Source organism: Apteryx mantelli, chromosome 1, assembly GCF_036417845.1.
Source record: "Apteryx mantelli isolate bAptMan1 chromosome 1, bAptMan1.hap1, whole genome shotgun sequence".
Lineage (NCBI taxonomy): Eukaryota > Metazoa > Chordata > Aves > Apterygiformes > Apterygidae > Apteryx > Apteryx mantelli.
In genome coordinates, this window is record NC_089978.1 from 166,462,714 (window position 1) to 166,706,506 (window position 243,793).

The 243,793-nt window shown below is 47.8% G+C and overlaps 13 protein-coding genes and 1 non-coding gene across 24 annotated transcripts in view; 6 read left to right on the plus strand and 8 right to left on the minus strand.

Annotated features, from left to right (window-relative positions):
* The window catches only part of TOB2 (transducer of ERBB2, 2), a 7,189-nt gene extending 2,858 nt beyond the window's left edge, over window positions 1-4,331 (minus strand). The window contains exons 1-2 of one of the 2 annotated variants that reach the window (XM_067310595.1): window positions 3,772-4,331; window positions 3,091-3,264 (exon numbers count right to left, since the gene is read on the minus strand). The gene's annotated coding sequence lies outside the window, so the exon portion shown is untranslated. Of the gene's footprint in view, window positions 1-3,090; window positions 3,342-3,771 lie in introns of those variants that run through there. The other variant, XM_067310599.1, reaches the window with a different exon arrangement.
* A 5,350-nt stretch (window positions 4,332-9,681) lies between these two features.
* On the minus strand, window positions 9,682-17,175 carry PHF5A (PHD finger protein 5A). 2 transcript variants are annotated; one of them, XM_067310626.1, is made up of 4 exons: window positions 16,940-17,175; window positions 15,175-15,198; window positions 13,530-13,696; window positions 9,682-10,397 (listed from the first exon to the last, which is right to left on the minus strand). In XM_067310626.1, exons 1-4 carry the CDS (start codon window positions 16,971-16,973, stop codon window positions 10,308-10,310), a joined length of 315 nt encoding a protein of 104 aa, XP_067166727.1. In that variant the 5' UTR covers window positions 16,974-17,175; the 3' UTR covers window positions 9,682-10,307. The 2 variants fall into 2 exon arrangements, with proteins under 2 accessions (XP_067166727.1, XP_067166721.1); XM_067310620.1 differs by having other exon boundaries at window positions 16,922-17,175.
* Window positions 17,176-17,285: 110 nt separating this feature from the next.
* On the plus strand, window positions 17,286-45,519 carry ACO2 (aconitase 2). Its single transcript, XM_067310610.1, has 18 exons — window positions 17,286-17,422; window positions 23,820-23,962; window positions 25,039-25,297; window positions 27,688-27,780; window positions 33,987-34,145; window positions 34,558-34,708; window positions 36,103-36,207; window positions 36,554-36,645; window positions 36,924-37,029; window positions 38,348-38,505; window positions 39,653-39,726; window positions 40,421-40,532; window positions 41,294-41,416; window positions 41,616-41,771; window positions 42,978-43,169; window positions 43,994-44,126; window positions 44,440-44,561; window positions 45,021-45,519. Exons 1-18 carry the CDS (start codon window positions 17,387-17,389, stop codon window positions 45,156-45,158), a joined length of 2,352 nt encoding a protein of 783 aa, XP_067166711.1. The 5' UTR covers window positions 17,286-17,386; the 3' UTR covers window positions 45,159-45,519.
* Window positions 45,520-46,738: 1,219 nt separating this feature from the next.
* POLR3H (RNA polymerase III subunit H) lies at window positions 46,739-54,098 on the minus strand. 2 transcript variants are annotated; one of them, XM_067310638.1, is made up of 7 exons: window positions 54,052-54,098; window positions 53,382-53,509; window positions 52,053-52,149; window positions 50,264-50,350; window positions 49,195-49,258; window positions 48,350-48,557; window positions 46,739-47,639 (listed from the first exon to the last, which is right to left on the minus strand). In XM_067310638.1, exons 2-7 carry the CDS (start codon window positions 53,490-53,492, stop codon window positions 47,586-47,588), a joined length of 621 nt encoding a protein of 206 aa, XP_067166739.1. In that variant the 5' UTR covers window positions 53,493-53,509; window positions 54,052-54,098; the 3' UTR covers window positions 46,739-47,585. The 2 variants fall into 2 exon arrangements, with proteins under 2 accessions (XP_067166739.1, XP_067166744.1); XM_067310643.1 differs by lacking the exon at window positions 54,052-54,098 and adding an exon at window positions 53,699-53,709.
* A 6,298-nt stretch (window positions 54,099-60,396) lies between these two features.
* CSDC2 (cold shock domain containing C2) lies at window positions 60,397-71,730 on the plus strand. The gene is made up of 4 exons (XM_013947877.2): window positions 60,397-60,542; window positions 68,442-68,708; window positions 69,066-69,188; window positions 69,373-71,730. Exons 2-4 carry the CDS (start codon window positions 68,533-68,535, stop codon window positions 69,533-69,535), a joined length of 462 nt encoding a protein of 153 aa, XP_013803331.1. The 5' UTR covers window positions 60,397-60,542; window positions 68,442-68,532; the 3' UTR covers window positions 69,536-71,730.
* A 10-nt stretch (window positions 71,731-71,740) lies between these two features.
* PMM1 (phosphomannomutase 1) lies at window positions 71,741-86,000 on the minus strand. Its single transcript, XM_067310653.1, has 8 exons — window positions 85,925-86,000; window positions 84,802-84,919; window positions 83,444-83,520; window positions 82,816-82,907; window positions 80,250-80,349; window positions 79,199-79,274; window positions 75,994-76,109; window positions 71,741-75,050 (listed from the first exon to the last, which is right to left on the minus strand). Exons 1-8 carry the CDS (start codon window positions 85,994-85,996, stop codon window positions 74,928-74,930), a joined length of 774 nt encoding a protein of 257 aa, XP_067166754.1. The 5' UTR covers window positions 85,997-86,000; the 3' UTR covers window positions 71,741-74,927.
* Window positions 86,001-92,087: 6,087 nt separating this feature from the next.
* DESI1 (desumoylating isopeptidase 1) lies at window positions 92,088-108,630 on the minus strand. 2 transcript variants are annotated; one of them, XM_067310693.1, is made up of 7 exons: window positions 108,437-108,477; window positions 108,011-108,131; window positions 98,092-98,113; window positions 97,082-97,151; window positions 96,317-96,426; window positions 95,395-95,517; window positions 92,088-94,184 (listed from the first exon to the last, which is right to left on the minus strand). In XM_067310693.1, the coding sequence occupies exons 2-7, from the start codon at window positions 108,060-108,062 to the stop codon at window positions 94,091-94,093; spliced, it is 471 nt and encodes a 156-aa protein (XP_067166794.1). In that variant the 5' UTR covers window positions 108,063-108,131; window positions 108,437-108,477; the 3' UTR covers window positions 92,088-94,090. The 2 variants fall into 2 exon arrangements, with proteins under 2 accessions (XP_067166794.1, XP_067166802.1); XM_067310701.1 differs by lacking the exon at window positions 108,011-108,131 and having other exon boundaries at window positions 108,437-108,630.
* Window positions 108,631-109,083: 453 nt separating this feature from the next.
* Window positions 109,084-124,679, plus strand: XRCC6 (X-ray repair cross complementing 6). 2 transcript variants are annotated; one of them, XM_067310681.1, is made up of 13 exons: window positions 109,084-109,107; window positions 109,289-109,384; window positions 109,536-109,651; window positions 110,196-110,334; window positions 111,727-111,981; window positions 112,793-112,976; window positions 114,309-114,495; window positions 116,934-117,102; window positions 118,252-118,413; window positions 119,506-119,635; window positions 120,886-120,986; window positions 121,909-122,022; window positions 122,833-124,679. In XM_067310681.1, the coding sequence occupies exons 2-13, from the start codon at window positions 109,303-109,305 to the stop codon at window positions 123,030-123,032; spliced, it is 1,839 nt and encodes a 612-aa protein (XP_067166782.1). In that variant the 5' UTR covers window positions 109,084-109,107; window positions 109,289-109,302; the 3' UTR covers window positions 123,033-124,679. The 2 variants fall into 2 exon arrangements, with proteins under 2 accessions (XP_067166782.1, XP_013803354.1); XM_013947900.2 differs by lacking the exon at window positions 109,084-109,107 and having other exon boundaries at window positions 109,128-109,384.
* A 2,435-nt stretch (window positions 124,680-127,114) lies between these two features.
* SNU13 (small nuclear ribonucleoprotein 13) lies at window positions 127,115-131,531 on the minus strand. Its single transcript, XM_067310714.1, has 3 exons — window positions 131,439-131,531; window positions 130,249-130,369; window positions 127,115-129,185 (listed from the first exon to the last, which is right to left on the minus strand). Exons 1-3 carry the CDS (start codon window positions 131,439-131,441, stop codon window positions 128,923-128,925), a joined length of 387 nt encoding a protein of 128 aa, XP_067166815.1. The 5' UTR covers window positions 131,442-131,531; the 3' UTR covers window positions 127,115-128,922.
* Window positions 131,532-133,210: 1,679 nt separating this feature from the next.
* MEI1 (meiotic double-stranded break formation protein 1) lies at window positions 133,211-174,704 on the plus strand. The gene is made up of 32 exons (XM_067296271.1): window positions 133,211-133,233; window positions 134,041-134,293; window positions 134,647-134,770; window positions 136,370-136,420; window positions 138,055-138,128; window positions 138,799-138,904; window positions 139,525-139,728; window positions 140,988-141,118; window positions 141,666-141,780; window positions 142,802-142,918; window positions 143,449-143,548; window positions 146,014-146,148; window positions 146,688-146,802; window positions 148,304-148,422; window positions 149,525-149,666; window positions 150,985-151,096; window positions 151,753-151,813; window positions 152,937-153,034; window positions 153,809-153,983; window positions 154,102-154,249; window positions 154,817-155,089; window positions 158,902-159,067; window positions 161,189-161,293; window positions 162,318-162,428; window positions 163,007-163,188; window positions 165,691-165,772; window positions 166,238-166,440; window positions 167,107-167,188; window positions 169,181-169,287; window positions 170,178-170,309; window positions 170,663-170,772; window positions 174,495-174,704. The coding sequence occupies exons 1-32, from the start codon at window positions 133,211-133,213 to the stop codon at window positions 174,538-174,540; spliced, it is 4,002 nt and encodes a 1,333-aa protein (XP_067152372.1). The 3' UTR covers window positions 174,541-174,704.
* Window positions 133,238-133,350, minus strand: LOC136991187 (U5 spliceosomal RNA). Its single transcript, XR_010883231.1, has one exon. It is a non-coding gene; the product is annotated as a U5 spliceosomal RNA (small nuclear RNA).
* Window positions 174,705-175,748: 1,044 nt separating the features above from the next.
* CCDC134 (coiled-coil domain containing 134) lies at window positions 175,749-188,381 on the plus strand. Of its 4 annotated transcripts, none has more exons than XM_067310743.1 (8): window positions 175,749-175,825; window positions 180,676-180,817; window positions 181,761-181,877; window positions 183,118-183,239; window positions 183,573-183,657; window positions 184,535-184,716; window positions 185,057-185,128; window positions 186,191-188,381. In XM_067310743.1, exons 3-8 carry the CDS (start codon window positions 181,775-181,777, stop codon window positions 186,314-186,316), a joined length of 690 nt encoding a protein of 229 aa, XP_067166844.1. In that variant the 5' UTR covers window positions 175,749-175,825; window positions 180,676-180,817; window positions 181,761-181,774; the 3' UTR covers window positions 186,317-188,381. The 4 variants fall into 4 exon arrangements, with proteins under 4 accessions (XP_067166844.1, XP_067166838.1, XP_013803472.1 ...); XM_067310737.1 differs by having other exon boundaries at window positions 175,755-175,825; window positions 180,671-180,817; XM_013948018.2 differs by lacking the exons at window positions 175,749-175,825; window positions 180,676-180,817; window positions 181,761-181,877 and having other exon boundaries at window positions 182,074-183,239.
* A 1,286-nt stretch (window positions 188,382-189,667) lies between these two features.
* On the plus strand, window positions 189,668-217,723 carry SREBF2 (sterol regulatory element binding transcription factor 2). 3 transcript variants are annotated; one of them, XM_067310754.1, is made up of 19 exons: window positions 189,668-189,826; window positions 194,778-195,161; window positions 196,084-196,265; window positions 197,529-197,675; window positions 199,478-199,699; window positions 200,894-201,008; window positions 201,215-201,396; window positions 202,152-202,344; window positions 203,417-203,598; window positions 204,616-204,889; window positions 205,881-206,050; window positions 206,249-206,417; window positions 207,023-207,143; window positions 208,890-208,999; window positions 210,352-210,484; window positions 211,059-211,227; window positions 212,455-212,640; window positions 213,842-213,953; window positions 214,742-217,723. In XM_067310754.1, exons 1-19 carry the CDS (start codon window positions 189,745-189,747, stop codon window positions 214,960-214,962), a joined length of 3,354 nt encoding a protein of 1,117 aa, XP_067166855.1. In that variant the 5' UTR covers window positions 189,668-189,744; the 3' UTR covers window positions 214,963-217,723. The 3 variants fall into 3 exon arrangements, with proteins under 3 accessions (XP_067166855.1, XP_067166861.1, XP_067166866.1); XM_067310760.1 differs by having other exon boundaries at window positions 197,529-197,669; XM_067310765.1 differs by lacking the exon at window positions 189,668-189,826 and adding an exon at window positions 193,978-194,002.
* A 4,256-nt stretch (window positions 217,724-221,979) lies between these two features.
* SHISA8 (shisa family member 8) lies at window positions 221,980-242,812 on the minus strand. The gene is made up of 4 exons (XM_067296385.1): window positions 242,193-242,812; window positions 223,882-224,006; window positions 223,547-223,699; window positions 221,980-222,494 (listed from the first exon to the last, which is right to left on the minus strand). The coding sequence occupies exons 1-4, from the start codon at window positions 242,750-242,752 to the stop codon at window positions 222,109-222,111; spliced, it is 1,224 nt and encodes a 407-aa protein (XP_067152486.1). The 5' UTR covers window positions 242,753-242,812; the 3' UTR covers window positions 221,980-222,108.
* Window positions 242,813-243,793: the final 981 nt, after the last annotated feature.

A 243,793-nucleotide genomic window follows, 5' to 3' on the forward strand; every position in this document is an offset into this window, starting at 1 on the left:
AGGATGGAAAAGAGAAAAGGAAGTCTTGACTTTTAAAACCTGGTTTAAGGAATTACTGAACTACAACAAGTTTTGTTAGGTCACCAAGACCTGACAAAGTTCAAATAAGAACAGACTAACACCAAAGAAGAAATGAATAATTGGAGTTTTTCAGAGAGCAAGGAGAGCCATTTTCAGATGGCACGCGTCTCAATCCTGAGACAAAGCCTCTTCCACCCTATATGCAACACAGATGCCTCAGTACCCCTTGGCAATCCCACATCCTAATCAACAGAGCAGCACCTTCTGCTGAAGACAGCAGGGAGGAGATAAGAGTAATAAATCTTGACTCCCCCCTTTTTTTCTGTCAAAAAAAAAGTTCTTCCTTTCTAAAAGCAGAATAGTCAACCTTCACTATGAATAAAGATGAGTTAATTAGGCTAGTAATACCAGTAGCTGCCAAGGTAGCCACATATAGCTGATGTTTGCAGAACTCTGAAGAAGTCAGACACCACCTCAGGTTGTTGACACAGTAAGATGGGCTCCAGTAGGACTTCTTAATCCCTTTCTATTGCACTAAAATAGCAATTAGGGAATATCTGAACGATCCCAGCTTCCAAGACAACAGGCAACTAAGTATCAACTCCAAAATGTATTCTGACAAGTCTACCAGAAAAAAAGTCTTGTCCACACTGCCTTTATTTCCAAAGTAAAAGCTTATTGTATGGTGGGCAGAACACAGAAGCACCAGTGTTAACAAGAGCAATGTCCCTCTACAGACACACTCTGTTGATGAAATTTATAAGCCACCTCTGACTTCCCTCTTTTATCAGCACGTTTTAAAGGAGACAGGCCAAATAATAATTTACATTAAACAAGAGCAAACAGTAGAATGCCCTCTTCTCATTATGTAAGCAGAAGTGACCTTGTGAGTAAGCCTTCAAACTTTTAAGAAAAAATTTTCTTCTGAGAACAGGCTCACTATCGTGTCACCATGGTTAATGGCGCACAGTGACATTTAAAGTGACTTTAAAAGTATGCAGCCAAAATAATCTCCCATGCTCAACCGCAGGCCACACCCTATCAAAACAACAGCTTCTTTCCAGGCTTCCCCGCTCATCCCACAGGCAGCAAAGGCGCTAATCGGATTAATTACGGCTCCCCCTCCCTCCTACCCCCATAAGGGCAAGTGGGCCTGCACCCCTCCGGCCAGCCGGCCCGCCCTGTCCAAGGCACGGAGCCAGACTCTCCCCTTGCAGCCTGTTGAACCAGGGCGCCTCCCTTCCGCCCCACGCCGTGGGGAAGAGGAAAGCGGGCACCATGTAGGGGGCTCCATCCCCCCCCCCCGCAGCCGCCCATCTCCTAGGGGAGAGGAGCCATTTCTGGTGACCCAGCCAGAAGCGCTCCCACTCTCCCCACGCCTCCCGCCGCGCGGCACTCTGGGAGTTGTAGTCCGCGCCCCCCCCCGCCCCGCTCCCCTGGTGCGCAGAGCCCCGTGACCTACTTCGCCCTCGAACTACATCTCCCAGCGTGCCCCGCGCCGGCCGGCAGCCCCGGCGCTTCCTCGGTGGGGCAGGGCACAAAATTTTCCACGGCACATGCGCTCTGGCGGCGCTCCCCTCCCCGGCAATTGCCCAACGCGAGAAATACACCCCGCCGCCGATCATTTGGGATCGCCGGGTGGCCTCCCCCCCCTTCCCCTTCCTACGTGCGCGAGCGATTTGTCTCCCTTCCCCACCCTCTTTTTAGGGGACGGGAGAGGAGGGAGAGGCAGGTCACTTTCTCCCTCTCCCCCGCCCCACAACTGCCTCCCCCGAGCCTGCAGTCCACACCCGGGGCGGGCACATTCCCCAAGCCGGGCAACGCCACCGAGGGCGACAAGGAGCCGCAGTCCAAAATAGTCTCTCGCCCCTTCCCCTCCCCCAGCACACCCCCTTGTCTCCTTTACTTATCCTCGTCCCCCTGTTGGGGAATGCGGGAATCGGACCTGCAGGATCACAGCGTCCCCAAAAGAGGCCCTCCACAGTCCGGGCAAAAAGCCCCCCCCCGCCAAGGGCAAGCTCCCGACCCCACACACCCGCCGGGGCACCAAGGCTGCCCCCCTCCTGCTCCCATCGCACCCCCGAGGCTGGGAGGAGGATTCGGGGAGGGCAGGATTGGGGGTGTGTGTGATGGGGGTGCAGGCAAGCACCAAGCGCCCCCTCCTTCTTCCAGCCCCCCCCCCCCCCCCCCCCCACAGCGGCAACCTCGGCCTAACCTTCCGGCGGGGAGCCGGTGACCCCCCCCTTGCCGGGGCGGGCGTGCCCGTGAAGGGCACCTAGGCCGGGCCCCCTTCGCGGAGAAGGCCAGGCCCTCGGGCCGCCCCCTTGCCCCAGCACCCAGAGAGCCGCCCCGGCCGGGGCGAGGGGCCCGCGGTGCCCCCCCCCCCCGCAGCCAGGGCGAGCAGCCCCCAGCAGGCCGCGTCGGTTGTGCCCCGCTCCGGGCTGGGGGGGGGGGGGGGGACAGGGCGGGGAGGCCATTTCCGCCCCCGGGAGGCCCGCGGGACCCCCGCGCCCGGCGAGAGGCGGCGCACAAGCCCGCAGCGCCTTTGTTGCCGTAGGGTTTCGGCCCCCGCCCCGGCGCCCGAGGGGGCCGGGAGGGGGACAACACCCCGCCCAGGGGGGCGGCAGCCCCGGCCCGAGCCGCGGTAACCTGTCACCGCCCCCACCAGGCTGCGCTTTCCCCTTTTTTATGGGGCCGATCCGCACCCCCCTGTAAAACCTGGCTGCCCTCACCGGATTTGGGGGGGGGGGGCGCAGCAAAAGGGAGAAAAAAAGAAAAAAGAGTAGGGGATTAAAAAAAAAAAAAGGAGAAAGACCGAACAAAATGGTGAACTCGGGCACTGCGAAGCGTCATGGACCCAATGACTTTCACCACCCCTTGAAATCCCATTAATCCCCCCCCGCCCGGGGCCGCCAGCTATAGAAATGTTTCAAAGAAAGAAAAATACCCCTCCACAGGCGGGGCGGGAAGGGGGGGGGGAACAACCCCCTCCCCCAACGCACCACCCTCCCAGCAGCGCCGAGCGCACAAAAGGGGGCGCGGGCCCGCGGGCCCCCCGGCCCCGCTCACCTCTCCCTCAGCTCCAGGGCCGGCGACTCCTCGCAGCTCTGTCCTGGGGGCGGCTGCGTGCGGGTCTCTGCCCCCGTCCGTCCCTCCCTCTCGTTATCCCCAGCTCTCGCGCGGGGGAGGGGGGGAGCTTCGTTCCCGGTGGCGGCAGCGCGGGCCGGAGGTTGCTGTGGGACGCTGCAGGAGGTGCCAGTGCCGGTGTCACCTGCCCTGCCCAGCTCCGCCTCGCCCCGCCGGCCCGCAGCCGCCCGCGCCCTGGCCCCAAGTGAGCCAACTCACAGCAAACTTTCACCCTTAGCAACCCCGCGCACGGATCCGCGCTCCCCGCCCAGCGTGATGCGGCCCGCGAAGGGCGGGCCGGGACTACTTCCCCCACCCCTCGCCACCCATTAACCCCGGGGCCCGCCGCGCCGCGGAGGGGATGGAGGGTCCCTTTTTTCCCCCTTTATTTCTCCCTTCCTCCCCCACTTCCCCCCCCTTTCCCCGTTCAGGGCCCGGTCCTGGTGCAGCAGCTGCAGCGGGGGGTGCTGTAGAGCATCCCCCGCGGTGGGTTTCACAGCTCGGTGTTAGTGCTGTGGGACTACCTGGGCTCGGGAGTGGGGAGGGAAGGAAAGGGCAGAGGGGATTTAAAAGGGATCAAATAGCCAGGTTGGACTGACCTGAGGATTTCCCCAAGCTGCTTACCGGTGGGGAGGGAAGGGCAGAGCAAGATAATCAGGGGAGAAAAGGCACACACCAACAGCAAGCAGGTTATGGGCAGCCTGGTTGTTAGACCCCTGGCTTGGCTGCAAAACAGACCTCAGTGCAGAGGGGAGGCTCTCTGAGCTATTCGGTTGATGCAACTCCAGTGTCAAATCTATTAATGACAGAAAGCAGGGCAGGGAGGAGGGAAGTCTTCAAAAAGTTATGTTAGGACCCCCAAATCCTGCTGATCATATGGGCAAGAGGCAGGTTTCACAGGTGAGGCCTGGGGAGCTGTATTACCACTTTTGTGGGCAGAGAAAAAAGGGCAATGCCAGCTGGTTTCCTTGGGTGCAAACCCCTCTGGGACACTCTCAGTGGCAGCAAGGATGGGGACTCCCAAGCCTTTTGGCGGACACTCCTTGGCACAGGGTAGCATGGGCAGTTGGGGCACACGGTGCTCCTGGGCCCCAGCTCCTCAGGAGGAAACGGGGGGGGGGCGGGGGAAGCAAAATCAAGGCACAACAAGCATTGCCCTCGCTGCTGGAGCCCATGCTAGAGAGGGGAGCAGGACAGTCGCAGCCACACCTCCTGGCCGGCACCGTACCCCCAGCACCCCCCGAGGCAGGGAGGTTATTTGGGCTCTCCGCTGGGGCAGCTCCGCCCTGCTCCCAGCCCCGCGGCGCACGGCCCGCGGACTACTTAACCGCCGCGCGCCTGTGCACCACCGCCGCCGCCAGCGTAGGGACGGCCCGCCCCGGCCGCGATGGAGGCGAGAGACCCGCAAGGTGCGCGAGCGGAGCCCGAGCTAAAAATAACTGCGGCGTGTTAGCAACAGCCTCCCGATTGGCTGGCCGGGCCCGGCGGCGCCCGCGGATTGGTGCATTGCCGCAGCCAGTGAGCTGGAGGGGGTGTGTGCGGGAGGGACGCCCCGGCCGCTGCGCGGGGGCTGCTGGGAGCTGTAGTTCTTAGTGGTCCCATGGCCCTCGAAGGCCTTACTGTGGGGCCTGGCTTGGCCATCCCTTCCCTGCTGCCACGGGCAGTGGCAGATTATTTTAAGGTTTTATCTGAGTTAGGAAGGTAGGGCTTGCCCTGCGTAAATGCAAGATAAGCAATTACGTAAGCTGGCACCATAGCTGGTGCAACTTCAGCTGTGAATGCTGTCCTGGGGAAGGGCACCGCTGTGCAAAGTAGTAGCCCTGGCTGCCATCCAGATTCCTTATCTGGCTTCTGCTCTTCACATTGCAGGTGAATCACAGGTATTTACCCTTCCCCAAAGGGTTAGGCACCGCTGAGAAGAGTCTTTGCTGCAACATTAGCAAGCTGAAATTATTCACGTACTGTGAAATGTGTTTTTTTTCTGCAAATAAAAAAGGGTAAGAGTCAACAAATGCTAATGAATTAAAAACGAGCCTGCTTGCTTCAGGGTATGATGTGATATCCAGGTGTGGCAAGAAAGAAATAGTCCCCATAAAGTAGCAATGCCCAGTGAAGCATGCTACAGCAGTTAGTATGTTTTCCTCGCGGAGGCTATTACCACACATGGCTATAGGGCACCAGTTGCCTCAACACATGGCTCCACATTCCCTCTTTTAAATTGGACCTATTGCTAGTTCTGAGGAAAACAAAATCCTAGCAGGCACCTGCAGCTCATGTATTTGCTGGTCGGAGAACACAGGCCAAGGTAAGGTGGCCAGCTGACGCGGTGCTGGGCACACCAGGTGCCTTGGGGAGGAGAAGCACGCACAGACACCTTGCAAAAGGCTCTCGTGGCGTACGTGCTCCTGTTAAGACAGGAACGGGATAAAGCTCCAGACACGCAGAACTGGCACCAACAACACTGCTCCCAGGCCCTCCCAGCCACCTTTCAGACAATTTTCTCAGAGGCAACACCAACAGACCATGGAGGGGAGAAGGAGCCTTGTAGGGGCTACACGGCACCCGCGTGGCCACTGTCACAACAGGGGGAGCTTGCCTGGCCGAGGGCTGGGCCCCTGAAATCCTCCCTGAAGAATTCACAAGAAAAATCACACCGTGAAGTCTCATTTAATCTTGTAATTGGAGCCTCTCAATATATAGAGGTATGTTCAAATGTTAAACTTGCCTCCCATTTTCAAAAGGGACAGAGACCACCAATGCCTCCTGAGCTGCTCCGTATCCCTCTGGTTAAATAATTCTCCATAGTAACCACTCCCCCCTCCCCCCAAACAAGAAGTATACAGTTCCTCCCTTGCCCTTTTCCCGCAAAGATCCTCTGGATCTTTCTGGGATTTGTTTACACTCCCTCACTCAGGAACGCTTTACCTTAGGTACTGCCTTTGCCATTCAATTGGCCTTCTTTTGAACCCAGTCAAGGCTGTGCAGTAAGAAATCTATTTATATTGTCCTTTCTAGACAGTGCTACAGCAGCCATCGTTGCTCATCTTTTCACCAGTTTAAGAAAGAAAAAACTTTTAGATTTTTTTTTTGCTGTAGGTGAAGGGGGGAGAAAGAACAGGAAGATTTATGAGAGTTATTAGGAGCAGCATTATTTTCATCACTTCTAGTTTAAAATGAATATCATTACAAGAGAATGCCTTTCTTCTAATGCTCCCTTGCTTTGCTGGAAACAAAAAACAAGCTGTCAGCCAAAGATCAGGAAATTAAAATGACAGGGCTATTTTTAGCATCATTAAGAAAAAAAGGCAATTACATTTCTAAAATTCTATTGTTGTTTTAATAAGGTGTTACTAAGAGGGTGTAACATGTTAGAACTCTTTAAAATACTTGTGTCTTGACCATGTTCCTTTAATTATCTAGTTGCACTTGTAAACATGCACGCAGAGGAATTTTGTCATAGTATCCGCTCCTGCATTCTCGACCATTTGGCTATTACGTCAAAGCAAAGCTCCTGAATCACATGCACACGGAGAGGGCAGGAATCTCCAAACCACCAGGACAGAGCTAGTTCTGCTGGGTTATTTAATGCCAAGGAAGGGCATTATAATTCAGTCAGGTTATAATTGAGCATAATTAACACTCCCATAGCCTGAATACACTTTACATTCAAGTCACATGACAACCTCAAGGAAATGAAAAATTCTTTCCTGCTATTGAAATAGGCAAACAACATCTCCAGCTGATCCCCATAATGAGAAAATAACAGCTCGTGTGAAGATAAGGTTTCAGAAGCAGGATTTCATCTATGCAGCTCCCCCAGGGAAAGCTCACAGGCAAACTCCAGACATTTACCTACCTTCAGTTTCTTAAAAGGGTAATGCTTCAGGCTCAAGGGCTTTGTCAAGGCAAGGTCTACATGATTCAATGGACTGGAGGTGTGTTACAGAGCTATTTGCTGAGCTTGCTGGTAAGTTATCACACCGTGGCGGGCAGTTGATCTGAAGGGGCGTGTAACAGGGAACATCCATATTTCAGAACCTAGGGATGCCTTGTTAGTACTGGCAACAAAGAGCCAATTACTTAATAGGCCAAGAGTTCTCATGTTTTTTCCTCAGTGTAAACATTTGAAATAAATGGATTTTTATACCTATTGCATAACATCCTTCTGATAAAAAGAAAAACAACCAATAACCCTGTCTAGAAAAGTAACAGCAGGAAAACACATTTAGCTCCATGTAATTAGGATTTGCAGCCAGCACTATGGGGGTTCAGCCACCACAGAGATGCAGCATCCCTTCCACCCTTCCTTGCAGCTGCCATGCAAGTGTTTCACAGCACACAGCCAGGGAGCCCCTGAGTCAGGCTACTTAAGACTTCTTTCTGCTGTCTGATGAGGCCCTTCCAGAGCTTGGCAGACAGACAGTAGCAGGACATTTGTTGTCCTATTTTTCCCCAGGGAAGCTTGCCCTTTTAGTACATGTTTTAGTCTCTAGTACTGTCAGAAAAATCTCTTTCTACTGATCAGTGCTGTTTCAGTGAGTTTAATTTAGCTTATCTCTACTTTATATTAAAAACATTGCACTTTTCTAGGGGCCTTGGCTGGATTTGATATATTGGTGAACAGAAATCATTACCACACCAGCTGTATCCATTACCCGTGTCTGAATTAGCAGCTTTAGGGCAATGCCCCATTCATGCTCTAAAGGTAGCAGAAGGGCAGTGGTGTTGAACTGATCTGAGCACCAGCAGCATTTGGCATTCTCCCCAGTGCTGTCTGAGCAAACAAGGCAAAGGGGAAAAAAAAGCCTATTCCCCTCTCTGCACCTGCCCAGTGACTCAGAACTAGAAATGGCAGCTTAACTCTCATTGCTGCCAGAAGGCAGACCACTATACCCAGCAGTCAGAGAGTGAGGATACCAGCAGTGCCAAGAAAATAAGTATGATCAGCTCTTTTTTCAGGGGAAAGGGATGGGAAACTCATCTCTATGGCAACCCCTGCTTGGCTGATCCTGCTAAACGTTCAGAAACAAGGGCCGCTCTAAAGCTAGATCTTCTAGGAGTCCCTACACCAGGGGCAGCAACTCCAAGAGACCAAAAAAAAAAAAAAAGCAAGCAAACTTGTCTGTCCTCTGCATTCACAGAACAACTTTCATTATTTTAGAAACTTCCAGGAAAGAAAGAAAAGATACGTACAAACCTTCTGCATTCCCAGTGTGATAATCTGGGTGGCCTGGCTGAGAGCAAGTGATAAATTCTGGATGAAGTGATAAAGTTGCAAGTACAAAAAAAAAATCTGCATGTCATGGGCTGCTTTTAAAGAAATACAGAATTTAACACAGCTGATAATTGGCTGTGACACAAGCTTCCCAGTCAGGATCAAGAGCCAGCTGCTTATTCAGGGGAGATACTTTGAGAGAGTGGGTTTGCTAGAAGAGAAAAACAGTTTGCTCTTAACATGTTGGCAAGTGGCATCCACATATGTAGTAAAAATTAACCAAAAGCTGAGTAAGGAAACAAAGGTGAGTGAGGGGAAGACACACACTCTCAGGACCACAAAAAGCTTGGAAGAAGAAAACTGGCAGAATAGCTGGAGAGGGGGTGGGGAGAAGAGGTGGTACTGATATAGCTGTAGGACCAGTCATAGCTAGAGCCAGCTGACCTGCAGCAGAAAGAAGTGACCCTTAAGGGAAAGATGATCCCATCTTGTCTGCTTGTTTCTTGTTTTCACTCTTACCTGAAACTGTTAAAATGTTAAAACTGGAACACCTATATGGCAGGAGCCTGCAAAAAGAGGTATTTAAGTCAGAGAGAAGTTTGAGGAGTCAGTATGAGCTTTGGGGAAACAACTGAAATCCTGGAAGGGGGATAATACAGGCTCTGTACCCCAAGATTGTGTAAAGGGAATCCTGTTATTGTAGCACATGGACTCTGGTCAGAGTATGAAGGCTTTAGATACATGGGGCATGGTGAGCTAGGCCTTTAATTTAACCATCTGGGGAGCATATTCACTAGCAGAGAATTCAGTTATGCTTCAGCATGCAAGGCACCAGTTCACAGGCCTCTGCTGAGCAAACAGACTGCTTTTAGCCTGTACTACTATTTGACAAAAAAGCAGGCTCTGGTTTTCAGCATGCATACAACTAATAGCCTAGCACACAATAGTTGGTTTCCAGTTACAGCAGGGAAGGCTTTAACTTATTCACAAGAACAGGATAGCAAGTCAAATAGCTTTGTAGGTTTTAGAAAGGGATTGGATGTTTGCATGGTGAAACAACATCCACAGCCGTATTAGCTAGGATAAGGGTTACAAGCTCAGCGATCCTCACGCTACAGGACAAAATGATCAGTCACTAGGATCACATGCACACAAAAGCAATAGCCATTCTCTGAAGCTCCTTGCAGCAAGGTCACATGGCCATAAGCAGACCCTGTCAGAAACCAGATAACCCATTGTGCACTACTAGCTGGACTAATCCTGTGTGCCCCCAGAAAGCTCCAGAGAAGCTAGGAACAGAATGAACCAGAGAGAAATCCTTCTGTTATACAAAAAACCCTCAAAGTAAAAGCTTTATTGGTATGCATTCTACAGAAACAGTTACATACAGGGCCTTGGATTAATCTGTTAAAACACAACAGCTGTGCTGTGCCTAGGACAGCACCAGCCATTAGCAGTGCTAGGTTCCCTACAAAACAGGGCAGCATGAAAATATGTATATATTTTTTTTTGAGGGGGGGGGTGGACACATGGGACTGGCACTCTGTTCTTCAGTAGTGGTATGTGGGGAGATTTCTACTAACTGAGAAGGGGGCTGGTAAGAACAAATGCAGGGTGTTCCCTATACCAGAAAGGACTCTTAGCTTTTACTGAGCTGGTCTCCTTCACTTGCCCACCAGGATTTTTATAGTGGGCTGGAGCAGGTACTAGCAAAGCTTCTGAAAAGCTAGAAGACAGTAATCCTCATTTGTTCTTTCTGATACTCAGCTCTAACCAAGTTCCCCACTCAGTCTGTTACTTCTCCAGCCACAAGTATACTACTGAATTGTATTGTTTCAGAAAAATAATCAACTGGTTTTCAATAATAGCAATAACAGCAAAGTCCAGAGATGTTTCAAGACCCTCTCGCCAACCCGACAGCAGGTGCAGCCATGTACAGGTAGGATCACCTCTTCTTGAAGCCATACTTTTTCCTTTCATAGAAGAGATCTGTCTTGGAACTGCCCAGGTTGACAATCTTAGGACAACCATCTCGCTGGAATTGAAGAAAAGAAGAGGTAAGACATGGACAAACAAAACAATATTATCACACACAACACAGTTTCAGCAGGTTCCCAATTCCCTCTCCCTGCTCTGGCATTAATGCTCATATTGGACACCCGTGTAGGCAAACTGCCCTCTAACTCTCCTGGCTACTACTAGCAAGAGAGTGGAAGGAGAAGAGGATGGACACCTTTTTAACATTACTCTAGCACATACTCTTCCTCAGGATGAAGATGGAAAACAGCTTGTATAACATCAGCAGTTTAATGAGGAGGATGCTCAGTGCCTCAGGACTGGGTTCTTTCTAAATTAGGATACATAAGATTTGTAGGGACCAGAAGAATAACCTTTCCCATTGTTAGCCAAAAAGAATCTTGTTGCTTTAGATGTTACCAAGCCATTCTTGTGTTTACAGACCCCTTCTCAGCTGTGACAGCAGAAATGAATCTCAGATTTCCTGCATTCTGGATTGATTACTGCAGAGGCTATAGTCATCTCGGGGGAGAACTGTTATTCACAGCAGCTACATGGAGAAGTTCTTGTACCCCAGCTCCAGCAGATGGTGAGACAGACAGCCACAAGAAGAGTAAAAGGGATGGACAGGTGTGGCTGCAAACAACTGAATACAAATCAGAGATATTTGCCTCTCTGTATACCAGTGGGCCACTTGATGGTGAAGTGTTGCAGCTGGCAATGGCAGCTGTGCTGTGCTGAGGAGCCCAGCAGGCAAGGGAACATGTCCTTGACTGTTGTGCAAGTCCAAGTGGATTAGATTTAGAAAGCCTCTGGGCAGATGTCAGCCACTGTGAAAACTGTACCCAAGTTGCCCCACCAAAACCTGCAGCTGTGCAGGAGAAGCAACCTGGTGGGGAGGGTGTGCATAGCAGAAATAACAGGAGAGGGGGAAAAAGATCACTCCTTCCCCATATGCCTGCCACAACCCACCATCTCATGATTTGCTTTTGAACCTCAGTGGCAGGACTCTTCCAAGTCTTCCCTCCCACAACCCAGGGAGTCTGTGACAAACTTGACAGGTTTATTGCAGGGCTTTGTTCATTCTTCCACCTCCTCAGAAGAAGACAGTATATGAGCATGCTCCTGTCCCCAAGAAAGGATTACTTTCTGCAACTCACAGCTGTCCTAGATGACAAGGCAGGATCTTGGACCCTACCCACAAATAGAATTTGAGCTGAAGCAATACCTCCTTCCTCCCTCTATCAGGACAAACCAAGAGAAATCAGGCCCTTTGCTTTGTGTCCAACAGCATTCCACCTCACCCATTTTGAAATGTGCTTTCTTGCTCCATTATCCATTTCAGTTTTTGTCTGGGAATAAAGGAAGATCAACTGCTCTGACACAAACCTTGGAGTGTTAGAACTTCAGATACAAAGCTCTGTCCATCTGCTTTTCTTGTTCATATCAGCACCAACTACCACAATTGTGTACTATACTTAACTTTTCTCATTCTGGGCATCCTAAAGCTGTGCTAGCACTTGTCAACTCTGCAAGTCAATCTTGTCAAGCCTGCTATTTCAGATCTGCACCTTCACATCTGCAACAGTCCCTAACATTTGAGTTTGCTGGTACAGAACAACTGTCTTCACCCATAGCAGCCTTCATCCAGTTGTCAAAATACCTCAGTTCTGACTTGTCATTCCCTTGCTGCTCCAGCTCTAGATTTTCTACAGTTCTGCAGAGCAACTGGCTATTTCAGATCTGAACCAAAATCTAAGCTCTCCTGTAGCTTATGTATGAAAAATACCTGCACGGAATCAATATGATTCAGTAAAAGTGAAACCAAATCTCATGTCTCATCAAGTCAGGTGTCTTGGTTCCAAAGGTAAGTTAAACAATTTACTGTTTCTCATGGCATTTCTAAAGTAAGAGGGAGCACCACTATCACAGCATTTATATCCAAATATATCATTTAGATATTAAGACAGATTATGGTCATCAGATCTTATGACTAAATTAAGACTGGGCCTGTCCCTGTCCTGAATTTAGCTGGAGACCTCTAGAGAAAATATAGGTACTGCAGAAAATTAAAGCAGCAATTCAGTCAGCTGAACCTGTTCCTCTAAATCAATCAGAACCATTCTCTCAGCATGTTCTCTATCAACATTAGGGTGTGCTGGAGATGTTATTTGCAAAGGAGAAGGCTGTCTCGCTCATTGGGGCTTATTAAAACCAAAACCAAACAACCCTTAATAGACACTCTGACAGCCATCAGATCCATATTCTGGGGATATTCCAACTGTTATTAAGCATTGTGTTCTTGCTGCTTCTTAAGGTCTTTCTACTACTTCATTTGCAGGTGACAGGTGACATTCTTCACATCCCACATTCACTGTGATGGATATTAGCAAACACAGAAGCAGAGGGGAACAGCTGCCTCACTTCATATGCACAGTGGCTGTCTTTATCTTTCAGTACAGCAAGATTAAATATGGGATCATTACACCAAAAAGTGTTGGCAGAAAAAGAAATGTCCACAATATAGGCCATTCTAGATAAGAATAAAAAAATTAATATTCCAGTGAAATTATACAAGAAATTTTAAACTTGCAAAAGACAATTAATGGAGCAAGGACACACGACACCAAGATCTAACTTTATTTCCTATTCCAAAGGAAAACAGTTTGTTATTTGGTAGGCCTTACAGTACCACACGTGTCCTTGGTTGGTGGCTGATCACAGACTTTTAGTTATAAGCTGCTCCTACCAAAACATTAGCCTTTGCAGAGTCTGAAATATCTTTAACCCTGATAAAGCAGACTGTGAGATTGAGTAAGATAACAACTTAAAGCAGTAAGAAGCAGTGTGTGGAGGAAGTGAACCACAAGTATGCAGTGCATAGTACTGAAAGACCCTGTGGGATGAAAGGCACAAGAAAATGAGGGCAGTGCTTGCTAGGCTATCTCAAAATGCTTTACAAAGATAGGGAACAACCAACAGGGGAAGAAAGGTACAAGGTAGTGAAAACCAGTGGCAGTCTTAGTAGCAGAACCCAAGCGTCCCATGTCCCAAAGCTTATTTATCTCACTAGCTCCAAGCCCCTTTAAAGATAAGCATGGCTATTAATAAAGACATAACCAGTTCAATAGGAGACCAAATGACAACTTACATCTTTTTCCTGGATGGTGCATTCCTTGCAGTAGTAGGCATCAGATACTCCTGGACCTCCACAGATCACACAGCGTCCTTGATACGAACCATAGTTACACTCATCGCATATGCGCACAAGAGTGCAGGGCCGCACATACGAATCACAGATCACGCATTTGCCATCACCTGAAAGTAAGCACAGTCTTTGGTTACAGAATGTCCTTTTCTACACCCCCCATGTAGAAGAAGAATAGCTTCCAAGTCAAAGAACTTGCTTATATGCTCAAAAATAATGCAACAGAATTGAGAAAAATCTATTTTACAAGCACAGGGAGCCCCTTTGTACTTGCATGCTGACTTCAGTATTGCACGCTACAGGCTACCTTGTTCCTCTTTTTCTGTTTTCTTTTTTCTTTTTTTATTTAGATCTTGCATTGACAATCAGAGAAGAAAGCTAAAGTTACATCTCCTGTGATTAACCAACACCTGCTTATATCATAACATTACTTTTACTACATAGCTTTTCCTTAATTTTTCACTTGTAAAAAAACAAAACAAAACACAGGACTGACAGGACCAGTGTCTTTCCCTACACAAAAGCAGCAGTATAAGCTTCTCCTGAAGTGCGCCATCAATAAGAGTCTGGAGTCAGCGTCCTCAAAGAGATAAGATAAGAATTTGTACTTGTGGTCTTTTTAATCCTTCATCTGTGAGAAGGCCAAGGAAAGGGCAAACTGGTGTAAACATCAAGAGCAACTTTTGTAAAGTGGCTTTCTCACAAGGAACTGAGTAAAACTCAAGTCCTCATATCATACAGGCAGTCATCAGATGCCACTGACAGTCTCTGCTGTCCTGGACCTTATCCAGAACACTGACCTAGAGATGAAAGGCTTCATATGCTATTACCAGTTCCCAAGCCATCTAATCCTAACTCCCACAAACAGCTCATCTAACCTGCTCTTAAATCTCCATCATGACAGCCCTCAACTACTACTAACGGGTACTACCATTTCACTGCTGAATTGCTCTTGAAAGCAATTGCTTTGCCTCAGATGAAGCTTTCCCCCCCCTTTGCTTATTTTCATATTATTTTTGAGTACCAAACTAGTCATCTGGTTCCATTTGTGCTGTGCCCCTACAAGAATCTAATGCCTGATCAAACTCTTTCCTCTCTTCTACAGTGGAAAACTGCATTTGAGTCTGTGGTTCTTAATTTGCTCTAACTCCAGATGGCTTTGTTCTCCATTTCTTGTGCTCCCAGATTCTGAGAGGAACCTCTATGAAAGCATGAAGAAGTCAGATTCTGAAAATGCCTTTTTTCTTCCTGCTTTGAGATGCTCAGGCTGATCATTTTGCATTACAAACAGGTTACAAGGAACCAATCAAGAAGTCATTACAGCCTCAGCAACTTAAAATGCTGGCAGTATATACACTAGAATAGCATGCATTTGTGTGACAATCTGTTTGAGCACTTATCTTTATAAATATTCATTGATTTATACTTGCAACAGAAAAGTAACTCTTCCCATCTCAGAGTGGTTTGTCCAAGCTCCTGCCAGAAGTTAGCGGTAAAGCAAAAATAGCATCCAATCCCCAAATCCAAACTGCATCCTCTAATCACACACCAATGTTCTCAAGCAACTATATGCAAGAGCTATACTTACATTTTTCACACAATCTTCCAATTGCTGTAAGATGAAAAAGAAAAAAAAAGTTATTTGAGAAAGAAATACAAGTAAAAGACAAATTAATACAGACTTGATGTAAAGTCCATTTTATTTCAAGCACTGAACAGTCTTTTAAAAGTAAAACATAAAAACAGTGTAAATACAGACATGTTTATGATAAATAATAATGCTCAACGACTCCTTTCATATTGACAGAAAAAACTATACTAATCATTCCATTTTAAACATATCCAATATACCTGACCACAGGAAATCCTACACACAAGTCTTGCCCTTTCTACTGGCAATAATGAGATTTAGATCATGTTTAAGAAAGGGAAAAATAAGTATTCATATGATTTAAGGATGTCCATATATCTTGTTCACTTCAGAACATGAAGCTAGTTAAATGCATCTTAAAAGTCTTACTACTTGTCTAGGAAACTCACAAAAGTGTTACTAACTTTAATAAAGGCCATAAGTATCAAGCTCTAAAGAGTCATAAGTCCAGGTGCTCACTTTAAAAAAGATTAAATAATCACTCAGTTGAAGTTTGAGGAGTCAAAGGATTCATCAGGCTGGAAAATGAGTCTTCAATAGAGACAGACCTTTAGCTGCACTAACTATTCTAAAAAGAGATTGCCTAAGAACAGCGTAACCTTATATTTGTGTTTACAATTTTATCTCAGAAAACACATGTCAAATTTGCTCTCACAAGGAGGGGGGAAAAAAATGAAACAGTGAGCTTGACTTTAATTCTGGATATGAGTATCTTTAAGTAAGATTTAGCAGGGCAAATGACAACAATAAAATCCATTATCTGTATACAGGTATAAACCAGAACATAATTTTATGTTGCAGCTAGAAAGAAACTCCCAGTGCTGGCTGAAGTCTCAGCCTCATTCTCCAGGCTGCACTGACCTGGCCAACACAACAGGATTGAAAAGCATCAATAAGATATTTTTCTCAATAGAACTAGCAACTTCATCTGTCTTTCCACTAATCTGAAGAATAAGAGGCAGTTATTATGTATGCATTAAAGTAATTCAGCTGTATTTAAAGGGGCCCAGAGACACCTGCACTTCACAGGCAGCTCTTATAGCAAAGCATCTAGGAGGATAAGATTACAGCAAGGAGATTTCATGTCCCATGTATGTCAAGAGGTCGGTCTGTCTAGATCTTTATTTCCTGAATGCAAATCTGTTACAAAGTCATTTCTCCCACTAGAAGGGAAGAACCCAGAAAACAGGAAAGAGATCAAAAAGAAAAGAAAAAAAAAAGAAAAAAGATATATATAGAGAGAGTTGGAGCCTGAAAATCGCAGTCTCCGGGCAGTACAACTGCTTTGCGAGGAGCTCCTAGGACCTCGCCCGGAGACACGAGCTCCCTCCCCCATGACCGCCTGACACCACACGCAAACGAGGGGCCCGCGAGGCGCCGAGGCGGAGGCCGGGAATCGTCCGCCCGCCCGCCTTCCGCGCCGCCCCGGGGCGGCTCCACCTCCCTCCCTCAGGACCGGACCGGGCACACCGTGGGCACAACGGGCCGCCGAAGCCCAGGGAGGGGCGGGGAAGGGGCACCGCCGAGCGCGAGGACGCGGCGCCCGCTTCGCCCCTCCCCCGCGCCAAGCCTAACGGCCAAACCCGCGCGCGCCTAACAGCCGGTAACTGCCGCGCGCGCCCTCTCCTCCCGAGGACGAAGGGAGAGAAGCAGCTCAGGCTTAGGAGAACCATCAGGGACTCACCCACGCCCGCCTGCTTACGGCAGAAGATCAGGTCCGGGTGGTGCTTGGCCATGGCGACGCAGCACCTCGCGTAACGCTGCCGCCACCGGTGGAACCTTTCACCTCTGACCGCGCTCCTCTCCCCACCCCTCTGGTCCTGGCAGGGGTGAGGCCGACTCCCGATAAAACGGCATCGCAAACGGAAACGCTGAAGCGCGCTCGCGCGCCGAGTTGTAAAGAAAACCTACTGCACAAATTCTCTCTGCGGTTTCCCACCTGTCCAGCGGAGAGCCTCAGGCTGGCTGGCCGCAGCCTTACTTTCCACAATACGTCCCTGCCAGGACCTTCCGGGCCGCGCCCCTCGACCGCCGCGGCCCCCCGCCGCGGAGGGGCGGGGATCGCCCCGAGCCCCGCCCGCGCGCCGGAGGGCTTAAAGGGGGCGCCTGACGTAATCGGGGCGCGACTTCATCTTTGTCAGTGAACAAAATGGCGCCGTACTGCGTCCTGGCGGCTCGGCTGCGGGTGAGCGCGGCGGCGGCTCGGCGGCGGGGCGCGAGGCGCGGGAGGCGGGCGAGGGGCGGTTGGGCGCGAGCCGTTACCCGCGGACCGTTACCCGCCCGCCGGGCGGCCGCCGGCGCGGGGCCGGGCCGAGCCGGGGCGTCCCCGCCTCCGCGTGTAGGTCAGCGTGTCCCCGGCGCGGCCCAGGGCCCCGTTTCCATGGCAACGGCGGAGCGGGGCGGGCGGCGGCGGCGCGGCCGCCTCCTGGGCCCCGAGGCCGCGGCGCCTCCCGCCGGGGGCCGCGGCCGCGGCTCAAGGTGAGCGCAAGGTGAACGGGGCAGCGCGCCCGGCGCGGAGGACGCGGCCTGACCCGGCCGCGGGCGGCCCCCTCCTCCGTCCGCCGCCGTGGCCTGCCCCGCCGCCGCCGCCGCCCCGGGAGAGGGCGGGCGGGCCGGGGTCGCTGTCAACCCCCGCGCGCCCTCCGGGAGGCGACGGCGGGCGCTGCGGGGGGCTGAGGCCGTGGGCCCGCAGTGTGAGCCGCTGGAGTAATGGTGAAATAAAAAGCCTTTCCCGGGCGCGTGCTTTTATCTCCCTGTTCTGTTTCTTCTTTTTCTTTCCCTTATCGGCGTAAAGCAACAACACAAGGTGATTTGTATGTGTATGAGTGTAAATGCTTTCTGTCTCTTGGCAACTTTGTTTCAAAATTGCTAGTTTTAACATTGACGGAGGCCCCTAGGTGGAAAAGAAGCCTGGCCTACTCATAGGCACCTGGATTTATTGAGCCTGCGAAAAAAGCCAGCCTGGGCAGACATGCAAACTGCCTTTTTTTAAAATATGTTGAACCAGAATTGGTAGTAATTTTTGTGGTCTTGTCCATAATGACCTCTAAAAATATCATCTGCTTGTAACATGAACTCGCCATAGAGATTCTCTTACTCAAGACGTGATTGCGTTTAATGTGTACTCAATGATAAAAATTTCATGCTCTTTTAAAGCCAAGAGGGCAAATATCAGAGTACATTTTTCTTTTTTAGGTCTGTTAATAGAGATAAGGAAGGCTGTGCTCCCTTAATTAAAGCATGTGGTGAAGTCAGGCAATTTAACTTCTCAGTTTGCCACTTGTGACCTTGACGAACATGTTCCCTTTTCTTAGGGACCTGAAGTAAGAACTTTTCTTCTAGTATTCTGAAAAAGTTTTGTGAAGCTTAATTCTTATTTTGCTTCTTTACTTTAGAGGTTGGTGTTTTAGAAAAGTTTTGCTTTTATTTTTTAAGTAAAAGTTACAGAACAGTACTCTTGATTAGGTCAGTACCTTCAATGTCAATTGCTAAATGGTTGTTAATTTTTGCTTTGAACAAATGATTGATTTAGTGCTTCTAAATGACTATTCATAAAATGAGGGCAAATCTTTTATTAGGGTAATAGATTGATTCTTATTTTGCAGTGTGTCATCACATGAGTACATGCAGTCATTTGCTAAAATGAATATTGTCTAATGTAAAACAAAGGCCATGCCAACACAGTGAATATATGGACTTTGGTTTTCTGGGAGGCTATCTTCTATTGTCAAGCTAAAGTTACACTTTTTTTTTTTTCCTATGAAAGACTAAGTAAATAAGGTAATGAAACATGCTTCTAGCTGATCTCTTTAGGAAGCAAATGAGGGTTTTTTGCTCATGTGTAGCAGCCTAGAGATTTAATGAATATGTGAATCATCTTACCAATCACTACAGTAGTGCCAGCATTGAGCATGGCCCATATTATTAATACTAGGTCTACTCATCTCCTGCCCTCGAACACTTTTAGAATTGAAACTGCATAGGAAGCTTACCTCTGAGAGAAATAAATTGGGATTAGCCTGGTTCAGACTAATTATCCATATTAAAGTATAATGACTCTTCTAATAGCCTCAAAGGGTCAAGATTTTTGTTTCACACCTATCTTGAAAGATGCTTTCCAGTAGCATCCTATTTCTTGAGCCATGTTGGCTGACAAGTGGCTGAAAGAACAGTACTGTAAAAATCTAAAAGGTAGGCTTTTCTTGAAGATCTTGTAAGTAAGTACTGAAATTGCATATAGTGAGGTTTGTATATGCTGGCAAAAAGCAATGTTGGCTAGAATTAAACTGATCTTCAGAATACTATTTTTAGTTGCTCTTTAGAGGTGGGTCTGGAAAACTAGACTGCATTTACATTTTGATTATACCATACTGCTTTTTTTAGGCTAAATAATGGTGAATGTTGGAAATGTGGTTGGTGTTCATAAATCAAGGAGGATGAGGAGAGATGGTATTTTGGGTTTCAGCTGGAATTTAGGACTGATTTCTTGGATAGGAATGTATGCAGCACAGTTGCTACTCCTTTGAACACAAACTTTTGCTTACTGGATTTATCTACCATATGTGGTGCACTGTGTCAAAACATCAGTTTCTGAAATACTGACTTGACTTACATCTGGACTGTTTACTGTAGTGAGCTAAATGCAAGGTAGCCAGCTTTTAGAGATGAGCTTTTAAAATCTGTAAAGATATGAGTTGACTTCCTTAAGGAGATTTCAAAAATAATGATCTGTTTAATAGGCTGTCCCTTTCATGTCTTACAAGGAAGTTTTTCCCCTACCAAAATACTGATGGATTAAGGAGCCCTCTAAATACTTAATGTGGTTTCTTTTACTGAGATCTGAAGAAAGATGCTCTGGTACTCGGATAATAAATCAGATACCAGATGAGAGGAGATCACTTGGCAACTGTCTGCTGGGTGGTCAGTCCAAAACTCTTAGTGGTTTGTGCAGAGACACTTTCAGAGCTGTTCCAGACTGACATCTTGTTGGTGCTTCGTATTTATTTAATCAGTAATCTTGGCGATTGGCTGGCTATTCTCTGTTTGCTGGGGGCCTCTTAGCAGTCCCTGAATAAAAAGGAAGATGTGTAGACTACTGACTGCCTGCTTCCCTCAACTATTGTATGGTCTCAAAGCACATTTCACTACTTGCTAGCAAGCACTCCAGTAGGGAGGGATGAAAGGGAAAGAAACTGGAAACTGCTAGACTTGTGGGTTTCCCTTAATCTTGTAGTTCTGCCACTGCATTTCTGAGGATACAGTAGAAACAGCACAGGCACAGAGAATCACACAAAGGTGATCAGCAATATATTGTAGATTCTTTATGAGGAGAGATTAGACTTTCCAATCAGGCAGTGTCAGCTGAAGTGGATATGATGTGGGGGGTCTGTAAAATCATAAGCAGTAAAGAATACTCCATGAAATTAGGCAGCGGATCTAAAGTGAACGGGTGAGACCATTGTTTCATACAATAACAAATCCTAGAACTTCTTGTTTCAAGATATTGAATGGCTTAAAAAAAAGGTTCATGGAGGGTAGATCTGTCAGTGGCCCCTTAAGCAAGGATCTGGATAGATTCAGCTTCTCTGCACTGCTGATTAGAATGAGACAGGTGTGTATGCTTCTCCAGTTAAAGTATGTTTTTTTACTCTTTCCCTGAATGTATGCTATTGCTCGTTGTTAGAAATGGATCCTTAGACTTGTTGGGCTCCAACATAAGAACACCTATATTGAGTCAAATAAGTCCCAGCAGAATAGGGACATAGGTTTAGATTTAGATCTCAGTAAAATGAAGAAGTCAGTCTTAAAAGGTGCCTTTTTAAAGTCTTGTGTAGAGAAAAATCATTCTCTTGACTTTTAGAAGTGGCTGGCCTAGATGATTATTTTTCCCATCTTACTGGCCTTAATGGAAACAGACCTTCCAGTCTCCAGATTTCTGTAGCCCATCTGAATACCCAGATGGAATTGTTCACCTCAAACATGCTCATTTCTTTCCCTTTCTGCTTCTGGTAGCATGAGTTGTGGCAGGGATCATGCAGGAGTCAGCTACCTGGCATTGCTGCTTCTGTGCTTACAATCTGAATATTTGTACCACTGTTCTAATTAATACCAAATTTTGTCCAACCATTTTCTGAAGCAAGAAGGTAGGTGGACTTGCATGTTCAAACTGAAAAGATTTTACCTGAATTTTATCTGAAAAAAATTTTTGGCACCTCCCCTTAAGAACTTTGGAGAGCCCTGCTTCAGATTTTGGTCATAGTCAACTCAGATCCCAGGCTAGACTAGAGTGCCACAAAGACTCTACGATTATTTTAATTTGCAGATCTGTTCTTCTATACACTGAATTATAGTGAAATGTAGCTTTCAATTTACTGGGTGATGTGGAGAAACTCCAATAATTAGTTGTGTTACAGGGTTAGTTTGTGGGAGAAAGAAGGAATTACTTTGTTAAAATACCTTTCCTGGTCTGGGGTTGGGAAAATACTATTTTTCCATGAACAGTAGTGAAATTCCTCATTGTTTTTCCAACCATTTCAGCACTTGGAGGCTTTCCCAAGATGTTGGCTATCTTGTGAGTTAAAGACAATGTGGCCCACAGCATTAATTGTGCTGGGTAGACGGTAGCTTTAAATCACCTCCCCCCTACCTCCAAAAGTTACCTAGCTAAATGAAGAGCAGCTTATGCACATTAGACAATGAGCACCCAAGCTTGAATCCAGGCGCTTGCTTTTTTTTTTTTTTTTTTGGCCAGTGGGAGAATGGAAGCTCTCACCTCTGACTCTGTGATGTGTTCTGAAACCTAAACTTAGGGGCAGCACAGTGAAATTTAATGGCCGGCCCTCATTTGCACCTTTGGAAGAGCAGTGTTCTTTCTTGTACCATCATTTTCCCTTACTTCAGATTTTTTAAATAAAAATGTTGTGCAACTGCTAAAATACTGTAGATCTGTATTGCTCCCACAGAAACCTGTATTCTCTTGCAATCTCTTATTGCAGGTGTGCTTGCTGTTATGATCTCTCCTAGATTTTCTGGCATTTGTGTTGTGCAGATGCTATTAAAAGTTACCAAAAAGACAATAAAAAAGAGATTCAGAAATAAATTGGTGACTGTATCTCATTGATCATGATTATTTTAGGCAATGTTTTTAAATGCTGGTAACAAGAAAACTGGGGAGGAAATATTCACAGCAAAAAATTAGAAATGGTTGAGCAGATCTAACAATTTGATTAGTGCTGTTGATAGTGTGAAAACAGTGGTTAGTACTGTGATTCAGTCCTGCACAAAGAATATTTGCTGATGGAAATAAAATGGACATGGGCACAATCCTCCAGAATACAAAAGGGATATTCAGTAAAACACTGCTATATTTATTAACCTGTACTTAACAAAACCTCGTAATGCCAGTGTGGAGGAGGAATAGAAAAAAACAGATTAAGATTAAGATTAAAATGTAATTCTGGAGGAGGAGGAACTGAATTCTTGTCTTCAGTCTGTTTCTAGACTTCTAGCACTGATGACTGAGACTTTCAAAGGATTTAAGAAATGCATGTGCCAAATTCTTGGGAGTTTTTATGGAGACTGTCCTTTGACTTATTTTTCAAAGCTGTGTGAGAGCCTTTTCACCCTGGGAACTGACCTGTTTCTTCCAGGTCAGGTTCTGCAAAGCTGCTTTGCTGTAGTCTGCCCTTCTCCCATGATCTGGTGAACTGTTTCACTGTGGAGACTGCCAAGGGAAATTCGGGCCTTTTTTCATTGGATTTTCTGCTGATGTGCTCAGACCAGCAGTATATTTCCTCCATCCTTCTGTTATCTCACTAATGGGGCAAGTGCAAGGCTGTCCTGGTCCTAAACAATAGGGGCAAGGCGAGGATGCCTTTGGGAGAATGAAGAGGAATAGCACATGGATCTGCGCGTCCAGCTTGGTGAAGATAATGTGTTTGTTCCACGACTTGCCTCTCTCCTGCTCTGTGTTACAATGTAAACCACAAGCATACGTGGAAGTCACTCTGGAAATACAGTAAGCTTCTAACAGTGCAAGGAACCTGCATAGGGAACTTGGTATGGGATGGGGAAGCAGAAGGGCATCTACTCAGCCTCATACTGTGTTTTCTGTCTCACCTTCAACATAAACTCACTACCAGTGGGTGAACATAAACCTAGAATTACCTTGCTTTGAAAACTGCATAGGTTTTTCTCCCCCATAACTGTAATATGTCAGGAGTACAGCAAGCTGGTATATTTTTTTTATTCAGCTGGTGTTGAGCATTTGACTATTGCCTGAAAGCAAATTTCATACTGAAAACCTAAGGCATCTGGTGTTACAAATAGAAATGTAAAATAATTTGGTAAATAGTACCAGCTCTGGGTAACCTGATGTCTCACTGTTTAACATAGCATGCAGTCTTGTATGACCAAATATTCACTAAGTGTCTTTAAAAACCTTTGCAAATTTTCTATTTCTCAGCTTGTAAAGTCCCAGGAAGAGCAATTGAAAAAACAATATTTTATTGGTATTTATTATAGGAATTTACTCTGCAAAGTCTCCTTTACTCTCCTCTCTCCTAATACTCTTCTCTTTTCAGCATGCCTTGAATAGTGGGGTGCGGCGCTACCATGTTGCTCCTGTCCTGTGCCAGCGGGCCAAGGTGGCCATGAGCCACTTTGAGCCTAATGAATACGTAAATTATGAGAAGTTGGAGAAGAACATCAATATTGTTCGAAAGAGGTAAGGCTGGAGGTGGGAGGAGTCAGTTGTGCAGAATTTAGCTCTGCAGTGCAAGAAGAAAAAAAAAAAGTATCATGGAGCCCTGGCATAGGGACTATCTACTAGGGAGAGCAACTTTGAGGAATGGCAGTTGCAAATGTAGTGAAACATCAGTTGTTAGTGTCTCCATGTAGTCATGGGGCACTGCGGGGAGGGTGGAAGGTTGCAGAAGCACTGTGACATACAGAGGAGGTGCCAGAAAGGACTCTGACCTCCTTATTTAATGCCCTGTTTCAGGAGCCTTTATACTGGCCCTTGCTCCTTGTCAGGGAAACAGCGTGTGGGTAGTGGTCATTATGGGCTAATGCTCCTTTGCACTTTGTTGCCACAGTGAATGTTCTCCTATGCTCCACTGTAGGCATTAGGCACAGAAAGGAGGGCTAGGAATTCATAGTCATGTAAACATAGTGACCTTAATCTGCTGATAAAGGCTTGTGTGTCTGCTTAGTTGTCATTCCTGCTCCACTTACCTTGGCAGTGGTTTGAAAGACATGTCCTTTAACCTTTTGTCCTTTGTTAAATAAGGTAGCTCTCATTTCAGATCATTGTATCTACTTGGTTACTTCCCAGATCTCACTGCTGACAAATAGGCTCCTCAACTAGTCAGGAGCCCGCAGGATGCAAGGTCTGTCAGCAGGAAACTTTGCTTAGTTGTCCCTGCTTGTCCTTAGTTGTCCCTGCTGTGGGATCTTGTATTTGTGAATGCAGTGACCTCAGTCTCACCTCCACATCTGCTTTCCTGAGTTACAATCTCAAGAAATGAACACAGTGGAAGCTTCTTTTGCTATATAGGAAGATTATAACATGACATCGATCCATATCCTTTTGAACTGTGTGGACTGAGTCCCTGTGCTGTTTTAGCCAGCTGCCAGTTGATATTTCAGTGCTGTAAGAAGAGCGTACAGGTTTCTGTGTATTAAGGTGTCTTAGCAGTCTGAGTGGTATAGGGAAGTGGGGAGTATCTTTGTTCTGTTTCATGCTTTAAAAGGCAAAGGTTGAAATATATAAGATAGAGATATTAAAATTATTTTCCCCAGGCTTGACCGTCCCCTGACCTTGTCTGAGAAGATTGTATATGGACACCTGGATGACCCAGAAAAACAGGAGATTGAGCGAGGCAAGACCTATTTGCGCTTACGGCCAGACCGTGTGGCCATGCAGGATGCCACTGCTCAGATGGCAATGCTACAGTTCATCAGCAGCGGGCTGCCAAAAGTGGCTGTGCCTTCCACCATCCACTGTGATCACCTCATTGAAGCCCAGTCAGGTGGTGAAAAGGATCTTCGAAGAGCCAAGGTCGCTATCGCAAAGACTTAAATTCTGTTTGTTTGGAAGCCTTTAGCCAGCCTAGAGAAGAGATTGTGTGTTTTCCAGAGGACAGCCATAAATCAGAATTGATACCAGATTATCTGTGATGATCAGCTCTGTAGATAGGTCAAATGCAGTAGAAAAACAGAGTAAGCAGGTCCCTGGGAGTTTTTCAGCTGAGATTCACCCATCTCATGGCTTAAAAGACCATGGCTGCAGGAAGAGCTGGTCCTAATCTGATGATGATGGAAGCCCAGGTCATGTGTGTTCTCGGGAGTGGGAGGATGTTTCACCTGAGGGAAGAGGAAAAATAATTCAAAGTGCAAAAAAGGAAGCCAGACTACTCTAGAGAGTTATGCTCTTTAAGCCACAATATGGCAATATGGAAGAAACTTCCTGAACATGTCTGCCTCACAGTGGTGTATCCTGTGAAGGGGGAGCAAATAACTACTTTAGTGTACCAAGCTCTTGCAAATGATTAGCTGAAGAACATTAGCTGAAACACATGCAGCTTGCAGAGTTAGTGAGTGTGGGTGTAAATATGTATACAGGCATGGAGGATATTGGGTTTTATTTTGGATTTCCAATGTGCTATTTGACCAGCTTCTAGTTCACTACCTTTTTTTTTTTTTTTAATTTCCACTTTGCTGTTTAACTGCTTATTCCTCCTTAGGGGGGTTCTGTCAAATATAGACACGTTCACCTCTGTCCCACATACCACAATAAATCTGCTAGGGAAGAACATCCTGTCAGCATGGGGGGAGGTGGGGGAAGCCTTGTTACTCTTAGTGGACACAGCTTTCTGAACTATATCAAGACTTTTATCCAAGGGACAGGTTATTGTTTCATAATTTTTGGAGAGAACAAGACAATACCTGAAGGGATTTCAACAACTTGAAGAACAGCTTTCCTTTATGAGATTTCAACAGTAAGAACTTTAGTAGAAAATAGTGAGGTCTGTTGAAGCCCTTCTCTCCCCTAACACTGAGGTTGTAGGAGAATGCATTGGATAATGTTACTTAAATCCCAATACAGTTCTTCAGATAAGGCAACCACTGTCAAGGCCAGGAGGAATTGTGCCTTGCACCTTGATATCAAAAGAGACAAATCTGTTCTAAGCAGTGTGTGGGGGCTCAGCTGCATCTTAAGCTTTGAATCCATATGTACTCCCAGAAACTCCTGATGCTGAAATAATGGCCTCTGGCTTCCCCCTTTCAGGCCAGTGAAAAGCAGCTTATGCCACTTAATTGAATTTGAAGAGTTCTTGCTCCATTGTTTGTCCCAGGCCCAAGTTGTGCAGGAGATGAAGAATTTGGGACCTTCCTAAATAAGTGTTCCTTTTCTTCCCCTCACCTCCTGTCTTCCTCCCTCCCCCTGCTCCTGCATTTGTTCTCTATAGTGCAATTGTATTCTGCTGCAATCCTGAGTAGAGGCCCTCCTTTGCCATCCGGTCTGAGCACAGCAAGTAAAGGTCCTGCCTTCTTCTGACTGGGCTCTGCTTCTGATGCTGCCAGTTGGCACACAATGAATGCTGGCAGGCCAGAGGGTGGCTTGGATCCACTCCTGGCACATCAGCATGCTTTACTAGGAGAGAGATGCACAAACAGAGTGAAGTGACCTGACTCCTAGTGGAAAACGAGCCTTAAAGAACTGCTGTTGCCTCATGGGAAACTTCAGCAAACATTGTGTGCTGAGACAATTCTTTCATTATCTCCAGTTTCCCCTTTCTCCTTTATTTTGAAGCGTAGCTGCATGGGAACATAGCCTTTAAGAAACTGTCTCCTCCTAGTGCTTATCTTATCTACTCTGCCACTCCTCTACCAAGAATTATCAGGGCATAATACTGTCATACTTCCTAGCCAACCGTAGTTATTCTTACAAGCAATTTTCATGGTGTGACCTCCACCAATAATGGTGGTAGTACAGCACGAAAGGCAGCATTGTATGACTTGGGTGCCATTCCTCATTCTACCACAGGCTCCCCTGGCAGTGAGCAGGTCACTTAACTTCCAGTTCCATTTCTTCATCTATAAAAATAAAGCAGAAATGTTTATCGGAGAGCTTTGAAATGTCTGCAAAGCACATGTAAAGCAAAAGGAACAGCTGATGGTGAGGGAAAGAGGGGTCAGAAAAAGAGAGGGAAACAGGTTGGAAAAAAAAATGCGAATATAAGAAATGGGCAGAGCATTCTTAAATGCTATATTCTTAAGTCTTGATCCCTTCTGGTTTTAAAAGCGATGTGCATCTCCCTCTAGCTGCTACAAAACTGTGGAACAAATTGGACAGCCTTGGGAGCAAGGGAATGTGTTTGAATGAGCTTTTGATTTATGAAAGAAGAAAATGTGTTACTAATGCTGTGTCTTTTCCTGTGTGAATAGGACATAAACCAGGAGGTGTACAACTTTCTGGCAACGGCTGGTGCCAAGTATGGAGTGGGATTCTGGAAACCTGGGTCAGGAATCATTCACCAGGTAAAGTGTGTGTGCTTGCAATCTTTGAACACCAAATAGCTCTTTACCTTGGGACAAAGGGTGCAAACCCTCAGAGAATTTCACCTGTTTAGGGAGAGTATTTGCTTTCCTTGAATGGGATGAGGTTTGTTCCTCGCTCTCTCTCAGCTGTGTTGACAACAGTGTTTTCTCTTAAAGGTTATTTTGGTCAAACTGTAACCTGATGCATGATCAGTTAGTGCGGACACCAGGCCATGTGAATCACAGAACCTTGCAACGTCTTAACTATTTGTGGGCTAGCTTGGCTTTGTGTGACTTGGACAGTAAGGTGATTCCATGAAACTGGCTGCATAGGGGTTAATGTGAATTGCTTTTTGTGGTGAGGAAAGAAGTTTTGGAAACATACTTTTTTAAGGTTGTTTTGTATGCATTTGGCTCTATAAAAAACAGGAGCGAGGATGAGGACACCAAATAGAGCAGCACTACTTTAGTATCCAAGGATGGCAACATGTAACTAGTTGGTATCTGAATAAAATGCAAAACGGTTTTCAGGGCTCCGATTCCCGTCACTTGCACCTCATGAGAATGTGAGTGTCTTAAGATAACCCATCCCTTTTGCTTTTTAAAACCAACACTTCTGGCAGGATTTCCCTAACTTGCTCTTGGTTGATTTGCTTTATGGATATGATAGACGTTTTTCATTGTTCCTCTGAATTGCAGGCAGGAAAAATTAAACTACAGCACAAAGCAAAAGGAGCAGAGAGGAGAATGGATGACTCTTAAACATCTTGTCAGCAGGAAACTTGGGGCCAGGTGTAGTCAAGAGCTCTCTACCATCTTTTTTTTTAGCTATTAAATGAGTTACTAATGTTACTTTAACTTTTGATGCAACTAAGAAAGGAAATACAGCAGGTGAACTTTCCAGAAGGTTGTGGGAACAGCTCAGGTGCATTTCTGCTCTGAAACTACTCATAACACTTGTCACATGGCAACACAGCTCAATGCCATGGTTACTAGCCTTCTTGTGGCTGATTTTCTCTGGCTGGAGAAAATTGGCCACGTTGTGTAGTTTCAGAATCCAGCTCTGGCAAAGTGAGGGCTTGAAAGTGACCTCTCTTGCACATATACATTAATGTGAGCTACAAGCAAATAAAGCTTGAAGTATTAGTGGCAAAATCTTAGTTTCCTCAATAACGGGCTGCTTTAATTCTCTCCAAGGCATCCTGTAACACATGTGCTGTGAGTTCTGTGCTTCCCAGAAAGGCTATCCTTAATGTTTGTATGGCATGCATGTAGTAAAGAGTTCATTAGCTTGAATTCTCTACTGTGTTGCTCCCATAGAAAACTTGTAATTCATCAGAAGAGGACTGTTTTGTGGTTTTGCTAATATTTGAACAGTCTTGCATGGAATGAGCGCAGCTAACAGAGGCAGCGAACAGACGCAGCAGTTTGCGCAGCAGTTTGCGCAGCAGTTTGCGCAGCAGTTTGCGCAGCAGTTTGCGCAGCAGGGCGCGCGAAGGGACGTGCGAAGGGACCTTCATTTCTGTTCCCTGTGGTGTACACTTCCTCAAGTATGGTCGTGACACGCCGCACAGCGCGTTCCCCAGCGGCTGCTGGAGTTGCTGTGTCAGAGGCTTGGACCCAGACTGACCCTCTGACAGTAGATGCAGCTCTACAGGTCTCAGGCTGCAGGGAGTGCTTGGGGCCTCTCCGGGAGGCCTGGGCTGGCAACCAGCTCTCCTGCAGGAGGTGTGCTGCTGTTGATGAGTTGTGTCGTCAGGTAAGGGAGTTACGGGAGGAGGTCAGTAGGCTGCGCAGCATCCGAGAAGCAGAGCAAGAGATAGACAGGGTATTCTCGGAGACTGTACAGCTCCAGGAGTCCCAACCCCCTGCAGCAGTGGAGTTGCCAGAGGGCTCTGTGCCGTATGAAACGGTACATCATAACATCGTAGAAGAAGGCTGGAAACTGGTCACTGCTCGTGGGAGGAGAAAGGCTCCTACTCCTCCTGAAGACCTGAAGCTGAAGAACAGGTTTAGTGCCCTCCAGGATGAGGAGGAGATGGGCATGGCTGCCAGGGAAGTAACCGGGACAACAGACCCTGTGCCCTACCGGAACACCCGGAAAAAGCGGCGGGTGATTGTTGTGGGGGACTCCCTGCTACAGGGGACGGAGGCATCTATCTGCCGACCTGACCTCTTGTCTAGAGAGGTTTGTGGCCTGCCGGGGGCTCGTGTGAGAGATGTCATGCAAAGACTGCCAAGGCTCGTCCATTCTTCGGACTATTACCCACTGCTGCTCTTCCATGTGGGCGCCAATGACACCAAGGGCAAACTGCAGACCATCAAGCAGGATTTCAGAGCTCTGGGGATGGTGGTCAAGGGTCTGGGAGCCCAGGTCATCTTCTCCTCAATCCTGCCAGTGAGGGGGATGGATGAGAGGAGGAGGAGACGGACTTTCCAGGTTAACGACTGGCTGCGCCGCTGGTGTTGGCAACAGGGTTTTGTTTTCTACGACCATGGGACCCTGTTTGAAGATCGACAACTGATGGCGAGAGATGGGATCCACCTCATGAGGCGGGGCGCGCGGGTCTTTGCCAACAGGTTGGCCAACCTGGTAAGGAGGGCTTTAAACTAGGAAAGATGGGGGAAGGGGAGAGTTATAGTGACAGGGTAGTTGGCAAAAGACTGCTCAAGTCAGGATGCCTCCAACAGGTGAATGCAGCCAGGGAAGTGCGCATGGGATGTGGCTATGGAGGACCCTCTTGTATCCCTCCTGGGAAACCTGCATGCTCGATCACCTCCCTGAAATGCCTGTACACCAATGCACGCAGCTTGGGGAACAAACAGGAAGAACTAGAGATGTGTGTGCGGTCGCAGGGCCATGATCTCATTGCCATTACAGAGACATGGTGGGATAGCTCGCATGACTGGAGTGCTGTCATGGATGGCTACGTGCTTTTTAGGAAAGACAGGCCAGGAAAGCGAGGTGGTGGAGTTGCTCTTTATGTGAGGGAGCAACTGGAATGTATTGAGCTGTGCCTAGGGGTGGATGAAGAGCGAGTCGAGAGCTTATGGGTAAGGATCAAAGGGCAGGCTAGCATGGGTGACACTGTTGTGGGTGTTTACTACAGGCCACCTGATCAGGATGAGGAAGTCGATGAGGCCTTCTACAGACAGCTGGAAGTAGCCTCACAATCCCAGGCCCTGGTTCTCATGGGGGACTTCAACCACCCCGATATCTGCTGGAAAGACAGCACAGCTAGGCACAAACAGTCCCAGAGGTTCCTGCAGAGCATTGGTGACAACTTCTTGACCCAGGTGGTGGAGGAGCCAACAAGGAGAGGTGTGCTGCTGGACCTCGTACTAACAAACAAAGAAGGACTGGTGGAAGATGTGAAGGTTGGGGGCTGCCTTGGCTGCAGTGACCATGAGATGGTGGAGTTCAGGATCCTGCGAGGAGGAGGCAGGGCACCAAGTAGGATCGCAACCCTGGACTTCAGGAGAGCAAACTTTGTCCTCTTCAGGGACCTACTTGAGGAATCCCATGGGTGAGGGCCCTGGAAGGAAGGAGTGTTCAAGAGAGTTGGTTAATATTCAAACATCACTTCCTCCAGGCTCAAGAGCGGTGCATCCCTATGAGTAGGAAGTCAAGCAAAGGAGGTAGGAGACCTGCATGGATGAGCAAGGAGCTCCTGGCAAAACTCAACCAGAAGAAGGAAGTCTACAGAAAGTGGAAAGGGGGACAGGCCACTTGGGAGGAATATAGGAATGTTGTCAGAGTATGCAGGGATGCGACGAGGAAGGCTAAGGCCCGTTTGGAATTAAATCTGGCAAGAGATGTCAAGGACAACAAGAAGGGCTTCTTCAAATACATCAGCAGCAAGAGGAAGACTAGGGAATATGTGGGCCCTTTGCTGAATGGAGTGGGTGCCCTGGTGACGAAGGATGCAGAGAAGGCAGAGTTACTGAATGCCTTCTTTGCTTCAGTCTTTACTGCTCAGGCCAGCCCTCAGGAACCCCAGACCCTGGAGGCAAGAGAGAAAGTCTGGAGAGAGGAAGACTTTCCCTTGGTGGAGGAGGAGTGGGTTAGAGATCATTTAAGCAAACTTGACACCCACAAATCCATGGGCCCTGATGGGATGCACCCACGAGTGCTGAGGGAGCTGGCGGACATTATTGCTAAGCCACTCTCCATCATCTTTGAAAGGTCGTGGAGAACAGGAGAGGTGCCCGAGGACTGGAAGAAAGCCAATGTCACCCCAGTCTTCAAAAAGGGCAAGAAGGAGCACCCAGGGAACTACAGGCCAGTCAGCCTCACCTCCATCCCTGGAAAGGTGATGGAGCAGCTCATCCTGGAAGCCATCTCCTCGCATGTGGAGGACAAGAAAGTGATCAGGAGTAGTCAGCATGGCTTCACCAAGGGGAAATCATGCCTAACCAATCTGATAGCCTTCTATGATGGAATGACTGGCTGGGTAGATGAGGGGAGAGCAGTGGATGTTGTCTACCTAGACTTCAGCAAGGCTTTTGACACTGTCTCCCATAGCATCCTCATAGACAAGCTCAGGAAGTGTGGGTTAGATGAGTGGCCAGTGAGGTGGATTGAGAACCGGCTGAATGGCAGAGCTCAGAGAGTTGTGATCAATGGCACAGAGTCTAGCTGGAGGCCTGTAGCTAGCGGTGTCCCCCAGGGGTCAGTACTGGCTCCAGTCTTGTTCAACTTCTTCATCAATGACCTGGATGAAGGCACAGAGTGCACACTCAGCAAGTTTGCTGATGATACAAAACTGGGAGGAGTGGCCGATACACCAGAGGGCTGTGCTGCCATTCAGAGAGACCTGGACAGGCTGGAGAGGTGGGCAGAGAGGAACCTCATGAAGTTCAACAAAGGGAAGTGCAGGGTCCTGCACCTGGGGAGGAATAACCCCATGCGCCAGTACAGGCTGGGGGTTGACCTGCTGGAAAGCAGCTCTGCTGAGAAGGACCTGGGAGTGCTGGTGGACACCAAGTTAAGTATGAGGCAGCAATGTGCCCTTGTGGCCAAGAAGGCCAATGGTATCCTGGGCTGCATCAGAAAGAGTGTTGCCAGCAGGTCGAGGGAAGTGATTCTCCCCCTCTACTCAGCCCTGGTGAGGCCCCATCTGGAGTACTGTGTCCAGTTCTGGGCTCCCCAGTACAAGAGGGATGTGGCACTACTGGAGCAAGTCCAGCGAAGGGCCACAAAGATGATTAGGGGACTGGAGCATCTCTCTTATGAGGAAAGGCTGAGAGAGCTGGGCCTGTTTAGCTTGGAGAAGAGAAGGCTGAGAGGAGATCTTATCAATGTGTACAAGTATCTGAAGGGAGGGTGTCGAGAGGATGGGGCCAGACTCTTTTCAGTGGTGCCGAGCGACAGGACGCGAGGCAACGGGCACAAACTGAAACACAGACACTTCCATCTTAACATGAGGAAAAACTTTTTCACTGTGAGGGTGACAGAGCACTGGAACAGGTTGCCCCGAGAGGTGGTGGAGTCTCCTTCTCTGGAGATATTCAAAAGCCACCTGGATGCAATCCTGTGCAATGTGCTCTAGGTGACCCTGCTTGAGCAGGGGGGTTGGACTAGATGATCTCCAGAGGTCCCTTCCAACCTCAGTGATTCTGTGATTCTGTGAATCAGTAGCAGCAATAAGGGGAAGACAGACTTTTAGTGTATTTGCAAGGGGATTCTTCTATGTGAATAGTTTTTGGTTGGCAGCATGGATTGGAGGGGCTTGTTAGTGTTCTTCTGCTGTGGGAGTCTAAAGGTCTACAGAAGGTCTTGCTAGCATTGGACAGGCAAGCTGGCTTGCTCAGCAGTTGATCAAGGGTTTAGAGAATATGGAAAAGGCTCTCTTGAGCCCTAACAAAGGTGTCATGTTAGCAAAAGCCTAAACTAGAAGGGAATGGGCCTTCCAGTGAAATAAAGGGAGACTTTTTAAAAACTTTTTTTTAAGTATTCTTACTATCCTATGATGAGCAAGCATCTTGGGTTAAAGCTTGGTGGCTGGTTCTGTCACTACATCCTCTAAAGCAAGTTTGAATGAAATAGAAGTGAGCTTACAATCCAAAACAAATTAAATGACTTTCTTGCTACTGAAATCTGTAAATAGAAGCTGATCTGAATTCTTGCTCTTGTCTTCTTTCCTGCTGTCTTCCCTGTCCTTCTCCAACAAACAAGCAAGCAAGCTATCCATTTTTATTTTCAGATCATTCTGGAGAACTATTCCTACCCTGGGGTTATGCTGATCGGCACAGATTCGCACACCCCCAATGGAGGTGGTTTGGGAGGAATCTGCATTGGAGTGGGTGGAGCTGATGCAGTAGATGTCATGGCAGGAATCCCTTGGGAGCTCAAATGTCCAAAGGTAGGAGTAAAATGAATACTAATCCTTATGTGAAAGGCAAGATATAAGACATGAAGAAACATTGATTTCCAGGCACTGTGCATATATAAGGCACTATATGTCATTAGTCTTATTTGTAATCACACAGTGGCTCAAGCAGCTGACCTACGATTCATTGGCAGCTGTGAGTTTCTACTCCTGACCATGTTTATTCAGGGACCGAGTGTGGTAGATGAGGAGTGATTTCCCTTTCATTGGCTCTGTCAGAGATTTCAGGCCTTGTACATGCGCTCTGATGCTTCAGGATTTCCTTTCTCTTGGCATTGTGACCATCCAAATTCTGAGGAAGAAGGGGATCCATACAGCTGCACATTGTTTTGACTGCTGGAGGAAACTGTTTTGGTATACCTTCTCTTTTGTTAATGTTGCTCAGGTTATTGGTGTAAAACTGACTGGCAAGCTTTCAGGCTGGAGTTCTCCTAAAGATGTGATCCTGAAAGTGGCCGGCATCCTTACTGTGAAGGGTGGAACAGGTGCCATCATTGAATACCATGGGCCTGGGGTGGATTCAATCTCTTGCACTGGTAAGGCAATAGGAGTCTTATCTGGAGTGGGTCGTTGTTGGAGGTGGGTGTTGAGTCATCTGTGGAGACTGGGAGGGGAATCAGGCAAGAATTGTTAAATATTCCCCCTTAGCCTGACTGCTAAGGGGTTGGTATACTGGAAACTGGGAATCTAGTTCTCTGCAGAACTGCAGGGGTGATAGTGATGCAGTAAGACTGCACTCCTTCCCAGAGGAAAAGTGGGCTCTCTCCCTTAAATCCTTCTGTGACTTTGGGAACACCGCATGGTTTATTACAGAGAGTCCTATAAGATGGTCCATCAGGATAAGAGTAAGGATGGAGGCGTTCTGGCGTGCACTTAGAGGATAGAGATGTCAGAGATCAAAATGAAAATATCATCCTTTACAGTCTAAAACAAGTCATGGATAGAGGAGAAAAGTGGGTTGAAGGGTGTATGTGTGTGACCACTGCTGAAGAAAAAGCTGTTTGGAAAAGCAGGACAAAGGGGAGACGGAAAGCAGCAGTTTGTAACTTTGAGTCTTACCCTAGCTAATTGTGGGTTTTGGATGCTGAATTCAAAACCAACAGAAATTGTAAATGTGTCTGCAATGATGCTAACTAGGACCAAATTATGAGAAGAACCCCTTTCTTTGGCTTGAAGTGCAGCCTTCAAGCTGGGCTTCTGCTCTCTGTTAGCATGGTTTGACCACAACTTAAAATACTTGGTTATAGAGAGCATGTGGTAATGTAGGATTTTTATTTCCTCAAATCAGAGGGAGTTGGCCTGTGGTGTCTGCTTCTAGCTCCCTTAAATGATACAGCTTCATTGCTGTATCCTTCTAGCTCCCTTATTGCTGTATCCTTGAGAGGCATGGCTGATCCCAGTGCTGGAAGTAAATAGTGTTTTACTGTGTTCAGTCACTGGAAGCTTTTGACTCAATGCATCAGCTTTCTCACCCAGAAAGATAAATGCATTCTGTCCCTTCCAGTAAAGATAAATAAGATGCTAGGGAGGGGCAGGACACTTCACTGCAGGTAGCAGAGATGCTGCTCACTGCAGGAAGTATGCTTGGTGCTCACTGCAGACAGCTGTGTTCCCTGTCACCTCTTCCAGCATCTTCAAAAACCACTGTAACTCTGAACTCCTTCCTTGTTGAAAAGTCTGATCACAGGCACTGTACGGATCAGAAATGTCAGGGATGGTCACAGTCACTGTATAGATCAGAAATGTCAGGGACTGAGGCAGCCATTCTGTAGTCAGTGTGTCCTATCTGCTGTGGAACTGGATTTTTGTGCCTAATGGCCTTGATCTGTCCTGGTCTTGCTCTCTTTTCCGTGGACCGACTTTTGAAGAATTGGATGTGTTTGGACTTGCTCATTGACTCTTTGGTCTCTTTTTCCCACCCTTTCTGTAGGAATGGCAACAATCTGTAACATGGGGGCTGAAATTGGAGCTACCACATCGATCTTCCCCTACAACGCACGGATGAAGAAATACTTGGGCAAGACTGGGCGAGCTGGTAAGAGGGTTTAGGGGAAATATGGCAAGATTGGTTGCACTCCTTTTTCCATGATGGTAGTATCAAGTGGGGAAATAGCATTGCAGAGACTACCTGCTTGCCCTTTGGGGAATAGAAGAGCTTAATTCTCTGTTCAACTCCTGTGGTCTGGGTTGAAGTGTGGGTTCAAGTGTAGGCGTACTCTGGGAGCAGCAGCATCCTGCAGTGGTGTCTGATGTGACTTCTGACCTTGTATGGTGAAGTGCCTGGGGAATTAGCTGGTGGACCCCATGTTCAGCCTTTGCAAACCTTTTATTTTCCCTTATGTTTGCTGCACTTTTCAGATCTTCCTTCTTTCTTATTCCAGAGATAGCTGCACTGGCAGATGAATTCCAGCAACACTTGGTACCGGATTCTGGTTGTCAGTATGACCAGGTGATAGAAATCAACCTCAGTGAGGTAAGGCTTGCTTCCTGCTTGCCATCTTGGATGCTTTGACATGACTCTGCTTTATGTGAGTGAGGGCCAGGCTGGGAGTTTGATACAATACCCCGGCTGTGCTAGAGCATGTAGCAGACACTCAGGTCTGCTCCAGTGACAGGTGCTGCTCAGGTGTTCATGTAAGAGAATCCTATTTAAGCAGCTTCCAGATGGAACTATGAAAGGAGTTAATTTGCTGCTGTTTTTTTTTTTTTCTTGGCTACCCTAATTTCTGACTGTGTCATTGTTTCTTAAAGCTGAAACCACATATCAATGGACCTTTCACACCAGACCTTGCGCACCCTGTGTCAGATATTGGTGCTGTGGCAGAGAAGGAGGGCTGGCCAGTTGATATCAGAGTTGGTGGGTAGTATTTGCCCTTTCCTCTGCGTTCATCCTTGTTGAGTAAATGTTGCTGTCTTAGGATAAGTGGTTGGTCACATAGCCTGGGCTACAATCCTTTAAATACTACTGTATGTCCTTTGACTTTTCCATAGTGTGGTCTCTTCATAGTCACATGAACTTCCTGGGAAGTGTTTTCTTCTGGGTCAGGTGTGTAGGATGAGATCTGGGACAGTTGGAAAGATTTTAATCTCAAGGGGCTGCCAATTTTTTTTTCCTTCTTGGAAACTATTTTAAATGATTGGGTTGACGGGAATGTTATCTGATGAAGAGCACCTCTGGCTGTACCTGTGCTCTTTAACGGGCTTTTAACAAAGATCTGTCAGAAGCATGACTGTCAATCCTCCCAGCAGCTGGCTCTTGAGCTCTGAGGAGGTAATAAAGTAATATTTGCTGTCCTAAAGAGCAAGCTTGAATACTTGTACACTCACTCCTGGGATGGTAACCTGTTGCCTGGCTTCTCTAAATTTGCTCACTGTTGGCATGAAAAAAATGCAGATGCTGTAAAGGCCACTTTTTAGGTGGGAAACATTTTATTCACTAGTGTTACAAATAACATGAAAGGCAGCAGATGAGGGAATTTATTCTTCACTGGTTAGCACGAGAGTGCTGTCAGGACAGTACAGTATGTCCTCATGTTCTTCTTCATACTGTAACAAAGGAGGCTTTGTCTAAGGACTACAGAATGCTTAGACCAGAACTAAACAGTACATTGGGGTCTAGCCAAAAACATAACTGAAGTGAGCTAACTGGGTGGATGAATTTTTCTGAAGGAAAAAAATTACCAAAGGGCTCTTTGGTTAGCAAAGAAAGGCATGAGCTGAGACGCCTGGGAATTTAAAATTCAATTAGACTGGTGAGGCAGGTTAGCCACTGGGGCACCCATCTCTTGTTTTCATCATTTCCTCCATTTCTTGCCATCTTGGTTTGAAGCCTTTTCTGTCCTTTTGGAAGGATGCTCCTCTGCACTAATTTGTGTTTAACCAGAGTGCAAGTAGAAGAAACTCTGGTCTCATACAACAATAACCAGACTAATGATCAGGTAGTGTGTTCTGACTGTACAACCTCCAAAGCCTAACAAGGAATTGTTTGTGACCACAGTATCTTGCTGGGAGGCTTGACAGTGATAGTACCTGAAACTATTCCAGACTCTTTGTCAGCAGGAATGGTGGTTGTCTCTTTTTTTTTTTTTTTTTTTTTCCTGCTGAGAAATGGGTCAGGGAGGAGCATCCTAAAACTGGGTCTGTAATAACCACCCCATCTCTGTCAAATACCACAGGCTTGATTGGCAGCTGCACTAACTCCAGCTATGAGGACATGGGGCGCTCTGCAGCAGTGGCAAAGCAGGCACTTGCACGTGGATTGAAGTGCAAATCTAAGTTCACAATCACCCCAGGCTCAGAGCAGATCCGTGCCACCATTGAAAGAGATGGCTACGTGAGTACAACTGCTCTTTGCACTTCCAACTAGTAAATGTTAAACTCTTTTCCAGGTGGTACTCAGGAGTCTGGAGGTAACTGCTAGAATTACTTAAGCTCCATCTTCTTACTAATCGCTAGAGGAGTGAGAACTGATGTAGTAATCAGCCTTGTGTTATTATGCTGCAGGTCCTGCTGTCACCTTGACAGTGTTTTGACCTGATGTCTTTACTACCTGGGCTTGTAATAATGGGACTGGAACTGGAGATAGAACTGAGATAGTTATCAGGAACTGGAGCCCTGAGGAGATAGTGCACCTACTAATGGACATCTCTCGCTCCTGGAATTCTGTGGATGGCCAAGGCTGGCTATGTGCTAATGCCTATCTACTGTCCAGTTTTCTCTCTCAAGAACTGTTTAGGATGCAAGCAAGCCCCACGTCTGTAGGAAATAGCTCTCATGTAAGGCTAAACTTATGGCAAAACTCGTGCTTGATTAAAGTGTTGGAACGTTTCCGCAGAGGAATAATCAGATATTGTCTCCCCTTTTCTAGGGGGAGCAGGGAATAATGATATTTTGATTAGTTCTAACGTTTACTAAATGTCTCACCCCATTGGCACTGCTGCTGTCATAGGTTGGGGACCAACTATATGAGTCCGTACATGCAAGTATATCCAGCCAATGCTTAATGCCTGCTCCAGCAAGTCAGCCTTTTGTTTATCTGTCCATAGTTATACTTTTTCCGAGCAGCTGCCCTCCTAATTGAATCCTTTGCTAAATAAGATGGCACATGCTTGCCTGAACTCACTGAATCGCTTCTTACACTGACAGGAAATCTGTAGAAAATTAATCGGAACAGCTGGTGCCCTTCAGTTAAATACCTGTGAGTAGCTGGATTGCTTATTTTAAAATAAGTGGAGAATGGAAACATCATGGCAAGCCTTCCTGTGCTCTTCCCCAGTGTTACTGTACAGCGTTATTCAGATTTTAAGCCCCCCATGTTTATAAGTGACTCAAAACTTGCAAGTGAAGCAAGGAAAGGAATGTTTTCAGGCTGATGTACCTTGATGCTTTCTGCCAGAAGTGGTGTCCTCTTTCCCTGAAAGAGCAACCCCGGAAACTGGTTCCAGACTTTCTACTAGTAACAAAGTTCTTCTCTGCTCCAGGCACAAATCCTGCGAGATGTTGGAGGGCTGGTTCTTGCCAACGCTTGTGGGCCGTGCATTGGCCAGTGGGACAGGTAAAGTGAAACAATGGACCTTTCTCTAGCTTTATGTCTTTTAGCTCCTAAAGCACTCTCTGTAGCCAAATACAATTGTAACTATCACACTGGGAATTAAAAATACATGATTGAATAGCCATTGGCCATACCTGTCTGACATGCACTGGAAGAGGAGAAATGAAAGACTGCTGACAAATTCAGATGAATGGAATTGCAGAAGGGAATATGCTCAGGTATGGCCACATCTGTAGGCTTCTGATAGTAGACAAAAATGGGGAGAGAGAGAGAAATTAATTATATCTGAGAGGATGGACTGGAGTTTGTATGGGCCTTTTAGAGTGGCAAGAGCAATTTGATCTGGATTCAATCATTTGAGTGGCAGGGAGAAAAAAGCCAGTGATAAAAAGGATGGGAGACATATGCTTACTTGGGTTCGCCATTTCTAACGGTGTGTTCAAAGGCATCTATTTAGTTGACTATTGTTTAGGTAGTTCAATTGTGCATGATATGAGCTATGGAAACTGCTCCAGGAATCAGTGTCTAGCTTGGTTTTGTACCTTAAAGTCTGTACTCAAGGGAGGAAAACCTGTCTGTGCTCTCATCTGTGTTTCCAAAAGATACCAATCGCTGCCTAAACCAAGCCTGTGAATTTTATCAGCAAAACATCTAGAAGCAGTGCTCCCTTTGGATTTGATGCTTCTTTCTTTCATAGGAAAGACATCAAGAAAGGAGACAAAAACACAATAGTTACATCCTACAACCGGAATTTTACAGGCCGCAATGATGCTAACCCAGAGACGCATGCATTCGTGACCTCCCCGGAGGTAAGCAACATAGCCAGAGGGGCACTATGGAATATTTCGGGGTGTCCTGTGAGCTAGTCCACTGCCTTCAGAAGGGGCCTAGTGTGGGTGATGGGGGGTGAGGAGAAAGGTCAGCAAGCCCACTGAACTGCTCGGTATGTTGAGATAACTGATGTACGTGCAACTGTTTAATCACAGCAGCACAAAATGCTGCATGGCCTAGCTTGCCCTGCTTGACTGCTTGTGGTTGACATTTGTAAAGCTGACAGGAGTATCTGTGCATTACTGGAGGCAGCACATATAGAAATACCTGGGTTTGATCAAGTGTGGCTTGAGAGAGGTATATTCCCTTGGCCAACATGGCACTTGAGCACAGCTCTACTAAGTCAAGCACTTGCCAAAAAAGATTGTCTTAGCTCTGGGACTACAGAAGAGGAAAATGTGGTTAACTGAACACTTCAAGGAAGAGGTGTCTATTCCTCTGCCTAAAGTTCTTACTACAGTCCAGTTCTTGGGCAGTCCATAATTTGGTTTTAAGGACTGAGATCAGCTAAAGAAGCACCTTAGTGGATCCTGCAGCTTCTTACCCATGGTCTGACTGCACTGTTAAATTCAGACTGCTCTGCTTGAGACTGCAGGGCAATCTATTCAGTCAGGCACTTGGTGTGTAGCTTTAGGAGCCCTCTGACTGCTGGCTTTGAGACTGTAGGTGTAGGACTTTCCAAATCCAGGGAGGGATGGAAGGAAAATATGCTTTTAAATTTGTTATTTTTTTCTTTCAGATTGTGACAGCCCTGTCTATTGCTGGCACTCTAAAATTTAATCCTGAGACAGATTACCTTACAGGAGCAGATGGGAAGAAGTTTAAACTAGAAGCACCTGATGCAGATGAGCTGCCCAAGCTGGTAACTACTCAGTTGGGGGATGGAGGGGAGGGATGGTCTGTCACTGGAAGTGTTATATATGTGTTATGGGAATTTTTGTGCACTGACCTCCTCCTTAATGTTAAAACTAGAATTGGTACAGCTGCCTGTATTGGCTTGTTCTCAACATGTGCTGTTGGGGATGGCTGAGGCTAATGACTTTTTCCTCTTTTCTTGAAAGGAGTTTGACCCAGGCCAGGACACCTATCAGTACCCTCCCAAGGATGGCAGTGGGCAGCATGTGGATGTGAGCCCCACCAGTCAGCGCCTCCAGCTTCTTGAGCCCTTTGATAAGTGGGATGGAAAGGATCTAGAAGACATGCTGATCCTCATCAAGGTCAGGAGCAAAGGGTGGGAAACACCAGCTATGATAGGACTGTGCGAACAGGGATTTGCACATCATTTGCTAGAAGCTTTGGCTATGCCTTGAACTGTGATTTCCTCCCCTAGTCCGTCCCACTCCTGCATTGTTATGGAAAGTGAGGTGAGGATCATCTTCCCATGTGTTGATGTTTCCTTCTGATATTTTCTCCTGTTTATAACTAAGAGACATTTCTGCTTTGGACTAGTGGTTAGCTAGTATCATGAAAAATTAAGTTTGTTATACCATGTAATATGGTCCTATACCATATAATATGATCCCACACATACTATACAATCTGCAGAATTTGTCCCAGTTATGACCTACAGTAGGAAGGTTCATTAATTAGTGTCTCTAACACCTGACTGTTATGAGATGCATTTTGCCTAAAACGAGGTCTTTAGGAACTTCCTACCCATCAGTATTTGTGTTGTCTTCCATTTTACAGAAGGAAAAGTTCATTCACAATAGTTAAACATTACATTTCAGTCTCTTAATGGAGACATGGGTTTCCCTTCAGTGTCCCTGGTGAGTTAACAGAATGAAAACTTCAGTTAATACAGCGATGGGTGCTGAAATGAAGTCCCATAGGAATGGTGTCCTTCAGGAGCATTTTTGATTCTCACTGGCAGAGTTGCTGATATTCCCAGGGGCCACCCTTTCATACTGATCTGTGCTTGTATTCCTGAGTGTTTTGACTTGCATAATTCTTTGCAAATGCTTTGAGGCAGCCAGTTGGAAGGCCATTATCTCTGGGTGGGAGTACTGCTCCTATAGACTGAGAAGGTTTATGTGTGGGTTGGAAACATCTGGGAATCAGACATGGCATCTTGCTGAACTCCCCCAACAGGAAGGCTGAGCTGTAACAGGAAGGACTTAATTGCTTTTTGTACTTGAAGAACCTGATGCTAAGGGAGGTAAGGACATAGCAGGAGGTGTTATGGCTAAGCTCCTTTGTTGTAACTCTACCCTTCAGAGTAGGGATGTTCTTCTTCCTTCCCCAAATATATAGAACAACTGTTGCATTCTGCCTTAGAGCTGCCTTGATTCTGTAACAGATACAATAGTCTTGGGTTGCTGCTTTTAAAAAGGGATTTAAAGATCCTTCAGAATAAAAAGTGCTGAGAAATTGTCATGTTACTGGTTCTTCCTGAGACACTTATCTTTTCTACTACTGTTTAGGTAAAAGGGAAATGCACCACTGACCATATATCTGCAGCCGGACCCTGGCTCAAATTCCGTGGCCATCTGGACAACATCTCCAACAACCTGCTCATTGGCGCCATCAATGTTGAAAATGGCAAAGCCAACTCTGTGAGGAATGCGTTAACCCAGGAGTTTGGGCCGGTCCCAGACACAGCCCGTTACTACAAGGTGAGACTTTCTCCTGACACTTCTCTTCTATAAAGGTGTTTGTTTTGTGCAGTCTGTGCTGAGGCAGAGCATGTCACCCTACTGTTCTCAATTAACAGCAGCTGTGAATTAACTTAGTATTGAGGTTTTTTCTTGGGACTTAACTCTGATGGCAGTTCCTGTAGCAGATTCTCCTCCTACCCACTGAGGGGAAAAGGGAGGAAGGTCTTGTGACCCAGAGGGGACCAGAAATCCTAGACCAAAGAGGGAAAACTCCTCTCGGCGCTGCATGCCTTACTAGATATTGGTGTCATCAAGCTGCGGCAGAGTCTTACCTGCTGGAGTTTCTCACCTGTGACTAGTCTGATGTTTAAGAAAAATCTAATCTTGTCCCATTCATTCTTTAAAACTTGGCTTGGAACCTGAGGAAATGTCCTTTCACCCTCTGCATAGCTTGACAGTGGTCCAAGATTTCTTCTTCCAGTAAACAGAAGTTACAGCTCTCAGTATCAATTCCAGAAGTAGAGCAGGGATCAGGGCTTGCACGAATGCTGCCCTGCCACAAGACCACAGAAGGAAAGGTGGCTGCAAGGCTTTGCTCTAGATCCCACAGGCAATCCTCTTCAGCCCTCATTAGCCAAGGATGGCAATGCCTAGCTGTTCTGAAGCATGTAATTCCTTTATTTCTGTCCTTTGTCAGAACCAAAGAGTGCCTTCTTGGAGAAACTTCCTCAGCAATGTCATCAGTGTAGCACTGAAATTAGATGTGTGGGCACATATTTGTTGTTAATTCCTAACTTGAGTGACTGGACTGCACAAGTCTAAATCTGTTCCTTTTGTCACAGAAAATGGGCGTCAAATGGGCAGTTATTGGGGATGAAAACTACGGTGAAGGATCAAGCAGAGAGCATGCAGCATTGGAGCCACGTCACTTGGGGGGCAGGGTCATCATTACCAAGAGCTTCGCCAGGATCCATGGTGAGTTGCACTTCCCTGTGATGTGTATAAACAGGATGTACTTGGCTTGGGTGGAAGAGATGTTTCCTGTAGGTGTTGGGCATGAGAAGGAACTGTATCTGCTGATAGGTCACATGGTACCTCTTGTCAAGAATCCTGTTACATATCTAGCTAGATATGCCACAAGTGGTGGAGGTACTGATTTTGCTACACAAACAGTAATTATTGTTGGAATACTACTCTGAGAAGCACTGAACACCCAGAAGATAATCTTGATCCCCTGTAGTGTGTTACAAGGGGGCTGAACACAAGCTTCATGGTTTATTCTCTGCAGAAACCAATCTGAAGAAGCAAGGTCTACTGCCTCTTACTTTTGCTGATCCAGCAGACTACAACAAGATTCATCCTGTGGACAAGCTAAGCATTGTGGGGCTGGCAGACTTTGCACCTGGAAAGGTACCTGTCTGCATGCCTTGCCACCACGCTCAGGGGGGCAGAGATGTGCCACTGGCTGTAGAGGGAAAGGTGTAGAGTGGAGTGGTGTGCTAGGGGCCTGAAGCAGCACAGCCACTGATGGGCAGTGCAGCCTGCCAGCCAGACCTGGACACACTGCACCAGTGGTCCAGCTGGCTAGAGAGCAGGTCAGTGTCAGATTGCATTATTCTGAGCTGTTGTGAGAAGGCTCTGCAGGATAGTCTGAATTCCTGGACTTGCTGGCTTAAGCATGAGTAGTGTTCTCTAGAACCAACTGCAACTACACTTGTACACGAAGACCTCACTGGGCTAAAATTTTCCATTTGCAAGTCCTTTAGAAGTGTAGAGATTTTCCTGTGAGAAGCTTTGGTTAAGCTTCCTGAGTTTTGGTTTGCTCCCTGAAAGAGAATGGGGAAAATAAAAATTGTCTTCTTTCCTTAGCCTCTGAAATGCATCATCAAGCATCCTAATGGGAGCCAAGAAACAATCATGTTGAACCACACCTTCAACGAGTCACAAATAGAGTGGTTTCAAGCTGGCAGTGCCCTGAACAGAATGAAGGAGCTGCAGCAGAAATGAAGCTAAGTGCACGCAATGCCTACAGTGCACTGGACTTGATTCAGCTTTGGCATTTTCATGAAAGTGCAATTCCATGCCTACTGTTGGAATAAATGTCTGATCAAATGTAACCATAGCTTCCTTTTTGTTATGGTACTTCCTCTTCACTGACATTATGAAAAGGGAGTGCAGCTAGGCTTACTTTTGTCTTTTAAAGTCCCCTGCTCCCTTTTTCTATTTTGGCTCAATTTCAGTTGTCCCACAGTTATTTATATTTGGAAATGACCAGCTAAGGTGGGTTTGTCTGCTCAGTTGGTTGTTTTCTGTCATTCACTTTACTGATGGCTAAAGACTTAAAATGAAAATAAAGACTGTGACCATCCTTTTGTCTCAAGTATTCTTGTAATCATAATCCTGCTCTTCACTGTCACTGGGAAGATGGGAAAGAACTTCTCCATGGAGATATGAAGGTACCTGCCCTCAGCTTTTATGTTGTTAAGTCATCATTATGCAAAAAAACAAGTGGCAAAAAACCCCTCACAGACCTATCAGTGGTCTAAAAGCAGGAGAAGCAGGTGCCTTGCACTCTATCTACTACCATTGACTACTGCAGGCAGCACTCAAAAACTCACCTTCTTCACAACTATATTCCTGTTCAGAACACTGCACAAGCTGCAGCAGAGGCAAAACTTGCAAGGAGCAAGTAACTTCCATGCTCTCCTAGAATTGCACAGTAAACTGACTTCCTCAAGCACTGCTCACCCTCTGTTAACAAAATGATTGATGTCTCACTGTCATTCTGGTATCGGTTCATTTAGAATAGCACATCAGCAAAGCAACTACCACTTTGCTAACCTCCTAGTAGCTCTAAGCCTGTGAAGTGGGAGCTGAGCACAACAGCTTCTAGGAGGTGCCCAAGGCATTTTTTTCCACATGCACACTACCCTAAAACAGCCTGTGTAGACCCTTAACAGCCATAGAGGCTTCACCTGCTTCACCCAAATTCTCCCCCCCCCCAAAAGTTGGGGGGTTTCTGCAAACTGTTTCCACAATGTCAAGATGATTGTATATCTGAGCACCACTGCTCTATAGCTAGCGTTCAGTAAGCTTATTGTCTGAGCAGATGGACCTCAGTTACTATGTGAACCTAAAGAATTCTAGGCTCCCTTTTAATTAGAGCTATACACCAGGAATAACAGTTTAGAATTAAGGGGTTGCAACTTCACTGCAGGGAGGGTGCTGGTGACTCAGGCTTTGTTTTCACAGTTGGAGGTTAGCAGACCCACTATCCCAGGGAATTATACCCCCTTCCTGCCAAATGTGCCTGCTTTATAATTATGTACATCACCACCCTCTTGGCAATGGGCCCTGCATAGATTTTACTCACTGTTTTGTTCCCCCCCTTTCCTTTCACTGCTGTCAGAGAGGCTGATGGCAATTGTTTGTTATTGGCTGTTAGAGCACAGTGAAGTGTTAGTCTCAACACTAAACACTGTCTGCCTTGAAATACAAGTAGCTAAACTGCAGGAGACAACTTTTTTCTTCCTGCTGGGCAGGAAGCTTAGAGTTTCTTCACAATATGTACCGGAAGGCAGGCTGGATGTTGTTTTTACTATTTATTCTTTTTCTCGTATTAACACCCACACAAACAAGTATTCAACTTACCCAAAGACACTGGTTTGTTTCAGTTCATAATTACATATTTTCAGTCAAACTCCAGTGAAGTTTAACTCATTTGGCATAAATACAACCCACCTAATAAAGTATTTCCATTCACCATAATAAGCAGCTGATAGCTTTCCACAGTGGTCATCTTCATAGTACCTAAGTTATTTTTGGGTAAACTACTCTCATTCCAGTTTTCTTGGACTGTCTTCATCCATGATTAAGGTCCCATTCTTAGGAGAACATTATCACTGGCTTCCTTGCCCTTCTGGCAGCAGCATTTCCCAAGTCATGAGAGGACCACACCTCTCTTACCTCTAGGATTTTGCTGTTTCTTCTCCCAGTACTTCGCAGAGCAAGATCCTGCTCTGCTTCCTGTCAAAAGAAGGGCAGGCACATACTTCTACACCTCTGAGACCAAGCTCTAAACCCAAGGAAGCAATACTTCTAGACAAGCATTCTCTCCTGCTTTCATTCACTGAAGTCAATTCCTTAAAGACCTCCCCAGTTTTGCCTCCAGTGCAGGAGACCAAAGCTCCAGCCAAGTTTGTTGCTGCTGGGCTCAAGACTTTTTGTGCCCATAATTTCACTTCTACAGCTCAGTAAAGACATTTCTTGGAAGTGACTGCCTTGATCTGGCAGGTCAGAAGCTGAAGGGGAAACAGTAAGTGGCAGGTCTAATTTCTCATTCAGCTTCAAGGGAGCAATGAGCACCAGCAGGATCCCTTAATCCCCCAAAACATCCACCAGAAGGACTTTCTGCAGAGCACGTTCTGATTGCAGCTAATTGTTTGTCCACCATGACAGGAGGCCCAAGCCTGGTTCGCTGATTGATCCCTATTCACAGAGAGAAAAAGAGAGCATGTGATTTTAAACTGCAAAGAGAATATAGGAATAAATACATAAAGATATAAATTCTCCCCCTCCCCCAGGTTACTGATGAGGTATTCACTTTTTTCCTGTCAGAGCCTGCCCAGCACTGGTCCAGACTCCTTTAATCTTTGACAACACTACACCAAACGTTCACCACTTGAAAATCAAGCACTTGCCCATTCCATTTCCTGACTGTGCTCACTGCCCAACATACTCTCATTGTGAGAAAACGGAGCTTTCACGGTTTACTCCCGTCTTTCTGTTGTATTGTACTCAGGTAGTTCTTATGCCAAAACACTGCAGGGGAAAGACTGTTTAGCGGCTGTGTGAGCCTTGATGTGGTTCTCCTAGCTCTGTATTCCTTGTACGCTCATTTTTATCTGCAGATCCTACATCTAAAGTCTGTCTTAAATCAGCCTCCCAGGTTTGAACTCCACCAACAACTACAATTTGTTACACACAATTCGAAAACACACAGCAAATAATACAAACTGACCACAAGAACACGCTCTCATGCACATCTCATTTCTCTCGTCTTCCACCCCTTTCATTCTGTGACTTTCATTGCTCTATGGTCAACTTAAATCAATCAGTTGCTTGGAAAAGGGATGTTATTTTAGACACAGAGTAAACCACAAGGTTTTCAAGGCTATGTGAATTATGTGCATAGTTACCATAAGGGTGTAGGGTGCCTCTTTCTTCTGGACTTCTTCTGTGGCATTTGAAGTGGAAGCCTCTGCTGAAGTTGGCCCTGTAGGTGATGTATCAACAAATGTTTCATCCATGACGCGGAAGCGGATCTCCTCCCCAATGTCCATGTAAAGGTCGTGAGCCCCTTCTTCTGTTTCATATTCCCACACCCACACCTGCTCTGCTTCATCGCTGGCCAGGCCAAGGGTTAAGGACAGAAACATGCAGCATGGTAAGTAATTAGCATTCTACCTGACAGATCACTTTCTTTTGAGAATAGACTCTCAACTCAAAAATCCTTTCACAGTTACTTCTCTAACTGCAGTGCACTGGCCTACGTCATCACCTACACGTTCCAGGACCCCAATCTCGTCTTTGATTTTCCTGCTTCAAGGTATATGCTGATGGGCAGTACAACCCTCCTCCCGCAAAAACAACAGACTAACCAAAAAAACCCTCAAGTGTGAGAGCAAGACATCACCTACCACAAGTAAGTATATTAGACACACCATTTATCTAGTCATTACATGATGTGGGAAAAACTGCATTCTGTTTTCAGTAGAAGACAAGACTAGAGGCAGGGATTACAAAGCAGTTGTTTGAGGGACATTGCTATTCATTTCTGTTAGCTGGGACAATGATCCTACAAAACTGAGCAAGTGTGGCGCCTGTTTAGCTGTGATAATAGTCTGTGGGACTTGCCTGACATAGCAGCTTAGATTCTGCCACTGAGCATCTTCACTATTACAGTAGAGAATGCCTGTTAGGACACCACTGCACCATCTTTTGAAATGAAGTAGTAAAGTTATCAGAGGTGGTCAAAGGATACAACTTAGCTGGCTGCTGCAGGGATTCTGGAGGGATGACAATATCGTCAAAGAATCCAAGAGAAACTATGGAGGAAAGAATTTGATAAAGACTGAAATGCTTCTTCACAACCTATGTATCACAGCAATTCCTAAAACACAATTTCTAGACTCATTATCCTTCCTCTTTCAGGAAGGGCATCTGAGATTATGCAGGAATTATTCCTTGAGCCACAGTGTTCAATTTCAGTTGGCAGGAAAGCAATCTCCAGCTGAAAGTACATAAAGCAACAGAGGGCACAGTCTTCATGCTCACTGGGAAAGGAAAAGGCTGTTTGGAGCGGGATTGGCAATGAAAGCCTTCCAAGAAATGAGTCAGATGCTAAAGAGGTCTGTGACAGAAAAGAGCTTAGAAATCACAGATGTAACACGTTAAATAAGGAGCAATATAAAGTTAGAACAAAACCCTCCCCCTGAGATTCTGAGATTTCACGATGTTGAATATTATCAGATAGCAGACCTGCCCAAATTCAGTAACAAATGCACACACTATAATCTCATTGTCCTAATCTTAACAGCTGAGCAGAGGAGCTTGCTTGCATGGAAAATTCCATCAAAAAAGGAAGGCAACTCATTGACTATGTATTTCATGGATCTGACAGCACTTTGTGCTAGGAGAGAAGTTTCTCTACCATCTTCTCAGATACAGAAAATGATCATGGATTTTCACAGAACTGTGGGGAAGATATTTCAGACCAACATGATCCAATACTACCATTTTAAACAAACAAGTTCTGTTAACTGATGTGAGAAAATAAATCCAGTCTATGCTCCAGATGGGTTTATCTACTTGTTCTTCTTGGGCACACATGAACAACAAAAGTAAGGGGGGGTGGGTACAGACAAAACCAAGTGCAGGAGAAGCTGCCAGGCTCAAACTACCAACTATTTTTAGATCAGAGCAGCACTAGAGGCCAGTAGTAGCCTTTAACCAGCCTACATACAGCATTATGCAACCTGAAATCACAGTCTCTCAGTAAACCCAAATGCTCTGCAGCTTTAGTGCCCCCAGTGTCAGAAGTTCCAGTTTACCGTGAACTCCATCCTGACTGCAGCTTTTAATCTCTCCAATCAGAATCTCATCCAGGAAGGGATGGAAGACCACGTACCGGAAATGCACTTAAAAGAAAACAGATCATTAGTGTTATGTCCACAAGTGTGAACCATGCTCCTTCCACAGGGTGGCAGCCATTAAAACAAAATCCCACATCCTATATGCTCTCTAAAATGCTGTATCCAGTAACTTTTACCCCTTCCTTACAGAGACTGATTAGATCAGGAAAACAGGAATAAGAGTTCCAATACCTAACTGTGTTTTGTATGAATTATGGCAGCAGTTGATCTGTAGCTTCCTGTCCTTTGCTCTTCAAACTTGCAGTAGTTGAGATTCACAGAATAAAACTTTTTAAAATGAAGAATGTGGAGCAGGGCCTCTGCTTCAGTTATATTATAAGTGTTCTTACACAATGCTTGGAGGCCAAAAATATCGATAGAAATGATACTTTCCCATAATACCTCTGCTCCTTTCATCTTTAACAGCAATGCTGTATTTTGATCCATCGAAATATTTGATATCAAATATTATCAGAGTAAATAAGTTACTTTAACATAACTAGATTTTTCATTCAGCTTAAATAAAAATGTCTCTAAATAGTATAGTTTTCTTATAAATGCAAAATGCTTATGACAATCACAGTCAAATAATGCTTATGAGCTATTTAACATCACTTTAGCTGTCCATACTCAGTGCTGCTGTTTTACAGAAAGTCAGGCTACTACATTAAAAAAGGAGTTATTACTAGACACCAAGATTTATTAAAGTACTATCCCAGATTCTGAAAGCAGGAGACTCCTTTGCTAGCTCAAAGAGAATATATTGTCTTGTTTCAGTTCAAGGACTAAATCAAAGTTAAGAAGCTGAATGGAAATTAAAAGAAGCAAGCAAGAAAGCTGCTATTGTCCTTCAGTCTTACACAAGCTTTTATTTGTAGGGAATGAGTTCTAGTAGAGCTAAAATTTAGAGTATGGCAGCCACATACAGTCAGTCCAGTTCCTTTCAAACAGGAAACATTTCATTTGTTCGAGCGACACTTCTGCACTGAAAATTGAAGCTAGAAAAATGCATCTCTTCCCAGTTCATTTAAAGGCATTTAAAGGAACTTGTTTTAACCCCCCCCCAAATTGCTCTTATGCATTTACTTCTAGTTTTCATTCTGACAGATTTGACAAAGTCAAAAGAAGTTAATCATTGCTATTTTCTAAACAAACCAAAACCCCAAAACCCCACAACCATAAATGTACACTGAACCAGATCTGCCTAACTCTCTCGCTCAAAAAACAAAACAAAACAAAACAAAAATACCCATAGCAAAACTCCCAGTTAGGAAAGCAGCATCAAATGTTGTGTGAAGGCTATATTTAAAAACATGTTTCTTCTTTCTGGCTAGAGAAATTAAGCTTCAAAAGAAGAAATACTGGACAAACACAAGACAATTAATACAAGTTATTTTCTATTTGCAGATTTCCAATCATTTTAAATTCAATTAGTCCCCTTCCTTATCCAGCAGCTATGCTGCTAACTGGAAAAAAGAGATGGACTGCTGGTGAAGGCAGACAGGACCAGCTGTTTAAAGATGCATTTGTCACAGAAAAAGCAAAGGAGACTCCTGCCATGTTCCTCCTGGTCTCCTATGAGGACAGAGTTAAGGCTGTGAACGTCAGTAAGTTCCTTTAAATTTAATTTACATAACAATTGAACTTAGTTTACATTTCTAGGTCACTAACATTCTGCAAAACCATATAACTGAAGGTAAGAATAAACCTTTGGTATGTGATGCACCATCTCCAGGGAATATGTATGAATCCTCCAGTTTTGTAATATCATACAGACAGATGCAGAGACCGACATTGTATACAACCTGCTCAAAGAAAAAACAATAAAAAAAACAATAAATCAAGCAATCCACCAGGTTAACTCTTTTCAAATTTATATTCTGCACACACTTTTTTAAAGGAAGGCAATGGAAGAGTGGCAAGATGGGAGGGGGATGTTTTGGTACTCTCCTTCAACAGCCCCAGCCCCACTTCTAACTGCTTAGAGGAACCTAAAACCTCTCTCTTATTCAAGCATTACAGGAGGATGTGTTTCTACCGGCACTAGAAAGAGTACTGCTACAAACAGAAACTCTTGGGGTGATTGTCAGTGACAAGAAAACTTGACTGGCCAAGATGGCAAACACTTGCCCATAGGAAAGGACAGACATCACTCACCAAACTCGTAGCTTGTCTAAAGGCCAAATATATTTCTTGCTAAAGTTACACTCTCAGGAGCCCCTAAGACTTGCCTTTGTCTTAAAGTATAAGAGCTATGGGCACAGATGAGGGAAAACTCTTGCTTTCTTTGCCACTTCTGAGATAGCTTCACAGCTTAGTAAATTTAAGGCACCTATGAGTCATCAGTGGATGACAGTTTTGTTTTCCATAACCTGTCTGTATAATCTGCTGTCCACAACCCTATATCACTTTTGGCTGCTCTTTTGAGCTCTCTTCACATTCACTAGCTACATTTTGAGTCTTGCACCTGTCTCATGCCGAAAGCTGTATGTTAATCACAGTCCCAGGGGCTGCACAGAGAAACTGCGACCTCCTGACCTATGACATAATGCTTTTTTTTTTATATCCTACACCAAAGGTCAACTTCTTGCTCCCATACTGTATTTCAAATGCTTAGCACAGAGCAAGTCAGATATTATCACCTCCAGTTCTCTTACACATTTATTTCCATTGTCTTTTTTTTTAATTTCCCCTTGGATAGATTAGTTTGCATTCATTTTTTCAGACTGCATTTCAGGTTGCAACTCTACACAGAATAGCAGTTACTCTCATTTCTCTTCAATGCTTCTCCACCCTATCTGACATCTCAATATCTTCCCATTACAGCCTTAGCTGTTAGGAAAAAAAAAATCCCTTTGAGATGATATAAAGCTGTCTCTGTTTACAGTCTCTGGTACTTCAGTCTCTGGGATGGCCCTCACATCTAAACTAATCTGATACTCCACACGCATTTCTCATCAGGAACAAATAAAGGAAGAAACACTCAGAGAGGGATGTGATGAAGTCTGCATCACCTTTTAGGTGACCCATGTTTTACCTTGTTGGCCAATTTTTTGTTTAGTTCTTCAGCAATGGATTCATTCAGTTTCCTTTCAAACTGCCAGGGAGGGATTCTTACAGTGTCAGTCATCTCTACGAGGACAAACATGATGGCCGGGAGCACCTCTGGGGAAAGAGAGAGAACACAGCCACTTCCTCAGGAGCAGAAGCGTGTCAGGGCACCTAAGACACCCTGACGGCTGATGCCGGCTGCGCCGGGGAAATCACCATCCTCCCGCCGGGGGAAGCACGCGGCTGTATCCCGGCTGCCTGCACGCCCAGGGCTGCCGGCGAGCCGCAACCACCGGGGGCTACCGGCTGCGCGGGGCCGGGTCTCAGAGGAGCAGAGCGGGTGTGTGAAGGCGGAGGCAGCTCCGGAGGCCGCGCCGCGCCGCCCCCCGGCCCGCAAGGCAGCCGCGCGGGCGGGGGCTGCCACAGAACGGCCGTTAGGGCGCGGCCGCTGGGGAGCGGCCCGCGGGGGGGGGGGTCCCCTCCTCCCTCCGGCCGTTCCCGCGTCTCCGCGCTCGGCGGCCCTCTCCCTCCCCCAAGGCCAGCGCGGAGAGCCGCAGCTTCCCCCCGCCGGCTGCGCCGCTGAGGGAGCGGGGGGGGAGGCGGCGGCGGCGCTCCCCAGGGCGGGGGCGCCCTCAACGCCGCGCCCGCAGACCCACCTGGCCCGCACGAGCACGGCCACGCTGTTCCGCAGCCTCCCGCGACTTCCGGCTCCTCAGCCAATCGCCCTCCGCGGGCCGGCCCCGTGGGGCGGGACGTGGGGCGGAGAGAACCGCCCCTGGCGCGGGCGCGAGCCCCGCCCCGTCGCGGGGACCATTTTGTCCCGCCTCAGTGCAGGGCGGGGTTGCGCTGCGCGGCAGACTGTTACCTGCCGTTGTCGGCCGTTACCGGTCGTTACTGGCTGTTACCGGTGTGGGGCCTCCGTGAATGCGTGTGGCTCCACCGAGTGCCCAGCTCGGTGTGAACAGGAGGTTGAGGGATGGGAGACTATGCTGGGGAGGCACTGTGCCTTTTGTAATTCCATTTATAAATAGCTGGCTCCTGCTGCAGCCTGTCCAGTGCTGCCTGGGCCAAACACGGTTGTGAGGAGCAAGGATGGCACTTGGTGTGTGTGTGGCACTGTGGCTTGCATGGCTGCATCTCTGCCCGTGGCCCTCCTGGGAAGGAGGGAGCTTGTCTTTGGGGACATGGAGTTTCCTTGAATTACTGCTTTCACACAATTCCTGAGACAGATTTCCTCAGCTGTTCTTGGCTGGGCAGTTCAGGTGTCTGCAGGCCCCTCTTCTGGCTGCATCCTGGGTGCCAGGCTTTCAGTAGTGTGTAGTTTTGGTCAATAAAGTGTGAAGATACACCTCTTGGTGTGATTTATTTTGTATTTGATTTACTTATGCTGCTTTAAATGTTTTATGTGCCCCAGTGCTTTGAACTGATGTATTTCTGTGCTGTAGCAGTTAGGAGGATCAGTCCAGTGGTTTTAAAGAGCATGCTGCTAGGAGTTTGGTACCTCAAGTGTTGTTTTACATTTTTAATACCCATAATACAAGCCACACACAGCTGGAGGCTTTTCATAGTGCAGCAGGAGGAGCAGTACTTCCCTTTCTTCTTCCGGTTAAGGCCGGGGACATAAGTGATCTGAAACTTGGAAGGATTTTCAGCAACTGCATATCCTACACAGGACCTCTTTGTGAATACCTGCCTTTTTCCCATGCCTGGTATTCCATATCACTCCTTGGTGATCATTCAAGTATATTAGTTATTGTTTCTTCTAAAAGAATCCACAATTACAGTTACCAGTGTTACCATTGCATTTATCATTTTCATAAGCTTCAATACCAACATGGCAGCAGAGATCAAAATTTGCATCTCTCTTAGAGCTGATACTTCAAGCTTTTACAAACCTATACAGCAAAACCAGGTGGATTTATATCCCACTTATGTTTGGAAGGTATTTTTCACAATGGTAACTGCCTGAAGCTTAGGTAAAGGTTGTTATCAGGTATAAACTGGCATCACATAGAGCTGGAATAATTTATTCCAGCTGGGAATCTGAGTGTTAATTAAAAAAAAAGTTCCCATTGTACAGTTTTACAGCCTTCAGTGCATTTTTCAGCAAGCTAAGCAGCATGAGGGACTGTTAGAAACAAGGAGATGTGCTAATGTCTGAAATTTGCTGTGAAAAATGAAAGGAGATTGTTTGAAGTGTATTTAAAAAAGGAGTCTCAAGGAAAACCAAACATCTCAGTGGCTGACAGTCAAAACTGCACTGTCAGCACTATGGCTTTGATGCAAACACAAAGTATGTCATCCCCTTCACCCCCCAGTAGCATGTACTAGGACAGTAATGAGTGTTTTAGATAAGGAATCATTAAATGTTGAGCAGTGTTGGAGCGGGAAAGGAAAAATAAGGTTGCAAATGTCATGGCTGGGCCTTATTAACAAGACACCTGTCTTGGTCAAAGAGTTTCTGATCTCTCTTCACAATTACTCTTGTTTCACCAGGATCTGTAGGTTTTTTTAATAAACATGGGTGGTCTGCATGTGTTTGGCTTGTTTTTATTTAATGGGGGGGCCAGGAACAAGTTTTCCCCTGGCATCTGAGAACAGCAGCGTTTGCCTTGGAGCATCCTGTACTTTCTTGGTTCTGAGCTCTTAAATGCAGCAGGCACCACTCTATCAGGACACCTCAACCCAAATCTACAGCATTTCTTGCTCTTCTTGTCCTAGTTCCAGAAAGCCTTACAAAGGTTCCTTTCTCTTGCTCTACAGTTGCTGCTGCTCTAATCTCAGTGCAGCACAGCTTTGCCAGCACATGTGCCGTATCCCTTGCTGTTCTGTCCTGACCCCACACGAATCTGTCAGCACAAGGTTTGACCTTGGAGTTTGAGTAGAGTGGAGTGCAGTTTTTGTGGATGTCTGTAGGTACTTTTTCAGAAGAGAGAAAAGTTTCTGACCATGTTCCTCTTCTGATGGCAGGGGAAGAAACTGGCCTGGTATCACAAAAGGAGGTAGAAGTTGATACTGTGCTGATATTAGAAAGCTGATCACTCTGGCTATTTTTGTATATAAGAACTAAAGAGTTAAACAGGGGCAGACACAGAGGGGAATAGGAGGCTGAATACCTAGGAGAACGTGGGAGGTTGAGAGGAGAAGGAAATTTGGACGGTCATATCACACTTCCATTTCTAGTCCACCTTTGAGCTAATCTTTTTCATGCTGCCAATAACCATGTCTCATCAGGGTCTGTTGAATGCCCACTACAAAACAAATGCATCTCACTTCAGCTCAGTCCACAGCCCATAAAAACAGGTGTGAGACCAGAAGATCTGCTGGACCTAGTTTTCTACTGACTTGTGTCTTATGCTTAGGTTTTTGGTGTCTCACAAAGTGTAGGCACCAAGCAAGCTTTTCTAGGGTTGGGACATGCAGAATTTGTCTTCTTCATCATCTCTCTGATGGCTAATAAAGGCTGAACTCTGCAGTGTGTTTTTCGATAAGGACACTAACAGGACCGCTCTCCTCTATGCAGCTACATATTTTGGTGAAACTTGCAGGGATTAGTATCTTCGATAGTACCCTCTGGGAAGCGGAATTGAAATGCATGAGGAGAAAGCTGTCAGATGGCATGATCATATGAGCTTCTTTGCCTTAAGACACCAGGATACAAACATTACCAGAGCTTGACCTAATTGGCAATTTCTCAGCCTCTGCCAGTAATGCCATAGGCTGTAGAGAACGATTTCCACTCTCACCCTCTGCAGGTAACCCCTCTTGTCCCAAGCTGAGGTCTGCCTGGGTCTTAGGACATGTGATGGATGTTGCACTGCTGCTACCTAGGTTTTTCTCCCTGCAGGAATTCTGTATTTCCAGCAGCCCTGGTCACAAGCACTATCTTTAACGTAAAAACACAAACCAAAGCCAAGCTTTGCCTTGAAAAACATTGGTGTTTTCTCAACTCAGCTGTTGATAGCAGCTCAGAAGTACATTATATTTAATACTGCGGTTGAGGTATCCTGGTATTGGAGACTGTGTGAACTTGTCTTGCTGAGCAGTCCCTCTTTGTCCCAATAGTTTTGATTTGATGAGTACCCACAAATCCACATAAGGGCCTGTACAGATGTTTGCATACATAACTATACAGAGTCTCTAGAGTCTCTCAGTAGCATCGTGGCCTTTCCAATATTTGGGAATGTGGTTCTTGGTTGTTGTTTTTCTGAAGCCTCAGTTGCTAGAATTCAGTGATTGCCCAAGGATCTTTCTGCCACTTAAAGAAAATCCCAGACATTTCTCATTCTCACAGTTGTAGAGGAAAACTTGAAAACACAAACTGAAGTTACCCAAAGGCTCAGAAACCAGGAGAAAAATGAAAGGAATCCCAAAATTGTTTTGTTGAAAATCTCCTCTGCCTCCACATTCCCATGGTTTGGGGGGAAAAAAAGACTCAGGAATGTTGAAGGAAGTGAGTGGTAATTTGCATCTAGACTGCTTTGGCCCCGGTTTGATTGACTCCAAAAGAATTATGTATCTTCTCACGTACAAAGTCCTTCACTCTCCTGCTTTTGCTTCTGTCTCTGCAGGCATCTCCAGCACCCTCACTCCCACTCTCTGTTTGATCAAAGCTTCCACTCTTCTCCTTTTATCATTTTTACATGCTTTAGACTCTCTGCCTTTTCCACTGCAGTGCATGCCTAGGATGACCTTCTAGTCAAATATACTCTGAGTTCCCTGTGCCTTTTCCTTCTAAAGCCTTTAGTGACTACTTGGCAGAATCAGATTCTGATATTCATCTCCTGTTCAGTTCCTGTTGTTTAACACATGCAGCTGGGCTGCAAGCTCTTTACAGCTAACCCTGCTGTACAACAAATAAGGTGGGAAATACAAGTATTTTGGATATTCAATGTACAAATATTAAACATATTATAGAAATTACTCCATTTACTTGCATTGCAGCCCCTTGCTGTCATGCCTTGTAGCAGTGGTGTGCCTCATGCATTGACATCTCTCCAGGGTTCCTTGGCCACCCCAGCACAACAGAGCAGCTCGTAGGGTCCTGCTGTCTGAGCACAAGCTGGATGAATGAGACGAAAGAGCTCTTTGAGGCAGTATCTAGCCCATAAGCAAATGCCCAGGGAAGAAGAGGGCATGCACGTACCATACTCCCAGGAGAGGATGGCTCTTCAGAAGAGGATTCAGGCTAGAGCCTGAAACAACCCGCTCTGCTTCTCCTCCCTGTCCTTGGGCAAGGGTCTGAAGGGTGAACTGGGCAGAAGTGCCTGGTGACCTGTGCAGGTGATGAATGGGGCTTGTGTTTTGTCATGGAAAACTTCTTGAAAAGGCACAATCAGAGTGTGATGGGCAATGCCAAAACCCACAAACATTTGGATTTTCAGTGCTTCTTTGTTTTTAATGGTCTTGCCATAGGCTAGGTCTCTTCGGTCCACATGCTTTTTTCTGTGTTGCATTTATTGAAAGCCATTTAATAGCCTTGTGAGAACAAACTTTCTGAGCCCTTGTTGCAGTTCTGGCTGGGTCAGCTCTCCCCCGCAGCAGCGGAGGGAGCCGTGGGAGAGACACAACTGCTTTGGCATCCAGTCCCTCTGCCAAAGCCCCCGGTGGTCTGACACCTGCTATCTTGATTGGTAAACTCAGAGACTTCCCCATGTCAGGCAGAGCAGCCCTGACCCTGTCTCCTGACTCTGCAACATGCCTGTGGCTTCCCATGCAACTCAGATGTCATATTGCAGCTCTGGGGCTTGTCACTGGAACAGGTCCAGTTGATACCATCGTATTCAGCCGCACAGCATAAGTAGGCTCAAGGAGACAGTCATGTTTGAGAAACCAAAGCCAAGCCACAAGCATCCTCCATCACGAGACATTCGTTACAGCTCTCTGCAACGCAGACACTGCCCCATGGTTGTTTGGGCTTCCTGCAGATTTGACTCCAGGATTACGGGGACCTGTGAGGTGCAGGTGTGGTCTATCCTCCTGCTCCAAAGCGAGCCCAATATTACTTAAATCCTGCCCAGCTTGGTTTTAAAAACCTCCAGTGATGGAGGCTCTGGTGCTTCCCCAGGCAATCTATTTGAGTAATTAACTGTCTGTTCTGTTCAAAAGTGTTTCCTAATGTCTAGCATCAATCTTGCTCCTGCAATTTAAACCCCATTACTCCTTGCCCTATTCCCACTGGACATGCGAACTATTGATTCCTGTCCTCAGTGCTCACATCGTGCTGTGCCCCCCAGAGGGAATGGCTCCAGACGATTTATTATGTAGCCTCTGTCCACAGAGATGACTCCTGAGTGTAGTCCCATTGGCAAAGGGCAGACCAGAAAGAGAAGATCTTTCTGGCTTTGGGGGCTTGGTATATTCCATCACTTGAAATGAGACCCCTAATTAATAACACCTGGATAACCCTAATAACACCTGTGAGCCACAGGGCGACCGCAGTACCCCTGGGTGCTGGAGGCTGCATGGGGCAGGGGCCAGGTGCCAGCTCACACAGCTGGGGAGAGCGGCTGTGGGGGCACCAGTGGGGTTTGGTGTCCCGGGGGTAGAGGTGTGACCCATTGCTGCCGCCGGGGACCCACCCTGAGGGGAGAGCCCAGCAGCAACTGCATGAGAGTCCTTCTTCACACGAGCGGACGAAATGGCAGACCTGGCCTCCTTGCACCCCGTGTGCTCCCTGTCGCCCTGTCCACCCTGCCGCTGATCACGGCTTCCCTGCAGTCTGCCCTGTTGTGTCAGCAGCATGCACGCACGCCCATCACGTTGCATGAGCAGGGAGCGATGTGGACCCATGTGGCCGGCCCCCCCAAGCCCTCTCTGTCCCCCCGCACAGACTTGCTCCTTTAAGCCTGGAGCAGAAATGACCGGCCTAATCCCTCCCACCTGCCCGCTCCCCGTGGCCTTTCCCTGACGTCAGGGGAAGGCGTGCGGCGGCTGTGTGTGTGCAGGGTGCACATCGTACACACACTTCAGATACCGCAGATCCATCAGGAGGCAGCCAGCAGCCAGCGCGCGTGAGAGAAACCCCCCAGAGCCAGGCTGCATGCAAGACGGCTGCTCCTCGCAAGGTAGCAGAGGAGCTTTCATCCCCCCTGGGCACTGATGCTTTGTAAATCACAGCTCCAGGGAGCCAGGGATTGCTGAGGAGGTAAGGGGACACAGCAGCCGCTGAGCTTGCCCATGGTTAAACTCCATGTGTTATGTTTTATTTCATCGCTGATTTTTTCTTTAGATGGTGGCGAGGTGTAAGGATGAAGGGCCATTTCCCTCCTCCGTTTCATTTATTCCCCACCAAGCTTTGAAACAATAACTCGTTTGGCAGCGACGGTGGCTGTGTTACATGTGCGATTTTGCTGGTGAGGGGAAATAGCTGTGGCTTTGCCAGAGAGGGCTGAGGTCAGCTGGGACCCGGCTCTCGGTGTGCAGAGGGGGGGGTGTGATCTGCAAAAATGTGTCTTATTAAACCGCCCTGATGATGAAGGGGCTCTGAACTGGTGTTTCATTTGCACTGGCTGCACTATTCATTCCTGCAGACAGTAAGTTAGATCCACAAAGGAGGAAGGAAGGATGGGGATGAGGGTATTTGCATGAGGTCTTTGAGCAGACACTAGTCTAATTAAAAAAAAAAAAAATCCAAATCCCACAAAGTTGGTATTCAGGAATGATAGTTATGCATATATGCTTAAAAGGTAAATCAAGCCTCCATGATGGCTTCTCCTTTTGCTTCCCCTTTGCTTCTGGCAGTCTGCTTGCTCTCTCCCATGGCCTCCCCTAGCATCCAGCAGCACAGCGCTGACTAAGGGAGCTTTTTATAATCAATCCATAAAGGTGACATTCATATTTTAGTGCTAACCAGGCTGTATCGTAGGCGAGACTATCTCAGCAAAGATCCTTGGAGTTGTAAGTGTGATTGGCTTAGGTGGGGAGGGGAAGCTTTAAATGTGTATTCCAAATAAATGGCTGGTTTATTTTTCCGATAGCAATCCATCCCAGTGAAGGTTTTTTTAACATGCAGGATATGTGAAGGAAATATTGTTTTACTTGTAATTTAACTCTTAATGGCATGATCCAGTAACCAAAAATGGGGGGTGCGGGGAGGGGAGCTAAGAGGCTTTCATTAGCATTGGACAGAGACAGCGCTTATAAAAACCTGCTAGACGCCAAGGCTGTGATCCTCCTCTGAGGAAGGAAGACTGAATAAAGGTAGTCTCCAAAGCACTGCAGCAGCCGTGGTTGGGGTAACCTCTGCGTTTAACCATCATGCTTCCCAAACTGGTTCCCACCCGTTAGGGTAGCCCCCCGGGGAGAAGTTCATGCTGGGTCTCTGTAGGCCCCCGAGATGTTCGCGGGTCCCTTGGCGTGTGTATACGACAAGGGGCTGAAAAATGTAATTTTGCATTTAACTCTCAGGGTGCAGCACTGTGTCTGGAGGGACGGCGCTCTCTGTTTCAGGCTGTGTCTAGACTGCCTGGGTTCGAGGGGGGGATCAGCCTCCCCGAGGATGGTGGCAGGCCAGAAAATTGCTTTCACTGCTCTGTGCCCTAGGAGGGGTGAGGAGGTGGTTTCCAACAGAGTGCTGCAGAAATGGCTTTTCTTTTGAAAATATACTCTTTTTCCCTACTGATGTGGAAGGACTGGGAAGGTAAACCTGAAAAACTCATCGATTCTTAAACCAGAGGCACTGGCACTCATGACAGATCTAGAAAAGGCGATGGAGAGGCAGGGAATAACCCGTGTGAGACCTCGCTGGGAAAAATAGCAGAGGGAAAACAACCTCCAGCCAGTCAGTGGCGGGGGGGGGGGGGGGGGGAAGCGGAAACACTCAGGAGACCCAGGTGTGAGAGCAGCCAGCATCGGCGCCGGGGCTTTGCATGGGGCTGCAGCCACGTTCAAAGCAGCAGCCCAGGGCTGCGGCGGTGGGCAAGCAGGAGGGTCGCGCTCTGCACCTGGAGCGTCACGGTCTCCGGGAGAGCGGCCGCCCCCAGGGCAGCCCCTCAAAACCCCCCTGGCCGATCGGAGGGAGCACAAAGAAGAGCCGCGCAGGGGGGACCGAGCCGCTAAGGACCATCAAGCCCATTAAATATGTACTCCATAGCCAGGCTGAGTGACGTCTGAGGGGTTTTCTTTGCTGCCACTAATGAATGGGGAGTGGCAGACCGGGGGAGAAGTGAGGCTGGTGTCTCTTCAAAAGGCTCCTTCCCCTTCTCGGGGGACCTTGAAAGGATGTTTAGTTAAACAAGGTCACAGCTAGCACCCGAGTCAATGTGTTTAGATTTAAAGCGGGAGAGAGAGTGAGACAGTGGTTTTATTTGATAAACCGCAGCCCTTTCAGTGGATCGTGATGAATGGGATGCTTGGATCGCTAGATAAAAGCCGATGTGTCTAGTGCTTGTCGCCGTTAATTGGCCTGGGTTTTGCGTATTCTCTGACGGAGGGCGTCTGCCTGTCAGCTCGGCTTGGAAATGCTCCCTTGGAAAAACACAAAAGCTAAGCTAGCTGCCACTGGGGCACCTGAAAAAACTGTATTACCACAGGGGTCTGGGGTTTCATTCGTGGATTAGGTCTTTGGGGAGTGGGGCAGGCAGATGAGCATCTGCCCTGGTGCCTGGGCGCTGGAGAGAGGTCTCGGCGCGGGGCTTACGCGCGTCCTTGGCTCGGAGGGCTGTCACCCGCCCACGCCTGAGTGAAGACATGAGCTGCCACCAGCACTGTGAGGAACGAGGGATGGAGGTCCCATGGCAGCTGGGGGCTGTGCCGGGAAACCTTCCTATGCCCCGCAGCTGAGCTGGGCTGCTGCCCGCTCTGCTTGGCTGCTCAGGTGACCTGGTTTTTGTCCCTGCACCCATGTGCGTGTGTGGGATGGACATGGCGCGTGCGGGAGTGCGGGATGTCCGCAGTGCCCGTCTGCCAGGCTGGGAGAGACCAGGGCTCATGAAGGAGGCTCTCAGCCCCCAGCAGAGCTTGGGGCGATTGCTGGCAATGGGGGAGAGGGGAAAAGAGCCTCTTTTCCCCCAAATGCCCCCGCTGTGTTGCCTGGTCGGGGTTGCAAGGGGGAGTGATGCAGTCGCTGGGCTCTGGAGAGGTCTGTGGGGTGGCACGGCAGGGAGGGCAGGAGAGGGGTGGGAAGCTGGGAGAGGCCTCCCCCACTCCCTGGCTGGACTGGAAGGGGAGGAGACTCCAGTGATGACATGCTCACATCTCCCCTCTTCCCTCAGCCCTTTCTTGCCATGAGTTTAATTTCCTCGGTTCCTTTGTTTGCTGCAGAGATTTAAATGAGGTTGGAGCCGGGGTATCGCGCCGGAGCGCCCGGTTGTGCCAACGCTCCTGCTTCGCCTTGCTGACGGAGAAGCACCGGCACAGCCACAGCCGGGCACTCGACCTCAGGCCCGAAGGCTGATCCCAAATCGGGGCACTCTCCCAATAGCGTGCTCCTGCCACAAGCTGAAGCAGGGCAGGCAGCAGCCCTGACTCAGGATTTCACAGAATCACAGAATGGTTGAGGTTGGAAGGGACCTCTGGAGATCATCTAGTCCAACCTCCCCTGCTCAAGCAGGGTCACCTAGAGCACATTGCACAGGATCACATCCAGGCAGGTTTTGAAAATCTCCAGAGAAGGAGACTCCACAACCTCTCTGGGCAACCTGTTCCAGTGCTCTGTTTGTAGGTGTCCGGTGTGGTGATCCCCAGAAAACACCTTGGCAGTGTAAATCTGGACAACGTGGTGTGGCCTAGGATGCAAACACCATGCAGGAGGAATCCCACGCTGCCTCCTCCCCTCTTGCCACCTAGAAACGTGGAATAATTTGGGTTGAAGGGTGCCGTGGGGGTCTCTGCGCCAACCCCCCCACTTCAAAGTTAGATATAATTTCCAAGTTGGAGCACCTTGCTCAGGACCTTGCCCAGGTGAGTGTTGCATATCTCCAAGGATGGAGATCCCACAGCCTCCCTGTGCCTGTGTCCCCGTGCTCATCTCCATCCATGATGAGCTACTGTCAGACTTAAGGGTCTTCCTCCCTTTCTCCTCCCTTTGTTATATGGGTTTTTTCTCCTTCTCACAAAATGCCCCACACTGGGGCAAGATACTTATGTGGTAGAGATGTGTTTCTGTGGCTGCCCCCCTTTGGGACAGCTGGAGCCCCCCAAAGTGCCTCTTGTGTCCCTGGGCAATAGTGCCAGGCTTGCGGTGCAAATACAGCTCACACAGTGGAGATGTGCAGCTTGCCCTGCCAGGAGCACCCCGTGTGTCCCCCTCCACCATCACCTATCTCCCTGCCTTAAAAACAAGCTTTCCATTGCCTCTCATTGCTCCCTGGGATGACTTCTCTTCCTGCCAATGCCGAGTCGCAAAACAGCTCTTTCTCTCCAAAAAAGTGATGTTACAGACTCTAGTGTCATGCATCTTCCAAAATACCCAAGCAAGCTTGGCAGAAGAGGGTGAGACAAGCCCTCACACTAATCCTGGAGACCTGCGTGGCTGGATGTCTTCCTGCTGATAGGCATCCAGTCCTGGCGTACCCTTGAGTGATAGTGAGCAGGAGCCCGCTGGTCCCGGAGCCAGGCACCCCTGATGGCCATGACCAAAGGTGGCCATTGCTGTGGGGATATGGTCGCACCAGCCTCGTGCGAGCCCTGAGCTGGGCCGCAGTGGCCCAAGCAGAGGCAATTTCTTCTTCCTTGAGATGCCGAGACAATTCCCGCCAGGTCACATCAAAGCAAACTTGAGCAGCTGCCAATGTTCATGCCGCTTGGTGGTAATAAATGGGAAGGAGGAGGTCTGGGGTTGGAGCATCGGGTCATTTCTTAGTAGCATCTGCAGCATGAGACCTCCCGTGTGGACGCCTCCTTTCTTGCCTGCCTGAGTGGAAACAGCAGTAGAGGATTTGCCACATGGACTGATGGTGCTGGAGAGGCCCCAGCGGGAGAGAATCTTGCTTTGCGCAGGATTTTGGAGTGCCATTGCCTTTTCTGTGGCGTGCCTGCTACCCTTATCAGCTGCGATAAACCCGATCTGCAATTTCCAGCATGCTCCAGCTCCCTGAATCACAATGCTTCTCAGGGCACCCCAGCCCCTCTGTCCAAGGCTGGTCCCACAGGTAAACCAGGCCCTCCTGGTACAAACCCATGCTCAGCTGTCACTTCTTCTGCCCTGACCGTTTTGTCTCTGCAAGGCTCCCCCCTCTTGTTTGTCCCTTCCCATTTGTCTCTTATTTTTGTTTTGCCTCTGAGAAACTTCCATTTCACCACCTCCCTTGCAGACCAGCCAGAAGAAGCTCTTTCTCCTGGCTCCCACTGACTCCCTTAGCATACTAATAGTTTGCTCAAAGCACAGTTATTCAAGTTAAATACTCACCCACCAGATTAGGGACAATGGGAAGCCCAAAGGCCACATCAGTGAAAACGCACACAGCTGAGGCATATCATGGTAAAGCAATTTTTGTAGTGGCAACACCATAACGTCACCCAGACTTGAGGGCTGGATCCCCCAAACTCATTATGTTTGTCTAGCCCTGACTGTGCCTTGGCAAGCACTGACTCCCACAGCACTCCGGGGCACCCCATCGCCCGAAGGAACCAGGCTGCTCGCCCACCAGGAAAGGTGGCACCGGCCAGGGCAGAAGGGGCAGAGCGACCTGCTTTGAGGCTTTGCAAGGATCATGAATGGCCGCCGCTAAAAAACTAGCTAAGGCATGGGTGAAGCCATAGCTAGGCTGGGTTTGGGGTCTGGGAAAGCGAATATGGGTGGTGAGGGGAGGACGAGCCGCCTGTGTCCTCCCTGAAACTTCAGCTGCTCCAGAAAATTTCTCCCATGCCCTTGGTGCCTGCTATTTTCAGCATGGAGGTGACCCCCTTTCTCACGTCCCCCAAGGACTCTGTTTCTCCAGGGGCCGCGGATGAGTCAGAAAGCAAATTAAAAAATTGCTGGGTTTCCTGGAGCATGAAACACGTTGGGCAGGTGGAGTCCCAAATGCACCCCTCAGCCCCGTGGGGATTTTGGGGAAGGTAGCAATCACTCAGCGGGATATTGGGCACGAACTCCTTAGCTCTGGGTGACAGGGAAGCCCCTGACCAGGGGGGCGATGGATGAGTCCCCTGGCACCCCTGGAGCAGCCGTCCACACCAGTCTCCGGGAGCCAGCAGTGCTTGGCGGCGACCAACAGGAAAGGAAATCCGACAGCCGAGGAAAGGCTGTCTAAATGCCTTCGACAGCATTGCTGCCAGCCTGTCTGTGTGAGCAGCCGTGGCGCTAATCACGCTCCAGAGCCTGCTCACTGGCTGGCTCAAAACTGAGCAAGCAACTGGCTTTCACATGCTGACCCTCGCAGTGATGCAGCGGGCAGCCGCTCGCCTGTGCTTGCTCTGCCACTCTCCGTTTTAGCATGAGGCCTGGCAGCCAGGCGTCCTCGCCAAGTGTTGCAAAGCCTCTTGCAACGGAAGAGCAGGGGTTTTGTGCTATTTGGGGCAAAAGTGCAACTTCAGTGCATGGGCTGTAATTTTTTTCAAACCTTGAAAAGCTGGTGGAAACTGGAGCCTGATGATGAGAGTTGTTGTTGAGAACAGAGTGCCCGGGTGTTACCAAAGGTCAGTGACATGGGACAGTAGGGAAGGAGGAGGCACCCTGCCACGTGTTGCTGTCGAGGGTTGCATCAGGGCATGAAATACTGTGTGCGCGCTGCTGGGGGCTCTGCAAGAGCCTCCCCATGCCCTTTCCGGACAGGGGCAGCTGAGGGTTGGGGTTAGGGTCTGAACCACGGACCGGGGACCTGGCCCCACTGCGAGTCCTCAAGGGGGTCACTGTTGTCTCGGTGCCTGCTTTCCTGACCAGGAAGAACGGGGATAACCACCTTTCCTCCCCTATCAGCGCATTTCCATGTCGGTTTGCTGGCACAGGTGAGATTTTCAGGTGCCCCAAAGCAACAGGGAGAGTCCTGGATGGGTGCTGGGTACAGCTCTAGCCATGGGAAGGCACCAGACAATGCCTGTTCGCCAGAGCCCTCTGTGTGGGGTTATTTTCTCACCACATTCAGTAGTTTGGGCCAAATCAATGCCAACCAAGGGGAACGAAGTCCCCAGCAGCTATCCTGTTGGCTGAAGTCTGCTCTGGCCTTGACCTGCCCCCCCCAGACCTCCAGTGCCTCTGAAACCAGCGCTGGCGTTGACTTAATTGTTCTCTCAGCCTTTTCCTTTACTTTTTTAGCAAAAATCTCTGTTTCCTCTGCCCTCCCATTTAATTTTTTGGACTGCTAAACTAATCAATTCCAATCACTTTTCCATGGCTGGGAGAGCTGTGGCAGAGCCTGGGGGTGATTTGGAGGGATCAGGTACCTTGTCCTCCGTGGAAAAATCTGTGTTATTGCCCGCTGGCTAGACTGATGGCGATGGAGCATCTGGAGACCAGCTTTCCGGGATTCCCCCATGAGTGGCTGAAGGATAACATTTCGCCTAAGCAGGCCAGTTAATGCCTGGCAAAAGCTGCTGCAAAAATCTCTTGAATTACCTGGTATTCGTTACTGCTATTATCGCAGAGGCCCTGGTTGGGGGCCTGATCGTGCCATGCGCTGCGCAGACATCTTTGCAGGAACAGGCCCTGCCTGTTGCAGTCTGTGCTCAGCTGATCTGTCTCCCATGACACGTTGATTTATGGACTTCATCCCCAGCCAGATACTAGGAATAAAAATATGTAGTGCTAAAGCTGAAAGAAAGAAGCAACCTAGCACACTCTTCCCCTACTTGCTCATTGATTTGCTGGAATATCCTGGCTTCCTGTAACCTAGGATGGGGCTCTCTGGGCTATTGCCGATGCTGGGGTCTCCCCCTGGCTTTGCTGACCGACAGGGGACATCCACAGCCATGGAGGGTGGCCAGGAGCAAGTGGTGCCTGTGATGCACAAAACCCTATTTGCTGGTGTAGCTCCGTCAGCGAAATCCCCCAAAGTGCATCTCCCTCAATACTTACCTGTAAAAGGCGTCCGGATTCGGTGAGTGTAGCAAACCGCGCTGGCAAAAGTGCCTCCTGGAGGCTGGTAACGGCTTCTCCCTTGCTTGCTAGGTTGAAGGCAGCAGCGGCGTGTGGCCGTGAGCTCGGGCACCCTCTCCCGCCCTGCCAGCCGCCCACGACGGAGCAGCCCACCGGCCCTGCCATGTCATCCGACCCCAGCGCGCCACCAGCGGTGCCATCACTGCACTCACCCAAGTCGCCCGTGTGGCCCACCTTCCCCTTCCAGCGCGAGGGCAGCCGTGTCTGGGAGCGGGGCAACCTCCTGCTGAGGGACCTGCCCAGCCCGCTGCCCACCAAGAGGACCAGGACGTACTCTGCGTAAGTAGCCAGCCGCCGCACGTCGCCATCGTGGCCAGGCCCTTGCTGCAAGGAGGACCATGCGGGCTCCAGTCAGTCCAGGGTGCATTTCTTATCTCTGGTGAGAAGGCACCTATTTATTTGGGAAATTGCAGGTGTGTGCTACATCAGGGAGCTTCTGCACCCTCAATTTGTGAGTGGTGCAATCCCACAGACCCCCGTGGGCAAGAAACACCATGGTTTTTTTTTTGAGGAAAGCTCTTCCGTGCTGGCACCTGGCTGAGCTGCAGGCTGGGGCTGCTCGGCCTGGTGCCGTCACCCGCCTGGCATCTCCCGCCATGCCCCGGGCAAGCTTTCCCCCTCTCTTCCCTCCTGCAGGACGGCTCGTGCCTCTGCTGGCCCCATCTTCAAGGGCGTCTGCAAGCAGTTCTCGCGCTCCCAGGGCCATGGCTTCATCACCCCTGAGAATGGCACAGAGGACATTTTCGTTCATGTGTCCGAGTAAGTCTGGGGCAGGGGGATCCCGCGGTGGTGTGCCTCTCGGATTGCCCGGATGCATAAATTTGGATGCCTCTCAGCCAGCGGGGTTTGCCCAAGGTGCAGCATGCGGGTTGGGTGCTGGACGAGTGTGGGGGCGGGGGTCCAGCCCTTGGCGCCGTCCCCACGGCCCATCCTCTCCCCACAGCATTGAGGGCGAGTACGTGCCGGTGGAGGGGGACGAGGTGACGTACAAAGTCTGCCCCATCCCTCCCAAGAACCAGAAGCTGCAGGCGGTGGAGGTGGTGCTCACCAACCTGGCCCCCCACGCGAAGCACGAGACGTGGTCCGGCCAGATCATCGGCTCCTAGGCGGCTGCGGGGGGCTGCAGGCCGGCTCGGCTGGCAGGCGACTGCGCCGGGGGGTGGCCGCGTGGAGCGAGTGGGGTGCTGGTGCAGCCGGGCCTGGGCCACCCCAGAACGTGTAAGGCATTTGCGTTCAGTGTCTTTTATACAGTTACGGTTTCCTTTCTGTCTGTCTGTCTGTCCCTTCCTCCTCATCCCCCTCCCTGGCCCCCTGCTGCCCCCTGATTCGGCCGCCCCCATGGTGTCCTGGTCCCTCAGGGCAGTGGTGCAGGAAAGCGCCCAGGACCGCGCGTGGGGCTTAGGGGAATGGGGCCGCACAGGGCTGAGTGTCACTATGCCGGGATGGGGGCAGCTAAACCCTTCCTGCTCCCTTCCCCTGTCGCTTGTAATTCGGATTTGTCACTCGTCTGGGAGAAGGGTGACTCATTTTAATGTTAGTTTTTGCAGTCTGTTTTCAACGTCTCTACCAGCTCAGACCAGGAGAGCGGGAGGCAGGAGGAGTGGGCTCTATCCGAACAAGCAGCTTGGGTTTTATTTCCTTTAAATCCTGGGGTGCCTCGGGTTTCGGAGGTTTAATTTGTGAGCAGCCTTGGTGGCAAGCAGTGCTGCTGAGCATGCACGTCCCCGCAGGTGGCCTGGGGCCTGGGATGGGGGGCTCAACACTTGGTGATGCCACGAGATGGGGATGTGCTACCCCACAAGCTTAAGAAGTAAGGAAAAAAAAAAAGTGTGGCTTAAAGAAAGAAAAAGGTTAGTTTTAAGGGGAAGAGCCACCCTGTGCTCAAGGGTGAGTGCTCGGGGGTGTATCTGAGTCGCCACTCTCCGCATCCATTTGCCAGTCTCCATTGCTAGCCCCGTGGGTGCCTGCGGCCCCACAGCAGTGGCGGCCGGGTGTCCTGTGGCCACACTCTCGCCCCTGGCCGCGGAAGGCTGGCTTTGGTGAACAGCACAGGGCCAGCGGCACCGTTGCTAATGCTCCGACTGCCGAGGCCAAGCCCAGGAGCCAGGCGGCCCCCGGCCTGGGGGGCTGAGCCCGGGCGGACTCGTGTCATGGCGCTGCCGTGCATGGTGCCGAGAGGCAGGTGATGCACTTTCCTTGGAGCGAGCTGACCTGGCTTTTGGAGTGATGGCTTCCTTCTCCTCTCCCGGCCCTGTCACCCCAGCCCCATGGGATGCCCCGCTGCGTGCGTGCGTGCGTGTGTGTGTGTGTGTGTGTGTGTCTGTAGTTTGCTGTGGGGCAGGAGGAGAGGGGCCAAAGGGTCGGGGCGGTCGCAGTCTCAGCTGCAGGGCGAGTGCCGTTGTGCTCCTGCCGTGACACCTTCCCCCGGTTGTGCCATGTGTGGACACCTCCCTGCCCCCTCGGTGTAGACAGGGTCTCGTATATAAAGCACAAACTTCGTTTTTTGGTCTTCTCTGCCATGTCCTGGCCAGGCAGACCCCCGTGCTCGGGGGGGAGGATGGGGGGCAGTCCCCGTGCCTCATCCCCTGTGGGAACCGCTGGCACTGCCGGGCCTCGGCACCAATGGTGAGTGGAGGCTGGACCGGGAGCCCGGGAAAAAGGCGGTGCGGCTGCTGCCAAATGGGCTTGTTTTTCCGTTTTCAACCTTTCTGCGACAGCGACATGGGTCTGCCATAATCGGGGAGAGAAAGGGGGGCAATGGCCACCCTGCCCGGTGTGTGGGACAGCTCGGGGCAATGCAGACCTGGGGTCCTGCTGCCCCGAACCCCAGACTTGCTCTGGGATTGCCTCGGGTCCCTGCTGCCACCCACCCGCTGCCGACCCGAGGCCCAGCTGCCCCCCGGGCTACGGCAACACCATGCCAGCTCCAGGCCTCCCCGGACACACGGTCAGCTTGGCCAAGACAAACGTTGTTTTTTTATTTTTTTTGGGAAATAAACTAAAACCCTAGAATTGTTGGTGTTTTTACAACTCTAGTGTGGTTCCCGCCTGTCTGACCTTGTGTCGACCTTTGTAACATTGGCAATAATCCATTAAAAGTGACTTTCCCATGAGCCCTGCCCATGCCGGCTCTGTGTGTGCGTGGGTGTGTGTCGCAGTGGGGGAGAGCGGGCTGCTCTGGGTGCTTGGGGGCAGCAGACCCCAGCCCCAGGACCGGAGGCTGCTGCCTGCAAGGAGGGGGGCCGAGGTATTTCTGATGCAGGGAGCAACCAGGGGGTAGTGCAGACACGAGGCTCTCCTGCTGGGGTGGGGGGGGGGGGTATTGAAGCCCTGCTGCTGGCCATAGGACTGCACAGTTCTCCATGGCTTCCCCTTCCCTCAACTCACCCCCAGACACCCACAGCATGCAAGGGCCAGAGCAGAGCTCGGGCACAAAGCAGACGCTCCCTCCATGGCCGTTACAGCTTTAATATGATTGATTTTTATATATGTATATATATTTATATATGTATTTAAATATATTTCTTATTTAACAGTTAGTATCAGTCAGACAGGAACTGCCCGTCTTGCAGGGATACAGAACCATATGGCAACACCGTTCCTGACGTGGGGCCCATCACGTCCGCCTGCTTGCACACAAGCGCTGAGAAATCCTCCCTTGCGCATACTCACAGCACCATGGAGGACCCGATTTTGTCTCTGCAGGTCCCGCGGGTTAGCTTTGGCTCTGTGCTGGCCGGACTGAAGAGCCATGGCAGCCGCTCTGCAGCCAGAGACTGCTCAGCTCTCTGGCACGGGCCTCCTCTGCATGCCTTGTCCTCAGTGGGGGACACATGGGCACCCCTGCGCTACCCATCTGCTTCCCAGCGGACAGGTGAGGTGCCTGCCTCATGCCAAGTTCAGCGTTCAGCCACCTCAATAGCAGCATTTCGGTGCCTCAAGATCCCGGGGCTCCCCAGTTATTTCTGATGCCGCCCTCCTCTTTCTCCAGCAGGACAGGGTCTCCTGGCAGGAGGTGCCCCCCCACTAGCCCAAGCTCAGTGTAACACAGAGGACACCAGGAAAGAGGAAGCTTCCTGAACTTGATCCCCACAATGCCCATGTGGACTCCTCAGCAGAGAAAACAGTGGCTACTGCCTCAAAGGGCAGCTGTGTTTCTACTCTGCACTCCCTGCAATTCTCCCCACACCAAGCAATGCCACCAGGAGCAGCTTTGGACAGAGCCTCCCTTTCCCTTCAAATACACCAGTCACCTCAGTCCCCAAGCCACTGTGGTGTCTTGCACCTTCAGGGTCAGGACCTGATTTTCAACACCACGGAGCTCTCTAGAGATCCTGCTGACTTTGAATTCACTTACAGAAAAAAATAAACCAAGAAAACCACATGTAACCTGATCCACAGTGAAACAGAGAAGGAGGAACCACAAAACATGACTCCTCCATAAAGGTTGTCCCGGAGGGCTAAAAACAGTGGTCTGTGGAAAAGGTACCCTGCATCAGGCTTCTCCAACAGGTCCTCTTCTCCCACTCAGAAATTTTGTCTGGGTAGAAAGAGAAACTCGTGCATCTGTTGGGGATTTCTGGATGCCCGGCAGACCAATGCACTCATGCAGACTTGATGCATTACAGACCTGATGTGTTGTGGAGTTATGAGGTACAGTCAAATGGAGAAGAAAAGCACCCTGATGCTACTGGCCATGCAGCACACCTGCTCTTGCGACTGTGGCCAGGCAACAGTACCAAGGTCCACTCAGGCTTCTGCCAGTGCCAATGTGGGAGCCCTGCCCTGGATCTAAAAGCACCAACGTATCTTGTCTGAGCAACTTGGTCCCTTAGTTAAGTGGTGGTAGCCAGCTGAGAAATCTCTCTCTGCAGTCCAGCTACTAGATGCAAAGAGCAACTGGGCTACAGGGAGAGGCAATTAGAGTGCAAGGAAAGCAGGAACAAGAGAAAAAGGAGAGGAAAAACAGAACCAAGAGACAGTAACAGCTCAGCAGGGACAGTGACACATTGGCAGGGACATGGTGAGAAAAGCTTCCAGGGAGCAATGTGACAAATTTTGGAGGAACCTCTGGCCTCCCCTCTGGGAGCACAAATACCAGGTGCTTGTGCCCCAGGCAGCTGTAAGGAGGGCACCTCCCTGGGGAGGATCCCCAAACGTCCTGCTGAGCACTGAGCTGCAACTAAAGTCACTGATGTGCAGTCACACCCTAGTGTAACAGCCAGGAGTAAAGGGGCAATGTGAGGGAGGAGGTCAGGGCCCAAAGAGAGATTTAGTTTTGCTATGCATGAAAACTCAGAAGAAGAAAGAAGAGGACATATGAGAGTGGCACCGAATAATTGCCTCCCTAAAGGCGGCCATGTAAAGCGAGTGGGTGGAGGAAATGTGGTGGAAAAAGAAAGCTTGGAGGGTATTGTTAAAGTATATATCTCCACTGGCACTAGGAACCAGTTTTGGCCTGTATTGGCCATCTCTGAAAATGTCTCTGACAGAAGAACATGACAGGAAAGCTGAGCACTAGGAAAGGAAGAGGATTTAGTTTCTGTTAATGAATGCCTTGGATAAGATTGGGTACTAACACACCAGTGACTCCAATGCCGAAACATGAGAAGACTGTTGGTAGAGTGTCTGATCCCAGTCTTCCCACAAAGTGCCCTATGCTCATTAGACACCCAGGGGTCCTCCAGACAAGCCAGCTGTCAGACTTGACAACTTCTGCAGGACATGAAACCCATTGTAGCCATTTTTTTTCATAAGGTAAAGAGAATTAGTTTCTTTAGGCACCTGAGCAAAGCCCAGAGTGGGAGCACAGCCATTTTAAAAATATCATTCCCAGGCCATGTCTAAGGACAGTCCCTGCATGGAACTGAGGTGAGGGATGCACACAGGCCTTGAGGTCTCAGGGCAATGCTGATACCGTGTCCCTCTCCGTTAGGGCATACAGCACTGCAACAAGCTGGGGTCGCTGCTGCCCCTTCCTACCAGGGCCTTGGAACAAACTGCTTTATTGGCATCTTGCTTCTCCAGTGAGAGTGCCTGGAGCCTGAGCAGACCCATCTTCCCTGTCAAAAGGGACAAGAGGGAGAGAAACATGAGATGCATATTCCCTTGTGCAGAAATGTTAAGAGAAACAGAGCGAGAAAGAAGAGAAAAGGGGAGGGAGCAAGAGAGGGACACACACACTGTCATGACTGGCCATTTCGAATGCTTTCAGATCAAGAAAGCAGGTATTGCCTCCCACCTAGGCCTGAACTGGAAAGAGAAGAGTTTTTCTGGAGAGAAGGGCTGTCCAATCCCACAGACTCCAGCCATAAATGGGGAGTGCTGAAGGGCTGATCATCTGAGCCCCTCTTCTGCACACCCACCCGCATTCACATATTAAATCCTGACCAGCTCTGGAAAGTGTTTTCCAGTCTACCCTGAGCAGATTCCTCAAATGAAGGTGCTTTTCCTCATGGGGGAAGAGAGTGGTGGAGAAGAGCTGCAGGGATCTCACAGTCAGCACTCATTAGCTCTCTCTGGAAAGAAGATTTCACGACATCGCTGGACGGTATCCTTGGGGGACTGGACACTATGTCCCACCGTTCGGGGATCATCATAAATTTCATAATCGTTCCCTCCCTGCACGGGAATACAAAATAGGGAAAAAGTTAGCAGAGCCTCGTCAGAGCCTCCTCCTCCTTTGACAACCCAGAGCTTGTTTCGTCCTGCAAGAAGCCTCCATTTGCTGCTGCAGCGCAGGTCTCCCTTGAGCTGGGGCAGAAGCCAGGAGCATGCGGCTAGCCAGCTGGGTTCATGCACACCTTGGCAGGCAGTGACCCTGCAGGGAATGGGCTGGTCGGGCTTTGCTGGCTCACAGAGACATGCTGCTTGTTACCCACGTGCCAGCAGGGAGGCAGAAGAGGCTGTACTGAGAGCCCTGCTCCTGCTTCCCCTCTTCTGTGCCACCTTAGAGCATGGGAGGTGTATGGTGGAGAGCACCACATCCCCTGGAAAGGACAGGGAAGGTCCTAGACCAGGATAGCTTGTCTGGGAGGGCAGGGTTAACCCCTACCCTGCTCATGAAAGGTCTAGCAGGAGATGGGGTGGGCGCATCTGGGCAGGGGAGGTTGCCAGCATCTGGAAGGGAAAGGGCCAAGCAGATGGCTAAGCTGGTCTATAGCAGCAAGGAAGCACCACTCTCCACCAGACTAAAGGGAAGGCAAAGCTGTTCCTGAAAAGCCCTCTCCTAAGTGTTTAGGGCTTGTCTTCTGGGTCGTATTGGCCTCAGGAGTGGCTGACACCCCCAGACAGTGCTGGGGGAAGGAAAGCAATACTGATGTTGACCCCAGCACAGCAAATCCAAGGTGATTTCTGCACAGTCCAGCCAGACTTGCAAACATTATGAGCCTGCTGCAAACACACCCCACATGACAGCATCTCTCCCTCTTGCACCGCTAGAGGTCTGTGTTGGCCTCTGGCAGAGGCTCAGGCGCAGGGACCGTGGAGGGAGCAGCTCTGCGCAGTGCTCACTAGGCTGAACAAGAGAAGGTGGCCAAGCACTGGGCTACCGGAGCATACTCACAGGGGTTGTCTCATTTCCAAAGAAGTGGATGGTGTCAAATCGCTCGTCGTCAAGGACGTTGAGGCAGTAGCGCTTGTCCCAGCCCTCTGGGAAGACGTCAAAGCTGATCATGCCACCTGCCAGCAGAACGAAGGGCATCAGGCACTGTGGCTGGGTGCTGGCAGGGTATCCTCCCACCCTGGGACGGACAGGAGGAGGGGAAAAAGGGTGGACACGCGCAGAGAGCCCTCCCCACACAGCACCCAGGCATCTGCCTCCCTCCCTGACTGATCTTCCAGCATGTGACCAGGACCATGCCGTTCCTATGACAACAGGCAGGGGTGACATCAGCACAGCTGGGGCGACATCAGCACAGCTCCCGTGACAACCACGGATGCAAGCAGGACCCAGTGGGCATGGTGGGGGAGTTGCAAGAGATGGCTCTGTCAGGGGCAGATTTGGGGGTTATGCCTTACAGATCAGCACTGACGCACTCTGCATCCCACATGAGGCAGAAGTGGGCACAAAGCCCACGTCCTCAGATAGATACCAGCATCAAGCTCTCTCCTAGGCTCCTGTGCGGACATCACCGACATTTCTAAAACCACTGCTCTGAAGCTACTTAACCCTGCAGGTATCTGGAGCTCCTGGTGTTCTGCAAACACAAAGCGAACTCTGCATATCACACACCTTGGGTCCCCACTTGCCATGCTGCAGGCCCTGAGCGGGCTTTGCACGCTGCTCAAGGAGCATGGACTTTGCCACCACCGTACCGTGAGCCTGTTGACCTGCTTGGGGCCCTGTCACCTCTCATCACTGAGTCAAATGCAGGCTGCCAACAGCTTGAGAGGTGTCAAGGCAGATGGGGCAGACATACAGAGGTAAGGGAGCTTTCCCAGAGAGCCTGTATATGTGTGAACATCCACACGCACAGTACTGTCTAAAAAGGTGAGAAACAAGCCCTGGCTCTAGATCAGGCAGAGTTATCCCCAGCACCCCCGCTCCCATTTTGGGTGTACACTAAACCCCAGGCAGCACATTCCCCATCCTCTGGGGCTGTTCCGTGCTGTGTGGGAAAAGGGATTTGAATCCAATCCTCTTCTGCATCCACGCTGTACAGTTAGCCCCCTGCCCCACCAGCAAGCTGACACAGCCAGGAGCAGCATCAGTGAAACACTCCTCCCAGAACAGTCAAAGCCCACAGTTTAGGGCATACGTATATTTGGGTCTCGCTTGGAGCCCAGAGGAACATGGATTTGAACTGGGATGTCCCTCACCCCCCAGTTCAGACCCCTGCTCCACTGGGTCCCCAGTGGGGTGATGTCGTTTGCCTGTTTCTCTAGGCAATCTACCAGGCTACCAGCAATTCCGGAGTTTCACCGTATCTTTCATCGCAAATAATAATCCTCACCTCTCTTAGGAGGGAGACAGTTACCCACGGGGGAAGGTCCCTGCTGGAGGGGAGGCACCCATCCCTCAGGCTGCTCGGAAGTGTATGTACTGATGACTTCCTCTGCTCCTCCTTGGCTAGCTGAGGTGCCCTGTTGGTTTGGGGGGTCCCTAAACTGCCACTGGTTCCCCATGCACAGGGCAAGGAACCTGTGTGCGCAGCTCAGGGCAGAGGATTCATGAGGAGGTAGGGTGACCCAGGCAAGGCACTGCAATACTGAAGGGAGCAAGTGCCCTAGGAGATCAGGTATGGGGAAGTGTCTGGGCTCACAAAAGGAGCCTGCAGCAGAGCAGCAGATAAACCTGACCGCCCATTTTCCAGGACAGTGCCCTCAAAATCCTTCCTCTTTTTGTATCCAGAGTCATTTACCTGTGAAAAATGCTGCATTTCTCCTGGTTCTGGGCAGCAAGAAGGGCTCCTGATGACAGCCAAAGCGGGGAGGAAATCAGACAGAGAGGGGAGTGAGGCCTGCATCAAGGACAGCAAGCACTGTCCCTGGTCTGGGCAAAGCACAGGTCCAGGGGGCTGCAGCGAGATCTCCCATCACCTCTGGGTCTTGTGCCCTCCACAGCCTGGGACAAGGTGCTTGGAGCCAGCCTGCCACAAGAGGCCTGTTTCCATGTGCCCCTGTTTTTGGATGCCTGACCTGAGACACCCCGTGCTTTCTCTGCAGAGAAGCTGGGGGCCCGCAGCTCCCACTGTCTTCATGCTTTTACACCAGGGGCCGGAGCTCTTGATGGCAGCTTCCCAAAGTCAGAGGAGAAAGGCCCATTGTTCTGTTCTTGTCCCCTGTGCCCTTGGGGACCTGGCTGCAGGGCCTTTGTCTTTCTCTGCTATGACAAATGATCTGTGTCAATGCTGCGGGCAGCACAAGATATTCTTGGCAGGACACTGAAGGGAGAGGGGAGGGGACACTCTCAGGATGAAAGCTCTTGGAAGACCAGAGGGCCAAGCGCTCTGTACTGGCTGGTGCTGTGCACAAGAGTGGAGTGTCACCTGCCGCATCCCAGCTTCGTCATCCCCTTGCCCTTTGGCTAGATTTCCACGTGGCACCTCCTTATGTTAAAACGTACCTATCCTTTCTGCAGACAGTCTCTTCCAATTTCAGCCCCATCACTTACATAACACCTCATTTTCCTCCCCATCCTCAGTACATTCCCAAGATAGCTCAGCTTCTCCTTCAGTTCCTCGCCTTTGTTAAGTTGGCTGTAAAAGTGCAGCTCCACCCCAAGAAGTGGACCTGCAAAAGGTCATGGCATGGAGAGACAAACTCCCTGCCACTTGGCAGCTCCAAACAAAGCTCCAGAGCGGAGAAACGCGTGAGGATCCTTTCTCTCTTATACCACTGCATTCCTAGAGGAGTCTGTGCAGAGGACTGGATGTGCCTGGAGCTCTGCCGGCAACCCTACTGCTGATGCTTGAGCCAAAACAGACCTCCTGTGCAGGGGTGGGCTCAGCAGAGCTAACTAAAATAAGGCACAGAAAACGTCATGGGGCAGAAACCAGTCTGTATAGCCAATTCCCCAAGAAGAAAATCTACAGCACAGTTTATTCTCTGCCCATTGCCTTGCTGTGAATGTGCCACCCTCAAAACAGCTCTCCAGGAATAGAAGCTCTTTGTCCTCTTGCCAGGGTCCCCCTGGGGAGCACTGCTCCAGTGTTCACCCAACCAAGCCCCTGGAGGGAATAGCCAGGATTCCTACTGCCCTTCCTAGAATTTAATGGGAAACACAATAAAGAGGCCAATACAAAGCCAGGGTAGCACCCTCTGCTCACCTCGAGAGAAACGCAGGCCTTTGCCAGCAAACTCCCTCTGCAAGGCTGCCACAAACTTCTCCCGGATCCGCTCTTTCTATAGAGGAGAAGAAGGAAAGGGGAGGAAGAAGGGTTTGAATAATTAGATGTTGACAGTCTACCATAATCTGCTGAAAGACATTTGCTGGGCAACTCTGGTGCATTTCTCTGCTCTGATCCCACTTCCCCTTCCTACCTCCCTAAGCCCCAAGGGAACTCTGTGCTCTGCAAGATCCTGAACAGACACTAAACTGACTGCCTTCAGTTCCCTCTTGTCTGACCCCCTCCTCCTGGACAGTTTAACAATGTTTAGCCAGCTTCCATCAGTCCGACCCAAGGCCTGCTTATAAGGTCGTTAGCTTAGGCCAGATTCAGCAAACTACTGGGAACAGCAGATCACGCACCCTCCTTGGCAATGAAATGCATCTGCTTCAATTTCCCAGAAGACAAGTTCATAATCCAAAGTTTCCAGCTTTGCTTACGTCTTGCAAAGTCTGACTGATCCCTATTTCCCAAGAAAGCTCCCACAGGTAGAAACTGCTCTGAGTGCAGGCCAAACACTTCAGAGATCCCAGTCTGGGAAGCCCATTGGTTCCAGCTCTTTTAGGGCTGGGAGAGTAGGAGAGAAAGAAATGGCTGCTGGGCCATCCTGGAGGGGTGACCTGAGCTAGAAAGTTTCAGGCTCTCTGAGGGTTTTCAGGGGAATTCCGTCTTTGTTTATTGTGAACGAGGAAATACCCTGTGAAATAAATGCCTTATTCCCTGGGGGTCTCCCACAGCACAAGGAACACTGTTGGCAGCCCCACTGCATTGGTGGTCCCCAATGAAGCCAAATTCTTCCCTTTATCTGTGTCTCTCCTTGGGCTTTCTGACCATCAGTCCTGTCTTCACCTTGCTGTGTGTGTTGGCGTGGTGCCCAGCTTGGAGCTGGGCTCCTTCCCTTGGGCAAGGGAGAAGCAGACAAGACCCAAGAGCTGTAACGCTGCAAGATCAGCGGAGAAGGGGAGGGTGAGCCCAGGACAGGCCCGCATACCTTGTCCAACTCAGAGAACTCGATTCGCTCCTCTGGTGTGCAGCTCCGTCCGATGGGGGAGATGTTCAGCATCCCATTGCGAAACTCAATGAAGGTCCCTCTGTATGCAGGCAAGGGCACAGGGTTACTGGAGGGTTTTACAACGGGGGCAGGCAGAGAGAAACAGACCTTTCCAGGGGAATGACTGCTCAGTGTCTGCAGGAGCACACAGCAGGAAAGACGCTGTGTCCACCCGTGGGTGCTTGTGCTTCAGGTATACAAGAGCCTCAAAGACGCCCAAGAGCCCTGCTGCAGCAGGCTGAGGCCATGCTTGAACAACTCTACTTAAGGTCTCCCAGAGGCTCACAATTTTATAAAAGGAGACTGTGAAAAGAAGAGAAATAAACCATTCTTGTGCACCCTGGAGACAGGCTGGGAGCAATGGGCTTAGGTGAGATGCTAGGAAATATTTTCTATTGTTATAACAACTGCAAGGACAGCTGTTCTCCAGACCGCACCAACTGCCTGTCGGGACTGTGACATCTCCACCCTGGTGGCTTTTAAGATATGTTATCTGTGGTAGATGAGTTGGGTGGAGTTGGCAGTACCTTGAGGCAGTAGGATGGAGCAGGTCAATGTAACTCACTACTGATGTAAGGTGCTGGCTGATGATGAACAATCAGCACCTCATTGTGGGTCGTGATCAGGTAGGACCTGCAGGGCCTTTGTGTCTCTTGTTTTCCCCTCCCTGCACCTTTGACTGTGGTTCTTATCTAAGCTCACACGGACACGACTGAATTTCCTGCTTGCCACCCTCATCCTGCACTGGCACTACTACTCTGCCAGTCCCTCACTGGGCCGCTTCAAAGCACTAAGCTGTCAGAAAACTATTCCTTTCTCTTCTCTCTGCTAGAAACCTGGCCAGTTTTGTTGACTTTGTCACTGATTTGGTAACAACTTCACACCTTGGAATAGCTTTTTGAGGGTTCAGCCCAGTACCAGCACTGGTGTTGCAAACAACAAGGGATGGCATGCACAGTCTATTTGAAAATAGAATAAAAGCTCTTGTGGAAACCTAGCTGGAGAAGGAATATCCCCTTCCCTTTCCAGCTGAGGAGCCCTGAACTCACTAACCCTTTGACATCCCTCCCAGCCCTGTCTGCTGTTGTTCTGTGATGAAGCACTGAACCTGAGACTAGCTTTCCCCACCTCAGATCCTGTCTTACAGCACACTGAAGGAAGAAGGACACACAGGCAGCCATGCCTACAGCCTGCTGGGCAGCACCTCAGCAGTGCCAATGTTGTCCCAGATAACACCAAGGGTCTGGTGGTTCATGCCCTAGGCCAGGACTCAGGAGACACGGGTTCAAGCCCTTGCTTTGCTAAAAATCCCAAAAGCCTGAACCCACAGAGACATTTAGGAGCCAAAACCTTGCTGGGTGTTGGGCAACCAGACATCAGTGAGGCAACCAAACAGCCTTGAGGTGTCTGGGCCCCAGCCCACAGTTTTGGGGACATGTTTAGCCAGCACTCCTGCCAAAAGGAGCCAGCCACCCTGGCCCCTCTCACAAGTGCTCATGCTGCCACATGGTGACTCAGATCAAAAGACTGATTTGGATCACAGTTTAGCAATTTTCATTCAAGTCTTAATTTCAGCCAGAGCACTCCCCTGTGCAGGTTCACCATACAAACACTGGTGCTGACATGGGACAGAGCAGGCACAAACAGCTGGGTCAAGAAGAGGGCAGAATGGCTTCTTTCAATAGCAGCGCTGGCTCATGCTGACTTCAAGCATTTATGAAATTGTAGTCTGAGGGGTGTTTTGACGTTACACCCAGACTGGTTTAACTGCGAGCTGCCTCTGAAGAAGGCCATCCTGTTCTCCCCTTCCATGTCTCTGCCATCTGTCCCCTCTCCCTTGTTTCTGCTGGATCTAGCAATGGTGTGATAACAGGGCAAGCTGATCCAAGGGGAAACTATCCTTTTCTTTCCTTGTGGTGGACTGGTTGTCCTTCAGGCCAGGTGAACAACCTCACCCTGTGAGGCTGGATCCGATGCAGGGGAAGCAAACAGGAGCACATGGTTGGGAGCACAGCAGGGCCAGCCCTATTACCAGTGGCTTGAAGTGACACTGGGTTAGATGCAGTGTGAAACTACGTGCTCAGCCTCTGGACTTCCCATCTGAGGACTTCAGCCCTCCCATTCTTTGTCTGTTTGGAGCCTCATACGAATGCTTATGCCTGATGCTCTGATGAGGAACGAGCTGTTACTATTGTCTTAAAACAGCTGCAGGCAGTGGCTGTACCCTGCTTCTGAGGGAAGAAAATCTGAGGGGGGAAAGAGCAGGCATTATGTTAACAAATACTGCAAACTCTCCAGAACAAAGACTGTCCTACATGGTTTGCCCACATTGCTCAGCTCAATGGGACAATGATCCTGTACAGGGCCTCTAGATACTAACAAAAACCTGCCAGACCTGGAGCAAAGAACAGCTGGGCTATTGAGCTTGTCTCAAGAGGCCTCTGGAGGACTGAGTTCCCTAGAAATCAGTGACACAACTCCCGTTTGCGCAGGCTCAAGCCTTTACCGTTTCTTGGGCAGCTTCAGCAGCGCCATGTAGTTGAGACAGAAGTTGATTAGATCCTGCAGCAGCTCTTCTCCCAGGTGGTCCTGAATGGCCTAGGGGGCAGAAGGGGGAGCAAGGAAGAAGCTAGAGACACATGAAGCCCAGATTCCTGCTAACTTGTCAGGAAGAGAGGCTCTCCAGAAAACAGCAAAGCCTTTTTGGACCAGGCTTTTCTACCCAATGTGGACAGTATGCAGTGAGGGCAGCACAAGACAGCAGGAACAGTTCTTTTTTCCGGCCTCTTTGGCTCTTCTGCCCCACAGGAGCATCAGCCGCACAGCCTCTCCTGGGGCTAAGCAGCTGCCATACCTGAGGTGGTCCTGGCTGTCTCAGCCACAAAACATGTGAGCCCCATGACAGACAACATGTGAGCCCAACAGCCCAACAGTTATTTGTGGGGAGGGCAGGCTCCAGGCTTTGCTCGAACCCAAGAACATGAACAGGAGGAGCGGGACAGGCAAACCTGGCTGCTGGGGAGAACAGAAGAGGTTGCCCTTCTGAATGGGACCAGACACTTTTTCCCACAGCACTCATGAGATGCACAGGGATGGAGAAGGAGAGTTGTGTTTGTGAGAGCTGCTGGGCCTACCTGCTTGGAGACCAGTTGCCCGTTCTTGTATTGCACAGTACCATTCTCAGCAAAGACATAGTCAAATTTATTGATGACTGGAGGGGAGGAAACAAAGGAGGAAAAAAAAAATTAGTACTGCTTCAGCCTTTGCCTAGGAAAAGGGGCCACATGAAAAGAGAAATGCTGCCTGTATTCAGGACCCAGGGAGCCTTTCTCCATAATCCTTAGCATCACACTTCTCATCTCCCAGCACTCAGCAAATGAGCGCCATCCCTCACCGTTCCCTGCACAGTAGGGAGGGACATTATCTTCAGCTCCCAGGTGGGATGCTGAGGCATGAAGGGGGAAGGGACCTGACTGAGCTCACAGACTGAATCAGTGGCAGAACCGAGATAAGAGCTCCAAAACACCAGGCTTTCCATCGCGTGCATGTCCTTCTGCTCCCTCTCTTCCCTTCCCCACTGCCAGGATATTCCCGTGATGTAGTTACTGGTTATCTAATTCCAGCCCCTCCTGGGGGCAGTAAACAGACCACTGCCGACTCAGCAATTAATCTCATGCTCCCTTGAGCCGTGAATTACTTCATGGTGTGGCCTCTCTCAGCTAATGAGGCAGAAGAGAGACCTTAGTACCCAGCCGTGTGTTTTACACTGATATTGGAGAGGGAAAACAAGGCAGACCGAGACAGGTCGCCTGCCTTGCTCTCCCAGTCCCTCCTCTACCTCCCATCCCCGTTTGCCCTGCCCAGGTAGAACTGGCGGCTCATCCCCTGCCCGCCACTGCTCAGGGCCACCTGGTCCATAGCACCATGGGCGTGCAGGTGAACAGCTTGGGCACCGCCGCTTTCCATCTGTTCTGGCTCTGAGCTTAATCGAGAACTCATCAGAGACCCCAGTCACTGAAGGGTGCGCGGCTGAGTAGCTTGCAGAGCAACAGGGAGAGAGCAGGGGTGGAGGCAAAATTCACAACGGGCTCTTGATTGCTAATTGCAGGAGCTGCAGGAGCAAAGAAGATCCCAGCTGCTCTTGCAGCTGCTGTGGCCCTGGACTGGGCCCAGCACAAGACCTGAAGGGGTGGGTTAACAGCACCCCCACCTGCTCTCAGCAGACGTTAGCCTTTGAACAGCAGCTCCGTGGCTCCTTGGGCACCACCAGCGGCCAAAGGGCAATGGCCACGAAGACAGGCTCGGAGGCAGCTTGTTGATTTTGGATGTATGTGATCCCTCTGGATACAAAGAGGCCCCCTGTGCCGTGGTACATGGAAGTCCCAGAGGCTATAAAACGTGGATTAGCTCCTACGCTCCCTGGTATCTGCCTGCTGCCCCCCTCTTGCCCCCCGGTGGCTGCTCCCTTCCTCCAGTGCAGGTGGCATCTCACCTTCGTCACCCTCACCCAGCTGCTCGGCTATCTTGGAATAGTCGGAGCCTCCCACCACCCCAATCTTCACTCTCTTGCGCAGCTCCTGCAGGAACTTGTCCACTTCTGGTTCAATTTTCTGGAGGAGTGGGAGGAAAAGTGACAGGTTATACTGCAGCAGGGGGAGCAGGTAAGCCACGGGCCCCAGAGCAGCCCGCAGCAGAGCCACCACAGACAGCTCCAGCACTGGTGGCAGCAGGGTCTGTCCTTTCCCCCCTTCCCCAAACATCCCTCAGGCCGAGTGAAATGATAGCCCCTTGCTTTCTCCATCCGTCCGCAGCAGCCTCCGCGAACCGGACATGGGTGGAGGCAAAAGCGGCTCCCACGTGCGGGCAGGACTCCGCTGGCTTGGCTCCTGCAGCGCTGCACTTGGCCAGGGCAGCAGGCCGCCCCACGCCACGCCGTCGGGTTAGGAGAACGGGGAGCCGGACGTACAGGGGGAGGGAGACGGGGAAGACAGGCAGCAGAGGAGGAGGAGGAAAGAGAAACCCCCACGTGGGGCGTTCTACAGATGTGCCAGCGCACCTGTGATCGTTTGCGTCTTCCTACCTGAGGGCGGATACTGGTACCCGACCTTCCCACACTCCCCGGCGGGCCATGCCCTGTGCAGCCGCAAGGGCAGAGGGGAACAGGGAAACGCGACCCCCCACGGCCCCTGGGCAGCCCGGAGAGCTCAGAAACCAGAGCAAGAGCACGATGGGGCAGCTTCCCGCGAGGACGAACCACGAATTGCCCCAGGTGGGAAAGACACAGGGCAGGAAGGCAGCTACCCCTGCGCACTCCGGGGCCCACGAAGCGAGGGGGCGCCCGGGCTCCCCGCGCCCCACACCGGGCCGGCCTGCGGGGAGGGGGCCAAGCGCAAGGGCCGAGCAAAGCCAAAAAAATAAAAATAAATAAAAATGAAAAAGGACAGCGCCGCTGTTCTGTGGCTTTGCTTCTCCATCCCCTGGAGAAAAAGGCCTCTGCTGGCGGGTGACTCCCCCCGCTGCAGGTCTCCCCCGTCCCCGCCGCGTGCGACCCGCGCCGAGCCCGGCGGGCGGTGGCGGGGGGGCCCCGGCGGCCGCCCTCCCGCTCCCCGCGGTACCTGCCGCGCCGGCGTGAGGGTCCCGTCCACGTCGAAGAGGCAGAGCACCCGGCCCCCCGCCGCGGCAGCCATCGCCGCCGCCGCCGCCACCCGGCCTCCGCGGGGGCGGCCCGGGGGCGGTGCCGGGCGGCGGCGCCTCCCCACGGCGCCGGCCCGGCCCGGCCCGGCTCGGCCGACAGCGGCCTTCAGCCGCGGCCCCGCTCCGGGGCTGGCAGGCCCGAACGGCTGCCCGGGCGCAGCGCTCCCGTCACAGCCCGGCTCACCGTCCGCATGAACGGCTGCTCTGCCTGGAAATTTGGCTGTTTTTTTTTTCTTTTTTTTTTCTTCCCTTAATTCTGTCAGCTGGCTGACTAAAAGGTATCACCTCTCTCCACAAGCTTTGCTTCTCCTGAATCGCTGCAACGTTGTTGTAAAATGTGTTCAGCCCAGAGTGCTGAAAAATAGGGCTGTTGGCTTAGTTAATTTGCATATGTTTCCCGCTGTCTCTGTGGATGGCAGGATTCATCACATTTACTGTTGTATCTACAGTGCTGCTGTGTGTTTCAGGGCTGCAAATCTGGATAAAGCTACCTGGCAAGCTCATAATCCTCAGGGGATTTCGATGTCCTAAGAGAGGAGGAGGAGGAGGAGGAAGCAGCGTGCACCCACCCGTTCAGTGTTCATGCCTCAGTAGGCATCTGTAATGGGCTGCTCTTTCGTGAGCAGCTCATATTTTCACTGGAGAAGCATGGTTTTCAGCCTGCACCCTTCTGCACAAAGTCAAGCCTATTTCTTGCAGTAACTTCTGCTTTGACCTGCTTAGCAGTTACCCTGCAAGTAATGTAGGATCTAATCAGGCCATCTGGTAAGATCATATTCATAAGCTTTAGTATTCTGCAAGCCTGTTACATAATGGCAGACGGCCTGCCTAGCAGCAGTCTCATATGGAAAACCAAATCTTTCCTGAATTACCTTCTAACATCAGTAACAATTAACTTGGAATTTTCAATGTTTTTGCCCAGCAGTTTGCCTTCCTTCTCTCTCTGGAACGTGCTGCCAGTCTCTAGCTGGGCTGAAGCTGGGAGAAGAGTATTAGTCTGATAGGGTTTTCTGAGTATTATTTGCTTCCAGGAAATTGTGCAACCACTTTTTACAATTCTCTGCCAGATTCCTTTCAAAATGAAGCGTTCAGGTGGCTTCCAAGATTCCATTTTTGCTAATGATTTTGGTTTTTCTGCTCCCACACAATAGAAGCGTGACATACAGAAGCAATGTTAAAAACTTATCTCTATGCCATTGGCTTGGAGAAGGTTTACCAAAACATCCTCCATTACTTGTTGGGGAAGGCATTCATTGCCTCCAGCAGTTAATGTCATCAGGGTAACTTACTGCGTTGTTACTGTGAGCTGCTTCAGAAGCAGATTGAGCTTCTGCAACTTGGTCCCTGTGTGCGGGGATCACTGCAGCTTGGTATGCCAAGATTCACTTTATTTCCAGAGGAGCGTTCAGGGAACAGCACTCAGGGAACTGGGACAGGAGACACATGTCCTTGGGAGGGCAGCAATTGCGAGCACTGAGTGTAGCTGTGAACTCTCTGGGCTGCCTTGGATGCTCCATGAGGCAGGGGCCTCTTTTTGTATCGTGTTTACAAGAGGGGCATGGAAGTGAAGTTGGGGGAGCCTCTGAAACAGAAGGGGAAGAGAAGGTGGCATGGAAATCGCTTGGAGATGATGCCACAAGACATAGGGGGGTATAAGGACTCTGGCTTATTTATGCTACAAAGAATCCCACTGAAAAGGAAACTCTGCTACTGTCCTATTGCAGGAGGTAACTGCACCGTGGCAGGTAACATCCAGCTGAGCTCCAAGCCCAGTCCCCATGCATTCACCATACTGCACAAAAGACTCAAGTTTTCAGGGTCCCACAGCCAAGGAGCTGGTGCACAGAACAGGCACAGTCGCCATCACCTTTATAAAGAAATTGGGATGTGAAGGGGCTCCAGTCTCTCTCCCTGTGTCCAGGCAGCAGCACCCAATATCTTTTGAGGAGCAGAACACAATGTTAATTTCTGAAAAGTAAGTGATTTGGTGTCTGCTTCACTTCCAGGTCTCCTGGTCACTCCTCTGGATGAGCCGAGGCCACTGCTCACTTGCTCTGGCTGGCAATGCAGGCAGTTGGGATGGCAACAGAGAGACTCCTCTGCTTCAAATGTAGCCTCGAGTGGTCTTGGATAGGTATTACAAGTTGTATTTGCCCTGACATTGACATTTCTGCAGAATCACTGTCTCTGGGGCCTTCTGGTTCACATCCTGGTTATGATATCCTGCATCTGGAAAGCTGGGCTCTGTTCTTGGATGCATTGAAACTCCTGGACTGCCTCCTCTGTGCCCACCCGCTTAGTGTGAAATTTGGTGCTGAATTTTTAATTTGGTTTAAGATTATGCTCTGTTACAGGGCTCACCTATGTGTGATTACTCCCTGATTAGTCAATGTGTGCAGATTTACTCCAGAATATGAATACTTCAAGGTGTGTTTATCATAGCGTGCTGAAGAATGAGTACCTTCATGAATTCAGGTTGCTTCACTACCAGAAACCAATCCACTCTTCTCCCATGCATCAGAGCTGTGTCCTAATCCCCAGGACTCTCAAAAGACAGAGTCCTGGAGTCGGATACACAGCGAACTGAGGATTTCAGAAATACAAGCCATTTCTTCTCTGTAAGCTGCAGTAGGTGGTACAAGGATGAGACTTCTCACATCTGGGTGGAAGAGGTGTGGTGCTAGTAAAGCCTGCCAGCTCACTCCTGTTACAGCCCTGGCATTGTGGTGTCACTTTGGTTCCTGCCATAGCCCAAGCTGCCCAACCATCCATTCTTCTGGCTGCTTCTATATGCAGCTTTCTTGCCTGGGAGAGGCACTCTGACCTGTTGCTGACATTACTAATTGACATCCCATAAGTTGTGCTCAGCCTTGCAGTTATTATTGGGACAACCTTCTTCCCACTTGGACTCCTAGACATCAGAGAATACTTTGCAGTCTCCTGCTGTCAAATGCATGTTTTCAAAAAGAAAAAAAAAAAGTTTCCCAATTCTGTGCACAACCCTAGCCTCCTTGTGCTTAGAGAAGCTGAGCACTCATCCTTTTCCACACAGAGCTCCCCCTGCACTCCTTGCTTTCGGGAGGAACTAGCATGTCACTGATCTCTGGTATTTCCAACCTGGTTAGAAATCTGGCCTGTTGGCTGCCAGCTTGTCTCAGCATCTCGCTTTTCTGAAGCCTGTCTGCAAACCATGTGCCCCTTCCCTGACACTGTGTTATAAAAATAGGAATCTGGTTCCAAACAGATCTAGAACAAATGAAGGGAATATGGCTTAGCAGATGTGGAGACTAGAACAAAAATACATTTCTGTGTGTATGCATTTTATGCTCCTATTCAAGTACAGCACAAGGAACAGAGCAGGCCCACCACCATATCTCATTTCAAGTAAAATAAAGAGGATGCAGTCTCCAAGGGAATCTTGGTGCCAGTCTTTCCTTGGCATCTGAGGCCAACAAGGGGGTCTGTTTTGAAGGACATACTTATGGGCATTCTTCCCCTTAGGTACCAAACTGAAAATCAACTCTTTCCACATGGGTGGAACAACAGCCTTTGGAAAGGAACATCTGTAGGATCTACTCCTCACTCGCTATCAATCGGTCCAACTGTGGAGCAGAAGCAGCACTACCAGGGCAGAGGTCCATCCCGGTGAGACATAACAGCAGTGCCACCTCGTGGTACTTCGCTGAAGTATGAAGTCCATTAAAATACAGATCAGCTTTTGCATTTTTGCACTCCTACAGATAGCGTGTCAAATTTACACCATCAGTAGAGCTTTCCAAAATTTGAATTATTTGTTATGCTTTCTCCAGCTTATTTCTGCCACATGGCTTTAAAAACTCTTTTCTAGTCTACAGGGAGCCAAAACATCTCTCTAAACACCCTTAATGCACTAGTATCTTCATGATTTCCCAAAAGTATGAGACTGCCTTTTAGCTATGTGTATGGCTGCGTACAGTTGTGCTTACAGCTTAATAAATCAGCTGGGTTAGCTCTGAGGACAGAACCACTATGGCTTAGTTATTTAATACTTCACAGACACATTTAAAGCATCCTTGCAGATCCTTTGATATATTCCCTTGATTGCTCCTTGGATACACAGCAGCTGTTGTTGTGGATAAAAATTCTGTAACTAGCAGCAAGGGCAAATACTTTGTTCCAAGTTTAGAAGGTAAGTGTCTGAGTGCTGACTTCTGTCTAGGGCTGCTATTATAGTCAACATTTTCCTTTTGTACATGTTCCCAGATATTTTATGTAGGGCTAATACTGGTACTCGATAGTAGATCAGCATCACATCTAAATAGCACAGCCCAAAATAACTGCAATCATGCATCTTTTGTTAGAAGCCCTCTTCTATTACAACACTGATACAGACCGTTGCAGAAATGGTGAACTGTGTGGTTTATCATTTTGATGTCCTCAGTAAGCATTCAAAAGGCTGAACCAAGCAAAATTTTTTCCCCAGAGCCAGGCATTCTCCTTTCTTCAATATCCTACCACTGAATGCACGATGGGAGGTGCTAAGTAATCCATGCCAATATTGCCTCTGCAGCTACAGACAAACATCAAGCATGAAAGCTACTTAAATCCCCCCCCCCCCAAAAAAAAAGTAATAGCATTGAGACAATCAGGATAAAAGTTAGAGCCTATGTTGTGTTTAAACCCTGTTGGGTCTCTTCTTCAATAGCAGATATTAGATGTTTCATTCTTGCTCACTCAGATGAGCAAGGACTGTTCAAAACATTGGTCTTGATAACATACCTTGTTGTTTAGAAAAATAGTTTCCCCAAGCTTAAGTTGGAGTATCAACTATGACCAGTTCTAGCAAAGGGCAGTAACCAGTGCTACTTGCAATAGCAGTATATGGCACAACTTGCTAGGACAGCTGCAGTTTCCAACTGGGAACAGAGTGAAGCAGAAGACTTCTGGTCAGCTGCCTTTGCTGGGCAGCTGTGCAGACACGCACATACAAACAGGAAAGACTGCTGTATTTGTTTATTGTAATAAAAAAAAACCAGACCCCCCCCCCCCAACATCACTTTCTGCCTAAAGACGTTATTAACATTTTTAAAATGGCATGGGGAACCCCAACAACACAAGACAGAAGAGTAAGTTGGGGCAAATGGGTTCTGCTCTCTTTCAGTTCAGCTTCCCTGCCCCTTTGTCAATCAACTGGCTGAAGTTCTTTGCTTATATACACTTACATACATTTCTCATTCTAGCTTACAATCCTATAAATAAGTATGGCTGGGTGGAATGTTGGGTGCACAGTTTTGCAATTTACACATAACCATCTTTGGAGAAAATGGGTTTCTAAAAGGCCTACACAGTATAGGGATCTCACTATTCAGTAAGTTCAAGCAAACAGGATTCCCTCCTGAAAGTCCTTTGCCACAGAACCCAGTGTAGGTCCAGAACCTAGGGGGCCCTTTGCAAGCTCCTTTCCGAGCTCCATTGCTATTGCAAACAGAATATGGCTGAGAGAAATTTTACCTGGTGATACTGAAGTAGCAGCATTATCTCTGCAAAGGGGCTACTCGGGAGGGGAAAAGGCAGACTGCAAAATGCATACAGTGAACCTCTTCCTTTTCTTTCCTCTCTCCTGACAGGATGTAACAGGTCCTGAAGTAGGCAGCCAAGCAGAACCCAGGCTCAGGACCACCAAGTGGTGGATACACAGGACACATCCACACTGTGCAATGGAGTGTGGGGCAGACACCATGGTGCCAGAGCTTCACCTGAATGGGAAGCAGAGCAGCCATATCAGCTGAGTGCTGTGCCTGAAGTAAGTAGCTTGCTAAAAGACAAGCAACCACAGCTGTGCTGCTTTTGGGTGCTAAACTAGCATATCCATGTTGGGCTGCACCCTATCAAACTGGGTATACCTGTTTGGCTGGGGATGGTCCAAGATCTCTAATGCTACTGCATTTTGTTGGATATTCACATCTGTCTTAAGATGAGAGACCAGTTACTCTTTACACAATAGGTATGGGAAAAGACTGGAGAGGATATATAGAGAGAACAAGAACATTAAGCTATGGCTTAGTGGAAAGCAAACACTTACCGATTCCTCCTCCAACAGCACCAAAAGGTGTTCACAAATGCTTTATTATAGAGGTTTTTTTTTTCTTCAAACACTGACTTTTAGTGGGGAAAAGGGGAGAAAGATTGAAAGCTTTTGTATAAACCAGAACTAACTGTTAAAGTTGTTTCAGAGTCCAGTACATCAAATGAAACACTTAAAGAGAAGTTGATGGCACAAGCAGAGAATGACAGAAGAAGAAAAACATTCTGGGCTGCAAAGACCACTGCTGTTCACTGAGAGCAGGTACATACACACCTGTGAAATGCACTGACAGTGCCTTATTTTCACATACATAGTGATTTCACAAGGTGCAGGGCAAAAGAATATTTGATGCAGCAAGAATAAACTGTAGTTTTCCTCCATTCCATTCCCACAAAAATATGAACCATTATAGTCTTCACTGAATAATAGCATGAGAAAGTTATTAACACATTATTTTGGGAGAAAGAGCCCCACAGAGAAAAGACATCTACTTTAGGTACACAGGAGGTTTCCAGTGCAGGAAGTTTAAGATGCAGGACTGAACTTGCTGCAATTCTTTTCACAATAAAGCACTGGACAAAGGGCTATACACTTGCATAGACGCTTTATCAGCAGCATCCAGGATGTGCAATCCCCCTTTATGGAGAATCAGCAGCACTTTTGGGTTTGGGGAATGTTCCAGTTGTCTGATGACTCTTTCTTGTGTTCCTTCCTAAATGTAAATGCTACAGAGTTGTCCAGGAAAAGTGAATACACATGCATGAAAAGAAGTGAATGTGCCTATTCTTTCTGTTCCCTAATCTTTTCCCACTGCAAATAATAGTGAAGCTGTAAGAACCTTAAATCAGGAGATGCAGTACTGATGCAATCTAATGTCAATCTGAGGATAAAACTGCCTCTGTATGTATCCTGATAAATGCAATTGTTCCATAGAAAAGATTAATTTTAGTCTTGCTCATTCTCTTTAAATTTGGGGAGACCTATTACCTATTTCTCTTACACTTAATCAGAGTCCTGTCTGTGACATGACAGCTTTGGAAAGGACAGTGATATCTGAGAAAGTTGGAACTCCTACTGTGGCAGTAACTGGATATTGAAGGCAGAATTGGTCTACCTTGTATTATTATGTAGCTGCTATGCTATTCCTGCCTTCCTGTACTGTAACTATGGCATAGTGAGCAAAAGCAGCTCTTGTGTGAAAGTAGATAGTTAACAAGGCTCTACACATTTGCTAGTAAGCTTGCTTGAGAGAAAAGGAAACGTTTCACTTCATTTTGCTCTCACTTGAAATGCGTTTCCACCACTTCTGCTCATGAGATTCTGTTCTTTCAGCTTGTTTCCTCTCATAATTCTTGGATCTAGCAGGAGGAAGTTCTTGGTAATTTTCAGTGGCAGCCTCCCCCCCCCCCCAATCCCATTGAAAGTTGCAATTTTGAGAGGGACACTTAGTTCAACTAGGCCACCTTTCCCACGTAGTTGTGCCATTTCAAATATTCTAATCAGATGAGTTCAGCTTTTCCCCTGAGCAAGTAACACAATGTCAATGAAATACACAGAAGGCTAACACTGGGAGACCTTCACTTTCTAGGCTACAAACACTTCCTTTGTCATTCTGCTACAGACATGATCAAATGTCCCCATAATACAGGCAGCGACAAGAGAAAGATGTGAGCCTGGCAAGGGATAGAACATCCCCTTATTTACCCCAAATTGCATAACGGGCCCTTGAATGTTCATGGAATGAATCCCCACTTTACTGGCATGGGAGTTGGTTCAAAAGCGACAGCCTACTCAGGCAAGACAGCCTTTATAAGTTAGTATAATACTATTAGAAATTATGGCAATCTTTTTGGTAGCATTGTCTTACATGCACCCTGATAAATCCTCTCCCTAGGAAATTTGAAAACTTATCTTGTCATTTCCATAGAGTTAATTCTGATGGGAAATTATAAAATAGAAATCTGGTAATTCATGATTAAAAAGGAAGAGGCCTGGTGAGGCTGGGCACACCGGGTCACTCCTGTTAGCTCTGTCCATTATGTCTGCTGAAGGTATTTCCACCAGGTGGCTGGATCTGGATGGAGTCCAGGAGGGGCCTTAAAGCTTGTCCGAAAGGTCTGAGAAGGCAAAGAAATAAACATCTCAAATAGTTCCCTGATGAACATTTTCCCCCATTTACTACTGAAATGTACTCACTTCCTAGAGTAGAATCAAACCAACTTTGTAGAGGCAAATTTGAAGAACAAAATTTCACTACAAATTAGAGCAGACTAATTTAACTTGTAAAAAAGAATATACTGTTCAATAACTAAGAATCTTAAACATGGTTTCATATAAGCTAATGTGGAGCCCTAACATGTCTGCACTGCTAACATGATAATACCACGTCTGAAACCAGCTTTTGGTAACTCATTCTACTCAAGTGTGTGAACAAAATCCCAGTTATGCAACTGAAGTTCTTCATTAAATACCACATCAAAATTAAAGACTCTACTAGAAGAACAGCCTCTAGCCCCCTTACTGAACAGTGGTTCAGTACCTGCAGAATAATTTCTGCTGCAGTCTGTGGCACCTGGTTTATCTTTCAATATGACTCATTCAATTACAGATTTAATCTGACTTTGAGACATTTGAGGAGACCACAGTTCAGGGTAGAAGACGTGTCTCCCAAATAATGTTGTATACCATTGTTATGAGAAATAAGACCTAAATGATGGAGCTTAAATCATTGCATTGGGTTCCTCACTCACTCAGAGTACACATAAAGAAATGCTGAGCTGACCTACCAGGCAGGAAACAAACTCTTCATTTTCTGTCTTCCATACCCTCTTTGCCTACCCAGTCCTAGCTTAAAGAATTGCAGTGTTAACTTTAAAATTACATCTTGCCTGCCTCCTCAGAAGGGAAGAGGGGAGGAAAAAAAAAAAAAAAAAAAAAAAAAAAAGACATCTCCGCTGCAATTATGGTGCCTGGAGTAAGAGAAGTGACTCTTGAGAGGTACTAGTTTCCTAAGACAGCAAATTTGCACCATTTTCTGAAATTTTCTATACTTTTCTGGTCATGTAAGAGAGATGATAAAATAATTAGTTTAAATTAATTCAAAAGACAGAAGAACAACCTTCTTCCATCTTCTGAGCAATTCCAGTGCCAATTAGCATCTGTGGTACAGAGTGTTGTAAGTGTTAAAAGTAAAGCAAATGGCATCCTCTCCCTCATCTCATGAAGCACAGTAGAGAACCAGCAGAAACTGGCACTATTGCATCAGTGAAATATTTAAGTGTTAGCATGAAGCAACATACTACAGAGAGAAGTGGAACTCATACTCACGTGGCAAGCACTTCAGCTGGAAGGTCAGTGATGTAGGAAGGGATCTTTCTTCCTGTCAGGAACTGTGCCACTTCATTACTGAAGGTGTTGCAGTTATGTTCAAAGAGGTTATAAGACTCTCCTCTGTGCCACAGGAAAGGAATTGAAACACGAAAAGACAGGTTCAGCAATAAATCTAACAAGGAGAGAAACTCAGACCACTAATGCAAAACATCTCCTTACATTAGCACTTTTCATCCCAAAGGTCTCTAAGGCAAATATGCAAAATACAGAAGTCAGTTCACCTTCAAATTCAATTGAATCAGGGTGGAAAATGACATCACCGCATCATTGACACCATAGAATGTTTTTTCGGAGGATAAGTGAGGTCAGGTTTCTTCAGTTAAAACCACAGAAGGAATAAGGAGAAATCACAGGAATTACTGACAGTGAAATGTAGCCAAAACAATAAATGCTACAGTTTCCTATTCTTGCAAAAAGCATACTAGACTCTCCAACAGTAAAGACCTTGATTTTACTCATCTGAAGGTTGGCAGCTCCCCTACAACATTTTTGCCTCTGACTCAGATGGTAAAGCACGATTTACTGAAATATTTCATACACTGCCTTCATTTTCCCTGGTGATCCTCTCAAAGAGATATCAGGCATTATCCCATTTTGCAAAAAGCATGCAATGTGAAAGGCTTCCTGGCAGAATGCTTTCCCAGCATAGCTAAGGGCTAGCACATCAGAGGGTCACTAGCTGGCAGCTCATTGTGTACCACCACATCAGTTCCAGCCTTAGATTTAAAGAGTACCAAGTATTGTATCAGGCAGCCCTTTGTGAATAGGATTGGTCTCCAAACACCTTCCTCCCGTCTACACCTCTGCCCCTAGACACTCTTCTTGGTACACAGATTTTACAATAAAAGCTGCTACTAACCGGAACATAGATTCTCCCAACGAGGAAAGATATTCCAGGAAAATTTCCTCTGTGACTTCAGTGTTCCCCAGGTCAACAACTGAGTCTGGGGGGCCAAGCAGTGTCCCCCCCTGCAAGAATTAACAGCCAGAAGAAAATGTTAAATGGACAGAATAAATTCTTTTGAAGGACTCCATGGAATAGAGCTGTCATGGCTTGCCCATGCACAAAAGGAGGAACTTTTAGTATGCTTGTGAAGTGAAGAGCCCTACTGGCCTCCCTCATTCTGCACTCGGAGAATGAGAGGTAACGTGCAACTTACACTTCAGCTTGTACACTTGGTTCTTTAAGCTGAAAGCTCTAAACTATGGCAAAACTTCATTTTAGAAGAGCAGCCCATCAGTTTGCCTCTCCAAGAACAGAAAGGTCTGTCAAAGCATTATGGATTTTTTATTTTTAAAAGGATGTCTTGAGTTGCCAAGTCTGCAGGCAAAAACTGTCCATATAGAATTAGACAAGATGTCAATCAGGCAATGCAGCTGCTGACAGTGTCTCTCTCCCCAGGATACCATCACTGAAGTAACCCCCAATCTCCATTTAGTTGGGCTTAAATCCATTGTTCATGTTCCCTTTTCCTCAGATGCCCAGGGCCACCATGCCAAGCAGCCTTAGCTGGCTGAATTCAGAAGTCTCTTCACTTGCTGCTTTTCTAAAGGACAGCAACAAAATTCTGATCAGTTAATCCTATCACAAAATTATTTTATCAGAAAAATAAGTTTAACTTACAGGCGCACAGCTGGAGATTCCCCCGCTGCCATAGAAGAACTCATCCTTATGGACTATAATGGAGGTGTGCCTGCCACAAAGGACAGAAAGTAGGTGAAACAAAGCAAATATTTAATCTAACATAAAAGTCACTGGTAAATTCATGTGCTCAAGGACATCACAGAAGTGAGTAACTTTGAAAGAAAAGGTCAAGGTGTTTCTGTGACTAGGAACAGTATCTGCCGGACACTAACAAAAATGGAAGCAATGATTATCAAGCCTCATGTAACACTGCAGATGGTTGAGAGAAAAGAGGCTTAGCTAGGTGTCCAAGCATGAAGGAACATGGCAAGAAAAGGACTTCCACTCCTACATTTGATCTCCAGTGGCCCCTTTCAGCTAAAGGGACAAGGATATAGTCACAGAGATAGTGCCAGCCCCATTACTGTGTTGATGGAGGGAGTATGTGTCTGACTGATAGACACGACCTGGGAAAAGGTTGGAAAATCACTGGAGATGGATGATTACAGAGGCAAGATGAATGGGAGATGGATGGACAATTTTTGCTTTGTTTTGTTTGTTTTACTCCTGGATGCGAATTATAGCAAACTGGAGAATGTTTTGAATGTAGTCATAGCTCCTAAGTATCATGTGGCCTGATTCTGTAATACCCTCCCCTCCCACCTCCTCTTGTATTGTCATGTTTAGTCATGCCTGAAATTAGAAGACAAAGTGTTTGTGACAAAGACAAGCATCCTAGCCTTGAAAAAGGGTACAAGAGCATTAAAACGCAACAATCATTAGCAACACTGTTTTCATGGGGTCCACTGAGCTCTGACTCCAGAAGTTTAACAGGCACCTGACTGTACACCATCTTACTGTCAATCCAGATTCAGGAACAGAAAGTACCTTGGTCTATCTTCAGCACCAGCTTTCTTAAGATCTGAAGCATATATAATCTCATATTGAAAATACTTCCTACGCCACACAGTGTTTAACATACATTATGTAATTTAAATCTAGTCACTTACCAGATGCCATCCAGCTGTTTCCCTGTAAGCACAGAAAAGAGTTATTAGCAATGTATTTTCCAGATTTCAGCCTACTTTCTGTCAATCACCAAGGAATCTTGCCCATTATTTCACCATGATAGTAACCTGAGAGATACAACTTTCATCCCAGAGTTGCTTCAAAAGAAGCAGCATGTCTTTCTTTCAAGTAAACTACTCTGCCCACACTGGTGCCTTACTTTCCTCCTCCTGCATGCAGAGCTGGCAGTGCCATCCTATCCTGCCAATGTTCACCTTCCTTGGACTTTTATCTACAGACCAAGATGTGGGGGGACATTTTCCTAAAATTAAGAGTACTCAGGACCAGAAGAGTTGAGTTTCACACTCATTTCAGAATTGCAGGCAGTTAGCCAGCCAGCACAGAGTACTCAGTTTTCCTTTTCAATAACTGATGAGAAATCAGACTTGAAACAAGGATCTGTGGGTGAAAGTCTCTGTAATCCATGCTGTGGCTTTCTCCCCCTCTTAAAAATTCACAGTTTAGGAGAGAAAACAAAATCAAATCAAGTACAGGACTGAAATTTACACAAGCTATAAAACTGAATTAAAAGTTTTGTACAACACAGGCATCAGCAGCAAAGATTTGTTTTGGGCACTACTAAATTGATAATATCATTGTGTCTTAGATAAAAAGTCCCTTCTGAAATGCTTTTCCAGGCCGCTGGGTACATCTTTTTCAAGTGGGAAGCCTAAAGCTCTCCTCCTCCTTCATGGTGAGATCTCAAGATCAAACCAGTCTTTAAAAGGTCACTAGCTGGTACTGCTTCAGGCTTGATTACTTTATCATAACCTAAGGGTTTGGTCCCTGGAATAGCATCCCTTTGTAAACTTTTAGGCAAAGGCAGCATGCTACGACACAGACATGGTTTAATTTTGGTTTGCCAAACAAGGGGCGCAACACTCAGAAAAGTGGGTTTAGAACAAAATAACTGTGTATACTCATATTTGGCATTTCCCTGAACTCCTGGGTAGACTGAGCACCCCTATGCTCTAGCAGGCCCTTGTTCTTTTTAGTCATTCTTCATGTGTCAGCCCCCTCCCCCAGCAAACTACTTCCCACACCATTGTCCTTTACAACCAAGCAGCACCTTTTCCTAGAAATTTTGTTGTTGTTGAACCTTTAGATGCCAGAATGGGATCTGAATCTGCTAAAGCCAATTGCAGGTTTCTTAGAGCTAGGTCAAGAACAACACAGACAGATAATAAAAAAAAAAAACAGCCCCCAAACTGAATACAAGATGCACTGTGCTAGTAAAAATTTGTTTTGAAAGTCCTGATGAGTTAACTTTGGGCCAAAATGCTTTATTCTTGTTTGGACACCACCCACTTTCATCAGATTAGTATAAGGCCTCCCAAAGCCAGCCACTGATCTTGTCAGTCAATTTTTGCTTCCCGAATTCTGTGCCATTATGTATTAGATATCATCCTCCTCTTTTAAATGCAGCCTCAGAACTCTGAAGAGGCATTTTCTTTGAATGCTTGTGACATCAGGCTTTCCTGGGTCATCATAAGGGCCTCTGCCTTGCCTTTTCTCCCTCTCTTTACCTAAACTTCTGTTTAAGACTGCGCAACAGCAAGTCAAGGACAGGCCTTGAGCTAGACCTGCTGCTAGCCACACGCACATTGCTTCCTTGCATCTTCCCTTGTTTGCCAGATGTCAAACCAGCCACAGACATCAGTGCTGGAGGTGACTGATCCGGACACAGACCCCTGCACAACAGTCTAACTGATCCCATCTACCATGCTACTGCTCAGCAGATACTTTACACTGTGCACCACAGGGAACCAAAACATTGCAAAGACAAGGCTCTGGAAGAGGTTACTAACAGCCAGCGTGGTTCAGTGAGGGTGGTATGGTCACAGCACCCTGACTGGGAACAGACATGAAGTTGAGTGTAGCTGGGATTTGGCAGTAGAGCAGTTAGGCTTCTGCTGCATTTGATGAGTTTGCTGCAGTTTCTCCTTCAAGGAGGGAAAATGTGAAGTGTTTAGTTATACCATCACTGTAGAAGAGACTCTCAGTATACAAGCAGGCAGAAACTCTTCAGCTCCTAGCTAAGCACCCCTGAACAAGGGACAGACCAATCTTTGTTACGCTGTAATATAGCAAGGCAAGGAATTCACCACACTCTGCCTCTCATCCACCTGGCTATGATGCTGTGAGGTTTGGGGGTTTTTTTTGACCTAGAGGTGGTCTGTCATTACTAACTGTCCCATTTCTTCTCCTCACCTCAGGTTTGGCTGCATTCCCTCTCCACGCTGTCAGCCTTGCCCGTCCCTAGCAACTATACGACCAGCCACTCCACTTATGATACTGAAAGTGCATTGTGACTGCTTTTAAAGGTCTGAAAACAGATGCACAGAGTAACAATGAATTATTCTGCTCATAAAAAACGTTTGCTAAAACGAAGCTCTGGGCACTTCCTAGAACAGCTGGCTTCTCTGTTGAGACATCATGGATCACTTTTCTCACACTGGTGTCCAACTTCCCCTAGGACACCTGGTGCTTGTAGCAGTGATGGGACGTGTTATCCCAGTTCCACTTGGCTTGTGGAAAGAGAGGTTCTGTCACTGTTCCTACTTAGATCAGTGCCACCGCATCAATGGTGTAGAATGAGGCAGGGACATTGCCTCTCCCTTTCTGTAAGCAGTGGGTCTTGGGATACTTATCCCCTCCTACTCCTCTGTCAGAATAGCTTTCATCTGGGTGTGTCAGGCAGCAGCATTTCTTCATGAGTCCTTTTTCATAGGTAATAAATAAGAGGAAAAAAAAAACAACCCAAACTTTCTCCTGTCATCAGAACTGGATAAAACAGGGAGCAAAACTGATAAGGATAATCCTTAAAGAGCTCTGAGAAAGGGATGCTTGTGTGTCCAAGTAAGGCATGAACAATGATTTTTTTTTTTTTTTTCTTAAAACACAGAGATAGTTATCTGCTTCAGATAAGGGTGATATAAGAGCGCAGGCAGGGAAAAGGCTGTTGTGACAATAGAGACATCAGTCAAAGTGAGCATGCGGAGTTTTGAAGTAGGTGGACTGATCTGTCACTACCATGGATTGCAGCCAGTGCATTCACTGTCAACCTGTTGCACAAATACATAGGCACGGAGTAGGATGAAGGCCAGAAGATAGTAGCAGTGATGAAAGAAGTGGAGCAGCGTGTTGCAACATCTCAGGAGCATTTGCTGCCTCTTTAATGTGTCCCACACTGTTGTGCTCCTAGACCCTTTGGTCCTTGTTCCACACCTTCCCCACGAGAGCTTTCACCTTGTACTCTAGAGCTGCTAGAAACCAGCTCCTGATGGGGTATGGCAGTTCGTAAATGACACTACGGACTCATCAGCAACAGTCTACGTAGGGTATCATGCAATGAACTAACTTTAGCAGCTAGCCTATGATAGGTCCTACCACCTTGGCTCTGCATCTCTATGAATAAATTATTACATATTTGTTCACAATAAATTCCTGTTTTCCACTAGAACTTTATCCTTCAGGGCACAACTAGAATCATATCTGCACTTTTGCATGCTAAATGGAAAAAGGACATCTTAGTGTTTACTTTCACACACACGTGCATGTACATTTCCAGCAAAGAATGATGAAGGGTTTTCCATAAAGTTGCCAGTTTCTGCTTCTAAAACTGCAACACCCACTTGTCGCCTTTTGCACTTACAAAGATCATTGTAGCAAAGAGGGCCAACAAATATTGCGCTGTTCTAGCAAGACTATAGCCAGCAAATCAAGGGAGGTGATTCTTCCCCTCTATCGGCACTTGTGAGACCACATCTGGAGTGCTGTGTCCAATTTTGGGTCCCCCCCACCAGTACAAGACACTGACATACTGGGCTGGAACACATGAAATATTGAGGAAAGGCTGAGAGAAGCGGGTTTGTTCAGTCTTAAGAAGAGAAGGCCAAGAGAACTTCTTGCTGTCTACAACTACCTACTTGGTAATAGAGAAGAGGGAGCATCTCCCTGTTAAGAGGTGCACAGTGGAACATGGGAAGTTCCCAACTCAGTAAAAGAAAAACAATTTTTTCTTTTCTTTTTTAAGAAAAAAGGTGGTCAAACTGTGGGACAGAAAGGATGTGTGATTTCCATCCTTGGAGATATTCAGAACTCAACTGGATAAGGCTCTGAGGAACCTGCTCTGACTGGACCTGCCTTGAATAGGAGGTTGGACTAGAGACCTCCAGAGGTTCCCTCCCACTGATGCAAGTCTCTGATTGTATGAAACAAAAAACAAACAGAATTCAGGAAAGGAACTTTGCATCAGATTGTAGTCTGACCCTGGAGGGTTCCTCTCTGGCTGTTACACACCAAACCCATACTCAACATCAGGCAGCAGCTGCCAGGGCAATAGGTCATTTTGTGCCAAGTACTGGTTTGGGGATATTAATGGAGCTGCTGACCAGCTATTTATGCTTAGCTCCTGAATGACATCAACAAGCTGGCACTGTGGAAAACACATGCCAGAGCAGCAGCACTGATAACAATAAGGCATCCATGGTAGCTCTCCAGCCTGTTGCAGACAGAATAAAATCCTTTCCTGGCAGTGGTGGGTTGTGCTCAACCAGATGTGCTGCTCAAATGCCATGCAAGCCCCCACAATGCTAACACACTTGGGAAATCACAAGCCTAAGAAACCTAGCACTACTAGTCACACCAGCCTCTTGAACATCATCATCTTCCTCCTGAAGTTTTGCCTTCACTGGTGATCCTCCTGCGTGACTATTACCCTTCTCCCAAACCCAGACATTGCACAGAACAGTTGACAACTCATCTAGACACAACCATTGCCACTGCTGAGCAGCTCGAGCAAAGCAATGAGGACAGCCTGCACTAATGAGTTATGTCCTACCTGCTGCTTGACATTGCCCATAATATAAAAAACACATTGCTCACAGCCTCTGAAGGCTCAAAACACATATGACACAAACTTTAGCAGATGACCAGTTTCCACAGCCAGAAGCAAGAGTACCACATTGTTGTAGCAGTGCTAAGACACAAGTTGTGTCCAGACCCACCAGTGACACTTTCCAATAAAGCTGCTTCTGGGGGCATTGCCCAACTTCGAAAGTAGAAGATTAAGCCAGGGATACTCCCTAAATAATCCTACAGTGCAATAGGGCTTACATCCCATAGTCGACTGAGTGGTCTAGGTGAGGGATGGTGAATGCCAGCTGGGATACTAGCAGACATTATCATGTTTCATGCTCTTCCACTCCTCACCACAACACTCCAAACTCCTGTAGCACACTGCTAAGTGAACAGAGCTGCTGTAAGCTTGTACTGCCACCAAAACCAACACGTTTACCCATAGGCTGTCTGTAACTACACAGAAAAGTCTGATTCTCCAATAATTTCTGTTCAATCTGCAAAAGCTGATGATTGCAGGAGCTACTCTGCACTCAATACCTAAAGCAAAGGTAATCCAAATGATATGCATGCATATAATGTATGAACAGGAATGTCCAGATGGGATGGTAGTCTTTTGGACACCTACCATTCAGTCAGGTCAAACAGGGAAACAGCAAGCTGCCTGGAAAGTTTAAATATATCAAGGGACATAGGGCTGTTGAGCAGGGAAGGGTATCACAAATTTAGATTTAGGCACTTAATCATATAACAATTAATACACATCGCCAAGCCACCAGGTGTCAGCTATGCCACAGTAATTGTCTGCGTGTAAGCTCAGTCTGCAGTAAATGTGAAATAGTTCAATTTAATTTGATCTGCTTTCATTACAAGCTAATGTGAGTTGAATTACCTTGCATTTGTCACAGTCTAAGAACATGGTCATGGAAGTTACTGTGTGGTAGTTGTGAGAGTTTAGGGTGATAGCTTGTCAAGCTTTGAAAGTTTGATCACATACCTGAAACATTATTATTATTATTTTTTAATTGCTTAAGTGCTTGTATGGATCTTTTCTGAAATTACTCAGTAGAACTCAGGAAGCGATGCCAATTCAGCAAAGAGTTGCGCTTAGCAGTATTAGCAATTACAATTGTTTGAACGATGTGATGCATCATCTGACAATTAAACGCGTTTTTTGTTTGCTGCTATTATTTTTCTTTATAACGTTCATAGCTCAAATAGGTTTCTTGCTGATGTAAACATCATGGAAGTATGGGAAAAATACAACATGCAAATCTTAGAACAATTCCAAGACCCTCGGCTTAGACACAGAAATGTGAAGAATGAAGTAGTTATATTTGCTTGTTGTGCAACTGATTCAGGACACCGTCACTGTTAGGAGACAAGGTTATTTTGAAAGAAGGTGGCAGCCTGCATAATTTTAGAATAAAATCAAACCAGATTACTTCCCTGCTTGGATTTATCTGGAAGGCCAAGCAGAAGGAAGATTTGATGCTTACCAATCTATTTTTCTGGCACAGTTAATTTGATAAACTTGGGGGCCATGCAATGCAGTGTATTCCTGCACATTTTAAACATCAAACGAAAGCAGAGTTTGTACATTAAACCAAATCATCAGACTGAGGGACAGCAGAGTTCTGAGACATAAAGAATCACATAATGAGAGGGCACTTAGTTTATCCCATTCAGAACTGATGTCATCTGTCCCTCAGCGCTAGAACAACACCTGTTCCTGAGCTGTAAAGTAAGGAATTAATATGCATGGAAGCTTAGTATTTTTAATAGCGTGTCTATACTCTGCAATGGAGATGGTGTAGAAAACCCCAGAAGAGTAGCGAACGAGCTTCCTGTGGAACTGGAAGTGATACAATTTTGCCAGCCAGCCTGGGTATTTCTAGCAGTGCATTGCTTTGCGTATTGCTGAGATTTCCTTAGGCCAAGCCATTAGAACTCCTGCCCTTTTGGGATGGAAAATTATCCTAATTAGTCAAGCAGTTTCTCCCATGTGCTACTCAAGGTGTTCAACTGAAACAAAAGACTAACCTGCTCCAGTTCCTTTCTCCCCGAGGTGGCTAGGGAGATCAAGAAATAGGCTGGATTGGGGGAGGGTGATACACTTGATTTTCAAGAAATCACTAGTAAATGCTCTGGAGCCAAGCTGATCTCATCTTGCACTGGAGCCATTCAAAACTCTTCAGAAAGCACAGAGGAAGTGGAGTAATGTGTTGGGGTTGGAAGCAAGGAACAAAGCAGAAGGTGTCTCCTCCTTTTAGTATTTATCTTTTACTCTGACTCTTATTGGGCTGTTTTTAGTCCTGCCAGTTGAAGGCATCATTTAAGAATCCCAACTAAAATATACTCACATTGAAATGACTGTTAACTCATACTGCACTGAGCCAAAACTGCTGTGGTAGTATAAAGTCCTGCCCATCCAGTGAATCACATACACAATAGGCTCAGTTACAGAAGAGGAGAATTTGGGAGGCTGCAGGACATTTTACTTTAAGCCCATGATATAATGGAATTTTAATCTTTGTTAAAGACTTCTGTGCCTTTGGATATTTTATTTAAAATCAATATTGCAAGTTGAACTATTCTGTTATCCTCTCTACCTTCCACAGAATCAGGTGAGATGCCCTGAGAATAGAAATCTCATCACTTTCCTGTTAACATTTATTATTTTATTAGATCATGCAATTGCATAGGCTAATTAGTTAAAAATAAAATCTCACAGACTGAGAATGGGGGGAGAGAGAGGAGAGAGTACATGTAGAAAAGGACCATGTAGAGCAATAGCACACAAAAATTAAACATGCCACAACTGATATTGCAGGTCAACTGAACTACAGCATTCAGTCGCATATATCTCAGTAATAGAAATATTCACGGAAAAATTACAGGAAGCTCACAGAAGAGTAACAAGAACAAAAGTAGTCTGGGCACAAAAGAATGAACTTGCCAAGAAAAGTGAAAACGTGCACAAAGGGCATGACTAAGTCACTCCAAAGCCTGCTATGAACAATGCTGTGTGGCACTATAACTTTCAGGTTCATCATTCAGCTGCAATGGTGACAACTGATATATAAAGTTAAACTAATTTTTAGTGGGGAAGGCTGATCCTTGAACATTGTACTGACATAATACATAACACCTCTGGATCCCATTAGGATAACTGAAGACAGCATGTGGCGATACCCTCGCAGTGGTCAGCCCTGTAACGTGGAATTCATCCCCCTCTGACAGTGGGAACTGAGTTTGTTTTCTAATATGCTAGGAATTGGTTTTAGCACAATTACTTACCAAATTTGTTTCTCATCTCTAACACACCTCTATTTCAAGAAGGCAATATTAGAGAATTATCACTCAAAGCAAAAGCATTGTTTCAGTAAAACTTAGTATCTATAGAAAGAATACTGTAAGTAGTGATCTTGTACTGCCCAGAGATGACAAATGTTTAGCACTAAATCATACAGTAAGTCATTTCTTCTGCAATTTTTATGATTTTCCCCGATGATGTGCATTATATACATACCACTGACAAAAACTGGAAAAATAGCTATCGACTTTCTGAAAGTTAATGTACAGAGAAGTATCAACAGTTTTTGTTGTCCTTTGACGGGGAAAAAAAAGATATGTTTAAGAGGAAAGAACGGTACTTTCTTCATCACTTTGCTCTTGTGGAGATTTCTAAAATAATATGAAGGCGCGATAGAGCTGAGCAGAAATGCACAGAAGGCATTTAAACTTGAAGGAAGAAAGGAACAAACAATCATTTGTTTTATGGATAATCCAGTTGCTGGATCTCCATAAACCCAAGTATTCTAAAGTCTGCCTTGTCACTATGACCAAGCAGGCCTAGTTGGCCCTACTCCACAGACATGTCTGAACTCAGCTAGTTATTGGGCAGTGCTAGCAAGAAACACTCCCCACACTATTGTGAAATGTGTTCAGATTTTTAAGTTTCTATTACTCCTAGAAATTTAATGCCAAATTCTGCCTCAAGCACAAAGTTTTTAAGCTGTTGTTTGGATAGCATAAGAGGCACCACAGATAAAAGTATGCACTGTGTGATTTTATGCAGAAATTCAGAAAGGAATGAGAGACCAAGACTTATTTTGTGGGTAATAAAAAAAGTTAAAAAGCCTTGCCTTGATGTATGTGAAGATCTGCATGGAGATAAATACATTGACAACCTATTTCCATACAGGTCTAGGCTTAGACAAACTTTAAAATAAGACTAGTTAAAATCAGCTCAACTCAAATGCAGTTAAAGATATAGATTACGTGTGTGCATGATTTAAGATTTATAACTCTTTTCTCTATTTAGCACAAAAGAAAGCATAGCCATTAAAAACTAACAGGTGAAAGTTACTTCCCTGAGGGCTATGACAGAAGTGACTCTGACCAAAGAAAAAAGGTTTGATGTTATCCAATGGGGGAAATGCACACCTCGCAAAGCCGTTGCTGCTGTCTGCCTAATAGAGTATATCACATGGGATCCCTACAAACTTTTCTTCTCAATTTTGCACACCTATTATTGACATGTATGAAACTTCATGCTAAGAAGAATCTGGATTTTTTTGTTTTTTATGCTTGCAGAAAAGCACAGAATCTCCTTTCAGGAGAAATGAATGAAGCAAACACCAGCAAATTGTATGACAATATTATACGGAGCCACCTGTTCAGAGAGTGAACCTGTTGAGAAGGCTTATCTCACACAGACTGCTGGTCTGATGTGGGCCAGAGTCTGTAAGAGAAAGGTATAAACCATTCTCTTCTTGCACCTCTATTTTACACTTCCAAAACTTTGAGCGAAACCTAACTTTCCTCAAAGTCACCAGTCCAAAGCTCAGCTGGAAATGCACATATTCTTGATGAGACGTACAATGAACTCTTGCACACCAGCTAGAAGGAGTAGGTGGTTAGCTGCGCATCGCAAACTGTGCAACACATGGCTCAATCCCGTCTCACACCAACACAAAGCCATTCAAACTCAATAACCTTGTAAAAGGAGAAGGCTTTCTTCCCGCTGTGCCTTTCTCTCTCGGAGCATAATAGAAGTGTGGCTGTCAGGAACTGAGCTTTCCTTCACTTCAGGGGATAGCCAACGCTTTCAGTTAGGCTTTAGGAAACAACGTCAACCAAAAGACAAAGGGGAGATGGGGAGAAGGAAGCTGACCCGTGTTCCCCTGGAGCCACCCCACCGCCAAAGCCCGCTCTCCCACTGCGCCGCCTTCCCGGTTAAGTCCAGTGCCCGGCTGCTGCCACCAAGCCCCGGGCCGAACCCCGCGCCCTTGGCTCCAAGACGGGCCAAAGTTACGCCTCGGACACCAACCGCCGCCAGGACCGGGTGGGGCACAACCCCCCCTCCCCACCCCGACGGAGCCCCGCGGGGGCCCGGCGGGCTCCGGCCGCCCTCGCCCTTACCCAGCATGAGGGGGCTGAGGCGCCGCGCCATGCCCTTGGACAGGTCGTACACGTAGAGCTTCACGGGGTGCAGGGCCAGCGGCTCCTCCATGGGGGCCGCGTACGGCGGGACGCCCGCGGCCGGGCCGAGGGGCGGGCGCGCACCGGGAAGGAGGACGGGGGGAGTAGGGAAGGGGAGGGAGGGAGAGAGGCGCGGCCTCAGCCCCAGCCCCAGCCCCGGCCCCGGTCCGGTCCGGTCCGGTCCCGACCCCGCTGCTCCCGGCTCCGCGGCGACACCAACTGTGAGGTGACAGAGGGAACGGAAGGAGCGACGCTACCCCTACGCATGCGCGGCAACCGCCGGCGGGCTGGGCTGCCCCGTCACTGCGCCGTTATACAGCGCGGCCGCTCGGGCGAGGGGGCGGGACGGGGCGGAGCTTCGCCGCGGAGGCGGAGCTAGCGGCCGGTGGGCGGAGACGAGGGAAGTCCTTGTATCATTGGCTGACGCTTGGAGCCTCTTCCGGCTTGAGGGCCGCGCAAGATGGGCGGATCTCCCGCCTTCTTCCTCCCCCGCAACCAATCCACGCCGAGGAGAGGCGCGGCTTCCCGCGGGAGGGGCAGGCCGTTGCGCCCTTCCCCTCTCGCCATTGGCTGGAGTTCCTGCGGGAGGCGGATGCCTTGATGAGTGACAGGTGGCTGTGAGTTGCGCGTGTCTGCGGCTGTTGGGGGAACGTTGAGCGCCGGTCAGGGCGCGCGGCGGCGGCTCGCGTGGGCGCTGCGGGTACGGGCAGCCCCTCTCCTTCGGCCAACGGCTCCGCTGGCGCTGCCCTCCCCCCGTCGCCGGGGACTGACGCGCGTCTCCGTTGCCTCCAGCCGCGCTCGGAGCCATGTCGGACTGGGTGTCCTACTACCGGAGCGAGGGGGCGGAGGAGGAGGACGACGAGCAGGAGGAGGGGGCTGAGGCGGTCGGTAAGGCTCCCCCCGCCCCGAGGGCCCGCTCCCCCGTCGCCCTCGGGGGTTTCGCTGCTCTTGGTGCTCGCCGGGCTCGGCGCTGCCCGCCTTCTGCAGGCAAAAGAAGGGAGGAGGTACCTGTTAAAACTGTTTTTCCTCCTTTCCATAGTGGAGCACAAATTCGCAGGTCGGGACAGCTTGATTTTCTTAGTTGATGCTTCCAAGGCCATGTTTGAGTCGTACGAGAATGAGGAAGTATTCACTCCCTTTGACATGACCATGCAGGTAAGCTTAGTCAGAGAGTTGAAGATCTGTGACCTACACTTTTCAGGGCCTCAAGGTGTTTTACAAACCCACTACAGATTGCTGTATCTGCACCGCTACAGATACAGCTAGCTGGTTGTCTTATCTTTTTGCCACACCTGTTGGTGTAAAATTACTGTGAAACCTAAGTGACAGATTTCTGAATGACTGTGGGTTTAGAAAGATCCATTGGATGCTGGGCTGTGTCCAGACTTTGGTGGTGGAATTTGTATAGAGTGAGTGATAAATCCACATTCAGGGTAGCAAGTCTAAGAAATATTTTTTTTTTCTTGATCTTACTCATAGAAAGGGAATGATAATGAAAAATACCTAAGATTGTGTAAGTGAGGAAAAACCCCAGTGACAAACAAGAACCCAAATTCTTTCTCCTGGTGAAATATAGCTTAAAGTAATTGTTATAGTTCTTGATATTGCTTGTATAAACTGTTAATTGCCAAAGACAAAACTTTTGCACCATTTTGCAACTAATTTTCTTTGTATTTTGACCTGTGTGCATTCTTTCCAGTGCATCCGGAATGTGTATACCAGCAAAATTATTAGTAGTGATAGGGACCTGCTAAGTGTTGTGTTCTATGGCACAGAAAAGAACAAGAATTCTGCAGACTTCAAGCGTGTTTATGTTCTTCAGGAGTTGGACAATCCAGGTAAAAGGCAGTGAAGCGATACAAAGGTTTATGTAGAAGATGGGGAAAGGAAATCTGTGTAATACCCTTGTCAGTGGATGGCCTATCTGAAAAGAGAGAACTGTCAGAAAAACAAAAATGTTCCTGTTTCTGTTTTTTTTTTTTTCCTGGTAGATTTAGAAATTTAGTGGGAGCTTATCCTTTTCTGTTATAGTTGGCTCAGATCTCTTTCCTGTGTCTTTTTCTGTTTTAACATGGTGATTCACCTGCTATCTGTTAAAGCTAAGAGGATTTCAATAGAATTCTTGAAAGAGCATCAGGTCTCTGCTGCACTTCTGAACAATGTATGTACATGCTAAGGCACCACAGATTCCAACTGAAAGCAAACATGCTACCTGTTTGGGGTGTTCTGACTGTGACTTTCATAATAAGTTTTACAATTCATGAGTTTATCTCCTCCTTTTTCTTAAGATTACCTAGCATGTGTGTGTTACGAGAGTGCAAATAGCTGAATTGGAAAAGGTAGCAGTAGTAGGAGGAGTTCAAACACAGCATGTTAGGAGTGACAACTTCCCTGTGAGCTGAGAGTATTGTGGGATAATTTTGTCTACTAGCTTTTAATAGCTGCCTGTATCTCTGAGGAGGTTTTATTTAAATCTCTTAGCCTGGAGGTGCAGGTTAGCGTTCTTGCTATCATACTTTAATAAAGCATGGGGTTGTCCTGTTGGAAGTGGACCTTCAGAATTGCTTACAACTGAGACCTGATGAGACTGCCCTAGGCTCTTCTCTCTTCTCTGCCAGCAAGTACCTTAGGCTTCTCACTTGTCCTTCCTCCCTCTCCTTTTTTAAAAAGGCCATTAACACCTGCCTGGCATGTTGCTGTGCTCCATCAGGTCATCTATAGTCTGAATCTGGCCTTCAGGCTGATGTCATCGGGCTTGTGGGTAAAGGAGCAGGAACAGTTCTCCACTTTCCCAACATGCCGTGAAGATACAGAATGTATTTCAGCCTCCTCTCCTTTCTCAGGTGGCGCAGCAGTCTGCCAGTCCTCTGGAGTGAGTGGAATTGCTGCCTTTCTGGGGGACAACCTGCAGTTTCGGCACAGAGAGCTTTGACGCTCTGTTCCCTGCCTGTTTTCCTCCCCAAAAGAAAGTGTCCTGTATTGGTGCCAGGGCACTTTGAATCCTTTTGGCTTTAGTAGGAGCTTTCAACTGGCAACCAGCTTGCAATATTGCAAATGTAAGGCTATCCTAAATAATTTTCTCAGCCAAGTGTTGGGAGGGCACTGCTACAGAGATGCCAGGAGAGGTTAGTCAGGCATCTGCTGCAAGAGACTGTCAGTGCTTGTTTGGAAGAGTTTGTGGTAGTTCTTTTAGTATTTCTGATGCATGCAAATGCTGTTACTCTCTTTAGGTGCAAAGCGTGTTCTAGAACTGGACAAATACAGAGGAGACCAAGGACAAATACTTTTCCGGGACACCTTTGGCCACAGTGCCGACTATTCCCTGGGTGAAGCACTCTGGGCCTGCTCTAATCTCTTCAGCGATGTTCGAGTGAGAATGAGCCACAAAAGGATCATGCTGTTCACCAATGAGGATAACCCTCATGCCAGTGACAGTGCTAAAGCCAAGCTGGCCAGGACCAGAGCTGGTGATCTTAGAGACACAGGTCATTATTTTCCCCTTTAACTTAGGCCTGGAATTTAAGGCAGAATAAAAGTGATGTATCCTTGCAGTGGATGTTAACTGCGCTGCAGTTTCTTGATGGAAAAAGAATGTGAAATGATCAGAATGGAGTAATCTTTCTGAAGCTTTCTAAATTAGAAAATCTGGTATCCAGTCTGGTATGCAACAACTAACTTCTGCTTTTTAAGGCCTCTTTTTCTACTTCTGTAGCATAAATCAGGATTTGTGAGGGCCATGGAGAAAACACTCTAGTTTACTTCATTGTCCCACCATTTTCTAGGAAGGGAATAATAACACTAAATCAACACAAAAGGAAGATTACTTTATTGGCTGCATTTTGAATGAGCTGAAGAACAGCAACCTGAGCTCAGAAACTAGAGAGAAAATGCTCCGTTATATGCAGCTGAGATAACCGGTGGTTTTGGAGTTCAGCAGATGTGCTAGATCCAGCAGCTGTGAGGCATCCTTAATCCACTAGCTCATATAACTGGGAAAGGGGAATTTCTGAACTGTCTTTGCTTCCCTCTATGCCAGAGATGAGATTACATTTTATAGGAGCTTGTCAGAGCTGTTTCATGCACAATATTTCCCAGCTTCTTAATTAAGGAGGGAACTTTCTCCGTGCTCTGTTGTTTTGACTGAAGGTGAAGAAGCTCTTTTGCCCCTTTCACTGAGAAACTATCACATCCAGTGCAGATGACAATTTGGAGCTTACTCTTTCTCAAATTCTTTGCATAGAGAAATCTAAGAGTGCTGAGGAACACGCTTATATCTAACTTTTACTTTGTCTCTAGGTATCATCCTGGACTTGATGCACTTGAAGAAGCCTGGAGGGTTTGATATATCCTTGTTCTACAGAGACATCATTAACATAGCAGAGGATGAGGACCTTGGGATCCAACCTCATGAGTCAGGGAAACTGGAACATCTCATGAAGAAAGTACGAGCAAAGGAGACAAAGAAACGGGCTTTAGTCAGGTGTGTGCCTAGGTCTGACGCTTTATTCTGTGTAGGCACCTAATGTTATTTTTTGACTGCATCTTACCTCCCTCTTCTGGAAGGATTGTTCTGTAAAGGCCTCAATGCTTTCATTCCTCAGTCTTAACTGGGGGACTGCAGTGGAGAGTAAAGCTAGGCCTTCTTTTTTGTACTGTATGAAATTTCCTGTATTGAGCTTGGCCAGAAATTATTCTGAAAAAAAAGAAACCATCACCAAAGTAAAACATCTACCAAAAATCTGCATTTCATAATAGTAAATGTTTAGCTTATAGCAAAGTCTGATTGAAGTGATGCTTTGCTTACCAATGTTAACTTAGAGAGAAAAAAAAAAAGCATTCCAGTGTGGCTAATAGGTGTTTTGACTTATTAACTAGTCATATGTGGCCACAGGCATTTGGTATTGTGCTAATAGAGTCGTACAGCCTTGATATTTCTTATCTCCAACTGAAAGATTAGAGATACTTACAGAGAGATTAAAGGGATCTTGACAAAGAGGACAGAAAATTTTCTTTGGAATCACCTGCTTCATATTGTTTTGTTTTTTAACAAGCAAGTTCATAGCAGAATGATTTGGGTGCACAATACGTGAATGAACCTCACAGCCTAGTGGTTTTTTTTTTTTTAATATATATTAAAAAAATCCCACCTTGGGTTGTTGTCACTGGTGTTCTTGCTGCTCCTTGCAACTTTATTTTCCTCTTCTGGGAATGCTCCTCAAGTTTTCTAATTCTTGAGGAGGAAGAATTCTACACCAGTAATATCTTTTAGAAGGGAGGAAATAACATTCACAGTAATTCACTGTTCTGCCCTCAGAACTTAAAGATTATCTCCAATTTTAAACTTTATTCTTCTTCTAAATTTTTCTTTGACTTCTGAAACTTCTGTTTTTCTTTTCATGGTATTGTTTATCTTGATGGGACTCTTTTGGGGGAATTTTGCCTTCTGCTTGAACAGCTATGTGAATTCAGAGGCCACATTTGCATTAAGCACAAGTGGGTACATAACTGTGGACTTGCCCTGTGCTCTGCCTGAGGATAACTGCTCTTCAATTTAAAAAAGGATGGAAAAAATAGGGTAAATCATTTCTGTTTAAATATATATATATATTTTTTATGACCAGGACTGACAGCATTGCAAGAATGCTTTTATAGGAGTGAGATTATGAAGCAAATAATAGTATCTTTTCAGAGATACATGTGGTTTTGGGGGGCAGAATAGGAGGTCTGAGAAAATAAGTTATTTGGGGAAATGACTTTCTTTTAAAAAATTATCTTTCAGAGTCTCAAGTCTGCATCTGCTTTTTTTGTACAGGTTAAATCTGTATCTGAGCAAAGATCTGTCTCTTACTGTTGGTGTGTACAGCCTCCTTCAAAAAGCTTATAAACCATATCCAGTAAAGCTTTATCGGGAAACTAATGAGCCAATTAAAACAAAGACAAGAATGTTTAATGGGAAAACAGGCAGCTTGCTTCTGCCTAGTGATACAAAAAGGGCTCAGGTAAAGTATTCATTATGTCTCTGTTTTTCCTGTCACTGTGATTTGGTGGGCGGAAGAGAAGCGAATGCTAAGCATCTTACTGCTTTTCTTGTATTTCACTTTCATGATCAATTGCAGAAATATTTGCATCCACATGCCCCTGATACAGTTTGGTCGCTTTTTAAGCTAAGTAGAAGGAGAGTGGGTTGTTTCTTGGGTGAGACTCTCAAGGGAAAACATAGCTACTGGTGGAAGTGTGCTTGGGAACTCAGGTCACATTCTTTCTGTATGGCAGAACCAGGTTGTCAGAACCTGATCTTATGTGGCCTTGTGCTATTGGTGCTGGTGCGATCTTCTGGATTACTAGAAACAGATTTTGACCATTTTATTGCTATTGCTGTAACCTTTTACTGTTTATTGTAAGGATGCAAGTGTGAATCGTGGGTTTTCTTGGGTTCTTTTCCAAACCAAAGAAAAAAGGCATATTTGCTCTATTTTTGTTATTTTGTTACTTGCTTTCCCTTCTTGCTTGGTAGTTTGGCTGATACAGAGTGATTGACTGTCACACTCTGTTCAGGCACAGCCTCATTTCAAAGCAGGTTATGCTAGGTATATTGTCACAAGCACACTTTGTGTGTCCTTCCATGCCAAAGTCTCTTAAAGTTGTCCTCTTAAGATGCGATATTAGGCTTATTTATACTGGACACCAGTTTCTTGAAATAAAGTACAGAAGATGAGCAGAAGGGTGAATGTTAAGCCCCTATTGGGCTAACCTTTATAACCAGACTACAATATGTTTTCATTTATTTTGTGACATATGAGTGATGCTTCAATAGCTTGAGTTGTTAATCACTGTTTCTGCAAGGAGCAGGTAGCTGACATGCTTCTGCTGAAGCAGGTTAGGAGACATAGACAGATCAGATGGGGCCTCTGGAGGTGTCTGGTCCAACCTTAGCTCAGAGCAAGACTCGCCTCTAAGCTAGATCAGGTTGCTCAGGACTTGTTCTGGCCAGCTCTGAGTAACTCTAAGGATGATATGCTGCAGCCTTTGTGTGCCAAGTCTTAACCACTGTCTTGGGAAACACTCAAGAAATGTTTTCCTCGTGTCCAGTCCGAATTTCTCTTGAAACTGTGGTCACAGACTGCAATTTGTCCTTTCACTGTACCTTAATGAGGAGAGTTTGGCTCTGTCTTCTCTATAACCCCCTTTAGGTAATGAAAGACGGCAGTTACATTCCCGCCCACCCTTGACCTCTTCTCCTGGATAAAAAGCTCAGCTCCCTCAGCATCTCCTGATGCATTGCATGCTCCAGCCCCCCAGCCATATTAGTGGCCCACTTGTGGACTTGCTCCAGTTTGTCAGTGTCCCCTCTGAACTAGGGGGACAAAAATGGACACAGCACTCCTCATGCAACCTCATGAGTGTCATGCAGAGGAGAATAATCACTTCCCTGGACCTAGGGACTACCCTCTTACCAATGCAGCCCAGTGTGTGGTAGCCTTCATTGCTGCGAGGATACACTGCTGACTCCAGTTCAGCTTGTCCATCAGGACACCTAGGTGGTTTTCTACAGAGCTGATCCGTAACCAATCAGTCCCAAGCTTGTACAGTTGCAGTTGCAGGGCTTTGTATTTGCTTTTGCTTCATGAGTTTCCTGACAGCCCATTCCTCCAGCTTGCTGAGGTCCCTCTGAATGGTAGCCCTGCCCTGCAGCAGAACGACTGCTTCCTCGCAGTTTGGTGTCCGTGAAAACTTGCTGAGGGCGCAGCTGGTTCTGTCACTCAAGTTGCTTATGAAGATGGTAAGAAGCGTTGGCCCCAGTACTGACCGCTGAGGAAACACTGCTTAGAGCTAGCTGCCAGTTAGACTCTGAACTGTTTATCATCACTCTGATAGTCCAGCCAGTTTTATGCACACCAAACTGATCTTCCTCTACTTTTGGTAGTAGCTCTTCCCCAATTCCTCTACCCCCAAGCTTTGCTACTAGACATGGAAATCTGGGAGGCCTGAGAGCAGATCTTGTCAGTAAAATCCAAGGCAAAGAAGGCATTTAGTACTTCAACCTTTTCTGTTTTCTTTATCGCTAAGTTGCCTGCCTTATAGGAATGATCCCACATTTTTCCAGATCTTTTTTTTGCTGCTGATGCACCTTTAGAAACCTTTTTTGTTGCCCTTCGCATCCCTTGGCAGTCATTTTCTCTTAGAGTTCCACCAGGTGTGAGAAATGCTTTAAGAAATATTGTGTACTTTTAATACTGTGAAGTATTAAAAACTAGTGCAGTGGATTCTAAAAAAAATTAGATGGAGGATGAAAATGGGCATCTTTCTCCTTGCTCTCCCTGTCCTTCCACTGTCTTTTAGTAGAACAGATTTTATTATTCCTAATGCTATTTTTGATCAGATTCTATCCCCATGCTCAGCATTACTGTCTGCTTTTCCCTGCCACCCTCTACTTTAGATGTATGGAAACCGTCAGATTGTGCTGGAGAAAGAGGAAACAGAAGAATTAAAACGGTTTGATTTGCCAGGCTTGGTTCTGATTGGCTTCAAACCGCTTTCAGTGCTAAAACAGCATCACTACATCAGGCCTTCCCAGTTCGTCTATCCTGAGGAGGCCCTAGTAAAGGGTAAGCAAAGACAGGAAGAGAAGATTCAGAATATTCACCACCTTGTATTATGGTAACCAGCTAATTCATAGTGTGATCAAGTGGGGATCACTGAGATTCCATTTGACATCTTTGCCTAGTTTAAAAACTTGTTAATGTTAAAAAGCCTAGGTTTAAGTGTTACTATGCCTTCCAGTGCACTTAATTCTTGTTTTCTTCAATAGCAGAAGTGCTGATCCTGCTTCATGTTTCATCCATTGTGACAGACAGCTAATCAAACTAAACAGATGTGGCCCTGAAATATTTAGTTTAGTCATTCATAAATATAACTAGTTTTTAAAAGTGAAGGATCCTAGTACCCCATAAGAAGGCAAAGGTGGTAAAAGTGTTGCAATTTCTGAGTCCATATCAGCTAGGAGCAGAAATGCATTGCTAAGGAAGTGTAGTTGAATTAACAGCATCTTAATGGCTTGTTTTAATGACAGTGGTAGCGAGAAGGAGAAGACATTAAGGACTGCTTTTTCTCTCTTTTTTTTATGTGTGTACACAAGTCTACTAATCTAGAAATATAGTATTAACCCATCACAAGCTGCAGTATCAAGAAAAGCCTCTATCTCATAAAGAGAGTAAAGAGGGATAAGTTATGACTAGATGCCTTGCACTGTCTGACTGAAGAAGCACCTCTACCCTGGCTTTTCCAGCTTAGCAAATTCCTGAATCAAACACATTATTTGTATGTGAGTCTTTTCCTGACTGACCTATCTGATCAAATTTAAAGCAAATATGCATAGGCCTGGAGGGAGGAATATTGCAGTCTGAATCCTTAGCGTGTTACTTCTGCAGTAGGTCCTATGATGTGCTGCCGCTGCTACTATTGTGTCCCACCAGACCAGAGAGAGGCTTTGTATATACCCATTTCCAGTTCTCAGTCTTATTTCATTTCTCAGATGCTGGTGATTTCAGTTCTTTCACCAGAACTCTCACTGATCTGATCAGGAGAGACTCGTTTTCAGAGGCTCCCTCTTCCCAAAGTCACTTTTTACCTCTGGAACATTGTAAGCATTTCAAAGAAGTCACTGGCATTGAATCTGTAATACCTAGAGTTATATTCCTGAAATCTGGGAGAGGAACAAAGCCCTTAATCTGACTAATACAGTCTTTACTTCGCAGGGAGTACAACACTTTTTAATGCCTTATTGATGAAGTGCTTGGAGAGAGAAGTGTTGGCACTGTGCAGATACACTCCCCGCCGGAACACTCCCCCTCGCTTTGTGGCGCTGGTTCCCCAGGAGGAAGAGCTGGATGAACAAAAAGTGCAGATAGCCCCTCCAGGTATGGCAAGAGATGCTGCCTTTCCTTGTGTTCTTGGAAGCAGTTGGCAAAACAGCCTCGTGTACTGCGTTAAAATATTCTTTTTGCTGCCTTAAAAGTTGGGGAGAGTGCTTTCCAACATCCCCCTTCTTCAGTTTTCTCATTGTAAGTATCTGATGTTGAAGAGGATGCTGAGAGGTCTTGGGCTGTAGTTCCTACTTGAAATCTTTGAAGGCTTACGTGGAGTAAATACATCTAATTGGAAGAACGTGCGGTGATGTCTGTGGTGATGCATTTGTGAGGCAAGGCTGTTGCTGGCAGTGTTGTGACACTGTGCAGCTATCTTGATACAGCTGAAAGAATGATAAAAGTAAATGCTTTGCTATCTGTTTTTAAAGCCTTAATTGCATCAGTGCTTGCTCATGTGTAACATGGCTACGGTATTTTCCCTGCCTCCTAGCTTTTTTCTAGCAGATTCAAGTAACTGACCTAAAAATGAAGAACTTTTTTTCAGTTGGCTGACTAGGCACTCACATCCTTCCCTGATTTTATTGTGTCCTTGGATACTTTCTAAAGCATTAAATAAACAGTTTCACATACTGAGCCTCACACCTTATCAGGGAGCAAAGGTAGCTCTAGCTCTTTTGCATTGTCTGTCTTCTAGAACTGGAACATTCCTTGCTGGGAGAATGTAAAGTACAGGAATAACACCGCTTTTGTACAGCATAAGGCATTTCAGAAATAACATATAGACTTTTATTTAATATTTAAACAAATTGTTTTCAAGCTCATTTCCAGTGAGAAATAGGGAAGGTGGACAAGTTGATTTCCTGCATAAAAAGCAAGTCACAAGTTTCCAACTCTTAGCTATGCATTTAGTTTGACTCTCATTCAAAAAGCCATTAGTGATGTTGGCTATTTACATTAGGATTGAGATTGAGTGTTGTTTTGTAGGTACTAGAAGGTATTACTGGTTGGTGTTGTTTACTACAAAATAGCTGGCTAGTTTGGTAGTCATCAGACCTGCCTAATCAGCATCTTGGGCTTTCCCATAAAATGTTTTGAGGCCGTGGTTCTACATAACTGTTCTCTTGGTCTCTCTTTTCTGTGTAGGTTTCCACCTAATTTTCCTACCGTATGCAGATGATAAACGGAAAGTTGATTTTACAGAAAAGGTGCCAGCCAATCGAGAACAGGTGGACAAAATGAAGGAAATCATTCAAAAACTCAGGTTCAAATACAGGTAAGTGGAGATAAATAGAGTAGCGGGGGAGGGGGAAGGAGAGAAGCACGACACTATTGCACAACACTGCTTGTTGTGTTATACACATTCTTCAACTGTGGTGTGCACAGGATGAGATTTTTGAAGCACTGGGTGGTTATATAGGTATAACTTGTAATGTCATTGGGATACTTCTTTATAATTGCTAATCTAGTAGGCTCTGTGGTTTCACTTAACATGTCCACAGTAAATGTTTTAGAAAGTCTTAGAAATATGTCAACTGTGAAACTATCAGTAGCTTAGTGGCCCATACTCAGCAGCCAGGCCGGGCACCATAAAGGCTGTGATGATAGTAGTTGTCTATAAGTAGTTGTTTGTTCCCAAATATGGCAAACCTCACTGTGCAAATGTTGCTGTTCTTGTTTAAATATCATACAATGCGTGAATTTTAAGTCTATGTAAACTTAGGGAGCCTTGCTTACTCCATTTCATAATGCAGTGTCTTGCATCTAGAAATTACATGTAAGCTTCTACTTGTAGGAGCCAAGTATACCTCAAGTGTGGGAGAGCACCTTGTCTCCAGAACACAAATGGCTACTTGTGGTGCATACAAAAGTTTATTGCCCTTGCCCTGAAGCCTCACCACTGCAGACACACACGTCAAATGCATTTAATGAGGAAACTGTCAGAGATGATGATTTGCATAAACAAATTGCTTCCCTTTGCAATAGCCTTGTCTAAACATTATTCTTAATCATTCTGAAATATCCATGCATCACATGCCTAATGCAGGGTGTTCTGGAGCTCTTTATACAGTTAGTCTTGTTCTTTGGGCTGTTGTAATTTGTTGCAGAGGTACCACATTTTATTGTGGTTATGAGACTCCATACCCAATCTATTGCAGATCAGACCTGTTTTTTTTGGGTACAACAGAAATAATAGTCAGGCCCTTTCATCACAGCTAGGATAAATTTCATGAACTGCTTTTATGGGAGATTTGTTTTAGGTATGTGGAAGGTAGCAAAACTGGTATTAATGCAGAATGCTGCCATCTCCATTTGGTTCATGCAGTTTTCTAACACAGTTGACATGTGACAGGATGGTGATTCGGCAGATAAATTGAAAAGAGGAAAGGCAGTTCTTCCACTGAGATAGATTGTTATGTGGGAAAGAGGGAAGTGTTTTATTTTGAAATAAGTTGGTGGCAGATCTTATGCATCTTGCCTGTCTTCTTAGCAGCATGCATTGAAATTCTGGGGGGTTCTTGACAGGACTGACAGCTTTGAGAACCCAGTTTTGCAGCAGCACTTCCGGAATCTGGAGGCTTTGGCACTGGATATGATGGAACCGGAACAAGCTGAGGATTTGACAAGTGAGACCTATTGGTGGATGCAAAGGGAGGTGGCATAGAGGAGTCTTGACTTTCTTCAAAGTCAGAGATGTGTTGCTACAAAACCAAATATGTTTAAATTTTTTTTAAATTATGTGCAGTTCCAAGATGTAGAACTCTGAATTTGTCCATTCTGAAATACCTTACTTTCCAGTGCTGTAACTGTTAAGATAAAGGAAAAAATTGCTCACTTTACCCTGCAAAATTATAATTGAATCATCTTTTTCTTTATGGTGATAAATGTTTTCTCTGAAATTCCTATCCTCAAGAGCCACATTAATATTTCAGTCTGATAACTGGCAGAATTATTTAGAAAATTATTCTGCTGGGAGGAGATGATGCCATCTTGTGGCTCTGAGAGTTTCTGGTTACCTAATCCTTATGGGGGAGTTAGCTCTTACTACTTTTTAGTACTTCCGGAAAAGCGTTAGAGTAACTACTTATCTCTTGTGAAGTGATACCTAACTAATAACCTAGGTCCCTGTTCTAGATATCATGCAAATGCATGACAGAAACAAGCTGTCCTGCCTCAAATTACTTGCAACCTGAGATAGTGAACTGGCATGTTTTAAATGTCTGACATTAGCTCTAGGTAACGGCAAGATCGGTTGTGAGATCTCCTATACCACTTTCCCCTTGTCAATTTTATTCTTTGTGTATATACTCCCTCTTCAGATACATGAGCAAGTCCGTTACATATGAGTAATACAAATTTTTGACCTTATCAAGAACTGTAAATTTCTCATTTGTGATTATCATAGCATAGTTCTTTGCATTTTGCAGGCTTACAAGACACATCTGTGATAATTATTATGTAAGCATGATTATATCTGGTGATGAGCTTGTTTAGACTTTCCTGTGTTCACTCCATTTTTTAAGAGGGCAAATCTTTCTCTTTTGCCAGTGCCAAAGGCTGAGGAGATGAGCCGCAGGCTGGGCAACCTGGTGGAAGAGTTTAAGCAGCTGGTTTATCCTCCTGACTATGATCCTGATAGGAGGGCTGTAAAGCGAAAACAAGGTGAGTAATGACACTGCAGGCAGACAACCTGGAGTCTATATTCTTTGTTTTGAGGTTTATGCTTTTTCAGTCTGTCTTATAGTTTAAAGAAGCCACTTGTACAACAACTCTTCTTACTCATCTCCACAGCAGAGTGGACTTATATCCAACTGTGATTCTTAGGAATCAGAGGGTATTGTGGTATCCAGCTAGAGAATTGCTGGAATGAGAAACTGCATAGTGGTAACCCAGAGTGACATGGGAAGTAATGTTGGCAAATTATTGTAAACTTTTTTTTTGTGTGTGTGTCTAACTGTGCTTTTTTTGACAGAATAGTAAAATCCTTAATGCTTTGAATTTGTTTTCTGGGTGAGGAAGCAGATTTGTTATGTATGGACTGTTTAGCAAGTCTATAGTTAGACATCTTTAGGACTAAATTTTAACCAATGCTCAAGTACATGTGTGGTTTGGGAGTCTATGAAAGTCTTCATAAAGTGGGAATGTCAGTTAGCTGAATTCCATGTTGAGTAATTGCAGTCTGCTGCCTAGATGAGAATCCCTTAAAAGTTTCACTTGTGAATGATCTTTCCATCAGAACACAAACTTGCATACTTGAGTTTGAGATCACTCACATCAATGACATCAGTGTAGTAAGTGACAGCTGCTATATAGAACAAAATACAGAAACTAGATCTGTGAGTGTGTAGGTAGCCATTAAAGTGTCATGTACTAATGGCCATTAACTGTGGGATGAGAAAAGTTGATATCTTCCTTTACATTAAGAAACTCTTTTTTTAAACCTTGGCAGTCCAAAATTTATCTTTCTAACAGGTGATGGTGATGGTCAAACTGAGAAGAAACCCAAGACAGAAATCTCAAGAGATGAGCTGAGGAGCCATGTGCAGAAGGGCACTCTAGGCAAGCTCACAGTACCTGTTCTGAAGGATGCATGCAGGCTTTGTGGGCTCAGGGGTGGTGGGAAGAAACAGGAGCTCATGGATGCATTAACCGAATACTTTAAGGACCACTAAGCAGGAAGAGAAGTCCATTGTTTGACTTCTATCTGCTTAAAGTTTTAGTTGTCTTATGTGGAAGCTGAGTTTGTTTAATCTTGCTATAGAGGAGGAGAGGACTCAATGTTGCTGAATATAGCAGTGAAGAAATTTTTTACTCTTAGTTGTGAAAAATCTCTGCAAACTTGGGTTCTGTTCATAGCAGCCAAAGGCAGAATTAAATTCCCTGCCAACTCAGGTCACTCACTGAAAATGAACACAATTGTGCCTTTATGGTTTCTTAATAAAAGTTTTTTTGGACTTCTTGCTTTGCAACACTGGCTATAACATCTTTTTGCCATAAAGACAGCAAAACTCATTTTAACATGAGTAAGAAGACAGAATGATGTGTTAATGGCACCACATTAATTCATGCAACAGGTCAAGTCTTTGTGCTAACAGAAGGTATAAATGTGGTGTGTTCCTGTGCTACTCTCCAAAACTGCCAATCAGTATCACTACTTGTAATCAAACTGGGTTCTTTTCCACTATCAGCATTATAAAGATCATCAGCAGATCTTAAAGGAGAAAATCATTATTGCTAAGTGGTATCCAATCTGTTGTACAAAAAGCCAGCACTTTGTGAAGGTGTTCAGCCCAATCTTCCATTTTTAAACAGTAACTGCAAAAGCTGGTTGGAGAAAAAAAAAAAAAAAAAAGTCATGTTCCCTAGAGGGCTGCAAGCACTTATCCCAGTTAAATTACTGAGATAGCATAGAGCTTTTCCACCTCTGTAGCAAAGGTGAGTCAGACTATTTAAAAGCTTCTGTACTTTAACCTGTGCTTTAAAAATAGCAAGTTGTACAGAGTAGCTATTGCTTGTTACTTCTGGTATTTTTTTGAATCCTACTCATGTAGGCTGTATCTAGGGGTGTATATGTTTTGGTTTTTAAACTCCCACCCCTGGGTCACCCCACTTGTCTTGCAGTGCAAGATAAGTAAAAACAATATGTGGATAAATAGTCCTTCTCCTTGCCATAGAAAGCAGTGCTAATTGTTTAGCTAAATTGTAACTTTCCACTGGATGCAAACATGCAATACATGAAGCATTTATTTTGGTATGGGCAGTGTTTTTGTGTTCAGCATAGAGATTCCTGTGTTTGGCACAAAAACAATTAGGCAACTTCTTGTACAATTAAGTCATGTGTTAAGGTCATGCCCATGCTGTAGTGAGTGCAGTGCACACAAATGTACTGGAGCCAGTTGTGAATGCTCTCTTGGCACAGTGACCACTTTGCCAGCACACTGCTTGCTTCCACCTGTACAACTCTTCTTAAAAGAGCAGCTAGCCCACATTGAGCACCACAGGACTGAAACTAGATACAGGCATACCTCATTTTATTGCGCTTCGCTTTATTGCGCTTTGCAGATACTGCGTTTTTTACAAATTGAAGGTTTGTGGCAACCCTGTGTCGAGCAAGTCTATCGGCGCCATTTTTCCAACAGCATGTGCTCACTTTGTGTCTCTGTGTCACATTTTGGTAATTCTTGCAGTATTTCAGACTTTTTCATTATTATTATATCTGTTATGGTGATCTGTGATCAGTGATCTTTGATGTTACTATTGTAATTGTTTCGGGGCGCCATGAACTGCACCCATATAAGATGGCAAACTTAATCGATAAATGTTGTGTGTGCTCTGACTGCTCCATCAACCGGCCGTTCCCCCGTCTCTCTCCCTCTCCTTGGGCCTCCCTATTCCCTGAGACACAACAATATTGAAATTAGGGCAATTAATAACCCTACAATGGCCTCTAAGTGTTCAAGTGAAAGGAAGAGTCGCACGTCCCTCACTTTAAATCAAAAGCTAGAAATGATGAAGCTTAGTGAGGAAGGCATGTCAAAAGCTGAGACAGGCCGAAAGCTCAGCCTCTTGCGCCAAGCAGTTAGCCAAGTTGTGAATGCAAAGGAAAAGTTCTTGAAGGAAAGTCAAAGTGCTACTCCAGTGAACGCACAAACGGTAAGAAAGCAAAACAGCCTTCTTGCTGATAGGGAGAAAGTGTTAGTGGTCTGGATAGAAGATCAAACCAGCCACAACATTCCCTTAAGCCAAAGCCTAATCCAGAGCAAGGCCCTAACTCTCTTCAATTCTGTGAAGGCTGAGAGAGGTGAGGAAGCTGCAGAAGAAAAGTTTTAAGCTAGCAGAGGTTGGTTTCTGAGGTTTAAGGAAAGAAGCAGTCTCCATAACATAAAAGTGCAAGGTGAAGCAGCAAGTGCTGATGTAGAAGCTGCAGCAAGTTCTCCGGAAGATCTAGCTAAGATACTTGATGAACGTGGCTACACTAACCAACAGATTTTCAGTGTAGTCGAAACAGCCTTCTATTGGAAGAAGATGCCATCTAGGACTTTCATAGCTAGAAAGGAGAAGTCAATGCCTGGCTTCAAAGCTTCAAAGGACAGGCTGACTCTCTTGTTAGGGGCTAATGCAGCTGGCGACTTTAAGTTGAAGCAAATGATCATTTAGCATTCTGAGAATCCTAGGGCCCTTAAGAATTATGCTAAATCTACTCTGCTTGTGCTTTATAAATGGAACAACAAAGCCTGGATGACAGCACATCTGTTTACTACATGGTTTACTGAATATTTTAAGCCCACTGTTGAGACCTACTGCTCAGAAAAAAAGATGCCTTTCAAAATATTACTGCTCATTGACAATGCACCTAGTCACCCAAGAGCTCTGATGGAGATGTACAATGAGATTCATGTTGTTTTCATGCTTGCTTTCAAAGTTTTACTATTTAAGAAATACATTTTGTAAGGCTATAGCTGCCATAGATAGTGATTCCTCTGATGGATCTGGGCAAAGTAAATTGAAAACCTTCTGGAAAGGTTTCACCATTCTAGATGCCATTAAGAACATTTGTGATTCATGGGAAGAGGTCAAAATATCAGCATTAACAGGAGTTTGGAAGAAGTTGATTCCAACCCTCATGGATGACTTTGAGGGGTTCAAGACTTCACTGGAGGAAGTAACTGCAGATGTGGTGGAAATAGCAAGAGAACTAGAATTAGAAGTGGAGCCTGAAGATGTGACTGAATTGCTGCAGTCTCATGATAAAACTTTAACAGATGAGGAGTTGCTTCTTATGGATGAGCAAAGAAAGTGGTTTCTTGAGATGGAATCTACTCCTGGTGAGGATGCTGTGAACGTTGTTGAAATGACAACAAAGGATTTAGAATATTACATAAACTTAGTTGATAAAGCAGCGGCAGGGTTTGAGAGGAGTAACTCCAATTTTGAAAGAAGTTCTGTTGTGAGTAAAATGCTATCAAACAGCATCACGTTACAGAGAATCCTTCATGAAAGGAAGAGTCAATCGATGCGGCAAACTTCACTGCTATCTTATTTTAAGAAATTGCCACAGCCACCCCAACCTTCAGCAACCACCACCCTGATCAGTCAGCAGCCATCAACATCGAGGCAAGACCCTCCATCAGCAAAAAGATTACGACTCGCTGAAGGCTCAGATGATGGTTAGCATTTTTTAGCAATAAAGTATTTTTTAATTAAGGTATGTACATTGTATTTTTAGACATAATGCTATTGCACACTTAATAGACTACAGTATAGTGTAAACATAACTTTTATATGCACTGGGAAACCAAAAAATTCATGTGACTCACTTTATTGCAGTGGTTTGGAACTGAACCCGCAATATCTCCAAGGTATGCCTGTAGTCTATTACGATACTGTAATTCAGGTTGATTCAAAGTAGTTATTTCTAAAAAAGTTTTGTCTAAACAAATTTTCTTTCTAGTAGATCCTTTAGGCAAAGAAGCTGCTGTAAACGCTTGTCTTAACGAGACCTTAGTCTCACAATTTTATCATTTTCAACTATCTTGTCCTTATTTCTGTGAGTTTTCTCTCCCCAAATGCCCTTTTTCAATTCCCTCTTGGCTTGCTAACCTCCAGGTTCTGCATGTGCCAGCCTGTGGATGATTATGGCATGTTTTGTCTAAGTTATTAGAGCCTCTCCTTGATTTTTTGGGGCAGTCTATTGCATTAAGCAGAATTCATCAGAGATGGTGATGGAAGGTTTCAGAGCAAAAAATTAAGACAGTTTTGCTTACTCAAGAATCCTTTATTTCTGCTGCTCACGCGCTCTGTCTTACACATGTTGTATTGGCACAGTATTGCTGGGGCAAATCCTTTGCAAAGTTGTGGTTTTGAACACAACTAGCCCAACAATCAGCATCATTATAAGGGAACAGCAGTTCTGCTAACATACATACAAAGGAAAGGACTCAAGCTTTTTAGTGACTTAAGTTCATCTCATCAAGGATATTACTAATATCAGACATTTACAAAAATATAAAATACAAACATAAGTTGTCTTCAGTCTTTCATGAGCTGATTTCATCTGCTTAAGATGTATATACTATAGGTAAGCAGTTGGTGCGTCTGTGGAAACATTACAGGAGAAATTTATTTTCCCTGCTGTTACCTACTGCTGTTCACTACACAGTTCTTCCCACTCTAGCTTTGCTTTCTACTTTGCAAACATGGGGAGGCCCACATAGAGTGCAGCTAAGTAATTCTGTAGGGAGAGACAAGACTCTGTAGAAGCTTCAATATTTAAAGTCCAGACTTCCTACAACAGAAGAGAGGTTTGGCATGACCTCCACTGCAGATATTTTAGACTCTTCTGCTGGAAACAGTAACTGGATTTAATATACAGCATGTATTTAACTAAAGCTAGCTCCATAAAGCCACCATTAATCCAAAATGCTAGTGGTGCTTCATGCTTTTCTGGAACATAGGTTAATCTATCATTCTCTTCTTGTGTTGCAAGTTGTTTCATCTGAAAAGTGACTTGTTTTCTACTGTCTTGGCTATGGCTTGAAGGGTAGATCTTCAGTCATATGACTATATATTGCAGTAGCTTCTGTAAAAACATGAGATCCTTTTCATAGGTATTGGCCAGATATACAGCACTATTTATGAGCCACAGCAGGCTGCTTCCTACCATGTGTTTTATTACTTAAATATCCTAGGAAACCCAAGCTTTGCAGCTCATTGATGCACTCCACACAAAGAAAACCGAAGGAGCATGAACTACCCACACTGCATTAGCCTTTAGCCAATCTCTGATCACTTTAATTTAGCAAGCACTAACAAACACTTCAGTTAGAGCAAATGTCTCCTAGAGTATGACAATTATGGACATTCCTGTATTCATCTTTGTCAGCATTTTTATTTTTCTTAAAAAGTCAGTATTTAAAAACAAAAGCAAGATCAGAGATTTCACCTTGTGCATTGCCATGAGGTTTCTGCTCCCCATACACCTCTTACAGAAGTCCCTTGTCTGGTTTCAAGAAGAAAAAAAGGTTGTGCTGTGTGTACTGGCTTGATCTTGGCTCCATCTGCTGCTACACAGTAGCCACCGTCTGCCTTATACATGGGCTACACTGCTTCATCACTTTAAAGCAACACCTCCAGCAGTCTAAATGCACAAGGTGTGCTGCGGATCTACATTTGCTAGCTGAACACTTAGCAGAAAATTGCAGCACAAAGGAAGCTAATGGGTAGGTTAAAGCCCTGAGCAGGCAGACATGGAAATTAGGGTGGTGGTGGGGTTTTTTTGTTTTTGTTTTTCTTTTAAACATCAAACAAAATACAGCTGTACAATCACTTTTCAAGAAGTAATACAATGAGAATGACTGTGTTGGAGTGGAAGAATAGAAAAAAGGGGGGGGGAAGAGGCAGAAACACTTTCAGAGTTAAGTCACTATTAAACAAATAAACAAAGAAAAGGTGTTTTAAAATGAAACATTGGTATCAAAACTATTACTTCATCAACTACAGCTAAACATTATTTCCCCCAACTCCAACTTTTCCTATTCCACATAAACTTAAACTCATGGGCATTTAGACCAACAGTCTTTCTATAGCTTGCTGGACAGACTGGATCTGAGGCTTTAGCTGTGATCCCTCCTTGATGGTGATCGAACAGGCAATGACAGGCCGGGAGACACCACATGCTCGGCCCAGGGCCTGCTTGGAGCGCACAAAGACATAGGGCACATTCTTGTCCTCACAGAGAAGAGGGAGATGTAGGATGATTTCCAAGGGCTCAGCATCTGCAGCCATCACAATGAATTCTGCTATTCCTCTGTTCAGTGTTTTGGTGGCTGCAAAAGAAACTTACAATTAAGTCTAGGGCTTTCTATAAGGCACATTAATGAAAAATATTAACAGATGTTGAAATTAGCATGAGCAAGCAGGAAATCTAGTGGTAGCATGAGGACAGCTCAAGGAAAATGGCAGCTGCAGGGCTATGGAAGAAGTCCAGACAGCAGTGCACCCTTGCAGGGATGAAAGCTGACCTTCAAAACATAGTCAGCAGGTCCTGGGAAGGGATTATTCCCCCTGCTCAGCACTCACAGAGCTGTATCTAGAGTAGTGTCCAGCCTCACCCTCAAGCGTAGGGGGGAGACTGACAAGCGGAGCAAGTCCAGCACAGAGTGGCTAAAGTGGTCAGGGCACACAATGGACAAGGAGAGACTGAGAAATCTGGTTTGTTTAGCCTGGAAAAGAGAAAGCCAAGGTATGGGAAGATGTCCTTGCTGTCTTCCACTACTTAAAGGGTAGAAAGGATAGAGCCAGACTGTCCTCATGGGTGCATAGTGAAAGGACAAATTGCAGTCTGCAACTGTTGCCTCAGGGAAATTCTGATGGGACGCAAGGAGGGGGGGGGAACACCATGAGAGTAGTACAAGTCCTAGGACAGGGGCCCAGAGAGACTGTGGAGTCTTCATCCTTAGAGATTTTTTAAAAGCTTGAGTAGACAAGACTCTGAGCAACCTGATCCAGCTTTAAAGGGAGTGCTTCTCTGGATAGATTGCACCATAGACCTTCAGAGGTCCCTTCAAACCCAAGTTATTTTATAATTCTAAACTAGCTAGGCATCTGGTAATCCCAGTGCCTCACCACTAAAGCATGCATGAACACAATACACCAGGAATACAGTTTGAGCATCTACCAGAACTGTATATAAATGTTGAAAAGGTTACAGTTTAATTCTGTCTGTGAATATTCCCTAAGCAGGCAAAGGGGAGGAAGAAAGCAAGGCACATTTGCAATAGCCAAGATGGCCCCCAGCTGAAGGGAGAAGACAACCTCCAGACACAGCTTCTCGAAGCTCTTTCTATAATTCAAACAACTCTAGCATACTTTATAACAGGCAGGTCTCACCTTCATTGGCTCCCTTACGTAGCTGCTTATAGTTGCAGGATTGCTGCACAAGATCCAGTAGTGTTTTGGTGAGCTGTGCATCAGCCAGTGGGTAAGCTTTGGGGTTCACTTCTGCCTCACTCTAGTGAAAAGAAAGAGTAAGGAGTATTACAACAGGAGTAAAGGAGGCTTTGTTCTGAACAACACTACGTAGGCCTTAAGTCTCACATATATCAACTGCTGGGGCCAACTCAGCTCCCTATTCTCACCTGCTCAGCACATGCACTAAAAGTCCCATTGCATTTCATTTCTCATGTTCAAAGTAAACAGCATCTCTGCCCCCACAGCTGGGCCAGGTAGAATTGGACAATTTCAATCCTGTAATCTAGCAGCAGTGAACTAACAGCGGCCTCAAGCATGCGCTACCAAAGATACTATATAAATGAAGGATTGCAGAGCAAGCTGCTGCCACCAACAATTTAACAAGTTTAGACCTGAACTTTAAAGAAAGCCTGAGAAGAGTAAGATATCAGATTTACTCCTGCAAGTTACAAATAGCTTCTAGATTTGAACATCAGTGGCATATTGGAACAGTAATAACATCATAACAGGCATTAATAGCCAGTACTGGCAAAACTAGAATTCTTTCAATATGTGCATTCAAAAGCTGACAATTTAAACACGATTAATATCTAAAAGGAAGTGGTCCAGCGTCCAACTACTGCTATGTTCCGCCACCAGCCCTAACGGGGAGTTAGGGCACTGCCCCCAAGCTGCTCTTCTGCACGGAGAGCACATGCTTCTGCTTCCGAGGGAGCCAGCAGAACACGGGAATAGGGTCTCCTGGCACAGGCGACCTCACAGAGCGCCAGCCCCCCGCTCTCTCCACGCGTGGGAGAGCCCCAAGCCCCCATGTTGCAGATGCTGCGCGAGTTACCACCATTCCCTCGCGCGTGTTAAAGCGGCCAGCGCGCATGCAGCAGCCACCCGCGGCCCGCACGGCCTCCCCCGCCGCACCCCGGGAGGCAGCGTGGGGCGGCCCAGAGGCCACGTGCTCCCCCTGCTCGGTTCCGCCCGCCAGCCCCCGGGAGGCAGCGCGGCTCCTGGCAGCGGGAAGGCGGCCACCTCGCCGGGGCCGCCGGCGCACGCGGCGCTGCCGCTGCCCCGGGCCCTCGTGGGGAGCCTCGAGAGCGCCCCGCCGCCCCGCTCACCATGGCCGCGCCCTCGGCTGCCCGCGCCGCGCCGCACGCGTCCGGTCGGTCCTCTCAGCCCGAAAGCTTCACGGAGGAGGAAGAGGAGGAGAAACGCGTCACTACCGGAAATGAGATGTCGGTGAGCCCGGGGGGCGGGAGAAGGCGGCGCCGCGCCCCTCGGTGCCGCGCTGCCGGGGCTGGGACCGAGCTTTGGGGTCGGCGCTACGGGAAAACAAGCCTGGGCGTTTCGCCCCAGGCGCGTGACTGCTCCGTGACGGGATGGGGAATAACGGGATCAGCTGCGGATAAACGTCTGTTCGTTGTTTCAGCCGCAAACGTGTTTCGTCTGCAGGACCCCCTCCCTCCCTCCCTCCATCCCCACGAATGTTGCATAAAAATGATGCTAAATTGGCCACCTGTACGTGAAAAATAAGCAGGAGGTTCCCCAATGCCGACTGACTGCAGATGCACTGAAATTCCCGGTGTTAAGGCTGGAGGGTTGCAGGTTGAAGGATACGCAGGAAGCACAGCAGCACTGTGCACACCAAGACGGCTCCGATTCTGCCGAGCTGAGAGATGGCTTCCTGTTCCCTGCCAGCTGGTTTATTCCTGCACAGACACATAATACACCAATATGCAGACAATTCTACATCATACAATATTACGCGAGGCAGGGAGTTGTTAAATTTGCAGCATACACAGAGACATACACTCATACTTTTTCTTGAATTTTTCTTCCCACTTATATTCCACCTTTATTGGCTTTGTTCCACTTCTAAGTGCGGAAGAGGATAAAGTGTTTGACTTAACTACCCAAAATCAAGTCCTGAAGACCTCAACTACATCTAAAGCTAAAGGCAGAACTGCTGAACTTTGGAGAGGCGCTAACTACAGCTAAGCATCTTCTCAGTGGGAGACTGCTTGTCTGCTCCTGGCCTGTCAGGACTTCTCTGTGCTTCAGTTCTTCATCTCTAAAAATGAGGATGACAGCACAGACCTATTTCTACAGGGAACTGTGGGGATGCATAAAGCATTATTTCAGCCCAGACTCTACAGCGATGCATCCTGTAATATAAAATATAAATGAAAGGATATTGAGAAATCATGACTTGTTCTTTATTTGTCCTCTGCCAAATGAAGCTGAACATCTAAGGGCTACTTACCAATTTCCAGGGGTGCTCGTACTGACCAGTAACATGTTATGATGAACATTATTACTAAATGACAAGGCTGTGCAGATGGGGGTGACAGACCATATCGTTCTATGGCAGGTAGATGTCTAGCTGGCAGTTTTGTGAATATGGCTTGAGCATATTCATGAGCATCTATCCCTGGATATAGAGATCTCCCAGATGTTTACATTTTAAAGGGGCTTTGATGCTGAGGAAAGCTGGCTTTCCCTATTATTCTACACTGCATATAGACAGCAACAGTTTAAGATTCTCACACACACAACCAATTCATTTTGATATTGATTTCAGTGGAGGAACCACCTCTGTAAAGGATGAAATTTTTCTCTTTTTAGAGCTAGGTGCTAGCCAGGCCCTACAAAGTATCAGCCCCTCTTGGGAGGGGAAGGAGCTAAGTGAAACAGAAACATGAGGGGAACAGGCAACTAATGACAGGGGACAACCAGTGGAAAAGGAAAAGGAAGGTGTGTGAAGGCTGAGGGCTCACACATGGATGAAAGGGTACCAGAGAAGAGGTTGAGCTGTGCCCTCCACTCAGAAGGGGCCCATGCAACTAGAGGACACTGCTCAGAGGTGCTCTGCTCAGAGACATGAATGGACATGGGAACAGATGTAGGCCCCTTGTGAGTCTTACCTGGATGAGATCACAAAAATTGGATCAAAATTCACATATGCTTCTTCCATATAAATCTTCAGTAAAAGGTGAAATATTTATCTGAAAATATGGAGAAGAGAAATAATCAAATAACTATCAGATATACGGCTGGCTTTATACCTGCTGGTACTGTAGGCAAACCCCATCTCTTACTCTTTCCTCTTATATGGGAAAAAAAAAAAGTCTGGCTAAGCTTGTCTAAACATACCATAAATATATCTGGGGTCACCTCTCATACCAAGGGGAAAGTCAGTACTCTCTCAAATCAGTGTTACTAACTGAAATCAAAGGTCCTGGGTTTCCTTACTCTTGGTCTCCTCCCACCTTTCCCCTCACTCTCCCCTGTGCACATTTAAAACAGTGGCTCTGAGTCTGGAGTTCCTCCAGTCCGTTTCCTGGCTTTATCGGCTCTGCTCTCATCTCTCTTTTCACACCATTTTTCTTCTCCCACACTCTTTCTATCCCTGCTACTCCCATCCCTGCGGGTATTTTATTTCCCCAGTGCTGCCATCTGGTTCCTTTTCTTAAATTCTCGCTCAGGCCCTACCCCACCTCTCCCCATACGACAGCGTGCGGGGAACGTCCTCCCCCAAACTCCTACCGCGTCCCCCTCCCTGACTCTAGCGGGACCCCTGCCCTGCCGCTCCCCTTTCTGCACCCACTTCCAGGGGGCTACATCGCGCACGCATTTCCTCCCTCGCCCCCGTCTTGCAAGGTGGCACACTCCTGGCAGGCGGCGGGGCGCAGCTCTCACGCCCTCCTTCTGCCTCCGCAGAAATCCCCGATCCCGGGGGAGGAAACGCTCACTAGGCGGCGCAGCGCCGCCGCCAACGGCCGCCGCCCTCAGGGGCGCCCCCGCGCATGCGCACTACGCCCGCGCGGCGGCCGTTGGCGGCGGCCGTTGGGCGATGGCGGCGGCGGCGTGCGCGCGGCAGCCCGGTCGCCACGGCGCGCGCTGGACCCTGCCATTGCGCCCGCCGCTCTGCCTCGCTTGCGCTGTGGAGACCTTGGGTGACAACGGCGCCTCGGTGGGCAGCGCCCTCGCCGTCTCTCTTCCCCGCCCCCGGGGGGGACCCTCTGCCTGTGCAGGGCCTTGCTGGCCTCCGAGAGCCTCCCCCGGGCCTCCCCCAGCCTTGGAGCATTGGGCCCTCAAACCCTTCAGCCTGTGCTGGCCCCGCAGAGGGGCCTACCCCACCCCACCCCACCCCACCCCTGGCTTTTCCATCTCCTGCTTCCAATTTGGGGCTCGAAGGTGGCTGGGTGTATCTTGGTGCTAAGCTCTTGGGCCCAGATGTGCTGGGATGCTCTTCCCCCTAGGATGGCATGAGCAGCAGCTTTGTGTGGACCTAAGTGCTAATGGCACATTGTCTCCGATCTGTAGTTGGTGCGTAAGAAACACACGCTCTCCCGTCTCCGTGATGCCTTGGCATGGCAGGCGCTCCCAGTCATCCGACTGCTGGCACCAGATGAAGGGCTCTGTGTTCATTTGATAGGAACGCTCTTTGGTAAGAGCTCCCTTGTGGCCTTATACAGTAGCAGTGAGAAGGCAGTTCTCATCTGCTTTTGAATGGATGAAGAAATGTGAGGTTTCTCCATGTTAAAAAAAAAAAAAAGAATATAGAGACTACTAATAACTACTTCTATACTCCCACTTTTCCATGTTAGATGTATTATATTCCCTGTGGAAAACTATGCCTGTCATTTGATTTAGAATAGGTTAATTAATTTCCTTATTCACCAAAGAGCAGAATTAGCATGCTAATGAAGCTCTTGCACTTTTCCTAAGTATCTTAGCTTGTCTTTAAAGTCTTGTCAGACACAGTGCTCTGGCTTATGGCTCTTCCCAGAATGCCTTCTGGTCTGCTGTCACGCCTCAGTGCTTTCTAATCTTGCTGAACTGTAGCATTACATGAAGATTGGTACAGAAATGAAAGTGTGAGTTTGAAAAGATGCTGTAGGATTTAATATCAAATGTGCAAAATACTTATCTACGTAGTGTTTTTTTACACCATCGCTTTATATCTGTAGAAATTCTTGTAGCTGTAGGACTGTATTACCCACTTCTTTCTGGAGGGTCAGACTCACAGCAGAAGACAGTGTTCAGAGGGATGTCAGAAAGTGCCTTTCCAACCACAGTCTCTGTGATCCTGAACATCTCTTAGTGGTTTTTGTTTGCAGAGCAGTGCTGGGGGAAAGGTCTTTGAAATGTTGACTAAACTCTTGACAGAGAAGGAATAATGGTCTAAATGAAGCAACAGCAAGGCAGGAAGAGAAAGGTGGAGGATATGAATGCAAGAGCCTTCAAAGAATAAATATATTGGATTCCATTAATTCCCAGATCTCATTTGCACATCACAGATGTTTCTTATTCTTTCAGGGGGAAGTGACTTACAAGCCCCTTCCCATGCCTTGACACAATGAATAATTCAAACAGTGTTTTCCCAGTTGGTTTGCACAAACTGTGCTGTGCATATGTTGGAAACAGAGCTATGTTAGAAACAGAGTTTTTTTGCAGGTTTAGTTCTCGTTTACACTGTCTGCGTACATGGTCCTATACAGATGTGGAGGGAGCAGTGCTTATGGCCAGTCCAATCCTATGTTGTATGACCCTAACACTTAATACCCCAGAAGATAAGGGAGTTGTGTTTGCATTTCAATGCTCTTGCCTATTTTTAAATAATAATTCTGTCTCTCTCTTTAAAGAGTTTACAGTTGAATGGTTTTGGGATAGCTTTGGGTTTTACTGTGCTTGCTATAACTCCTAGAGCAGTTGGGCTCCCAGTCCAAGTTTGGGGGTACACGTAATAATATGTAAATTTTGGATAGAGCTTGAGTGAACCAAGGGTGCATTTGGTGCCAGAATGAGAGAGGGAGCTCCAGCTGAATGTCGTAATGTCCCTGTGGCCTGCTTATGGAGGCATCTTTTGTGATACTCCTTGAGAGTACCCCCCTTCATTTGACAAAATCAGGTTGGTGTCATGTGAAACAGGGAAAAAACAAAACAGTTCTAAAAGGATTTGCAGCTCTTTTTACAAGAAGACATTGCAACACTGATAATCACAAGCAGGAATGAGTTCCACAATTGATTGTTGCTTATCTTTTAGGGATGTTGCATACTGTGGAAGACAGCAGTGCCTTGGACCTGTTCCTAGAAGGTGAGAGGCAGATGCCATGTCTCAGATACTGATGGTTTGTGAAGTTGAGTCTGTGTTTAGTCCAATACAGATAGTGAGATGTTCAGCTTCTACATGTCTTAAATTGGGAAGAACATCTGTTGTCTTTCAGTGCAGGGTGGTGAGCAGACTGTTTTGATATTTGGGGGGGGAGGGGGGAAGGGTGGGCGAAGCAGACACGTGGATTTAAATATTAGTCTCATACAGGTTCTGTGTACAATAAATTTAGCATCAGATGGATAGCAGTGGTAAACAAAGCCTTGTCTTCAGGCCTGACCCAAGGCTCATCAAAGCAAATGGAAATCGTCCTGTTGGCTTCAATGAGCTTTGGGATCTGGTGCTTCTCCTCAGGATAGAGTATTTGGGATTTAGCTGTGCAGGCTTCTCTTTGCGAGCAGTCCTTCATTTGTAATCTGGAGGCAATGCCTGCAGGGCTGAGAAGGGAATCTCTGCAGTCCAATTAACCTTGGGCATCTTTGCTGAGTCTAGTGATATTAGCAATGCAATGGTTTCCTCTTGTCCAGCCACAACAGATGAAAAGAGGTATGATCAGCTCATTTCATAGAGGGTTATCAGTTTTCAAGCATGTACTTGACATGGTGTTACAAAGGTGAGAAGGTTTTCTGTCATGTTACCATTCCTCTGCAAGGTGGATGCTCTCAGACAGAGCCATTTTAACTGAGTGGTTTTTAACCTGAAGGTTTTTAGAGATTCTGAGAGTTCTGGGCAAGAAAGGACCATTAAAACATCTATATATCTATGCCTCTACTGAGCCCTGTAGCTTTTTTTTGGCTAAGGTATGTCTCCTAGGTAAACCTCTGGTATTGCCCTGGAGCTACCAAAAGATGGTGGATCTAGAAGTCCCTGTTTTGTTTTTTTTTGTTGTTGGTTTTTTTGGTGATGCTTTGCTAGAACACAAACAGCACTTGCAATTGGTGCCTGGTAAATGTAGTTTCTTGTTGATTTCCTCTACTAGGACAGAGTGGACAGAATTTTTACAGTTGCTTTGAACAAGAATAACAGCCCTGAGTTGGGGCTGAGGAGGTGAATAACACAAGGAGAGGTGAGGCCTTGCTCTCTGGAAAGGTATATGAGATAACTGCAGTGTGTAGAAATGGCTGACAGACTGCACCGTTATCTCAGGGGCAGTAGTAGAGGAGGAGCTCTCAGACTGTATCTAAGCATAGTCAGCAATTGTGATTCTCATGTCTTCTCAGGAAACACATGTCTTTAAAGGGCAATTTTCATACTTTTGGAATCCTTCCCTGTTCAATTTTCAGAAGTTTTGATGGTTTTAAACAAGGTATTTGTTTCTTTCTTTTCCTGGTTTCTTGCATTTATTTTGTGTCCTGATGCTCAGTTTGTCACTTGTGGTTCATTTCCATGTATGGTTTGTTGTGCTACTAGAACAGGACTGCTGTGGTGTTGCTGCAGAAGGCTCAGGCTGGCCTCTCAGAAATAATAGTACTGGGATTGCAGATGTTACCTTGCTCTGTCAGCACCTCCATGCTCACTTAACATTTAAGCTCTTTGCTCACTCCTCTGCTAAAGCCCTGTAGAAGATAGCTTGTGAGTGCCCTTTGATGTGAATTACTGATCCTGTTTCTTCTGCCTAGTTCTGGTGCAGCTTATAGTGGAGCTGAAGTCGGAGCAGTACTTACGCTGTGTTTTGGATGAAAGCCAAAAAGAGGTCAGTGAAGATGAGTTCCCTGCCCTTCACTTCAATCCTTCAGAGGTTGAAAGATAGGAATGAGAGGCCCTGCAAAATTGCAGCTACTGCTCTAGCAGGATGTCCTAATGCCAGCTCCCCTCCTGTGATTTCGGCAGTATTGGTGTCTGCTCTGGAGCTTTCCTGTTGTTCCTGGGAAGCCTCACAGCTGCATGGCTTCATGATGCTCTCATGAAGCTGTGGGCTTTCTCAGATTCTTCTTTCCCTCCCTTACCGTGTCAGTGATAAAAGGAGCTTTCCCAACCTGCAGCTGATCAGTGGGCTCTTGCTCTCTTCATTCCTATATTTGTGATGGTCCCACAGGGTATAAAAACCTAGGAAAATAGCAAAGGTGGGAAGTTCAGCTGGTTCATCTCCTCATATAAGAGCTGCTGATGAGAGGGAGGAAGAGGAGCAAAAAGTAAGAGGCTTCTTGGGTGAATTAAGAGATCACTGCTGCATTCTGGAGACTTAGTAGGTGTGTCCAGGGTTTTCCTGCGATTTATCCTAAATGGTGAAGAGGTCCCTACTTAGGAAAAGATCCTGTTCTGGAGCATTATGCATCACAGAGAGCTTGCTGTTTGGTGTACATTTCTGCCTTTGTATTGTGTCCTCATCGGTGAAACATTTTCTTCCTCTGTCTCATCTGCAGCTGTGCAAAGCAACTACCCTGAGAGGCAGCCTGCCCACATTCACTCTCTTGGGCAAGCTGGCAGATGCCATCCCTGTCTTAGCTGATTTACTGGTGGTAGAGCACAGTGAGTAATCTGTCATGCCCCACTGAAGTTTACATCCAGGTAGTATTCACAGCCCTAATACACATACACATGTGTGCACCCCTGCCCCCAGCAGGCCTTTGCGAAGGTCTCACAAGAACTCTGCCCCAGAAGGTAGAGTGGCTTTTGGGCCTCCTGGGTTGCAGATCAGTACCTTAATAGCATGCTTGTCATTGTACTCTTTGCCAGCCTGGCAAAACCAGCCTCTGTGAACTGAGATTTGTAGGTCTGCCTTGCAGGTGATATATATTTGGTTTTTCTTTCCTTGGTTCAGCCCCCAGGGGTGTGCTGAGCATGCTTAGCTGTTGGAAGTAGCTGGGGTGATGGATCTTCATCTGAGGAACAGTGAACTCCTCCAGCCATTTGTTTCTGTACCTCTGCTCAGAGACTCCTAAAAGCATTCCTTATGTCTGTAAATGTTTGACTGGATTAGGTGGAGATGTGGAGGTGAAGTAGTTAATCGCTTAATTGTGACATTCATTAATCTGCGTGCACAGGTCTGTCCAGTGGCCTTCTGCAGGCTTTTGAGGGAAATAGATGGATGCTTTAGAAATGTCAGTTCATTGGTGTGAATGCTTGCCATTACGTGTTCCTCATGCTAGGTAATTTAGTGGATCACCTGCTGATGGGCTTGACATATCCAAATGAAGGTGTAAAGGCTGCTGTCTGCTACTTGTATGGCAAGCTGTACTCCTCTCCTGTTGGCACAGAACGGCTCTCAGCACACTTCACGGAAAGGCTGTGTGGTCTCTTCTTGAATACTTTGAGACATGCACAGACAAAGGAGCTACAGGTTAATTGTTTGGGTAAGGCATTTCTCAGAGAAGCTGTAAGGTGCAAGGGAATGCTTAGAAGAGAGGAGAAAGCCTTGGGTAGTTTAGAGGCCATAATGTGGATTGTTTTCTAGAGGAGCCTTAAACAAACTTCTAGGTGATTAGGCTGTAGCAGGGGAGCCTTGTCTGAAACAGCTGATCCTTTCTATTACTGCATAGCAGTCTCATGACCCAGCCTGGCTGCTGAGCTTCCCCAGCCCTCTGTTGTCCCTAGAGCCCCATGTTTGCCTAGGACTGAATCTTTCAGCATTTGTACTGCAGCTTGACCCATCTCAATGTGATGTTATCATCCTAGGAACAGACCATCCGTCAAAGTCTCTATATGCAAACACTAGGCACAGACTGATGGGTTCTGTAGAGCAGTGGAATGGAGTCTAACAAATATAATCTTCTGATGTGGGACATGTGTTATTTAGGTTAGAAAGCTAATGTGGAAATAATACTTTTTTGCATTTATGCTTCCAACTGCACTTATCAGCTGTGCTGAAGAGCGCAGTTCCAGCCCTCCTGGCATTGCTTGTTTGCAAACCATCCAGGGAATTCCTCTTTCATGTAGGAGGTAAGCAGGAATTGGATTGCTCCTCAGATCATCTACTCAGCTACTGGAAATGGATGATGATTCCTTTAAAAGTTGAATTCCACAGCTCAGGCCATACCCCTTGTGAACTTGTACTGAAATATACTCTGATGATTTGCATCAGTACATGTAGCAATGCTCTATACTTTTATACTGATTTTTTGTTTAACTAAACACAACTGTTTCAGTAAGAGCCTGTGAAAGTAGAAAGGGAAGATGAACACAAGTTCTCTAGGAAGTATTCTGTGGAAAATCTGTGGTTGTTGTTGTGTCACTGACTGTAGCTTGGAGAAAAATGCAGGTCAAGAGCTCTCTCAAGAAACAGTTTAGAGGAAGGTACTGGAGCAGAGAAGACAGTGCAGCTAGGTTGTTCCTGAGTTCATTTACCATTGTACATGCACATCTCCAAGAAGGAAGAGGGAGGAGATCAGACCGAGCAAAAAGAATCAGCAACATGGGGTTGCAAGACCTGTGGCTCATGGAAGTGTCCGGGCGTGCAGTCAGCAGAAGCTCCCTAAACATGGGATGAGGGGCTTTGCAGGGAGTGCAGGATAGGGGAGGAGCTGGCAATAAGTCTTAGGCTGTAAGTACTCCTGTGTTAATGTACTCCTTCATGTGACCAATGTGATGCTTGCTCCCACTCCCTCTTTTGTAGGTTTGCTTAAGGAGCTGCTGAAATCCGACCATTTTGTGTCCATTCTTATGAATAATTCAAAGACAGAGGAGGAGTCTGAGAACCCTGACTTTTTAGAAGGCGAAAACCCACTGCCACTTGTTCTCAAAAAGGTGATGGGTGAAGTAGTCTTGCAACATGCAGCCTATGTCTTTCTAATAGGTTATCCCTTGTTCTGAGGTGAATTGTTGGTAGAATTAAAGAATTTGCTGGACTGTAATAAATCTTTGTTTCAGGCACTTGACTATGCTGTTGCCAACATTGACCAGCAAAAAAGGCTGCAGTGGAAAATGGAGACACCCCCATAGATCATCCCACTATTCATTCCTGCAGTGTGGAGGGGGGAAATTTTCCTTGTGGCCCCACCTGGTTTTACTCACTGACACTTGAGGTCTGATACAGCACTTGTAGTGCCAGCATAACTAGGCATGGGGGCAGAGCTATCCTTACTCATAGTCTTCTATATTGTGATTTTCATTTTGCATTTTTGAGTGTATTTGGCCATGTTTTATCTTGCCTTGGCAAATTTGATCAGTGAAGTACATGTCAAAAGAGAGATCTTCATTTCTTTTTTAAATTTTAAAATTTAGAGGGAACTGTTTGCTATTCATATATGCACCGTTGACTTCCTCCCTCCTTTTGGCTTTTGTTTCCCAACAGCTTTTGTTGACCAGAGATGAGATGTTACAGGCAGCAAGTTCTCACTGTATGGCAGCAGTGCTGGTTCACTCTCCCAGCAGATATGCTCCTGCCTTTATCCATGCAGATGTCCCAGGTGAAGAAGTGCAGCAACACCTGTTGTTTGTCTCCTGGTATCAAAGCCCATCCTGCTTGTTTGTATGAGGAGTCACTCTGGCTCTGTGAAATCCACTGATGGCATAATCTGTGCAGTGACTGTTTTGTACCAGTAAAAATAGCTAATGTGATTTTAGGAAGAGAAGTAAAGAATAAATTTTCAATTGAAAGTATAGAAGCAGCTGTCAACAGGCAGAATGGAGATGTCACAACAAGAATTTGGACAGGTCCTTGAGGCCAAGCCCCCGCTTGAATGATATTAGGGAATGTTTTATCAGCCATGTCTCCCAGTTGTAAGACTTCAGTTGTGCAGATGGCTTATAGTCCGCTTACCATATAGAGAGCAGAGTGCCCTTCACCACATTACATTGCTAGCTGCCTCCTGCAGCCTCTGGGTTTTCCTTTAAAACCTTTAGTCCCAGGTCTCTCCTGTCTCAAGAGAGACTGCATTTTGTTTAGATTCCAGCCTATGCAATATAGCTCCAAAGCCTTAACAGGCTGGAATCGCATCTTATCCCGCTAAATATTGTGAATTTGTACAGAATTTGGCCTAGGATTTAGCTTTGAAATCCAACTGTGGGTGATGGTTCATTATTTCATTCTGCTCTCAGAAGACAGAAATGCTTTGGTTTTGTAAATCCCTTAGGAGATGTAAAACTTTGAGAAAAAATATCACTGTGTCTGTGGTAAAGCTGGCTTTGTGGTTCTTCATTTGTGCCAAAGGCTAGAGCCACAATTCAGCTCCTGCCTGCAAAGTTTGTGCTGGGAAGATGTCTGCCTGCAGTACTCTGCTCTCTAGTCACTTTGTTTTGAAAACTAGCGTAACTCCAAGTATCCTCTGCATTCTCCATTGCTGCCATTTCATACTATAACCATTCTTCCTGTGGCTGTTGCTATGCTTCCTGGTTTCCTCCTTCTTCCTTTACTCTGTTTTAGGAGCAGCTGTGCCATGCTGCGAGCAGACTACCCCTTACCTCTTCCTTATTTGTGTGTGTTTGCAGAATTCCTGTTTGAGTGTCTCTCATGCACCAATGAAATTCTCATCTGGTCAGTATATTGCTGCTTGCTCCTCCTAACTGAAGAGCGCCTTTTCTTCTCGAAGTGTCACACAGTCTATGGTGAGTCATGCCTGTCTGACAGAGTGACTGCAGTATTACTGTGGGCACTTGCTGTGCCTCTAGCTGAATTTCAGTGCTTTAGGAACAATCACCATTTCCAGTCAGGATGGGTAAAGAACTGAAGATGAGTACCCACCAGATATGTTTGTAATGTTTTCATAGCTTGAATTTACAGTGTCTCTGACCTAATAAGTTCCTAATGAGCACATGTGCATTATAATAGCCAGGCATCATGACTGACACTACCTCAGGACTTATTAGGTGTTTCTGTGAAGATGCCAAGGATGGATTTAGGAAAAGAAGCCAAATTCCTTCCTTTCTTCTGGACCTTCCTCCAGCAGTGGAGGTTGAGGCCTATTATGAGGGAGCTGAGTTAACACAGCAGTTTTGGGCAGTTGTTGTTTCTGTCAGTGACTCAGAAGAATCGTTGTTGAAATCTTCCTTCCTTTTAAAAATTCATTTTGGTCCCATTCTGGATTTTGGGGTGTGTGTTAAAAGCCTTCTCTGTGCCTTCTCTTGAACATATGCAGGCGTTGAATCTCTGGTGAGGAGTCTCCGAGATGTCCTGCAGCTGAACAATGTAGAGTTGCACAAGCAAGGGCTCCTGCTCTTCACTGAAATACTGAAACGGTAAGGGGCTGCCCCTTGTCTGGTTTGCACCGGCAGAATTTGTGCCCCCAGGATGGAAGCTGTTGGGCTTTTACTGTTTAGGCTTTTTCTCTGAAACCAAGTATCTATGCCCCAGAGCCTTTTGTGTTTGAAAGATGTTGCTGAACAAGCACATCTCCCTTATCCTTGTGAAGAAGGGCCTGATGGTTGTTTTTGAACCTCCCAGCGTGTCCTCTTTGTACATACAGCCAGCAGCGTATCTGCTTCTTCCTGCTTCCTTGTCTACTTGAGAGGCAAATTCTACTCTCAGCAGTAGACAGGACAGAAGGGGAAGGCTAGAATGGTCCAGGTGTATGTGAGCAGGCCAGCTCCTGCTAAGTGCATCTCTGTGACAAAATGGCGCGTGCAGATTCCATGGCTTTTGATCCTGTGTCTTCATCTGAGCTAAATTCAAACAGGAAAAACAAGTTCCAGGTTGAAATATTAATGTTTTCTGTCACTTTTTTTCTCTCTTTTTCTACTAAAGGGTAGCAAAACTTGGCTTGTTTTTCTTCTACGCTTCCTGTTTCTGCCTCTGTGATTTTGTTCCTGTCTTGTCATGCTGTTGTCACAGGCTTCTTTTTGCTGCTTAGTTCTCCCAAAAGAGTCCTTGAGCTGAATTTTGGAAATGTCATCATCAATTCTGTAGCAAGTGGCAGGGAAAGAAGGGAAAAGAAAAGCAGCAGTGTTGGAACAGTGTGATGATGCCAGTGTGGGATCTGTCAAAAAGAGAAACCAGAATGTGGGAAACACTAATTACAGCGTTAATGCTTGTAAAGCGGAGAGAACACTCTGCCCAATTACTCTCATTTTCTAGCACACACATTCCCCAGTTCACTGTGGTTTACCTTAGAAGTGTAGTTTTATTTAAAACTATCTCATGGTGGGGGAAGAGGTCTCCTCTTGGAATCTCTGCTCCTTGTTTCCCTTGTAGCTGGATTCTGTTGTTTTGTTTAGGCAAGACTGACCGTCTCCATTTGCATTGTTAGAAGTGTCAGGAATGGTGGGTAGCTCTCCCTGCAGTGCTCCTTGTTTCTCCCAGCACCACTGGAGTGGCGGGCACAGTTTGGGGCCCAAAGACAAGAAGGTGCACAAAGCTGCAGGAGTGCTGTCCTTCATGCTTTTTCCCCAGGCCCCAAAGAAATCAAAATGTGCCATATTGCAAGTGGGTTTATGGCTCTTGAATGAGTCAGCAGTACTCCTCCATCCCTTCCTCCCTGCATGAGTCAGTGAAGACTTTTCTGAGGTGTTTTACTTCAGAAGGTCAGTGATTAAAGGAAAAAAATGCAGGGAATTAATAGAATTAAAGTATCAGCAGAAGAAACAACATGAGGTTCAGCATACCCCTTATCATGGCTTGGGCCAAAGACTGCTCCTGGTTCCTGAGCTCCACAAGGCCTTCTCCCTGCCTTGCCCACCTCACAGCTTTTTCTCACAGCAGAATGTGAGGCGACTGCCAAGCTGGATTTGAGCGACTAAAAGGAGGGCTTCTGCCTCTGCTAACTTTTTACCCTGCAGCTGGGCTACTAATTTAATTTCTGCTGAAGTTCACTTTTCTCTCTCAATTGTGCATGGGAGCGTGTGCTCCTGGCTCACTCATCAGGCATGTTTGTGAAAACTGAATAACAGGGAATGCTTTTGGCTTCAAGTCTGACTTCTGTCATGCTGTGCTTCTCCTTCTCTGGCTTCACTTGTTGGTCTCTTTGGTGAGGCCCTCTGGCAAGCTGTTAGTGCCCCTTTCCCACATGTAGCTGCCTGTTTCCCCCCTTCTTCCCAAATGTACCTGACTTGCCAGGAGCCAGCTGACCCCTATCTGCCATTTATACAGCTCTACCCAATGACAGAATTAATGACTCCTCATCCCTGGGTGCTCTGGTGTGGAAAACTCAAAGGTGTCGTGCCATAAGGTGACAATGAAAGTGCTCACTATCAATAAAAAAATGTCAGAACAGTTGGGTTATGTTTATTTTCCTGATTGCTTTTCAAGTTTATGAAAGTCCCTGTCCTGGCAGCATCTGGCATTAGAAATGCCACAGGACTATGAGAGAAGCTATTCTCATGGTTTTGTCCTTGTTCTAGGATGGTGGTGTTTGCATGTTTACCAAAAAATGTGAATTTTCAGATGAATCCTCAAATGCTAGAGCAGATGGGCTCAGCATAAAGTCCTAGGCAGAGGGATCACTATGTTTTGCAGAGCCTGTTTTTCATGTGCTTTTCATATCAGTATTTGCTGGCACAGTCACACAGTTATCCAAGCTGTGGGTTTTTTCACCATAGAAGGGCTCCAGACGTTCTCAAGTTTGAGACTGCATTCCTTGAGAGCAGCTGGCTCCAAATACTGAAAAGCATGGAACCGCATGGCTCAGCTATCCATTTGGTGAAATAAAGAGAGGGTGCTACAGTTATTTTATTCTGACAATATTCTCTTTGCTGTTTCCTCTTTTCAGGCAACCAGTGGAAATCAAATTATTCACAAACAGAGGTGTATGTAAAGAAGCCATTGATGTTCTGATGGAAACAGTGAACTGCCCAGTGCTGGAGGTGGCAGTGGAGGCTGTGAAAGCTGTGGCAGCCTTTCTGAGGTAGGCAAGAAGGTGTTTACAGGCTTTTTTTCAGATGGGTCTGTTGATACCATGTTGGTCTCTGTGACTCCTCTGTGGCTGTGTGGGTGAGTGTGCTCTGCAGCGGGAATTCTGGCTGAGACAGGTGTAGGTACAACAGAGCTACCCACCTAAGAGGGCTGTCAGGGCAGCGTAGCTGTGGTAGGCAGCAAGCTGCTGCAGCAAGGACCTAGGGTCCCAGGCAGACTTGTAGTACATAAGTTACTGTGGCTTTGTCACTCTGTGCCCTATCTGGATAGATAATGGCAAGCATGAGACTGTGTACAGTGATAAACCTCCTGATTGCAGTGGGGCAGACATTGAGTGCAGTGATGGTGTATTTGGGCTTGCATCTGTATGAAGGCACTGTTTGGAGAGCATGGCCTTAGTATGCTGTGTTGGAGAGAGGTGGCAATGGCATATTGCTGTTGAAGGAGCAGTTATTCCTGCTGGTCTTGCCTTACTGCCTGGACTGTCCCTAGCAGGGAATGTGCATGCTCTCTTTCTCTCCACCTGTGCAGGAAGGACCATCTGAGCTCCCCTCCAGTCCCGTATGAAGAGCTGCAGAAGCTGCTGGAGGCAGTGCTGAAGCGATGTGCTGACCTTTCCCCACCACAGAGTAACAAGAGACATGCAGTAAGTCAAGAGTCATTGTTGCCCCTTGGTAGGATCAAGCAGGGCAGGAATGACCTTCTTAGCACAGCGTGTGGATGTTGTGTGTACATTTCATACCTTTCACCTGTGTCTGTTGGGGTTGCTGGTGTTTCTTTTTGATCCTCATGCCTTGAGATGGCAGCAACCTTTGTCTCTGAGGCAGCTGAGGATGGATGCTGGTGAATGCTCTTTCTACATCAGTGAAGATACCTGGGACACCACTTGAGTGTGCTGCTTCCTTTAGGTGTCCAGTGCTCCAAAGTCATTTGAACCTCCCCTTCTTCAGGGCCCCACCTTGTAGGTTGCCTTATTCAATTTATTTATTTTTCTTTTTTTTTGCAAAGACCATGCCTTGCTGTGCCTTCAGATCAAGAGGGTCAACTTGCATGCACTGAGATGCCTCAGCAAGGGAATTATTAGCTGCTATTTGAACTGCAAATCCTTTCCTGTTCCTGGAACATGCAGTTAGTGTGATGTGGTACTGGGAGCTGTGCACCCCTGAGGAGAGCCCCCATTTCAGATGGCCGAATGAAAAGACAAGGGCTGGGCCCCGTTGCTGTGGGCTTAGGAGCATGTGGGTTTAAATCACAAGTATGTATGTAGTGGCAAGAACATCTTGCTGGAGTACCAGAGACCCAAATGCCTGCTGAACTGTCTCTAGATCTGCGGCCCAAGTTGTGTGACACCTGATTTCTGTCTTCTCTGCCTGGAGATAACGGAGTTGCTTTCCACCCGACGGGTAGACATTTGTCAGTCTGTTTGCACACACAGAGTTTGGTGTCCTATTCAGAATAAGGGGCCTTATAGGAAGGAAAACAGGTGAAGGGTAAGAACATCCAGGCAGTCTGTAATGGGAGGAAAGGAGAAATGATTGCCCCTCTGATAAGGTGTCTCAGCATCAAATGGGGAAGGAATTTATAGACCAGGAGTTTTGAATTGCCAGCCATGCGATTGGCTTGATGTAACTAGATTGCAGTGCCCTTCTGGCTGAACTTGGTGGGACGCTATGTGGGAACAACAGCCGGCACATGGATGGTTGCTTACAGATGTAAGCCTAAGGAGGCAGGTAGGAAACTTCCAAGATTTAAGTGCTGAGCAGGAAGAGGAATTGTTCAGCCTTGTCCAAAGAGTGATTGGAGGAAAATGGATTTGAAAAAATACTATGTTTTTCCTGAAAGGTTTGAAGCCTCATTAGCTGAACTGTTTAAAACTCACACTAGACCAAAACATGGCAATAGATACTGTACTATTCAAGGGACAGGGCAATGCAGAACTAGCAGCTCTCTTACTCTGCCTTCCTTCGGGAAAGCACGGTAGCCCTCTGACTCTGCCCTCACTAGGAAAGCACAATAACAATGAGACAGCTATGTGAAGGAAGTGAATGAAGTGAAATATATATTTTTTTCTGCTGCTGGTATTGGAGAAGAAAGCTATTTTGTTTCACAATGAACACAAGATCTTGAAGACTTCTCTCCTTTAACAGGGTGATCTCCTATTCTCAGTGTCTCAGAGTCACCCAGGAAACAGAAATCTTAGCAGAGTTCCTCAGAGACAGGGACAGTTCTTGCTCAACACCCTGGAAAGTTTCAGAAATGCTTGTAGGTGAGGACTAGCGGGGGCGGGGGGGGAGGGTGTTTGTGGGTGTGAGTCCTGATACATCATGACTGAGTTTCTCTACCCAGTCCCACCACTGAAGTATCAAAGGTGAGTTCAGTGTGTGGCACTTGTCAGTGAAGCTCCAGAGTGAGGGATGTGAAACACTGATGATAGTGAAAACTTTGTGGTACCTGCAGGTGCCTCCCAAGAAACTTGACTGAGACCTATCAGTTTATTTAATCTCTTTGGCCTTTGAAGAACTGCTTGAAAATAAGATTAAAAAGAAACGGGAGGGTATCATTATTGAAATCCGGTAATGATGTAAGAACTGATGGAAGGTATATGTGAAACCATATTCCATTTCTTGTGCCCTGGGCTATGCAGTCTCACTGCTGGAGAGGATTAACCATTTAACAAATATGTATCTGGTCCAGCTGCTGGCCTTGTATTTGCTTATATCTGTGTCATTTTACTGCATGTGGGTTTATACGCACCAGCTTTTCCTGTTTTGCTGGATGGGAGCCATCCCTTAACTGGCCAGGAGAAGATGGAAGATATGTTGCATAGGAAACCAGATCTGCTGCTAGGGAAGTTTGTCCAACTTAGTTATTTTGCCTTGCATCACTTGCATTTAGTTTGGCTTGGATAAAACAGCCAGAAGCCAGTGTCCCTATCTGCACTGACACAGTGTCTTGGCATGGTGTTAGAAGGCACTGGGCTTCTGTCATGGTTTCTAGAATGGCTCGCTGAATGGTTTAGCTGAATGGTTTGCTGGCTGTTTGTTATGAGGTTTGCTGTATTTGCTCTAGCCACTCTGGCCTGGTTGAGTACATTCAGTCTTGTCTCACTGAGGCCTCCCACTGAAGATATTTCCTTCAAAGAAGTTAAGTCTTCCTTTCCCAACTTGTGGTACAGTTGGACAACATTGCTAACTTTTAATAGCTTCACTCAAGAAGTAACTGTGTTACTGCCAGATGAGTTTCCAACCCATTGTGTGTTCCTGGGGTCCTTAATGGTGAAATTTGTGGTGGAAATGTAGTATCTCCCAGCTTCCTTTACAGAGTGGGGAGAATTCCTCTCTCCTCTGCTGTCTTCTGTATATGTGTAGATTAGCAGTGGAGTTCCAGAGCGACCCGATGGCCCAGGAGAACGCTTTCACTGCCCCCAGCTCTGAGAGCAGGGACACTCTAAGCAACTTCTCTGAGTTCCTGTTGAGGATTTGTGACAATCTCTGCATCCCCATGGTCATGGTAGGGTTTCTTTTGAACTTGGTCTATTCCTTGGGTACCTGGATAGACACTCTCAAGCATGGAAAGATGGTGGGAAAAGTCATTTTGAGAAGAGAGTATGTAGGATAAACCAAGTACAGCTGTAGCACTTGCTGCCTCTCTGGAGACAAGTGTAGCGTTATGCGTTCATGCAAAATGGGAGTGTATAGTGTCTGAGGGTGGAGAAATTCATAAAGCTTCCATATAGATTGCAATGTCTTTCTTCAGACTGTGCAATCCCCATAGCATACCTGACATGTTACCTAATCCATGGCAGCTCTGGCTGTTGCAGAAAATTAAGAATGCAGGAGCTGTTGTTTCCAGAAGGTTTTGGTGAGCCTGTCCAGCCTACACAGCAAGGACAGTACTAGGCCATGTGGCTCAGTAAGGCCATACAGTTTAAAAAGTAGGAATGGAGAGTCATTTGTGCTTTAGTATTCCATGCCAGCCTGTCACTAAGACACTTAGAGCAGGATTATCCAAATGGTGGGACTCTGATGCAGTCCCACATGTTGAGTAAATTTTCCTTGCGCTTTGCCACAGTTTCAGATATATGAATTCTTGCAGTTGCTGGGGGCTTGGAGATTTTTTGTTTTGTATTTTTAACACTCTCTTGGTAGGCACCAGTGCTGGCATGCTGTTCTCAGCCTTGAAAGCAGAGTGCAGTGCATGTCCAGTTTGGCAAAGCTGGAGTCAGTGTGCTGCTTCTTGCTCGTTGGACTTAGGTAAAAATTATGGACTGTGGTAAAATTGCCCCGTGGCCTTCTGTAACAGTGAGTTGAGTTGTTCTGTTCTAAACCATTTAGGGCTAGACCCTGCAGAGAACTTAAATGCCTGTATTTGCTACTACTCAGCAAAACGCTGAAGCACAGGTGTTAAGTGGTATTGAAGTCAGCTGTACTTAAGTGTATGTCCTACGTTGTATGCCTTGCTGCAGAATTAGCCATTTGACCTGTAATAGTAGTTATGTCTAGGGTAACATGGACAGTAATGTCAGTTGTTACGTCAGGGTGTAACTGGTTGCCAGCTGGAATCAGGAGGGAGTTTCTTGTTTGATGTAATGTCTTGCAGAGTTAGCAGCATCGCTCATAAACGTTGGGTGGGGGAGTGTTAGTTGCTTTCAAAATGCTCTGTAAACCTGTGTACTTGCTGCTGGGCATTTTGATAGCAGGGCTGTTAGTGCCATTTATCTGGATTTGGAAATCTAATATTCTGGGACAGTGGGAAGCAGGAAGAAAGCTGCTGCTTTCTGTATGTGTTGCATATCACCCATCTGATCTTTTCTTCATTCTTTCCACAGAGCTACCTGGAAAGGGCTGTCAGCCCGTCAGTGATGGAGGTTTTCATATCAGCCCTTAATACCTTGTTTACAGTGATGCCGAACATGAGGGATAAGTTCTCCAAAAAGCTGGGTATGGGGGTATAGGATCATGTGCTCTGTGCTGCTTTGCTTAACAGACAGAACTTGCTGCTACTGCATATTTTGAAGCAATGAGCTTAATGAGACTTTCAGTGGAGGATTACATTACATGTTTATGTGGGTAAGAACAGAGTGTGCAGTCATGTTCAGTAGGATGAAAAAGTTATTGGGTCTAGGAATGGTGATAGGACAGATTTTATTTTAGATAAGTAAATTGTGTCAGCTTTACCCCTTCCTCTGGAATATTCAGAACTGCCTGTTTCTGTAGATAGGGATTATGCTGGAATTATCAGTTGACTTTTATTATATAGAAATCTATTGACTTTGTGTTTTCCTTACTCTTTGCAGATCAGAGAGTGATGTATAGAATTCCTCTTTTCTAAACATGTAGAGCTGGCAAATCTTTCCTTCTCCTCCTGAGAAGGCAAATGAATCTCAGATACTGTCTTCCAAATCAAGATCAGAGTAGTGTGCCTTGGGAAGGTCAGGGAGAGAAAGCCTGACAAGTGCATTCTTACCGGGAAGGCTTGCCGTGTTCAACAGTTTTGTTTGCAGATGTGTGGGGATGATTATGGGACTGCGTACTCTTCTCCCTCATCAGACATACTTGTTGCTCTTCTAGACATTTCTGTCTTCCTTTCTCTCCAGTGTCTTCCTCCTTCATCCGACTGACTTTGGAGCTGAAGGCCAGATTTTGCTCTGTGCAAAGGTATTGTGATGTGTATATTGATAGTGAGTCAAAAATTTCCAGATGGGAAAGCAGATCACACCTATCTAATGCACCTGAATTAGGCAAGAATGGAGCCTAAAAGACTCAAGAGTCGTATCTTATTGCAAAAGTAAACAGTAACTGACAATGGAAAAGCTGTGAGAAAGGGGAAAAGCAGTTAGGTAGGGGGAGGGTGAATGTATGCAGCTTTGTGAGAATTCTGTGCACCATTGTAAGCTGTGCAGATATGGATACAGCAGCCTGATTTTGGAGTAGTGAAATCAGTGGGTGCTTTGGAAAGAATTGCAGTAGCATCAGTTCCATTTGAGCTCTGACTTCCTAGGCACATATTACCACTACTTATGTTCCTCTTGGTGTGATAATGTGTAATAAATAGGAGGGATAAGGAAGACTTTAACAGCATATATTGCAAATGGTCATCTCTAGCAGAGGTTATGATTTCTCGGTTGAAGAGCACTTGAGGAGACTCTCTGTGGGTCTGCAGAGATGTTTTACGTCCTCTTCCCTGTGACTTCAACTCGTTAAAAGAGTAGACAAAAAAATACAGCACCCCTAGTCTGGGTCACCATTGAGGGAGCTAAAGTGGGGATGTTTGTGCCTGAGAATGGTGTGTGTGGGGAGTGATTTAGGCCTGTGAATACAGTAGCATATGGTGCCAAGGATGTTATGTTACAGTACAAAGATGTTTGGTTATGTCCTGTTCTGCAAGGAAATCATTAGAGAGAGGGAAATGCCTGCAAATACAACTGTTCTCACAGCTTTTAGGTAATTTTTTGTCATTGCTAATTGTTCATCCCTGGAAACACCATTGCCCCAAAATCTCCTTACTGGAGTTTGTCAATGGTATCAGGTATTGGGAACCCCCCTCATACACCTCTCTTTCTCTGTGATGTTAGGGGTCCTGCCCTTGCAGGACTTGTGAGAGTACCTCGCTGTATTGACATTGTCCCAAGGTATCCGTGCATGTTCACTGTCATCACTGCTACTGTGTCTGCCACATCTGTCAGAGTTGTGACTGAAGTTTTGGCAGATGCTGTGTGATATTAGAAGTGTGAAGAGGTTTCTAGCCTTCTCCTTTGTATGTTTCTGGTGTTCTTCACAGTAATCCTGTCTTGAATCAAGCATGTTCCAGCTTCCTCTACAACTTGTGCCTGAGCCTCTACTCTGCCATGGAGAAGGAGAGAGATTCTTCTCAGGAGGGCAAGTCTGGGGAAGGAAACAACTTGCTTCATTTAAGTTGAGGTCCTGCCAGCCTCTATTTAGGCAGTAGGCAAAAAAAAAAAAGGGGGGGGGGAGGAGGGAAGGGGGAGACACACATAATTGAGATTTTTTTCAGCTTTTTTTTAGACTGGTCTGCTGAGGAGATGACACTCAGAGAATGCCTCTTGAAGAGTATGAAACCCTAACTGAATGAATGTGATTCATTTATCTATGGGTTTGCTTACCCAGTGACATTCATTAGCACAACCGTGCATGGTTTAATTAAAACAATATTACTTGCCAAGGAACCACCCTTATCTGGGGATTAAGGTCATTTTTTCCTCTGGTTTACTTTATAAAGCTTTCCTGTCTGTACTGTAACTTTCCATTGTAGGTAAGTCCCAAATAAATGAGATGAAAGTTTCCACATCATAAAAGCCACCATTCCCACTGGTGTTGGTCAGATGCCATACTGGCAGCATTGGCAGAGAGCTGGGAACCTCAAAGCAAAAGCCTCTTTTCATCCTCATGGCCAGTTCTGTTAGATCAGGTCTCAGGCCTCTATTCATGCCAAATCATAGAGGTGCACTTGCTACTTCATGTACTGTGTGCAGACTGTGGGGATAGTCAGTGGGCTTTGATATTTCTCAGATCAGGAGCTTCCCTAATTTAATATGCTTGAGTTAAGGGCAGGCAGATCCCCCCATACCTCTCTGCCTTAGCATAGACATTCCTCATCCCTACTTGTTCTGCTCATACTGGTTGCATTTCCAGAGCAGGAGATGTCTGAGCTCCTGCAGAAGGGCCTGCCTCAATTAAACTACACAGTTCCTGAAAGCCTTCTCCTCCTGACTGAAAACCCTGAATCTTTCTGTTTGGATCAGTCTCTTTGCAGCCACCAGCACTGCTTCATACTCCTCTTATACTTTGCCTACACCCTTGGGGACAGGTGAGCCAAGAGTATACAAGGCAAGTGGTTATGGGTTATTGTGGCCATCACGAACCAATTTTCAGTGGATGAGGCTTGTCTGATTTTCCTGTTTCTTCTCCAATCTCCTTGACTGCAGGTTTGTCCCAGAGGCAGAATTATTTTTAGCCATAAAAAGTTTCCTTCTATCAGCACAGGACTGTGGAGACTGTCCCCCTCCATACATATTCAGAGCTGTGCTTTACCTCCTTGCTGTGTGTCAGGACAAAGGCAAAGACCTGGACTCGGTAAAAGAAGATTTCATTCCTACATCTTGGACCTTTTCTGTGGAGTTTAACCAAGGTTCATCCCCACCCCCATCAACCCTCTTGCAGAACGTATTTTGATGTATGTGATGAGTGATGAATGAGTGGAAGGTGTGCAGTGCATCTACGCCCTGGAAAGCTAACTGTGAAAAGCCACTAGGGGATATAGATTTGATTGAATAAACTTATGTATGTGTGGGAAGTGTAAATGCGTTGGATAGGCTGTGAATTCACATACAGAATATTATAAATTTCATAGCTTCAATCTCCTGAACACATCCCCAGCCTCTGCAGCATGCTTTCTAGTGTTCCCATATGGCTTTTTGCTGCTGCACAGCTTTGAGCACTGTATAAAGCCCACAAGGTTTTTAGCCTTTGTGATGCAAATGGGCCTCATGAAATGATGTTTCACTGATCTTTTTGATTGTCTGCTCAGAAGGCAGTGTGACTTTTTCTCGCGGTAGACTGTAATCACTTCAGCTTTTGGATATTCACTATCTAGTTGTTATTTTGTTCTCTCTCTCCCTTTCCTTCCCACACTCTTATCAGAGGTCACTGTGTGCCATAAAGAGGATCCTGGATAGTCTCCCAGATCTGGGCTTGGTCTACGTTCACTGTCCTCTTCTGCTGAATTTTTTCCTGCGCTACCCTGAACTTATGGGCAGATTTGGACACCAGGTCCTCCAACTCTGGTTTTCCTGGGAAGACTGCAATCAAACTGAGACTGAAGAAGCTGGTTTTGGCATGTCTGATCAACTGAACTGTGCTAACCCTTTACTTCCCATTCTGAAGAGCAATTCAAGCATTTTACTTATTTTACTGGTACGTGACTCTCACAAGGACAGTCTGTTATCTCTGGCTCTGTTTTAGGGGAGCATTTAGGGCTTTTGGATTCTTAAAGCACTTAGTGCTTTTCTGAGCTCAAGGAATTGTGTGTATACACAGACTTTCACCTCCCAGGCAAGCCTGATACAGAAAACGGGATTGTGTGTGTGTGTGTGTTGGCTCTTCTGCTGCCATCCATCCACTGTGATAGAATGAGGTCTTTGGAAAGCTGGCTAGGAAGGGATCTGAAGAGTGCTGTGATATATGCCATGAAAAAAATTCATGGTCTCTACCCTTTCGCTGTCCAGATATACAGCTGGGTACTCTAGATCCTTCTGTGGCAGTCTTTCAAGAAGCTATTTTGGGAGCAGTGGTGTACTATTGATAGATGAGAAGAATATGAGAAACAAAGAGCTTTCAAAAGGCAGCATGCAGAGAACAGGACTTGAGGGCACAACTTTCTGTTTGCTTGGGGTTTTTACTTTGTGTTGAACTGGAGAGTCTTGTCCGAGATTTTTGCAGTACTTCAAATTTTCAGGACTGCAAATAGCATGTTGTATTGCTCTTAAAAGATAAAAAAGAAAAAAAAGGTTGAGAGAACTAATCAGTGCAGGGAAGAAAGGGGCCTTGCAGTAGCTGGGCTTGTGTTTTTGCCATTAGCTGGTGAAATGAACTCTGTTTACCTATGTAATCATAACAGAATTCAGGTCCCCATGGCTGCTCAGAGGGCTTCTCTCACTTCCACCTCTCCCATCTAATCTGTCACCCCTCCTCATCAATGGCCACTTGTCCCATGACCATTTAGCCAGTCATAGCAAATACTATGTTAACATTTCCACACAAAAACATGAGATTTGCCAGTAAGGACAAAAGCTAAGAGCTGGGATGTTTCTTTTCGAGCCTGTTATTGAAACTAAAAATATGTATCATTGAGATTAAAAAACCATCCCAGTAAACAGAGAAGAAGCAGGGTTTGGTTCTCAGTGAGCACCCATGAGGCATTGCAGACTGGCATATATTTGTTCTGATCTAAGAGGCTGTGAAATAATTTTTAATATCCCAGGATACTGAAATGACTGACAGGATGGAATGTTGCTTAGGACAGTTCTTTCATAGGTTTGGGTGCTATTGCAGAATAGGTAACAACATTCAGGCATTTGATACTGTTTGCCGACTATTAGTAAAAGCAATCGATACATAGACAAATCAGTGCAGATTAGAAGAAGTGTCCCATGAGACTTGTCTACCCTATTACCTTTGGCAATAGTTTTGGAACCTATCACTCCTCAAGCTAAAGTCGACCTATATATCACAGGTCTATAAATTAGCAAAAGAGAAATGATGGCTCCCTTTCCGAATGGTACAGCATTCCTGCTTTTCCCCTTTTCTGTCTTGCCATGTGCTCTTGCAGAAATAAATTAGTTTAGCTCTGTCCCAGTCTTTAAAGTGAACTGTAATAAATCACAGGCTTTGACAATTCACTTCTCAGTTGGGGAAGAGCGTAATCAATCTGAATTTAGATGGGCTAATAAAACAGTGAAATATTCTAGAATAAATATACTGTCAGATATAAACAAAACTTATGAGGTGAATAATCCCAGCTTGAGAAAGCAATAGTAAAAAGAAAGGTGTCTGCATGGTACAGTGAAATGAAAATGAATATCCTTCCAAGGATGATTTATTTGCTTATCTGCTTTTAATAAATGTCTGGATTAGATAGAGCAGATGGTTAGTGGCTTCATTTGAGACCTTGAGCTCCTGAGTAAGAAGAAAAATGTTAATACAGCGATGCATTTACTAGGACCAGGAGGGCTGTGACCCTTGGTTAACACCATCCTGTGCTGTGTGTGTTCACCTGGTGATAAATGTGGTAGCAGTCATGCTTTGGCCCACCTGTCTTCTCCATGGTCCAGATCTGAGCTGCTCTCCTAGGGAATGGAGATGGATTGGCTGACATTACATTACATTCCTGAATGTCACTAAAAGAGAGAAGCTGAGGAGTGAAATTGAGAATAGAGACAGGTACTTGATGCTGTGTTGGGTCCATAAAACTTGACTTTCAGAGTAGATTGTGTGTCCTTTTCTTTCGAAGAGAGAATTGAGATCATGGTTTTCCATAGCAGGCAATTATAGAAAAACCTTCCTCTGCAGAAGTTGTCGTATTAACCCCAGGAAACTACAGGTGTTTTCTGTTGTGATGTGTAAGATTGATGCTCCCCATACATATTTTATCCTCCCTAGCTTAATGGGATGTTCTCATTCAAATAGCTAGCTCATTCTGTGTGCTGAGTTCAGCTACAGTCTGGTGTAAGTTGTGATAGGAAGGCATGCAGGATGCAAAGAAGGACTTAGCTGATCAGTATTAAATGAGTCTCCTTTGTTTCCCTGAATGTCCTCTGGCCCTTGTGCTGTGAGGGAAGGTAAACAGGAGTGCTTGGGTTACCTTCACTGTGTCATTCCTTATTCTGTACCATATGGTGTCTCTTCTTCCTGTCCTGAATGCTCCCAGTATTTTTAGCCTCTCTTCATATGGAGGTCTCTGCATCCTGCAGAGGAGGAACACCCAGCTTTTTCATCTGGACTGGGTTAAGCCCACAGTCCCAGTGCCTTGCAGTTGGTCCTTGTATATGCAGTATGTCTGGCATGTCCTGGAGCGCTGGATTTGACAAAGAAGGTGCCAGAGAGCAGTCCACTGCCACTGGAGCTGGTTGTGCAGCCAGCTCCCTGCTACTTATTCCTGAAGGTCTCAGCTGTAGGTGGGAATTAACCCTCAGAGCTGGAGGAATTTTTCTGGCACTGGCAGCCTTTTCTTACCTTAACCATTTTTCCTGGGTGTGAGGTCCCACAGCCCTTTCCTCTCCCCCATCCAGTCTGGATGTATGACTATTATGTGATAAGGGAATGTAGCCAAAAAAGGCTCTAGGCTGGGTGGGCTGTCCTGGCAGGCTATAGGCTTGGCAACATTGCTCAGAGCAGTTTTCTTTACTGTTTCCCTCTTTCTGCTGTACCGTTTGCAATGCAGTAGTCAGGAGTACTGGGGGAGGGAAGGATGGTGGTGCTGACTTATGTAATATGATAGTGTCAACATTTTCTGCCTGATCTTTATGGAACTGTACTTATGCTTGTGTACTTATACATGGTGAATTTAATGTTAAACACCTTAACATCAAAAGTGTGCCTGAATTAATGCTACTGGCTGTGGTATTTAGCTCACAGATTCCGCACAGAGCTGTATTCAAGAAGCAGGCTTGTGGGCTGAATGCTGTATACACAACTCTTCCATTTTCAGTGACTGAGTGATTGCTTGTCTGGTTTACGTTTCATGCAGTTTAGCTGTTACGTTGCTACTGCAGATACTAGGCTGCCAGCCCAAGACTTCTCAGAATGAGTAACTATGGACTGACTCACAAGCTTGACTTTAAGTAAGCACCTTAATATGTGGCCTGATTTTCTAAAAACAATAGGGAGAGCAGAAGTGCCAGAGGATCTACATTCTTGAAAACCAGGCCCTGACTTTAGGAACTCATTTTCTAAAACATTGACCTTAAATTTATGTTGCTCCCAGCCTTGTATGCTGCATGGGAGGTAAAGAGCCAAATGCATGCTTTAAACAGGATATTACCCAGAGGTGCCTATCAGAGGACAGCCTGCCTGCCTTATGCAATATTCCATTTAATCAGGACATACTTAATCTGAAAAGTGCTTTATTAGGATGTTTCCCAAGGCACCAGATTAGCATAACGGTATTAAATAGCAGTGACTTCCATCTAATTGGGGCAGAAAGGTAATGCATGCTTTTTCCCTCCCAGGACTTGGTCTGCTCAGGCTCTGTGGATGTGGCTCGGAAGGTGTTGGTGACTCTAAGATCCTTCTTGGAAAGAAATGAGGATGTCCTTGTCTGTGACCTCCTCCGGAGTCAGTTCCTACAGATTCTGCAGCAGCTGCTGGTAGAGAGTAGCTCTGCCTCCTTACAAGGTGACTTCCCTTTATGTCTTGGGTCTTGCTGTGGGATCAGCTAGCAGGGGTAGGTGGCTGAAGGGAAGTTTCTGAACTGCTGATGTTGCTTCAGTACTTATCTGTATGAGGAAGTTTACTGACAGAACTGTACTGATTTAGTTTCCTTTTCCAGAAGCTCCTATTCTGAAGTGAGAGAGTCTTTTTCTGGTTTAGATTGTTGTGTTTTCAAAGTGTGAGTGTTAAGCCAAGGCAGGGTGCTATTATGCTGCCATAAGTGTTCACATGGAGAGCTGTTGTGGGTAAATCTCCCTGCTTAAACAAGCGGTCAGCTGGTGACAGAAAGGCATTCTCCTTTTTGCCCCTTCTCTGTCTAAAACAAATTGGCATGCCTGAGTACAGTTCCTGGGGCACAGAGGCTAGGAGGAGAGATTATTTGAATCATGCATGATATTGATCCCCAGAAAGGAATTGTGATATCACCAGGTTTCATAAATCAATTAAATCTTTGGAAGATTTAGCTGGGCTTTGACTTGGAGAAATCTCCGTTTTCCTTACTAGCCCTGATTTTGGAGCTGGGACTGTTGTCCCATTGTGAAAAGCCCTGTGCAAAACAGCACGTAAGCCTGAATTGAAGGAAGAAGCAATACTGGGATCTCTTTGGCTTCCCTAGGATATGGGACCCAGCACAGCCTTTGCTTTTTCCTGGGGGGGCACTGACACTTGTTACAGTACTGCTCTGCTTGGAGGTCTTTGCTGGGCAGCAGTAGTGATGGGAGCACAACCTCTTTGCCAGCCCCTTGGTGTCCTCATTAGAGGGGGAGGGACAGTTTTTTGCCTTACCTCCATGAAGGTCTGATAGGCTGGAGAAGAGAGGAGTTCAAAACAGGAGCCTGGCAGAGCATGAGGCTACAAGATTATGAATAAAGTGGGCAATCCAATCTTGTTTAGTATTGCACACATTTAGAGTTGTGGCATCCCTTTGTCATTAATCTAGGGATGCCAGGGACTCGGGGAGGCAGATTGTCCTTGTTCCTGCTGAGGTAGTCAGATCCATTTCTTCAGGACACTGGGCTAGAGGGGCTTCTGCAAGATTAGGCTCCTTCTGCTGCCTCCAATATCCTCAGCTTCTATTCATACTGCATCTTGAACTCATTAGCTGAGTTATTGGCAACCTCATCCAGAAAGTTAAGCACCAGATGTACCCTCAAGACGTGACTTCCTTGTCTCAGCACACAGGCAGCTCTCTGTGACAGCCAGGACAGATAAGCACAGGGGTCTGCATCCCTGATCAAACAGTAGCCTGCCCTTAGACAACAAGAAGACCCAACAGTGGGACTCCATCAAGAACCCATTAACATTAAAGACACCTGTAAATCTTTCCCTCTCAAAACTGAAACCTCCTGAGCCTTTGTGAAGACTTTTTCTGGAGGTCATAGATGCTTGTAATAGGTATGGCTCTATACATACAAACTCTACACCTGCATGCAGCCCTGCAGAGAAGTGAATGTACTAGGGAGACAGTGTGGTTGCCCTGGGGAGTGTGTGGTCTGAAAAGCACCATTCTCCTTGTGCACAAACCTGCTGTGCTGGAGCTCTCACCTCTCATGTCTTCTGCTCTGTGGGGTAGGAGGATCCCTGTTTCCCAGCCTCACAAGTTGCAGGAGAACAAATGCTGTGCAGCTGAGCGCTCTGAGGTGCTGGGCTGCTGTCAAGGCGAAGGCTGCCAGTGATGGCAAGTAGAAGGGAAAAGAGCAATCTGGAAAGGGCTGGTGATTACTAGCTTATTAGCAGTGTGAATTTAAATGTGTGGTAAACATGCCCCTTACATGGTTCACTAAGAGTATAAATAATGAGTGTAGCCTCCTTTTTTTGCTCTTTGCTAGTTGTCCCTAGAACAGGGTTGGCAGGGTCCAATGTATAACTCAAGGCCAACAAAGAGGCAGGAAGGTGGCCTGACCTAGAGGAGACTGTATAGAGGAGAATGAGGTTGGAAAGATATGGGTGGGTGTGTATCGAAAGGGGGAATACTTGCTCCCCTCAACCTACCCTCTTCTCCAAGCCTGAAAATTCACAATTCTTGGCACGCTTTGAGGTAGAGCAGGTTAGAGTTTGCTGAAAAGTTGTCTGTTCCCTTCTTAGCTAACAGGAACCTGCCTCTTTTGCTGAACCTCCTTTTCCTGGTGCAGCTGCGGAGCAGGGATGTGAGGGAGCTGGACAGCACAGACTTCAGGCTGCTTCACCAGGGTGAGTCTGCACATCCATCTTCTCTCAGGGGGCTTTGGTCTGTATTCATTAGCTGTTCCATATGATGATTAGGGGCTGACTCTTCACCCTTTTGGAGAATGTGTACCTTGTATTACATTTATGGTTGCTTTAAGACACTTTCATAGCCAGAATGGTGCAGAGAGCCCTTGTTACCAGTTCAAGCAACAAAACCGAGGTTCTCCACCTCTTGCTTTTACAATATATTTGTTGTCTGACACCTCACAAGGTGGTCAAAGTTTTCTCATGGCCATGACACGGTTTCAAAGCCTGTGACTGTCAGTGACTTGGCACGTGACAGTATTGCTGATGGGCTTCCTTAGGCATCCTTCTGGAAGTAACTCTTCTCTGATGAGGCCTGCATGAAACAAGCTCATAGATGGGAGGGGTGTGGGGAAGGCATGTTGATGTGTTTTTTGAGAATTGCTTACTCAGACTTTCAGCTCTTCAAACAATCTCCTACAACAGTTCCTGCTGAGCCCCACAGACCTGGATTTCCCTCCCAAACTCTCTTGCTAAACACTGTTCCTAAATGTTTGGTGCTTACAACAAGCATGGTGAATTTATTACTGATATGGGGAGAATATGTGAGAGTGGAGGAGCACAGTTCTCCATGTCATTCCCCAGACTGGCCATCTACGGCTTGAGATAGGCTTGTGGGCATCTATGGTTGATGCAGTATTAGAGACAGACTCTGCCTATGGAAACAGGTAGCTTATCTCATAGTAACTCTTGGAGTTATTACTGCCCAGTGTGATGTATTCCCTTTAATAAACCCTTTTCTGCTTTGTTTCTTGCTGTTATCATGCTCTAGTGCGGAGTGTTTGGTGTAAAGTAGACACTCTGGGGCAGAGTCCTGTTGCTTTGTTTGGGCCATGCTCTGTTTAGTTTCACTTCAGGTTGTGCTACTTGTGTCTGAATTCTGCCCCCACTGACTGACCTCTTTCTTTCGCTGAGGTGCTCTGTTATGTTGGTGTCTTTGTTACGCCCATTCTTTCGCTTCCAGTCAGTAACCTCTGTGGGAAATGTACGCCGAGGGACGCTGACCTCCTGCAGCCATCCTTGAATTTCTTGTACTGGAGCCTTCATCAAACAACACCTAGCAGTCAACAGAGAGGTGAGGCAGGACTGTGTTGATTGCTGAGCTATTTTCAGTGAGGCTGTAGCTTGGCCATCACAGATTGTGTTCTAACCCTCTCAGCAGGTAAGGTAGATTTTCCCCCTTCAGATGCAACATTACAGTTAACAAAGAACATTTTGTATGTGGGATGAATTTTTTAGGTTGTGTTTGCTTTGTTTTGTTTTTGCTGCTTTCTGATGATTCAGGATTTGGCTGCTGAGAGACAGAACCACTGTATTTTTCTTGTTCAAAAAACACAGCAGTTGGGCTTTGGTGCCTTGTTGAAATGTCTTTGTATTGCCATGGTTCAAAAAATTAAACAATAAGAGAAGCAGCTCTAACCAACCTCCCAGCTGTGTTAGCTGAACACTGGTCATTTTATTGGCTGGCCTAGCTGTCGCTCATGCTGTGGGAGATGAATACCAGCATAGCTGGACAGCCTTATTCTGATGAGCTGTGGCCATTGGGGCTGCCTCACTGCAGCAGGGGTGTGCTTTGCACTTCCCTTCTGCTTGTCAAGCTGGTTTAACCTGTGCCATCCCATCAGCCTCTCCAGTTCTGTTTCTCCTATGCAGCTGTGGCTGTGCTCCTCTCCAACGTGTCCTTGCTAGAGCTCCTGCAGAAGATTTTGCAGTGCACCTGGTTGTGGTCCTCTCCCTCTGAACCCACTTACCTGTCATCTGAAGATGCCTTGCTCTGCTCTGGGTGGCTGTTGGCTGCTTCCCTCTTAATTTATCAGCATCGTTACAATGCTGAGGTGAGAATCACTCTTGCAATTGGATCCAGGGAATGGCTAAACCTAACCCCCCCCCCCAAACCTAAATACTTAAAAAAAAAAAAAGAAAAAAAAAAGAAGGTTTGCATTGAGCTGGAATCTGCTCACCTTGATAGCTTTTTCATATTTGTCTACAAGTTATTCCTTGCTGCGCTTCTCCAGCTAGGCTGGAGGCTAGCATGCTTCTGAAGGCTGTGACATGAATCACTGGAGAGTTAGGGAGGGAGACAAAAGTCCTGGGAAAGAAAAGCATACCCAGCCTTCTTGATCAAATCACTTTCCTCTTCAGGACAGAACAAAATACTTCTTAAGGTGTTTCTGAAGGGAAGGCTGGCAGTGGGAGGAACAGCTCCCATGTTTTAAAATGCTTTGTTGGTACTAAAATGATAGGCAGTGGAACAGTCACAATCCAAATCTGTTATTGGCAAATAAGCGCTCAATATTAACAGAGCTGATATAAATGTGGGCAGCTGTCATTGTATTTGATGCTTTGCAGTCCAACAAGAGAGCTGAGCTGGAGTTGTCAGCTACTATTGGAATTACAAGTGAGAGGGAATGGAGCACTTTCTAATGCCAACACAAGGGGATGACATTCCCTTCAAAGTATCTAACCTTGCCTTTTTCTCCTCTCCTGAAATGAAGTTAAACAACATGGCTTGAATTCTGAGCTCTGTTCCTGCAGTTTTATCTGGTTGAGTATGTTCCTTATGAGTCAGTGCATCTGTTCATGGATGATAAAATCATCAGGCATGTGTGCATCTGCACAGATAGGCAAGGATTGGTTTTCTAATGCTGTGGGAGGATTTTTTCCAAAAAGCCAGACCAGATGAAGTCTGTACCTGTTGCTTCATGGGTGTGTATGATTAATTCTTACAGCATTGAACTTGTATGGACTGACAGCTGTGTGACTGTGTAGGGAAACCTGCTTGTCCCTGCTCTATTAACGTTACACACAGACAATTTACCTTTTCAATTGACAGGTCAGGGCTGTGTCTGGGTGGTCAGTGTTGTGCCAGTCCCAAAAGGGACTCAATTCTAGTGGCTAGTATTGAGTTTCATCTTCTGGGAGAGACTTTCTCAGCTCGTATTGATCCTTGAAGTGCAATCGTTTAATCACTTAGAAGCCTGTTGGTTAGTTTTGTCAGTACCTTATTGGCTTGATGCACTATGACGTGAAATCCAGAATCCGTCTTGCACCGGAGCTGTGGAAAGAAACTACGGATGCAGGTGGCAAATGGGAGCAGTTCCAGGATGCTTCAGTGTTTCTAATCTTCAACACTTCTAAGCTTCAATGTTTCTGATCTTCGGATGAGGGGGAAGGAGAGGGGATAGGATGTAGAGTCACTTCTCTTGCTGCTTGGTATTGCTGATGCTGCACAAAGCATCCTGGAGGCCCTTGCTGAGAGCCTTTGCCCTTTGTGGCTGTGCCTGTGGACTGATGCCAGGCTATCCCCCAGAGCTTGCAGTTATTTAGAGGGGAACAATGGCTCCAAGAAGTGTGAGCTGCTCACATTCATCTCAGGCTGGTGTTAATAATGAGGACTTGTCTGCCCATAGCAAGCTTGTGCCTTAACTGTGTTATTTCTGGTGGCTGTAGCAGGAGCCGGTAGCTGCTTGGGGCTGTGGATAAGCATGGGACATGGGTTGGACACTATTAAAGATTTGGGCTTGCCAGTGCTTAGACAAGTAACCACTGCTACCCCTGTTGCACTCATGTGGTATTCCCAGATCTGCTATTGAATATTTCTCTTCAGAAGACAGTTGGAGGGAATAAGCTGGGTGATCCTTGTGCCTGCCCTCCCATGCCAACTCTTTGCCTTGCTGAAGAGCAAGTTTGACCCCTCCTGGGGCTCTGTGAAACTTCATGCCATTCCCTGCTGAATGGCTGCTCCATGAGGGAAACAGTGTATTGCAGACTCTCCTCTTAAGCCCACCATTCCTGTTTCCTCTAGTCCAAGTTCCTAACCTCCTCTGTCTCCCTCGCCCACACCTTCTTGTGCTCGCCTGTAAAGTAGTTCCTAGCCCTGGGCTCTCTGTGGGCTTCCCAGCTGGAGCAGGCAGGACCAGCTGTTTGTTGTCACTGTTGCTTTTTGGCTGCCCAGCTAATCAGTCTTGCTGACTGGCCTAAGGTGGTTAAGGTAAGGCAGTCTTCAGTAATGGCTGTTCCTAGTACTCCACATGCTCAGCGATCTGCCAGCCATATGCCAGAGGGCATGCAGGGAGGTGTGAGAGTGAGACAGGCTAATGAGATTTCACTGTGGGTTGGAAGTTGTGCAGGGTTGGCAGCTAGTAATGAGTGAAACTTGAGGCCCCAGTTATGTGACTTTACTTTCTGGATCAGAGTCCTGAAACCTTGTTGCTGTTCTATTGTTTTTCAGAGTATCATCATGGGATAGTGTCTAAGGACTGAAAGTATATAAGGAAGCAGTTTTTTACCAGGTCAGACCAGCACCATTTTTTCTCTTGTATTTCATTCTCCTCTAGGTTCACCAGACGCTCTCTCTAGACCTAACAGAAGTCCTGAATGCAATCATCTTCAGGAAGAAGAAGCCCATCCTGCTGCTAGGTATTTGGTGTCTGTTATGGGGATATGATTTGAAGCAGGTGCTAATACGAGATTGAAGGAGGGGGAAGGCTCTAAGGGCAAAGTGACTATGGGATGGGGCTGTGCAGGTGATGGTGGGGATCTGGAAGCTTTGGTACATTTGGCTTAGGGAGTACATACTTGGTGGTAAGGAAGAGCAGAAGAGATTAAAAAAAAAACACAAAAAGATGCAAAATTCATCTTGGAGGTGGGCAGTGACATCTGGAACTGAGCATGAAATAGGTCTCAGCATCTCAGAGTGGGAGGTGAGCAAGGGAATTTGTTGCCATTCCTACCTGCATCTGTTGGCAACTGCTGTGCCTCTCCAGTGGGCCCTTAAGCTTGAATTTTCTCTCCTCACGTCTCCCAGGCTGCCCATAGGCACCAACAAAAAGGGCAGGGGAGAGGAAAACACTGGTATCCACTAATGAGTGGCTTTCTGTCTAGTAAGCATCCTGCAGTTCCTGAGAGCTATCCTGCGACAGAACTTCTCTTCTCTGCTGGTGACTGTCATCCAAACCACAGCCCAAGGTGCGAGGGAACCACAGCTGACATCTCTGGAGGATTCTGCCCTGCACCCCCTTGCTGTGCGGCAGGTCTTCTCACTTGTTGTCAGTCTGCAGAACCTCCTGGTGCATGTCTACTTGCAGGTATATAAAATAATGCTTTTGGAACACACTAGTGCTGCTGTGGTTCAAACACTTATATTAACCTGCGGAAAAAACACCCTGCAGCAGGACCCAAGGGTCTGCCTTTTTTTCTTTCTCCTTGTTTTTTCCACCCCTTACAGAGCTGTGATGAGGAGGAGGGGAAATGTTCTTGCTGCAGTGTATGCAGCATGGTGCAGTGAGTAAGAAGGTAAATCAAGCTATGTGGTTCTCCCTGCTGCTGAACTAGACAGCTTAAATTCTGTGTACTAACCACAATCTCTGTTATCCCACCTCCTGTGTTCTTCAGGGCCCCTACACCCATAGGGACAGAGCTGGTAAAAATGTATCAAACTCCTTCCCCACAGCCCTAGCAAGCTGCTTTGGGGAATAGTTCATCAGTTCACATTTAACTGTCTTGAGTGACATTGGCTTCCCACATTTATTCTTTGAAGACTGTTGCTTGCTTTTATAGTCAGAATAAGTCCTGCCTTTGTCTGACTCCTTGACGTGATGGATCATTTACAGCACATTGCATCCCATGAAGGAGATGAAGGGTGTTACTTTCCTGTGCTGAACACTCTCAGATCCTGCCACTTTCTGAATTTTATTCTTGCAATAGCTGTTGCCTGTGTTGTTTTTTTCTTTTTCTTCCTCTGGGCATTCCAGAAAGACTTGCTGCTCTCTCAAGCTGTGGTTGCCTGCCTGGAAACCTTACTGGAGTACCTGTATGTGAAGAACCAGGATGTTGGTAAAGCCTTCCTTAGCCCTCCGTTGTCCTGGGTCTCCCTCCTACAGTGATTTTGAGCTCTTTGATCTCCATCCAGTAGGGCCCTGGAGCAGATGCTTAATGAGTTGTGCCCAATGTGAAAAATGATTTGTATGCCTAAAGTTAATCATGTGCTCTGTGGGATGAAATCACAATGCCTGGCTCCCTTGAAGGAGTGAGCCCTCACTTTGGCTCTAGATACCAATATGCTTTCCAGAACAAAGAAAAAGACACTACCACCCTCCACCCCAATCTGTTAAGAGTGACAGATTTAAGAACTGAGAGGGAGGGAGGAATACACTGCCTTTTAATTCCAAGCCAATTGTAACAAACCTTTAAACCATAAAGTTAGAGGAAGGAGGACTCACTTAGCCTTAGGGAATGGAAGCTGGAAATTCTAGATTTCCAGGGGCAAATGCAGACCTTGGTTTCAAGAGTCCATGTCAGACTTAATGTATTCCATGTTAGCACTATAACATAATATGACAGTGTCATAAAGTCAGGGTGAATGAGTAGGCCTTTCCACTCATTGTCAGCCTCCTGCCACAAAGTACAGGTGTTGGCTCTGATCTTAAAACAGAAAGAGAATTCTCCGTACTCTGACCCATTCAAATCAATCACACAAACATTAAGAGAGAAGGGGATGGAGTGAATGAATGCCAGACAAAAGGGACATTGTTGGGAGAAAGGAAGTTGGTGAATGAAAATGTAATACTGCAGATGAATGACAGCCAGTAGCTGTAGGGAGTCTGTTAAAAGGCCTTGTTAAAAGGAAAAAAAAAAGTGGCAGGCTATGGGGAGGTTCCACTGATTTAGGATAAAGCTGAAAAAATGCCATTTCAGCAACAGCTGAACCCTTCACTTTAACTGCCTAAATTCTTATTGTGATGCAGAAGTTAACAACAGCAGTAACAAGAGTCTCTTTATTCTGAGTGGCATGAGGATCATGGCTTTGTTTGACTGAAAGAAACAACAGCATTGCAAAGAGTGCGGCCTGGACTCTGCCTGTAGAAGTGTCCTCATTTGAGGCTCTTTAAAAGCCTTTGTTGGTCTAGAGATTTTTCCAGGTATGCAGAGCAGGCTCAGTACACAATGCTGGTACCTTCTCATTTCCAGCAGCTAAAAAATACCTCCCAAACACTTTACATGATTTGTTAGTGCTGCTTTTTTGTAGACAAGATTGTCATAATGGCAATAGGGTGGTTATGTGATTGCCGGTGGAAAAGTGACCTTTCCAAAACAAAGGCCTCAGACCTGATGGTGAGTTGCTGTGGTATAACAAGTTCTCTCATACCAGCTGATCTGCTGTAATTGTCCATCACATGTTCTTAACCTGCAGTAAATACAAGGTGATACAACTTAACTTAGCATTCACTGAGAGATTTCATGCTGTCACACCCAGTGGCCTTGAGCCTTACCTCTTTATATCATCCGTGGTTCTTACTAAGAACCTTTTCTTGTTTGTACTGCTGCCATCAGCCTAGCTGATCCCCATGGTATGCTCTCTGATGCAGATCCAGTCTCAGTTTGTGGAGCTTATGTTATAGGGCTTTCTTCTTTCCCCAAAGAGGATTCTGCAGCAAAATTAAACTCTTGGTCAGGAAACACGTCCTCATATTGAAAGCAGAGTTTTTTGTTTTTTTTTTAACCCTGGGCTAAAGATATGCCCTTACTTTTTTATGACACACACTCCAGAAGAAGGTTTCTCTTCCTATAAAAGCATAAAGATGGACAGAACATATTTTCTGCTTTAAAAAGCTATGAAGCTTTTGTCCTCATGACTGAACTCTTGCCAAAAGAGTAATAGATTTAAAAGCAAATAAGAGCACAGCAAAATACCTTGTTGGTGTTTTACAGCTTGGGGTCTAGGAGAGAAGAACTAGGGTCAGTATGGAAGACTGTCCTTATCTGGGTCCAGTCTATCTCCTGGCAGATTTTAAAGCTGTTTTTGATTGGCTTCTCCTTCTCTCCCAGCACTACATGTTGCCTCACAGCCCTGGCACCGGTTCCTGCTCTTCACGCTACTCAGTGGGGGACGGAAGTCCTTTATGCAGCCAGAAATTCTCAGGGTCATGACTTTGGTGAGCAGGGGAAGGGTAGGCTGTTCTCCATTTCTGCAAGTATGTTGGTATAGTGCATGTGGGTTGGCTATTGGAAAGTACATCATGCACTTAGCCTCTACACACACACACACACACACACACACAAACAAACAAACAAACATGCAGTCTTAGACGCTGCTGTCACGCTGTGACTATACTCATGTCCCATAGTAATACCTTCAAGCAAACTTCCCTTCTGCACCCTACAGAAACTGACTGCTCTAAGTGAGCACATCCTGTTCTTCTAGTGTTTGTAGCATTTATTCCCATCATCTAGCACCCCTGGGGAGGAGAGGGGAAGGCTACAGAGAACATGCAACCACTGTTGCCAGACTGGGAGCATGCTATGGTTCTTTGAAGAACAGAGCTGCTCATGATATCACAGCTTCTCTCCCACTCTTTGGCCTTATGGACCTGACATTTCAGGTCAGGGAATTACAACAATCTACTACGTAGCTGTGTGTGGGGAGGCCTGGCAGCAAGAGAGGGATGGTCTTGCCCAGTAGAAATACTCAAGATAAAGCTCTCATGGCAGTGGATGAGAAGAAGGGGTTATTAATATGCACCTTCCCCTTCCAAATACACAGTGGGGTCTGTGAGCCTTTCTTGTTATTATTTCACTTTTAAGAGGTGGTCTGGTTCAGTTCAGTTCCTTCCTGACCTAAACCAAAGTAAGTCTACGTATAAGTCAGAACAATGTCAATAGAGGTATTTGCACCAGTTCTATTAAAAGTGGTGTAAAAATTAGGCCTGTGGTTTGGGTGCTGCAGCATCTCTTCACAAAGAGGAAGTCTTTCCAGGAGATGGGTCACTTTTGGAGTCTGTGGGTCATTCACTATTTATTGCCTTTCTTTTGCCTTTTGTTCAAGTTTGTGAAATACCAGAGCAGCAATATTATTTCTCAAAAAGAAATAAGCCAGATTCTCCAGGAGGCAGCAGAAGCCAAGTTATCAGAGCTGCCTGAGGCCACATGTCGTGCTCTTCGTCTCTTTCTTCGTCAGGTAAGAGTGCAGTGGCTGTCTAGGAAAATGAGAACGGAGTTTCCTAGAGGATTGCTCCCACCTTTGTTGGGAAGCCATAAACTTCCTTTAAGGAGGTTATAGCAAGGTGATGGGGAATCCTGCAGCTGCTAGCTTGGCCTGCTGCTGTGAGGGATGTATGGTGGAATGGGAAAGTGAGTGATGCCAGCAGCTGCTTAAATTGTGTCATTAGTATTGTCATGGGCCCCTTGATTTTCCCCAGAGTAGTCTGAAGGTTTCATTGCTCTGTGTGGAGATGAGGGAGGGAGGTGTGAAGGAACAAACACAATAGTTTGATGATGGTTTGGAAATCATTCCTTCTTCTAATGGCTCAGATTCAGAGCAGTTGTCATCAGATGGAACCAATGCAGGCAGGGACTGTTCAGACCTTGCTGGAGAGCCTTCTGGGACAGACGAGGACTCGTGCAAAATATCAGGACATTGTGTATCCTTTTGCTGGGCAAATGCCTTTGATAGGTGATACTAGGGTGGTATATGTAACAAAGGTAGAACTCAACACCATTTTCTTCTTCTTTTCTTCTTTTATTTCTTTCTGTGCTTCTCCCCACTTTCCCGCTAAAGTTGAACAAAAGTGCAAGTAAAACACTCTTAGTGTTTACTATACAGGCATACCTCGGAGATATTGCGGGTTCGGTTCCAGACCACCGCAATAAAGTGACTATTGCAATAATGCGAGTCACGTGAATTTTTTGGTTTCCCAGTGCATATAAAAGTTATGTTTACACTATACTGTAGTCTATTAAGTGTGCAATAGCATTATGTCTAAAAATACAATGTACATACCTTAATTAAAAAATACTTTATTGCTAAAAAATGCTAACCATCATCTGAGCCTTCAGCGAGTCGTAATCTTTTTGCTGATGGAGGGTCTTGCCTCGATGTTGATGGCTGCTGACTGATCAGGGTGGTGGTTGCTGAAGGTTGGGGTGGCTGTGGCAATTTCTTAAAATAAGATAGCAGTGAAGTTTGCCGCATCGATTGACTCTTCCTTTCATGAAGGATTCTCTGTAACGTGATGCTGTTTGATAGCATTTTACTCACAACAGAACTTCTTTCAAAATTGGAGTTACTCCTCTCAAACCCTGCCGCTGCTTTATCAACTAAGTTTATGTAATATTCTAAATCCTTTGTTGTCATTTCAACAACGTTCACAGCATCCTCACCAGGAGTAGATTCCATCTCAAGAAACCACTTTCTTTGCTCATCCATAAGAAGCAACTCCTCATCTGTTAAAGTTTTATCATGAGACTGCAGCAATTCAGTCACATCTTCAGGCTCCACTTCTAATTCTAGTTCTCTTGCTATTTCCACCACATCTGCAGTTACTTCCTCCAGTGAAGTCTTGAACCCCTCAAAGTCATCCATGAGGGTTGGAATCAACTTCTTCCAAACTCCTGTTAATGCTGATATTTTGACCTCTTCCCATGAATCACAAATGTTCTTAATGGCATCTAGAATGGTGAAACCTTTCCAGAAGGTTTTCAATTTACTTTGCCCAGATCCATCAGAGGAATCACTATCTATGGCAGCTATAGCCTTACAAAATGTATTTCTTAAATAGTAAAACTTTGAAAGCAAGCATGAAAACAACATGAATCTCATTGTACATCTCCATCAGAGCTCTTGGGTGACTAGGTGCATTGTCAATGAGCAGTAATATTTTGAAAGGCATCTTTTTTTCTGAGCAGTAGGTCTCAACAGTGGGCTTAAAATATTCAGTAAACCATGTAGTAAACAGATGTGCTGTCATCCAGGCTTTGTTGTTCCATTTATAAAGCACAAGCAGAGTAGATTTAGCATAATTCTTAAGGGCCCTAGGATTCTCAGAATGCTAAATGATCATTTGCTTCAACTTAAAGTCGCCAGCTGCATTAGCCCCTAACAAGAGAGTCAGCCTGTCCTTTGAAGCTTTGAAGCCAGGCATTGACTTCTCCTTTCTAGCTATGAAAGTCCTAGATGGCATCTTCTTCCAATAGAAGGCTGTTTCGACTACACTGAAAATCTGTTGGTTAGTGTAGCCACGTTCATCAAGTATCTTAGCTAGATCTTCCGGAGAACTTGCTGCAGCTTCTACATCAGCACTTGCTGCTTCACCTTGCACTTTTATGTTATGGAGACTGCTTCTTTCCTTAAACCTCAGAAACCAACCTCTGCTAGCTTAAAACTTTTCTTCTGCAGCTTCCTCACCTCTCTCAGCCTTCACAGAATTGAAGAGAGTTAGGGCCTTGCTCTGGATTAGGCTTTGGCTTAAGGGAATGTTGTGGCTGGTTTGATCTTCTATCCAGACCACTAACACTTTCTCCCTATCAGCAAGAAGGCTGTTTTGCTTTCTTACCGTTTGTGCGTTCACTGGAGTAGCACTTTGACTTTCCTTCAAGAACTTTTCCTTTGCATTCACAACTTGGCTAACTGCTTGGCGCAAGAGGCTGAGCTTTCGGCCTGTCTCAGCTTTTGACGTGCCTTCCTCACTAAGCTTCATCATTTCTAGCTTTTGATTTAAAGTGAGGGACGTGCGACTCTTCCTTTCACTTGAACACTTAGAGGCCATTGTAGGGTTATTAATTGCCCTAATTTCAATATTGTTGTGTCTCAGGGAATAGGGAGGCCCAAGGAGAGGGAGAGAGACGGGGGAACGGCCGGTTGATGGAGCAGTCAGAGCACACACAACATTTATCGATTAAGTTTGCCATCTTATATGGGTGCAGTTCATGGCGCCCCGAAACAATTACAATAGTAACATCAAAGATCACTGATCACAGATCACCATAACAGATATAATAATAATGAAAAAGTCTGAAATACTGCAAGAATTACCAAAATGTGACACAGAGACACAAAGTGAGCACATGCTGTTGGAAAAATGGCGCCGATAGACTTGCTCGACACAGGGTTGCCACAAACCTTCAATTTGTAAAAAACGCAGTATCTGCAAAGCGCAATAAAGCGAAGCGCAATAAAATGAGGTATGCCTGTAGTTAGCTAATTTGGGGATGAAAGGTTTACTGATGGTTCTCTGTGCTGGGATTGTATTCATCTATATGACAGAGATGGTTTAATGAAAGGGGCACAGGCCTGGGAGCCTGTGACTTCGAAGCAGTAATGATTCCAATATTGATCTCCCTGGAGAATGAACAATCACTTAACCTCTGTCTGTGTGCTAACTAGCATTGATATGTCTGTGCAGTCATGCAAACCCAAAGATGACTTGAACACTTTCAGAGCGTGGGGAAGGCAGTAAGCATTTGGAAAGTGCTGAGTGGGGTTACCAGATTGTATTCTGCTTGAGTCCCCTGCTGCAAATTGCATTCTTTTCTTCTCCATGGACAGGAGGGAGGTGCCACACAGTGATTACTTTTGGAGAAGGAGGGAGCCTGGTGTATGTAGCAAGTGAACTCTTTGCTTATTTCTAAAACTTTCTGCTTTTGCCTTCCTGTTTTCTTCATGCCGCATTGCCTCAGACAGGTAGTAGTCATGGAACTGGCCCCAGCAATGATTTCCTGTGGGGGTGGGGACTTCTCCATCCTACCAGTGAGGTAACACGTCATAAGCCATGTGCAGGATTGGTCTATGAGGTTTTTTTTACCTACAAGAAACAGTTTGTCCTCAGGCTTACGCCCCAGTGGGATACTACTATGTGGAGGGAAGCTCAGGGTTGTCTCAGAATGGAAGTTCCCCAGGTTCAGATGTTCTTCCCAGCCCCATGAAGTTCTGCACTGTCTTTGCGTGTCTGTATGGAGATGAAGGAAGGTGGACAGGAAGTCTTGTTACATTGCTAAAGTGGCTCCTTATTTCTGGCTTTTCCAGATATGAAGAAGCCTTCAAATCTGAGTTATTAGAAAGGGTTTTGGAGACACTCAAAGTGCAGCAGTGGTGGCTGCCTGAATAGGAGGGTCACAAGCATGGAAGACAAAATCCTCTGGTCAAAAGCAAGGTTTAAGATCAGTTTTGTCCAGAAAGAATTTTGCCCAGCTTCAACCACACAAGTGTTTCTTGCATGTTTTGGTAGGATTTCCATGGTTTCAGGGAGGGGAGTTTTAGTGATGAATACCTCCTCTCAGCAATGTGTCAAAAATGGGAATTCCAGTTTCATGCTGGAGTTTCAGCCATGCCCTTCCCTTTGGTTTCCACTCATGGTGTCACCAACAGATGCCTGGGAAGTGTGGCGGTGTCCCTCTCACATATCAGAGACTGAAATGAGAAGATGCAGTCGGTGCATGCAGCAGAGGAACAAGAAAAGAATGGAATAGGAGACCCCATCCTGCCCTTTATTCACAATGAGTTGAAGAGAGAAGATGGACAAAGGAAGTCATCTGTAGCTCATTTTCAAAAAATGGTTTGTTGAAAATCATATGTAAAACCTGGTTACTGAAGTGTCTCCTCTTTTCCTTTTCTGTGTGGGAAGAGGCCTTTTCTTTGGAGTTGCAGGGGTGTTTGGGGGGCTCTAGCCAGGACACCTGGGGAAGCAGATGTGCAGCTTATCCCACTGAGGAGAGGAGACTGATGTCTTGAAAGTGGGCAGTGGAGCTGAGCTTTCTCAGTTCACAAATGATCTACTAGGATACAATCCCAGACCCTTTTGTTGCTTATTTCCTCTAAACCCTGTAAGAGCTTCTTTCTCACTGGGGCTTTTTATTAAAGAGACTCCCGCAGCTCTTCCCTTGCAGAGCTGCCCTCACACCCTTTGCCTCTGGCATCCCTGCCCCACACCCCCAGGGCTGGTACCGAGTCCCTGTGTCAGGGAGCAGAGCGTAGAGAGAACCCAGTCGGTGCTCTGTGAACTTACCCCTTCTGTTGAATGATCTGACTTTTGACAAGAGAGCGAATGATTTCTTTCATTTTTTCCTCCCCTGGTGAGAGCTCCCGCAGCCAGAGAGGTTCCTGAGGAGCTCCAAGGCAGCGTGCTCTGGGGGTGGCTTTTCCCCGGCTTCCCGCCTAGCTCAGTCCCTTGCCTGTACCAAGGGAGTTTCCTAGGATTTCCTCCATGCTGTGAGCACAGGCTCTATTCCCCTGCTGCTAAGCCAAGTTTCTGAGACCTAAGGTGGCAGGTGCGTACGGCCGGGCCTTCGCCCTGCCAAAGGCGGAGGGGAGGAAGCTGATGCGGGGCTGCTCGCCGTGTGAGCAGCTGCGGGGAATGTTTATCTCCCCGGGGTCGGGGAAAAGTTCTCCCTCTCCGTGCCCCCGGGGCAGAGCTCCTGCCCGGGAGCAGCCTGCCCGGCTCCCTCTGACGCGGCTCCGAGCCCCGCGGCGCGCCGCTTCCCTCCGTGCCCCGGTTTTCGGAGGGGAGGGGGGGCTCCCCCCGCCCGGCAGCGCGGGGCTCCGCCGCGGGCTCGGGCACCTCGGGCCCCCCCGCCGCGGCCCGGGCCGGGGCTCAGGAAGTGACACGGCGGGGCGGGGCGGCGCGGCCGGGGAAGCGGCAGCGGCGGCAGCATGGCAGCGCGGCGGGCGTGAGCGAGCGGCGGCCGCGGCCCGGCGCGCAGGTGAGGGGCCGGGCGGGCGGGCGGGCAGAGCCCGGGGCGGCCCCGGGCTGCCGGCGGGAGCAGCCGCCGGCTGGAGCGCGGCGCGGGGCCGGGCCGCCTCCCCTCCCCTCCCGCCGCGCTGCGGGCAGCCAGGTGCCGCGGGGCGGGACGCGGCCCCCGCGGTGCCTGCGGCTCGGCGGGGCGCCTGTCGCCGCTGCTCGCTGCCGCCCCTGCCGCGGGTCCCTGGGGCGGAGCGCGGCCGGGCCGGGAGCCCCGCGCGGCCCCTTGAGCCTCGCGGCGGCGCCTAGCTCGGCTGACCCCTGGGATGCCTCCATTAACCCTTGATTAAGTGGCATCGCTCTTACCTGCAGTTAATCTTTGGCATGTGCCGATAGATAATCCCTCTGAAATGCTCGAGGGGAGAGAACTTTCTCCACTTTATTTATTTTTATTTTTTTGCCAGAATGTTACTCAGAAAAGGCTCTGCAAACAGGCACTTGAATCCCACTCTGTTTACGGTCTTTCTCTCTCCCACACCTACGCACGCTATTGCCATAATAGCTAAGTGCTGGGCATTGATTACAGGGAGGGCAGATTATCCCCCGGAGGGCTTTGCCCTGACATTGCGTTCTCCCTCCTCGCTCGTACTGTATCACCTTATTCCAGTGGGTACAAAAAGCAGGCTGCGGACAGGAGAGGCAGCCATCCCTTCCGGCTTTCCGGTGGGTTTACGACCCCCCATGCGATGCCTGCTGCTGTGTAGTTGTCACGGCTCCGTGCGGGGATGACCGCGTGGCTGGGCTTTCCAGAGCACAGCTGGCACAGTGGCAGCTAATCTGATTTTCACACCTTCGGTCCTGTGCGATTGCCATTAGTTTCAGCTGTGCTTAAAGAGAAACGCCATCTCTCTGCGCCTGCAGTCGCGTGAGCCCTTCGGGGTGCCGCTGACTCTCTCGAGTGGGATGAGAGGCACTAAAATGGGTTAGGCCAGATCCCTGGCTGATGTAAATCACAGCAACTCTGCGGGTTTGACTGGGGCTCTGTTGCCTAACCCCTGTTAATGATCTGTCCCTACAATATGTGATCTCTGATCTCAGCAGTTAAGGAACTTTTGAGGTAAGCAAATGTAAATAGTTGTTGTTGTTTTACTGAAATGGCTTACCTAATTAGTCTTAACTAGTAATATCTTATCAGGAGAAGTCTGAATAGCCCGTTTTCCACTTCTGATGCTTTTGGTTCAGCTATGACAAGGGATTACGCCTCATGCATTTCACAGGGGTGTGGTTTGGGGATTGATTCGTGAGACAGTTTTTATTCTTTGTTTTGCCATAGATTGTTTGTGTGCTTCAGGGGTGAGTTGGTTGTTTTCCCCTGGCATTTCAGTGTCTTGTGAGCAGAGGGGAAGGGGGATCCTGTGAAACTTCTTTGAATTGAAGCATAACAATGTGACTCTGCCTTGCAAGCTTGTTATGTGAATAAATGCTGGGAATGCTCAGTTCCTAAGGTGATGGGATTGTGGAATTTACAGATGGTTTTCTAGTTCTTTTCTTCTGACCTAATCCCTAGTTTGTAATTTATGGGGCTCCTGCAGGAGAGTTTATAAAGTCATTAAAAACCCTTTAATGGAAAATGCTAACCATCTATAATACAGCATCTGTTGTCATGTCATGGAAAAACACATCTCAACTGAGAGAGTCAGAGACAGTGAGACAGACTGGTGGGTTTTCCATTGAAGCTACCAGCTGGCCAGGGCTGCTAAAGAATATTAGTGGAAACTCCTTCCCATCCGTGGCATCAGGATGGGCCTTGGCTCCCCAGACTGCTCTCTGAGTGCTGGGCAAAGCTCGCTTTAGCAAGGATGGGCTCGGGGAGGGAAGAGAGGAGCAGCTCTGCAGTGTTTCTGTCTCATCTCATCCCTAAGTGGGTGTGAAGATGCAAGGGAGGATTCTCAGAAAAAGTATGGAGGAACAGCCGCAAGAAGCTTTTGCTTCCCTGCGCTTTTGTGATGCAGCCTAGAGAGGAGGGAGTATCTTCTGCTATTAAATCACGATGAAATAGGCAGGACACCTAAGGGAGGTTGTTTTGAAAAAGCTCCAACTGGTCTGTGAACTAGGCTGGGGAAGGGAGATGAAACTTTCTGAAGGTGGAGGGTAAGTAAAAATTGGGTCACTTCATGTCCAGTGCATGGTGGGGTCTCAGCCAGTTTTAGGACTGTGTGAATCAGGGAGGTCTTGAGGCTGATTTCAGTTCTGTGGGTTTGGCTGGGACGTGTAAGTACGGCAGGTGGATTGACCAGGCTCTGCAGGTGCAGAAATGCATGTGACAGCTTCTGGTGTTGAAGGAAAGGATGGATACTCTTCAGAGGGCTCAGCGGGTCGCTGTCCTCAAAAAGCCAGGTAGTGGCTTTGAGCTCCTGGTGACAAGAAAGCCAGATGGCCTCAGCAGCCTTGCTTACCCTACTGGTGAGGGCAGCCACTAGCTCCCACTTTATCTGCACTAGGGTGTTCATCCCTTGTGGACTGCAGTGGTCAATAGCTTCAATATGAGAACGCGTGTTAGCGGGGATGGGGTGAGATGCAAAGGTGATGGGACTGTGGAATATATACACAGTTTTCAAGTTCTCTTCTTCTGACCTTGTGCCATGTTGCAATTTATGGGGCTCCTGCAGGAGAGTTTATAAAGCCATTAAAAACACTTTAATGGAAAATACTAACCATCTATTACACAGCATCTGTTGTTGTTTCTTTGGAAAAGCGTGTCAAATTAGGAGAGTCCGACACATTGAAACAGACTGGTGGGTTTTCTGCAGAAGCAACCAGCTGGCCAGGGCTGCAGGCCTGTGCTCTAAAACCAGAGCTGCTCACAGCTGCATTTAGACAGTTACACTTTGCAGGCATATGAAGCCAAAAGAGCAGGCTCCCCAAAAGCTCCCTTTATTTTTATTTTTTTTTCCAATGGAGTGGTCTCTACTGTGCACCAGCCGATCATAAGCTTTTCATCTTTGCAGGAACTGCCTGTAGCCCAAGGGAGCTCACTGCTTTCCTGGACCAAGTGCCTTTGATCTCCCAAGGACAGGGCTTAGTAAAAGACTTGGGGAGTTGGGAAGCTGGTGGGACTGCAGCGAGGGAACTGGGTGTCCCTGCTGGTTGCTGCACCAGTGCAAGGAGTTAGAGCTGTTGAGTTGCTGGGGGTGTGCCTGCCCGCAAGCCCCCAGCACAGGCAGGAGCTCAGAGCTTGCCAGGGCTCATGTGGCCATGGCTAGTCTGGAGCTGTGGCTCGGGTGTAATCTGTGTGGCTCAGCACTGCTCTAGCACAGCCTGCAGCTTGTTGCCTGGTCAGTCTGGGCGCAACAGGTGTGGGTCTGGGTGCTAAGTGCTGTGCAGATGGGCAATGATTTCTGCTGCGCCTCACTTTATCCCTCCCGCAGGGGGGACCTGCTCCCAGCCCACCTCCCTGCCATGCTCCACTTCTACCAAGTGACTCTTTGCTCTGCCACTGCATTAGTGGTTTTTCACAGCTTGCTCACTGCCTCCTCAGAGTGGCCAGGCACCTTCTAGGTACACTTGTCCCGTCGGGCAGCATCGTGTCCGCGTCAGAAGCATTTCTAGCTCCGGCTCTGTGGTGAGGACGCAGGAGCCCTGGGCTCTGCCCAGGCAGGCTGCAGCCAGACCTGCCAGGACCACCGTGGTCAGCGCAGCAGAGGTGGCATCGGCAGTGTTTCTGTCCTTTGGTAGCTAGCTCTGTTTGCCTGTCAGTCTGGCCTGGAGGCCCCCAGCTGCCTCCATGCTCTTTTCCCAATTCTCCGCTGAACACAGTAAATATCCAGTCTGGTCCTTAGGGCTGTGCTCTTGCACATCAGAAAAGTATCTTCTAGCAATGGGCAGAGGCAAACAGGTGTCTGGGTCCCAAGGCAGCAGCAGTTTGTGGTTTTGAGTTTCTCTTTCTCCTCCTGTCTAAGACCCTGGGAAAGAGTTGCAGAGGCCGAGCAGCTGCAGGTTGCTCTGCAGAAGCAGTGCAGGTGTCCCTGTAACCCTGACTGAGCCAGGGCTCAAGCTGTTCAGTTATTTTTTTCATAAGGATGAAGCAGTCTCTTGGAAGCTGACTAGGCCGGTATATCAAGCAGAACATCTGCTCGTCTGGGCTAGAGAATTTCTCTTTATAGCCTTGGCTTCTCTCACTTGCGTGCTTGGTAGCCTTCAGGACGGCTGGATTATGCCTTAAATTTCACCCCAGTCCCAAGCTTGGGAGGCTTGTGTTGCTGTCCTGGTTCTGTGTCAGCTTCCAGCCAACAGGCATCGTTTCCCTACCTGAAACCTGGCTAATGATACTGCCCCCGCTTTGGGGACAGCTGTGTCTTGCTTTGTAATGCTAGTTATAGTTACTCTGATCTGTTAGCTGCTAGGGGAACTGCCTTTTGCAAAACACAGTGGCAAAACATTCAAAGGGTTTCTCATTGTGCTTTTGTTTGTTTGACACCACTTCCTTGCCACCTCCAGACCAGGGAACACAAGGGCGCTTTGCTCAGCCTCAGTGGGACATGGCACGGTAGGAGAGGGAGCACTGCTGCTCGTAACAGAGCTGTGAAACCTCCTGGATGCCTGCCTGGTTTGCCTCGTTCGTATCCCTGTGGTTACACAATTTTTTTGTTTGCTTGTTTAACAAAAAAACAACCAAACAAACATCAAATTGGGGTGAAGAAGGAGTTTCCTACCTGTCCCGTGTTATGGCATTGCCGGGAGAGTTGTGGTGGTGTCTGCTGGCAGCTTGTCTCCCTGGCGGGCTTGCTCCGGTTTGGGAAGGGAGGGCAGAGACAGCGTGAGCTGCTCTCGCAGCCTTAATGGTCCTATGTGTGTGCCTTTGCCTCAGAGCAGGAGACAGCTCTGGAGAAGACCTCGGGGATGCCACTGAAGGAGCTGCTTCGTCCATAACTGCTGGCTGGCTGGTTGGTCTGCTTCACGGAAACCTCATCCCTCTGGAGGGGCTGCCTCAGATCCCACTGCCTGGAGGAGCCAGGTACTGGTTTTCTCTTTAGGTCTAAGCTCTCCCAGTATGGCTGGCACCAAATCTGGAAAAGGGGCCCAAAGCTGTATTACGTGATATTTAAGGACCCTCTCCTCTAACCTCTCTTTTGCACTTTTGCCCTGCCTGAGGGATGGTTTTAGATGGGAATGCCTCTACCCCAGCAGACCTGTGCTCTCCTTCTGCTCTGTATGACTGGGTCTGTGTAAAGCCTGCACGCCTGCCTTTAATGCCTGCGCATGCTAGAGTGCAAGCCTGCCTCTTTACCTCAGGCACTGGCTTTGTGCAAAGGTGCTTGGGGTGAACGGAAACTGCTGCGTGACCCAATGCACCTCACTGGTCTCCTGCCTGGAATGCCAATGTGGGTCCTGATGGACTTTAAAATCAGTTTTGCTGCATCCCTCCTCCTGCAGCTGATGCCTGGCTTGTAGCAAGGGAGGAGAAGTTACATGAGGTGGCTGAGCTGATCGAACTTGCTGTTGCTAAAAGGAGAGGTGGAGTTCAGCTCTTTGTGTGGGAGGCTGACAGTCTTGAAAAGGTGTCGTAAGTCACTAGAGCGTAAGATTTGAGAAAATAAAGGCACTATTGCGGGGGGTGGGTTGCAGAGTGGATTAATTCAGGCCTTGACAGGAATAAGGAGCTGCTGTGTTGGGTCGGATCAAATTGCAAACCTATCGGTTTCAGCCTCCCTGAGCCTTGTGCAGCGTCATGCTTCTTTCTACCAGTCACTCCTGCAAGGAGCTTGAGGGAGCAGCAGTGCAGAGGGCACAGAGGAAGGAGAGTCAGGAAAGCACCTGTGTGATGAAGATGATGTGCTGTCAGTGCTGAGTGGCAGCTTTGGCCCTGCCTTTTGGGGTTGCTGGGGCATGCAGGGTTGTGTGACTTCTGCTCAGTAAGTCTTTTTGCTATTTGTTATTTTTATTTGTTCTGTTCCAAGCTGCAGTTTCTGACATGGATTTGCTCTTGATCTGCCCCTTTCTGTTCACACTGATGTTGTCCAAGGGAAGCTTTGCAGACCTGGAAAAACAGAGGGTGGACTCTGGCTTGGAAATCTGTATCCTTCTCTGCAGGCCTGTGCCTCAACTCATGAATATGTGCTTGTGCCTGATGAGGCTGGAAAGAGCTCATGTGTATGAATAGGGTTAGAGACCATGGAAGGGGGCACTAGGGGGGTGAAAGAGAGGGAATGGAAGAATCTTAAGGCTGTAATTATTGCTAATGAGATTATAAACGAACTGAGGAAGTGCAGCCATCACCACGTGATTGCCAGCCAGGACTTGGTATGACCCTGAGCAACCTGATGTAACTTCAGAGCTGGCTGTGCTCTGAGCAGGGGTTGGACTAGAGACCTCCAAAGGTCCCTTCTGCACAAATTACTGCCAGAGGTGGCATTTACTCTCGGGCACATGCGAGGCAGCGATCCCTGCTAGAGAGCTGCTCCGGTGGCTGCTGGGAGCCCTGCTGGCTGCTTTCCAGGGAGCTGCGCCGTGCAGGGGCATTGAGGCAGGCAGGGCTGTAGGGATTAGGGGGGAATTTGGGAGAGAAGGCCCCGAGCTGGAGGGTCAGCTCTTTTTTTTTTTTTTTTTTTTTTTCTTCCTCCTGACTGTCAGACAGCCCAGAACAGCTGAGCGGTTGCTGCTTTGCTCTTCTGCAGAAAAGGTTTGGCGGAGCTCCCAGGTTCACTGATAAAATGCCCAGATCAGTGCAGGAGCAGGGACAGGTTCTCTGGCAGTGTCTCACGTTCTCCCAAGTGCAGTGCTTTCCCTTTCCGTTCCGACATGCTGGGTGGAGAACGCACCTCCCAGTTTGGTCTCAGCACCAGTACGATTGCCTGCGTGGTGGAAGCTGTAACACAACATGTGCATGTCGCTGAAAGGCTGCTCAATGCGTTGAGGTCCCTGGCTAGGAGGGTGGAAGAGTTACTGTGCTTGCTGCAGTCAGTCTCACCTGTGTCTCAGGCACTTATCACCCACAAGGAGTAAGGTAGAAGTACCTGCTAATGCAAGCCCTTCCTGGCACACGCCAGCATCCCCTCATGGGCAAATGGAGCATGAAAAGCAAAAGAGGGGGTTCTGGAAACCCACTTCTAGCCCAGATGCCCTGCTCCAGAGGCCTGGCTCGGTCATCTGCCCCCCAGCCAAGGGATACTCCATGGCCCCCGTGGCGCGGGCCAGACCGGTGCCTTGTGCCCAGGGCAGAGGAAGGGCTGTGTGTGAGGGAGGCCGCTATGCTGGAGGCCATGCGTGCAGTGGGAGCCTGTGGGGAGCTCTGTGGTACCCTTGACGGTGGTGCAGATAAGAAGCTGTTTGAGGTGAAGCGCAAGGACCAGATGAACGCGTTGAAGAACCTTATCGAGCTCAACGATGTGAACCAGCAGTACAAGATCATTGACATCATGCTCAAGGGACTCTTCAAGGTGAGGCGTGGGGTGGGCTTGCCTCTGGGCTTGGCATGCCCAGGCACGAGCTTCCTGCTCCCTCCCTTCACCCCTGGGCTAGGGCCGCACTGGGGTGCCCATGGTGGTGCTGCCCTGGGCTGGGATGCCAGGCAGGGCAAGCAGGAGAGGCAACGGCAGCAGGGAGCCTCTGTGGGGCTAAAGAGACAAGCTGAGGGGCAGAGTAGGGTGCTATAGTGGTAAGGAGTCCCCTGAGGCCTGCCCATATGACAGAGGGGAGCAGGGCCTGGGTTGGGACAAGGATGGGCAAGGAGGGAGGGCAGGCGGCATGGGCAGTAACTGAGTACGTTTCAGGTGCTGGAGGACTCCCGGGCTGTGCTAATAGCTGCAGATGTGCCACCAGATGGGCCTTTTCCTCAGGAGGAGAAGCTAAAGGATGGTAGGTTCTCTCTGGTCTTCTACCCCTGTTCCTTTTTCCATTGCTATGTTGCATCTCTGTCTTTTCACGTGGGATCAGTGCCAGGGTAGCTATGAAATCCCCCGGGGCTGCATACAGAGATCAGACTGGATCATCCACTGGTCCCTGTGGTGTTTTCTATTAGGGACCCATTGCAATCTCACTGACCAGTCCATACAGGGGATCCTGCCCATTTACCCCCTGCCTCTCCGTCTTTGTCACTAGGACTTAGATGCTCCCGGGATGAAATGGAGGCAAATGACTCTGAATGAATGAATTTGAGTATCACTGGGGAGGCATTTATTCAGAAGTCTCCCAAAGGGTAGGGGGAGCAGAGGCCACATCACGAAAGAAACTTAAAGCTAGATCCCATGAAACTCCTGGAGAACGTGCTGCATGGCTAGGATGGGGGAAAGGCACTGCCTGTTGCAGTCATCTCCAGACTTTCCTGCTCCCATTTCCCAAGTGGTACTGAGTTGATGTGGTGCTTGGTAGCTTGTGTGATCTCTCCCATCCCTGATCTCTGCTGTCAGGAGCTGCTCCACATCCAACCTTGGCTTCCCCCAGCCAGCATCAGCTGGAGCTGTTCTGTCCCTGCTGCTGAGGGCCAGGAGCCAGCATACGATGTCAGCCCCCAAGGAGGCTGGGCTGGGCACACAGTGCGTCCATAACCACAGGTGGTGGGACATGGAAGGGGGCGCCTTGCAGTGTCCTTTGGAAGCAGCTTCTCCTCCCGTCCCTGTGGTCTGGCCACGTGTGGGGGGCCCTGGTGGTTGGGAGGACCTTGACTCGTGGGAGGTGGGAGCAAGGTGGTGTGCAGGGCCAGCCTGCTGACAGGGCCAATGGCTCTCCTCTGCAGCGTACTCCCACGTGGTGGAGAACACGGCCTTCTTTGGAGATGTTGTCCTGCGCTTTCCCAAGATTGTGCACCACTACTTCGACCGCAACTCCAACTGGAACAACCTCATCCGCTGGGGGATTGGTTTCTGCAATCTGACGGGGGTGTTTGAGCAGGGACCCCACTCCCAGGTCCTGGGGCTGGTAAGGCTGAGTCTCTCCTGTCGCATCCTGTCTCTGCTGCCGGGGGGGCAAAGCATGGGGATGCGTGCAAGGATAAAGGGAGAACAGGCAGAGGGAAGAGGGAGCGTTTGGCTCTTCCTGTGCCTTCAGGGCATGGTTGACAGACAGGGGAGACACTCTCCAGCCTGAGGGATGTCCTCGGGCTGGAGGGATGCAGAAGGGAAGAGCGAAGGGGGCTGAAAGGGCTCAGAAAGGAGGAAAGGCTTGGAGGGGAGGCAAGGACGTGGATTGCGGTGGGCCAGCATGGTGGTGTGAGATGAGAAATGCCACTCTCTGACACAGACCCTGCTTTGCTCTGCAGATGGCTCAGGAGCTGGGAATCAGCGAGAAATCTCCTGATTACCGCAATCCCTTTAAAACTGACCACTCTGAGGTAAGATGGCAAAGCCGCCAGCTTGCCCTGTGGGTTTTCTCCTCCTCATGCCATGGGCTCTGGGCAGCCAGCTGGGGAAGGAAAAAGGCAGTTTCGGGGGGAATGGCTGAGCTTGTGTCCATGCAGGGAAGCAGAGGAGAAAGCCTGGTCTCTAGCTGTGCTGGTGTTTGGTTACACTGGTGGTGCCAGCTGCTGATGGGTACAAAACCATACCTTTTCTCCACTCCTGCGGCGGGTACGTGCAGGCGGGCTGAGGGGAGGGCATGCACTGTGGAGCTCGCAGGTGCAGCCAATGCCGCTGCCTGGGCCAGGAGGGTCCCGGGTCTGCCCTGTAGTTGCCAGCCCTGCACGTGCCAGCCTCCTCCTGCCTCTCTCCCTGACGCTCTTGGCTGGGATCTGCTTCCTTTGCTCAAGGCCCTGAAGGGCTGCATGTCCTTCTGGCTTGGTTTCTTCCCCACGCAGAAGGGGAGTGGGGGGCTGAACGTTATGGGATCATCTGGGGTGCGAGTGGCTCAGGGCCAGAGCCGAAGCTGGCTTTAGATGCCTGGTGGTCCGGTGGTATCTCCCTTCTCCCGGCTGGTTCCCTGGGGGGAATGGGGATAACAGAGCTGCCTTGTGGGAGAGTCTGGACCCGATCTGCCCCCTGTGCTCTGTGTCATCTAAAGCCCCTTGAAACCACAGAGCTTGTGCATTGGCTTTGGTGGGTTTGATGTGGCTTGTACTTTCAGGAAGCTACGCTGCGGAAAGCCAGGCTGCACCCTGCCTACAAGGGTAGGGAAGCTGTCCTTTCCACGGCTTAAAGGCTCAATTTTAGAGCAGGAAGAAGGGTGCAACACAACCAGTTCTTCCACAAAATGATTCATTTTTAATTTCTTTTACAAACTGATGTGCATCTGCTTCCCTTCCATTACTGGACTGGCAAAAGCATCTCTGCTTCCGTGTTCTGGCACCTCCTTTAAGGCAAAATTAGCCCTATATGAGAGGCTTAATTTATTACCAGTCCTCAGCTGTGCAGGCCCTGTGCTTACTCCTCCTTGCTGATCCCGTGTTTTTACCCCTCAGTTCTTCCCCAGTGCAGACGCCTTCCAGAAGGCGCTGCGGGAGGAGGAGAAGCGGCGGAAGAAGGAGGAGAAGCGGAAGGAAATCCGCAAGGGCCCGCGGATCTCGCGTTCACAGTCCGACTTGTAGTGCTGAGCCCTGCCTTGTGGCAGGGACCCTGCTGGCTGGCCGGCCGGAGACGTACTGCAGGGTGGCAGACCGGCTCGCCCCTTCCGGCAGCCTCGGGCCGGTGCCTGGCTGTTCACTTTTCATTTGTGCAGTGGGTTTTGTTTTGTTGCATTTCCCTTTTCAGTGTGACGGCCGGGTGGGGGCCCAGAGGACGGATGGGGCAGGGACCTGGGTCTTTCGGCCCAGTGTCCCTGGGGAAGCTCCGCGGATTTTGGGGCGTACCCCCATTGCAGCCTGGTGCTAGTGGGGTTGCCCCATGGAGAAGGGGGGCTGGAGTTGGCACCCCTTCCCTAGAGCCAAAGCACAGATGGGAAGGCACCAGGGCTGCTGCCAGACCTGGCATGGATGCTCCCGAGCGCAGCAGGGATGTGGCTGTACCCGAGCCCTTGGGAGCCTCCCGCTGCTGGAGAAATACAGCGTAACGCACATTAAACGTGCCTCCTCCGTCCACGGGGGGGGGCTGGGGAGCTCGTGGCGTAAGCAAATAGCCTCATGAGCAATGCTGCTTCTGTGATTTTTTTTTTTTTTTTTTTTTTTTTTTTTTTTTTTTTTTTTTTAAATCGGTGATGTGGTTTCTACTCCCCCCAGCCCGGTAATACCTGATCTCTGCCTGGTCAATACCCCTGTTGCCTGATCAGATCTCCCCTTCTGGCAGCTGTTTTACTGAGCAACGGGTGTTTCATCCACAATGGCTGAAAAGGCCAAAAAAGTCGGTTCCTGGCCAGATCATGTCCTGTTTTCCCTGAGCGGCTACTGGAGGGGCTCCTGATGGGGACGTCAGGATGCAAACTGGGAATTAAGCTGCACTTGCAGGAACGGATGTGGCCTCTCCACCCTCCTCTTCCCTGATGCCGCTTCGAGTCAGGCGAGTGGAGGGGGGGGCGCATCCGAGGTGTCTGGTTGTGGGAGAGGGGTAGGGGCGAGGTCCTGCAGCCGGGTTTGCCCCCGTGCCTGGGAGAGCATGCGGGTCCGCGGGGGAATGTTTAGTGAGTCAGTCCCATGTCGCGCTCCTGACGCAGGAGACGCGAGGGACTCGTGGGCAGGGTAAGCGAAGGCTAACCTGGCCTCAAGCCGTCCCAGTGAGAGGATTGCAATGAAGATACCGAGCCTGGCTTGTCCAAAGGCAAAATTCCCCCTTCCCCTCTGCACGGTGGCGGCGAGCATGAAACAAATATGGGAAGGAGGGATTTCGGGTCTTGGCCCTCTTTGCAGCCGCTGGGTGCCCATATTGCAAGCACTGTTGTCGCTGCCACCTAAAGTGCTGCGAAACCACCCCTTAAGCCCCTGTTAGCCTGTGCTGCACCTGCACACCTGGCTCCCGTCGCCCTGTCCCCATCCCTGGGGGTTGGTGCTGGCTCTCGCCTACCACTGCCACCCTGCCCTGTGGGCTCCTGCAGGGGCCCCGTGTGGTGCGAGCGCCTTCTGGGCTGATTCGGCCCCCCAAATCCCCCACTGTGGGATCGGGTGACTGCCTGTGCCAGCCGCGGGACGGAGCAGCCCCAGCTTAGAAGGGGACTCCGGCCGCCAGGCACACGGGTCTGCTCCCCTCCATCGCTCCGTGGCCGTGCCGGAGCTGGCTGAGCAGTGCCTGCCCGGCGGGTCAGTCCCTGCTTCTCCGGGACTCAGTGCTTTCCCATGCTGCACATCAGGCTACTTTATGGGACCAGAGCTGGGAGACGTTCTTTATTTTTAAATACAGACATGTGTACGTTTGGTGGGGGTGTTGGGAAATTGCATTGAAATGGGAAGTGTTTTGTTTTTCTTGAATAAATCTGATTTTTTTCTTTTCTTTTCTTTTTTTTTTTTTAAACAAGCCTGTTTCTTGATTGTGTTTCCGTTGGGAGCGCTTCCAAAATGGGTGTGTGCCCAAGGGTGTCTCTAGGTGTTAGGTTTGGCCTGTCACGAAATGACTGTGTTTTAGAAGGTGCATAAGCAAGGAGATACTAAAAGGATTAGACAAACTCTCCCAGCTGGTTACCTGGGAAATCAGAGCCCCTTTTAATAAAATCTCTTCCCGTAAAACTTACTGCTGCCTTCAATCTAATGTTTCTCCCCCTTCATCTAATTTCATGCCAGCTTTATAACGGATCCGAGCTGTTCTTCCTCACAATCTCGCAATCTCGTTTTGACTCCCAGGGACATACGTTTAGGTGCTTGCAGTTGCTGGGAGGCACCTAATATGATTTTTCAAAAGCATCTAAGCAGATTAGCTGCTAATTTCCTACATCGATTTCTCTCTGGGCTCCAGGGGTTGGGTCATGTCGTGGAGAGCCTGCAGAGGGACAGGCACCGTCGGTGGCTCTGCGTTGCTGCAATACCTCAGCCCAAATTGCACTGGAGCTTGTGAAATAATATATTTTCCTCCTAGGGGCTGGGTGCCTGCAGCTCCCTCTTCATCAAGGCTTCTGGCAAATGGGCAGGGGGAAACAAGGGGCTGCTGGACGTGGTGGGGATGTGAGGGCGCGCGGGGCTGGGGATCTTTCAGCAACCTCCCAGTTTTTCATCCCCACTGCAATTTTTGCAACCTGGAGTAACTCTGCAGTCGACCTTGCTTGGAGCAGAGGGTTGGAGTAGAGACCTCTGAGGTCCCGTCCAGCCGGACCATCTTGTGCCTGGCTTTGCTGCTGTTAGCCGGCCATGCTGCCTGCTGGAGCGGCTGCAGGATGGGAGGCCACCGCCTGCAGCCTCACGCCGAGGGTCCCCCTCTCATGGTGCGCAGGGGCAGGTTTATCCAGCACTTGTTGCCAGCCGGCTGGGCCCCTGGGCCCTGCGAGGCATTTGGGAGGGTGCTGGGGAGGAGAAGAGGGCCGAGGCCAGGCTGGGCCACGCGAGTTGCATGACACAGTTTCAAGGCATGTGATGACCGCTCCCTGGAGGTGAAGAGGAGGGAGCCCCGAGGCACGAAGAAGCCCCCCGGCCTCGCACCCCTGCGGCCCTGCTCCTGCCTGCGGCGGGCAGCGCACCCCCTCCCCCCCCCCCCGGCCGCAGCCTCCGCGGTGCTCGGCGCTGCACAGCCCGACGGCGCTGCCGGCCCCCGCCCCCTCATGAATATTCTAATCGAGAGATGAGGGGGAGGCGGGGGCGGGGCCTGCCATGCTAATCAAAGCTGCTGATCGGTGACGCGCCATCACACCACGCGCCGCCGCGCCCGCCGATTGGCCAGGGGCGACCTGGTCTCATTGTCAACAAACCGCGGGGGGCGCGCGCGCCGCCGCCGTAGCGGCGGCCGGAGCTGCGGGCAGGTGGGGGCGGGGCCGGCCGGCCGGCTGGGGCGGCCCAAGATGGCGCGGGGTCGGCGGAGCTCGCCGGGAGCCCGGGCTTGAGTGGTGGCGGGGGTGGGGGTTCGGGTTCATGCCCTGGTGCGCCCGGCCGGGGCGGGCCCGTGCGCCATGGAGAGCGGCGAGCTGGGTGTGGAGAACATGGAGGCGCTGACCGAGCTGGGCGACGAGCTCACCCTGGGCGATATCGACGGTGAGGGACCGCGGGGGCCGTTGTGACCGTTGGGGAGCTGGGGGGGGAGGGGCGCCGCCACCGACACGCGTGGGAGCTCCCCGGCCCCGTGGCGAGGCGGCGAGCCGCGGCCGGCGGCGGAGACGCGCGTGGGGCAGCTACGAGCGGGGGTGTGAGGGCGTGTGGGCCTGCCACGGGGGACAGAGCTGCGTGTGGGGGGGCTCTCCTCGGCCCCTGGTGGGGAGCTTGCTTGGCTTTCGTTTGGCCGCGCGTGGGGCTGCCCACGGGTATAGCTGGGAGGAGGAGCGCTTGGTGTGGGGAAGCCGTGGGGGGACCCGAGTGGGGCTCTGCGCGGGGCGCGTGGGGCCGGCGCGGCGTGGGCAGGCGGCTGCCGATGCTCTGCCCGCGAGGTGTTCGCTCTCCGCCGGCACGGCGTACGTAGCGTGGTGGTTCCCGACCAGCAGCCCGCCTGCTGCTGGCGTCGGCAGATGGGTCCGGCGCAGGGCATTTCCCGGGGAAGCGGAGTGCTCCGCTTTCTTCCCCGCAGAGTCTCTGCTGGCCTGGCTCTGTAGTGGCTGTGGGGAGCGCGTCCCGCAGGCAGCATCCCCGCTCCTCCCTCGCTCCGGCTGCAAACTTGCCCACGTGAATTTCCCTGGGTTTCACCATATGTCGGAGCCTCGATAGTTGATGGCCGGTCCTGTTTAGCAAGTACTTTTTTGGTGTGTTTTACGGGACTGAGTCACTCTGGGTGGTACTCGGATGTTACGGTAATAAATGTAGTCATAAAAAGTGATGTAAAATGTAGTAGTGATGGCGATGCAGCGCTTTCAGCCCTGGCTGAAGAGGACACCTGTCTGAGTTTCAACAGCTGCTATACGCTGCTTCAAACTCTTAGCTTTTTGCTGTTAAAATGGTCAAGGATTGAAAAAAAATAATAATTACCTTCCATTCCTTTTTTCTATCCCAGGTCTATCCGGCAAACAGTGCTGCATCCTTTTTTATTTGTTTTTTATTTTTTCATTGGTTGCTTTGAAGTCTTTTCTAAATAATGGATAGAACTGTGCTGCCACTAGCCCCTTTCAGAGGAGATTGTTCCACATCTTCATTCTAAAAATGAAACAGATGTAACTATTAAACTTTCTTTTTGTTCCTTATGTCATCATACATTGCTTTAATATTTATGCCAGAACTCAGATAAGTGAAAAGAAATCTATTTTTCACTGAAGTACAAAGCTTGAATGAAATATATTATTTATATTTTTCCTGAACAGCTCCTGGAAACCTGTAAAAAACATAGTTGGACTAATTATCTGATGTAGACTGAAAATTAAAATAGGCCTTCAGCAGAAATAAGAAGGCTCACTAATCTGACCTGCTTTGCTGAATATCTTTTTTGGCTTTGCTTAACAGTTATCCTAAACAGAGCTCTGCTTTGAGGAGCATGTGTGTGTCTAAAGCATCATTGTTTATTAGGTGGAAAATAGAACCAAAGTGGTACTTTTAAGTTTGATTGCAATTGATTTGCAGTGTAGCCATGGGCAATTGGTAGCCATTGGTGGCCATTTCTTTTCTTTGTAGTATTTAAAATAAGCATATATCTTATCTTATGAAAATGTAACGGTCTTAATTATCACTGGTAAAGTTCATGATGCAAATTAAAGATGGTGTTTATTTTTGTCTAAGTGCAAAATAGTGTCTTCTAAGGGTCTGCATGGAAGCTGAGGCAAATTCTAATGAGCTTTGAGTCAGGTCTTCTGAGTTGTTGGTGTTTTCTCGGTGAAATGTTGTTCAGAAATGAGTAACTCGGTGAGAAAGGTGAAGGTCTTTTACCTTACTCAGAGTGGATTTTCGTAGAGATGATAAAGTAGAATTCTGCTTTTTTGTGTCTTGACATTAACTCATCTCAGGATTTAAAATTCTGCAGGGGTTTTGATTTTTTTTTTTTAACTTTAGGGTCTCTGCTTTTTGTATGCTGCCTAAATCTAAGCAATCCTCTCAATTTTGGGTTTGAATGATCCTCACAGCTTACTATACAGCTTTTTATTTTAAGTTTGGATTTTGAAGAAATTAAAGAATGAATGACCCTGATTATGTGAACGGCATTGACTGCTCTAGGAATTTAGTTCTTTGTAAAGTCAGGTTCCCAGATAGGGTGCAAAATCAGTCCAGGGCCTCAAGTGGGTGAGCACAGCTTTTGGTCAGAAGTTCCAGTAACTGAGCAGTATAATATAATATAACTCTGCATCATGTCCAAGTATAACTTTCTTCCCAAACTTTGTAGTACTGCAGTCTGACTGTTGTATATGGCTACAGAAACATCACTGGTGGAAAAACACCTTTGAGAACCAGATTATCCTTGATGTAATCTTGGTATTTCCTTACCCTAGGGAGTTTTTTAGTGTGGGTTTTTTTTTTTTTTTAGTTCATGTCAAAGTATCTTTTCAACTCTGATGTCTGTAGCTTAATCTGCTACTCTTGAGTTTCTCTGAAAAGCAGCCTATGCGCACAAATGCCTAGCAACCTTCTGGGAGCGTGGTGCCAGCAATACGTAGCTGTACTTAAGCTGTAGCTGAAGCACTGTACCTTTCCATAAGGTACTTGAGCACTGGTCTAAAAGAAGTAGTAGAAGTCATAGGTGAACTAGCTTTCACTGTATCTTGTTGACATTTTCTAGCTCTGGGTTTGCTTAGAATTGTTTTCTGCAGCGATATCTTGTTCCTCTTTAGTGGCTGAGACCTCTTCAGCACAGAAGGTGCAGGTAATCTGAAAATGATGGGTTTATCACCAAATTGATGCCTGAAGGCTATCCTCCAAAAGCACGCAAGTGTTCTAATAGTTTATTTAAGTTTGCTCTGTTCTTTGTGTTGGCAAACGGATTTTCAGAGAGAGAGATGAGTTTTTTGCTGTTTCTACAGCTTTTAATTTTCCTTGTATTGGTACTAGGGAAAGCTGTTGGACACTCCCAGAAAGTGTTTCTGATCCCCCAGTAGTCTAATTTTTGAAAGTTCATCTCTAGGCTTTTTGCATTTAGCCAGTCTCTGATAAAGATGGGATTTAACTTGTTAGAAAGAGTATTATTATTATTGTTTTTTAAAAAAGATATTAAGTGAGCTCTGTTAAACAAGATGCTCTTTAAAACACAGTGCTTGTAATTCAGCTTCTTTACTGGAATTTGCTCTTTTAGAACAAATCTTATTTAATTTTTCTTCCCACTTGCAGTAGTGGCATCTAATAAATTTTTCAGATGGTTAAAAGCTTGATAAGGTACATTGTTGTTAGCACTCATAAGTTTATAATGTTGAGGGTTATTTAGATTGGTCTTAGCTGCAATCAGTTTGAGGGTGAAAATCTGCTATAATTTTGACTAGCTTAACATCCATTTCAGATATTATTCAGAAGTGTTAATCTTTAAACAGTCCTACTTGCTTTAGTAAAGTTTCATGAAAGTTTACTGAGGCATTGCATAAAAATCTTTCGTTTGTCATGTTAAACGCTGAGACATGGGGCTGATCAGGCAGGTCTCTGAGGATAGGTGGTGGCTGTTGCCAGAGAGAACTAGGTTTCTTGCAGGCAAAGCAATGTCAACTTATTTTCAGGTTATAAATAGAGACCATGAGGACAAATCCCCTTCCAAACTTCTGGTCTATCAGACTCATTCCTTAAGAATGAAGGTAGAAGTAAAGAAGAAGAATATGATAAGACATCTGTTAAAGGAGCAAGAAGCTTGGATGAGGATTGCTCTGCTCTCTCTGGAGTGCTATTCAGATTAATTGGATAACCTGTGGGTGGCATTTTGGAGAAGCATAGTGCAGTGTAAAGGCTAAACATTAATAGCGCTTTTATTGTTGGAACACTTTCCACTGAAATATCTCATGGAGAGTTTATTTCCTCATAGTACCTTCTTAAATCATGTAGGGAATATCCATTGTATTTGCAATCAGGTGGATGAAAAAGATTCTGTTAAAGTGGTCCCTTTGCCACATTTTTCCTGTGAATCAGCAATCTGTTTTCTACTTTCTAACTTGTAATTTATTATTTAATTATAAATTCTAGAAAAACAATAGGACTTTAAGAAATCTATGGAAGAGCCCGTGTAGAGTGATCAGATCCTGGAGTGGGGAACAATATCTGACACCTCATGCAGACCAGGGGAATGCATGTACACACAGACCAGGGGAAACATTCAGGTGGCTTAAGGTATCTTACTGGATTAAATTGGTTTGAACAGAGGGAAGAGAAAGCTTCAGTTACAAACAATGATCTCCTAGTTGTGGAATTTTCCTCTCTGAGGGACAATTACAGCTTTGTGGTGGAAGCCTCTTGAAATGGGTCCGATAAAATCTGAGGGAAGATGGGACGGAGAGGAACTGTGCAGTGAGACAATCTATTTTTAATAAATTTTTTTTTGATGACTAGAAAACATATGCATGGATTTTTCCCTGCTAAAACTCTATAAAGTGTTGTTTCCTTCTCTTTTATTTCTTTGTTCCATACTTTCCTGTAAGCTTAAAAGTAAAAAACTAAGTGAAGGTGAGTTCTTGTCACCATTTCTCCATTTTCCATTGCCCCCCTAAAAGTTCTGTTGCCTCCCCAAAAGTTATGTGGAAGAAGAGCTAGTGGCATCATGCAGCTGCTTGCTTTCTTCCTTCTGCAAGTATTAGACTGGAACAGTGGTTGACCTAATTTGTAATATTTTTAATAAACTGGAGATGGCTTTAAATTCTAGTCTTTGCTTGAATCCTGTAGTCTGGGAAAATATTGTAGCAGAATTCTGCTTTTCACTCTGAGTAGTAGCAACGGTGCCCCACTACTGGCCACTTTTTTGATTTCTCTCTGGAGATATTAGTGTAATATTTTCTCTTAAGTCTTGGAACACCCAGAATTCCCTTCCGTGCATGCACACCATTTGAGTCCATGGCAGGTGGAAAACTGTATTGGGAATAAAATAACCTTAATTTTTTTTTTTTTCCAGAAATGCTGCAGTTTGTCAGTAACCAGGCAGGGGACTTTCCAGATTTGTTTTCGGATCATCTATGTGGTACCTTCCAGGGTAGCAGTGGCGGTACCAGCAATGGGACTTTGGACCCTCAGTTGCAGAGGTCATACAGCCAGGTGCAGCTGCAGTCCTTTCCACCCCCTGCTGCCTCCCCCCAGCTTCAGAGTGTTCAAGTCAAAGTGCCTCAGTCAACACCCCCTGCCCCTCAACGGTCTGCACCGCTCCTTCAGCCCCGTCCCCAGCTCCAGCCCCAGCTCCAGCAACAGACTGTGATGATTACGCCAACATTCAGCTCTGCTCCCCAGACCAGGATTATCCAGCAACCAGTAATATATCAGAATGCAGCTACAAGTTTTCAAGGTAGGGTTTGGGGTAGGTGGGGGGCTCAGAATATGGATGTATGTATTGTACCCCCTGTAGAGGGCCTGGATATTCAAATTCTAAAAGTATCCTTGGCCATGACAAGTCCGAAGATCCCTCTTTTGCAGTGTTGTCTGTGGGGAGTTCACTCTCCTGCATGGAATAACTTTGAAGTTGAGTTCTTTCCTTCCGATTCAGTGAGCATAAAAAAACTTTTGTAAATGAGTTCTTAATTCTTTTCAGCCTCTTGTGACAGTTCTCTTTTTGCTCTCCTTTGTTATGGCCTTCTCTCCTATGGCTCTTTGGAGACTTGGGAAAAAGTACATCTGAAAAATAACTGTCAGCATCCCTGTCCTCCTGCTAGTGGGTGTAATGGGCAAATCTAGTCCTGAACCTCCAGCCTGTCCCATGTGGCAGTCTGGAATGAAGGCATATTTCAAATACTGAAGTCCAAAGTGTAACACTGCTAGTGAGCAAAGACACTTGCAGGTAACTGGATCTTCCTGTGTATTTGTGAACATTAATTGTCTTGATTCTCTTTGGATAGGTGTTGATTCTTTATGTGAAAATAGGATCCTAGGGTCAGCCAAGAATGGTAGGAGTAGTGAAGTGCTGGTTAGATGTGCTGTGTAATGTAACTGAAGTAACAAGAGTCCTGTGCTATTAGACACACAGGTTTTTGACCTTATTCTCTCTTAACTGATCCTCTGTGCATTCTGGAAAGTTGCTATTCCAGATGCAGTGTCCTTTTGCAGGAGGCATCAAAGGAGTTGGAATCTTACCAACTTGTGGAGTGTGTTAGATGAATGCTGCCTACTGAGAAGCTCTGGGCAGAGGAAGAGTGAGGCTGGTAGGGTTTATGGGCTACAAGACAGAAACCTGTGTTTTTTGGACTATTCGTCACATCTTGTCTGCTTTTCAGTTCTTCAGCCTCAAGTTCAGAGCCTGGTGACGTCCTCCCAGGTTCAGCCAGTTACCATCCAGCAGCAAGTGCAGACTGTGCAGGCCCAGAGAGTGTTAACACAGGCTGCCAATGGTACCATCCAGACGTTAACACCAGCCACGGTTCAGACAGTAGCTGCACCACAGGTCCAGCAAGTTCCAGTAAGTAAAAATGTGGAGTGATATAGATGAAAGGTTATGCAAAGCACTTACAGAGGTGTGGCTGGGAGGGTACTGGAGTGAGGAGAGGGATCCAGCAGCAGAAGAAACTGCTGTTGCGGGTCTGGTCTCCTGATTTGTCAAGGGAAAGGTGGTGAGGGTTGTGGGGCAGCCTATTCCTTGCAGAATTGCTTTTGCACACGTGTTTTTAGGTGAAAGGTGTTTCTAGCCGGTCTGTTCTCTAGAAGCATTTACTTTGTGTAAACCAGGCATGAGAGTCCCTGTTGTGAGTAGTGATGTGATTTTAAATAGTGGGCAGCATTCAGAAACTTTTTGACTAAATAGAAAAAGCACCTGCATAACTGAAATTGGGCTAAAATATTCTTGTTACCTGGTGTTATCAGATGAGAGTGGAAACCTTATTTGAACAAGCTTTCTTTTACTTCTTCCTACTTTGCAAGTCTACTGCTTATTCCATGCCTTATGAGTGACTGCTGGTATGGCAATGCTTTCTTCAAATGCTTCTGCCACAGTTTCATGGATCATTTTGCTGCTACAGTGTCATATGATTTTGTTTCAAAATGCATGTATAAGAGTGAATATCTTGTTTCTTTGTATTATATGAAGATGCTTATGATTAGGGGACGCTCATGAAAATGTCACTCTGGTTCAACTGTATTATGCCATCTGTAGTGTTCTCTATGTTTGGGAGTAACCAAGGTAGTTGGACAAGTAAGAGCATGCTGTGTTATGGCAAAATAACTTACTATTGGTTCTGATCTGCCTGAAGTTTGTGTCACTGGTCCTTTCAGTTAAACCAGAGGAAAATAACTACCACTAGGATTCAATGAGAAGTACTGTAGCCAAAGTAGGCTGTTCTACCATGTTAGACTTTGAGTACTCAACCTGTTAATGTAGGGAGTTAATAATAGGTGTAATTGGAGAGGGGGAAGGAGCTTCTTCCATCAACTGTTTTGTTTTTACATATTAGTTTCTGGTCACTGATTTGAAAATCAGTGACCCTGTGGTTCCTCTGATCCGTCTTTCCAACTCTGTTCAGACTGTGTCATTGTGAGAGTTTACATTGGAGTCTGTCATGATAAAGGAAAAAATCCAGGCGGTGAAGGAAAAAATGACTGGCCCCACCCTTTTGCCATCCATTGAGATGTAAAGTTACAATTCTTTGATCACTTATCTCTAGCTACTGAGATCAACAGAGAAACATGTACCCACCCTTCCCTTCATGTGTAACTTTTTTCAATCTAGGTTCTGGTCCAGCCTCAGATCATAAAAACAGACTCCCTTGTCCTGACAACTCTGAAGGCAGATGGTAATCCTGTTATGGCTGCAGTTCAGAATCCAGCACTCACAGCACTCACTGCTCCTATTCAGACCACAGCTCTCCAGGTACCGGTATGAATTTTCCTTTTGCTTCCTCACCAATGTTACTTCCTCTTAATACAAGAAAGAGATTTGAGGTTTAGTATTCTTCAGTGATGCAAATGGGAGGAGTTTTGAATGCTGCTCTAAACATGCCCAAAGTGAGTAATACCGTGCTTCTGCCAAGGCTAAACACACAGATTGTACATTTTTGGCAGCCTCCCATGGCCAGCCAGCAAAGACCAAGGGCACATCTCTGTTTACCTTTTTCTAGTATTACAAGGAGAGGAATATGTCCTAAGAATTTCTTGCGTTTTTTTTAACCTCTGTTGAACAAGAACATACTTAAAACAGAAAGCTGACCAACTCGGAATAGCTGCAGAACTTTTTTTCCCCCCTGCTCCGTAGCAGTATGTTGAATGTAAAAACTAACCAGACTACTCTTCAAAGGGAGGAGGATTCGCTATGATCATTGGAGAGGTCAGCTGTGCATCAAGGCCTTAACTTGTTATCAACTCAAGGAGAAATTGTTCCCCCAAAGATGCTTTTATTACAGTCTGGTGCATTCTGAAAGGATCTCTCTGTTCAAACATTTACTGCTTAAGACAAACTTACTAGTCTGGACTTCAGTTTTTTTTGTTTGTTTTTTGATGGCATGGTAGACTTCTTATACCTGTTAGCAGCTAGACTAAAATCTTCAATTGATCTACTGTTTTTTAGGTGATGGTTTCACATGGAGGTGAGGTTTAAGTGGTTGTGTCTGTCTAGCAGATACACAATCCATGAGGTTTTTTGGACTCATTGAAATTTGGTGGAAACTGGATGTAAATGGAGGTTGTAAATTCACTTTATAAAATTCCAACTTATAACTAAATGTATTTCTGCTATCGCTCTTGGACTGTTTCAGAATCTAAATTGTTCTTAAATTTGGTCATAGCTAGTTTATTTTCATTTGTGTCAGTGTCTTTTAGCTTAAATAGCTTTTCCTCTCCATGACTACGTCCCTGATCCTTGATGTACTTTAGAGACCAGTCATACTCTTCTCAGTGTTGTTTTGCTAGGTTAAGCAGTCTAAATTCTTTCATTACTCTGACTGTCCTAGAAGCCGCTCTGTGCAACTGTTCTGGTGGGATTCATCTTGTTTTATTGCAGAGCACGTACTGCTTTGGTTTGGTAGAGATGGTCTTTCGTAGGCATAGATGTCCAAGCCTCTGAGCTCTTCATGCCAGTGGGCATCGATCGTTGCCTTAGTTCCTCATCTTAATGCATATTTGTAGCTTAAAAAGTAGTTATAGACCTATTTTTGGTTTTTTTCCCCACTTAATCTAATTCAAATCAACTGCACTGCTGAAGCCAGAATTTGTTTTTCTGGTTTTTTTTTTGTTTTTTCTGTCCTATCTGACATTCTTGCTACCTGTTCAGAGGTAGCGTTGCCTGTTGCTGTTTTGGTGAATTTGTATTTGCCCATGTCAAAGATGTATTTGGACACTTGTGGCAGAAGGATTCTAGGAGCTAGGAAGATCCTTAATCCATTTCTCTAGTGGATAAGTGTAGCATGGTATTGGTGAAGGAGTGTAGGGGTGATACTCCTGGAGAACGAGATCTTACTCCACAGTGACTGGTGTGGGGGGTAGCGTGACAGATTCTTCCTGTGCTGCTGTACCTGTGCTCCTGCCAGCCAAGGAACATATGAGGAAATTGGCATATCTCTTTGTTTTTGAGCTGTACAAACTTTTCCTGCATCTACTTCTGTTTACTTGTTTTGCTCTTAACATCATAAATTGTAATTAAACTACCTGATTGCTAGGAACACTTGTTATATGTGGTCTTTCTAGACTCTAGTTGGGAGCAATGGGACCATTTTGACCACAATGCCAGTGATGATGGGACAAGAAAAGGTGCCTATCAAACAAGTTCCTGGGGGTGTTAAACAACCAGAACCACCTAAAGAAGGAGAGAGGAGAACAACACACAACATCATTGAAAAGCGTTATCGATCATCTATAAATGACAAGATCATTGAGCTGAAGGATCTGGTCATGGGGACAGATGCCAAGGTAAAGTTCTGGAATGAGAGGAGATTTAGTGTCATAAATACTTGTGTCCTCAGGTGCTTGTTGCTCTACCAAATGAAGCAGTTGGACAGTGTTAACTGTAAGAAGTATGTGTACACGTATTGGGAGAAGACTGAAGAATACCTGTGAGATGGAAATAATTGGATTCACTAAGTGCTACCCTTAATGTTAATTTTATTATGCTAGTGGTAGTGTTTCTTCAAAATAAGAACAAAAGTGTAAGCTCTAACTCTATGTTAGACTTAAGTAAGTCCTCTAAGTAGAGTATCAGAAGCGCATGTTTTGATAACTCTGGCCAAATCGGAGCTTGCATAATTTCCATTTCCTGGTAACTGCAGTAGGGAAGCAGATTTCTTCCTTCAACTGCTAGCTGTCCTGTTTAAAAAAAAAAAAAAAAAGTTTCTTGCACAGAGCTTTCCAATTTGATTCCTCTAGATCTTGAGTTGTAAAAACTCCTGTTTACTCAAATATTAGAACTTTTTTTTGCAACGTGAGTGAGTGAAGTTCATAATTGTGCTGTTCACTTTACCTCACTCTGGCAGAGCAGTAGTACTTTTGATGTCTGTGTGTGTGAATGTCTCTAAGCATATGCATTAATGAAGTCATCTCCTATTGCTGGGTGGAATTGGAAGTTTAGGATTTAAAAGTAGGTAGCATGTAGTGGTTTCGTAGTGCTTTGTGTCTGTGTTTACAAGCTAAACCTGGCAGCCTCTGCAGGAAGCAGATATTTTCATGGGATTGGAGAAGGGGCTGAGGCAGTGAGAGAACTGATTACCTCAGAATTAGATAGTGAACCACATTTAACTGATAACAGCTAGTTCCATCCTAAAAAAAGAGCCACTTTGTTTCAAAACTGATACTTTCAAAAAACTGTTCATGTCTAGATTTCAACTACAAACTCTATTGTAATTTGGTTGTTAATCTGTTTGCATTGTACTATTTTTATCAGACCTTTGAAAGACCCCAGGCGCAATGGCTCAAGGCCTATTGTCCAGTCCTTGTGCATCTTTCAAAGTATAATATGTTGCCCCTAGAGTGTGGCCCTGCCATTAGTTTTGTTGCTGCTGCTGGGTAGTTTTTTACACCATTTTCTTTGTATCCCCCACATGACACATGCAGTGGGGATTGTGGTACTCTTTGTATAAACTGCTTTCCGTATGTGTTAATTCCTTGCAGATGCACAAGTCTGGAGTCCTGAGAAAAGCCATTGATTACATTAAATACCTACAGCAGGCCAACCATAAACTGAGACAGGAGAACATGGTTCTGAAGTTGGCTAACCAAAAAAACAGTAAGTTGTGGGGGCTGTGCAGGAGGGAGGTAGTCAACATGAATATATGCTGCCTCTTGCAGTTTCTTACCATTGACAGAGGCAGATATGTGCAAATTGCATTGATAGTGGCTGGTGCTCTTGCAAGTGACAGAGCCAATCTGAGCAAGACTGACATGGTGTAGGAAAGAGAAATATGTATCTAATGCACTCTCTGATTTTTCCAGAGCTGTTGAAGGGCATTGACTTAAGCAGTCTGGTTGACAATGATGCAGACCTGAAGATAGATGACTTCAACCAGAATGTTCTACTGATGTCTCCCCCAGCCTCTGACTCGGGATCCCAGGCTGGCTTTTCTCCCTATTCCATTGATTCAGAGCCAGGAAGTCCACTCCTTGATGATGCAAAGGTATCTGTGACTTGGATTATCAAATTAAAGGCATTTACTTCAGGGATGCATAAGGGCCAGAATTTGAATCCTTCTAACTTTCAACAACAGAGCCAGCAGATCTCTAGAGCTGTAGGGATCAGAGAAAGATTTGCATGGATGAGGAAGGTGCATGGGAGAAAGAGGCTTTTCTGAAGGATGGAGACTACTTCCTGAGCTGTAAGGCCTCAGTCATACATTATCTTTTAGAGGAACAATGTAGATTCTGTGTGAATTTATAGTGAATGTCCGTGATCCAAAAAGCCTGTGGTTTTCAAGATGGTATATGTTCTGTGAATAAATCAGGAGAACTGGAAAAAGGATGATGACATCAGATGTGGGTAATGAGACTGTAAGTAACCACAGTACTAGAAAGCTGTTAACTGTCTTCAGCTGACAGATTCATTTTGTAGGTATCACAGAAGTGGGTCTTGCAGGAGATTTTCAGAAGAGTAAGTGCAATGAAAGTTAATCCTGGTCTAAAACAGGGTTTTAGGGAATGTTGACTGAAATGGCTGAGAGCAGAAGGAAGGTGAGGACACTTGGAATACTTCAGCCTCATCTTACTGAGCTGAGGAACACTTCACTGGAGTTCTTGCTGATCCTAAAAGCAAATTTTAAAACTTGTTCTCCTCCTTCTTCACCACCCCATCCCTTTGCATAAGCATTTTTTGTTTTACAGATTGTTAAGCAGTTTTTTTTATCTTGTTCTTCTGTCCAATCCTAATTCTTTGAAGGTTAAAGATGAACCTGACTCTCCTCCTGTGGCCCTTGGTATGGTGGATCGCTCTCGAATGCTTCTCTGTGCTCTCACATTCCTTTGCCTCTCCTTCAATCCTCTAACATCCCTTCTGGACGTCCGAGGAACCCCAGAGTCTGACAGCCTCGTGCGCCATGGCTCTGGCAGGAACATGCTGACCATTGAGTCAGGTAACAAGTTAGAACAGCTCAGAGTATGAGGAGACTGGACCACAGGAAGTGGCCAGGCTTGCATGCTCTCACTAAATAGCATCTACACGTGGGACTGCTGCAAGTCGCGTTGCTGGGCTAGATGGACTGTTGGTGTGATCCAGTAGGGCATTTCTCATGTTCAGGGAGTTGTAAGACCTTTGTTTAATGTTTGGGGAGGGGTGGTAACCACAGAGCTGCATGTGAGAGGAGAGCTAGCAGTGGGTGCTTTGGCATGGTTACAGTTTACACCCACATTCATCATTCTTCTTGAACAAAACCAAACGTTGCTTACTGTGGTAAGCTAGAAAGGTCACCTGTTTGTAGCCCAGCAACCTAGACTTTCGGGAAGGACCCTTGAAAGTTGGTTCAGAATGAGGTATTTTTCTCTCCTCACTGATCTTTCTCAGACACATTCCTGTAAAGTTTGCTTTTTATTTGTTTTTAAGGTAACTCACCGATCTTTAGCCTATTAATGAAGTAATGTGTGAAAAGTTACTATAGAAACACTGTTGCTATGTGGTCTTGAAACTGGCTTAAAATGCTTGTTCTATTAGATGTGTAGTTTAGAGTTCAGTCAAGAACAGGGGATTCTGTAGGCATGTTGTCATTTCCCTGACTGATAAATGTGCTTCCTCAGTGTTGTTTTGTGAAATTAATGCCAGAAAATGGACATTGAAGTATTTAATTCTCATGGGTGTATGTGATAGAAAAATCAGAATGCAAGAGGTTCGAGGAAAACTAAGTGCTGACTCAGGTTTTATAAATGGATTTTGTTTAAAAAACAAACAAAAAAAACCCCAAACCCCCCACACCCCTGTTTTATTGTGGTTGGGAGTGTTGTGGCATTCAGGTGAAAAGCTGTTGATTTGCATGTTTCCTGATTAAAATGCAGTCTTTCCAGAAGTTGATATCGTGTCATATATAATGTGTTTGTGTCGATATAATGTAGCAATACATCCTTGTGGGTCTGGGCAGGCTTGTTGCTTATCTTGTTGCCAGGCTTTCAATGTCCAGATTAACTTTAACTTTCCTTTGGGATGTTCCCTTGCAGATGCAGGTGGCTGGTTTGGTTGGATGATGCCCACACTGATTCTGTGGTTAGTGAATGGAGTGATTGTCCTGAGTGTGTTTATAAAGCTCCTTGTGCATGGAGAGCCAGTGACTCGATTGCACTCGAGATCATCTGTGACGTTCTGGAGGCATCGCAAGCAAGCTGACTTGGATTTGGCACGGGTAAAGTTGATTCTGTGTTATATCAAATGCATCATCTAGGAGGGGAGTGCGTATAAACATGGCCTAAAAAGACTGTGGATTGGCACTTGCAAGAGCATAGTATTTCTAGAGTTAATTGTCCTGTATGATTTCAGAGGAGAATTTGGTGCTAGTTTGTCTTGAGCAGATCACTGTCCTCCTTCAGCCTGAGTTGGTGAGGCACAGACATCAGTGTTGGAAGAGACATCTGATTTCTGTCCTTGTGCCTTGCTGCTGCATCTTGTGACAATCTTTGCAAGCAAGGTCTTGGTTTCCGAACCTTGGTTTTCAGAATTTGGCCTCTGCTGTGATTGCTGACAGTCAGTAATGTGCTTGAGGGTGTGCTGCCTTCTTTTTTTTTTCTTTTTTTTTTTTCTTCCCTTGTTTCAGTGCAGATTTGTCCCGATTGTAGCTCAATGGAAGCTACTGAGTGGCTGCCTATCACAGATTATAGGCCCATACTGATACGGCACCCTAAGTGATGAAATGTATGTTTGAGCACTGCAGTCTCCTGTCCTCCAGCCTCTTGCAAGTCTTCCCCAGTGTTGAGGCAACATCTGGCTTTTGACACTGAAACATTCATTTTGTTTGAGAAGGCAGGAAACTGCTTTTATCTAGTGCCTGTGTCTCTCCCAGATGTCATAGCTGTTACAGGAACAGGGCCATGTGTAGGCTGAGATGTGTAGGGCCAGGTCTGAAGATGGTGTAAACTGGCTTCATGCTTGCTTTGATTGTGTTGACTTGCCTCAACTAAAGATCTTATCCTAGCTTGTACATCAGTTTGCCTTGCTTCCAGTGACCAGGAGATCCCAAAATGTCTCCAGTGCTTAGCCATGGAGGTTGGTGTGACTAGTGAGTAGGTATGGGGTATACTGAGGAAGTTTGCATTTCTTCTGCCTGCCTGCCTTGCATTTGGAGAGTAAGGAAAGTGGTTTTCTAGGCTGTCAGTGAAGTACCATCAGTTTCTTTTTGATGTTTGACTTTTTGTCATGTTTGCAGGGGGATTTTGCTGCAGCTGCATCAAACCTGCAGACTTGCCTGTCAGTTCTAGGCCGAGCACTGCCAGCTTCCCGCCTGGACTTGGCGTGCAGCCTGTCCTGGAATGTGATCCGCTATAGCCTGCAGAAGCTGGCACTGGTGCGATGGCTGCTGAAGAGGACTTCTCATCAGTGGCGGGCAAGAGAGGCTGCTGCAGGCTTTGAGGATGAGGCCAAGACCAGTGCTCGGGATGCAGCTCTGGCATATCACAAGCTCCATCAGCTCCACATAACAGGTAAGAACAGAGATGGGAAAGCTATTCTCTTCATTTTGCCGAATAAGGAGACTCAGAGCTGATTCTGTGGGGATATAGTGAGAGCACCACAGCCTCTTTTCCTCTGGAGGGTAGCTGTTGCAAGCTAAGTAGACTAATTTCAGAAGCCAGTTACTAAAACTGTACAGCTTCATATGGTGAAAGAGCTCTGTAAGAATGGCCTGAGCAACAACAGTGTCCCAAGTTGCATGTTGTTGAGCCTGTAGAGGTGGCTTGGAGTCTTTCCCAAGTGACAGATAATTGGGTCCAGTCGTTTTTCACTGGTGTTTAAGGGCTTGTTTGGTTCCTATCGCTTAGGAGTATGATGTGGAAGTAGGGGCCAGCATTAATTTTTGGAAGAAGAATTAAAATTTCTGAAGCTGTGTAAAGCACAGATTGCCAGTGGGTGATGATATGCTCTAAAAGCCTGCACATATGCACATTTACTAAATAAGCACTTGAAAGATCCTTATGATCAGTTTTTGCTGGTTTCTTGACAGACCAATTTGCAATTGTAATAGGCCACAAATATATCTGAAATCCAAGCTAAACTTCCTTCTGCCTAATCTTGTGGCATTAACTGTAGTTGTGCCACCATGGATAACAAGAAAATGTTCCTGTTTGTAATGTTATCTGCATTGATACCTATACAGGTGTGGACTGCAAAGGGGTTCAGTTATGTGGTAGAGATGAATGTAGTGAGGCGAGGTTTGCAAATGTTGTTATAACTGTTAGCTATACAGGTCTGTTTTGCAGGAGCAAAGCGGTGAATGCCAGCCTTGGTATCAGTGGAAGGAAGTTTCAGTTATAGTTGTTTTGCTGCCCGAATACAGAGTAGTCATATGGCATTGCAAACTTTTCATGTCAGTAGGTTCTCATTTGCCTGTTTAGGATAGTATCTCTGCAAATGACTTATTTAGTAGTGGGTACTACTGTGTGAAAGGTTAACTCTTTTCTTTCCCTTCTGGTGTAGGTAAACTTCCCTCCAGCTCAGCTTATTCAGGTTTGCATATGGCCCTGTGTGCTGTGAATCTGGCTGAGTGCGCAGAAGAAAAGATCCCACCCAGCACAATGGCAGAAATCCACCTGACAGCTGCGGTTGGCTTGAAAACCCGCTGTGGAGGCAAGCTTGGCTTCCTAGCGGTGAGTGAGTTCTTGTGTCCTCCACCATCACACATTTAAGCACAGCTCTAGGGAGGCCTGCAAGCTGGCGTTGCCACTAGTTCGATGCATCTGCTAATACTACAGTTATGATACAGTCTATAATGAGCTTTGTCCTTGGTGTTCTTTGTCTCTCTTTCCCTGTGGATTGTTTTCAATCTTAGTCTCTCCTTTCTCTAGAGTTACTTTTTAAGCCAAGCTCAAAGCTTATGTAGCTCAGAGCGGAGTGCCATTCCTGACTCGTTGCGTTGGCTGTGTCACCCACTGGGACAGAAATTTTTTGTGGAACGGAGCTGGACAGTAAAATCTGCTGCAAAGGAGAGTTTGTACTGCACCCAAAGGAATCCTGGTAAGAATCACTGCTAGTTTGAATGTGTGACCTCCCAGCACTTTGGGCCTGGGAATCTCTCCATCCATGAGGAGTCGTTTGTTTGAGAGCATTCTCTTGTGCACGACAGTTGCCTTCCCCTGTAGGAACCTGCTTGTCGTCTCAGCGGTTGAGAGGGGCTGTGGAGCAGAGAGATGTCTTCTCAGACTCTGCAGGAGCTGCCTCTCTTCCCTTTGTACATTGTGCTGGCTTTACATGTCATCCCGCTTGTGTTTTTATATGCTGGAACAGAACCTAGTTGTAGCCCTGAATGTCTAAGGGATGACTTTGGTGTGACCAAGGTTTGTTGTCTTTAGAACAGTGTCATAGCCATGCTGTTGAGTGGCTGAAGTGTCACAGAGATGTTTGGCTAAGGGCTGCAGCTTTAAATGGCTAATAATGAGTGGAGTGGTAGTAAAAAGGCCCAACAACTTAGTCTTCATAAGTCTTTGCAATAATTTCTCAAGAATTTCCCTATGCTACTCTTCCTCTTGCCTCTTAAAATTTGACTCTTCCAGCTGCCCTTGTTTATATCAGGAGATGGTTGGCATTGTGTATAAGAGAAGTGGTTTGTTATTTCTCTCTAGCGGATCCCATTGCACAGGTTCATCAGGCGTTTTGTGAGAATCTGCTAGAGAGAGCTGTGGATTCACTTGTGAAACCTCAAACTGGAAAAGAAATAGTGGGACAAGAGGAGGAGGAACCATGGTAAGTTTCTGTGCTGTGGCTGGGGACTGCTGTAGGTAACTGTAGACTCAAACATTTAAACTGTTAATCATACACTAAGTACCCTGAGGCAAATTGAGTGGTTAGTCTTTAATCAGGACTTGAAATCATGACACAAATCTGACTGCTGCGGTTTTAGAAGAGTGAGCTCAACCTCTTCGTATTAAAACTTCAGAAGTCAAAGGTGAAATTCTGACTGTTGCCTGACGAGATAAGGATTTCTCGTTTCGGCTGGCATGCTGCTGATTGATTCCTACATTGGATGGCACTTTCTCTGCTGATGGTTTAAAAGTTCAGTAACACTAAAATTAGCACACACCTACTGTTTTAATTGACCAGATCATATGTCCAAGACTCCGAGTGTTAAAGTCCAGCTTGTTAGAGAGAATGACCCAGCTGGCTCCCTACATTATGCATGAGAATGTTCCTGTAACTGAATAAAGTGCCACATTTACCAGCAGTGAAAAATCAAACTGATGTGTGGCAAGAGTAGGAGAACAGATGTTGGCTCAAATTGTTGTTGGTCTCTGTCAGCGCTGTGAGCAAAGGAAAGGGGTTGGAATGGGGGAATCAGAGCAGCTTTTTATACCAAACTACATCCTGTTTCTAACTGATCTCCAGATATGCCGGTGCCCAACAATGCTATGTAAATATGTGGAAAATTCTGTAATGATTGTATCCCAAAAAAGTATGGGCAGAAGCCTCAAATGGGGAAGATGGCCTAGTTTTTCTACCTGCGTAGGAAAAATAGTATATGTTTAGTTTTAATTTCAATCTCACATCTGCTTTCTAGCATAGTTGCAGAGAATGAGCAGCAGTTCAGTCTAATTGCTTAATACAGATGTGTGTGATCAGATGCTGCTGTTGATGATGAGGGAAGGTAGCAGGGTTTGCATGAGTGAAGTAGATTATCAGTATACTTGTGGAAGTTCTGTTTCTTAGTTGGCAAGAGTAGCTCTGTTAATACAGCAAGCTTTCTCCTTCCCCCAAAGACAGGAGCTCAAGATCCTTCTCTGTAGCCTATCCAAGGAAATTAGATCATTACCACATATGCTACTTTCTCTGATTAACACTGTGACTCTTTAGTAGTCACTTGGAAAAATGTAGTTCAGCCTCTTTTAGAGGCAGTGATTGAAAATAAGCCTGTAATCAACTTGTTACATGTCATGTCTGTCAGCAGATTCAAGATGCTAGAGGGGATGCTGGCAGCTTCTATTTAGTATTTGTAAAATGTGCAGTGCTGACTAAGTGCCAATGTAGATTCTTTCTCTTTATGTATTACATGCCTTAGTCTGCTTCTGTGCGCTCAGTCTAGCCCCTCCCATGACAGTGGTACCACCTCTTGTTTTTAAGGACTTGCATACAGCCTGCTCCCCTACTCCTTAACAGTAAGGCAAATGTCTGTGATGTAAAGCTCACAGTAAGTTCCAGCATCTCTGAGGTTGAGGTGAGAGTCCTGGGGTTGACTCTAATCCTGAACTGTTACCTTTCCATACAGGGAGATTTGATGATACTCATTGAATCGGTATGCGCTCTTCCACTCTCAGGCAGGTCTCTTTAAATACCACAACACTGTTGGACTACAGAGCTTGAACTTTCTGCCTCCTCCTACTGGCTTAAAGGGTCAACATTGTTTAAAAATGTTTCATAACTGATTGGAAATACCTTCAGGCTTTGATATCTCCTGTTTGACAGCATAGTGAAGGTCTGCCTTGCTTCTTGTTTCAGTGAATTCTCCAGTGCAATGGAGTATCTGAAACTGCTCAACTCTTTCTTGGACTCGATGGGAAGTGGAGCCCCACCTTTTGCCAACAATTCTGTACTCAAGTCAGCCCTGGGTAAGTCTGGTAGAACAGAAGCTCTCCCAGCTGTAGGAAATACTGCTGAGAGATGTTTCCTCTCTGCACAGCCTTTCAACCTTTCAAACTCTAGGCATGGCAGAAACACAGCCCTTGCTGGGGTGAGACATGGGTATTGAGCAGCACACCACAACATGGTACAGCAGCTCAGGATGGAAGGGGATGGTTAAGAAGGCTCTTAAATTTGGCTGTGTATGGTAACGCAGTCTGCCCAGGTGGAGTTGCAGTTATTTGTATTACCAGTTATGATGGACACTTAGGACATGTACCAAGCAGTACACAGTACCCTGACCTGAGAGCTTAATCCTGACAATGTGAAATGAGGGAAAAGTTGTAGCATATAAACAAGCATAGTAGCACTGCAGCTGAGGTACAAGACCTTTCCACTCCCCAGAGATGCCTGACCTCACTTTTACAGCAGCTGCTGCCATGTGCGTTCCTCCATCTCCAGAATCTCCAGCCCTGCAGCCCCTGCTCTGGACTAGCTTTGGACATATAATGGGAGGCACTTGCCATGGTCCCTTGCAGTATGTCTAGCGGGAGAGCTAGAGCTGTAGACTCCCTCTGAGCTGTGCACTCAGTTGGGCTTGTCTGGTAGCTGGTTGCTGGAGTACTCATCTTGCTTGGTGTTGGTACCTGGCAGTTCACTGGGATGCTTCTGGAGCTCTTAAGAACAGGACAGATTAGTCTGTGCCTAAAATGTACAGAGCAAACATAGAAGGGAAGCTAGATATCTTTTCTCCAGGGTTTACATTTTGAGGTAAAGGGTCAATATTGCCATGAAATTTAAAAGCAGGTCAGAGTAGCAGAGCCTGTGTCCTTTGGCCCTGTGTAGACTCCAGGAGGCTTTTGAGAGAATGTGAAACAATGAAGAAAATGGTACCAGGGACCTGATGAACTCTTTACCAGCTTGATGATGGTCAGTGCCGAGGCATGGTATATACTGCTGGAATTGCTACTGCAGGGTGGGGAGTGGAGATCTGTGTTGGGAAGAAAGGCAAGGAATTTCTAGATGAGTAGATGGGATAAATTCTGTTTAGGTTCTTGTTGGCAAGATACAGACTCAATATCTGAAACTCCGCTTGCTGCCAGCTGTAGGGTGTTTGCTTGCTGCCAAGTTACCAAGCTGTGTTCCTTCAGCATGTTTCAGCATTCACCCAGACATCTGTGTTCCCATGAGATCAGTTTGGTTTGCATGCTTTTTTCAGCTCATTAGTGTTGATCTTGGTGGAAGGCACTGGCTAAGGCATACAACACCTACCCATTTTCTCTGAGCGGAAATTAGCTTGGTGTTCTCTCCTTGGTTGCAACTTGTGGTTCTGTTTTCATAGGCCCAGACATGGTGTGCAGATGGTGGTCAGCAGCAGTTGCTATGGCAATCGGTTGGCTCAGAGGGGACGATGCGGCTGTGAGGTTGCATTTCACAGAAGTGGAGCGCATGCCGAAGGCCCTGGAGATGTCAGAGTGCGTAGGCATCTTACTACCTTCAAACTCCTGTTCCTTCTAGCCAGGAACGTCTGTTCCCTTAATACCTGTCCTGTGGCTGCTCTTATCTGTGTTGTGGAGTCACAAGCAGAGTATATCAGTGCTGTCCGGTGCAATAGCATGAGGTGTAAATGTGCCAAACAACTGATGTGTAGGTCAGGGCTTGCAGGCTGATGTTAGAGCTGTGGATTAGAAGAGTCTATAGGGAAGAGAATTGTTTCTTTATGGATGCTTTCTTGTTTTTGTTCTAATCCTGCCTCGCCTCCCCACCAAATGACAAAACTTGCGCGCACACACACTGACGAAAAGGCTGATGTCACCATCTTGACTCTTTCCCATTAAAGTTTCCTAGCCAGTTTCCTTCCATTTCTCTGTGGCTTGTGTAGGTGAGGAACAATTTCATCTTTTTCTGTCTTTAAGAAGTTATGATCTCCCTGATTTAAAGCTGGGAGGGTGAAAGCTGATGCTAATCATTGCTTGAGCTTGGCTCCTGGGGCTGCCCTGTGGCAGCATGACATAGTACTGCTTAAAAGCAGTGCTGTTTCTCTTTCAGGAATGCCCTAGTGAAAGCCACCTTCTATGTGTGTAAAGCCATGCAGGCCTCACTGTCTGGGAAGGCAGATGGACAGCAGAGCTCCCTGGGTCACTGCGAGAGGGCCAGCAACCACTTATGGAACAGCCTTAACATGACCAGCAGTGTCTCCAGTGCCACCCTCAACAACGTAAGGGATAAGCCACTGGGTAGTATGTGGTGGTGGTGTTAGTTCTGAAGTTGGTTTTGCCACGGGTGTATCACTCCCCTGTTGCTTCTGTTTTCATTCTCCATTCATCCTGTGTCTGATGGCAGTAGCAGAGAAAACTCTTCCCTTTCCTTCCAAAGGGCATTGAAATTTTTCTGTCTCTGCCATACGGAGGAGCAGTCCTGCAAGTACCCCATTCTGCCCTAAACAGGGTCTCAGCTGGCTGAGCCACTGCCCTGGTCCTGCCAGTACCTGTCACCTCTTCTCTGGTTCTTTGACTGCTTCTGATTTGGCCCATGGAAAACTTCCATCTCTGCCCTGTCAGTGAAGTTGCTGACACGTGTGAAACATGGACCTAGTTAAGCCAAGCCTGCTCTGTTTCAGGCAGCACTTGAGCATTTGAATCCTCTGCCGCAGAAGTGGGACTGTTCTGTGCTATTCCTGAGTTTGTGCATTGCTTGTCTCTTTTCTTTCCAGGATTACCTAAAGCCGGAGCTTCCCTGCATGGCATATGGGACACAGTTCTGGTCCCTTCTGTCACTCCTGGGTGGCAGCTGTAGTGCATTGTAGTTGCATTGCATGTTCTGGCAGTAACTGTGCAATGTTTCTGCAGTGCAGTACAGAGGCACTCTCCATTTCTACAGCGCAGGTAGAATTTCCTAAGAGTAACTAGACTGACAAACTGCTGGGGGGCAACAACAAATGGGGAAAAGGGATATGGGTAAAAATGTGGGTTGTATCAAGACTGCCTTTTTTTCCCCTCTGCAGATAGTGAGGATCTCTTTACCTTGTAACTGCTGGTTTTGGCTAGTTGATACCATGATGTAGACAGGTCTCTGTAGAAGGCTGGGGCATTACAGGTGCAATGTATTTGTGGTATATATTATCTGAGGTGGGGTAGAGGTCAGCCTTGTAGACACGTTTGCTTTCTTGGAGGAGACAGCTCTTCCTTGGGTACAGCCGGGTCCTCCATCCCTTGGGCTGCACCTGTTGGTACAAGGCCACAGAGATGCTTCTTAGGCAAAAGTATTCATCATGGATCCTGCTCTGTTCAGTGCATTATGGTGGAGGTGGTTCTGTTCAGAGGGCCAGGGAGCACCTTTTGGGCAGACAGAAGGTGTTGTAGCTGATACCATGTAGGCATCTGCGTGGCAAATGAGCTGTTACTCGCCTGATCAGTTGTCTTGTCTGGGGCCTGGCTCCTTACAGATGACCCAGCTGCTGGCCTGTGACTTGCTGCTCTCTCTTCGCACCAGCCTGTGGCAGAAGCAGGCAAGCACCAGCCAGGCCTTGGGTGAGACCTACCACGCCTCAGCCTCTGAGCTCACAGGCTTCCAGCGTGACCTTGGCAGCTTGCGCAAACTGGCCCATGGCTTCAGGCCTGCTTACCGCAAGGTAATGATGTCTCTTCTTTTCGCTTTCCTCTTCATCCCTGAGAAGAAGCAAAAGTTGATTTTAGCTAGCCCTTTGCAGACTCTCAGGGCAATGACAGGGAAGCTGCAGTGCCTAGAAGCTTAAGATGTACATGGGCTTGAGTGGTCCAGGTGCCTGGGGCAGTGTTTTCTGTTTCCAGCAGCCTCCAACCATCTTTTGGTGGGTGATGAGTGGAGGAGCCTCTCTTTCCTCTGTGTGCAACCAATAGAAGTCCAGTGCATGTGGGGAGATGTCTGTGTTAGTTGCTAACTAGAAGATATGAGCAGTAGATCTGTACTGCAAAGTGAATACCACGGCATCCAGCCCCTTGACCTGGCTCCAGGCTGTGGGTCAGTCCCTTGAGGGACTGATGGAAGGAAGCTTTCTCAGTCTGTATCCCCTCATGCGTTTGCTCTGTTGATAGCTGGAGGATTGGGGTCCCCAGTGTTCTCTTCCCTTCCCTGTAGACAAAACGCAAGGTTTTTTCTCTGGGAAACAATCCCATGCTGTTCAGTGGTCAGAAGGGATGGGGCAAAAACCTTGTGTATGTATTCTTGCTCATCATCTTGCTCAGAATGAGGCCCTCAGGAGTATTGTGAAGGGCTTTTTGGGGAAGCCTCACCTCAGAGGGCTGTAGTAAGCCACTCTGCTTTTAGCAAGACTCCCTTGTTGTGTTTTTCCTCCCTCTGCTGTTCCTTGCCTTTTGGCAATGACTGGTTTTATTTTTAGTTTTTATTTTTTTTATTCTGACTAGTTTTAAGCCTCTGTAAAGGAAATTTAAGTTTAATACCTTGAACAAGGGAATTGTCCTGGCATTTGGGCTTCAAAGTTTGATTCTGTTGTTGGGAGTGTTGGACTAGCAATTTTGAAAGAGTCATTTGCCTAGGTCGAAGTTCAGGAATTTGCTCTTCCATTTTCTGCCCTTTTTCTTGCTGTTTTTCCTCTCCTTTCCCAGGCTGCTAGCAGTTATGTGGCAAAAGCTTTTATCCTCTTTACAGTTGCCCTGACTTGCAAATTTTCTAGAGGCAGGTGGGAAGACCAAGGAGGAGTGTAGAAGCGGGTTTTTTTGTTGTCAAGATGTCAGCACTGTGCTCTTAAAATGCTGAGGGATGGCTTGAGTTTAGCTGCAGGATCATCCTTATGTGAGTTGGTCTATTACTGCCTCTCTTATCTTCCCTCCCAGGTTTTCCTTCATGAGGCCACTGTGCGTCTGATGGCAGGTGCCAGCCCTACCCGCACCCACCAGCTGCTGGAACACAGCTTGAGGCGACGCACGCCCCAGAGCAGCAAGCAAGGTCAGCCCCTGTGCCTGAATAGCACCCCACCGCATGTGGGGCTGGGCTTCCTGCTGGGATGGGGCAGTGGCCCGCTTGGGCGAGTACCAGGCTGCAGTCAGCCATGGCCACAGGATGTTGCGGGGGCTGTAGCTGCGGCCGGTGGCTTCTGCACAGTATCTTCCTGATTTCCATGTCTTTCGAGGCTCAGGAAAATGGACTCCTGCTCTTGTAGGTGCTTCTGCCATGCTAGATGCAAGCAGACTAACAGGAACTGCCAGCCCTGGGAAGGAGGTATCAGCAGACAAGTTGAAAAATGTTTGCATGTATGTGCCCGCACACAAAAAACCTCAAAGGGCTGGAGTTCAGGGCAGTAAATACAAAGCCAGAAGACAGGAATCTTAAAGGGAGAGGATCAAGAGACATGATGCTGATTATAAAATCCCTTTAGGATTTAATAAAACAGATCTGTGTTTCAGTGCTGGGATGAGCCCCATAAAGCAACTTTAGAAAGTAAAATGAAAGGGCCATTCCTGCAGAAGCAGTGATCACCTAGAGCAGCTCTGGAGTCCCTGCCTGATTCCAGATCAAACCGTTCCACCTTAGTAGGTTAAATTAATTGCTTGGTGGTTTGCAGGGTACCCCCATCTCTTTGCGCAGTTGGGAGACACTGAGGCCTTGCTTCTGCTTTGCCAGCCCAGAGATGTCTGTTAACTGCCAGTTAAGGCCCTGTTAGGGCCTGCATTGAGGGGTTTTGTAACGCATGTGGTAGCTTCAATGCAAATTTTCTCTCTCCTTTTTGTGCTTAGGTGAACTAGACACACTGCCAGGCCAGAGGGAGCGAGCTACAGCTATCCTGTTGGCCTGCCGCCACCTCCCTCTCTCCTTCCTCTCCTCACCTGGCCAGCGAGCAGTCCTGCTGGCCGAGGCTGCGCGCACACTTGAGAAAGTGGGAGACAAGCGCTCGTGCAATGACTGCCAGCAGATGATTGTCAAGCTGAGTGGGGGCACAGCCATTGCTGCCTCTTAACACCAGTACAGGGCTGTGTTGCACAAAGGCAGCCTTGTGAACCGTCAGCCTGGACTTCCCCTCTTGAGGTTTTTAAAAAAAAAAAAAAAAAAAAAAAGGTAGGTTAGGTCTGCCAGTGGGATTGCTGTGGGGTGGGAGAGGGAGAGAGGGTTTTTTAACTTGCCCCAGGTTTCGCTTTATTAGCCCCCTTGCTTGCTCTCAGGCACTGCAGCAGGAATCTGTCTAGTTGTAGTTTTGTGACTGTGCTGGGGGCTGTCAGAAAGCACTGCCCCTGCGTGGAGGTGCTGAGCCCTGCTGGGAGGAGAAGCCTGCAAACCGAACGCGTAGGAAAGCGGCACCTCCTATGTCTGTCCTCAAGGGCATCATCTTCCCTTCCCAAATGCCTCTGCAGATAGGAACCTTTTGGGGAGGGTAGAGGATCTGCTCAAACCTTGCCCTGAGGCGTTACTGGGGTCTGAGGCCATTCTCAACCTGCAGGCTGCCCCGAGAGAGAGGGAAGGCACCAGCTTTGCGTGCATCAGGAGACTGTTTTTTCGCTGAAGCCCTCTAGACCCCACTTTACAGAGGTGCTCTGGGAGTATTGCTTGGGGCCAGTCCTGCCTGGCAAATTTCTCTACAGTTTTTATACAGGTTTTTTTATAGGAATGTTTGTGGCTTTACAAAGTATAGGGTGCAATGCAGCAGATTTCTCTTCCTCTCCACTTCATGCATCTTCTTCCTGTGACCAGAGCTGCCTCCTGCCATTTCTGGTGGGGAGGCTTGGTTTGTGGCAGTCTACAAGCAGAGTGTACATAGAGGGCTGTTTGTCTTAGAAAACTTGTGAGGCCCTGGTCATTTGGTGCTGGATGGTGTCAGAGGTGGATGTGCAGAGCCATGCACTCTGTATGAAGGGTGAAGGCTCCTGTGGTGCCTTTCTGTTGGTGCAGATTGAACTTCTTTTAGAAACATTTTTTTGATTTCATTATATTCCCAGTCCCAGAACTTACCTTCATGTCCTTCTCCCTTCCTTTTCCAAGTGCTCCACAGCGCTCATGCATGCAGCAGTCTGAGCACCTGCAGGGACTGGAAGGCACTGGTTCAGGGCGAAAGTCTCCCTGCTCCATTGCCATCACCCTTCAGAGCAGTCTGGCTCACAGGTGTTGAATCATGGGACTTTCAAAGAGGGGGAGGCAGATTGGGGACAGGGAGGGAACGGTTTGCACTTTTTTCTTTGCCTTTCCTGTTGCATCTGTCCAAAGATGTGCAAAATGATTGTCCCTCTCACACCTGCAAGTAGGGAAATCAGCCTTTGGTGGGTTCACATTGCCACTTCTCCCCATGCATAACCTGCCTGTGCTCCACATGGGTAGCTAGAAGCACACAGGTACTGGCAGCAGCCTGGTCCTTTCCTGTCCTGAGCAGGCTTGTGCAGCATGACTCCTCACTGCAAAATCAGAACTCAGGCTGTTTAGCAAGATGCTTCTGTATTTATCCAGCTTTTACAGAGGGGCACGAGAGCTTGAGCTGCTTTAAAAAGCAGAAGGAAAAAGATGGCCTTGTGTCTCACTTTTGGCTTCTTGGGAGGTGTGCATGCAGTATGTGCTGCAGTAGTTGAACGCCTGTAATACTGATCATAGAGTTGGCTGGCTTCAGCAAGATGGAAACTGGCCAGGAGAAATCTGCCTCCCAGCAAAGTATGTTCATGGTGAACCTGTGCTGTAGCTAGGAACAAAATCATGGGGACCAGAGTGCCTCTTCCCGCTGTTACTTGGGGACTCACTGGTGGACTCCTGGCAGTGATCACTGGCAGCCTGTGCTTCTCACCCCTGCTGGCAGGTGTGGGGGTAGGAATCTCCTGCTTCCCAGTGTCAGAAGTTAGAGGAAAGCTTTGAGGGAGGGTTGTTGGTCTTATGTATCTTAAATCAGTATATGGGATGCTCTGGTTCAGATGACGGCAGCTACTTCTGCTTTGAGTGCATGTCCCAAGCATGCTAATTGCTGATTGGCATAAGAACAGCTGTTGGTTTTTAGGAGGGCTTTAACTGCCCATTACTGAGTTTCTTGGCTATCAGTGATCCTCTTTGTGGGGTGACTCATATCCTACCTTTTCTCCTCTCTAAGTAGCTATTGCACCATCTCCAAGCCTTGGGTCTTTTGGTCTCCAAGCCTGAGGTTTTACTGAGCTACAGAAGTGCTTTACCTGTAACACCCTCCTGAGCAATTTCACATCTCCCTGGTTCTGTGTGCAGCGTGTTGGAAGTTTGTGCTTTTGTAACACAGGGGAGCAAGGTTTGGAGGAAATGGAGATTCTCAGCCTTTGCTTGTAATTTAAAGGTGAACAGAGCTCTAGGAGATGGGCTGCAGGGAGTATCAGCTGGAGAAGGGCTTGGGAGGCTGTTGGACTGAAACACCAATAGCTAATGGCATGATCCACTGAGGGTCTTAGCACTGCTGGCATTTCTCTCCCGTCCAAGGCAAGGGATCTTTGTCCTGTCCTTCTATGCTGTTGTTCATAAATTTGCTGCCCATCTGTCCCTACAATTTTTTATATATGTGTGTGTATATACTGTAACTTTTTTGTTTGAGGGTGGGAGGAAATTGTTTTATGGATTATGTGAAGAAAGTCTATTTATCCAAATGGAATTAAAGGTAGGAATACTTTGTGATAAAAGGTGCAAGTGGTGGTGGGAAAGTTCCTAGGGGAACATATCTGCTGTCTGAAAACCCTGTTCCAGGGCTCGTGAGCATCTGTTATCTAATAAAGGTGAACGTTACCACCATGTTCCATGTGTTAGTCTTCTCCATCACAGCAGCTGCTTTTAAAAATAGATAAGCCTGACGAGTCTTTCAAACAGACCTCTGAACACAAGAGTACTTCAAGGAGTTGGGTCACAGAAGTCTCTACTACATGTTGGTCGTCTTCCAGATAATCTCTGTCTGTAAAATGGAGCTGTAAAGCTTGCAAAGAAAGATGACCAGCTAGGCAGTCCCTTACTGAAGCAAGTGTGGTGTCTCTGTACTCCTCTGAGAGCAACCTGAGGAGGAGGCTGATGGCCTGAGTTGAGTCCTGTGTCACCTAAGTTGCTGTCAGAAGCAAAAAAGGCAAAGTTGGGCAAGTACCTATTTGCAAAGGAAGCTTTGGCGTCCAGGTGTGTATAGTTGTTTGCACTGCTGGGCTCTGCCTCTTTGCTCCTGTGCCTGCAAGGTATGGTACTGGAGGGCACTGCAGATGTAGACCTTGCACCATGCTGCTCTAGAGTCAGTGCTGTTTTTTTCCTCTTGCTCTAGCAAGAGAAAAATCTGGTGCTGGAGAATGCTGCCAGAGCATAGGGGTGTCTGCTCTGCTGCCTGACTTTCCAAGGGCTGCTTGTGTGTTATGTAAGGTGTACAGTGTAAGAGTAGAGCCGTAGAGCTAATAGTACTGAGGACCTCATGCTCACAATGTGTTTCAGGGCCTTTTCTTTAAATAAACTCTGGTCTTGGCAACTGAATGCTGGTTTGCAGTTGCAGTGTGCATCCTCCAGTTTAGTGTCAAACATGTTTCATTGCATTTTACCAGTCATGACTTTCAGATTTTCTGCTGGTTTCCTTCCACCTCTGGTGTCAGTTTGTAAGATCCTTGTTTTCCTTTTTGTGCTAGCTGCTTTTTATAGCCTTTCTTTGAAAGTGAGGTGCTATGTTGCCTTATGCATAGCTCTTTGCCATGCAGCAAACTGGTCCGTGCTACACCAGCTGCTATGTGGATCAAAAGGGCATTGACAGTTTGCACAGGGCCAGCTTGGTACCAGACAGCACCTTGCCTTACCACTCACCTGAGCAGCCAGTTTCTGCTGTAGGGGGAGGTAAGTAAATTAGCACGGTAAAAATTATGGTGAACTGCACAAAGGGACTTATTAGCAGAGTCTGTGGAAGTGGTGTGTTACCCAGAGTTGAGGAGGCAGAGGTGGGGAGCACTTAAACCAGCTGGACATACAAAAGCGGGGACCAGTTGGGATGCACCCAAGGGTGCTGAGGGAGCTGGCTGGTGCCACTGTGGGGCCACTCACTGCCATCTTTGGAAGGTCACTGCAGTCATGGGAGCTGCCTGATGACTGGAAAAAGATGAATGTCTCAGCCATCTTCACCAAAGACAATCTGGGCCAATTGCAGGCTGGTTGGCCTTAGCTGAGGGAGGTTAGGGACAAAATCCTCCTAGATGCGCATGAAGGAGAGGAAGGTGACTGGGAACAACCAGCTTGGATTTGCCAGAAGCAAATTGTGCCTGACCAACTTGGAAATTTGTGATGATGTGCTGACTGGCTATGTGAACAAGGGGAGAGCAGTGGATGTCATTTATTACCTTGACTTTGGCAAGGCCTTTGACATGGTCTCCCACAGTACCCTTGTAGCCAAATTCCTGAGAGATGGACTGGAGAGGTAGATGGGTAGAAATTGGTTGGACTGTTAGCCTCAAAGAGTTGGGAGCAGAGTCCAGTTGGTGGTCTGGTATCCCTCAACAATCCATACTGGAGCCAATACTGTATTTATTAATGACCTGCATAATGGAATAGAGTCCTTACAGCAAGCTCATGGGTGATACTAAACGGGGAGGGTCAACATACTGCAAGCAGAGCTGCTATTCTGAAGGACGTCAACAGGCTGGAGAAATGGGCTAACAGGAACCTCATGAAGTTCAGGAAAAGTAAGTGCAATGTCCTGCATCTACAAGGGCATAACCCCCTGCAACAGGCAAGGCTGGGGGCTGACCAGCTGGAGAGCAGCTTTGTGGAAAAGGCCCTGGGGGATCTTGGTGGACAAGAAGCTGAACATGAGCCAGCAGTATGCTCCTGGGGTGAGGAAGGCCACCACCATGGCAGTGCAGCTAGTAGGCCAAGTGCAGCATGTCCTCTCCTGCATCTGGCACTGGTGGAAAGCCGAGGTCCAGCACTGCATCTGGTTTTGTCATCCCTGCTCCTGGGAAGATGGGGGCAAGCTGCAGCAAGCCGAAGGGAGGGCTACAATGATGGGTGGGAGGCAGTGTATGTGTGAAAGGAATGGGGCTTGTTCAGCATGGAAAGAGAAAGGCAAAGGGAGATCTAACTGCTGCCTGCAACTATGTAAAGGAAGAGAGATGAAGCCTTGCTCTTCCCTGAGGGGCATAGGGGAAGGATGGGAGGCAGTAGACAATGTGGAGGTGAGAAACTTGGCTTAGACATGAGGAAAAATTGTTCCCTGCAGAAGTTTTTAAGCAGAGGGACAGGGGTCCCATAAAGGCTGTGGGATCTCCATTCTAGAAACCATTCAAAGCTCAGCTTTGCACTGGGGACTGGACTTCGAGGCCCTCCCTCCAGTCCCCTGTGGTCCTCTCCCATCCTGCTTATGTCATGTGCCTTCCCCTAGGCTTAGCCACAGGGGGCCTGTGTGCACTGCACAGTGAGCCCACGTCTCCCCTCTCAATGGGGCTGCACCAGGGCCTTTGGGCCCCTCTTACCTGGGGCGGGGAAAGGGCTGCCTCCTTTTCCTAAATAGTCCCCATACAGCATGTCCCCTTCCCCTCTCTCTGCTCACGGGTCTGGGCCCTTCCCGGAGCTGCATGCGGGACCGGGTGCCCCCTGGTCCCTGTCGCGCTGTGGCCACAGGGCGGCACCAGCTGCCTGGCGACAGGGTGGCGAGGCTCTGCCTTCCCCTTTCGGGGCAGGCAGGGCACGCTGGCCAGGCTGGTGCTGCCTCCTCCATGCAGGGTCCCTGGGGTCCTCTGGGAGCAGTACCAGCCCTTGCTGGGCATCAGGACCCCAGCTCTGGGCGTGGGGCCGGGGAGCTGGGCGCAGGCTTTGCTGCCCCTCCTGTGTTGGAGCAGGGTGGGGATGCAAGGCCTGACCCCCGATTTCCCTGAGGCGCACTCAGCCCATCGCAGCCTCCCTCGGAGGTCAGGGAGGCCCAAAGAGTCCTTTTCCCTTGCCTGCCTGGGGGCAGTGCAGGTATCATGGGGCGCAGGGCACGGCAACCCCTAGTGACCTGGGTTGCGCCAGGCTGGGTGGCAGCCTCATCCCCGATGCTGTGTGCAGGAGCCCCCTCAGCTGCGCTCCTGGGGGTGAGGGGGGCCACCCCATCCTCTCTCTGCAACCCCACAGGCCACCGTGGCCTCCTCGAGGAAGACTGACAGGGCTCAGGCTGCAGTGCTGGCCCTGGTGGGAGGTCCCCCACAGCGAGACCCTGTCGTGCAGGCGGCTGCAATCTCCCACCCTGCAAGCAACACCCTGCTCTGGCGCTGTGCCCTGGGCTCAGCCTGTGGGGGACAGAGAACGGGTGAAACTCATTGCCCAGGTGAGAGGCTGTGGAGGGGGACAAACCCAGCCTGCTGCCCCTCCTTGGTGGCGGTACCCAAGGACCTGAGTGGGAGCAGCCTTGAGGGGCCGAGCTGGCAGCCCACGTCCCAGAGAAAGGAAAAATAACGCGTTTCCCCATGGCCATGCCTTTGCTAGCAGTCACAGTTTATGTAGGGCCTACATCATTTTGCTACTCTCCAGCCTTGAAGGGCAGCCTCTGCTGTAACCCTCTGTAAACACAACAACAAATACAGATTTGTTAAGACCGTAATTTGAAACATTCATATAAGGGAAAGACAAAAAATCTCCATCCCACCCTGAGTCGGGGTGGGCGGTGTTAGTTCAAGAAACAACAGGAGGGAGCCGAGCAAGAATGAAGGGAGACATGTAAATCGCGTCTCGAGCCCTTGACAGCTGACCCACATCGAGTGTATTTATACTTTCCTTAATTCTGATTTTATGTCCTCACCGAAGAACCACCCAGAGAGAAAGAGGGAAGGGGCAAGGACATTCGCAACGAGTTTCTCGTGGCGGGTCATGACGGTGCCGTGCGGCCTTCCCGGGCGAGAGCCGGGCTCCTGCCACGGCCGTGCCGTGGGGCGTCCCTGGCCCCTGCAGCGGCCGCTGCCGGGGCGGGTGTGCTGGAGGTGGCCGTCCCACAAGGCAGAGTGCATGCCGGCCACGCTCGCTCGGGAGGAAACCTGTCCCGCGGCGCAGCTCCCTCGCCGCTGGGGCCGGCCGCCGCAACCAAGCGGCCCCTGAGCTGGCGCTGCTGGGCCGGGCCGGGCCGGGCCGTTGGGCCCCTCTGCCGGTGCCGTGGCCTAAACTGGAGAAAGAGGGTTGGCGTCGCCTCCCCCTCTGCTTAGACGGTGACCTCGGTCTTGCTGTTGGTGGAGAGGTGCCTCTGGGGCTGGGCGTAGTGGGGCGTTGCGGGGCCGAAGACCTCGGGCAGCTTCTCGGTGCTGAAGGGTCGCATGGCGGCGTAGCCCTGGCGGCGACCCTCAGGCCGGGGGCCGGTGAGGACGCCCCCCTCCCAGCCCCCTTTGAAGGCCGGGCTGGCCAGCAGTGGTGGGGGGCCGGCTTTCGTCCCCTTGGCTTTGGGGCCCGGCACCCCCTGCCCCAGGGGGCAGCCCTCCGGCAGGGCCGGCCCCTCTGCTGGGTGCAGCCCCCCGGCGGGGAAGGGGAGGGTGCCGGCGGGGGGCAGCTCCACCGCAGGGAAGCGCTTGTAGAAGTCCTCCGGGGCGCTCTCTGCAGGGACACGGGGCGGGGGACGGCGGGACGGGGCGTCACCCTGTGGCAGGTTCGGCTGCCCCCGGTGGGGCTGCGGTCCCCGGGGGGGCTGCGCCCCAGAGTGGTGCTGCTGCCACCTCCCTGCTGCATGCACCGAGGCTGGGGACCCTGTGGGGCAGGGGCGGCTGGGGGGCAAGCAGGGTCCCATAGGGCAGAACAGGGGGGGCAGTAGGGCCCTGACGGGTGGAGGAAGGTGCTGGGGGATCTTGGACCCTGATTGTCTGGGGAATGTTTTAGGTGCTGGGTGAATCTTGGCCCCTGATTAGCTGGGGGAGTGCTGTGGGTGCTAGGGGAATCCGGGGCCATGATTGGCTGGTGGAGTGCTTGGGGGGGGATGGGGGTCCCTGGAGGAATTCTGGTCCCTGATTGGCTGGGGGAGTGTGGTGTGTGCTGGGGGGGGGGGGGGGGGATCCAGGGCCCTGACTGGCCAGAGGAGTGCTATGGGTCCTTGGAAGAATCCTGGCTGCTAATTGGCTGGGGGAGTGCTGTGGGTGCTGGCGGGTGGTGGTGGGGCATCATGGCCCCTGATTGGCTGGGAGAGTGAGGGGGGGGGGTGCTGGGGGATCCTGGCCCCTGATTGGCTGGGGAGTGCTGTGAGTGTGTGTGTGGGGGGAGGATCCTGGTCCCTAATTGGCTGAGAACTGCTGTGGGTGCTCAGGGATCCTGGCCCTTGATTGGCCGGGGGTGCGTGGTGGGTGCAGGGGGTCCTGGGCGTCGGCAGCTCTGCAGGCCCCGTGTTGGGAGCATGCAGCCTGCGCCCCAGCTGCCTGCCGCAGTGCTTGGCCACCTTGCGCCCACCCAGCGCCCAGCCCCGTCCTGGCTTGGCCAGCCCCGGCCCCACTTGGGGCCCCCCTCCCCCCCTCCCATGGGATCCCAGGGTGCCCCCTGACCCCATCCCCGACTGGCACTGAGCTCCGCTCCGGCTCAGCGCAGCGAGCAGCCCTGTGCCTCAGTGGGGGAGCTCCTGCCTCCCCGGCTGGGCCCCGGGCCTGCACGGCAGCGGCACTTACCCACGGCCTTGAGCGTGGCATACTTGGTGTAGTCAGGGGCCTGCAGTGGCACGCTGCTTGCCAGTGGCAGGCGGCTGCCGTGGGCCAGCGGCAGCCCCATTGGGTGCCCCCCGATGGGGTTGTTGACCATGGCGTTATTCAGGTGCAGCTTGTCTGGGGAGAGAAAGGTGGGCAGGCAGTGGGAGGAAGGGAGGCTGAGGAAACGGGAGCCCGGTTGCCTCAGCTGCCCCTGCCCTGGCTTGTGCTGGGTTAAAGCAGGTCACTCTCGGCAGGCTCTCCCATCCTCGCAGGCAGGCGAGTGGGGTGGGGAAGGGGCTGGGGAGGTGCCAGCTTACCTGTGCCATTCCTGGGGGGCGGGCGGCCAAGCCCCTCGCCCACCTGCACCTGGAGGCTGCCCATGTGGCCGTCGAGCTGCTCCAAGGGGCCAAGGCCTGGCTGCTTCAGCAGGTCCGTCAGTGTCCTGGGGAAGGTGTGAAGGGTGATCATGGCGCTGCCCGGCCCCGTGGGCTCAGCACAGACCCAGCGCTCGCCCCCGGGCCCACACCTCCCTGCGCTGGTTGCCTCAGGGACCTCCCCAGGTCCCTCATGTCTCCTGCTACTCCAGGTCTCTCCATAGTCCCTGGCCCAAACTGAGCAGCAGTGGCCAAAGAAGCCACATTTTTGCCAAGAACCCAAATGCAAATCCCAAGCTGAATCCAGCCTGCCTTTACCCATCCTTTTCCTCCCATCTCTGGTTCACCCAGGAAGGGCTTTTTTTTAGGCTTTGGAGGGAGAGCTGTGTAGCTTGTGGTTAGGAAATCATCACCGATGGCGATTAATACACACACACACTCACAACCCAGCTATCGCAAAAAGGCTAGAGTACCTCCCTGGCAGCAAATTAAGGTTTGGCTCAGGCTGAACCCTCCTGGGGCCAAGAGCTTCACGGTGTAAAGCCAGCGAGGGAGATGCATTGCTTGGAGTGGGCTACAAGGGGCAAAACAGAAAGAGTCGGAGAAAAACTGAACTGACGTCAACTCAAGGTACACCTCAGGGATATTTCCCCAGAGCGTGAGCCTGGTGGAATGAGGGGAGAGGTGGCTACACCTTCGCTTGAATTATTTCAAAGTGGAGAAAACCCAGGGGAACAGATTAGAGCCACTGCTTGTGCCTCTTTGGGGAGAATGAACTAACGGTGGCCTCTTGCGCATGCGCTATCCATTTGTAATGCCCTCTTTATAAGTAATAGCATTAAACATTAAACACCATTACATAAGATAAAGTGCTGTTTCTTTTAACGTTCATGGCTGGAGACACTGCAGTAATACTGTGGTGCACAGGCAGTCCCAGCGCAAGGCGCGCGCACACATTGTTGTGGCCCTCTACAGCGAGTCCCAGGGTAGGAAACAATGATTCTATTTGCATTGGAATTAGCATGAAAGAAACCCACAATTTATACTATAAAGACCAGCCTTGTGCTATCAAGGATGCTTAGGAAAGCAGAGAGAGTCCAGTTAGGGCTTTTGCTGTCTCTCTAATCCCCAGGATCCCTGTCAGCATGCCTTTCATGTCAAACACTCTGGCTAGTTTATATGGGCACACTAAAAGAGCTGCAGAAGGAGCTCACGATATCAAGTGACCGGACGATAAAACAGCAGATTAAACTCAGTGTGGATAAATGTAAATTGATGCATATTGGGAAGGAAGGTGAATAATCCTGACTTGTTATATATGTCAGCTCATTGCTCTGGAGCAGTCAAAAACCGCATCTGGAGCAGTGCCTGGCTTTGGCTCTCCCAGGACGAGAGACATGTCACCAAGCTGGGGCAAGCCCCGTGGAGGCCCACCAAAAGGGTTGGGGACACAGTGCTTGAGGAGAGGCTGAGGGAGCTGGGCTGGCTGGGCCAGAGACAAGGAGGCTGAGGTGGGTAATTGCTGCTCTCAGCTGCTGTAATGGGGGCTATAGAGGAGATGAAGCCAGGACCTTCTCAGAGGTGCACTGTGACAGAGCAAAGGTTGCCAGATGCAAGCTGGACTAATTCTGGCTAGAAATAAGGAAAACTCTTCTCCGTGAGTGTGGTCAGACATGGCAGAAGGGCCCAAAGCATCTAAGGGATCTGCATCCTTGGAGATACTCAAAATTCACCCAGGCAAGGCCCAGAGCAACCTCATCTAGCTTTGAAGTGAGCCCTGCTCTGAACAGGGGATGGACCTGAGATTCCCCCGAAGGTCTTGTCTGACTAAAATCTCTATCTGAGATTATGTAGTAGAACAGGAAAAGAGTTAGAAAAGGGTGAAATAATTGTAGCTTCCATTCACAAGATAAACAGACACTAAATATCGTGAAAAGGCTGGGTATGGGCCTGTTAGACCTGCACAGGGCTACCAGGAGAAAGCCCTGGCTCCTGTGCTCCTATGGGATCCCTGGCACAAGTAACTCAGGCTCTGTCTCCCTGCAAAGTTTTTTCCTTACTTTTTGCAGAAATGTGGAGGTTTCCTCCCCTCAGCCCTGCCTGGGCTGATGTGCCTTCAGCTGCTGCCAATGATGTTAGGTGTATCACTTTTTCTAGTCACTCCAAGGCGACACGAGTTGACCACACTGACCTTGCATGCCCACCCCCTTCTCCTCCCCCTGCATCCTGTTCTCCACAAACACTTGTCTCAGGGACATGGGGTGACTCTTAGACTAGGTTTAGCACCTTTTTCCTGGAGTGGGATCTGTCACAGTCTGGTCTAGAGCAGCAAGATCACTCGTCCACCAAGACTTTCACCCAGTAAAACAATGAGCAACCAAAGGGCTTTCTGCAGAGTCAAGTGAAAAAGAATGGTCTGATTCATCCACATCCTAGTCTGATCTCACCTTTCCTGAAAAGCCTCATCCGTGCTCCTCGCTTACTACAGACCTTGTGCCCCTCTTCTCTCTGCCCCGGCCTTTCCTCATCTCCCACAGAGATAGGCACCCAAAACCTCCAAGCAGAGAGCTCACATCTCCCTCCAACAGCTGCATAGCAGGACAACCTGACCCTCCTGCGGGGCAGGTGCGTGCACTGCCCTGCAACACACTGGATGGCCTGATGCAAAATGAGGGTGAGAAACAGCACCAGAGGATGTGGAGCTTGCAATCTGGGTGACCAGATCCTACAGCCCCTTATGTGACCTGCTGTCAATGTGTCATGCTTTGGTGCTGGCTAGGACTTTCTTATATATAAGATTTGAGAATCTTCCTTGTCAAGTAGCCATGAGTTTGGCTCGCTTTATCCACCTCTTTGAGCTCCTGTTTCTGTCATCCAGCTCACAAAGTCCTGCCTCAGGATGCACCATGTGAAGCCAGGGATGTGGTGTGTGGGATGGGGCAGTGCCTCTGAGATTGCCTTGAAGCCCCAGCCAGGATTATTGGAGGACTGTTCCCATGACATTATACCTTCCATTTTGGCTGCAATCAGTGAACATCACAGGGCAATAGTAAGAGCAGCCTCTGGAAAGTTGCAAGGGAAGATCATTCACTTTGTATTTCTTTTCCAGCATTCTGGGGAAGCTTTGATGAACAGGTCCCCCTTGAATCTCAAAATGGGCCAAATGCCTCATATAGTTCAGCAAAAGGAAAATGCAAAGTCCTGCACCTGGGGAGGAATAACGCCATGCAGCAGTACAGGCTGGGGGCTGACCAGCTGGAAAGCAGCTCTGCAGAGAAGGACCTGGGGGTCCTAGTGGACAACAAGTTGCACATGAACCAGCAGTGTGCCCTTGTGCCAAAGAGGGCCAACAGCATCCTGGGCTGCATTAGGCAGAGTACTGCTAGCAGGTCAAGGGAGGTGATCCCTCCTCTCTACTCAGTCCTGGTGAGGCCATAGCTGGAGTTCTGGGTCCAGTTCTAGGCTCCTCAGTACAAGACAGTTGTAGACATACTAGAGAGAGTCCAGTGAAGGCCACAAAGATGATTAAAGAACTGGAGAATTTTCCATGGGGGAGAGGCTGAGAGAGCTGGGATTGTTCAGCCAGGAGAAAGGAAGGCTCAGGGGGATTTTATCAATGTGTATAAATACCTGATGGGAGAAGGAAAGGAGATAGAACCAGACTCTTCTCAGAGATGCCCAGTGACAGAATGCAAGGCAATGGGCATAAATTCAAATACAGGAAATTCTTCTTAGACATAAGAATCACAGAATCACAGAATCACAGAATCACTGAGGTTGGAAGGGACCTCTGGAGATCATCTAGTCCAACCCCCCTGCTCAAGCAGGGTCACCTAGAGCACATTGCACAGGATTGCATCCAGGCGGCTTTTGAATATCTCCAGAGAAGGAGACTCCACCACCTCTCGGGGCAACTTGTTCCAGTGCTCTGTCACCCTCACAGTGAAAAAGTTTTTCCTCATGTTGAGATGGAAGTGTCTGTGTTTCAGTTTGTGCCCATTGCCTCGCGTCCTGTCGCTCGGCACCACTGAAAAGAGTCTGGCCCCATCCTCTCGACACCCTCCCTTCAGATACTTGTACACATTGATAAGATCTCCTCTCAGCCTTCTCTTCTCCAAGCTAAACAGGCCCAGCTCTCTCAGCCTTTCCTCATAAGAGAGATGCTCCAGTCCCCTAATCATCTTTGTGGCCCTTCGCTGGACTTGCTCCAGTAGTGCCACATCCCTCTTGTACTGGGGAGCCCAGAACTGGACGCAGTACTCCAGATGTGGCCTCACCAGGACTGAGTAGAGGGGGAGAATCACTTCCCTCGACCTGCTGGCAACACTCTTTCTGATGCAGCCCAGGATACCATTGGCCTTCTTGGCCACAAGGGCACATTGCTGCCTCATACTTAACTTGGTGTCCACCAGCACTCCCAGGTCCTTCTCAGCAGAGCTGCTTTCCAGCAGGTCAACCCCCAGCCTGTACTGGTGCATGGGGTTATTCCTCCCCAGGTGCAGGACCCTGCACTTCCCTTTGTTGAATTTCATGAGGTTCCTCTCTGCCCACCTCTCCAGCCTGTCCAAGTCTCTTTGAATGGCAGCACAGCCCTCTGGCGTATCGGCCACTCCTCCCAGTTTTGTATCATCAGCAAACTTGCTGAGTGTGCACTCTGTGCCTTCATCCAGGTCATTGATGAAGAAGTTGAACAAGACTGGACCCAGTACTGACCCCTGGGGGACACCGCTAGCTACAGGCCTCCAACTAGACTCTGTGCCACTGATCACAACTCTCTGAGCTCTGCCATTCAGCCAGGTCTCAATCCACCTCACTGTCCACTCATCTAACCCACACTTCCTGAGCTTGTCTATGAGGATGCTATGGGAGACAGTGTCAAAAGCCTTGCTGAAGTCTAGGTAGACAACATCCACTGCTCTCCCCTCATCTACCCAGCCAGTCATTCCATCATAGAAGGCTATCAGATTGGTTAGGCATGATTTCCCCTTGGTGAAGCCATGCTGACTACTCCTGATCACCTTCTTTTCCTCCACATGCGTGGAGATGGCTTCCAGGATGATCTGCTCCATCACCTTTCCAGGGATGGAGGTGAGGCTGACTGGCCTGTAGTTCCCTGGGTCCTCCTTCTTGCCCTTTTTGAAGACTGGGGTGACATTGGCTTTCTTCCAGTCCTCGGGCACCTCTCCTGTTCTCCATGACCTTTCAAAGATGATGGAGAGTGGCTTAGCAATAACATCCGCCAGCTCCCTCAGCACTCGTGGGTGCATCCCATCAGGGCCCATGGATTTGTGGGTGTCAAGTTTGCTTAAATGATCTCTAACCCACTCCTCCTCCACCAAGGGAAAGTCTTCCTCTCTCCAGACTTTCTCTCTTGCCTCCAGGGTCTGGGGTTCCTGAGGGCTGGCCTGACCAGTAAAGACTGAAGCAAAGAAGGCATTCAGTAACTCTGCCTTCTCTGCATCCTTCGTCACCAGGGCACCCACCCCATTCAGCAGTGGGCCCACATTTTCCCTAGTCTTCCTCTTGCTGCTGATGTATTTGAAGAAGCCCTTCTTGTTGTCCTTGACATCTCTTGCCAGATTTAATTCCAAACGGGCCTTAGCCTTCCTCGTCGCATCCCTGCATACTCTGACAACATTCCTATATTCCTCCCAAGTGGCCTGTCTCCCTTTCCACTTTCTGTATACTTCCTTCTTCTGGTTGAGTTTTGCCAGGAGCTCCTTGCTCATCCATGCAGGTCTCCTACCTCCTTTGCTTGACTTCCTACTCATAGGGATGCACCGCTCTTGAGCCTGGAGGAAGTGATGTTTGAATATTAACCAACTCTCTTGAACACTCCTTCCTTCCAGGGCCCTCACCCATGGGATTCCTCCAAGTAGGTCCCTGAAGAGGCCAAAGTTTGCTCTCCTCAAATCCAGGGTTGCGATCCTACTTGGTGCCCTGCTGCCTCCTTGCAGGATCCTGAACTCCACCATCTCATGGTCACTGCAGCCAAGGCAGCCCCCAACCTTCACATCTTCCACCAGTCCTTCTTCATTTGTTAGTACGAGGTCCAGCAGCACACCTCTCCTTGTTGGCTCCTCCACCACCTGGGTCAAGAAGTTGTCACCAATGCTCTGCAGGAATCTCCAGGACTGTTTGTGCCTAGCTGTGTTGTCTTTCCAGCAGATATCGGGGTGGTTGAAGTCCCCCATGAGAACCAGGGCCTGGGATTGTGAGGCTACTTCCAGCTGTCTGTAGAAGGCCTCATCGACTTCCTCATCCTGATCAGGTGGCCTGTAGTAAACACCCACAACAGTGTCACCCATGCTAGCCTGCCCTTTGATCCTTACCCATAAGCTCTCGACTCGCTCTTCATCCACCCCTAGGCACAGCTCAATACATTCCAGTTGCTCTCTCACATAAAGAGCAACTCCACCACCTCGCTTTCCTGGCCTGTCTTTCCTAAAAAGCACGTAGCCATCCATGACAGCACTCCAGTCATGCGAGCTATCCCACCATGTCTCTGTAATGGCAATGAGATCATGGCCCTGCGACCGCACACACATCTCTAGTTCTTCCTGTTTGTTCCCCAAGCTGCGTGCATTGGTGTACAGGCATTTCAGGGAGGTGATCGAGCATGCAGGTTTCCCAGGAGGGATACAAGAGGGTCCTCCATAGCCACATCCCATGCGCACTTCCCTGGCTGCATTCACCTGCTGGAGGCATCCTGACTTGAGCAGTCTTTTGCCAACTACCCTGTCACTATAACTCTCCCCTTCCCCCATCTTTCCTAGTTTAAAGCCCTCCTTACCAGGTTGGCCAACCTGTTGGCAAAGACCCGCGTGCCCCGCCTCGTGAGGTGGATCCCATCTCTCGCCATCAGTTGTCGATCTTCAAACAGGGTCCCATGGTCGTAGAAAACAAAACCCTGTTGCCAACACCAGCGGCGCAGCCAGTCGTTAACCTGGAAAGTCCGTCTCCTCCTCCTCTCATCCATCCCCCTCACTGGCAGGATTGAGGAGAAGATGACCTGGGCTCCCAGACCCTTGACCACCATCCCCAGAGCTCTGAAATCCTGCTTGATGGTCTGCAGTTTGCCCTTGGTGTCACTGGCGCCCACATGGAAGAGCAGCAGTGGGTAATAGTCCGAAGAATGGACGAGCCTTGGCAGTCTTTGCATGACATCTCTCACACGAGCCCCCGGCAGGCCACAAACCTCTCTAGACAAGAGGTCAGGTCGGCAGATAGATGCCTCCGTCCCCTGTAGCAGGGAGTCCCCCACAACAATCACCCGCCGCTTTTTCCGGGTGTTCCGGTAGGGCACAGGGTCTGTTGTCCCGGTTACTTCCCTGGCAGCCATGCCCATCTCCTCCTCATCCTGGAGGGCACTAAACCTGTTCTTCAGCTTCAGGTCTTCAGGAGGAGTAGGAGCCTTTCTCCTCCCACGAGCAGTGACCAGTTTCCAGCCTTCTTCTATGATGTTATGTTGTAAGAAGTCTTATGTCTTATGTCTAAGAAAAAAACTTAATGGTGAGGGTGGTCAAATACTGGAACACATTGCCCAGAGAAGCTGTGGTGTCCTTGGAGACATTCAAAACCTGACCAGACATGGTCCTGAGCAACCAGCTCTAGGTGACCCTACTTGAGCAGGGGGTTGGACGAGACGATCTCCAGAGCTCCCTGCCAACCTCAACCATTCTGTGAGTTTATTTCAGTGCTGCTCTTTGTACAAGAACTCCTTCCTTTCCCTAAATCATCTCTTCCTAAAGACCTGAATACCATTTGGCTTTGGTCTCCAGATGCACTCAAAGTGTAAGACTTCCCTATGATAAAGCAGATAATTTGCTGAGCTAAACTGGTGTGGCCACGTGCCTTCGGAAGACTTCCTTTGGTTTATTTACACCTCTCTTGGCCCAGTCAGGCTTCTCCTGTCACCAAGGCCATGCCTCCTGCTGCTGTGCCCTGTTTTGCTCTGGGCTGCCTGTCTCTGGCTCACTCTGGGGCTGTAGGTAGCAGCTGCTGTTGACCCTGGGATGCTCCAGGATCTGCTATGGGGACTTCAGTCCAGATCACCCTTACACACCGTCGTAGAGATTTTGTTTCACCCTGGATCGCTCTTCCTCCTGCAACTCCAGGGCATGCTTAGTCCCAGGAAGAGAGACCCTACTGTTTCATGGGACAGACACCCTTGGGTGCCCTCTGACAGCTGTCCATGCAGCTGCCCGGCTTGTGTCTGGGTAGAAGAGCTGCAAGGCAGCATCCCGCTGAGGAGCTGGCGCGTGTCAGCTCTCACCTTCCCTGAGGTATGTTACTGGCCGGCCCCCTCCCCACAGACTGCTGCCTCTACTCCAAGCATCCCCAGGGCCCAGCATTCAAACTGGCTTGTTTCACGGGGAAGTTCAATGCAATTTGACCATTTTTTTTTTCCTCGCGTCTGTTTATGAAGCGTCTGTTTAAGTAATCCTTTATCTGTGACTTTCTCTCCAGATAAATCCATCGGTGCTTTTTTTTTTCATAAACCTACCCTCAGCATTGACAGCACAGACGAGAACAATAACAGCAAAAGCAGCTCTTAACAAGCGATTTTGCTAAGGTAGAAACTGTGCACAGACCCTGAGCGTCAGCAACACCCCACTCACCAACTCTCCCATGCCACAAGCTGTGCCACAGGCAAGGGCTCCAGATGCAGCCCATATGGGGCTGCACCCCACGACCGACCGGTCAATGGGGCTCTTTCTGCACCCTGGTGCATGGGCACATGCTGTCGTGCCTGCAAGAGCTGGCTCTGTTAGCCTGGGGCTGTAGGAGGCTCTTCATGGTGTCACCTGGGGTGGGATCCATCTGGACACATCATGGAGGTCCAGCCAGGGCAGTCGGGGGCCTGGGATCATGGTCAGCTGCCCAGCCCTAGGAAAAGAGCTCCCTGCATGCATCCCCCATCCCCAAACCCTGTGGTATAAGGAAGGAAGAGCTGAAGGGGACACAGAGTTGTCTGCACCATACGTGTTTTGGGGTTTTTCCTTCAGACTAGCCCTAGCCTGGTCCTATGGCCTGCAGACTTGGTGGCTGGGGAAGGTTGGATCTGCTCCTGGAGCACATCTCCCAGGTTAGTTCATCCAAAAGTATGTGGCTCTGAAATGGCTCCAGGGTGCAGATCAAGGTTGGGTAGGCAGGGAAGATCAGCTGACTGGCTTTAAATCTGCACTCCTCACCTGAAATTAAACACTAATGTAGAGGCATCTATTGCCAGGACCAGTCTCCATCCACCACACTGTGACTGCAGATGCTGAGCTCGCATGGCTGCACCTAGAGGTCGGTGTCCTAATCTGGAGTGAGATTCCACTCTGAGCTACCACTTGCATGGGGGAGAAGACTGGCTTACCCAGGCAAAGTCTTGTCTGGGCTTGTGTGCAGCCCTCTCCAGGCTAAGCCTGGAAGACCAGGCCAATGAGCTTAACCAGGGATCCCCCAAAACTAGCTTGGTGCAAGCCCCAAGAGCTCTTCAGCAAACAAAGAGGCAAATCCTGGAGCAGTGACAGTGACAAGTCAGAAATAGCTCTATTGGCAAGAACCGGCATGCAGAGGTCAGTGCTCCTGAGACATTCTGGGGGAACTACTAGGTGCATGAAATGGAGGTGACCCTGTGGGATTGGGGAAACAGGGCCTGACAGACCACCCCAAGCCCAGGGTCTGACCCACTTTTGGGAGCCCTGTAGAGGAGAGAGGGATCAGTGGCTTAAGACCCCTATCTGGAAACCACAACGGGAGAGCTATTGCAAGCTATGGGCAAGGGGAGTCAGAGGAATTGGAGGAGGAGACAGTGCAACCATCAAAGGAGGAGAGAGATAAATGAGTGACAGTCAAAGTGACATTGCCCCAAGCTGGAGTGAATGCTTTGCTCCTGTGCTTGGAGGGGGAGCAGAAGGTCACAGCCCACTGGCTGAGCAGGGAGGTGAGATGGGAAGCCAGAGCAACTTCAGGTGAGCAAAGGCTTAGTAGGAGTGGAACCATACTGCACATTAAGGCTGTGGGGGGGGTTGGCACCCTGGTCTCCCACATAGCTGTCAGTGCCAAACAAGAGCTTTGCCTTTGCCTCCTGGGGAAACTTTTCCCATATCTTATACTGCTTGGGACTGGGGCCATCAATCTGTACAGTGACTGCAGGACACCTGCCTGCTCTCTCTGTAGAGGCTGGGACACCCAGGGCAAGGTGGTTTTGCAAAGCTGAAGTTGCAGCAGGGGGTTACAGAACTTGGGCAAGACATTGTGTAGTGGAGGTGAGCTGGCCCGGCTGGACATTGCTGCCAGTCCATAACCTGTCCTACTCCAGCAGAGCCTGGTGTACTGGGATCCTGAGGGGGGCCCTGCCCAACAGCATATGCTAGCAAAGGGTTGGGAAGGGAAAGCAGGCTGCTTAAGAGCAGCTAGAGCCCAACACCACTGTTTCCACGGGCACGGGGTGCCTCCCAGCCCATCCATCAGGTCCTTTCTCCAGGCTAACTGGATGGCCTCTTTGGTGGGCAGACTGCAAGATGATGTTGGCAGAGACACGATGCAGTCTGGCATGCTGTGTCCCTCCTCATGGGGAGACTGGCACATTGCAAGGCTGTGAGAAGGTGACTGCGTTTGCTTCAGACACCTTTGGTTATACCCCCAAGCACCTCTGCCCTAGGATCGTTCATGGTGAGACACACACATCACCTTCTGTGGGGACATGAAGACCTTCTCTCTTGAAGGAACAACACTTAAATGGCCTGAAATCTTCCAGAATCCTGATCCCTCACCCACCCTGTCTTGGTCAGTGCTACCGCCAGCTGGGAAAGGACAAGACAAACATTTTTAGTTCGTCTGGGTCTCATTCTGCTCTGGCTCAGCAGGTCAGGTGAACAGACGTGGCACAATAAATGAATTCTGCCCCACTCACTTGTGTACCACCTGCCCTGGTCTCTCATTGCTGCCAATGCCGACTGCTAAATACAGATCAGGAAATAGCCTGCTGACACATTTGTCCTTTAGGAGGGAGAAATGGGAGCAGTGCTCAGAGCTCCTGTTGTCTGTGAGCAGAGAAGGGGAGCTTGGTGGAGGGAGACAGGTGCAGCCGTGGGAGCGGGGAGCAGGGAGAAGGGCTGTGGCTGCCCTCACAGGGGCATTGCCGCAGGCCTGGGGAGCCCATGGGATCCCCTTGGGCTGCAGTCCGCAGCAGCCCTCAGCCACGGCTCCCCTCTGGGCTGCACTCAACCAGCCTGGTCACTCCTCCACATGGGTGCCCTGGGGTGGTGGGACCACTAGGTGACATGCAGACATGATGTCAACCCAGGCTGAGGGCAACCGAGCACTGCTGAAACTCCTGGGAGAGGATTGCTGCCGTATGAGGTCTCTGAGGTGCCAGCAGCACATCACGTGTAGAAGTCAGATGGGAGTAACAATGGGGAGGAGGCCTGTGTCTCCCTCCCTCCCCATAGCTGGGTCATTTTGGTCTCTTCTTCCAGAGAGCTGGGGCAGCATGTGACAAGGCATTCATCATATTGCCTGCAAACACCTTTTCTAGGTCTTTGTTGCTTCCTACTACTGTGGGCATCAATCACAAGCACAGCCTCAGCCTGGAGCATTGCCAGAGAAACACCCGTTGCAGTCAAACATGCAGTGAGGCCGGGTTTCAGGACCCCAAATATCCCGGAGAGACCTGGCCTGGACTACAGCAAAACACAAGCATCCAAGGGGCTTTGCTGCTGCATTGGCAGTGGCACCATCTTGGTGGGACAGCTCAGGGCAGTGCTGTCCCTGATGTCCTCAGGGCCCACTGCCCCCCTCCCCAGCCCCACACCTGGGTGGCAGGTGCCTGGGGAAGTCAGGCAGGCTGCTCTGCAGAGCTGTCCTTTGGGAGGCACAACCTGCACATTTATGCAGGTGCACGCTGGGCACAGGTATGCCCACACAACCCCAACTGATCTTTCTTTGGCATTAGCAGTACCCATAGAAGCATGTACAAGACTATTTTCCCCTGTCCCAGCAGCCTCTACTGCCTCTCACAAGGCTATAAATGGCTCCTGTATGTAACTCTTCTTTCTCCTGAGATGGCTTATCCCTATGGACATTCCCCCCTTAGGCAACCCCAGCCATAATCCTATTTGTCTAGAGGCCAAACTTTGCCGTGTGCCTACCGGTGAAAGCCCCAGGAAGCACACCACTAGGAGAGATGTCATGGCAGGCTGCTGCACCTATATACCGGCAGGAGAGAGTCTTGAGATATTCTTGGCATCTTGGCAGATTTCAAGGATGGGAATGTTTGGGGAGCAATTGGGGAGCAAACTTTCCTTTCAGTTTTCCTGGAAGGTCCCCAGATCTCTTGCCCATAGGCATCAAACAGATGCAAGATCTTTCTGTGGGGTCTCATGGTGTGAATCTAAAAAGATTCATGTAGCCTAGGAGGTCCCTATGTCCCTGGAGATCTGGGGGCCTAAAGAAAAACACAGGCAGGTGTTCCTGACTCACACGGGATTTGGACACGCTGAGCAAATGCTCAGGATGGGTGCCAAGCATAATCTGAGCAGGAAGAAGAATGGTTTGTGGGAACCACCATAAGGACCTGCAGAAGGATGGCAGCCGTCACGGGAAGAGGGAGGAAGAAACAGGTAGCCCGCTGGCTGAGTGCACGGCCAGTCAAAGATAAGAGCATAAGTTTTAGATCCTGCTGGGAAATAGGTGCCTTGAAACACCAGATGTTCCCTTAAGAAAATGTAAGGTGGTCAGGATGGAAAGTCCAGGAAAAGCCTCCACCTGTCTGGGCAAAGCAAGAAGAGTTGTTGTGTGTACATGAGCTGAGCTGATGGATGGCCCTGGGATTTTCAGCAGCCAGAGGTGACTTAAGGTGGGGGGGGGGGGTCTAAAAATCACCTGTTGGAGGGAATGAGGCATGTTATCTGCTGAACAGTTTTTTCCCCCACAAGACAGAAAATCCTGCGTTGCTGCTTGTAGGCAGCTTCTATGATAGCAGCCAAGAAAGTCTGCCGGGATCCCTGAGGTCTGCCCCATGCAGAACTGCCCATAGGGGTGTTTGGGCCACAAGTGGAAAGGAAGGTCCTCCTACTGAGGACAGGAGCTCTTGGTGATGGCGACAGCACTGAGCCAACAGGGCTCAGTAGTTTGTAATTTCCTCCCCACGCTGGGGAAGATGGATGTCCATCTGCAGTGGGGCACTGCAGCCTGAGGCCTCTCACATGCCTCCTCTTCTCATTTGCTCTGGTGATGACCAGCAATGAGATTTGGGAGAGCAAGCTGTGCTTAGGGCAAATATGGTGCCGGGTGAGGGGTGAAATATTGACTGGGAGTGAACATCGGTTATTTCATAGCAAAGGCACACCGAATGGGCTGGCTAAGCATCTTGCAAGATCAAGAAAGCTCTCAAAGCCTTCCTGCTCCAAGGCACAAAAGGCCGAGTCGACCATGCTGAGTCTGGAAAGGAGCGGGATGGGGGATGTAGGGCTGGTGAACACAACCTTAGTCTGGCCTCCAGACAGAGGTGCCACCATGGGAAGGGCAGGAGCCGGTGGGGAAGAAGGGAAGGAACCCATCTTCCTAATGTGGGCTTTTTCACTTTCAGCTAGATGAGCAGGGTATGGATGTCCTTGTTTGGTGCTGGGGCCAATCACACTGTGCTTACATGAACATCTCGGAAAACTCACTGGGGTGGGGGTGGGAGGTCTCAGGACAAACTGGATGGTCCCAGTCTCACAGGTTCAGGTGAAGCAGGACACTGAGATGCAACTGATTGGGGCCTTCAGGTCTCTCAGTGCCATGAGGATCAGCAGCAGAGCTGGTGGGGTTTTCTGAGACTTGTTGCTCTTCATAGCTCAGAGCTTGAATCCCTCTCCACCAGAGCACCTCTGTAAGATGTGTCCCTCATCTACACAGACAAGTGATGGGAGGTGACCCGTGGAGTATGCGAATTTTGCAGCCTACAGGGACCAGGAACAGAACGACATTTGAAGGCATGCAAGTGGCAGACCTTCCTCCTTAGCCTAGGAAGTTTGGAAGCAAAGACTCCAGGAACAGTCCTGGAGCATGAGGACCACTCCCCAGGAACAAGAGAAAAACAGCAGGACAAATAGAAATGGACACCAAACCAGCTGTGCAATGAGAAATTGGCCTGAGGCCATGATGCAGTCCTCAAGGAGCAATGTGAGAAGCTCATACCTGAAGCGCTGAGAGGAACACAAGGTTGCATTGCCCATGCTGAGCTATGTCTGGGTGTACAGGGGAGAGGGAGGTAGATAGAAATATTTGTACTCTCTTGGTAATGCTGAGATGAAACATGGTGTACAGGCTGCCTGTGCACACTGCTACACCAGGAGGGAGGCAATGGTGCAGCCTGCGTCAGAAAGCTGTGCTAGTCTTACAGGCACGGAAAGGGGAGCTTGCGAAATACAGGGCACAGAGGGTCTGGCAGGTTACATGCAAGAGACGCGGCCTTTGAGCAGGCTGTACGGATGGCTTGCCCTGTTATGAGAGAAGTGGCCCAGGGTGGGTGTAAGGAGTCCTGAGACAGCTTTTGGCCACGGGCTCAACTCTGCACCACCATGGAACAAAGCTCACAGAAACAGGGATGGCTCCTCCATCACCCACCAACTCAGACACAGTTGCTGGTGCGGGGCTGGTGCTTTGCCTCCCAAGTCTCCGTACAGCTTCACTGCTGTGCTGCCCTCGCATCCGTCTGCCTTTGTGCATGGATCTCCATGCATTTCGACAGGGAATGTTGGATGTAACATCACCTCTTTGATTCATGGACACTTTTTCCTTTTCCGCCATCTCCAGTGCAAAAAGGTCTAGTAAATTTTGCGGCAAATGGGCTCAGGGGGCAATAGAGAAACACTCTGCTGTCTGTCATCCCCTTTCCTGGACCATGGCATCACCCTGCAAAGCCAGAGTTGCTTTCAGTTTAAGCAGAAGGAGCCACTCGGTAGGGAATGGGAAAAGGAGATTGCTCTCCCTGCTCCTGCAGTGACATTCAGAAAAATCACCCGTGCGGGCCAGCAACAGCTGTGCAATGCTGCGGCCCATGGCCAGAGCTCAGGCACAACTACTCTGTGCGTGGTATGAACGGAGGTGGGCTTCTAATTTTGTCCCATGAGAAAAGCACAAAGACACGCAAGAAAAACTTTCCTTTTCCCACTCCATATGCCCATGTCCAAAAAATCTGCAGCTTCTAGGAAGAAAAGATCTGTTGAGCAATGACCCACACATTTCAAAGCGCAGTCCCATGTGAGCTGAATGTATGCTTATGGGGAGCAGAATAAATTGCCGCTCTGTTAATTGGGAAAGTTCTGACTTGTATTAGTGAAATGGGAAGGAAAAGAAAAGAGGAAACACTTAGCTTTGGTAGAACCAAGGCTACAAGTAGAGAACAAGTTTCCCTCTGCTCAGCAGCAATGTTCCCGCCAGGTATCTGGTGGATGAAATGAGAAAATGCAAGACCTGCTGGTGGAGCCAGGTTCAGCGTCCTGGAGATATGCCTGGTGGTCCTGCTGTGAAATTGTGTTCCCACAAGAAAGCGAGGCACTGACGTGACCAGGTCAATATGCCAAATTGTCTTTCTCTCACACACACATGCATATAGAGACTCCTGCACCCATCCCAGTTTGTGTCACGCCAGTATCACACCCAGATGAGTGTGAAGATTTCCCCTCGGCCTCTCAGTCCCCAGCACTGGCACAGCAAAGGGCTGTGGGGCAGCCCCAGCCCTGACAGGCCAGGCAGTGGGCAGTACTCCTTGCTGGGGTCCCACCACAGGCAGTGGGTGCTTCCTGGAGACCCAGGAAGAGGTTTCCAACCTGGGTGCAGGGCTTGGGGCCCCACAGGCAAGCCCAAGGTCAAGGCATGAGGCTGCTGCCTGAAGGCAGTTTCCTGCCTGTCTTTGCACCAGTGCTTCCCTCGAAAGGTGAACAAGTGAAGGCGAAGGGCAAGCAAGCCCTGAACACAGGGGTACATCTTTGTGCACCCAGGCATCCTGCCCTCTTGGGCAATGATGTGCCTCTTGTAGGGGCCGCAGCGGAGTGGTGAGATGTGATAGGATGGCAGCTGGGCTGTTCTCCATCCCCCTTACTCCAGGCTGGGAGATCAAAGAGCAAGGGGGTGTGCAGTGCTGCACCCTTCCCAGCTGCAGTGTCTCCTTCCAAGGAAGAGGAGCAAAAACCCGCACAAGCTGGGTAAATGAAAGGGGAGTCAGAAAGCACGGCGACTGGCAGAGGCCGTATTGATCCTGTCAATGTGCCAGAGCTTCCTCAGGCGACACAGGGGAGAGACGCAGACACAGACACCAAGCCAGGTCTCCCCCAAGGGGGGGACTGGAGCACAGAGCCCCCCAAACAGCATTGCACAGCTCAGGGGGGCCTTGCAACTGCCTGCCCCACCTAGTTTGCACCTGGCCTCCTCCAAATGTGGAGAGCTCAGCCCTCCCTTCCCCTGGTTGTGGCCCCGTGAGCAGGCAGAGGAACCTGGCCTCTCCTCCTGGGCATGGGCACAGCAGTCTGGGCATGGGGTGCACCACGTCTGGGCATGGGGTCGAGAGGAACTGGGATGGGGTGCACTGGGTCTGGGGATGGGCACAGTGGATTCGGGATGTGGCAGGTCCAGGGATGGGGTGCAGTGGATCTGGGGATGGGATGCAGCGGATCTGGGCACAGGGTACAGCTGGTCCGGGAATGGGGTGCAGTGCTCAGGTGCTGCCCAAGTCCTGTGTTGGAAGGGGGAGGCAGGCACTCTGCGGGAAGAAGAGAGGTCCCCTGTGTTCAGGGATGCAATCAGAGCAGCTCCCTGTTTGTCCTGGTAAAATCATTTCCTCAGGTGCAGCCGATGCCCCAGCAGGGCAGCTGGGGTGGGGAGCGAGGCTGATGCGTTGGCCATGCTGCCTGCCTGGGAGGTGCATGGCGTTTCACTGGACAACCCCCAGCTCCCCCCTGGAAAGCCAGGGACATGCGACGGAGCATGTTGTGTGCCCACAAGCCATGGCTGTGCATCATGCTAAGGGCTGGGCACGTGATATCTCTTTGCCACGAGCTGCGACTCAACCTTCTCTTGGTACCACTTGGGAGACGTCCCTGCAGGGGAAGGGGGTGCACCCAGTGCGGGGAGGCAAAAACAAGCCTCGGCATGGCATTTTGGCGGCTGCGTGTATGTGCATGCAAAGTGGGGAGAACAGAAATGGGGCAAGAAGTGTTTATTTGAAGTCAGGAATAATGAGTGAGTGAGCCGGGGAGCGGGCGATGTGCTAATAACAAGACAAAGCAGGAGGGAGGAATGGAGAAAGTGGAAGGAGGGATGGGAGCCCCGGTGGGGGGAGAAAAGGGGAGACGCATGTGCGACATCGTGACCTTTTCTCCCCCCTCTGATCCCACGCTTAGCAGGGTGGCTCAGCTGCCATGCTGGCTGGAGCAGGCGGGGGGAGCCCGGAGAGATAAAAATGAGGGGCTGGGAACCTGGCGGTGCATGGCCCTTTCCCCCTGCATGCCCCACTGGCTTGCTGCCCTTCCCTGTGACAGCTGGGGCCGCAGGGACAGAGGGGTGGCAGCCTGACTTTCTGCCTGTGGCAGAAGTGAGCCGAGCCCTGAGGGCTTTGCAGCCCTCCGTAACACCCCGATACGCACATGCACGAGCCCATGTGCTGCACACAAACACACGCACACACACGCAGCAAGGAGGTGCAGAAACTGCACAGGTGCCTCTTATCGATCTCCTCTCCCCCCATGCTGGCAATGAGGATAAAGCCAAGACAACTTTTGTCCAGGATTGTCCTAGGCATTGACTGACTCCAAAACACATCAGGAACCACGAATTTAGGGAGAAGGAAAAAAAAAAGCCACTTCTAATAGGTGATGTTTTGTCCACCCCACTGACAGGGTGGATGGTTCTCCTTAGCAAGGGACAGACCTTGCAGCCTCAGGGGATCTGACTAGGTCATTTAGGAACAAACTGGGGGACACGCTTTCCCCCTGTCCCTGAGCAGGCTACTCCTGGGGCTGGCAGCCTGTCCTGGCTGGAAAGGACCAGGAGCCATAGCCTACATCTCCCTCCTGTGCAGCTTTGCTCTGCATTTTGGGCTGGGGGATTGGCCCCCCTCCCTGTCATTGCCCAGAGGGGCATGGTGGTGGCCCCGTTGGCAGCCCAGGTAAAGCTGGGGCTCACCCTGGGGAAGGGGGACCCAGAGCCCGGAGTGGGGGGCTGGAGCTGTCCTGCAGGAGGACTGCAGGGGTGAAGGAAGGGGGTGCCCTCCCCCTTACCTGGACATGGTCATCTCCGCCTGGGAGCTCTGCGACTTCTCCAGGCCCAGCTTGGTGAAGATGCCTACCAGCACCATGATGGCCACCACACCACAGATGATGTACACAATCATGTTGGTCTTGTCCCGGGTGGGATCCTCAGGGGTCTCGTCCACCCGGGCTGGCGGCTGTCCCGTGTTGACCCAGTTGGGGGTGTCATAGTTGGAGCAGCCGCTCTGGTCCAGCCGCCCAGGCTTGAACTGGCAGCAGAAGCGGTACCCACAGGTCCCGCAGCAGTACTGGTAGATCCCCAGATTGCAATTAAACGGTGGGTCCCACTGCCCCATGACGTCGTAGTAGCCGCGGCAGCGGTCGCCCCCCAGCATGGCTTCGGTGGGTGCCGTGGCTGCGTCCTCGGCCGTGGGGCCCCAGCTGGCATTGCTGCTCTCCACCTGCCCCTCGGGCTCAGGGCCCCGTGTGCTGGGATCGCTGGTGCCCACCCGGCCTGGGTCCAGGAGCACCAGGCAGCAGATGCCAAGGATGTAGCTCCTCTCCATCCGCGCACGGCCCCGGCTTGCCATCCCGGGCACCCTGGCGCTCAGGGCTGTGTGGCTGCTTTGTCTCCCACGGGGCAGCAAGCGAGAAGCGTCCACCGGTTTGCAGAGGCCACCTGCGCCGCTCTGTGCAGCCCTCCCTGCAGGAAGGGGTGAGTTACACACGCTGTCCCCCCTGGCCCTCGCGAGACGGGCCCCCCGGCACAAGCCTCATGGCTGCAAAAAAGCCCCCGCGGAGAAGAGATGAGGGTTTGGCTGAGGGAAGGGCGGAGGGAAGGAAAGGGGAAAGACAAAGCGGAAAAAGGAAAAAAAAGAAGTGATTAAAAAAAAAAAAGTGTGAGGGGATGCACCCCCTCCTCTCTTGGCAAAAAATAGCCCAACAGGCAGGAATTCAGAGCAGGAGCTCAGGCACACGGCAGTAAAGAGCCCTCATCCCCTCTCCCTCACTTAGGAGGGACTCTTGCATCCCTGTGGCGGGAGCAGCCGGGCTGCCCGGCAGTGCTGCGGTCCATCCCATCCCGGCTGCTGGGAGAGGAACCGGGAGGCGGGCAGGCAGGCAGGCAGCGTGTGTCTGCCTCTCCCCCTTCCTCCCAGACACTGAGCTCCTGACAGGGAAAAAAAAAAAAAGAAAAAAGAAAAACCCAACCCTTCACACCAGAGAGGGAGGGAGAGAGGGAGGGAGCAGCAGACAAGGAAGACGGGCAGCGGGAGAGGCAGAAGGAGAGCAAGAGTTCACCCCCCGCACCGCGGCGAGGAGGGCTGCGCTCCCCGCTGCCCAGCAGCTTCCCGAGGAAACCGGAGAGGCTCCTTCACCGAGTCCTCTGACACGCTCGCGTTTGCCTCCCTGCACACAGAGCCCTGGCCCACGGCCAGGGCTTGTCACCAGGCCAGCAGCAGCCACGTGGGAGGACGCTAGCTGCCCCCCGCCGGCTGCAGCCACCGGCACTGCTGCCTGCTTGGCCCAGGCGTGAGGCGCCCCCTGTGCTTTGGGGAGGGAGGGGGCAACCTTCGCAGACACCTTTTTCCTCCCTGCACTGTGCTCTGCTGATTCCTCCTCTGGTGGTGGTG

What these genes read in the sequence shown, in the direction of transcription:
- XRCC6 (XM_067310681.1), top strand. Translation starts at nt 109,303, where the DNA reads ATGTCGGACTGGGTGTCCTACTACCGGAGCGAGGGGGCGGAGGAGGAG. An exon ending in GTGATACAAAAAGGGCTCAG is followed by an intron (nt 114,496 to 116,933) that starts GTAAAGTATTCA and finishes CCTCTACTTTAG; the next exon opens with ATGTATGGAAACCGTCAGAT. An exon ending in GGCTGTAAAGCGAAAACAAG is followed by an intron (nt 122,023 to 122,832) that starts GTGAGTAATGAC and finishes TCTTTCTAACAG; the next exon opens with GTGATGGTGATGGTCAAACT.
- SHISA8 (XM_067296385.1), bottom strand. Translation starts at nt 242,752, where the DNA reads ATGGCAAGCCGGGGCCGTGCGCGGATGGAGAGGAGCTACATCCTTGGC. An exon ending in GCGGAGATGACCATGTCCAG is followed by an intron (nt 224,007 to 242,192) that starts GTAAGGGGGAGG and finishes CACCTTCCCCAG; the next exon opens with GACACTGACGGACCTGCTGA. An exon ending in GCCCCCCAGGAATGGCACAG is followed by an intron (nt 223,700 to 223,881) that starts GTAAGCTGGCAC and finishes TTCTCTCCCCAG; the next exon opens with ACAAGCTGCACCTGAATAAC.
- SNU13 (XM_067310714.1), bottom strand. An exon ending in ACGTAAGGGAGCCAATGAAG is followed by an intron (nt 129,186 to 130,248) that starts GTGAGACCTGCC and finishes TTTCTTTTGCAG; the next exon opens with CCACCAAAACACTGAACAGA.
- CCDC134 (XM_013948018.2), top strand. Translation starts at nt 182,823, where the DNA reads ATGCAAGCCCTTCCTGGCACACGCCAGCATCCCCTCATGGGCAAATGG. An exon ending in ACTCCCAGGTCCTGGGGCTG is followed by an intron (nt 184,717 to 185,056) that starts GTAAGGCTGAGT and finishes TTTGCTCTGCAG; the next exon opens with ATGGCTCAGGAGCTGGGAAT. An exon ending in TTAAAACTGACCACTCTGAG is followed by an intron (nt 185,129 to 186,190) that starts GTAAGATGGCAA and finishes TTTACCCCTCAG; the next exon opens with TTCTTCCCCAGTGCAGACGC.
- POLR3H (XM_067310638.1), bottom strand. Translation starts at nt 53,492, where the DNA reads ATGTTTGTCCTCGTAGAGATGACTGACACTGTAAGAATCCCTCCCTGG. An exon ending in CTGCAGCAGCCAGCTAAGTT is followed by an intron (nt 48,558 to 49,194) that starts GTATCCTTTGAC and finishes TGGCCTGGCCAG; the next exon opens with CGATGAAGCAGAGCAGGTGT. An exon ending in AGGCACCCTACACCCTTATG is followed by an intron (nt 47,640 to 48,349) that starts GTAACTATGCAC and finishes CTCTGTGAATAG; the next exon opens with GGATCAATCAGCGAACCAGG.
- SREBF2 (XM_067310754.1), top strand. Translation starts at nt 189,745, where the DNA reads ATGGAGAGCGGCGAGCTGGGTGTGGAGAACATGGAGGCGCTGACCGAG. An exon ending in TCATGGGGACAGATGCCAAG is followed by an intron (nt 199,700 to 200,893) that starts GTAAAGTTCTGG and finishes AATTCCTTGCAG; the next exon opens with ATGCACAAGTCTGGAGTCCT. An exon ending in CAAGAGGAGGAGGAACCATG is followed by an intron (nt 207,144 to 208,889) that starts GTAAGTTTCTGT and finishes TTCTTGTTTCAG; the next exon opens with TGAATTCTCCAGTGCAATGG.
- PHF5A (XM_067310620.1), bottom strand. Translation starts at nt 16,973, where the DNA reads ATGGCCAAGCACCACCCGGACCTGATCTTCTGCCGTAAGCAGGCGGGC. An exon ending in CCGTAAGCAGGCGGGCGTGG is followed by an intron (nt 15,199 to 16,921) that starts GTGAGTCCCTGA and finishes TTCATCTTACAG; the next exon opens with CAATTGGAAGATTGTGTGAA. An exon ending in TGGAAGATTGTGTGAAAAAT is followed by an intron (nt 13,697 to 15,174) that starts GTAAGTATAGCT and finishes GCTTACTTTCAG; the next exon opens with GTGATGGCAAATGCGTGATC.
- MEI1 (XM_067296271.1), top strand. Translation starts at nt 133,211, where the DNA reads ATGGGAACAGATGTAGGCCCCTT. An exon ending in GAAGTGTCACACAGTCTATG is followed by an intron (nt 142,919 to 143,448) that starts GTGAGTCATGCC and finishes GAACATATGCAG; the next exon opens with GCGTTGAATCTCTGGTGAGG. An exon ending in TAGCTCTGCCTCCTTACAAG is followed by an intron (nt 159,068 to 161,188) that starts GTGACTTCCCTT and finishes TTCCCTTCTTAG; the next exon opens with CTAACAGGAACCTGCCTCTT.
- DESI1 (XM_067310701.1), bottom strand. Translation starts at nt 108,527, where the DNA reads ATGGAGGAGCCGCTGGCCCTGCACCCCGTGAAGCTCTACGTGTACGAC. An exon ending in CCTCAGCCCCCTCATGCTGG is followed by an intron (nt 98,114 to 108,436) that starts GTAAGGGCGAGG and finishes CTGTGCTTACAG; the next exon opens with GGAAACAGCTGGATGGCATC. An exon ending in AAACAGCTGGATGGCATCTG is followed by an intron (nt 97,152 to 98,091) that starts GTAAGTGACTAG and finishes CCTTTGTGGCAG; the next exon opens with GCACACCTCCATTATAGTCC.
- PMM1 (XM_067310653.1), bottom strand. Translation starts at nt 85,996, where the DNA reads ATGGCTGCCGCGGCGGGGGGCCGGGTGCTCTGCCTCTTCGACGTGGAC. An exon ending in GGCAACTGGTCTCCAAGCAG is followed by an intron (nt 82,908 to 83,443) that starts GTAGGCCCAGCA and finishes TCTGCCCCCTAG; the next exon opens with GCCATTCAGGACCACCTGGG. An exon ending in TTGGAAATGAGACAACCCCT is followed by an intron (nt 75,051 to 75,993) that starts GTGAGTATGCTC and finishes ATTCCCGTGCAG; the next exon opens with GGAGGGAACGATTATGAAAT.
- CSDC2 (XM_013947877.2), top strand. Translation starts at nt 68,533, where the DNA reads ATGTCATCCGACCCCAGCGCGCCACCAGCGGTGCCATCACTGCACTCA. An exon ending in AGGACCAGGACGTACTCTGC is followed by an intron (nt 68,709 to 69,065) that starts GTAAGTAGCCAG and finishes TCCCTCCTGCAG; the next exon opens with GACGGCTCGTGCCTCTGCTG. An exon ending in ATTTTCGTTCATGTGTCCGA is followed by an intron (nt 69,189 to 69,372) that starts GTAAGTCTGGGG and finishes CTCTCCCCACAG; the next exon opens with CATTGAGGGCGAGTACGTGC.
- ACO2 (XM_067310610.1), top strand. Translation starts at nt 17,387, where the DNA reads ATGGCGCCGTACTGCGTCCTGGCGGCTCGGCTGCGG. An exon ending in ACATGCTGATCCTCATCAAG is followed by an intron (nt 41,772 to 42,977) that starts GTCAGGAGCAAA and finishes ACTACTGTTTAG; the next exon opens with GTAAAAGGGAAATGCACCAC. An exon ending in ACACAGCCCGTTACTACAAG is followed by an intron (nt 43,170 to 43,993) that starts GTGAGACTTTCT and finishes CTTTTGTCACAG; the next exon opens with AAAATGGGCGTCAAATGGGC.